The sequence below is a fragment of the Chrysemys picta genome, chromosome 18, assembly GCF_011386835.1.
Source record: "Chrysemys picta bellii isolate R12L10 chromosome 18, ASM1138683v2, whole genome shotgun sequence".
Taxonomy (NCBI): Eukaryota; Metazoa; Chordata; order Testudines; family Emydidae; genus Chrysemys; species Chrysemys picta.
Window position 1 is genome coordinate 5,540,390 of NC_088808.1, and position 245,725 is coordinate 5,786,114.

The 245,725-nt window shown below is 56.7% G+C and overlaps 5 protein-coding genes across 8 annotated transcripts; 4 read left to right on the top strand and 1 right to left on the bottom strand.

The window, feature by feature from the left end:
• The first annotated feature begins 15,189 nt into the window (after positions 1–15,189).
• On the top strand, positions 15,190–147,259 carry ABCA2 (ATP binding cassette subfamily A member 2). Of its 3 annotated transcripts, none has more exons than XM_008175098.4 (49): positions 15,190–15,625; positions 72,040–72,133; positions 77,803–77,914; positions 79,254–79,420; positions 81,090–81,217; positions 83,172–83,276; positions 85,863–86,048; positions 86,448–86,666; positions 88,912–89,234; positions 90,496–90,655; positions 92,094–92,222; positions 93,035–93,202; positions 93,794–93,890; positions 94,973–95,146; positions 95,262–95,364; positions 95,726–95,840; positions 105,230–105,420; positions 106,736–106,886; positions 107,779–107,983; positions 108,323–108,487; positions 109,664–109,844; positions 110,460–110,672; positions 111,605–111,801; positions 113,493–113,675; positions 115,393–115,577; positions 116,821–116,941; positions 117,877–118,167; positions 121,509–121,727; positions 122,078–122,180; positions 122,829–123,157; positions 123,967–124,180; positions 126,365–126,470; positions 127,009–127,120; positions 127,753–127,813; positions 128,361–128,535; positions 130,112–130,227; positions 131,406–131,553; positions 131,928–132,051; positions 134,358–134,490; positions 135,255–135,372; positions 135,915–136,093; positions 136,568–136,709; positions 137,888–138,022; positions 139,003–139,106; positions 139,546–139,638; positions 140,659–140,761; positions 140,857–140,994; positions 141,461–141,667; positions 142,935–147,259. In XM_008175098.4, exons 1-49 carry the CDS (start codon positions 15,560–15,562, stop codon positions 142,968–142,970), a joined length of 7,524 nt encoding a protein of 2,507 aa, XP_008173320.2. In that variant the 5' UTR covers positions 15,190–15,559; the 3' UTR covers positions 142,971–147,259. The 3 variants fall into 3 exon arrangements, with proteins under 3 accessions (XP_008173320.2, XP_065428600.1, XP_065428601.1); XM_065572528.1 differs by having other exon boundaries at positions 117,877–118,086; XM_065572529.1 differs by lacking the exon at positions 85,863–86,048 and having other exon boundaries at positions 15,191–15,625.
• A 30,179-nt stretch (positions 147,260–177,438) lies between these two features.
• Positions 177,439–198,265, top strand: CLIC3 (chloride intracellular channel 3). Its single transcript, XM_005291438.4, is given in 7 exon segments — positions 177,439–177,551; positions 188,899–189,008; positions 189,875–190,000; positions 190,387–190,493; positions 191,206–191,381; positions 197,969–198,061; positions 198,063–198,265. Coding segments are annotated over 7 exon segments (717 nt in total). The 5' UTR covers positions 177,439–177,515; the 3' UTR covers positions 198,132–198,265.
• A 1,364-nt stretch (positions 198,266–199,629) lies between these two features.
• On the bottom strand, positions 199,630–208,247 carry PAXX (PAXX non-homologous end joining factor). The gene is made up of 7 exons (XM_005291437.4): positions 208,069–208,247; positions 204,042–204,102; positions 202,765–202,814; positions 202,473–202,663; positions 201,490–201,570; positions 200,723–200,819; positions 199,630–200,126 (listed from the first exon to the last, which is right to left on the bottom strand). Exons 1-7 carry the CDS (start codon positions 208,164–208,166, stop codon positions 200,087–200,089), a joined length of 618 nt encoding a protein of 205 aa, XP_005291494.2. The 5' UTR covers positions 208,167–208,247; the 3' UTR covers positions 199,630–200,086.
• Positions 208,248–210,276: 2,029 nt separating this feature from the next.
• LOC112060571 (uncharacterized) lies at positions 210,277–236,254 on the top strand. The gene is made up of 15 exons (XM_065572292.1): positions 210,277–210,950; positions 215,022–215,199; positions 215,923–216,154; positions 218,722–218,816; positions 221,049–221,245; positions 223,528–223,606; positions 224,567–224,745; positions 227,778–228,485; positions 228,913–229,131; positions 229,474–229,540; positions 230,124–230,249; positions 232,134–232,378; positions 233,297–233,742; positions 234,483–234,585; positions 235,073–236,254. Exons 1-15 carry the CDS (start codon positions 210,769–210,771, stop codon positions 235,146–235,148), a joined length of 3,132 nt encoding a protein of 1,043 aa, XP_065428364.1. The 5' UTR covers positions 210,277–210,768; the 3' UTR covers positions 235,149–236,254.
• A 779-nt stretch (positions 236,255–237,033) lies between these two features.
• TMEM141 (transmembrane protein 141) lies at positions 237,034–241,490 on the top strand. 2 transcript variants are annotated; one of them, XM_005291436.4, is made up of 5 exons: positions 237,034–237,357; positions 237,936–238,002; positions 239,886–239,969; positions 240,500–240,607; positions 241,170–241,490. In XM_005291436.4, exons 1-5 carry the CDS (start codon positions 237,304–237,306, stop codon positions 241,247–241,249), a joined length of 393 nt encoding a protein of 130 aa, XP_005291493.1. In that variant the 5' UTR covers positions 237,034–237,303; the 3' UTR covers positions 241,250–241,490. The 2 variants fall into 2 exon arrangements, with proteins under 2 accessions (XP_005291493.1, XP_065428365.1); XM_065572293.1 differs by lacking the exon at positions 237,936–238,002 and having other exon boundaries at positions 237,136–237,357.
• Positions 241,491–245,725: the final 4,235 nt, after the last annotated feature.

Consider the following 245,725-nt stretch of genomic DNA (forward strand, 5'->3'; position numbering starts at 1 on the left):
TAACCATGGCGACCTGGGCGGTGGGAGGGGGTAACTGCTCAAGCAAGCCTCTAGGGGCCCGGCTGGGAGCGCGCTCGGCGTGACTAGCCCTTCCTAAAGCCATGGCTGCACGGGGTGTCCGCCCACGCTAGCTGGGAATGGCACCCCAGCTCCAGGGTACTCATACCCCACAGGCAGCAGAGACGGTGGTGGAGCTGACGTTGCAGAGGCAGCAGGACTGTGCCCAGAGGTGGGCCTGAGCGTATTGGGGGCCTCCCTGAAGGCAGGGGTGCAGCCGGCCCTTCCTGCCCCACTGATCCAGGGAGGCGTCTGTAATGGCAGAACAAGCTCCAGCGGCGTGGAAATGATGCTAGACAAGTTCCGAGAAGAAATTAGGGGCCCAGCGATGGCAATGAACCATGGGCGCAGCCTAGCCAGGGGCGTGAGGGACTCTCCATCACTGACGGCAGAGATCTGCACTAGCTCTACCAGCAGGTCTGGGCAGGATGCGGGGATTAGTGGGGGAGGTTCTCTGGGCCTGTTTTGCAGGAGGTCAAATTAGGTGACCACGGTCCCTTTTGGCCTTAAAAATCCATAAAGGGGCCCTGTCTGCAGAGAGGCTGACTGGAAAAGCACAGCGTGTCTCAAGCAAAAGGTGTCATGGTAAGTGATTTGCCCAAGGGCTCATAGCAAGTCAGTGGCAGAGTCACGTTTCTAACCCAAGACTCCTGATTCCCAATCTGTTGTCCTACCCACCAGATGGCACCACCTTGTCAGCATCGGGGCGGGGGTTGCATCCAGTAGGGGGTGAGCATCGGGGCGGGGGTTGCATCCAGTAGGGGGTGACAGGTATTGAGGGTCCTAGCTTTCAGTGTTGCTATACCAAACAGCTCTTCGGGGGGGGGGGGGGACTGTCTGCTGCTGCGTTCTCTCTCTCACATACTCCCCAGCCCATGCTCAATGGTGCTGCTCTCTGGGGTGGAACCACTTGGCTGCTCCAGCTCACAGCTTTGGGGAGGGGGCCTGCAATGACCTATAACTCTCTGTGGCCTGATCCAACACCCATCTGAGGCTCCAGGGGAGTTTTCCCGTTGCTCAGGCCCTGTTCTTTGGTTTGATTGCCGCCTTTGGGTGGGGCCTCTGTGCCCCACTGGCACAGATTCCACAGCATATGATGCAGCCCCTTCTGCAGACCCCGGGACAGTGCTCCCCAGGGGACAGAGGGCAAAGCTTTGGGGTAGAGTGGGAGCTGCTGGGAGAGACAGGGAGACTCCTGGCTGGAGGCCCAGAGCATGGAGCGGAGGGCAGCATCGACAGGGATGAGGGTCCTGTGGAGAAGGCAGAGCCAGGGCTGGCCAGCACGCTGCTGGAGCACAGAGCCTGCTGAAAGCCCGGAGAACCGGTGTGTGCGTTCCTGAGGGGGGAGGTGACCAAACGCTGATGGGGCAGAGGTAGGGTGACCAGATGTCCTGATTTTATTTTGGGGTCTTTTTCTTATATAAGCTCCTATTACCCCCCGCCGCTCCCACCACCCTCTGTCCTGATTTTTCACACTTGCTGTCTGGTCACCCTAGGCAGAGGAGACCTGCTGCAAGGCTGGGGGAACGGCTGCCAAGATCAGGGACAAGGCTTTCTCTAAGCTCTCAGGCCCCCACGATCTCCAGGTCTGAAGCCCTCTGGGACCCTCCAGTGAGCCTCTCTGGCCCAGAGCCCAGGAGCAGCAGCTGAGCTGTGTGCGTGGAGAGAGAGCCAGGCCCCCAGGGAGAGCCAGCTCTGGAGAAACACTGCACCCTGCACAGCGAGCAGGGGAGCTCTGCTCAGTTCTGCACCAGCTAGATCCGCTCCAGTCCAGACTGTAGGGGACTGTGCATTGGCCACCAGCGTCCTGCCAACTGCGGCTGGGCAAATGCATTTCTGGCCCTCTTGGCCCACCTGAGGGAGCAATCCAGACACTCAGATAACCCCTAAAGCCCCTGCCTCCTGGGGAAAGCTCCACCGACCACAATCTCTGCATGCTTCCCCAAGCACCACCATCACTTCTGTCTCGTGTGCATTGAACCTCAACCAGTTCACTCCCCTCCCAGGCCCAGGGAGAGCCCAACTGCTGAGCTGTCCCGGGCCTGAGAGGCACAGCTGTGTGTTATCTACCCCGAACGACTTCCCTGCTCCCCACATTGGCCTTACGGTGAGGAGCAGACCTGGACTGCGTTCCCCGGCTGCAGCACATCTGCAAACTCATCCCAAAGAGACAGACCCTGGACAGGATCTTTTCCCCCCCCCTCCCCCCCCATGCTCTAGGATTTCCTGGTTTGCTCTGGAGGCTATCACACTTAAAGCCGTCCCACAAACACTTCTCTCAAAGGCCTGTTTCCATCCCTCTGTTTTTTAAGGCTTTTGTGTCTGTAACCACATACCTTTCTTTTCTTTCCCTCCCATGCATTCGGAGGTTAGATCAGCATGGCTGCTGGGCGCACAATGTTTCTTCCAGAAGTTTTTGAATAATGGAACTTTGTTCCAAGACAACAGGCAGCTTTGTCGAGTGACAGGGCATCTGTTCCAGAGCAGCTATTGAAATTCAGTTGCCCTTAGCAACAAAGCTCATATCTCCTGCAGCCAAATAGTTCCTCATGTCTTGCTTCTGTAGGAACAGGGGAGAAGGCGAGATGGGTCAAGGCAGATGGAGACAGAGTGAGAGAGACAGAGGGATGGACTGAAACAGATGGACAGAAATAGTAATTAAACAGCCGTGGATAAATAACTATATGCCTGATCCAAGCATATTTAAGTTCAGAGCATGCACACAGAAGTTAGATAAAAACATCGGATGCTCTTGCTGGAAGGTTGCCATGTAACACAGCTCTATTTCTTAGAATTCAGACTGAAAACACCCAAGAGCCCCAAACCAGAGTGAGACAAAGCAGGCTGCTCCCTAAAACAGTGGCACAATGCACCCCACTTTACTCAAGACAGGCTTTCTGCAGATCTGACAATGCTATGCCCAGGTCACAGGCTTGCCTACAGAGCTTCCTGCCTGCAAGCAGGACCAGGAAAACGCCCTGGAAATGTAAAGTGGCAGCTTACAAGTTTAACACAGTTTTCAATAAACCACACTACTGGAGTCAAAAGGAATCTTTCCATTGGCTTCAGTGGGCTTTGGGTCAGGCCCAGTGTTAGCAAGAGTCAGATAGGAGTTGGAGCCAGAAGGAGAGATGTGGATGACTATGGCCATGTGTGCTGCTGTCTGGTTGGGTCAGGCAAGTGGACACATCTGTTCTGACCCAGCCCCGTTGGATTCAGAGGCACAATGTGATACTAGGCAGTGGGAACAGATGTTGTGAACTTGGGCTCTGGTATAGCTGGCCCTGAATAGAACCAGGAGCCCTGGGCGTGAGCCGCTGTGGAGAGATGATGGTGAATGAGGAGAGAGGAGGAACGGTGAGAAAGAGAGAAATGGGGAGAGAGGGTATATGAGACACCGATGGATAAACAGAGTTTGGGCGAAGGAGAGAGAGCAGCGGCAGAAGGTTCTGGACAAATTTAAAATACCCTGGGCTGTCTCTTGTCCCTCTGCCATGTGTTAGCATCTGTCAGGGCCTCGCAGGTGAGTTTGCCATCGGAGGAGAGATCAGTGATGTGGAATCTGGGTATTTTCTTCATGCAACTGATTCTCTGTTCATGTGTCCTGGAACAGAGGTGGGCACGTAGGCAACCCACTTTCTGAGCTCTCATCCATACACCTGTGCCCAGTTCCCAGGAGGTTTGGAGCACCTTTCCCTCCCTCTTTTCTTTCACAGTCAGAGAGCAGGCACTGCTCGCCCAATCTCTCTCATGTCTAAGGCACTGTGACCAACACAGCATATGAGCTCTGATCTCATGTGGCCCTAAGTCCCAGCCGTGCTGCTAACCACCTTTTGGCCTTGTCTGGAGTGGGAATGAGCCATTAATGTCGCTGGACTGGTGCAAGCCCCTGGCATAGGCAAGAAAAGCCACACGGCTCTTTCCAGTGGCATCTCCATGAATAGTGGTTTAAAGTGTGTCGCTGCCACAGACTTGATCCTTTAGCTCAGTCAATAGAGTCCACGCGTGTAGATCCCGGGCTCAGGCCTTGCAGACACCCAGCCAGGCGTGTTCGTTAACTACCTATTTTCAAGCAGAGGATCAACTCGGCCAATACCAACTGTGTTTTCACTTGTCCTGGGCCCTGGTAGCTGGTCCTTGATTGCTGGCTCAGGGCAGATTCTCTTGCTTTGGTTTCCATTCACCAGCATCCCGCCTGCTACTTTCCACCTGGAGCGGCGTTTGGCCAAGGAGTTCCAGGATGGAGGAGGATCTGTTGATGGACTAAAGCCCAGCTCTTCCCATTGGGAATTAGACCCTGGTTCGCCGAGACTTTTCTGTTCCTAAGGCCCTCCCAGAGGGGCAGAGCGATCAGCGCTAGCCGGGTTATGTGTTGTGTTTTCCTACCCATGAATTTAATGCCATGCAGAAATATGAACCCCTAACCACCACCCACCAGCGTCTGCCTCGTGCTGTGCCCAGCTGTGATGGGGCATCGCCCGGGCATGGCAGAGCACCTCCTGAGGGCAGGACGGAAATCGACCCTTTGTGCCACCCCATGTTTCTGGCCAGGTTCAGGCCAGTGTGCAGCGCAGAACTGCAGAGAGATTGGCTCAGCATGGCCCCGAGTGCACGGAGGATTTTGAACAGCTTATGTAACAGCAGCTACTGAAATTGCATAAATCACGACAAGGGGGGGGCAGGGGGGGGGATTGCAAACCCAGCGCAGAGCCGAGTGAAGGAATCCGAGGCGATCGTCATGTGCTGCTGGAGAAGCCCGTGGAGGCAAATGGCACTGGGCGAGCCCTGGGGGCAGTGCAGGGGGATACGCACGGGCAGGGGGCAATTGCTCCTTGGATGCAGTTTTGTGCCAGCTGGGGCTAGGCAAGGCCCAGGTGGCCAGGCTAGACGGCATTGTGCTGGTGCACAGGGCGCGTGGCTCTGATGCAGCAAGACACCTGCCTGGGAGAATGTAGCCGACCGTGCTGCTCACATGCTTCAATTCTTCGCTGTGTGGGGAGCTCCAGCAAGCTGGGGTGCAGGGGGGGCTCCCTGCTGTCCGGGACGGGCTGCTTTGTGTCAGTTGGAGGGGACCGTGAGGGAGGCGGGTGGCTGGAGCATTCTTACATGCCAGTTAACCTACACCCTGTGGGGCCGTCGAGGGGGCTTTGAGGCACAGGCACACAGTAGGTCAATGCACCAAGGACTGCGCTGACCCCCAGCAGCCTCTAAGAGAGGAGGTGGACGTGGCATCCTCAGTGCTGTGGTGGGGAAGCAGTGGCTAGCGGTCCTTGCGTTCACACTGGATACGCTCAGAGTTTTAACATCAGCATTAGCACAGAGCTCCTCTATACCAACACCATCAGCGTTGCTGGTATTTCTTGTTTATATCTAGGTCGTGCAGAGGGGCCCCCATCTGGATTGACGCCCCATTGTGCCAGGTGCTGTACACACAGACTAGAACGGTGGCTCTCAACCGTTTTAGGACCAGGATCCATTTGTAAACATTGGTGGCCAGTCCCGATCCAGGAAATAGCATAAGTAGAAAACACAAGTATTTTAGTCCCAAAACACTTATTACCCAATACATGTACTAATCATAGTAATAATAATTAATAACAAGTTAAAGCTGCCGCCAACAGCAGTGCAGAAGTAAGGGTGGCAATACCATACCAGGCCACCCTTATTTCTGCGCTGCTGTCGCCGGCGGGACTGCCTTCAGAGCTGGGCACCCAGCCAGCAGCCACCCATCTCTGGCCACTCTGCTCTGAAGGCAGACCCATCGCCAGCAGCAGCACAGAAGTAAGGGTGGCAATACCATTGGTATGCACAGTGTTAACATACAGTGAAACATATGCAAATTATGATCTATTTTTAAAGTTTGTTCGTGACCCTTTCGTACATTCTTGTGACCCACTTTTGGGTCACTACCCACGGGTTGAGAAATGCTGGACTAGAACAGAGGTGGTCACAAATGGCAGGCATCTTTCAGAGATCTCAGCCAAAATACCAATACCTGTTTCCCAGGGCGCAAGTCTGCTCTCTGCATTCATCTCTGTAACTAGAGTCAGTTCTTGGGGCAAACTCCCTTGCTGCTTGCAAGAGCGCCCCCCAAAAGTGACTGTGTCCCCAAACTAACCACAAGCAGTAATATTTCACAGATGTAACAGAGCTCCCAGGCTATGGGGATACCTATGCTTCGAGCTGGAGGTGTAATTCCCAGCTCAGGTAGACATGCTCATGCTAGCTCTGATCATGTAGCCATGGCAGCTTAGTGTCTCTGACTGGCATGTACCCCGGGGCAACTACCCCCCCCCCTTTTTGCATTGCCATGGCTACATTCTCTTTTTAGCATGCTAGCTCTTATTGAGTATGTCTCCTCCAGCTGGGAGTCACAGCCTGAGCTTGAAGGGTGGCCGTACCTTTAGAAAAAAATGGGTGAGACCCATGGGTAATAGCACCTGTGACATTGCACTCCATAGGAGTTATGGAAATATGCTTATCATAGAATATCAGGGTTAGAAGGGACCTCAGGAGGTCATCGAGTCCAACCCACTGCTCAAAGCAGGACCAATTCCTAGATGGCTTTTTACCCCAGTTCCCTAAATGGCCCCCTCGAGGATTGAACTTACAATTTTGGGTTTAGGAGGCCAATGCTCAAACCACTAAGCTATCCCTCCTCCCTGTAAATGTGAATATGATGTAACTGGAATATGCTTCATGCAAAAGGTCTCTTGTAAGGTATTACAAAGCTTATAATCTACTGAGTGTGTTCATCCTATTTGTATGAATGTCTCATTCTTGTATCTGAAACTAGGAATATGAAGTATAACTCTGAAGTCCTATTGTAATTATGCAAAGTGTGGGCCATTAATGGTGGTTTAGAATCTTGATGGCTCTCATTGACTAGGACAAATGGTTGTAAATGGTTTATTTCCCTGCAAGCCTTCCTGTATACATGTGGGCCAGCCCGTCCGTAATGAAGAATGTCTCACAGGACATGTGACCAAGTCACATGATATTGGAATCCATCTTAAATCTGGTACTTTTCCATTTAGAAGGAGGGGTGGGGACCCAGAGAGACAAAAGATTCCCGTCTTGTGCCAAAGCCGTAAAAGGGGGTGGAACAGAACAAAGGGGGTTGCCAGTCATGAGAATACCCCTGCTTTCTACCTAAGATGTTGGCTGGAACTAACAAGGACTGTACAGGGGAAAGGATTGGGCCCACACTAGGAAGGAGTCTGTGAAAGAAGCTTATTGGAACATCTGAGGGTGAGATTTTACCTGTAATCAGTTTCTTAATGTATTAGGCTAAGACTTGCGTGTGTTGGCTTTATTTTGTTTGGTGACTTACTTTGTTCTGTCTGTTATTGCTTGAAACCACTTAAATCCTACTTTTTATACTTAATAAAATCACTTTTGTTTATTGATAAACCCAGATCTTGTGATTAATACCTGGGGGAGCAAACAGCTGTGCATAGCTCTCTATCAGTGTTATAGAGGGCGAACAATTCATGAGTTTACCCTGCATAAGCTTTATACAGAGTAAAACAGATTTATTTGAGGTTTGGATCCCATTGGGAACTGAGTGTCTGGGTGCTGGAGATAGACCTGCTGAGCAGTTTTTGGCCAAAGTCTGCAGTTTGGGGGCGTGGGCCAGGCCTGGCTCTGTGTTGCAGCAGGCTAGTGTGTCTGGCTCAACAAGGCAGGGTTGTGGAGTCCCAAGTTGGCAGGGAAAATGGGCTCAGAGGTAAATTAAGCATGTCAGGTGACAGTCCCAAGCGGGTCTCTGTGACTGAACCTGTCACAGCACCCTCTGGTGGTGCCCACTACAGCACTATTTTTATCCGTGTTCCAGCACTCTAATGATTTTGAAAATCAGCTCCCCCTTCCCCCACCGTGGAACGAGGAAGCAGTACTGAAATGTCTTAGTGATAACCCCTCGGCACTGGCTTTCAAGATCCCCATGCAAATTAGAAGCATGGGAACCAGACGGAAAACTCTGCTGCTGTAATTACAGGTAATTTAAATTTTAGACCACCATCCAAAGAAGTGGTCATACCTAGTGAGGAGCTGATGTTGTAACCGACTGGTGAATGTATCACAGGTCCCCCCCTGTGCCCAAGCCACAGAGGATAGGCATCTGTTGCTGTGCCAGCTAGGGAACGTTGGCTCTTTAATTCAAGATGTGGCTTGTGGAAAATTCAGTGGAAGTTGGGCTCCTACCTTAGCCTCTTTGAAAATTCCAGCCTTATGTACCAATTAGCCTTCTAGAAACGTTTCCTGCGAGCTCCTTTGTATCTTTCTGTTCCTTTGTTTACACCGACCAAAGGACAAATACAATCTGTTCGCGAGCATAAAATTCTGTGCTCGGAAAACGGTAGGGCTGGAAAATCAACAAAGGGAAAGTATCTTCCTCCCTCTTGGTATGACTAGCTTAAAACCTGATACAACTTTATGGTTTTGGTACAGTGTGAACTGTTGAAATAAACGGGAGCTCCTGGACTGGATGCTTGTCAGATTTCAGTCACAGATGGTTTTTATAGTCTAAAAATAGAGAGTTTTAATGGAAACACCAACAAGGTATTCAAAGGGTTCTGGCAAGTTATTAGTATTAATTATCTGCACTCCAGTAACACCTAGAAGCAGCACCTGAGATCTGGGTCCCACTGCGCTAGGTGCTGTACATAGCAAGACAGCTCCTCCTCCAAAGTGCTGAAATAGACAAAATGCGGAAGGATAGACAAAGGGAAGTGACTCGGCCAAGACCACACAGCAGCTCCATGGGACCAGAACACAGGCCTCTTGACTCCTAGCCTAGGGCACTATCCACTAGGCTGTTCTGCCTCCCTAAGCAATGGTCCATACATCTAACAGTTGTTTTTTCATTCTGTTCACCCCTTGGCAGTCTGGAATTAAAATCTGTTTCCCCCTGGAATCTGTTTTTTCTCCACTATGCCCACAACATTGCTTTATTATTGTAGGGTTGCTCATGAAGCCTGGGCTGCTCTGTGGTGTTTTTACTGGAGGGTTGCCTGTGAGAGGTGAGCTGGGTGCACTGTGGTGAGAAAACTCCCCAGAGATTATTTCTGTTGGCTTCTTTCCTCCTCCAGCCCCCCACTCTCTGCCATGCTCTGCACTCTCCTTAACTCTCACGGGGCGGGAATGTTGTTTGTGCGTATGGCTGTGTTGGAATTGCAAGCTATCATTTTAAGAGGTGGGGGGTCCCTAGTCCTGCTTGCAGACTAGGGGGTTCTGTAGCAAAGCTTGGATCTAGGTGCAACCAGGCTGGAAAGTATTGCCTAGCGTAAGGTGGGGGCCTCTCTGCCATACAAGCAGTTTGCTTTGTCTCTCTGTTTCGGGATTATCATTCTGAATGCTAAGCCCTAATGCAGTGTGATGTTGCAACCTTCCACCAAGAGTTTATGTTTTTATCTGACATCTCTGTGAAACACAACACTGTCGAGTGCTCAGTGCAAGGGACAAGGCACCAGGGCTCACGGGTTTCAGTCCCAGCTCTGCAACTGATTCCCTGGGTGACCTTGGCCAAGTCAATCAACCTCTCTGTTCCTCAGTTTCCCTAGGTCTGACATGGGGATAAAAACAAGCAATGAACAGAGGCTCAATCCTGATGGCAAAGCCCTTTGAGATCCTGGCTGGAAGGTCGCTAACCATGCGCAAAGCAATGCTGTCTCGTTCTGCACTCCAGGCATGCTTGTGGGGAAGGAGGGGGACCTGGCATTTTCAGTGCTGGCTGCCTGGATTTTTGCATTCTTCCAGGTGTCACCTTCCCCTAACAAGGCAGGCCTGGCCCTTTGTTGTGGGGGATGAGTCTATTTATTCCAGCGAGGTGAAGCCTCCCGGGCCTCCAGTGAAACATCTTTTAGATAATCTGGAGAGAGTCGTTTGTCACCCTCACCACACAAATTAGTCAGAGATGGATGAGAGTCCCTGACCCAGGCTGGGAAAGCCACGCTGGGTGCCCACTTCTGCACACCAAGAGGCCGGGGCATGATGGGGTGTGATGCTGGAGGGTCTCTCGCTCTGGGGGGGGAGGAGTACTAGTGGGATTAGTCTCACACAAACATAGAAGTCCCCTGTTGGGGCATGTGGCCTATTCCCAGGCCAATGTGGGGCTATCCCTAATGCCCTGTGATCTGGTCTCAGCTGCACTGGAGGGGAGTGAATTCGTGCCTGGAGGAGAGCAGTGACAGGAGCCTGGGTGTTATTAGCTGTCAAGAGCTACACCCGAGGGAGGAAATAAACCTCCCAGGTAGCAAATGGGAAGTCAGTTCACTGTTAATAATAATACCAAGCTCCTATCAGCAGTAGAGCTCCAAGTTCCTTTACACAGGAGGTCAGGATCATTATCCCCATTTTACATTAGGGGAAACTGAGGCACAGAGAGGGGCTAGCTCAGTGGTTTGTGCATTGGCCTGCTAAACCCAGGGTTGTGAGTTCAATCCTTGAGGGGGCCATTTAGGGGTCTGGGAATTGGTCCTGCTTTGAGTAGGGGTTGGACTAGATGACCTCCTGAGGTTCCTTCCAGCTCTGATATTCTATGATTCAGGTCCTGTCAAGGCCTCTTCTGATTCCACTTGCTGTCCGATACTTGGCAGAGTCTCAGCCCCTCCCTCCCCCCCGCAATATGATGTGTGTCCTCAGACAGGGCCTGTTTGCATTGCTCACACTTCAGTTGTTAACCATTTCCTGATCCCCCCTGCAATTACAATTTATATTACAGGAGCACCCAGCTGCCCCCCTGAGCTCAGTGCTGGACATACACACAGTGAGACAGTCCCTGTCTCAGAGAGCTCCCAGTCTAAAAAGCCAGAACATGGGAGGGGGAACTGAGGCATAGACTTGGCAGAGGTGGGAATACCGCCCAGGGCTCCGGACGCCTTGGTCAGCATCTGAGTAGACTCCATAGCCTCTTACTTTACCCATTAACCTCTCTCAGTTTGTCTTTCAGGGGATTCTTTCCCACGGCTATTACTAGTGTCCTTTCCCCAGGCTGTCACTCCCCAGTGTAGTCCAGCCCTGTGCTGCCTTACCTCCCCTAGTGCTCACAAGAGATTCCCCCACTTCGGCCTTGGTCCAATCTGTCGTTTCATCAAAGCCACCGAGCTGCCACTCCTGGGCTCTGAGTCTGGCCTGTGTCAAGCAGGAGGTCAGACTAGATCATCACCAGGGGCCCTTCTGGCTTGGGAATCAGGGAATCGAGGAGTCGAGCTGGTCACCTGGAGGCAGGAGGGGTCGTGTGCCATGGCTGAGCCCCCAAGGCTTCCTCTGCTGCATCGCTGATGCCGCCTGGTTGACAAGCAGCGATTCTACCTCTCCCACAGGACTGCAGCTCCGCCCCCTGCCCAGGACAGGACAGCAGTGACTGCCAGGCGCAGACTGGGCCGAGACGAGAAGCAGCTCTCTGCGCTCGACCCCACGAGCCTCTGGCGCATGGATATTTTCATACTGCAGTTAAAGATCTAGGGGCTGAACGGTTTTGATACTCGGACACCGTCCCCCCAGACACCGACACACGCAATGGGTCTCCTGTACTCCATGGGTCGACCTTGCCTGGCCTGCTGCATTACCGGGGCTCCCAGGCTCCCCCATCTCCAATCTGCTCTGCAGAAGTCCAGGAGTCTCCTTGCCCTACTGCTCTTCCCTCTGCCCCATCTCAGCCCAGGCCTGGAGCTTGACTGGCGCTCCCAGCCCCCCACAGTGCTCTGCTCCTTGGCTCAATACAGGTTCTCTCTTAGCTCTCCAATCCCTCTGCGCCCTGCTCTCCAGCTGGGCCCTGCAGTGCAGCGTTGGAGCAATGCCCTCTCCCTCTCCCTCTCCCTTCATGAAGTCTTGCTTCAGAGTCCTAAGCTATAAATCTGTGTGCAGATCTTCAGCAGAGTCCTTCTGACCAGTCTCTCCTTCCTTCCACGGTGCTCTGTTACTTATAATAAAGCTTGCCACACTCAATAGACGTGAATGACACAGAGACATTAAAGCACAAAAGTCAGGCGTCAAAACTCCACATCTCTGGGCTTATTCTGCCGCAAGCGGGTTTCAGAAACTATGGCATGCAAATGAGCTCTTGTCCATGATTGGTGGCTGTTTCCCCTCATCTTAAGTCTCTCAGCTGCTCTACAGGAGCGTTTTGTTTGGACCATCTCCCTGGGCGTGCCTGGCATTTGAGCGAGAGCCTGGCAGAAGACCGTGTGACGATTTTCTCCTGCGCTATCTGAAGATCAACAGCTTAGATTGCAATGATATTTTTATACTAAAACAAAACTCTTTGGGGCTGACATGGTGAGATGAGACAGCTGGGATAACTGACCCTTAATTTCTTCCAGAATGCACATTTTCTATTCAGTGCCCATTTGCTTGATATACCACTTCCAGGGTCGTTACAAAAGTGTGTGCATCTTGGGTACAGCTGGACTGACTTTCTTCATGGAAGAGGTCAGCCCTTCCCCTGCGAATGGGCTTTCAGAGCAGAAACTTAATTCTCCCTAGTATTAACTATTTGTGGTATAATAGCAGCTCGAGGTCCCAGCCATGATCAGGGCCTCATTGTGCTAGGTGCTGGACAAACACTGAGCAACAGTCCCTCCCCTCCCTGAGTGGAGACTCCATGCTAGAGTGGTCACCAACAGGTACTCTCAGTGATCAGAAGCTAAAGGAGTAGCTTGAACAATCGTTGGTGAGCCAGTGGTTTGAGCCCACAGGGAGCCCGTGGAGAGGGAAAGAGGAGGAGGTTTGAACAAAGAACTCCAATTTGAGAAGTAGGATTTTCTATGTTCTAAACCTGGGTCTGACAATGACTCCCTCTATGGCTCTTGGTAAGGTAAGACTTTTCTGTGCCTCAGTTTTCCCAGCTGCAAAATGGGTGCAGAGGCCCAGGTCCCTGCTCTTGCACAAACTTCCTGTTGGACTCTGGGAAAGTCACTTAGCCTCTCTCTGCCAGTTTCCTATCTATAAACTAGGGATAATAGCACTTCTCTGCCTCATGGGGGTGTTGGGAGGTTAAAACCAAAAAGCATTGGGGATGCTTTGAGATCTACAGATGGATGGCTGTATAAGAGCTAGCTAGGGTGGTGCATTGTATACACATGCTAGAGGGAATAGCAACCTAGAAGTGTGCTGCTAGTGCTAACAATGTAACCTGCTTTATTTCTGAATTCTCCAAACACAGCGCAGCCGGTCCCCCAAAAGGATTCTGGGCAGGACAGTCTGTCATGTGGCAGCGGGAAGGATTCAAAGAGTTGCTTTTTCTGACGCTGAACAAGGAACTTGATTACAGTAAGGAACCCAGCATCACCCCGAAAGCGTCTCCTGCCTAGAACCTGCCCCAGAAATTCCTGCCACAAATGTAAAGAAACAGTGCACGTAGGCTCACAGAGTCCAATTGGGAATGTAGGGCCAGGTTTTCAGGTGCTTAGCACCTGCAGTCAGAGCCAGATTTTCAAAAGTGTGGGGCACCCAACACACCAGGCGTTTCTGAAAATCTCGGCCTAAATGGGAGCAGATTTCTTCTGAAAATCTGGGCCTAAATGGGAGCAGATCTCTTCTGAAAATCTAGGCCAAAGGGTCCAAAACTTACTGTCAGTGGAACTAGCACTGGACAGCATCCAAAACACCATGGGCACACTGCTGCCTGAGACCAGAATGTTATTTGCTTACCCACCTCCGAGGGGTGTACTGAGAGCTGATTAGTTAATTGTCAGGTGCTTTGAAATATACAAACTATTTGTCCTCGCTGAAGGCTCCCTGTGATGGAAACTAGCAAAAGGTTAATGCAAAGTGGAGAAAAATACATAGCAGAGGGGCAACTCTGGGACAGCGAAATGACTGCAGGTTCAAAGCAGGGAGGGAAATATTCCCCAGTGTTCAGGCACCAGAGGGAGGGGCACAGGTAAGGAAGCATGAAGGAGAGGGAGCAAAAATCTGAGAGAAAATGAGGATCCATTTGCAAACTGGGGAAAAAAGCCAAAGTCTGTAAAATCTCATCTCGCAGGGTTGTGTGGCACAGGCAAAGGCCATGAGCTTTAACAGCTATTCCCAGTTCAACTCCTGAGCTGCAGGGTGACCAGTGCGTCATTTGCAGCAAAAGAGGGGCCAGGGCTTACATTCATACCTGATGCAGCAAGTCCAGAGGTGCTGGGGCTATGAACTGCCAAGCCCAGAGGTGCCAGGGCTCAGCAGTGTGTGTGAGGGTGGGCCCAGGGCTGTAACCAGGGTGGGACAAGGGGGCAAAGCCACAGGGGTGGAAAAATGGGGCCACGGGTGATGTGTGGGGGGCATGTGTGCCCCGATGTTTTGGTTGCACCGCCCAACCCAGAGTGACTGGGACTGGGTGGCCTGCTGAGGTGGCGCTCCCATGTTGAGCCGCACCGTGCGGGGCTGGCGCCATTGCTCGACCCCCCCCCAACATCCCTCTGCACTAGGGTGACTAGATAGAAAGTGTGAAAAATCAGGACAGGGGATGGGGGGTAATAGATGCCTATATCACAAAAAGCCCCAAATATCGGGACTGTCCCTATAAAATCAGGACATCTGGTCACCCTAGCACCCATCTGTGGGGTGGTCACATGCCCCCCCCTTTAAATTGTGGGCCCCCCCGCTATCAACAATTACGGGTCACCTCTAATTGTGGGGCGGAAAATGACAAAAGCCAGTAGGGGGCGCAAATACGCCGGCTCGTCCCAGGCGCTAAAATGCCAAGTTCTGGCTCTGCCCGCAGCGACCGGGGGGCTGCGCCGGGGGGTGCCCGGCCCCAGAGCGAGACCCAGCCCTGCCCCACTCAGGCAAAGTGGGGAGGAGACAGCCGGGCCCAGAGGGGGGAAGGGCCAGGCCGGGCTGTGGGTCCTGGACCAATTACTGACCATTACCTAGCGGGGGCTGCAGCAACCATCCCCGTGGGCTCTGGCCCGCTCCGGCCGCGGGCTCTGGGGCGCCCCCCCCCACGGCAGCGCAGGGCACCGCTCGCAGCCCGGCTCCAGCGCAGAACCGTCGGGGTCGCAGGATCGAGCCCTGCTCCCGCGGAGGTTCCCGTCCCGGGGAGGGGGCTGCAGGACCCCCCGGGAGCGGCGGTGCCGGGGCAGCGGGGCTCGCCCGGGGAGGGGCGGGCAGGGCGGCCGGGGCTCTGCGGCTTTAAGAGGCAGTGCCCTGGCGCTGGCAGGGGGTGGGGCTCCCGGCAACGGAACTGAAGCCGCCGCAGACTAAGGGCTCGTCCCCGCCAGCGCACCTCCACCTGCGGGGCTGCCGAGCGACACCGGCCCGGCTCTGCGGGGCGAGCAGCCTGTCCCCGAGCGCCGGCCTCGCCCGGCCCCTCGCCCGGCCGCAAGCGGGCTCCAGCAAGTGACACCGGCCGGCCCCGATCTCCGCCCCCAGCGCACAAAGCCACGGGCCAGCGGCGTCTGCAGCGGAGGCTCCGCGGGGCTGGGGGCGAGCATGGCGGTGCAGGGGGGGTGAGCGCTCCCCTTCCCCCCCGGCGCAGGGGCCGCTGGCGCGGAGTCCCGGGCGAGCCAACATGGGGTTCCTGCACCAGCTGCATCTCCTGCTCTGGAAGAACGTGACTCTCAAGCGCAGGAGCCCGGTAAGTCTGCGCGCTATTTCCGTGGCGCTGAAAATCGCGGTGGGCTGGAGGATGCCGGCTGAGCTGGGCGGCCTGCGGGGCCCGGGGCTGCTCTTCGCGGGAGGGAGGTTAAAGGGCAGATCCTTGGAAATCTGCCGCTGTTTCGCCTCTCTTTGTGATGGGGCGGAAAGCGCTGGCCTGGGGAAGGAGAGAGCGGAGGGGGAGCTGCCTGGGCTCAGCGATGGCAGCTGTAGCTTGTCCCTGGCTACCAGCCGCGGTGCAACAGGACTCAGGCCTCTGCATTCCCTGCCGTGCCTGGAGAGCCTGGGCTGGGACATTCTCTCCCTCCCCCCAGATCAGCCGGGAGACCTCACTCCCTGCAAGCAGTGAGATGGCAGCTGAGATCTGCCATGTCTATTTAATGAGCGGGGGGGGGGGGGTCACTTCACAGCCCCCCTCCCTGGGTCTGCAGGCGGCTTGTGTTTTTATTTGTCTTTCGCCTTTGAGCGTGAGACTGCCCCCGAGGTGTGGGTCTAGGAAGATGCGATATCCCAGGCTCTGGGTCCCTGAGGTGAATAATGGATGGGCTTTGGATGCAGAAATCTGGTGCTGGCTCGGTGATGGGTGCACGCAGTGTGCTTATAAACCCAAGAGAGGCCGCTCGGAGTCCGTTGTGTGTGTTACTGTGTGCTGTGTACAGAGCCAGGCATCCTCTAACACTCCTGTGTGCAGCAGCAACAATTGGGCCCCTTACCTGTGCGGCCTCGCTGTGGGATAGGGTCACCTGGGTTACCCAGGCGCGGCTCCAGCAAGGGGCACCGTATGCTGGTGCCGGTTCAGAACATCTGGGATGGATTCATGTTGTCGCCAAGATCTACAGCTTTGTCATCCTCTCCCCCCGTCCCCTGCTCCCCGAAAGCGACTAAAATCCCAGGTTTGCCATGCTTCTGTCCAGCTCCATTTTGATGATCCCGGTGGATGTGGCTGTTGTGGGAGCACTATCACAAGCCATTTGTAGCGGTGTGCTATAAATAGGTTTCCAAATCCTATGTGGGTCAGCTGCATCTTTCCCCATTTGTTAATCTGGAGAGAGCTTTCCTGCTTTTGGGTGCTCAGGAAGCAATGATGCAGGCTGAGCGGGATTTAAAGTATATAGAGGATATGCCCCTTTCCCCCCCCCCCCCCCAGCCTGTCCCCCTCCCTGATCCCAAGGGCTGTATCAGATCTCCAAAAGGAGACTCAATTTGGTATCTAAGTATGAGGGGTCAGAGAAGAGGCACAAGAATGATTAGAGGATTAAGAAACCTACCTTATAGCAATAGGCTCAAGGAGCGCCATCTATTTAGCTTAACAAAGAGAGGGTTAAGGGGTGATTTTGATTACAGGCTGTACGTACCTACATGGGGAACAAATATTTAATACTGAGCTCTTCAATCTACCCGAGAAAGGTGTAACGCGTTCTAATGTCTGCAAGTTGAAACTAGACAAATTCAGACTGGAAATGAGATGTAAATTTTTAATGGTGAGAGTAATTACCCACTGGAACACTTTACCCCGGGGTCGTGGTGGAGTCTCCGTCACTGACCATTTTAAAATCAAGATTGGTTAGAAAAAACATCCAATGGGCTCTAGGAATTATTGTGTGGCCTGTGTGGTACAGGAGGTCAGACTAGATGATCACAATGGTCCCTTCTGGCCTTGGAATCGGTGAAGCTATAATGATTCTTACTTACATTTAACTCCTTCCCTTCCCCCACCCACTTCGCTCTGATTCATTGTTAAGAAATTACAAGGCTGACGAGTGCGTTTCATCGGCCGCACAGAGCTCTTGTCGTGCCATGGGCATTGATTAAAGAAGAATTATGCGCATAGTAATTAATGCAGAATGCGCTTGCGGGTTCCTAAGCAGAGGAAGTTTCTTCCTTGGTTGTTTGGCTACAATCCTGGGGCTTCGTTGGGTGACGGGCGAGTGAAGCAGGGTTGGGGGAAATAGCCCTTCCCAGGCGAATGGTGGAAGCCCTCTCCTTGGACGCATTTGAAAGCACGGTGGACAAAGCATCGGGAACAGGCAATGCCTCCCTGGCAGGATTGGGAGGGGGGCAGGTGACCTGGTCTAATTAGCCTCTGATTTGAGGGTTAGCAAGCAACAGTTTCAGAAATGTTGGGCTGGTATTCCCCCCCCCCCCCCTCCCCAATAATATAGATCCGGCAACTGTTGCTCACCTCAGCAGCCCTCAGCCCCATTGAGGTAATGTGGGAACTCGCAGGAGTGAGTGCTTGCAGCATTGGGCCTTATATCATCCTGGTATCTGGAGTGTCTATGGCTCGGATCGTCCAGCTGGGACTTGCTCGTGGAAGGGAAAGATCAGGCGAGGCTGGGCAGAATTCTCTCTTTATACTCCAAGCCCTGCTGTCTCCATGCCCACTAGCTTTAACTGAGGTACCAGTGCTGAGTCATCCTGTTGCATTACTAAGCAGCGCTGGCCAGTCATGCTAAGGAGCGAAGCCTTGTGCTGTGGGTTCCTGCCCCTAAGGAAAGAGGCATGGGAACCTCACGCTGAGGGGTCTGGAGGGCGAAGGGCGGAGCTGGTAAATGCTCAGGGCAGTTTGGCTTTTTCAGGTCTGACACGTGCCCTGGGCATTCTCCTCCCCAAGAGTGACACGCGACAAACCCAAATGGCTTGTGAACCGCACTAGCCACAGAAGCCCTGTGATTAGTTCCTCCACGGCTGGGCAGTCGCCGTGCTGCGTGGGCTGCATGCTCTGTGCACTAGGAAGGAAGCTCTTTGCTTCCTCTTCCCACCTGGCTCAGCTTCTCTGAAGAAGGAGGCAGAAGGGGGGAGGGAGAGCTCAGGGGTTTGAGCATTGGCCTGCTAAACCCAGGGTTGTGAGCTCAGTCCTTGAGGTGGCCACTTAGGGATCTGGGGCAAAATCAGTACTTGGTCCTGCTAGTGAAGGCAGGGGGCTGGACTCGATGACCTTTCAAGGTCCCTTCCAGTTCTAGGAGATGGGATATCTCCATTTTCAAAAAGGACAGTGCGGGGTGTCTTCTCCTGGCACTGGGGCTGCCCTGCTCTCTGGAGCAGGGAATGTGGTGGAGCCAGCTGCTATGAGAATGCAGAGCCCCCCAGTTCAGGGGTGTGGCAGCACCACCTGGCTCGAAGTGGTTTCCACCATATACAGGGTTTGCAGTTTTAATGGCTCCCAGCACCCACACCGTGCAAATTGTTCCAAGCCACTGCCCCCGATAGCACAGCACTGTGTGTGGGCTAAATACCTAGCTAGATGCGCCTTGGGGCAATGCGGGAGTGGGGGGGCTTCTTGGTTGCCAAAGGAGGGTCACTAAGCTGCCCAGGTGAGCTGTACTGGCATGATGCGCCTTGGGGCAGTGACATGCTGCCAGGCGGATGTGTGCCAAGCTAGAGTCTGCCCCCCTCCTGCTGGGCAGCGCCCTAATCCACTGACCCTGGCGAGGGTCCTGAGGAGCAGGGTGTTCAGCACAAGGCGGCAGGGTCTGACCAGGAAGAGGCACCTCCCTGCCCACCCAAAGAACATGTGTGTGAACCTAGCAAGCAGTGGCCCAGACGGCAGCATGGCATGCACTGCCCAGGAGCGCGCCCGCTCTCCGGGGGCTTGCAGAGCGTGCATCGGAGCAGCCACCCAAGCAGGTGCTGTGGGAGCCAGAGATCTACTGGGCAGCAGTATCCGTGTGCAGGGCGCCCCCTAGGCCCTGTCTCTGTGCAGCCTGTTTGGTTGGTGCGTGGCACCTCGTGAGCACCTCTCCTGCCACCCCTCACTCCTCCTGCGGGCTGGGCACCGCTCGCCCCGGTGCGCACCTGGCTGTGACCGGTGTGCTCTGTGCCCGAGGCATCGCTGCTCATGCTCCTTGCCTTGCGTAACTGGACACACTTCCTCTCTGCACCAGTGTAATCTCTGTATTAGCTGGTACCACACCCTAGGGCTGGGCTGGGTGGGTGGGTCAGGTGCCAAGGTAGAGCGGACCAGGCTGGTCACCGCAGCCCTTCTCTGCTCCTCCTGTTTGCTAAATAGAACAGCAAGTCTGCCTGACCAGGCAAAAACTGAAACTGTGCCCTGCCAGGTAAAAATGCACGTCTGAGTCGGGTTTCAGGCTCCTGGCTGTGCCCCTGATGTGGGCCAGGGGGCAGCTGGATAAGTGTAACTTCCTTCCTCCCCGCCGTAGGGCTGTCTCTCCTGTTTCCGGCTGTGGCAACCGCTGCTGTCCCGCATGCTCCTGGCTGTGTGGGGCTGGGTACAAGGCTCCCAGCAGCCCAATCTGATCAGCACCTGGACTGGTCGTAGTGCCTGGGGGTGCTGCTTTTACCCTGCAGCTGCCACTAAGCTCTGATCTCCATGCCAAGAGCGTCTTGCAGACACGCTCTCCTGTCCGGGGCTCGTGGCGCTTGGGTTGCTCTGCAGCCCTAAGGAGAGCTGGCTGCCCTGCAGCGTCCCCTACAAGCCGTAGTAATGCCCGTGTGTGTCTGTGTGCCACTAATGACTGGTGAAGAGAGGACACCGAGGAGGAGCTGGATGAGATGGGGCGGGGGGATTGGCTGCGGCCTTCGCAATGTGGTCAGTGAGAAAAAACAGGCGATATCTCTGCCTTCTTCCAACCTTCCCGGAATCGTGGCCTAGATGGTCTTTCCCTTGCAGAGGTGCAGGAATGTGGCGGGTGGGAAAACCTAGCGGATCAAACATTGGCCTGGAAGTCCGAAGAGCTGGGTTGTAGTCCTGTCTGCCACTGACTTTCTCGGTGGCCTTGGGCAAGTCGCTTCCCAGCTCTGTGTCTCTGTTTCCCCTCCCACTCTCTCGTGTATCTAGATTGTAAGCGTCTCTGACGGGGACTGCCTCGTGTGTCTGTACAGCACCTGGCACAATGGAGCCCTGAGCTCAGTTGGGGCCTGAATGTTGCTGTAATACAAACGATCAGCTGTGAACAGTGTCTTGTGTTGAAGTCTGAGGCTGTTTTTCCGAAGGGACTGAGCATCTGCGTTCCCAGCCACCTTGAGGGCGTTGGTGGGTGCTCAGCACGTCTGGAAATCAGGCTGCTTGTCATTTGGTTCCCTCTGGAGAGGTCAGCTGGGGCGGGTGGCCCTGGGGTACCGCACTGCACCACCAGGGAATGGGCTGCCTTGCCCAGCGGGTGAGGCTAGGTTTGGAGCCGAGCGAGCGGAGCAGCCGGAGAGTTGTACACGAGCGTGACGATGAGCCGATCCCAGTTCTGTGGTGACGCAGCAAGTAAGGGCAGGTCTCCGCTGTCACTGAGCAAACGTTAGATGGGCGCCGTGGGATGTCACGAACGCTTCACTAGTCGCTTTCTGCATCCCTCTTCCCTTCCTTGCTCTCTGTTACCAAGACGCTTGCTCCTCCTTCGCCAGCCCCGTCCTCCTGCCCGATTCGCTCGGCAAGGGCCTAAGCCGGCATTGCTGCCGTCAGCTGCGGCATTGGGCTGTGACGTCGCCCGCATAAGGATCAGGCAGCAGGAGGAAGGGGGCTGCCTGGGAAAAGAAGAGGTGGGATGCAGCAGTGACTTGGCAGGGAAGGCACGAGAGTCTTGTGGCAATTTGTTAAAGGGCAATTGTAGGACTTTCCCTTTTGTGCCCTGTAGGGCGCATGTCAAAGGGGTGGGGGCTGACATTAGAAATTCCGGTCTTGTCTATCCTGGAAGAGTCTGTAGCTGACTGGAGATCCAGCCGACGCATGCCCTGTCAACAGAACTACACCGAGATGCAGTTAAGATAGAGAGTACGTCTCAGGAAGTTCAAGGTCTATAATTACAACATCTAATGTTCAAAACCAAGCATTTAAACCCGGGGTATTCAGAGTTAAGGTTTCTCTTCACTCCAGACGTGTGAAGGTAAGAAATGAACAGTGAAGGCACCCAAACAATCATATCTCTACCCTGTAACTCTACACCACGCTATGGCTAAGGGATTCAAGTATGTGGAGTCCCAGATTAGATTGCATTGACTTTTTTCTTTAAACAAACATTTTTTTCATATTTTCTTCCTCCTCATTGCATCACTGCAGGGCAGAGTTAAGGTTGTTTGCAGGCCTTTGCCGTGCATTTCTTACCTTGAACATGTTTGGATTTACGTATAACCTGAACCCTGAATTTCCTGGGTTTTTGTAATGCCTGGTTTGGGGAGAATTACAAGCTTGCCAGAGTTCCTTCTAAAGCCCCAGGCAAGCCAGTCTGGCGGAGAGTAAATGCTGTGTGTTTGGGGAAGATGTGCTGGGTTTTTCATCCAGAACAGAGACATTGAATCATGGCTTTCAGTGCACTGCAGAACTCAAGCTAAACTCCAGTGTAATGCCATGAGAGCTGCCAAGGAAGTGCAACCCCAGTAGGGAGATGATTTTTGTTCAGACTACTTGAGATTCTTCTTTAACTCAACCCTTGTGTGCATGTGTGTGCGGGGGGGGGGGGGGTACTGGTTCTGTGAAGGATTATCCCCTCCTGCTCCTCAGCCCAGGGCAGAGCCCCCACGCCACGTCCAGAGTCCCGTTCCTCCTGACCCGCCGACTGGGAAGGCCAGACTGTATGTGCAGCATGTTTCTTAAAGTTTTAAAAAAAAGAGGGACAAGCTGGGGAAGGGGAGGTGGGAGAGGACTTCATTTGCTAAAACCACCCCCACAGATTGCCCGCACCTGCTCTATCCACCGTCAAGGAGCGGAAGTGGCCCCAGGTCCGTGCCAGATCCTCTCTCTGAGCTCTGTGCAGGATCGGGGCGCCAGCCGGGAGCCTCCAGTGAGAGACGGCCCTGTCTGCTGAATGGAGGTGCTGGAGCCGTGACCCATACTCCTAAGGGGGTCTCTGAAGATCAGGTTTACCTCTATGGACACTAGCTCTGGGCTTTGAGTCCCTGGTGTTCTTTGACCCTTTGCAGTATAATGTACTCATCCCTCGGAGGGGGTGCGGCGATTCAAATAGGGTGTCATCTAACGCACCTTCTAGCCAAATGAGGTTTACTTTTTTGCCGGGATGAGCCAATCCAGACTCCTGGGCTGCTCTCTACATAATGGGAGCAAGGCAGCCCACACCTGTTGTGGATTAGCCCCGCAATGCCCGTTACATAACACAGGGCTAAACGCCTTCATTTGGTGACGCCGCTCACCTGGAGTGAGGCCTCTGGGGGCGGCTGGTTTTATTCCCTGTCTCTGTTCCCCCTCCCTGTTCAGCCAGCAGCCTCACCTTCTGTGGCTCTGGCTACAGAGCAAGAGGCAGGGTGGGGAGACGGACCTGGGCTGGCTCCGCTGTAGCTAGTGGGGTGGTGGCTTGGGTTAGCTACCCAAGAGTGCATGTAGGGTGACCAGATGTCCCGATTTTTGGGTCTTTTTCTTATACAGGCTCCTATTACCCCCCCCACCCCGTGTCCCGATTTTTCACACTTGCTGTCTGGTCACCCTAAGTGGACCTGGGGGGTTGGGCGGGTGGATAGCCCGAGCGACTGCCCCTACCGCTGTGGCCTTGCTGGTATTCTGAGTGCACCAGTTCAAACAGCGCTAACGCTGGGGAGCAGCCCCCCAGCTGTCATGTACTCCTCATCTTAATGTCGCCCTTGAGGTCATGAAAAGCTGCTTCTCTGCAGCGCCTGCCGTCTGGAGTGGCCTTCCTGGTCGCCGTCAGGTGGGACTCTGGGCAAAGATGCTCAAACTTGGGTGCCTAAAGTTGAGCATACTTGGGTGCCTATGGTGCTGAGCACCCTTGGTTCCAATTGGCTTCCTTGGAGACATGGATGGTTGGCATCCTTGCAAATCAGGCCGTTTCTCTGGGTGCCCAGATAAAGGTGCCCAGGACTGATTATCGTGGCCTGTGCCTCTGGTTCCCCATCTGTAACATGGGGATGATGACCGGGACCTGCTTTCCTTCACTGGCGAGTCTTTCATTTGTTTGGTGGAAGGCACCCAGATGCTACGGTGACGGGCATCCTATGAAACCTCCAGATCAATAGCTAGAGGGGCAGCGGTTGCTGTCAGTGACCCGGGGAAGCCCTGCCTTTTTTGCAGTTTGTGGGGTAGATCAGGATAACCTGCGGCTCTGGCTCTCTGTAACTCTGCAGGGATGGTGCTGCCCAGTGATGCTAATCGGCTCTGGGGGTTTGGCAGGACCCCCTACTGCAGAGCTGAGGTTCCTGCAGGAGGAACGCTGTAGTCCGTGCGTCCCAAGAGAGCACCGGTCCGCGGTTGAGACAGCAGGGTTGGGTGTACTAACTGCTCTCCGGTTCACGTCTTGGCCGGAGACTCGTCCCCTCCCTCATCGTTCCTCTCCCTGAATGACTCGGATTCGTGAGGGTTTGCGGACGCGGTGTGCTGCTCCGGCGCGGGAGGCCCGCTCTTGCTGGTAAGGCTGTGCTGGTGTATGAGCCAGGTTGAGCTCTGTTATGTCACCTTGAGCAAACAAGGATCCTTCCCATTTCCTGCTAGTCTTGTGCCAACATCTACAGACCTGCCAGGTTGTCTCTGGGCACCTCTGACTCTTCTCCTCTCTCGCTTGCTATGTTCTCTGCCCTTTGGCTCGATCGCCCACTTCGCTACTACAGAGATGACCGAGCCGTGACTGGTGGGCGCCCTCACAGCAGCCCGATGTACTTGGTATTTCCTGGTGCTCTATAGACTGCCTGTTTGTAATGGCAGCTGGGAGCTGAGGATGCGGGGGAAGGGGAGGGCAAAGCCGGCTGGTGCAGCAATGAAAGGGTTAACAAAAACTTGGCTCCCTTTGGCACATACATTTTTGTGGCATACCCCTGTCCCGGACACCTGTCCTTTCTGTGGCGTGAGGGAGACCCTGGCTCACGTTTACTTAGAGTGTGCCAGGTTGCAGCCCCTACACCGGCTCCTCACCGACATTGTTACGTTTTTGGTTACACTTTTCCCCTCACCTTCTCATTTATGCACTCCCTATCCGTGGCCCCACAAAGTCACGGGACCTCCTGGTCAACTTCCTCTTGGCCCTGGCTAAACAGGCCATCTATAAAACCAGGGAGAGGAGGTTGGCCGATGGAGGTTCCTGTGACTGTGGGGCCTGTTTCCGATCCTCTGTCCGTTCACGTATCCGGGCAGAGTTCCTCTGGGCGGCGTACACTGGCTCCCTTGACGCCGTTGAGGAGCAGTGGGCGCTGTCCAGGGTTCTCTGCTCGGTATCCCCGAGGTTCCCTTCTTTTGACCCTGTGACCGCACTCCTGTCCCTGTTTTTACATTAGTTGTCCCCCGTAATTATTTGAGTTTCAGGCCCTGTGGATCCTCCCCTTAGGCTGGGGGGGGGGACCCTTTAGCAGTTCCTGAAGCCCAATAGGTACACTCCCCAATATGCCAACCTCTTCATGATTCACCCTGAGGAAGAATGAACCATGAAACCAATGATGTACCTCAGGTATACATCAATGATATTTTCATCCTCTGGACACACAACCTAAACTCTGTCACAGAATTCCACCACAAAATTATTGACTTTGCAATCTAAAACAAACCGGGGGAGGTGGGGGACTTGCAGGGGGGTGATGGCTGCCATGCAAGGCTCTCAAACACACTGTTCCTGGTGGCAAATGTATCCTGTTAAGAGGACATCTCGGAAATTGTATTTTCATTTTGTGCCTGCCGTAGTTTCTGTGATGTGTCCCTGGAAGCAGCAGGCAAACATTGACCTTTATTTCCCCCCGCCCTGTCTGTTGACTTTTTGCATCCGGCAGTACTCTGGCCAGTACTTTCCAAAGGGCTCAGTGCACAGAATCCCATTTTTCAAAGAACTGTGGGCATTGGGGCATCCCTCCTAGGCACCAAGAGAAGGGGCTAGGCTGGCTCTGAGTGTGCACTAAGCACCTGAAAATCTAGCCCTGAGCAATCTTGAAAATGCCCACGGCCCGAGGCATGTCGATTTGTCACGGTTTCTGTGAAGTAGTTGGTCTGTCAGTGTCTCCCTTGCTGAAAAGTCCCTTCTGAACATAAAGGGGAGCAGAAAACCCTTTATCTGGCTAGTTTGGGGACAGGAACGCAAGAGCGAAAGAATGGGGAGAAACTGTTTGAAGGCAGCTCTGCTGGAAACGGGAACTTCTAAAAATGTGTCAATTTAAAAAAAAAAATTGCGTCTGTGCCTTTTAAATACCTAATCACGTTGCAAGATCAAAATACTTTGCAGCCTCTGTGACGAAGTGGGACATAATTCTGTAATATGTTTGAGTCCTGTTTTGTGCCTCGGTTTCCCCGATGTGCTGCCTTGTTCCCCGGTGAGTGGAAAGGGACATTTTGCTCTCTGGGAAGGCTGAGACACGTAGGTGTGGGTGCGCCTAGCTGTCTGGGCCTTAGTCTCCATGTCCAGGGAGCAACTGAGAAGACAACGGCAAATCCAATTGCCAGGACATTGGCACCTCGCAACCCATGGCCAAGACGGATGTGGATTTCCCTGCCCCTGCCTAAGGAAGCTGAACAACAATCCCCAAACTTGAGATCAAAGCCCTGGGGGGTTATGAAGTGTGGGGTGGAAGAAGCCGGACTCTCACATGGAGTCTGACCACAGAGGTCAGATGGCGAGAGAGACAGAGCTTGAACCAAGGGGTTTGCTACAGCTTGGCTGTGCTCTGGACTGACCAGCATGGACAATGCTTTAACCTTCAATTCTCTGGACTCCCCTAAGGACTTCCCACGCTGCGTTACAGTTAACGAATAAACCCGGCTGTGCTGACAGTGCTGGGCGAGGTGCATCAATCCCCAAAGAGTGGACGAGTCTCCATCAGGTCCTGTCTCCGTTGGACTCGCTGAACGGGGCTCACGGTGGGAAGCGGGGGTGCCGCAGGCCCAGAGGTCCAGTCTAAGGAGGCGGTGAAGCTGAGTGGCATCACCTGAGGCACGTTGTGCCTATGCTAAGAAGACCCTCGAAGAAGAGTGAGGCCCCTAGGGGATCTGGCACAATGAAGGAGGTTCCTCCTGGAGACCCTTCCAAAACTGGGGCCATCGCACCAATCCTGGAGATTGGTGACAGCCTCCAACCAGTTCAAGTCAGAAAACTTATTCCTGAAGGTGGCTGGAAGTGGGACTCTTCCAGTTTGCAAGGTCCCTTCCCATCGGCAATAAGTCCCTTCCTGAGCAGTGCACGGGGGGTTTGGTATCTTGTCTCAGAGGATGGGGCTAGTAGAATTGATGTGCTTCAAGTTGGGTCAAACTAATCAACTTTGTGTGAGCCCGCCCACTGGCTGACAGGCGCACTGCTGGGTTACTCGGAAAATGCTTCTGGTAATGGAGCCAGGGCCGGCTCTAACTTTTTTTTGCCGCCCCAGGCAAAAAAAAAGAGCGCCGCCCCGCCGTAACACCACCCCACCCCCAGCGACGTGACGCCAAAACCCCCGAGTGCCGCGCCGTGCCGCCGAAACCCCCGCCCCCTCCCCGAGCGCCGCGCTGGGCCGCCCAAACCCCCGAGTGCTGCGCCAACCCTCGCCCCCCCACAGCACCGTGCCACTGAAGCCCTGGGCGTGTCACTGGACTTCCTGGTCTGCTCTGTGCAGCAAATCGGGTGTTTCATTCTGCTTCGCTACAGCCAGGGGACTCAGGACACCTGGGTTCTATTTCCGGCTCTGCCACTGACCTCCTGTGGGAAATTCACGCCCCCCTCTCTATGCCTTGGTGTCCCCTTCCAGCCTGTGTCTTGTCTAGGGGCAGACACCCCCTGTCGCTCTCTGTACAGCACCTAGCGCCGTGGGGCCTCTTGGTGTGAATCCTAACACTGGAGCCAGTGGGACTGGAGGCCTTGGCTTCAGAGTGGCAGGATTGGGCCCTAAAAGCAGTTCTGCTGCCGGTAGCTTTTTGGTCACGAAGGCAGGTGGCCGTAACTCCATTTCTTCCCCCCCACCCCTGAACAGTGAGACTTGGGGTCAGAGCATAAGCCGGTGCGGAGAAGCTCACCCGCCAGCTGAGGCGCCTCTCCTGTGTACGCAGCGGGTCCGTTTGATCTGTGAGTGGTCTGGTAATTCCTTTCCAACGAGGTCAGTGGGGCGGGTACAGCAGACGAGTGGCTCTCCAGCTCCGGCCTGACCTAGCATTCAGGGCAGTCCGGGACGTCACAGAGCGACTGGAGCCGAAAGTGAGTGGAACGAGGCTGGGAATCCAACATCCCATCTGATGTCAATTCCCTTTTCAAGGCAGCATTATTGCTGGGCCAGCCTGGAACGAGGGTGGGCTGATTATTATTCGTTAGTGCTGAAGTAGCCTTGAGGGGCTACAGTTGAGGATCAGGGCCCCACTGAGCTGGGTCTGAACAAGAAGGAAGACAAGACCCTAGCTTAGAAAATTCCCACTCTAGGTACAAAATAGTGTCAGCCCAGGCTCCGCAGCCATTTGTGACTGACCCATGGCAGGAGCAGCCCGAAGCCTTGGGGACCCTTGCGTGAGGTCACAGTAACAACACGTGACACACGTGTCTCCCTTTCGGAGGGCAGTGAGAACTCCTTCGACCTGGCACACGCCCTGGGAGGAAGGGATTGGGGGTAGGATGGGGGAAACTGAGGCACAGAGGGGCAGCAGCTTGCTTCAGGCCACAGTGCAGAGTTGTGGTGAGGGTCAGGAGTCCCGTGCTTGTTCTGCTCTAGGTCTGGCCCGTCTGAAGCGCTGAGGGTGACAGCTGCTTAGCCCTCCCGGGCGCTCTCTGTAATGCCCCATCTCTCTCGGGGGAGCTCGCAGGATGTGATTCCTTCCCCCGTCAAGTGGGGACTGGCTTTGAAGCGCCTCTGGCGGGTGCAACTCTTCCTGCGCCCTGAGATGCGCTCACTCTTGCTGTTGGCCACCTGACTGGGTGATGATGTCGCTCTATTGTTTGCCCCCCACCCCAGCAGTCGGGGGAAATGGACCGTAGGTGCTGGAACTAGGGGGGCTGGGGGGCTGCCGCACCCCCTGGCTGAAGTGTTTTCATCACATACAGGGTTTCCAGTTTGGTTCAATGGCTGTCAGCCCCCCCCCCCCCCCCCCCACTGTACAAAAGGTTCCAGCGCCCCTGGAATGGCCCTAGGGTTCAGGTGCCTGTCAGTCTGGCCTCTCCAAGCCTGCTCTGGTGCAGGGCTGCTCCGGGGCTGTGCTGAAGTGCCAGCGTGTTTAGATTTCCAGGGAAATGCTCCTTTCAAGATGGCGCAGGGGGCACTGGGGCCTCCAGACCCTTAGCAGGGACCTGGGAGTTTCCTCCTGCTTCCCTTCGATCCAGGCCCTGTGACACCTCCGTCAGCCTCCCAGCAAAGGCAGACTGGGTGAGACTCCCTCGGCCCTGGCCCCTTCCTGCCCAGAGCAGTGGGGAGCGGCGCGCTGGCTCCTGGCTGAGTGCCGGAGCTGGGCCTGGCCATGCTGGCTGGGCTACAGAGCAGTTCTTTGCTCCATCCCCAGAGCACTGCTGGGCTTGACTAGCTCATTGGCTAGGGAAGGGAGTTGGGGAGAGGGGATTATTAATGCATTGCATTACAGTAGCACTGAGGTGTCGTGGCCAAGGCCCGCACAGTGCTAGGCGCTGCACCGACATGGACCAGGGGTCGTTGATCTTGGTCAGTAAATATTGATTTTCACACAGTTGAAATCCTTAAGTTCTGAGATGGAATCCGAGGCCCAGAGGGGGCAAGTGACTTGCTCAAGGTCACCCAGCAAGTCAGTGGCAGAGGCTGGGAATGGAACCCAGGAGTCCTGCTCTAAGCACAAGGCTTCTGGCCTGTAAGGGAATGAGTCCCACTCCCACCACAGTGTCATGGAACTGGAAGGCCACCCCTCGTCTCCCCTTCTCTCCTCCTTCCAGGGTTTCTCTTCTCCCCCTGCCTCCATCAGGGAGCATATGTTTTTCCCGTTCCCCTGGCTTCCAGGATTGACACATGCCGTCTCCAAGTGCTCGCGGCCTGCATCCCTCTGCTCTTGCCAGGGGCAGCATTTCCAGTTTAGCGGGTGTGGTGGCCTGGCTTGCCGGGGTGGAGGGGTGGGCGGGCAGTCAGGCCCTGGGAGGAGGCAGCAGGGGACTGGGCACCCAGGCGGCATGAGTTGGAACTAGTTGGATGGGAGCAGCTGGGTGGGAGAGGAGCGGGCTGATTCCACGCTAACCCCCAGGGGCAGTCGCACATTTCAAGGGGGTGTAGGGACAGGCTGTGAGCGGGCGATAGAGCTGCCGTGGGATTTGGGTAATGGAATGTACCAGAGCCGGCTCTCCCCAGTCCCTGCTGGCGGCATGAACCTGGGGCTTTATTTCAGCAGGCCACAGCAAAGAGTATTTAATGGGGCCTCCCTTCCCATGCTGCCATCCCCGGACATCTCCCCTGCTGGGTTGCAGCTGCTTCGGCCCAGCGGGTGATTAAAGTCAAACACAAAGCCCCTAAGCTGGCTGAGGGCTCGGGGTTTAAAGGGGGAGCTGCTGAGTTCCCGAGCCTTGTCCTCTGGGGGCATCAGAACCGAGCATTGTGTCTCGCCTCCTCCCCCTCCAGCCTGTAGCAAATCAGTCAGGGCCAGGCTGCTGGGTAATGGAAGTGATGGAGGCAAACAGCTGCACCTGGGCAAGGCTGTGGGATTTGCTGGGATGTATGTTGCAGCGGTCGTGCGGCGTGTTTCTTTTTAGTGCTGTCGCTGCATGTTAAGCCAGGAGAGTCCACGCAGTACAATGGTCACGCGTGGCGCCCAGCCTGCAGGCACCTGCCTCTCGGTGCAGTCCCGCGTGTGCGTCCAGCTGGGAGGGGAGCGCAGCCTGCAGCCAGGGTGTCCAGAACGTGACCCTTTCAGCTCCCCGGCGTGGGGAGGAGTATAGTCTGGACAGTGGGGCCCCTTCCTCTTGCTGTCTGCCGCGGGGATGAGGCCCGCATTTTCTGCGGGCTGCCCAGGAACAGGCCAGTGGGGTGTGAAGACCGCTGCCCCTCGTGCCTGCAAGCTTGGCCTCCTCGTTTCCGTGTCCGACTGTTTCGTGGCTTATTAGATTGTTGGCACGTTGGGGGCAGGGATTCTCTGCTCTGGCTGTACAGCGCCTAGCACAATAGGGTCCTGGTCCAGGACAGAGGCTGCCAGGTGCTATTGCAATACAAACGACGGAGAATGCTAATCTGTCCCCAGCCCCCCATCTCTGGAAGGTGGTGGGTGTCTGGTAAGGCGGGAAGAGAAGAGGGGGGAGAGATGGGTTGATCTTTGTGCTGTTCAGCTTCTAAGTAACCTCCCCTTTAAAAAAAAAAAAAAAGGAAGGACCCTCTCCATCTTCCCCAAACCTTATTCTCATGTATTGTGGTAGGGCCCAGTTGTGTTAGGCTAGCAGAGAGACAGTTCCCACCCCAGAGAGCTGGCGATCTCAGTAGGGTGACAGTCAGCGGGTGGCCGGGGAGCATAAGGGACCAGTGAGGACTGGCTGGAGTGTAAGAAGCAGTGATCATAAACCTTCCCGCCAGGTCCCAGCTCCTCCCCTCTGTGCAGCAAGCACCACAGCTCACCCCCCAGGCCGGCGGGTGCTGCGAGGAACAGCGATGGGCAGCGGGAAGTGGAAGCCGCCAGCCCTTTCCCAAATGTGTTCGCCACGGTGAGTGTGCAGTGGTGCCGACCCCTGCGATGTTATGGCAAATCTCCAGCTATTTGGTGGGGTTTTTTTTGTCTTAAAACCCCAGCTGCTGGAGTCATGTGAATATGGACAAAAATTTTAAATTGATTTCTAGCCCTTATGGTTGTGAACAAAAGCTGGAAAATGGGGCTTCTAAGGGCTCAAAATCCAGAAGGTGAAGAAATAGAACCTGCCATGTGGGTTTTAAGCCATGCTTCTGATTTTGGGGAGCAGACGGTCGATTTCGTAATGTTTTGGGGCGACCATGCTCAGTATCCCTGGGGCATGTGGAGGATGGTGATGCAGGGGTCTCCAGACAGCTGGGGGTTACGGAGCGGCCAAGTACAGCAGTGGAAGCACAAAGGGCAGCACTGCTCTTCGTGCTCCGTAGGCATGGCAGGGCCTGCTTGCACCCAGCTCCCTGCTGGGTTCCTTGCAGAACTGCGGCAGCCAATGCAGCTGGGATGTAAAGGGGGAGTGGCGGTGGGAAGTGAGTGTAAGTGGCGGAGCATGTAACTTGTGGGTTTGCAAACTGAATAACTTATGCAGGGAGATGTAGCCGGAGAAGCAGCCCCATCCCCCACCCACACTACCCTGTGCCCAACTCCCCTAGGGCAATAGTCCTCCAGGTTAGGGGGCTGCATCTCCTACTGGCTTGGATGGGAGTTGTGCCTGTTTGATGCCCGGGTCCTCGCAGAACAGCAAATGGGTGTCAGGGCGCTCTGATTGAGCGGCAGCTCAGAGAACATCCAGTTCAGTGACACTTGGAATTACAAATAATGATTAGTAGAAGACTCATGGTTTGGTAGCACCTCGGAGCTCCAGTCCTGCCCAGGACCTGATTGTGTTAGGTGCTGTACAAACACAGAACAAGGAGATTGACCCTCCAGTCAAGGCTTCAGGGCACGATGGCAAAGCAGCTCCTAGGGGGATGGGAGAGTGTAAGCAAATCTAGCCGGGCTCTTAGCTGGCACCTAGGCAGGTGCGAAGGTGCCATAGAACCACTGGGTTATGTCAAGAGGAAGTGGGTGGGGTGGGTGGATAAACCTGCAGCCTCTGTATGTTGCTTTCCTGACAGCCTCCATGATCTAAACCCAAAGGGTTTGGGGCTGTAGAGCAAAGACTGGTGCTAACCTGGCTTCCTGGGGCTTGCCGCGCTCACCCCTCGTTGCCGAGGGATGACTTCATGGCGATGAGGTGTCCTGCAGTAACTTGAGAATCTAATCCACAGCCCTCCAGAGCTGGGTTGTGGGTCACTGCCCTGCAGGTGGGTGTGTGGGGTGCTAGCAGACACCTGGTCTGGCCACCAGCAGGGTGTAGACAGGAATCTAAAGATGGGAGCATTTGGTGCAAATTCTTGTGTTGGCTGGTTTCCATTGACTTACTCATGACTTTAACACCCTCCCCCATCATTTGGGTTCTCCAGGCGTAGCCTGCTCGTGGCACCTTTCCTGGGGGCAGAGGCGGTGGAAGGCGGGTCTCCTGGTCCGAAGTGCAGGTTGACAGGTCTTCTTGGACACAGGCTGTGGTCAGCTGGGGGCCTGGGCGAGCCTGGTGACTGGTCCCCTGCCTTGTCACTCCTCCCAAAGGTTACACCCACTGCACCCATTGGGAGACAGGTTACATCCACCAGCATCCCAGGCCTGGCGGTCGGGGGAGCAGCTGGGACAGGAGCCAGGAGCAGCTGTGGATTGAGTTGGTGGCTCCAGGGCACTCTAGGATTTCATGGAGGATGGAAGCTGCGAGCGAATGCCAGCGTCTCATTCCTCTTGTGTTGGCCTTGCTCTGCTGTGCCTGGCTCGGCGCTGCTGGTCCCCGGGGTCGCTCTGCACCGCATGTAACCTGGGGCTGTGTCGCTCCCTTAACTGCGAGTGTGCTCGACTGTTGGCAGTGCCCTGCTGTGCTGCGAAGGGTGCTCGGGTATCCTGTGCAAGCCCCGGGATCCTTCACCCGGAAGAGCGGCTCTGTTAAACTCTGCCGCTCGCAGCTGGGCAGAGGGGCAAATGAGTTCATCTCGTGTTGGTGCGTGGGCCAGGGCCCTCCGAGGGGGTGTCCTCACTGGCTCTTAGGTTAGGGCACGATCCAAAGCCCATAGCAATGAACAGAAATGCGCCCATTGACATCCGTGGGCACTGCCTCCGGCCCTAGTCCGCAGAGAGCCAGTGAGGTGCAGCGGCTAGAACATTGGACTGGGGCTCGGGAGGCCTGGCTTCTATTCCCAGCTCTGCCACTGAGTCCCTTCGCTGTGCTGTACCTCAGTTTCCCTGTCTGTACAGTGGGGAGAGTGAGACTGTGCCGCTTTGTAAAGTGCGTGGAGATCTAGGGATGAAAAGCTTGAACGGCAGCTAGGGGTGGGTGGTTGGTTGTGCTTGGGCGTGCATATCCTCCGTAAGTCCAACGCTGGCTCCCTTCGGGGCGGGAAGGTGCGTGCCTTGGGAGGGGGTGGTGAACCAGTTGCCTGTAGCCTGTACTGAAAGGAATAACGGTAGGGCTACCATATTTTCAGCCTCCAAAAGGAGGACAGTCCACAGCCCCCGCCCCCGCCCCCTGCCCCTTCCCCAAAGTCCCGCCCCAACTCCGCCCCCTCCCCTGCTTCCCGCGAACATTTGATTCGCGGGAAGCCTGAAGCAGGTAAGGGGTGTGTGGGGGGGAGGAGGTGCGGCCCAGTCTGGCCCCCCCCGGCCTCTCCAGCTTGGGTCGACTCGGGCCCTGGGGTTCTGGCCCCGGGCACCCCCGGCCAGCCCAGCACCCCCCGGGCCCCTGGCCGGGCACCCCCGGCCCGCCCAGCACCCCCCGGCCCGGCCCCCGGCCGAGCACCCCCGGCCTGCTCAGCACCCCCCGGCCGCCGGCGCTCGGCGCCCCCGGCCCCTGGCACCGCCGGCGCTCGGCCCCGCCGGCCCCCGGCCCCCGGCCCCCGGCGCTCGGCCCCCCCCGGCCCCCGGCGCTCGGCGCCCCAGGCCCCGCCGGCCCCAGACCTCACCGGCCCCCGGCGCTTGGCCCCGCTGACCCCCAGACCCCGCTGGCCCCCGGCCCAGCCTCCGGTCCCGATTTTCCCGGACATGTCCGGCTTTTTGGGATTTCCCCCCGGACGTGGATTTGAGCCCCAAAAGCCGGACATGTCCGGGAAAATCCGGACGTATGGTAACCCTAAATAACGGGATCCCCCCTAGTGTTACCGCATCTCACCCCAAGTGCCCCCTGCCCTGCCCTGGGTTTGGGTTCGCTGCTCGTCCCTGCTGTAACAGCGAGTCACTTCCTTGGGCTACTCTAAAGAGGTGGCTTTTCCAGCCCAGCATCTGGCCCCACCCCTGCTACAGGGCATCTGCCGCCTTTTATTCCCTTCCATAGAAGTGGGCATGTGGCCGTAGTGTGACGAGTGTGTCAGTTCTCAAATTGGAGGGCGCTGCTTCGTTTGCTTTTGATGGACTTGGGGGATCATGGCCCTGCCAATCCCCATGGTTAGCCCTGCTCTGTGTGTAACTCAGCCCAGCAGGGGGACACTGGGAGTTAATGCGCTGCCCTTTCGCCTCTTCAGCACTGTCTGGGGGTGTCGGGTGAAATCCTCGGGCGAGCCCCAGCCTCGTCCGGAGAGGTCTGAGAGCTGCAGTGTTTGGTTGACCTCTCCTCCAGCATGTGCCCCCGTGCACCAGGTGTCCCTCGAGGGCCCCTGTACCCGTGTGCCGTGCCAGCCCTCTAACTAGTGTGTGCTCCGGGGCAGAGCTGTTCCGTGGGAACCGGGCACTGGTGGTTGGCTGAATTTTCTGCCTAAGGATTTGCCTGCGTGCCGTTTTGTGCCCACTCCTGTCCCAGGACTGGTGAGCATATAATGGAAATTAGCCGGTTGCGCAAACAAAATACACAGACTCCATGTCACTGGTGGTGTCTCCTCCAACAGGAAACTGACCTGCAAGGCCCTGAAACCTGCCACTGCGCAGCAGAGGGGTGGCCGTGTTCGTGACAGAGTCCTTTTATCTGCCCCCGCCCCCTGTTCTCCCCAAGGGGGGGTCCGTATCCTTCTCATTTAACATGTTTGTGTCCTCTGCTTGGGGCCCCTACTGCTGGGCGTGGAGCTGACGGGGAATCAGCGACAGCCCCTGCTCCAAAGCGCTCTCGCAGAGCCAGCCGCCCCCAGCTGTATTCTCGCCTGTGTCGCTAGGTGGGTTTGTTGCTTGGAAACCATTGTGAAAGGGTAAGGCCAAGGCTGCTGCCTTGAGGGCAGGGGCCCCCACCTGGTGACAGGCGCCACTCCCCCTCCTAGCAGCCTGGCAGCTCCCGCATCACAGCCGGGCACCGGATTCCCAGTCGCCGCTTGCCTTGGCAACGCCGGGGCGGTTACCATGGCAATGCAGCAAGGTGAGGCCTCGCCTGTTTTTTGTGTGGTGGAAAGGGAAGGACGGGCTGAGGGAGGGGGAAGCACCCAGCTTAGATCACCGCCCCCAGCACGGGGGTTCAGGGCCCCACCGGCCAGTGACGCTGCTGGCGCCGGGGGGAACCGGGGGGGGGGGGGGGAGGGAGGGGAGAGTCCTGGACTCTGTTCTGAGCAGGGATTGTTCCGCACACCCAGCCCTGGCCCAGGGGTCCCCGGACTCTGATGCAGGGAGGCGGCTGGTCAGGGAAGCCGTGCTCCCTGCCTGGGGGGGCTCTGCCCGTCCCCCAGCGCGCTCTGAGTGACCCGAGAAGCTGCCAGCCCCGGGGGGGCGTTGGGCCAGAACCGTTGACTTTCCATAGAGGCTCCTTCCCTAGGACAACAGAAGGAAAAGCCCCAGGAAAGCATCTGGGCCACCTCCCTGGGGCCAGTGCCGGGGCGAGCCTGGCTTCAGCTCTCCCTGGGGCTCGGACCAGTCGGGATCTCCCCGATTTGTTGCACCCTCAGGTGCCCGGCTCAGGTTGAGTTGCTTTTCGGACCTCCCGCCGTGCGTCCGTGGCCCCCGTGCTGCAGGTTTGTGAGCAGGACGGAGGCCGCAGCCGTCCCCACTCCCCAGCAGGGGCTAGATAAGCCAGAGGGCTGTTCCTGCTATGACAGGCCCTGCGCGGAGGGGAGCAGCGGGAAGCCGATCTGTCAGCCGTGTGCAGCCTGAGGAAGCCCCCTGCACGAGGGTTGATCCCCAGGAGGCTGGTTCAGCTGGGTTGTGGCCCCTTTACACCACGAGAGGCCAGAAACGAGGGTTGGGCAGAAGGTTAAAATAATCCTGAGGCAGATCCCACAATTCATGAGCGTTTTAAAATATGTTGGGGTTTGTTTGTTTATTTTTGCTCTGTCTCTTGCTGGCCGATGCCTCCTGCCCATCCCCCGTGCGTGGGGGACAATCCGTGTTGCCAGGGCTCGCTTGGCTAGTGAATAAGGGGATTTTTGGTCCCTGCTATAGGGTCTCTCACCCCACAGCTGCCCATCCCCTGCCCAGCAATTAATCCTGCCCCCACCCCTAAATCAGTCCTGTCCCTGCAACAGTTCTGACCCGCCCCCGCCTCACCACTGCTCCCCCTGCAGCTCCTAGGACTCTTCCCCCGGCGCCGGTGGTGCAAAGGACAGAAGAGCCGTCTGGCTGCTCACAGTGATGAGGAGGGGGCTCTTGTGACAGTAGGGGGGCTGCGGGTCGGGAGTGAGGGGCACCGGCAGAGCTGGGAGGGAGCTCAGGGCAGGGCTAGCAGGGGTTGTGAGTCGGGAGTGAGTGGCACCGGCAGAGCTGGGAGGGAGCTCAGGGCAGGGCTAGCAGGGGTTGAGGGTCGGGAGTGAGGGGCACCGGCAGAGCTGGGGGGGAGCTCAGGGCTAGGCTAGCAGGGGCTGCGGGTGGGGATTGAGGGGCACTGGCAGAGCTGTGTGGGGAGCCCAGGGCAGGGCTAGCAGGGGCTGGGGGCAGGATTGAGGGGCATGGGCAGAGCTGGGGGGAGCTCAGTGCAGGGCTAGCAGGGGCTGGGGGTCAGGATTGAGGGGCACTAGGGGAAGCTTGCACAGCTGCTGCAAACACTAGACTTCGATCTAACCACCCCTCAGAGAGGCTTGTGCTTCTGTCTCCCCGCCTCCCCCGAAAACAGCAGCGGTCGGTGCCCTGTCTCCTGTGTATGTTCTCTGGAAGGTCTCCCCCACCTGTGGTCCATCAGTCAAGACCTCCAGGGAGGCTGTGGGCTCTGCACCGTGGGCACTTGTTTCACGCTAGTGCAGAGTGGGGGTGAAACCCAGCCAGCCCGCTTCAGAACGTACCACCACCCCGCAGTGGCAGGCGACGGAGGATTGGGGCCCCATCAGCTGACTGGGGATGGGAGGGAGGCTGAGCACATGGGGGTGTTGCTCTAATGCAGGTGCCAGAGTCCGAGCCCGGGTTGTGTCTTTGTTTTGCTCTTTGGAGAGCAACCGATCAGCATGTAAATGACATGTTCTAAAAATCCCACAACACCCCCAGCCCGCCTGGCCCGGCCCAGCCCAGCCAGCACACTGGCCCCACTGTGCGCTAGGCAGGGCTGGCAAAGGGGACAGACCCTGAATGTTTTGTAGCAACAGAGGAGCGATTATGAGAGCAAGTAAACAAGGGAGGAGGGAACAAAGGCATTGGCCATCCACAGAGAAACAATTGTGAGTTGGAGCGACCAGGGGGGAGAGCTGGGCCCTTGTGGAGGGGCGGATTGGGGCCAAGGGCAGCGCCAGCCACGCAGGCCCCAGAGAGAGCAACCAGGGAGCTGGAGGAATCCTCTGGCTGGGGATGCTGCAGACCCCTTGCCCTAGAGGTGCTGGTTTCCACGGACTCCTCGGGCAGCCGGGAGATCCCTCGCTTGGGGCCTGTGGCCTGCACCCTCCTCGCTGTTTGTTCATTCTTTGGCCCCTGTATTTAGTTCATCCCCATGTTTCTTTTGGCCCCTCTCTGAGCTGGAGGGCTGTGTTCTAGAGGCACTCTGCCCAGTGCGCTCGGACCCGCTGGGCACAAGGCGCTGGGTCTGACTTGGCACCCTGGCCGCAGCTATGAACTGCTCTGAGTTGGGACTCCAACCCCCGGGTTGGATGGCACGCCCGGTACATCCCTCCTCCCTGCCTGGGCTGAAAGCTCAGGGAAGGGTTAAGAGGGAGGGTTAAGTGGTTGTAAAGGACCCATTTGGGAAAGCCCAGGGATGCTCCCCATGCACTTGGGGCATGAACCGGGCAGGGAGGGGGTGCTCCCCATGTCCTGGAACAATGCAGGGTCTGGCCGGCCCCCACAGTAAGGTGGAGCAGCCCTGACGCTGTGGGTAACTCATGCTTTGCTTCCCATGGACCCTGCATGCTGGCTATGGCCCAGATCTGCCCCCTATGCTGGGGGCAGGGTCTGCGTAATCTTTCTGCCAGTTCTCCAGCAGCTGGGGAGGGCCTCTGCATGGGGGACGCTCTGGGGACCAGAGCGATGTAAAGAGGCCTCAGCATAACTGAGAATTGGGCCCGTTTTCTACACCATGCCCTTGAAGGCCCCAAACCTGTAACCCTTTGACGTGTGGGCATTGAAGTCTATTTGCACAGTAACCTTAACTCTGCCTGTGTTGCGCATCACCGTTTCTCCTGACACGGTAGCAGAGCGGGTGACTAAATCGCTGTGCCGGCTGGATGAAGTCAGTGTTTTGAGTGGGCTCAGCGGTAGGTGTATAGGAGGAAATGTAATGTCTGAAATAGAAAGTGATTTCTGAAGTTAATCACCCCGTGTGTCAGACACTCTGGATTTTAATTTCCCTCTCTACGTATCTGGAAGGTGCTGCAATTTGTCTTGCAGTTCCAATAAGTATTTTGTGGGGTGATTATCCATCTATTGTGACAGTGTTTTCTGTCCTATCTATTACAGTGGGCGTGCCTGTATGTTAGGGAAGGTGTGTGTGTATAGAAGTAGAGGACTTGTCTGTTTGAACACTTAGTTTGCAGCAAGCTAGGGTGTAAATCTATCCCACGCTAACCTGTCGCACGCTACCTGTCCCCATGACCGGGCACTAAGAGTTCCCACATGTGCTTTGATCTACTCCCATTTCGAAGTGGGGCAGATCAAAGCGCACTCGGGAACGTTTAATGTGCAGCAGTAGGGTTCACAGAGACACTGGGTGTGTGGCAGGCTAGAACGAGGTAGATTTACAGCCCAGCTTCCGTGAACCAAATGTCTGTATAGACCAGGGGTAGGCAACCTATGGCACGTGTGCCAAAGGCGGCACGTGAGCTGATTTTCAGTGGCACTCACGCTGCCCGGGTCCTGGCCATCGGTCCGGGGGGCTCTGCATTTAATTTAATTTTAAATGAAGCTTTTTAAACATTTTAAAAACCTTATTTACTTTACATACAACAATAGTTTAGTTATATATTATAGACTTTTGTAGAAAGAGACCTTCTAAAAACGTTAAAATGTATGACTGGCACGCGAAACCTTAAAGTAGAGTGAATAAATGAAGACTCGGCACAGCATTTCTGAAAGGTTGCCGACCCTGGTATAGACCAACCTGGAGATGTTTCAGGGAAACAGCCAGGGACGGAGAAACGGGTGAAGCCTACTGGGAAGCATAGATCTAGATCTGAAAGTTAACTTCATATCTGCTAGGGTCAGAGTTAAGGGGGCTCTGAGTTCTTAGTGCAGGGTTCTGAAGGGAGGGGGAAGGGGTTTCTGGAGCATGTGGAGGAATCCCAGCTCGGTGGTAGCACAGGTGGGATTTCCACCTAGGGTGCCCAAAGTAGGGGCTCTGCTCCGCTGCAGTAGAGGGGAGGAGCAGCAGCAGAGAGCCCCTGAGCTCTCACTGACTTGAAAGCAAGCTGGAGGGGCTGAGGGAGAAGGAGAAAAGGCCAGGTTGCCCAGGGAGAGGAGAGGTGTGACGGCTTCAGTCCCTGGGTGGGAGAGGAGAGTGAATTTCAAATGTCCCTAATAGGAGCTGGCTCTGAGCCAGAGCCTGGGATCCAATGCCCCCAGCTCTGGGGAAGTTTGGGTCTAGCTCGCTGCACGTTGCAGCCCACGCTCTGCTCCTTGGCCAAGGCCTGGCTTCCTTCCTTCTGAGCCACGCATGTCTCGTGCCCGCCTCTATCCCACTGTGCGATGCCCCTCATGGCACCCCAGGGCTCCGTGTCTCTCCAGGGCTCCACAGCACCCCTGCTGCCTTTCAGACCCGCACAGGCTGCGTGCCCCCAACAGCCAACCCTGAGCCCATGCCTGGTGCGGTCTCCCAGGGAAGCGGGGGCGTCTCTTCCTCCTGCTTTGTTACCAGGAATAATGGCGCTGCTGGGCAACTTGGCCCCCACGGTGACACCTGCCCGGCCCCCACGGTGACACCTGCCCGGCCCCCACTGTTTGCTCCGCTGGGATTCAATAGACAAGGCTGCTGCTGATGCACAAATGGGCACAGGACTACATTCCCACCCAGGTATCTTTGTCCCTCCAGCCAGCGAGTGCCCACGCAGGGAGCAACCCACTGCCACTTCCCCTGCAGAGCGGCACTTGTAGCATTTGCTCACGTTGAGCCGATGGCTGGCCCTGACCTTTCTCTCCCTCTTCCCGTGAAATCGGGGGTGACTCCACTGGCGTAATGCAGTTATGCTGGTGTCAGTGCGAGGCGAATCAGGCCTGTCCGCGGCTGGGAAATTGGCTGGTTCAGGGCACTGATAACGGGAGGGAGAGCTGTCTGCTCTGGGTCCCCGTCTCTAATGCAGGCTGTGTGGCTGCCCCATCCTAGCTACGGGTCATGCAGGCTAGAGCAGCCGTGGGAGGGCCGGACCCAAAAGGAAAAGCAACCAAGGGTTAGATGGCAAAGGGTGGGTGGGAGGGAAGATTTTCATCTGGCCCACCAGCGTAAATCCAGAGCAGCTCGCCTTGTGACATCAGAGCAGTCAGACCCTCGATCGCCGATTGCTGTTCATTCTGTTCCGGCCTCGCTCCCTTTGCGGGAAAAGTCCCTGAGTGTCCAACAGCAGTGGGTTAGCTTTCGCCCCACTGCAGAGTGGGACCGCTATCTAACATGCCCTGGCTGTCCCTGGCCTGGGACCATTAGACACCACAGGTAATTACACACAATCAGTTGTGTCGAAGAGCCATTCATTGGTGACCGATCCCTGTGTGTTGAGTGGCTCTGATCCAGGCTGTGCTGCTGTCTAGGGAAGCCAGGAGCCCAAAGCAGGCGTCCAATCACTGCTCTCCGCACAGAGAGGGGAGTGTGGTAGTAATGGCATCTGCGATGCTTAACCAGATCCCTATGCTGTGGTGCATTGAAACACATGGGGTAAGTGTGCCTGGAATGTAACTACAGAGTGGGCAGGTGAGTTGGATGAGCTTAGACTTGATGTAACCAATTTTCACCTGAGAGCTGAGTATCCTGCCAGACTTTGCATCTTAAAGGACAAGAATTGCACAAATCCACCCCGGGGAAAGGTAGAGGCTGACACCTGAGGGCGTGCACTCCGAGAGGGGACAGAGGTACAGCTAGTCCTGAACTGTGACAGGTGTTGAGGAAACAAAGGGAAATCCCATAAGCAACCCAGGAGCAATGACATCTGTTGCACGTTCCCATCTGTGTCTCACAGGGTGTGCGCCTCGGCGGCGTTATTGCTGAAATATAGAACAAAGTGCATCCTGTGTGGGTGTGATACAGATCCTGAAGGTAAAATGCAAAGAAAAATAACCGACCTATGCCTTCTATTTTTGTAACTTCTTGATGGTGCATGACGGAGGTTGGAAAAGGGATTTTCATCTGATTTTCATTCCTGATATTTCTATGAAATAGAAGAGTCTTGTCCTTCTTGGCACACCGGAGAGCAGGAAGTTTGAGCCTTGTAGAATCTTTGGCAAAGCAATCTGTTGTCCCAACTATTTTTCAGGCATTTGAGTTAAATGGGTGTGAACATAAGCAACAACCCCAGAGCTATTAAACACTGTGACTTTAAGCTGTTAAACACTTCCTGTCACAATCAACCATGTTTCACTTCCATGGTATCTGAGGTCTGAAACCTACTAGCTCTCCAGTTGTCCATAGAGTTTTCCGGGGAAAACAGGGTAGGAAAAAAACAGAATGTCCCATATTAAAAAGAAAAGGCACACTTTTGGGGGGGAGGGGAAGCAGGGAGGAAAATGTTTCCTGCTGCCTCCTTGCACCATAAAGAAGAATGCGGGGCAGGGGGAAGAACATGCTAAAAAATTCTTCCCCTTTGGCCAGTCACCCTTAAAATTAGAGCTGGGAGCTCAGTCTCGCTGTTCCCCACCTGGGCCCTATTAACCACTGAGCTGGTTAACACAATACACTTGTTGGCAGCGGGGGGCTACGACCCCTGAATGGATCTTTAATGGCTCCCAACAGAGCAGATTACAGTCGTACCAGTGAAAAAGGTCCACAGTAATTAACGTGCATACACTGCAGTTTATTTGAGAAGGAATCACACACCGGCCCTCTCAGAGGTCCAGAGACGCCCGGGCCACTTCCAGCTTTTGAGGCCCGTAGCCATAATAAAAACAAGGAATGAGGACACCTGAAAACAAAATAAGGCACCAAAAAAAAGAGTGAGACATCATTTGAATATATTTTTTTTAATTTAACAAATGGTTTTCTAGCTTTTTTCTATGCAAATGCACTAATTGTTGAGGAAAAATCTAGCTTTTGTGCAATGTCACAGTTGATATTAAGCATGGCGAGCCCATTCAAGCGCTCTTGTCCAACAGTTGAATGGTGATAGTTCTTTACCTGCTTCAACACATTGAAGGTGCGTTCACCTGAAGCCACTGATGCAGGCAAACTGACACAAATATGTGATGAAATTGTGATCTTAGGAAACACCCCAGAGAGTCCAAGTTTGAGTATTTCTTGAAGCAATTCCTTTGGCTGCAATCCAATGTAAAGTTTGTGGAGTGTACTCGTTTGAGGAAGATGACCTAGTCACCGAGTTCTTTTGAGATTTCTTGTACTGTTGCTGAAATCGTTCCGCTGTAGAAAGTAGATCTTCATTACTCAGTCTGTTGAACTGCCAAAGAAACCCAAAAAGCGTACAAATTAGTCACAGTGACTCAAATCGACGTGTAAGACCTGATTGAATAGAGTCGATGACAAGGAAGACATTGACCCTATAATGCTGCTCGGCATCGGATTCAGTAGGTAAGTTGCGATTGGTGGAGAACTCAGATGAAATGCCAATGTTCTGTGCTTCTGATTTGGACTCAGTTAGGAACGCATCCCATTGTTCATGAATCTGTTAAATGTCGTGGATAAGACTTTCAATGTTGTCCTTCTTAACATCAAGTGTAGCATTGCGTGCTTCAATTACCAGATTAGTTTGGTGGATCCTTGTAAGTAGCTTCATCCACACAGATGACATGAGAATACATTCAAATTTGGACATGTGCTTCTGAATAGACTGAAGTTCATTTCGAGCCTGTGCAGTGAGATTGAGAGATTCAAGCTCATTTAAAGCCTTTCTCACTGAATTCAAATGCTGCGCAACTGGTTGAACACCATTAGTCTGTGCAGACCATCTAGTTTTGGACATCCCATGCAGTGAAACAGAAAGATATTACTTCAGAATTTCCCACCTTTGTGGACTGCTACTGAAGAGATTGTACGTTTGCTGAACAGTTCCAAAATAAGTAATTGCCTCCTTGCATGATTCAGCACAGGCAACACATAGAAGGTTTAGTGTGTGGTTTCCACAGATGGAGAAAAGCAGAACTGCTTGTACACCTTTGTACTTCCCAGCCATATTAGATCCATTGTCATAGGCTTGACCAATCAGACTTGAAAATCTAACTTAAAAACTTCTGGAACAGCTAGTACTCGAGAAGCAATTTCTTTTCCAGTTTTTCTTGTGAAATTATCAAACAAAATAAACCTTCAACTGAAAATTTTGAGCTGTCTACAATCTTAACATATTGAATAACCATAGTAGTCTGTTCCTTGTGAGAACGTTCTGGAGTGGCATCAACAATGATTGAAAAATACTTGGCATTTCGAATCTTATCAAGAACTGTTGTTTGTATGAATGATCCGCAGAGCTCAAACTCGTTTTGTATGCGTGTGGAGAGATAATGGACTTGCATGCGCTTTTGACTCTCTTGCGATTCTCGTACACGTTTAACATGCTCTGATAAAAGTGGGTCATATTTGCTGAGCAGCAGAACTATACCTAGAAAGTTTCCATTTGCACGATCACCAATACGTTGACTGGAACCAAAGAAAGCCAGTCCCCACTCAGAAAGAAAAAGGATGACATTCAGGATGCGCTCAAGAATTTTTTTCCCAGTTATTAGTTCTGTAGAGGGTTCAGACAAGAGTAAATTCTCAATTGAACTTTCAGCGGATGCTGCCGTACAGGCTGATTTCCATGCAACATCGTTTTCTTTGTGTGATGTTCAACTCTCATGTGATGGTATTCGGTCTTTCAGCTTCCTCCAACCTCTGTTGATGCTCCATCCTATCCATACTTGAAATCTTCTACTGTAAACATGTACACAAATGCTGAATGGTACACAAATGCTGAAAAGACTTAAAACGAAGGAATACTAATTAAGAACACAAAATGAAACAGACAGGTTATTATCCTTATCACTGAATCAAAACTCAAGCACGTAAGGTACAATATAACAGGCTGAGCTGAAGACAAAAGGATGACCTACATATATAGTAAACACAGCCACGAATATAGACAGAGGGATAATGTCCAAACATTTCAAATGTGTGTCCTCACGAAACTCACTGTACAAGATTGTCCTCCAAAATGTTCACCTTGAATCTGGGCCTATAGACTATGAAAGCCTATGATGATGGCCAAGCTAGGGCTCGGCCAACCAACCAGTCACCTCTTTTAGCTACCATATGAAGATAATAATGAGGAATTGTCACACATAAATAATTCCTTAGTCAATTAGATGTAAAACTATAAAGACACTAAAATGTAACAATTCTCTACCTTTCAACACGCACTTGATCCAGCTCCAGCCACTAGTTGTGGTTTGTTTATATAATCAGCTGATCTGAGAGGACATGTTCATCAAGTTCTAATCTTGTGCCATCAGAACGATATATTTTTATTAATATTTATGAACATTTAAAACTTTTAAATATGACCATCTATATCAGTTAACAAAAATTGTCTTTTACCAAATCACATCTCTTATTTGCTTAAATTGGCAGCTCTAAGCTGAGTGTGTGTGTCACATTTTGGTCCGATAGGGGATGCGCATAAAAACAAGCTGCGAAACTTATCAAATACAAAAAATTAACAAGCCTCTAAATTTGAGGCCCCCTTTGAGCTTGAGGCCCAGGCCAAATGTCCCTCCCCCTCCCCCCCCGTTGGCCCTGATTACACAAGTGGTAAAGGGTTACGTTAAGCACATAACTCCTATGTTAGACATTAAAGAACTATTCGTTAAGAGCGATACATTCCTCTTAGTGAGCCTCTTTCACAAACAGGCCCTGCGCTAGCCTCACACAGCCTCTGCTTGGCAAACAGAGAAGGTGGTTACCAGTTCTACGGACGACTTCTTCTCTCCAGGTCTGGTCTCCTCAGCCCTCTGGTCTCTGATTCCCTGGAGGCCAGGCCGTGGCTGCCTGGAAACCCCTCTGGTCACAGGCCTACTCGAGCCCACGGAGCAGAGTTTTGGCTACTCTGTTTAGCAGCATTGCTTCTTTAAGTATTAATTAAGGAATTACCCCAACAGTAATTTAATTTGCTTGATTTGTATACTCCCTCAAACGAGTCACATGTCTTAAAAGCGTGCCCAGTGGGCATGTGGCTACTAATTTGTACCTAATTAATACTTCAGGAGGAGACTGCAGAGTGGTGCCAACTGAGCATTATCCCACATTCACTCCCGTATCAATCATTCACTTCAGCCCCCTGTGTGATGTCCTTCAACAGGGAAGAGATGCCCCGATCAGCCCATGCGCCACTCGGGATGTTCTACACATGTTGTTTGCTTTCAAGTGGACATATTTGCTGACTCAAAGATCAGTATTGATCATACATGGAACCAGTCAGTTTCACCTATGTCATCTGCCTGATGCTAAGAGGATTTTGCTCCCAGAATCCTCTTTTTTGCAGTTCAGTCCTGTCAAGCCATGTACTCACCATTCATTCAGTATGGGCACACCGCTTCGGCACTATCCCATCTCTTTGTAAACCAATCACAAGCCCAGGATCTCTTTCCTGCATGGAACAATTCTTAACTCACTGGGGTGTTGTGAGGTTTAATTAATATCTGCCAAGTACATTAAGACCCTTGGATAAAAGTCTCGGGAGGCGTCACCAATAAAGCTAATAGCTTCCCATCCTCCACAATGTCTCTCTGATTGTGAGATGAATAAACCACCCTCTTGGTTTTAAAATATTATCTTCATTTTTGTGCTCCATTACTGCTTTGGGACTTGCCGAGTTCATGGGGTTTTTTTAGCCTGGAAAGCTGATCAGAACCCGGTGAAGGATACCTGTTGCCAAGTGAGTTATTTTTTTAAAGTCCTTCCTGGGCCTATCACTCGAAAATGGCCAAAGAGAAGTAGATGAAAGTTTCCAGACGCGTTCCCTGCTGGGCTGAGAGGGACGGGCTGGAAAGGGAATGTCTCTGGCACTGGGAATTTGCTCAGAAGTACACGGGGGACAGGAGGGACCCCTTTCTTGGCCTTGCCTCCAGCTGTACAGGCACTTATTGCGCGTCTGGCCTGTGCTCCAAGGGCTCTGCTGGTATAACCGTACTAGCAAATATCTTCCACCCGCGGAAGAGTGCTTCTGCCAAGATGGCTGACACCAGTTCCTTGAACAAAAGAAGCAATTCCAGCAAATACCAGACTTTTTTGCCAGTGTAACTATGTCGACACTGGGGCTTTCGTTAGCCCAGCTATGTCAGTCGGGTGGACAGATGTGTTGTTCAGTTTTTGTTTTCTCCATGTGCCTAACCAACATAGCTATTCCAGCAAAACTTTTTGAAGTGCAGGCTAGGCCGACGTGTAACTGATGCTGGTTCAGGAACCTGCATCCGCTATATTGGTATAAGGGACAGTTAAGCCGTGTTGACACTACAAAACTAAGTCAACCTAACTTGCATCCGCCTCCAGCCCCCGCAGTAATTACATCACTTGTGCGCGTCTACGCTTTGCTCCTCGTGTCGGCGGGGTGCGTCCTCCCTGGGAGCGCTTGTATCGATTGGACTGCCAGAGTGGGGCATTGTGGGATGGCTCCTGGAGGCCAGTCACAGTCGACGTAAGCCACACGGTGTCCACGCGGACGCTGCGTCCACCAAACTACGTCAGCCTTGACGCCGCACTGCTCGCGGAGTAATTAAGTCACCGTGGCAGGGCATGTATGTCAGCGGGAGCGAAATGAAGTGCTGACACTTCCATGGTTAGGTCGATGTAAGCTGCCTTGCGCCGACTCTGTAGAGTAGACCAGACCTTACATCAGTAAAACTGCGTCCACACAAGGGCTTATACCAGTGTAACTGTATTGGCAAAAAATCCCATCCCTGACCAACACTGCTGTGCCTTTCTAGTGCAGACAGGCCTAATTCTTCACCCATCCCATGGCTGCTGGCACCTCTGTGAGCTGGAGGGGAAGCTGTGCATTCAGCAATGCAGGCAGCAAGGCGAGCTGAACCCCCAGGAGAGGAGTGCGGGCTGGCTTGTGTTCATAGAACAAGAGCTGGGAGACTCCGGAGAGCTGGATTCTGTGCCTGGCTCTGCCACGGATTCACGGAGTGACCATAGCAGAGTCCCTTTGCCTGTGTGTGCCTCAGTTTCCCCACCTGTAAAGTGCAGATGAGACTTAATTCTTGGGGGGGCGAAGGGGAGGTGCTGAACTCACTGAAGCTTGTAAAATGCTGGGAGAGCCCTGTGCAGAGAATAAAGGTGGATAAAAATAAATTAAAAAAAATAAATAAAAAAATCCTAATTTTTTAAATTTAAGTCGGATTGTTTTGATGAAATGCTTTTTGAGGATAGTTTTAATTAAGATACATTATAGCTCAAAGATTGCTCATCATGGAATAGGGATGATAAATTCTAATTCTACAGTATGAGACAATATATTCATGTAATGTTTAAGGAAAGTTTTGTAAATGGGTTCCAATAGTTCATGGATGAGGGACTCAATCTTATGGGGTTCCAGGGGCTTCTGTATAGATTATTTAGGTTAATCTTTCTATCTACCCAGTGAGACTCAGTGCTCAGTCTAGAAGATACCATCAAAGATGCTTAGTTTTGCAGTTCTCAAACTGTGGATTTGTGTCTCCAGAGATAATGTTTGTTAACAGCAAAAATGTTTGTTTATTTGAATAGAGGTGAGAAATAACAGACCTCAACCCTATTGTCCTTCTGCAAATTTGTGTATACAGAGTCAGTCCCTTACCTCTCTCTAAAAGTGCAACGTTTCAAAAAGTTCAATGAACAGAAGATTGTTGGGGCGGAATAGATCTGGACAAGGAGAAGTCTGGAGATAAATGTGAAAAGGGAGGGACAGGCAGTAGAAACAAAAGTGAAACTGTTTGAGCAGCACATTCCAGAAGTCTTGAGGTCTTTGAGTGTAGCCTTCATTGATTTGAGAGCTACCGTACCATTCCCTCACTGGAAGGGAAAACCTATAATGGTAGCAGGCCATAAGAGAGACCCGGTTTGGGAATATTTTAATGAAGTTCCTCTACCTGGGGTAAGACAGGCATGCGTGCAAAGTGCAAACAGTGCAACAAAGAATTGCAAGGCCTGATTGTCCGAATGAAACAACAACATGAGAAGTGTTCCTGCTCTGGAGGAAGCTGCGTTGAAGATGATGACAGAAACATGTCTGAACAGGCAGGTTGGTAAACTTTATTTCATACTTCTTTCTTAAGGGCTGCCTGTCTTCCCTCTGCACTGTTCCTGGATTCTCACGTTTGAGCAAAAAATAGAGTTGTTACTCTATGGTACTAGCATTTGAGATGCAGTTGTGGTAAAAAATGCATACACCTCTACCCTGATATAACGCTGTCCTTGGGAGCCAAAAAATCTTACCGCATTATCGGTGAAACCGCGTTATATCGAACTTGCTTTGATCCACCGGAGCACGCAGCCCCGCCCCCCCGGAGTGCTGCTTTACCGCGTTATATCCGAATTCGTGTTCTATCTGGGTAGAGGTGTAGCTGAAATAGGCAGATCTTCCCTTTACAATTTCCCCTTTTCAAGTAGTACTGAATGTCAGTGAATGCAATGAGTAATACTGAATGAGCATTGTGATAATAATAATTAAATAACTGCATTGACTTATTTTTGTTTAGGAGAATCCATCCTCAACATACAGGATTCTGAAGACTATCCACCTTCAAGATCACCATCACTTTCTATAGTTTCAGAGTTATGTGCCGATGATAGTGTTTAGGTCACATCATGTATGTCACATAGCCACAGTATATCACATGTAGCAAAAAGAAAATCTCCATCATCCAGAAACAACCATAGCTAAATTTGTGATCAGAACCAGCAGATTACAAAAAGAGGAAATTGATGAAAAAATTGCCCGGTTTGTTTATGCCACAAACTCTCCTTTCCGTATGACTGAGAATCCACACTTCATTAACATGGTTCAGTCATTAAGACCAGGATACAGTCCACCCAGCACAGCTGATGTCGCAGGCAAATTGCTGGATCAAGTGTATGAAAGAGAAATTGAGCAGTGTGCAAAAGGTCTAGAGGATGAAATTGTTAACCTGCGTCTTGATGGGCGGAGCAATGTCCACTATGATCCTGTTGTATGTGCTTGTGTGACAACAGAAGAAGGGAATGTCCTTCCTTACAGAAACAATTGATACATCAGGAAATTCTCACACAGCAGAATACTTACAAGAAGTAGCAGTAAAATAGGGTTACCATATTTTGAGTGTCCAAAAAGAGGATACTCCACGGGGCCCCGGCCCAGCCCCGCCCATGCCCCCGCCCCAACTCCACCCCTTCCCCAAAGTCCCCGCACCAACTCTGCCCACTCCGCTGCTTCCCGCGAACATTTGATTCGCGGGAAGCCTGAAGCAGGCAGCAGGTAAGCTGGAGGGGGTGGGGGGGAGGAGGCGCAGCCCAGTCTGGCCCCCGCAACCGAGCGGCTCCCTCCGGTGGCCGGCCCCAGCATCTCCAGCCTGGCTTGGCTCCTGAGGTGCCGGCCCCGGGCCAGCCCCCGGCCCCGCGCCGCCGGCCCCCGGCCCCGCACCGCCGGGCCTAGCACCCCCAGCCTAGCACCCCCGGGCCCGGCCCCGCACCAGCCCCTGGCCCAGCACCGCTGGCCCCGGCCCGGCCCAGCACATCCCTATTTTCCCGGACATGTCCGGCTTTTTGGGATTTCCCCCCGGACGGGGATTTGAGGCCCAAAAAGCCGGACATGTCCGGGAAAATCCGGACGTATGGTAACCCTAAGTAAAAGCTATAACAAACTGTGGGGGGGAAAAATTCAAATGTCTAGTAAGCAGCTTCATTACAGACAATGCTGTAAATGTATCCAAGATGAGAAGAAATTTAGAAGAGAGTGAAGAGAGTCCCAAGCTAATAACGTATAGTTGCAGTGCACATTTGATGTATCTCCTAGCCAAAGACTTCAGTGGTCCAGAAATAAAGGCTAATGTTGTTGAAATTGCAAAATACTTCTGTAACAACCACTTTGCAGCAGCTGCTCTGAAAGAAGTGGGAGGAACCAAGCTAACTCTCCCACAAGACATGCGATGAAACTCAGTAGAGCAGTGGTTCCCAAACTTGTTCCGCCGCTTGTGCAGGGAAAGCCGCAGGTCCGGCCGATCGTGGCTCCCAGTGGCCGCGGTTCGCTGCTCCGAGCCAATGGGAGCTGCTGGAAGTGGTGGCCAGTACGTCTCTCGGCCCGCGCCGCTTCCCGCAGCTCCCATTGGCCGGACCTGCGGATGCGGCAGGTACACAAACCGGCCCGGCCCGCCAGGGGCTTTCCCTGCACAAGCGGTGGAACAAGTTTGGGAAACACTGCAATAGTGGATTGTTTTGAGCACTATATCAAGAACTGGCCTAATCTAATGAGTTTGTCAACAAAATCATGAAAAAAATAGATGGCACTGTCACAGCCAAAGTTCTCAACACTGGGCTTAAGAGAAATGTTGAACACATGCCGAGTACCCTGAAGCCTGTTTCTGTAGCCTTGAACAAAATGCAGGGAAACAGCTGTTGAAATTTGGAGTGAGATCTTAAAGAGAAATCTGCAACGACAGAGTTAAATTACAAGCATTAAAAAAAGAATGGGACAAGCGCTATCTCCAGCTCATTTTCTTGCAAATATTCTCAATACTCGGTACCAGGGTCAAACAACTGCTGAAGAAGAAGAGTTGGCTCTGACATGGACATCCAGCAATCATCCCTCCTTAATGCCAACTATAATCAACTTCAGAGCTAAGGGTGAACCATTCAAGAAATATATGTTTGCTGATGATGTTTTAAAGAAAGTCACCCCAGTGAACTGGTGGAAGTCACGTAAGCACCTGGATTTAGAGACTGTTGAAGTGATAATCTCACTTTTAACAGCAGTAGCCTCTTCTGCCTGTATAGAAAGTCCAAAAGAAGAAAATATTCTAATTCATTCCAAATTGAGAAATCGTTTGGGACCTAGGAAAGCTTGTTTTTCTTTTCCAGACTATGAACAAACAGGAAAACGAAGGTGAAGACGACTGAGTTAGCTGCAGAAGCCAATATTTAAAGTTTCTCATGTTGACCTGAATGACAGTCGATGTACATTTTTTAAATAAATATTGAATGTAACAATTTTAGTTTAAAAACAATGTTAACAAAAAACAAACCTGACTTTAAAAACTTGAATGTTTAATTAAATTCAAAAATGCATATGCTTGTTTTGTTAAAATATTATGTTTTCGGTGGGGGGTGGGGAATCCAGAATACATAACGTTGTTGTTTTAGTTAAATAAAACAATGTAAATGTCTGTCTGGTGATGTTCTTCTAATACAGCCTGGCAAGAAAATCCTCCAAATATTAGTGATTAACCTGTTGAATTGGAGATAGTTCCCCTCCCAGTGACTTCATAAATATCTGCTTCAATTACCTTTGGTAAATGACGTAACGAAACAATCATTCACTTTCTGATACAGCTCTAAAACTAATCTGAAAAATTTTCAAAATAAATCACTTTTAAAAAATGCATAGTGTGTACCTTCTAAAAATGAAACCTACATCTATCCCGGAGTTGTGAAGAATATGTATTAAGGTTATAACAACCACCAAGAATGTGCTTTTATGTAGAAATCCATGACTAAATTGAGTCTTCCTGACTAGTGATTTAAATCATGATTTAAATCAAATCCACCCTGGAGAGAATGGAAAAGTAGCATTATTTTCTTAGTTGCCCAAGATGGAGCTTGACCAGGATGCCTCTACCCCGACCTTTAATCAGAGACCCAAGAATAGGCTGTGGGCGATTGTGCCGTCATTTGTGGGGCCTCCAGCCCTCCCCGGTGCTCGTTAGAACATGCCGTTTCAAAGTGCTCTCAGCCTGAGTGCATTAGGCGTTTGATGGTGATTTGTTTGGGTATTGATTACCGTGGTGGTTGGCGGTTTCCCCGTCGCTTGGTTGGGCGGGGGAGGGGAGCATTGCTAGCCTCATTCCAGCTGGTGCCAGGTGTTGTGCACGTTTGGACTTTGCACCGAAAGGCCTCAGGTCCCAGGAGTAGGTGAGGTTCTGGTTCAGTTTTGAACCCAGGTGTCCAGGGCCTTGCAACATGATGAACCTGCTCTGCTCTCTGAAGTGGAGGTGGAGTTGGGGTTGAACTAACCCGTGTAGGCCCCGGGCCTATAGTTGTGTGGCTGATGGTCCCATCCGCCTGTCAGCGTGCTGCGACGCGTGCCTGCAGTGTTGCCCTCGAGCGAGCGGCCTGCAGGGAGGATAAGAGTCTGTTACTACATGCACCTCAAGGAGATCTCCCTTAGCTCAAGTAGCAGAGGCCCATGTGGTAGGAGCTAGAGATCCCGGTCCCGGGTTCCATCGATGGCGCCTCATGCGAACAGTGCAGCTGACGACCCATGTGTCTGCCTGTGTGTGTGGCCCATGCACTGGGGACAGGGATGATCTGTTCCCTGCAACGCATATTCAGCCACGCGATGCCCCGGCGTGCTGTATGGAGTTCCAAACAGGGTGTAGTCTCTGGTCAACAACTCGGTTAAAGCTGGGACTTGAGCTGTGTGGATGCCGGTTTGTTTGCATGTGTAGTCATAGCTGTTTTCATTAATAAGCCTCTTCAGCTTAAACTGGCCTGGGATTCCATCTTCTGGGCAGCTCCTGCTGGAGAGAGGACTGGTAGGTAGCAGCAAGCAGCGCAAAGACCACCCAAGGCAGGGCATGGGGACAGACGCTGCTCAGTGGGCGTCAGATGCTCCAGTACTAGCGTGCTGATGAAAATGTGGGGTTGGCTGTTTAAAGCAGAGAGACAGTCAGAGCTGCACGACTGCTTCCCTCCGCCCCGCTGAGTCTAAACCCCATAATGAGTCATGGCCAGACACATACACAGGAACGCAGGGCCCGTCAGCTCCACAGAGACGAGCCTCTTCCAGCTGCGTGAAAGGGGAGCCCGGTTCGGGGTCAGTCAGGAGCGGGCTGGTACAGATGCTGTGGGTCAGTCGCTAGAGTGAGACCAACTCCTGGGTGCCCAGCCAGTGCCATGCAAGGCATGGTGTGCCGGGTGAAGGCTGCTCAGACAATGCCTTCTGCACTCCCCACTTGGAGCGAGGGGGAAACGTAGCGTGTGGGGTTGCAGCCTTGAGACTCTGGTCCCAGGCAGGGAGCACCCCATAGTGCTGTTGGGAAGGCTGCTTGTGACTGCGGGTCCCAGCTGCTGGGCTTGCAGACTCAGTAGGTGCCAAGCAGGTGGCCAGCAGTGAATGGGTCCGTGCCCCACTCTGCGCTAGCTGGGTGGGTAGTGCCACTGTCTGAGGCATTACTGGCTCCTGCCTTAGCATGCACACTTGGGTCACACTCACTTGTGCTGAGGGTGGCTCCTATGCCCTCTCCCATCGCTCTTTGGGCCCTGCTGGACTTGCCGGGCGCATCTTTCCCATGCCCTGAGCAGCGCAGCTCGGAAGGGCCAGTAGTTCCGTGCTCGGGCAGGAGGTGGCTTCGCAGATTGCTCTGCGTGTGGGAACGAGTGGGGCTGCCATGCGTGGCTCTGCCTGCAGGTGCCTCCAGGGCTGCACCACGCTGGCCTCGTTAATCCTGGGCTTGGCGGATCTTGGCTGAGTCAGCAATGCAGCCCCAGAGGGGGTGGATACTTCATGGCTCTGGCTACATGCGGTGATGCCTTTTCCCCACGCTCAGGGCATTGCTAATAAAGGCAAAGGTAGCCCCAGGGCAGTCTGGCTGTGCCGAGCGAGTGGGTCTCAGCTCAGTTCCTCACACAGGTGCCTGCCTCCTCTACCACTGGCTTTCAGCGACATGCCGAGGGCTGAATGGGCCGCAGAGAGTGAGGGTCCGATTCCGAGCCGCACCCCCAGGAGGCTCAGTCTAGGAGAGGGGGCACCTCTAAGCCCCTTTGTGCCCTCTCCGGATTCTGGGCTGCTCCGGGAGCTGAAGTGGTCCTGGGCTAAATCTAGTGCGGCCCATCACAGGCTGCAGTGCAGCTCGCCAGCCCCAGACCCCAAGCCCCAAGGGCTCGCCCCGACCTTGGCACCTGGGGGGGAGCAGCATAGGGCTGTTCGTGGCTGCCCTGGCGGGATTCTGTCCCCAAACTCCTCCCTCCTCCCTAAGGGCCCTTTCCAGGCTGGGTAGCAGAGGCAGGGGGACGCTTGTCCTGCTGCCACCTCCGCTGCTCCTCTCTGAGGCTTCGGTCTCCAGGGTTGCCAGGCCCCACCAGCTGTGCGTTCCCCTGCTGGGGAGTGAGGACCTGCCCACAGGGGTTTGTGCTGGCAGAAGGGTGGTGCCCGGGCCGGCTTTAGGCCAATTCGCCCAATTCCCAGGAATCGGGCCCTGCGCCTTAGGCGCCTTTTTAATTTTATTTATTTTTTTTTTACTCGCTGGCGGTGGTCCGCTCCGGGGTCTTCGGCGGCGTTTCAGCGGCAGGGGGTCCTTCGGTGCCACAGAAGACCCGGAGTGGACCCCCCGCCGCTGAAGTGCCGCCACAGCCCTGGATAGCCGCCGGGTATTCGAGTCGGGCCCCGCAGTTAATAAAGCCAGCCCTGGGTGGTGCCCCAAGGCCACGTGCCCGCTAGGGGGAACCGACTGAAGCAATAGAGCTGAAACAGGACCAAATGCTGCAGCGTGGGCCTGAGAGCAGAGCTCACGCCTTGTGGGGAGCAGTCTCTAGCACCCCCTCACCCTGCGTTTCAAGGGGGGGGTCTTGGCTTCATCCATGCTGCTGCCCCCCAAGCCCTGCCCCATTGCAGCCCACTGCCCCTTCTGTCCCAAAGCACTCTGCAGACATGACTGAAACCAGCCTGATCCCCACCCCATGCCAGGAGCTAGGTCAGCATCACTGTTTGGGAGGAAGGGAAGTTCAGGATGGCTGGATGCCAGGGCTCCTGGGTTCTATTAAGGGCTCTGCCATTGATGTGCTCAGTGACCTTGGCCAAGTACCTCCCCTGCTCTGTGCCTCAGTTTCCCCACCTGGAAAACCGGGGTGATCCCCTCTTCGGGGCCTGAGGATTATTTCATTCACAAGGCATGAGATGGGCAAAGTATTTATAAATTACCCTCCTTTTCGCAAATGGGGAAACTGAGGCCCACGGAGAGGCAAGGAGCAGTGGCACCGGATGCCCTCATGGTCCGTATTTGAGAAGGGACCCCGGGGAAGGGCTGCCCTGGTGTTGGGCGACTGCAGCTCGTTGGAGGGCACGGCGCGTAAAGCTAATTAAATATCTGCGGAGACAGTGGAGGGGAGCCCAGCCCACCGCCTGTCACAGCCGCTGTCTCCCACGCTCCTCTCCAGCGGGGTAGCACTGTGTGGGGTAGGAACGCTGCGGAACAGCATGGAAAGCAGCTGGTGTGACGGGCTGAGTGCAGAGCTCAGAGTCTTGCCAGGAGTCCTCCAGCACGCGAGCTGCCTGCTTCGATCTACTCCTTGCCAGGGGGTCCTCTGCCAGGACCCCCCTGGGGGCAGAGATGTGCCAGGCCCAGCTGCTGGAGACGCCGTACCGTTCCACAGCTTGGGGCTGGAGTCTCTGCCGTAAGAAGGGCTGGGGAGTGGTCGGCTCTTGGCAGGACTTGGGACCCCCCTGTCAGGTGGCTTGGGCTGCCCTGTGATCAGAGGCAGAAAGCACCGTGCTGCAGGTGGCTCTCGGGGCCATGGGCCTGAGGGGTCCCCACCTGGCCGTGATCTTCCCGGTGCAGAGGAAAGGCTGGTGGGTGTGAAGAAGGGTGGACAATGCACGCTGATCCCTGGAGCCGGGAAATCTTCCTAAAGCCCCGTCCCGTTGGCCCCGTCTCCTGGGAGAGAGACTGGCGCTGGTTTGGCTCTCTGGGCTAGCAGGGAACTAGGGAGAGGGCGGGCGGGCTGGCTAGCTGGTGGGGGAGAGTGTCTGTGAGATGTAAGGGAGAAGGGGTGTTGGGGGTAGCCCAGGGACCTGCTTTTACAGGTGGGCATTAGTATCTGGGCTTTGTCTCCCAGTGTGGGTGTGTGGCACAGGGGCTCTCCCCTGCATGGCAAGTGGGTGTGGATGGAGTTGGTATTTAATCAGGTTACTGCAGTGAACAACCAGCCCAGCCCTCTGCGTTGCTCTCCTCCACCCCACCCCGTTCACCCCCATCTGTGTCCTGGCTCCCCCCCCCCCCCATGGCGTCACAAGGCGCGTGAGGCCCTGGGCAGGGGGGCTGTGCCATGGAGCAGCCTGGGCCTGGAGCACTGGTGACTGAGGTTAAAATCTCAAGGGCAAAATCAAGATTAAATCCTTCCTTACGCCCCCACCTGCCATGCTGCCTGCAGCTCACCCCGCCCCGCCCTGCTGGGGCCTCTGCTTTATCCACCCAACCCCGTCCTGCCGTGCTCCTGGTTCGCCAGCTGGGTGGCGCACGGCACAATGGGGCCCTGCTCTAGACTAGAACTCGGCTCAGGCCTCACCTAACTAGATCACAGCCAATCTGAAGCCGACCCAAGCCCCTCGGGTTGTTTCCATGCCTGACGTGTGGAGTCTGGTCCCGTGGGGTCCAGGTTGGGCTGCCAGGCTCTAGCCACTGCCCGGACTCCATTGTCTTTATTTTGTGTTCTCCAGGCAGCCATTGAGCGAACTGTCCCCTGGACCCTCTCCCATGGCCCAATCCCTCGGTCACGCCCCATCCCGGCCCAGCCCCGTGCACCTGAAGGGCAGCTGGTTCTCCCCTCCCCGTAGGCTGCACCACCGCCTTGTCCTCAGGGCTCGGCCTGGCGGGGCTTACTTGCTTCCCACGCCGTGTGTCCGCAATCCCTCTCCAGCCGCCTCCTGCCTGTGGGGTCGGGGCAGTGGCTGCTGCATGCCTCGCTCCGGCCAGTGCCGCCAACGAGCTGCAGCACATTCACTCTAGGGCATGCGCAGCGAGGCGGTGACAGCTGGCAGGAGTGGGTCATGCAGCCCCTGCTGACTCCCCCAGCCCCTGGGCCGGAGGAGGTGACCAGAGACCACCGAGCCTGAGAGAGTCGGGGTGTTTTTATACCTGGCACTGCTAGTGGGGGCCCGTCAGGTTCAAGGCCTGCCTGGCTCCGTGGCTGGGTTCCTGGCCCCTGCTTAGCCCTGTGGGCTCTGGCTCGCTGGGTGGTTAAAGGTCCCAGGGAGCCGTGGGTGGGCTTGGGAGGGGGCTAAGTGGGCGTTCGCACCCATCCCCAGCCCTCTCTGCGGCATCTGCCCTGCACATGCTATTGGGGTCAGCGAGTCCTGTGGATTAGTGCGATTTACCGCGCTGCTGGGAACCCACCCCCGGGAGGGGCAGGGGCAGGGCCTGGTGGTATTCTTGGCCTCTGCTGCACTTCCGGGTATTAGCTGCGGCGCCAAACAGCTGGGGAATTACTGGCTTCGAAACTGCTCCCTGCCTCCACCCAGCCCCCTTCCTTGCAGTGTCAGTCGCTTCAGTGAGTCACTTCTCTGCTGGGAACAGCTCCAGGATCTCTCCTTCCCCCTCCCCCGAAGAGCTCAGCCTGGGGGGGGGCCTGGGCCTGGCCTCCTCCGGCGCTGGGTTCCCTTAGCACCCCTCCTCACCCCTGGGATTGCAGGAGCTCCAAGCGGCCCCAGCTGAGCTCCAGGCTCCCCATGAGAAGGCACCAACACAGCGCCAGCGTGCATCTGCTATGGGACCATCTCCTGTGCTGGCTCTTGGGATGTCTGGGGAGCAGTGAGTCTGTAGGTCACAGATGTGTAGGCACTGAGCTAGCGATGGCAGGGGGCCAGGGCGACTCATTCCTTGTTTCGCACCTATTGAGTGAGACGTTTGGGAGAAAAGCTCTGCTGGATAAAGACTCAGACCCTGCCCCCTCTTCAGTTCTGGGCTGAGAGTCAGTCTCCCAGCAGAAACGGGGTGACAGGCCCTTTAGTTACAGACAGTGGGGCAGACCAACTCCACTGCTCTTAGTGCGTCAGAGAAGGGCAGGCTTCCCTGGTTTCCCCTTTTCAGGTCATCTTGAAAAAGATGGGGACAGCCCTTGGGGTCCGAATAAATTGTTGATGCCGCCCTTGTGGTGGAGAGTTTGGGAGCGGCTGGTTTGGAGGGGGACGGTTTCAGTCGCTCTTGTTTAAAGAAATGTCCCATCCCCTTCCCGGCACCTCTGTGCTAATCTGTCCTTGGCCTTCTGGCCTGCCCTGGTAGTTCATACCATTGACCCCTGCACTGTTTCTCCTTTTAGAGGGTCTCTGGGGGGAATGTCAGAAATCAGACAGAGCTGAACTGACAGGGAGGGAAGCTGTGGGGGTGTTTGTGTCTTAGGCCTGGCCTACACCCAAGGTTTCACCAGCGTGCAGGAAGTCAAACCTGGTGCAATCAATCTCCTGTGTGGCTGCCCTTGCGTGTTAGTGGCGCTGTAGCTTGGTTGAGAGGCGCTTGCTGTTTAAAAGGCTGCGTTGCGGGACTGGGCGTGTGTGACACTGGCAGACCAGGTGCCAACTCAGGCCAAAGTCCCAGGCCTCCACTGAACACTGACAAACCCCCAGCTGGAGTCAGCCTGCCTCACCTGGGCAGTAGGATTGTTGAAACTTGTTTAATGTTTAGACTTTATGGAGTGCTTGTGAGTTGCTGCCGCATTAATCTCACTTCCAACATCTGTGTCCCATTACTCCGCACTGCAAGGTCACATGTGAGCAGGTGTCTGGTGAGCCTCTGTAAATCACGGGACAGGAGAGTGTGACGTGCTGATCTCCAACCCATGGTGTTCTGTCCTGCCTGACCAGGAAGACCCGTCCACAGGAGATGGACTAGAGTGGAACATCAAAGAGGACAAAAGATTCTGTTTGCCCCTCCCCGCAAGATGAGTCTTGCAAGTGAATTCCTCAGGGCTGAGTTTACAGCTCAAAGAGGGGGAGAGGGGAACTGTACCTTTGTGCTGCTTGGATTCTGGGGGGAAGGATTACTAGGCCCAGGCCAAAGATCCCCAATGCTTAGCCTGGGTTCGCCCTGAAGCACATGTAGAGCTTGCTGCTGATAGAAGCTGCTATTACCTTTTGAAACTCAAGATTGGAACTCGCGTGTGTGTTTCTGTTTACCAGCTTTGACCTTGTAAATTACTCTCGTTTCCTTGTCGTAGCTAATCAATCTTTAGCTATTTTATTATAGGATTGGCTACAAGTGTTTGTTTTTTCTTTGGTGTGAGATCTAAGGTGCAGTTGACCTGGGATAAGTGACTGGCCCTTGGGACTGGGAGCTACCTGAATATTGCTGTGAGCTTTGGTGTAAGGGACCACCCATCCCAAAGGCGGGCTCCCCTGGGTGGCAAGAGTGCCCAGGGGGACTGTCTGTGACTCCATGTTACGGCTGTTGTTATGCCGGAGGAGTTCACACTTGATACTGGCTTGGTGAAACTCGGACCGTTTGGGGTTTGTGCCCTGCTTCTTCGCCGGCTGCCCTGAGGTTGGTACTCACAGGCTGCCTCGACAGCTTTTGTGTGTAAACAAGCCAGGAGAGGGAAGAATCAGTAGGAAGAGAAAACAAAGAATGTGGGGAAACTTGCCAGGTGGTAGTGGGTGTGAAGGGGGGAGGCCGCAAGGGTGCTGGGCAGAGCAGGGATGAATCCGACTGGGAAGAACAGCAGAGTTAGAAGGCATGAGAAGGCCTTGTGCTGGCACCAAGGGGTTGAATAAAGGGTGTCAGGGCAGCAACGCTCGTGGGAAGCCATGTTAGTCCCCTCTCCTTGCCATGGTGTGACAGCTCCAGGAGCCCGCGTGAGGCTGAGTTCATGTGACCAGGGCCTGGGAGCGGAGCTTGTTCCAAGGGAGGATCTGAATTGTAAATTTGGACCCCCAAAAATCTGGGGCTTCAGGGAGGAGAGCTAGCTCGGCCCCTTCTGTGCGGCAGGCTGGAAGGAGCAGGCGGGATTCACTCCCAGTTGGCACTTCGGGGTGGGGAGGGCTTAGTGTGTGACCCCAATCCGCAGAGGACGGGACAGGCCCATGGGCAGGGGAGCTATGCCCCTGCCTGGATGAGAGGGAGCCTGGCTGGCAGTGACCCTTGAGGATTTGGGGTTTCCAGACAGCTGCCTGGGGGGATGCAGCGCTGCCGAGAGGAGCCCTGGGGAAAGCAGGCGCCATGGAGAGGGAGTGTGTGCGTGAGAGAGAAGGGGTGTGGGGGGGTCCCTTCACTTGGAGTGAGGAGCAGCAGAAGCCCCATCCTCTCCCCTCCTCGGGTCACTTTCCCAGGCCGGTGGAGGGGCAATGCCCACTCTGTAATAGGACCGGGCTGAGCGCACGGGGCCCCTGTTAGCGCTGCTCCGTGCTCCTGGGGACCCCAGCACAGCCCTGGGGAGCAGGTAACGCTGAGCTGCGATTGCTGCATCCCTGGGTGAGCTCGGAGATGTGCTCCCCTTGCCTCTCCCGTCCCCTAGGGCAGTGCTTCTCAAGCTATCTGATGTGGGGGACCAGCAATTTATTTTTCCCCCAATGTGCCAGGGACCGGTGCCATATTATTATCCTATTCGACGCTCTTATGAGGAAACTCGCCGCGGACCAGCAGCGGTCCGCGGACCACCACTTTGAGAAGCAGTGGCCTAGGGTGACCAGATAGCAAGCGTGAAAAATCAGGACACGGGGTGGGGGGTAATAGGAGCTCGTATAAAAAAAAGCCCCAAATAGTGGGACTGTCCCTATAAAATCGGGACATCTGGTCACCCTACTGTCCCCTCCAGTGCATGGGCTCTAGCAGGGGCTGTGGGTGTGGCACCCCGTCCCAGTGATCGCTAACCCCCGCTTCTTAAAGGCAGGGCAAATTCCCTTGTTGCTTATGAAAGTGGGGCTCAGTGAGAATCCTGCAGGGAGGGGCTGCTTCCCCCATGCATGCCCTGCTCTTGGATCGCCCCCCTCCCCCCCCCCAGCTCTGCTGCCCTTAAATCCAAACCTGCAGCCCCCTGCTCGTCCTGCCTGGGGCCTCTGTCACAGGCCTGGTGAGCTCCCCCACTGGCCACTTGCCAGGCAGGGCTGAGAGGATGCAAATGCTGACACCTCCTGTGCTTGTTGAGTGTGACCTGAGTCAGTCATTGCCCTGCGCACACGCTCCGGGAGCAGACCCTCTATCCAGCCGCCCCTCCTGCCAGCTGAGACTTCATGGCCCAACCGCCCAGCCCCTGGGACCAGTGCGGCCCCCCAGACTCTCCAGTAGCTTAACCCCCCTCTCCTTGCACTCCAGTAGGTGCGTGCTGTGGGCCTACAGGGGAACTCCTCAAGGGATAACACACAGGCAGATGTTGCCCAGGATTCTAACACCACTGCTCTGTATGGCACAAGAAACGCACAGATCAGTACGACAGGAAAGAACCCTGCCTCAGTTTCCTCACCACTCCGAAGCATTTTGGGCTGGAGTCTGAGATCTGGGATTGTCCTGCTGCAGCTCATGGCCTGACTGTTGAACCGTAAGATGCTGGCCCTAGAGCCGCTTGCTTTCTCTGACTTTCCAGCAGCTAAACCAGGGGTCTCAAACTCAAATGACCACAAGGGCCACATGAGAACTAGTACATTGGCCGAGGGCTGCATTACTGACACCTCCCCCCGCCACCCTTGGCCCCGCCCCCACTCCACCCCTTCCATGAGGCCCTGCCCCCATTCCAACCCCTTCCCTGAAATCCCCACCCCAACTCTGCCCCCTTGCTGCCCCCAGGGAGGGCAGGAGGGGTGTGGGGTGTGGTGGGGGCTCAGGGCAGGGAGTTGGGGTGTGGGGTGCAGGAGGGGGTGCGGGGTACATCAGGGGGTTGGGCTGCAGGAGGGGCTCGGGGGGCGGGCTCTGGCCTGACATGCACCGGGGGCAAGGCCGCCTGCCTGCCTGTCCCCGCACCACTCCGGGAAGTGGCCGGAACCTGGGGGAGGAGGGGCGCAGGGGTGTGTGTCTTGCTGTTGCTTCAGGCACCACCCCTAGCAGCTCCCATTGGCCGGGAACGGGGAACTGCGGCCAATGGGAGCTGCAGGGGGCGCTGCCTGAAGCAAGAGCAACACACAGAGCCCTGTGCCCCCCCCCCCCGCTCCCCACGTTCCAGCCACTTCCCGGAGCGGCAGGGGGCAGGGAGCCTGCCCTTCCCCCGGTGCGCGTCGGGCTGGAGCCGCTCTAGGTAAACACTGGGGAGGGGGGCGGGGGGGCCGCGAGGAGCTCGCAGGCCGCAGAAAACAACCCCGTGGGCCGCGTGTTTGAGACCCCTGAGCTAAACTGACCCTTCCACTCTGCTATGAAAGCTAGCCCATCTCTTCCCCTCTCCTGCCCTTCTCTCTGCAAAGCCTTCCCCAGGGAGTCCTTTGCCACCCGGCTTTGCCACCTCTGGTCTGGCCTACGTTTAACATGTAGGTCACCATAGCTAAGGAAAATCCACACCCCTGAGCGCCAGAGCTATATAGACCTCACCCCGGTGCAGACACAGCTAGGTCTTCCATCCTTTAGCCACTGCTGCTCGGGGAGTGGGGGTTCCTAAACCAATGGAAAACCCCTTCTGTTACTGTAGGCCATGTCCATGCGGCTATGCCGGCCTCGCTCTGTAGCGATGCCACTAGAACCCCCATAGTGTAGACAAGCCTCTGCCTCTTTGGCCTGCTTTGAGAATTGTCCTTTGTCCAAACACCAGCCCCGTGGGGAGAGTTGGAGAAAACCGGTTCTCCTGCCTTCATCCAACCCCCTTCACTTCCCCCTTGGGTGGCTGTAAGGTCATTCAGGTTAACTGCTCTCCATTGTCCCTGCCAGTCTGTGCTGGATTCCACACTTACAAGGAGGCATTTGACGAGACAGCAGTTTTCCTAGTCAGAAGTTTATAAGATCAACCCAGATCCATAATGAAAGGTTTCAGAGTAGCAGCCGTGTTAGTCTGTATCCGCAAAAAGAAGAACAGGAGGACTTGTGGCACCTTAGAGACTAACAAATTTATTAGAGCATAAGCTTTCGTGGACTACAGCCCACTTCTTCGGATGCATATAGAATGGAACATATATTGAGGAGATATATATACACACATACAGAGAGCATAAACAGGTGGGAGTTGTCTTACCACCTCTGAGAGGCCAATTAATTAAGAGAAAAAAAACTTTTGAAGTGATAATCAAGCTAGCCTAGTACAGACAGACAGTTAGATAACAAGTGTGAGAATACTAACAAGGGGAGACAGATTCAATGTCTGTAATGGCTCAGCCATTCCCAGTCCTAATGCTCTAATAAATTTGTTAGTCTCTAAGGTGCCACAAGTCCTCCTGTTCTTCTTTTTCCAGATCCATAAGTACAGTGAGATCCCCCGAATGGTCCCAGTCTCTGGGGCTGGATTTGCTGAAAATGTTACCAGATTGCAATCCTGGCCATCATGCACTGGTGTAAATGGGGAAGCCCCCCCACCCCAGGATGGCCAGTCAAGGCTTGTCTGAGACCTGAGCCCCAGCTGGTGCTGACCTCTGCCAGACTGTGGAAAAGCAGGGCAAAGCTCTTCGCTGTCGTCTTTACAACCATGTCCATGCGGCTGTGAAGGGTGTGAATGCGGCTTTAACACAGCCTGAGAATGGGAATGAGCCAGTCGCTGTGTGTGACTTTCTGTTATGGGAGAAAACAGGCCCGGGTGGGGGGGAGAGACACACGTACTCGGGTGTGCCTCAGCTGTCAGTATTGGAGCTAATGCAGATTTTTCCCTCTAGCCCAAGAGGTGGTTAAATCTCAATCCAATAAACCAGTCGCACCTTCAGTTGGACTGAGGTTGTCAGCTCTTTGGTCTGTCTATACAGTGCCTAGCACAGGGGGCCCTGCTCCATGGTTAGGGCTCCTAGGTTCTACCACAATACAGATAATAGGTGGCTAAAGTGACTTTCATGGGAGTAAGAAACAAGAAGGAACATAAGTGATGGTGTGGGGATCACTGTGGATCACTTTAACCTAGCGCCGGCATCCTGGGGTCGGTCTCCCAGCTCCACGCCACCTGAGGAGTGTCTCTCTCACCTGCCAGAACCGAAAGGTGAAGTGACCAGGTAGCGTCACCCTAGTTCTTAGAGCTGTGCCGCTGGGGCCTGTGTTTTGGAGTAGGGGGTGCGAGTTCCATCCCCGCTGTCTCTGGGACGTCCCATACGGCCGCGGGGAGCAGGGTACCGACAGCCTAACGTTGGTACCGGGCAAATTAGTTGAAACAATTGTAAAGAATAAAATTGTCAGACACATAGAAGAACATAAATTGTTGGGCAAAAGTCAACATGGTTTCTCTAAAGGGAAATCGTGTCTTACTAATCTAAGAGTTCTTTGAAGGGGTCAACAGACATGTGGACAAGGGAGATCCAGTGGACATAGTGTACTTAGATTTCCAGAAAGCCTTTGACAAGGTCCCTCACCAAAGGCTGTTAGGTAAATTAAGTTGTCATGGGATAAAAGGGAAGGTCCTGTCATGGATTGAGAACTGGTTAAAAGACAGGGAACAAAGGGTAGGAATTAATGGTAAATTCTCAGAATGGAGAGGGGTAACTAGTGGTGTTCCCCAAGGGTCAGTCCTAGGAGCAATCCTATTCAACCTATTCATAAATGATCTGAAGAAAGGGGTAAAAAGTGAGGTGGCAAAGTTTGCAGATGATACTAAACCGCTCAAGATAGTTAAGACCAAAGCAGACTGTGAAGAACTTCAAAAAGATCTCACAAAACTAAGTGATTGGGCAACAAAATGGCAAATGAAATTTAATGTGGATAAATGTAAAGTAATGCACACTGGAAAAAATAACCCCAACTATACATACAATATGATGGGGACTAATTTAGCTACAACAAATCAGGAAAAAGATCTTGGAGTCATCGTGGATAGTTCTCTGAAGATGTCCATGCAGTGTGCAGAGGCGGTCAAAAAAGCAAACAGGATGTTAGGAATCATTAAAAAGGGGAGAGAGAATAAGACGGAGAATATCTTATTGCCCTTATATAAATCCATGGCACGCCCACATCTTGAATACTGCGTACAGATGTGGTCTCCTCATCTCAAAAAAGATATACTGGCACAGGAAAAGGTTCAGAGAAGGGCAGAGAAATGATTAGGGGTTTGGAACGGGTGCCATATGAGGAGAGATTAAAGAGGCTAGGACTTTTCAGCTTGGAAAAGAGGAGACTAAGGGGGGATATGAAAGAGGTCTATAAAATCATGAGTGATGTGGAGAAAGTAGATAAGGAAAAGTTTTTTACTTATTCCCATAATACAAGAACCAGGGGTCACCAAATAAAATTAATAGGCAGCAGGTTTAAAACAAATAAAAGGAAGTTCTTCTTCACACAGCTCACAGTCAACTTGTGGAACTCCTTGCCTGAGGAGGTTGTGAAGGCTAGGACTATAACAGTGTTTAAAAGAGAACTGGATAAATTCATGGAGGTTAAGTCCATTAATGGCTATTAGCCAGGATGGGTAAGGAATGGTGTCCCTAGCCTCTGTTTGTCAGAGGGTGGAGATGGACGGCAGGAGAGAGATCACTTGATGATTACCTGTTAGGTTCACTCCCTCTGGGGCATCTGGCATTGGCCACTGTCGGTAGACAGGATACTGGGCTGGATGGACCTTTGGTCTGACCCGGTACGGCCGTTCTTATGTTCTTATGTAGCTGGGAGCTTATAGGGGGCGGTGGATTTGTTACGGTGTCTGTGATTGTTTGAGCATCAGGATTCATATATTCGAAGGCCAGAAGGGACCGTTGTGATAAGAGTCTGACTTGTGTAACGCAGGCCAGCGAACGGTCCCCAGATACTTTTTGGAGCAGATCCTTTAGACCAGTGGTTCTCAACCAGGGGTCTGGGACCCCCTAGGGGGCCGCAAGCAGTCTTCAGGGGGTCTGCCAAGCAGAGCCAGTGTTACTCACTGGGGCCCAGGGCAGAGAGCCAAAGCCTCACTGCATAAGGCTGGAGCCCAGAGCCCTGCCACCTGGGGCTGAAGCCTGAGCATCCTAGCTTTGTGGGAGCCCCTGTGGCATAGGGCCCCAGGCAATTGCCCTGGGTTTTCTATGCAGAAAACCGGTTGTGGCACAACTGGGCTGTGGAGTTTGTGTATCACGTTGGGGTCGGCCTCAGAAAGAAAGAGGCTGAGAACCCCTGCGGTAGAAAAACATCCAGTCTTTGACTTAAAAAGGAAGGCCGGGTACTTTGATGCAAAGTCTCGTGGTCTCATACTAGTGCCCGTCAGCCCCTCGATACCCTCTGTGGGAGGCCGCCCTAGGAGTACCCTACCTGCTCTGCCTATGGCAACAGGACACTGGGCCTGGGGAGGGGCTATATGTCCTCGGTGCCAGGTGGTGGAAGCAGACGAATGCCCTTTGAGAGGGCGCCAGCTCTGGGCATCACATGCAGCCTTCACCCACCCTGATCCCCAAGTCTGGCTGCGCTGTGCCGGCCTTTCCGCTGGGTTTCTGGGCCGTGCCACGAGGGAGAGCTACTGGGGGTGGGGTGGGGGGGACTCGGACTCTCACCTGCAGCATGGGACCTGTCAGAACATCTCCCGTGCTGGCGCGTATCAGCAGGTGAAACGAAAGGGCCAGGATTACGTCACCGCAGCTGCCCTTTGCAGTGAGCACAGCCAGCGTCTTTAACCCGATTAGCGGCAGCGCAGCTCAGGTCTGGCCCCGATTGGGCTCGCTGGGACGCTGGCTCGTCTTGCCTGCTGGGCCGGGCCAGTGCTATGATGGGAGACTTCCCTGGAAAAGCCAGTGGTGCTGGTGACCCAGTAGGGGGCGCTGCTGGGTGTGAGTTGAGGTGGGGGGTGCCAGGGCCTGGGTGAGGCGCCGCTTGCGTTGGTTAAAGGACCCCAGTATGTTTCGGGAGGCTGAGCCACTGGAGTTTCCAAGGCTGGAGGATGGAAAGTGGCTTGTGCTAGACACCCAGCGGGGGAGGGGGGGAGATACCCGCCATGCAGGTCTGACCCCTCTCTGTGTTTCATAGCCAGCGGGCCCCAGCGGGCATGGGGGCTGGTCCCCATTTTCCACCACCTCAAGCTCACTCGTCTTGTTCTCGGTTTTCCCCCTCTGCTCTCATTGCTCCTCCGCTCCTGTCTCTTCGTGCCAGCCTCCCCCTCCCCATGGTCCGCTCCCCCCACTGCCAACTTTGTGGCCACCCCTCATGTCTGAACCCCCCAAATGGCTTTGTAAGGCCTGGCCCCTGTGAGCCTTCAGACCCCCTTCCCAGAGCTCCCTTGTACCATAATGCTGGTTAGAAATTCACCAGTGACTAGTGAGGCAGATGGGGAGAGCAGATACTGGTTTATAGAACTCGATTTCCGCCCCCACCCCCAAGAGAACCCCAGGAAATGCACCCCCCCACCACCACTAACCTGAGCTTCTCTGTGCCCCTGAGAGCTGGCCATGTCTCAGTCCCTTTGGTCAGCGTTGGCCTGGCACAGCACAATGCTGCCATAATGCCCATGATGACCGCCAGGATCTCGGTGCAGCCAAGGTGGGGATGTAGACGTGGACGGATGGCCTGGTGGGACGAGGCTGAGACCCACCAGTTGAGGTTACAAGTGGTGAGAACAAGTTAGGTTTGAAGAGCCAGCTGAGATTTTGCCAGCTGACTATAGGGTTCCCCAATCCGAGCCTCCAGCTATGGGAAATCTCAGCCATTCACGATGATGGGAACCCACCCTACCGGGGAACCTGTGTATCTGAAGTGATTCTCTTGCCATTCTCTGATTCCAGCCTAGTGGTGAAACCAGGAAATGTGGGGTCGGGGCTCCCAGGTTTCATGCCCAGCTCTGATACTGGGTGTGTCTCTCCTGCAGCTGGGAAGGTGCTTCCTAGCACAGGGAGACGGACGCGTTCGAGCTAGTGTGCTAAGGACGCATTGTGGCTCAAGCTAGCTACCCAAGTACCATCACGCCTGACCCCCGGGCACGTGCTCAGACGGCTGGCCTGAGCCACCGTGGCCACAGTGCTGGTTTTAGCGCACTCGCTCGAGCAGTGCTAGCATGTCTGGCTACCTGCCCTCGGAAGCACGCTCCTAGCCACGCCCCCCCGCTCACCCTGTGACCTGCAGCCCCTCGCTCTGCCTTTCTGTACCTCGGATCCCTCTCTGGACTAGGCTCCTTTGGTTTTCTGTGCTACCTCCCATCCCTGGACTCCATAGCCCTCTGCGTTCCCTGCCTTCTCCCCAGTGCAGAGGGGGAAACTGAGGCACAGAGCCGAGAAGGCCAGGCTTTGTGTGAGCACCACAGATGGAACCAGGGCTCCTGCTGGCCAGGTCTGGGCTCTAACCACTTAGCCCGGGTTTCACGCTGCATGCACGTGGGCGCAAAGCACTGGGGGAAGGAAACGAGAGCTTCTGCCTGGCTGCATCCCATGTCAATGCTGTGAATGCTGCATCCTTCCCGCACTGCCTGGCAAAGCTGCTGGGACGAATCCGCGCAAAAGGCCCAGCCCTGCTTCACCTGCTGCAGCTCGCCGGGGGGGGGGAGCGTCCCCAGAAGCCGGCTGGGCGATGGACAGAGCTGGGTCACCTCCATGCAGCCCACGCGCCCACGGGGAGCTGATGGGAACGCTCCCCAAGCTGCAGGTGCTGTTCTCTCTCCCTCAGCAGCTCCTGTCTGAGGCTGACTCATCAGCAGAAAGCCAGTCACGAGCTGCCGGCTTCCTGGCCAATCAGAGAGACCCGGGCCCCGGGCTGGCGTTGCTTTTCCTTGTCCCCCTGCGGAGCCATGCATGTGGCTGGGTTTGCGTGCACGCCCAGCTTTGTTTCCACGGGTAGGCGCACGCTCACTTGGACGGGTGTGGTGAATCATACACCGAGGGTGCTTGCCTGAACCCCCCCACGCGTGTCCATCAGTGCTTGGATTCAAGTGCACCCATGTTTTCACACGTGTTCCCATGCACGCACCTGACCACTAGGATCTGCACTCAGAGCCTCCTGCCTCCTTTCATACAGGCCGCTGGCTCGCTATCAACTGGTAACGCTGGCCCCAAAAGGCTGCCCTGGGCTGGGGCTCCCTTCCCCTTCCCCATGCCCAGCCCAGCGCCTCTGGATTTGTCGCCGCATTGGATCTGGCTGCCGGGTTCGGAGGTGCTGCCGAGTCTCTGCTGCTGTTTAACTTCCACTCCTGTGCGCTGATGAGATTAGCCCCTGCCGCACACCTGGCAGGCCCCGGGAGAAATGCTGACACGCTGTAACTCCCTTCATCAGCCCTCCTGGGAGCGGGCAGGGCCACAGCTCCTTCCCTACCCCTCTGGGGGAAGCCCCGTGCCAGGACAGGCCCTGGTCTCTCAGGCCCTGGGATCAATATCCCAGCCCTTGACACATGAGCCTGTGCGGGGAGCTGATCGCACTAGGCTCTCAAGAGGGACGCTGGTCAACGGCAAACACCCCAGCGTCCCCCACTCCTCAGCTTTGTCTGTGCTGCTGGACCCCGCCGGCCCCCAGTCTCACCCTCCTACAGCCCCAAAGGCCCCATTCAACTTCCCAGGCAGCAGTCCCTGGCAGCCCCCTCCCCTGCCCTTCATCCCATGCACCAAACCCTCCGGCAGCCTCCCCCATCATCCCCCCGCAGTCACTCCACCGTGACCCAGCAGCCAGACCCTCCCTCAGTGTTACCCCCCCTGCCCCGTTCCCATACATAGCTCTGCCCCTCAATTCTCACCCACAGCCCTACTGCTGTCCCAGCCCTGGGCTCCCTGCCCCCCTCTCCCCACAGCTCGGCCGGTGCCCCTCAATCCTGACCCACAAGCCCCCCTGGTATCCCAGCCCTGGGCTCCCTGTCCCCCCCCATCTCTGCTGGTGCCCCTCAATCCTGACCCACAAGCCCCCCTGGTATCCCAGCCCTGGGCTCCCTGCCCCCCCCATCTCTGCTGGTGCCCCTCAATCCTGACCCACAAGCCCCCCTGGTATCCCAGCCCTGGGCTCCCTGCCCCCCCATCTCTGCTGGTGCCCCTCAATCCTGACCGCAAGCCCCCCTGGTATCCCAGCCCTGGGCTCCCTGCCCCGCATCTCTGCTGGTGCCCCTCAATCCTGACCCGCAGCCCCTCTGCTACTCCAGTTCTCGTGGTGGGCGGGGGGCAGGTGTTAGGATGCTGATGAATAGCCACAGGCACTAGGCTGAGGTCCCCCAATTTCATGTCACTTGTGATCCAAGGTGGATTTGATGTCTGGTCTCCATCCAGCAGGTGAAAGGCACCTAGGTCCAGAACCTCAAAGGTATTTTGGTACCTAACTCCCATTGGTTTCAATATCCTAAATCGGGGTGGGCAAAACTTTTGACCCGAAGGACACATTTGGGTATAGACCTTGTATAGCGGCCCATGAATGCTCAGGAAATTGGGGTTGGGGTGCGGGAGGGGGTGTGGGCTCCGGGGTGGGGCCAGAAATGAGGAGTTCAATGTGCGGGAGGGGGCTCCGGGCTGGGGTGGGAGAGTGGGCTGTAGGAGGGGGGTGAAGGCTCCGGCGGGGGTGTGGGGTGGGGCTGAGGATTTCTTTCTTTATGGAGATATCCTATCTCCTAGAGCTGGAAGGGACCTTGAAAGGTCATCGAGTCCAGCCCCCTGCCTTCACTAGCAGGACCAAGTACTGATTTTGCCCCAGACCCCTCAGTGGCCCCCTCAAGGATTGAATTTACAACCCTGGGTTTAGCAGGCCAATGCTCAAACCACTGAGCTATCCCTCCCCCCCCAATGAGGATGAGGGGTTTGGAGTGCAGGAGGGTGCTCTGGGTTGGGACCGAGGGGTTCGGAGGGCGGGAGGGGGATAAGGACTGGGGCAGAGGGTTGGGGCACAGGGGGGTGGCTCAGGGGTGTAGACTCCAGGCAGCACTTACCTCAAGCAGCTCCCGGAAGCAGCAGCATGTCCCCCCTCCGGCTCCTGCACGGCCAGGCGGCTCTGTGTGGTGCCCCATCCGCAGGCGCCGCCCCTGCAGCTCCCATTGGCCATGGTTCCCAGCAAATGGGAGCTGCGGAGGCGGCGCTTGGGGTGGGGGTGACGTGCAGAGCCCCCTGGCTGCCCCTACGCGTAGGAGCCAGAGGGGGACCATGCTGCTGCTTCCGGGAGCCGCTAGAAGTGGCCCCTGACCCTGCTCCCCGGCTGGAGCGCAGGAGCGGGGATGCGACCTGTGGGCCATAGTTTGCTCACCCCTGTCCTAAAAATTTCTGAGGGTCTGGGCCCTGCTTCCCTAAGCTGCCCGCCTGCTAGGCCAGGATGCCCTGGCGTTGAGACGCTTGGCTTGTGTCTCGTCTCCTGCTCCCTGGGTGCTGTTAGTCCAGGGAGGTCAGTGGGGTCCCAGTGGGAGTGTGTGCACTGGGGAGCGATCTCAGTAAATGGGTAAAACGGAGCAGTTTGACCCCCAAGAAACTGAGCAAAGTCTGTGCTGATTGGATGGATCCTACAGGAAGTGGGGGGCAGAAAACCACCCTGAACCTCACGGTCTCCTGTGTTTTTTGTCTTGTCCTCAGTGGGTGCTGGCCTTCGAGATCTTCATCCCCTTGGTCCTCTTCTTCATCCTCCTGGGGCTGCGGCAGAAGAAGCCCACCATCCCCGTGAAGGAAGGTGAGTGTGGGCCGTGGGGAAGGTGCCGGGACGCTCTGGAGGGCAATGCCCTGTCTTCTCGGGGCGGGAGAGACGTGGGGGTCTGGGGGGCGAGACAGGGAAATACCCCCCAGTGATAGCACAGACCCCCAGCCGTCACCTCCCTCTCAGCCAAGCAGATCCTTCCTTTAGAGAACACTCCTGGGGAGGGCTCGGGCACTGGGCAGGGAGGGGGCTCACTGGGAGGCCCGGTGGGGATGAGCGGGGGTCAGTGCGTGCCGGCCCAGTGGGAGGGTCTGGTGGTCGAGGCTCTGGGGCCAGAGACTGCAGGGATCTGGAAGGCGGGATGTTCCTCCAGTGGTCACCCTGTCAGTGCGGCTGCAGCAGGGGGTGGGGGCGCAGTGCAGAGACAAAGGAGCGGAGTGGGGGCCCGTGCAAGCGGGTCCCTCGGCAGCTCCCCCCACTGCTCATTGGGGCAGTTCACAGCCCAACCCTTCTGGTAACCCACTTCCCTGCAGTAGCCCGGCCAATTGGCTATCTCCCAGCCCCCTCCCTGCACCGCCTCGTGTCCCGCAGGGGCCAGCAGGCTGGAGGAGCCTCTGCCAGCCCATCCCAGCTGCTCCCTGGGCTGAGATGCATCGCTGTACGCTTGGGAAAGCAAGGCAAAGAGCCTGGCACGGGGAGGGTGGCTCCTGGGGGTGAGCCCCCTTCCCCAGGGCTGCTGGCTGGCTCCCCTCGCTCAGGGTGGGTGTTGGATTCCCCTCCAGCCCCATGTGTGAGCTCAGGGGGTGCCAGAGGGACTATGGGGGGCCTCATCAGAGTGGGAGGCCCAGAGGCGCTGCTTGCTCTTGGCCACAGCAGGGGCTTGTGGAGGGGCAGAGAGATGGGTGCTGGGAGGGGGTCAGCCCCCTCGCTGACTGAGGGGAGCAGAGTTCCCAGCTGGCCTGCCGGCAGGAGCCCCGCTCACTGGGACCCGTCTCCAGCGGCTGGGCATGGGCTGGCTCCTAATTGGATCTGGGTGGGTGGCTGGAAATGAGCAGCCTGGATTAGCTGCCGCTGGCTGGCTGTGCCCAGAGCTCCCCTCTGCCGCCCGGACCCCCTCACCCGTCGGGGAGGGGGGGCATAACGGACAGCCCCCTTTCCCCCCCCCCCTCAGCGCTGAGACCTCCCGTGGGCCTTCCCGCACACACCACCTCCCGCTGCCCGCCCAGGACAGTCCGAGACCGGCTCAGCTGCATGCAGCACAAAGGGGTCTGGATCCCCCAGATGTTCTAGCCACACACAGGGGAGTGCAGCAACTCGGGCAGGCCAGGGCAGTGTGGCTGCTCGCACCGGCCTAGGCTAACCCAGCCGCTCACCCCCCTGTGCCGCTCACCTGGGCTAACCTGGCAGTGCAGTCGGACCATGCAATTCCGGCCAGCTCTTCCCAGGGGCAGAGCTGGTGCCCGGGGGCTTCCCAGCCCCCGCCTGACTCCAGTGAGCCTTGTCCACAGCTCCAATCCCCCAGGGCTGGTGCATTGAAGGAGCAGTCCCTATGGATGAGAGCTTCCGGGGCCCCCTATGGAAAAACAGAGCTCCAGCAGATTCCCCCTTCCAATAAGAATCCAGGGCTCTCCCCTGGGCTGGCCGGGGATGCCGCGCTGCAAGGCACCGGGGCAGCTCCTCACAGGCTCTGCCATTCCAGCCGGATGAGGGTGGAGACTGGCATGCAGGGACAGGAATTGCCAGCCCAGGTTTTATCATTGTTACGTTAGCGTCTAGACTCCCCGAATGCCATTGGGACCCCATTGCGCCAGGCGCTGCACAGACCTAGCGCCCCATCTGAATAGACAGAGGGGAAACTGAGGTGAAAGGGTCAGGCCGCAGGTCAGTGGCAAAACCAAGAACTGAACCTGGTCCTGATTCCTAGTCCGGTGCCCTAGCCACTAGGCTGTGCTGCCTGCCTGGCTCACGGCAGGGCTCCCTCGGGGCCAGCATCTGTTGGCCAGCTCCCATAGGAAGGGGCAGGAGACCCCGCAGCCCCCAAGGGAAGTCCTTCCTTGCCCCATTGTCAGGCTGGTAGGTGCCGTGATGCAGGGGTTGGCACCCCTGCCAGGGGAGGAGGCTGGGGGAGAGGGAGGGAAGCTGGCGGAAACTGGCTGCAGAATGAGGTGCCAGCCAAGAACCCCAGGATGGACGGTGTGTTCCAGCGGGCTCTGCTCCTTGCTATTCCAGCTCCCCACCCCCTCCAGGCCCCCCACCCCACGTCCCTAGCAGAGAGCTCAGGCCCTGGCCTGGGGAAATGAAGCCGCTTCGCTAGGGCTTGATGGGGGTTGGGCGGGCAGGTGGGGGAGAGATGGGGGGGGCAGAGTGGAAGGGGCACTGGGACACATCAGTGCGGTGCCCTGGCTCTCTGGGAGTGGGGCAGGCCATGGCCGAGGGTAACGGTGTCCTGAGCCTGTTTCAGCCGTCCCTGCACGTGGAGAGCCGTTGGCGCTGGCGAGGAAGCGCGCCCGGCCAGGCTGTGACTGCCCGCGAGCCGGGGCCCCCATCTCTGACCTGTGCTCTTTGTTTTGTTTTTCTCTCACACACGTTCTCTTTTTCTTTCCCCATCATCACTCCCCTGTCTGCCTCTCCTCCACGCTGCCACTGCATGCTCCAGTCTGTAAGTTGTCGGTTGGGTTGGCGCTCCCACTCTCCCCTTTGGCAAAGCATTCTGGGAAACGGCAGCCATGGTGGCCCGGCTTTCTTGGCTGCTTTGACTAACACATTTACTTAACCCGAGCCTTCATCCCTCCTCCTCCTCCTCCTCCCACCCCCGTGGGGACGGGTGAAAAGGAACCTGCCCAGAGTACCACAGCCACAGGCTCCATTCTGGGTTGTGCCATAGACCCACCATCTTTCCTGGAGTCCCCCAGTGCCGCGGTCAGCCCAGGCTCCTGACTCGGCCACAATTCTCATTCCCTGCTCCTCCCCCTCCTCTCTGTCTCTGCTGGGCCCCGTTACGTGGCCGGGCCCCTTCCTGAGTTTAACAGTCTCTGCTGAGCTTGGCTGGGTCGAACAGGTTCTGCCCATTGGGGTTAAGCAGGGGCCCAGCTGTGGAGGAGGGGAGCGGTGAGGGAGAGACTGGTCCCCCTCCCCCCCCCCCTCCAGCCCCATTGTGTTCCCCCTTGGGGCAAACTGTGCTCTAACCCGGGTAAGAAGCAGTGTACTATTCCTATCTCTCGCATTTCCTTGTGTGTCTGCGGGGAGGAGCTGGAGACCCCTCGCTGGGTTCATCTACACCGTGGCAGTGGCTGCCGTGGGGGACCTGGTAACCGCACGGTTGTTCCCGGCGTGCGGATAGCACGGCCAGAGCTGACCTGTGCGAGACAGTGTCCTGGGGCGGTGTGCCAGCCTGCTCTATGCAAGGTGCCGGGATGGGGGGAGGCCACCAACGCTGGAAGATTGAACCCCAGTGGAATCACGCCTGAGGACAATTGTGTTGTAACTGGGACCTCGATAGCATTGCTTTTATAGTGGGGATGGGGCCTGTGTGCGTGTGGGTGTGTGCATGTGTGTGTACGTACATGGATGGGTGGGCAGGTGAGCGTGTGTGTGTGTGTGTGTGTGTCTGTCTGTCTCTCTCTCTCTCTCCAAGAGGTAAAATACTTGGTTTTTTTTTTAAAAAACTTGTTCCAAGGCACGTTGGGTCTGGCCTAGGCTGTTCTGACCCAGTGCAGGTGCAAGTGGGTTTAACCCCCAGGGTTGAGCTGGGCTGTTTCAGGGGGGAAGCCAGGGCCCTCTCCCCCATAGTTTGCCCATTATTTCCTCTGCAGTGCACAGCCCCTTTCCGATTCTCCCCTCGGGCTCCCTGGGCTGCTGTACGCTGGAGATGACTCTGTCCCTGATCCCCATCGCCCCAGCCTGCCGCAGGCTGGTGTCTGGTGTCCCACCTGGTTCGCTGCTTTGCCCCACAGCCTTATTGAATCCCAGTCTGTCCTGAGGCTCACGGATCTGCATCCATGTGTGTCTCTTCACCAGTCCCTGCCTCTCTGCAGTGCCGTTAGGAACACAGCCCTAGCTCCACCATGGGGGTGGGACGGGAGGGGGGCTTTAGAGCCACTCTTGACTCTAACCACATTAGTGAACAGAAGCCAGGAGTTAGGGTTTATTATTTAAATTGTCTGAACAGTTGGCGACGGAGCCCTGTCTCTGCTGCTCCAGGCCCGGGTTCAGGACTGGAGTAGCTGGGCCAGCCCCAGTTCCCACGGCCCTTCCAGTGGGAGTTTGCTGCTGAATAACTGAGCAGCAGGACAATGTGACGTCCCGATGAGTGACTGGGGATGGAGGGGACTCGCCGTCAGATCCCATCTCCCCACCCCGCCCACCACACAGGGTGCCTGGAGCTGGGAGGGGGCTCTCCCCCAGACCTCATCTCCTCCCACCACACACCTCAGCTCAGATGGGAGGCCCCCTCCCCCCCAACCTTGGCATACAGGGGAGGGGGCTCACTGCCAGGGCCCACCCTGCTCTTTGTGAGCACAGAGATGGGATTATTAGCAGCTCTTGGTCGCTAGAACAGTCCCCTCTGGATCCCAGCCCGGTTTCCTCGCCCCTCCGGTGCCTCTGCCAGTCGCCCCAGCACCCTTGGAGGTGGGTGCTTCCATTCTACCTGTGGCCGGCCCAGAAGCAGTGGGGCCATGCTGTGGGCATGACAGCCAAGCCCAGCTGCGTCCCTGGTGGCATCCGTGGGCTCACCGCCCTCCCCTACCTGAGGCACGTTAGCTGACGCCAACCGCATGCTGGTTCTGCTATTTTAATTTGGAATATTTGGCTCGTTATGGGAACAGCGATCGCACGAGACAGGAACCTGGGGAGATGCACCATCGGGGCTGGGGGATGGCCCAAAGTGGGGAAGGGCTGTGTCTTTGCTAGTCGCGGCTGACGGTGGAGCTATAGGGAAAGGTCGCTTGTTAACATCCTCACCCCCCTTCACATGTTCTCATCCCAGCGGCCGCCTCCTCCCTGCCTCACCAATTCTGCTTCCTAATAAAACTCCCGTGCTTCGCCTCGGCCAGCCGTAGATTGAGGGAGCTGGGCAGGGGCGCGGCCCATTCAAAAGTGCCCCAGGGGCTTCTAGCACCGGCTGCTCTCACCCTGGGCCCCGTTCGCCCCCCTCCTTTCTGAAAATCAACCCTACATCTGAGATTCACTACCGGGCCGATCAGAGCAGCCGCTGGGTTTGCAGCTTCCCCGGGGGCCCCCCTGTTTCCTGGGAGCTGGAGGCATGGGGAGTGCTCAGGGCAGCGAGGGGTGGCAGGCCCCTGCAGCCTGGACCCAGGGGGCTTTAAAAGTGCCCCAGGGAACTGGAGATGAGCGTAGCGCCCCACACAGCTGTGGGGACTGGCCCCACGACAGAACGGCCCTGTGGTGGGACCAGCTGCCCCATGCAGGGTCCTGGTGAGAAAGCAGGACTGGCTCCTGGATGCCGGCCGGGGAGACCCACTGGGCACCTCACAGAGGCTAACATGACAGAGCGGGGCTCCGTGACCTCTGACCTTTACCCTCTGACCTTCCACTTGGAGATAACATACTAGCCAATAATCGTACTGATCCAACACTCATGCTTCTCTTTGAACTGGGTGTCTGTCTCCCCTGCACCTGTCCCCCTCTTCCCTGTCCCCCTATATCTTTCCTCTCTCTCTTGTACTGTCTCTCTCCCTCTCCAGCTTTCTACACAGCAGCCCCGCTCACCTCGGCTGGGATCCTGCCGGTGATGCAGTCCTTATGCCCCGATGGCCAGAGAGATGAGTTTGGATTCCTGCAGTATTCTAATTCCACGTGAGTCCGTCCCTTTCCTTGACGGCTTGTCTGTTTGCCTTGGGTCCGCTTTGTGCGCAGGTGCGCGTCCAGACACATGCCCTCTCCCTTGCTCATGCTGGCTGCGTAGGGGTTTACAAGGACACGGAAATGGCTGCAGGTGGGAGAGGAAAAGGTTAAAGCATGGCATGGGCAAGTCACTTCCCCTCATCTGCCTGTTTCCCCGTCTATAAAGCAACGCCGATAATACCCGCCGGCAGGATTATTTAGTTCCTCTTTCTAAGTCCCCAGATTCCTAGCCTGACAACCCTGCAGAAATGCGGAGTTGTTCATCGGGACTGAAGCCCCGATTTATTTTTCACCCTCTGGTGCTGTTTGTGCCCTGGGTGCCCACCTCTCCTCGGAGAAGATGAAAATAGACCCACCCCTTTCAGTTCCTGGCCTGCGTGCGCTGGCACAGCCCTGGGGCTAGTGCTTGAGTCCAGGCGTGTTCCTGGCCCATGACGGCCTTCGCTTTTTGGGTTGGATCGGTTTTGAGTTGTGAACTGCCCACCATTCGCCGTCCTCGGGGTTTGGGTTTGTCCAGGAGCCTGGGAATACAGTGGGGAGGGGACCCGCTCGCCACGTCCCTGATTCATGCCGGGTGTCTGACAAGGGGAAGAGCCAGTTCTCTGTAGACTTGTCCTTTCTGAGCTGCTCCCAGCAGGATGAAATCCCTCCCTCCCTCTGGGATCCATGCAGCTGAGCCATCGCTCCCTGGACGCGGCTACGGCTCTCGCCTGCCTCCATTCATTTCCTTGGCCAGAATTCCCCAGTGCCCACCTTGCCCAGATCAGACAGGGCCATGCCCCCTGCTCGAACCTCTCGTCAGTGCTGCTTGGCTGGCTTGGCCTTGTGCTGGGAGCAGAGAGCAGTGTTGTTGCTCTGCGAGGGCTGGCGGGCGGTCTGGGGGAGCAGGCGGGCCTCCAGCGATGGTGCTGGAGTGCTGAGCTCCACGTGGGCCCATGGCAGCTGGCTGGCTTCACTTGCTAACTCAGAGGCTTGGCTGAATTCGAGATGAGCTCTGCCGCCCAGCAAGTGCCAGCCCCACAGTGTCCGGCAGGGACAGGGTTAAGGGGCAGGCGGGGAGGAGGTAGCTGTCCTGGGGGTGTGCAGGGAGGCTGACCCCTTGATGGGAGGCGGGATCTCCCTTGAAGACACACCTGCTCCACCAATGACCCTCACCCTGGCAGCCCGTTTGCTTTCCTCCCTGCTAGTCATCAGCCTGGCCAGTGCCTGGCAGGGGCACTGCCCCCCAGGTGCCCCCTCTCACAGACCATCCTTGGTTGTGCTAAGGCCCCTCCTCTCTGCTCTCCCCCAGCGTGACCCAGCTCCTGGAGCGGCTCAATGAGGTGGTGGAAGAGAGCAACCTGTTTGACCCGAATCACCCTGGGCTGGAGGAGGAGCTGGAGTCCCTGCGGCGGCAGCTGGAGTCGCTCAGCAACAGCGAGCCCAGCTCCATGGAGACCCACTTCGACAGCCGGGCAGGTAGGGACGAGGCCACGGGCCTAGCCCGCCCCCACTGATGAGTCACCACCGTCCCCGGGGCAGCTGGCTGGGCTGTGGCAGGCCTGGGGCTCAGGTCCAGGCGGGGATCTGGCAGCGGGAGCTCGGTGAACCCTGGGAAATAGCAGCATTGCCGTTCGCAGAGCCGTCACGGGGATGGCCCCGCGGCACAGAGTCCAGGTCCCTGTCTGGGTGGCTCGGAGCCTCCCCACAGCTCAGGGCCCATTTCGGCAGCGCTGTCATTGCATCCCGCTGCGGGGAGCCGCCTACAGTTTGGGGCAGGGACGCAGCCGTCTCTGGATCGTTTTGTGTCTCCCGCTCTTGGGTGTGAGCAAGGAGGGCTGGGCGGGGGTGGAGCCCCACTCTGCCAGCCGCACTGCTGGGCTTCCTTGGCTGCTGCCGACCTGAGCTGTGGCCCAACACTTGGGCTTCTCCCATTGTGCTCTCTGGGGCCTGGAGCCTGAGCAAGAGCTTGAGGGGCTGTAGTGGTGGCAGCAAAGCCGTGGGACAGGATCTGCCGAGCGGATTGTCACGTGCCCACAGCAGGTCTGGAAGGGTGACCTTTAAACCTACGGGGCAAATTGGGGCCTTGCTGGTGTTTTGCCAGGCCTTGAGCGCCGGCAGTTAACGTGCTGGCGTCCACTCCTTCCCCCCTCCGCCTCCCCCCTCCGGACCTGGGGCACTTCTCCCTGAGACCTATTTGACTGACCCAGCGCCGCTCCCCTCCGGAGCCTTCCCCAGGTCAGTCTGGCCCGTTGGGCTGGACAAACCACGGGCAGCTAAACCTCCTCTCGCAGATCAGCCTCTGTCCCCACGGTGGCGTCCTGGTCGCTGGCTTCTCACGGGGGCTGTCACAGCTGCTGTCGAGGAGACATGGCTCGTTCTTCGTGCCCGGGGGCTGGTCACATAAGCCACGTGGGGTTGTGTCTGTGTCCCCTGCTCAAGCAGAGTTAGATGGGCTGAGGGCTCACCCCAGTGCCCGAGGCTCGTACCCGCCCTGCGGCCGTTCCAGGGAACGTTTCACTTGCACAGAGCAAAGGAAAGGGGAACTGAGGATCCTTGTCTTGACAAAGCATCTCGGAGGCGCCTCCCTGTGTGAGTGGCATGGTGCTACCGCGCTGTACCCGCCTCAGGCCCTGGTTCCCAGGTCCCTGGGGCATTGCTGCCTGCCCAGGCCAGGAGAAGGAGGTGAGCTTAGCCCATACATTGACTAACAAGGTGTAAAACCGCACCAACTGCAGGCAAGGATGACGGCGTTTATATTGGGATTGTTATTTATTAGGTGTATTACGGTAGCGCCGAGGCGTCCCAGCCACGGACCAGGACCCCATTGTGCTGGGGGGGCTGCGGACACAGAGCAGCTGGCATGCTCAATCCTAAAGGGGCGCCTAGAACTGGCCACGATCAGCGATTACCTTTTGGAAGGGGTTAAAGCCTAGGTGTGGGTTCAACACCTGCTAGCTAGCATGTCTTAGAGCCCCACCAGCTCTCTTGGCGTGCCCAGCACGACCAGCTCTCAGGATTCAGCTCAGATGGGCCCAAGCGAGAAATCTCGCCCGCACAGTTGAGCAGCGCCCAGCCCTGGCCCACGTGTTCGGTGGAGGGCGGCACAAGCCTCTAACGTCGCGGTGTTTCTCTTGCTCCCCACCAGCGTCCGGCTTCACGTTGGGCTCCGCGGTGAAGAACCAGAGTGAACTTCATCGCTTCCTCACTCGGAACCTCTCCCTGCCCAATGAGACGGCCCAGCTGCTGCTAGGCTCCAACATCAACCTCAAGGAGGTAGGTGCCTGCGCGGAGAACCCCACTCTGAGGAGTGCAGCCACATGGCCATGGGGCAGGAGGGCATGAAAGGACAGAAGGTTCGATCCTGCCAGGTGCTGAGTACCCACACCTGCCTGCCAACGGGAGTTGCCCTGGGTGAGTCAGGCTCAGGCCTCCTCTCTGTCAGATGCTATCCAATGTCTGTGGTGGGCACACAGCACCCATCTAGCCAGCCGATGGCCATGGGCACCAGGGACGGGCAGGGGTTATGCATTGTGATCCCAGGGCCATGGCAGTGATACATGGCGCTTTCTCTCGCTTTCGGACCCCCGGCAAGGCTGAGAGCTTGTCGCAGATCACGGTGGTCACGTAATTTGTGAATTTGAATTGAGTCCGTGAGAGCTTGGAAATGGCTGGAAAGCCACATTTGAGTAGCCCCCAAACCAGGTGGCACTGCAAGTTGGCGCACGGGGTCCCAACGCCACTCCGGTTTGGGAGTGGCTGAATTGGTCTCGCCGTGGTGCAGTGGCTTGTTCACAGGCAGCCGGAGAGTCACAGACACTCCTTGGCCTCTTCCGGAGCCTTGCTCCCCGGCTTCCACCTCTGCTGCCTTGAGACTCATCTCTCCTTCATAGCTGCAGGCTGAGACCTTCTGCCCCATGGCTCTGTCCATGCCAACCAGATGAGCCGGACAGGAGACGGGCACGCCCCAGGAAGGAGCCCAGGGCTGGGAATCCAAGAGGTGTAGGAGAAGGGCTGGTTCTGCAGCAGCAGTGGAGAGGGCTCCCAGCAGCCAGCCTCCCTGCCCGGCACCGGCGGAGCTTCACTCAGCGATTTCTGCGTCCAACCCAGGAACGTCAGGCTGAGCTAGGGCAGGAGACACCTCGGCTTGTGTCAGGGTTTCCTCCCCACTCTGAACTCTAGGGTACAGATGTGGGGACCCGCATGAAAGCCCCTTAAGCTTATTTCTACCAGCTTAGGTTAAAACCTGGTACGCTGCCACCACCAAGTGATTTAACAAGAAACAGGGAAAGGGCCACTTGGAGTTCCTCTTCCCCCAAAATATCCCCTCAAGCTCCTACACCCCCTTTCCCGGGGAGGCTTGAGAATAATATCTTAACCAATTGGTTACAAAGTGATCAAAGACCCAAACCCCTGGGTCTTTGGACAATGGAAAAATCAGTCAGGTTCTTAAAAGAAGGATTTTATAAAAAAAGAAAATGTAAAAATCATCTCTGTAAAATCAGGATGGAAAATAACTTTACAGAGTAATCTGATTCAAAGAGCCCAGAGGAACCCCCTCTAGCCTTAGTTTCAAAGTTGCAACAAAACGGGGATAAACCTCCCTCTAGCAAAGGGAACATTCACAAGTTGAGAAAACAAAGATAAACTAACACGCCTTGCCTGGCTGTTACTTACAAGTTTGAAATATGAGAAACTTGTTCAGAAAGATTTGGAGAGCCTGGATTGATGTCTGGTCCCTCTTAGACCCAAGAGCGAACGCCACCAAAACAAAGAGCACAAACAAAAGCCTCCCCCCTCCCCCCAAGATTTGAAAGTATTTTGTCCCCTTATTGGTCCTTTGGGTCAGGTGTCAGCCAGGTTACCTGAGCTTCTTAACCCTTTACAGGTAAAAGGATTTTGGTGCCTCTGACCAGGAGGGATTTTATAGTATTGTACACAGGAGGGCTGTTACCCTTCCCTTTCTAGTTAGGACAGCCTGGTTTACAGATGGCCGACAATGGGCTCCTCCTCGTGCTCAGCCAGTCATTCTGACTGGTTACCTCCCCTCCCCTCCTCTCTCCTCCTAACGTCCAGTCTGAGTTTGCATCGCTTCAGGTTCCAGCCTTGGCCTTGGCCTTGGCCTTGGCCTGGTGGGTTAGACCCCCCCACCCCCCCAGGTCTCAGCAATCTCCTCCCATGGCCGTCCCTGCAGACGGTGATAATCTCTCCGCGCGCTCTCCCCTTGCAGGTCTATCGCCTGTTTTTCGGCTCCTCGCCCGCCTCGGCGGATGACGCCCACGAGAGACAGCCCTGGGACCGATTCAGCGCTGGGGAAAAGATTCTCCAGCTGGAGGTGAGGAGAGAGGTGTGGGTCGGGAGGTGGTGGGGGGAATGCAGGAGACGGCTTGAGCTGGGGCACGCTATCTGAGGGAGATCCTGACACTGGAGCCAGGGGGGTGGCGGGAGCAGGGGAAGGTTCATGGGGGCAGCGGAACGTCTGGGACGTCACAGGCCCAGGAGTGCTGGAGCGGCCATTTATCGCCCCGTGCTCGCCGAATGGGCAGCTCTCCAGCCCAGGACACCTCTTGCTGCGTGGCTCTGCTGCCTGCCTGGGTCTTCAGCCAGTCCCCTGCTTCTGTCCTTACGCGGGGAGCCAGGACACCCCAGGGAGGCGGGGCCAGCCCTTATTTCAGCTCTGTAAGGGACTCCCAGAGGCACTAAAACCTGGGGAAAACAAAACCAACAAAACAAACGCTGGCCCCCTGCATGCCCTGCTTGGCTGTGGGTCTCGGAAAGGAAACAGCTGAGACTGTCTGGCTTGTGTCACTCATGAGCGTTGAGAGTCCCCTGCCCTGCTCTTGTCTGAGGGGCCAGGGAGAAGGCTGCGGGGAGGCGGAGGTGCGGGGGGACAGGAAGAGGGTCGGGCGCGTGGTGGGGCTGGGGAGGGACAGGAAGAGTGCTGGCTGTGTGACAGTGTGGCTGGGTGTGGCGGGAAGGCTGTGTGGTGGTGTGATGGGGGGGACTGGCTGCCTTGGGGTTGGGAGGGAAGAGGGCTGGCTGCGTGGTCCTGGAGTTGGGGGGCGGGGAGGAGGAAGAGGGCTGGCTGCGGTGTGGGGGGGAAAGAGGGCTGGGGGGAAGGCTGCGTGGCGGCTAGGGCTTGCTGGGCAGCACCGTCTCCCTGCCTGCCCCACACCAGCACGGTTCCTTTCCAGATTATCACAGTCCTCAGGTAGCAGCAGCCCAGAGCAGGTCCCTGCAGCACCCACCCCTCCGCTTCCTGCCGGCGTGTGGGTCACGTCAGCACCACGAACAGTACCAAAGCCAGTCCTGTTTGCTGGGCCTCTGGCCCTGCTGGGGGGGATTGGTTCCCCCTCTCGGCGATGGAGTGCGGAGTGGGCGTCCTGCGTTCCAGCCAGTGACAGCTGCCGAGACCCCTCTGCCCTCCCGGAACGAGCCGTGGTCAAGTGGCCTGAGCACGAGACTGGGAGCCCGGGGTTGGTTCCTGGCTCTGCTCCTGGCTCTGCCGTTGGCTCAGTGGGTCACTTCCCTGCCGTGCGCCTCTCGCCGGTAATGGCACAGCCGGGCTGGGGCTGGCTCGTTCCCCGCGGGCTAGAGGCTGTGCCGGGGAGGGCTGCTTTCCCCAGGGAGTCCGAGCCCTGTGTTCCCACTGCGGCAGCATGTCTGTGCGGGTAGCACGTCCTCCCATATCTAGCTGGCCCTACGCCCTGCCTGAGCCCTCCCACGGCAGCGTCCGTCACAGGACCATGGCAAGGCGGGATTGGAAGGGACCTGGAGAGGTCACCTCATCCCGCCGGCCATGCTGAGGCGGGATTCTTGTACTCGTGTTGTATGGGGGGGATTTTCCCTGCCCCTCACTCTGGAGGTGTGGGAGGCAGGGAGCTCTCCCCGAACTCGAGAGGCCCTTTGCAAAGGGCACTGGGCACCCTTCAGTACAGGGGCCGGAATTGGGGTACCCCATTGCACTGCCCTCAGGCTCTGGTCTCCTCAGTGCAGTCGTGGGATGGGGGCTGGCTACGGAGCCTTTCCCCCTGGCCCCAGTCTGGGCCGGTCCAGGGTCTCTTTCAGTCACTGCTACCTGCAGGCAGCCTGTGTGAAATGAGCTGGAAGGCTCGCTCGTTCCAGTTAGGCCTGAGCCCGCGCTGCTGGGACCAGGACTCTTCCCCCCCCCCCCCGCCCCCCCACCCGAGAAGGCTGCCCCAGAGGCTCACACAGGCGGGGTCTCTTCTTTGGATACAGTTGGGGAAGATGGAGGTGCCTGGACCCACTGGACAGATCCCCCCCACCCCCCGCCAGGCACTCCTGACTGCTCCCTCCCTGCTTCAGCCGACGCTCCCAGTCCACAAGGATGTCTCCTTCCCCCTCAGCCCCTGCGGACATTTCCATGCCTGCCATGTCGCATCACCCTCTCCCTAAATCCCCATCCTGTCTCCCCTCCTTGAGCCCTCAGCTCTCCCTGAGCCCCATCGCTCTTTTACATCTTTCCCCTCAGCCCCAGGCCCTCTCCTTCCATCGGCTGACACCATGTGCCCCATCCTATCCCTGTCCCCAGACTTCTCCAGCATCCCCTGCCCCTGAAGGTCTCCAGGGCCCATTCCCTGCCATCTCCCCTTCTCTGTGTCCCCAAAGTCCCCATGGGTCATGTCCCCCTTTCCACCTTTCTCCAAGCTCTCCTTGTACCTGCCCCAGTGGTCCCCCTTCCCCTGTCTCTCCTGAGGTCCCCTTGCCCCACGCCTGCTGCTGGCCAGGCCTCGAGGCTGAGGGAGCGAAGATGCTGCTGTTCTTCTCTGGCCAGCTAGAAGTTTGGGGGACATGTGGGCCTCTTGTCAGTGCCCCACGGGGCCTTCTTCATTCCACACCCTGCCAGGGATCTCGCCTCCTGCCACAGTCCCCTCACCTCCTCTCCCCCTGTTGGTTCCAGGAGAGCCTCCTGGGCGGGTGGAGGAACCTGGAAGATGGGCTGATCCACAGGGCTCTGCGCGACCCCAAGAGATCCACCCACAGGCAGGCCCTCCTGCACCTCCTGTCCCAGGCCCTGGGCCTGGCCGGCGCACCCTCCGAGGCCTCTGCTTCCTACAGCCCCCAGGCCTTTGTGAAGGAGATGGAGGTGAGGGGCTGCGAGCAATTGTGGGGGGCAGGCTCCGGTGTGACGGCTGTGTGTATTCCCTAGCCCCACGCTGGAGGGGACTCATCCCCACCGGTTACGGGCCTCTGGCTGGGACTCCTGTGCCCAGAGTGTCTCTGGCCGGGATTCCCCACCGCTCCAAATTGGACCATGGGGCTCTCTGGCTGGAGTCTCCGTCCTTCCCACGTGAAGGACATGCCCAGAGTCCGGGCAGAGCTGGGAACAGATCCCTGCCTGGCACCGTGCCCTGCTGCCTGGGCAGAAGGGGAAAGCGAGGGGCAGCTCAGAATACAAGGAACCCCCCTGCTTTTCGGAAGAGTTTGGCTGTCCCAGTCCGAGCCATCCCAGGCAGGGAGTGACAGCATGTCCTCTCTCCCGCAGAGCATCCTCTTCACGCCATCGGTGCTGGAGCACCTGACCTGTGACCATGATCAGGAGGAACTGAAGCAGATCCTGACTGTCCCTGGGAGCCGGCAGCCCTGGCTGTGGGCCTACCGGGCCACCGTCTGCAACGGGAGCGCCAGCGTCCGCCGGGAGCACTTCACCCAGCTGGCGATGGAGCTCAAGGAGCAGCTGGACGTGCACAAAGTCGTCAGCAGGGTAAGTGGCACCTCTGCCTGGCGGAGGGAGGGAGAACGTCTCCGGCTGCCCTGCTCTGACACCTGGGCCTGCCCGTGCTGGAGGGGGAAGCTGGGTACGTGCCTTGCCCTCTCTGCCAGTCTGCTCCCACCTTGCCAGCAGACGGCGTAAGGATGCCGAGCCCTGTGTGCAGGGACGAGATGTACTGGGCTCAAGCCATCAGTTCGTTGAACTTGCAGCCCCCAGGCAGCAGCTGTCCTGGCCAGGTCACAGGTAGTGCTTGTTCCAGCGGATCTCCCTCCTGCCACCTGGTCCTCGCTCCGCCCGCTCCGCCCGGTGGGCTTTGCAGTGTGCCTGCTTAGCCAGCAGATGTGGGTGGGGGCAGAGCATTCTGCAGGCCAGGGGCCCCTGTGGATGGCGCTCCGCCACCAGCCCCGGCCCCCTGGATAAGGAGGGATCATTGAACCGTCAGCAAACACTGCTGAGACTCCTACTGGAAGGTCAGAGGCTTAGGGGCCCTGTGCTCTCCACCCCAGCCCTCCCTGTCCCTTCCCTGCTCCCCTCCTCTGCCCCCCCAAGCCAAGGTAGCTCTTCCTGGCCCACCTCCCTCCTGCCTGGCTTTGCCCTCCCTAGTCTGATATTTCAAACCCGCTTCACTTGCACCACCTGGCTTCCTCAGCTGATTGGTCATTTCAGAAAGCCCCGCCTCTAGGGCGGAGTTTGCAAAGGGCCCATTCATCCTTTGCCTCAGGTGCGTGGCCTCTGCCTGCCCCCGTGCTCACCATGTGCAGCCGCAGAGCTGTTCTGTTGTTCGGGGTTGGTTTGCTGGGGTGTCTCTGAGATCTCTCCTGAACGCAGTGCAGCTACTGCCCTCCTGGCCACTGGGTCTCAGCCAGTTCAGGGAATGGGGCCAGGCCTAGGGGCTGTTGTCCCTGTCCCATAGACCAGCCCCCTTTATTTGGAAGGGAATCCACTCTCCTTCTCTTTCAGCTGTCCCAGGGCCCCGGTCTATCTCTCCAAGCCGTTCCCTCGCTTCCTGGGACTGCAGGGTCCTGGGAGGAGATAGTGACTGGAGAGCATTGTCACTTCCACTCTTGGGCTTTGCAGAGCTCCGTCCCACAAGCACCATCACGCGATATCCCTGGGAACAGCCCCACTTGTGTGCGTGCGCTCCATGAGCTGTCCCAGGCCCTGGCCACCAGGGCAGCTCTCCCCACGTGGAGTGCTCAGTGCTGTCTTGCTCTCTGGCATCAGCAAGGGCAGGAATCGCACCCAGGGGTCTCCACTCCCAGGTACCATGGGGTCCCTAGGGAGGGGATGCCTGGGGCACTTAACATTATTCAGTTTAGTCACCTCTGTTATGTGGCTTCTTCCAATTCCGGCTCCCTTGGGAGAGCTGCTGGAGCAAGGGAACCAGTCGGTGTTGACGTGCCCTTGCAGCAGGGCTTGGGCACGGTGAATGTGCCAGAGAGGCCAACAGAATCCCACTGGGTGCTTACCGAACGGCAGAGTCCTACGCAGGGTGCCTGGGTGCAGGGAGCCCGGCAGCTCCATGGACCCACATCCTCTCGCTGAGCAGGTTCATTGCACAGTGCCTGCTGTGTTAATTACACTGGCTGCTGTCTCTGCCTGTCAGCAGCGGGCCCCCGCCTGCTTTAGGGGACGCAGCAAATGGCCTGGCCCATACATGCGAGCCTGCCACTGGCACCTTGCCAGGTGAAGTCGGGCCCTGGAGGCTTGGCAGGTGTCAGTCCCGAGCCTGAGGCTTCCCGGTATTTTCCTACAGCTGCTTACGCCCGTTGCGAATGCACAAGGCCGCTGTGGTGTGTTTCCATAGAGCGCCTGACGCACAGCGCAAGGGGGACGGGGCGTCTCAAGGCACAGGGAATGGGCGACTGGCTTGCAGACGGGTGCAGATAAACGGGACCCCTCCGTGTGACAAGTAGCCCACTCTGGGGGTGCTGGAGGGAGCGGGCGAGGGGCAGCCGGTGGAGGCTGTGGGAGGAGGAGGTACAAGGCTAGGCCGAGTGCTGATGGAGTTGAATGTTGGGAGGCTGGACGGGTGGGGGTCCAGGGCTGTGGGGGCAGCAGCCTGGGCCCTGGGCAGCACAGCCTGTACCTATGATGGACCCCGTGTATTTCACGCCAGGGGGTATTTCCTTGGCACTCTCCTGGCTGGACTCCTTGGCCCTGGTAACTGCTGGGAGAGCAGGACCCGTGGGCACCCTGTGCTGCTGCTGAATCTCTCCCGCCCTTGGCTTTGCAGCTCAAGCTGGATGAGGTGAACAGCACGGCGGCCCAGCACCGGCTCCACGCCCTCCTGGAGGACCTCGTGGAGATGGAGAAGGTTCTGAAGGACGTGGACATCCTCTCGGCTCTGGCCAAGCTGCTGCCCCAGGGCGCCTGTGCCAGCAAAGCACCCCCGCCCGCCACCAACAGCACCAGCTGGGGTGGCAACTTCACCGCCGGCGCCAACTCCACCACGGAGGAGGGCGACAGGGAGCCCGTGGGAGAGAACCCCCAGGGCCAGCGCTCGGCCTTCGTGCAGCTCTGGGCAGGACTGCAGCCCATCCTCTGCGGGAACAACCGGTAGGCGCTGCCAGGCGGGTGCCCCTGTCCCTGGGATGAGTAACTGAGGGCACAGGGTAGGAGCGAGGTCCCTTGGCAGAGCCAGCCCAGGGTTGGGGGTGGCATGAGGGGGGTCATGGGGAAGCTGCAGGTTAAGACCAAGCTCCATTAGCAGGGCGGGGAGGGGTGGGCAGCTCCTCCTTTGGGAAGAGGAAGCAGGGGTCAGTGCACCAGGCCCAGATGGTCCATTTTCACCCCCCGTGCCTAGGCCTTGGTAGCAGGGCTGCTTTGGGAGCTGGCCAGCCGGAGAGGCCAGGTCAGCCCGTGCCTCGGAGCTTGCAGCCCCTCTCCCTGGCAGTGCGCCCTCCCACCCCGGAGCGTAGTCCATGAGCAAGGCTGTGTGGGGAAAGCCAGGCTGGCTGCTGCCGAGTGGGTCTGCACATCCTGCCCACATGTCCTTGGCTGTGGGCGGGTTTCCACGCCGCCACGGCACAGCTCTCGCTGCACCAACCCCACGGCGTCTCGCTGACTCACCAGCGTGTGAGTCGGTGTGAAACCGTGCTCGGGCCTCTCGTGCACTGGCCCCTGCACAGCATGGGACGTGCAGGGTGTCAGCAAAGGGAGTGCCCCCGAGAGCCTGGCGGGGAGGGGCGGGACCAGTTTGCCCAGGGGCGGAGCAGGTTGGTGCCGCTGCCCTGAAGGGAGCAGGAGAGGACCGTGGAGTATCACTGGGGGGAGGGGAGCACTCCAGACAGGGCTCCGTGCGGCGCAGCTGGCTCCGTACCAGGCCTTGCCTTAGTGCTACTGTGGGACCCCCGGGCATGTGCCAGGACTGGAATCCTCGGCAGGGTCCTTGCCGCCCCCACCCCACCCTCCTCCGACGTACACATGAGGCAGTGGGTTTAGTGAGCGCCCTGTACAGCACTGGCACCTACTCTCCAGAGGGACCTCGAGCTGCAGGTCCAGTTGCCACACAGGGGGGGGGGGGGGCCCTGCCTTGGCGGGTGGGGACACTGGGGTGACTGAAACTCCTCGTCCTGCAGCCTGGGTGGCTATCAGAGCCCCCCATGTCACTGGGGGCGGAGGAAGGCTCCTTGTGCCAGGTATTCGCTGAGGGTGCAGGCTCCCTGCCATGACCCTGCTGCTGGAACGTTACCCTTTGCTGTGGGGTTGAAGTTCTGGTGCCCACGGTGCATTGGCCGTGCCTTGCGCGGCTCCCCCGTTGGGCCCCAGGGACGGCCCCTCCGGCCCCAGGACTGACCCTGTGTGGTTCCCTTTCCAGCACCATCGAGCCCGAGGCCCTGAAGCAGGGCAACATGAGCTCCTTGGGCTTCACCAGCAAGGAGCAGCGTAACCTGGGACTGCTGGTGCACCTCATGACCAGCAATCCCAAGATCCTTTACTCGCCTGTCGGGACGGAGGTGGACAAGGTCATCCTGAAGGTGAGGGCGCTGGCCGGCCCAGATGGGCCTGCACAAGGCGGCCTGGCCTGCTGGCCATCAGACTCGAAGGCTGCTTCTATTGAGGGGCCCCCTGGAAGCCCCTAAGGTCTCAAAGTCCATGGCTAGCCAGGGTGGTGCCGAGCAGCTTGTGGCAGGCAGCAGCGCTTAAGGAGCCGGGTTTCATGGATTGCTCCAGCCCTTGAGCTGTGCCAGGAGCCCTGGGGGCCCATTGAGCTCTGCCTTGGAATCGGTAATTAAGGCTCAGTGACTGAACGCAGCATGCGGAAGGGGAGGGGGAAGGTATTTTCCCTTCCTCCAGCTGAGTTGCTGCTGGAGGCCGAGCGCAGCGTGGCTGTGGGCTCACTGTCACATCTGCAGCGGGTCCGGGCTGCGTGGCAGCCAGCCAGGGTGGTTTCCAGCCCAGCACCGCAGATTGCTGGCCCAGTTTGGCCTGTTTGTTACACGTCGGAAGCCGGGTGTTCGTTTCCTTTGTGGTTTCCCCTGACATCGCCGGTCCCAGTGCCGGGCACGCGACAGGAAGGTGCATGATGCCAGCCCAGGGTCAGTTCCCTGAGGCCTAGCGCTGCGTGAGGCTCGTTCCACCCAGACAGTGAATGGCAGAGGCCAGCGAGAAGGATGCTGGTTTAGTAGCATTGCGTTCCTGCTTTGCATACAGGTAAATCCCCAGGCAGAGAGGAATTAGGTCCCAGGGTCCCATCTGGAGGCCAGCTGCATCACTGCCATTCCCTAGCGACGACCGGGCAGGACAAGGCCGTGTCTGGGTTACAAGAATTGCACTGATTTAATTACATGGGTTTTAAAGTGACCTAGTTAAACTGGTGAGGGCCCCTACCATAGATGCACCAAAGTGGGTTTAACCCTTGCTTAGATTGGCTTAGTGTTGTCTGTATTCTGACAAAGCCTACAGGCCAGGGCCGCATTGTACAAACCCAGAACAAGCCAGTCCCTGCCCTCAGGAGCTGGCAGCGTAAGAACAGACTTGACAACTCGCTGACAGCGAAGCGGAGGAGCACAAGGGAACGGGGAGATGCTGCCCAGCGGGACAAGCCGGGCGCACAGCCAACTGGCTGCCTCCCATTGTCCACAAACAACTGACTGAAGCTAAACTGATCTGGCTGAGGGACAGGCCACTTTAAAGGCGTGTCTCCACTCGAAAGTGAATTTGGGTTAAGAGGGGGTGGATTTCAAGTGCAGTAGCTACTTGGGAGTAATGCTGTGTGTGTCTGCACTGGTTTGGCTTGTCTAGCCTACACAAGGCCCAACTCTCCCTGCTGTGTAGGGGTCCTTAACCCTGCTCTTGTGGGAGCCGTAATGACCGGGGCAGCATAGTGGTCCCAGTCCCAGGCAAGCAGTGGGGCCAATGCTCTCCCATTGCCTCCACGTCCCCTGCCATCTCCGCTCCCCTCTCTCCCCACAGGCCAATGAGACCTTTGCCTTCGTCGGGAACGTGACTCGCTACGCCCAGGTCTGGCTGAATGTCTCCTCTGAGATCCGGGGCTTCCTGGAGGAGGGCAAACTGCAGCGGCGGATCCGCTGGCTTCAGGAGGTGCTTGCGGGCGGGGGAAGGAGAGGAATGGGTTTGAAGCGAAGCCAAGAGACGGATCTCATCACCACAGCAAAGTACATTTGACCTGCTCCTGGTGTTATGGCAGCAGGTCCTGCGGGATCCCCATCCCGTTGCAGGGCGTGACTTCAGGGTGCCCTGGGCCCATGTCCGCTAGCTTCCCAGGCGGGTCGCTGGCATTACCAGCTGTGCTGCAGCAATCCGGGTGTGGGGCTGTTATTGGGGGAGGGGGGAGCTGTCGCCCCCTCAGCCTGTCAGCCCCCAGACTTTGTGTCCAGTCTGGGGGGTGGGAGCCAACAGTCTCAGACCGGAACATCACTGCTGAGTGACGCACAGTTTGACCACTAGTTAGATTAACATGACAGGCCAGGGAAGGGGAGAGACGTCTTCTGGGCCCCTTCCCTGCTCCTGGCTTTGCTGAGGCTGCTGGCTGCCTCCAGCTGCCCCGTGACCGGTGCCCCAGACGCCATGGCACATGCCCTTTGCTGGGCCCTCTCTCTGTGTATTGCATCAGCCCAGCAATTCAGGGCCAGATTCCCCACAGCCCTGCTTCGTTCCTGATGGCCGTGCAGGGTGGCGTAAAGCGCCCCTGCTGGTGAGAGCAAGGGGGGGCGGATAGGGGGGCGTTTGCACGGCTGCAAACGATGGTGCAAGGCAGGGGGAGTGGAGCCAGCCATGTGTGTTGCACAAGTAGCACCAAGAGGAGACGGGGTGAGGTATGGAAGCTCCTCTGCACCATTTCATCCTTTCTTCCCTTGGTCTGTCTCTCTCCCCGGGCCTGTCCTTCTCCCCAGTTCACCACCGACCTCCACAAACACCCCGAGATCCTGAACGCTTCGGACAACAACCTCCTCCGCAGCTTCATCGACGGCAACTTCTCGCTGCCCAACGCCAGCGCCCTGCTGCAGCAGCTGGACACCATCGACAACGCCGCCTGCGGCTGGATCCAGTTCATGTCCAAGGTGCGGGCGACGCAGCCTCATGGAGCCCAGCCCGGGTCCTGCCAGGCTGCCCGGGAATGCTGGGAGGCCCTGCTGCCTCTGTCCCAGGGCTCTCCTAGGGGGCCTTGTAGTAGCTGGGTGGTCTGTATCCCCTAGGATCCCCTGGAACCACAGGTTCAAATCCCAGCAGGTCTGAGTCGCTCGTCCTCGCTCTAGTTTGCTGTGCCAGGATCTTTCACCTCAGGCCGCAGTGCGTGGGCCTCCCAGAGCACTCTGCTGAAGAGTGGGGCGTAGCTGGAAATGGGGGGGGAAGGCGGGGTAGATCCAAGCACTTTTGGCAGGGCTGCTCACCGGACTCCGCTTGGTGGCCAGCCACAGCCACAGGGAGCCCTGTCCTGATGGAGTAGCCCCTGGGTGTGCAGAGAGGTGGCTCCGGCTGGGCACTGGCAATGCACTCTGCTCGGGCTCCCTGTTTACACCCCCGTCCCGGGGCAGGGTTTGGATGCAGCTGACTGTGAGGGAGTTGGGGAGAGCGGCCACGGGAGTGTGCCCAGGCGTGCGGGGAGCTGTTCCTGGGCAGCGGGGTCTCACGGGGCCTTTCCCTCCCGCCAGGTCAGCGTGGACATCTTCAAGGGCTTCCCCGACGAGGAGAGCATTGTGAACTACACGCTGAACCAGGCGTACCAGGACAACGTCACGGTGTTTGCCAGTACGTCCCAGCCCCGGCCTCGCGCTTGCCTTCCCTCTCCTCTCTCCAGTCACTGGGCCACACTTGGTTCCTCTCCCTTGTCCATTCGCCAGCTTGGAAACCAGCCCCCGGCTTTGTCTGTCTGCCCTGAGCCCAGCCGGCTGCCCTGGGGTTTGAGCCCAGCACTTCCGGATAAGTGGGTTTGGATTTGGGGGGGGTTACCAGGGTGCCTGAATTCAGAGAGGCCCATTCGCTCAGCCACCCCATGGCCTCGGCTAATACTAGGCCCTGGCGTCTGGGAACCTGCTTCACTGCAGCTCCCCCTTTCGTTAGAGCTCCTCATGGGAGTGCGGTTTGGCGCGTATGTTGCTCAGTGTCTTGGCCAGACCCAGCACTGCTGGGAGCGCCCATCCCCCATGGAGCCCAGGCAGTAAGTACGGGAAGTTAGCAGTCCCTGGGGAGGCTGGCACGGTCTGTCCGCTGGTCCCTACTCTGTTAGTGCTCGCAGCATGTGCAGGAGGCGGGCGACCTAGGGGGATCACGCGTGTGCCGTGAGCAGGGAGCGCGCACTGGCAGGTGGCCTGTACAAATGCTAGCCTCCGGACTGCGCGTTGGGCAGGTCGCTCATTTCAGATACAAGGATCCCCTCCAATAATCCCCATGTGTATTGTCCGTAGCAGGAGCAGAAGTCAGGGAGTCGCTGGTATGGGAGAGAGCAGGAGGCTGGTCTTGGCTCTGCCACTGCCTTGCTAGGTGACTTTGAGCAAGTCACTGAACTGCTCTATGCCTCAGTTTCCCCAACTATAACATGAGGGAGCTCTCTTAAGGTGGCTGCAGGTCTTAATTCAAAGCCCTGTGAGATGCTCCAGTGGAAGGCGACCATTGCTGGTTCCCTCCTCTCCTGTTCTGGGTTCTCGCTGCCCCCTCGTGTGGGGTCTGGTCTGAAGCTCACTGAGGTCAATAGGACCCCATTGATCTCTTTGGGTAAGGCCCTGGGCATGTGGCGTGAGAGTACCCTCCCTGCCCCAGCGTACGCTGGCCCCAGAGCCGGCAGGGAGAGGAAGGCCGCCCCATCTTCAGCGCTCTGAGCGTGCTCTCCCCAGGTGTGATCTTCCAGACCAACAAGGATGGCTCCCTGCCCCCCCACGTGATGTACAAGATCCGGCAGAACTCCAGTTTCACCGAGAAGACCAACGAGATCCGGCGGGCGTACTGGCGGCCGGGCCCCAACACGGGCGGGCGCTTCTACTTCCTCTACGGTTTCGTGTGGATCCAGGGTGAGTGGCCTGGGGCCCACCTGCCAGCAGCCTCACGGCAACGCCCGCAGCACCCTCTCGACGAGTGGCACAGTCCCTGCCCCTCGCTGAACTAGGCTCTTCTGTCTCCCCTCAGACATGATGGAGCGAGCCATAATCAACACCTTCGTGGGCCACGACGTGGTGGAGCCTGGCAACTACGTGCAGATGTTCCCGTACCCGTGTTACACCAGGGACGAGTGAGTAACGCCGGGGGTGGGTGACGGGGGAGAATGGCAGCAGGAGTCTCATGTCATGTCACAGGGGCTGCAGGGACCTGACAGGCCAATCCCAGCCTCTGCCTCTCCCCTGGGCAAATACCTTGCTAGGCCCAAGCGGCCGAACCGAAATGGAGACAAGGCCCCAGCGCAGACAGTGAGGCGAGAACTGGGCACGGTGCTTGGGGCTGAGGGAGGCTGGAGCAGAATTGATGGGCCCCTCTTCCACTTCCTTCCATACCCACCAGCGAGGGATGGCGCAGGGCTCCCCGTCGTCCCAGCCCCACCAGGGGAACCTGGCCAGCATGGCGCTCTCATGGTGCTTTCCTGCTCTCTTCCCCAGCTTCCTGTTCGTCATCGAGCACATGATGCCCTTGTGCATGGTGATCTCCTGGGTCTATTCGGTGGCAATGATGATCCAGCACATTGTGGCGGAGAAGGAGCATCGGCTGAAAGAGGTGGGGACCCCCAAGCACCTGCGGGCAGAGCCATGGGGCGCTGGGATTTCGCGTCCCTCTCGGGGCCTGCCGGGGCGGCAGGGAGCGGGGGTAGGAAGGGAGATGGTTGACAGCACAATCCAGTTGCGTGGAGGAAAGGGGGAGAGTAGCACTGCCCATGCCTGTCCTGGCATAGGTGGGGCCACCCGCTGGGCCCTGGTTGTCTAGCTGGGCTCTGTGGAGGGGTGATGCTGGTCCACCTCTTTGCTTCCAGCTGCTGTGTTGCAATTGCAATGCAAGAAGCTAAGGGACCAGGAAGTGCCTTTGAGGTGTAACCTTCTTTCCCACGTCAGCAAGTGCTGGCCCGGCCCAGAGATGTTACGGGACCCTGATCGCGTGATGTCTGTGCCATTGTGAGCATGGGGTAGGTGCCTGGTAGGACATTTTCCACCCATGGGGATGTTTGTGGACCCCTGAGTGAAACGTTACAGGGAAAGCCCCGGGGCCTGATTCTCTCCCCTCGTGTAAATTGAGGTAACTCCATTGAAATTGGTGTAAAATGAGAGCAAGCGAGAGGAGAGACAGACCCATGGTTGCTTCCGTTCTCCAAACCAGAGCACAGGAGATACGGCTCCAAGTTCACCCCCAGCTTAACCCCGCTGGAGTTGGTGAGACTCCCGGGGGTGGGTTTGTCCCCTACTAATCACTCTGAGGCCAAGGCGTGCTCTGTAATTCCCTGGCTCGCTGCAGGCCCGTGTCATTAGCTGCCGAGGGCCCTCTGCAGCAGTAACACAGCACGGGCCCTAGGACCAAGGTGTCACTCTCTGGGTGTCCAGGGCTGGATGGTGCCACAGGGATATTACCACCTGTAGGTGCCTGCGCAAACACAGCCTAAGGCAGCAACGATCCAGCCTGGCTCTCGGAGCAGTGGGATCGCACCGCTGGCTCTGTTCCGTGGGGAACATCCCTGCTTGGTGACGGGGACAGAGGAGCCGGCGGGGTCTCTTCTACCTCGGACACCGAGGAGCCCCTTTCCATGCCCCCTTCCAGTTCTCCCCATTACCTGGTTACTGCTCCAGGCAAACAGCAGCGCTTTGTTCTTGGCTGGCACTGGCTTCCCCCCCAGAGCCTGGCTGCAGGAGCAGGGAGGGTCCGGCGGCTAACGAGAACATGCTGAAGGCACTGGGGCGCAGTGCCAGGCACAGCTGGCTATCAATCCTGGGCAATGTGAGACCAGCCTGCCTTTGCCAAGTTCAGGCATGGCAGGCTTCTCTAGGGGGCTTTTCCCGGCCCTGTTGGATGCTCTGCGGAGCAATGCAGATGCAGCAGAGCGGACCATGAAGACTCCCAGCCCGAGTCTCCTGCAGCCCTGCTCACTGATCTGCTTGTGCACATTCCCAAGGTCTCCTGATTGGGATTCCCACAAGGAAATCAGCGGTGCCCTTGCTGGCCGGACACACTGCTTCCCTGGCATTGCGATGTTGGCATCCCACAGGGCTCTGCCGGGACTGTGCATTGTCCTTCCCTGAGACCCTGCACAGAGGCAGCACAGGCTGTGTAGTTTGGGAGCCAGAGAGAACCACAGGGTCTGTCAGTGTCCTGCAACCCCAGCCCTTTCGAGCCGTTACCCACAAGCCCTGGCTGAGTTAACATGGGACAGGACCCAGCCTTGGCTGCTGAAGGAGCAGAGAGCTCTGCACATTCTCTGAGCCAACAGTGCTTCCCTTGCCGATGGCGTCATCCTCTATCCCCTTTGGGGGGTGTCAGATCCACAGGATCAGTGCGATGGCCCCAGCTTTGGAAAGGTCTCTAGGAGGAACCCCCTCAGTGTGCCAGTCCCCCTAGGGGTCTCGCTCTTCCTCCAGGGTGAGCCGCGTTGCTTCACCGCCTCCTTAGACTGAACCTCTGGGCCTGCAGCACCCCCACTTCTCACCGTGAGCCCCGTTCAGCGAGTCCAACTGAGACAGGCCCCGAAGGAGGCTGGTGCACCCTGGGGATTGATGCACCTCGCCCAGCATTGTTAGAACAGCCGGGTTTATTCCTTAACTGGAACACAGCGTGGGAAGTCCTGAGGGTAGCACAGAGATGAAGGTTAAGAATAGTCCATTCTGGTTAGTTCAGAGCCCAGCCAAGCTGTAGTGAGCTCCATTGCTCAAGCTCTGTCTCTCCATCTGATTTCCTTTGTCAAACTCCAGGTGAGAGCCCCGACTGCCTCCAGCAGCCAACACTTAACCCCTCCCACCTACTCAGTCCCTTGTTCCCGAGCTGGGGAGATGCTGCTCAGCCCCTGCGGAGAGGCGGGGAAGCCTATATCTCTCTGAGACCTTGGTTGCTAGGTATCAGTGTCCAGGCAATTGGATTTGCCATTGTCTTTTCAGAGGCTCCATTGATAAGGGAACCCAGATCCAGACAGCCAGGTGACACCCATATCTATGTCTCTTTGCCCTCAATGAGAGCAAACAGCCCTTTCCTACCCCCTAGGTAACAGTGCAGCACATTGGGGAAACTGAGGCACAAACACGCTTCATAAAAGTACTACCAACAATTCCCACTTCATCACAGGGGCCATAGCATCATAGAATCGTAGGACTGTAAGGGACCTTGAGAGGTCATTTAGTCCAGTCCCCTGCACTCAAGGCAGGACGAAGTATTATCTAGACCATCCCTGACAGGTGTTTGAAGATTTTTAAGAGCAGGTTAGACAATGATGGAGATTCCACAACCTCCCTAGGCAATTTATTCCAGTGCTTAACCACCCTGACAGTTAGGAAGTTTTTCCTAATGTCCAACCTAAACTGCCCTTGCTGCAATTTAAGCCCATTGCTTCTTGGCCTATCCTCACAGGTTAAGGAGAACAATTTTTCTCCCTCCTCCTTAGAATCCTAGAATATCAGGGTTGGAAGGGACCTCAAGAGGTCATCTAGTCCAACCCCCTGCTCAAAGCAGGACCAATTCCCAACTAAATCATCCCAGCCAGGGCTTTGTCAAGCCGGGCCTTAAAAATCTCTAAGGAAGGAGACTCCACCACCTCCCTAGGTAACGCATTCCAGTGTTTCACCACCCTCCTAGTGAAATAGTTTTTCCTAATATCCAACCTGGACCTCCCCAACTGCAATTTGAGACCATTGCTCCTTGTTCTGTCATCTGCCACCACTGAGAACAGCCGAGCTCCATCCTCTTTGGAGCAGCCTTCAACTACCTGAAGGGGGGTTATCAAATCCCCCCTCATTCTTCTCTTCTGGAGACTAAACAATCCCAGTTCCCTCAGCCTCTCCTCATAAGTCATGTGCTCCAGACCCCTAATCATTTTTGTTGCCCTCTGCTGGACTCTTTCCAATTTTTCCACATCCTTCTTGTAGTGTGGGGCCCAAAACTGGACACAGTATTCCAGATGAGGCCTCACCAATGTCGAATAAAGGGGAACGATCACGTTCCTCGATCTGCTGGCAATGCCCCTACTTATACAGCCCAAAATGCCGTTAGCCTTCTTGGCAACAAGAGCACACTGTTGACTCATATCCAGCTTCTCGTCCACTGTGACTCCTAGGTCCTTTTCTGCAGAACTGCTACCCAGCCATTCGGTCCCTAGTCTGTAGCAGTGCATGGGATTCTTCCGTTCTAAGTGCAGGACTCTGCACTTGTCCTTGTTGAACCTCATCAGGTTTTTTTTGGCCCAATCCTCTAATTTGTCTAGGTCCCTCTGTATCCAGTCCCTACCCTCTAGTGTATCTACCACGCCTCCTAGTTTAGTGTCATCTGCAAACTTGCTGAGAGTGCAGTCCACACCATCCTCCAGATCATTAATAAAGATATTAAACAAAACCGGCCCCAGGACCGACCCTTGGGGCACTCCGCTCGAAACCGGCTGCCAACTAGACATGGAGCCATTGATCACTACCCGTTGAGCCCGACGATCTAGCCAAGTTTCTATCCACCTTACAGTCCATTCATCCAGCCCGTACTTCTTTAAGTATTGGTGGCAAGAATACTGTGGGAGACTGTATCAAAAGCTTTGCTAAAGTCAAGGAATAACACATCCACTGCTTTCCCCTCATCCACAGAGCCAGTTATCTCATCATAGAAGGCAATTAGGTTAGTCAGGCATGACTTCCCCTTCGTGAATCCATGCTGACTGTTCCTGATCACTTTCCTCTCCTCTAAATGTTTCATAATTGATTCCTTGAGGACCTGCTCCATGATTTTTCCAGGGACTGAGGTGAGGCTGACTGGCCTGTAGTTCCCTGGATCCTCCTCCTTCCCTTTTTTAAAGATGGGCACTACATTAGCCTTTTTCTAGTCATCCGGGACCTCCCCCGATCGCCATGAGTTTTCAAAAATAATGGCTAATGGCTCTGCAATCTCACCCGCCAACTCCTTTAGCACCCTCGGATGCAGCGCATCCGGCCCCATGGACTTGTGCACGTCCAGTTTTTCTAAATAGTCCCGAACCTCTTCTTTCTCCACAGAGGGTTGGTCACCTTCTCCCCATGCTGTACTACCCAGTGCAGCAATCTGGGAGCTGACCTTGTTCGTGAAGACAGAGGCAAAAAAATCATTGAGTACATTAGCTTTTTCCACATCCTCGGTCACTAGGTTGCCTCCCTCATTCAGTAAGGGGCCCACACTTTCCTTGATTTTCTTCTTGTTGCTAACATACCTGAAGAAACCCTTCTTGTTACTCTTAACATCTCTTGCTAACTGCAACTCCAAGTGTGATTTGGCCTTCCTGATTTCACTCCTGCATGCCTGAGCAATATTTTTATACTCCTCCCTGGTCATTTGTCCAATCTTCCACTTCTTGTAAGCTTCTTTTTTGTGTTTAAGATCAGCAAGGATTTCACTGTTTAGCCAAGCTGGTCGCCTGCCATATTTACTATTCTTTCTACACATCGGGATGGTTTGTTCCTGCAACCGCAATAAGGTTTCTTTAAAATACAGCCAGCTCTCCTGGACCCCTTTGCCCTTCATGTTATTCTCCCAGGGGATCCTGCCCATCTGTTCCCTGAGGGAGTCAAAGTCCTTGTAACATCCTTTTATGTACTTGAAAACTGTTATCATGTCGCCTCTCGGTCTTCTCTTTTCCAGACTAAACAAACCCAATTTTTTCAATCTTCCCTCATAGGTCATGTTTTCTAGACCTTTAATCATTTTTGTTGCCCTTCCCTGGACTTTTTCCAATTTGTTCACATCTTTTCTGAAATGCAGCGCCTGGAACTGGACACAATACTCCAGTTGAGGCCTAATCAGCGCAGAGCAGAGCGGAAGAATTACTTCTCATGTTTCGCTTACAACACTCCTGCTAATACATCCCAGAATGATGTTCGCTTTTTTGCAACAGCGTTACATTGTTGACTCATAATTAGCTTGTGGTCACTATGAACCCAAGATCCCTTTCCGCAGTACTCCTTCCTAGGCAGTCATTTCCCACTTTGTACATGATTGTTCCGTCCTAAGTAAAGTACTTTGCGCTTGTTCTTATGAAATTTCATCCTATTGACTTCAGACCATTTCTCCAGTTTGTCCAGATCATTTTGAATTTTAATCCGATCCTCCAAAGCACTTGCAACCCCTCCTAGCTTGGTATTGTCCACAGACTTTTTAAATGTACTTTCTATGCCATTATCTAAATCATTGATGAAGACATTGAACAGAACCGGACCCAGAGCTGATCCCTGCGGGACCCCACTCGATATACTCTTCCAGCTTGACTGTGAACCTCTGAGAACAATTTTCCAACCAGTTATGCACCCACCTTATAGTAGCTCCATCTAGGCTGTTTCCCTAGTTTGTTTATGAGAAGGTATCAAAAAGCTAAAGTCAAGGTATCTACCACTTCCCCCATATCCATGAGACAGTGTCAAAAGCTAAAGTCAAGATATACCACATCTACCACTTCCCCCATATCCACGAGACAGTGTCGAAAGCTAAAGTCAAGATATACCACATCTACCACTTCCTCCATATCCACAAGACTTGTTACCCTGAAAGCTATCAGGTTGGTTTCACATGATTTGTTCTTGACAAATCCATGCTGACTGTTACTTATCAAAATTATTATCTTCTAGGTGTTTGCAAATTGATTGCTTAATTATTTGCTCCATTATGTTTCCGGGTACTGAAGTTAAGCTGACTGGTCTGTAATTCCCTGGGTTGTCCTTATTTCCCTTTTTATAGATGGGCACTAGATTTGCCCTTTCCCAGTCCTCTGGAATTTCTCCCATCTTCCATGACTTTTTGAAGATAATCACTAATGGCTCAGATATCTCCTCAGTCAGCTCCTTGAGTATTCTAATCTAGGATGTATTTCATCAGGGCCTGATGACTTGAAGACATCTAACTTGTCCTAGTAATATTTAACGTGTTCTTTATCTATTTTAGACTCTGATTCAACCTCATTTCCACTGGCATTCAGTATGTTAGACGTCCAATTGCTATTAACCTTTTTGATGAAAACTGAAACAAAAAAGTCATTTAATGCCCTCTCTTGTTGAGTAGCAGGCCTACCCTGTCCTTGGTCTTCCTCTTGTTTCTAATGTTCTTGTAGAATGTTTTCTTGTTAAGCTAGCTAGAGACATAAAGGGTAATCTCTCTTTGTGCCTTGGCCTTTCTAATTTTGTCCCTACATACTTATGTTATTTGTTTATAGTCATCCTTTCTAATTTGACCTACTTTCCGCTTTTTGTAGGACTCTTTTTTTGAGTTCCAGATCATTGACGAGCTCCTGGTTAAGCCAGGGCTGTCTCTTGCCAGACTTTCCATCTTTCCTACGCATGTTTTGGACAGCGAGAACAAACCGCACTGGAGAGTGCTCCAGCTGCGCCCTCTGTCTGAGGGGCCTGCTTTGTCCCTCCAGGGTTTTCCCATGAGCTGTGTCTCACATCCCGCTAGCCAGGAGGGCCTGGGTGGAAACATTGGGCTTCCCCCACACAATGTCTAGACCTTGTCTTGCACAGCCGTGCCGCACCTCAATTTCACGAGAAGCAGTGTTGTGACCAGCAGGTTGCCGAGAGCTGGAGGGTGGGATCAGAGGGAACTTCTGCCAGAGAAACCAACAAGCCGGCAAAGCGTGAGCCCTACGGATCCTGCTCCCTCCCTGGCAGAAACTGATGCCTGGATTGCAGTTCCTGAAAGGCTGCTGCCTACCCTGGAGAATCCACCTTTCAGTCACCTCATGGGCTCCATGACGACCGCCTGCCCTCTCCCTGCATGCTGTTGTGTTCACCCCCTCCGCCCCACACTCGTGTTCCCGGGGGGGCTCGGGGCACTTAGCTCACCCCAGCTTTACCCTCCCCGGGGGGGCTCGGGGCACTTAGCTCACCCCCGCTTTCCCCTCCCCGGGGGGGCTCGGGGCACTTAGCTCACCCCCGCTTTCCCCTCCCCGGGGGGGGTTCGGGGCACTTAGCTCACCCCAGCTTTCCCCTCCCCGGGGGGGGTTCGGGGCACTTAGCTCACCCCAGCTTTCCCCTCCCCGGGGGGGGTTCGGGGCACTTAGCTCACCCCCGCTTTCCCCTCCCCGGGGGGGGTTCGGGGCACTTAGCTCACCCCCGCTTTCCCCTCCCCGGGGGGGCTCGGGGCACTTAGCTCACCCCAGCTTTCCCCTCCCCAGGGGAGCTCGGTTTGAGTTCAGGTCACCAAACAAGCATTAGGCGGCTCTGTCTGCCTCCCTGGGCCCTTTGCTCTGCCTCTCTCTGGCAGGAGACACCAGGGAACCTTTACTGCCGCTCCTGCTCCCTTGGGACCTCCCAGCTGCACTTCGGGAGGCCCTGCTGCGGCCAAGTGCCTGAGCAGCCCCAGTGATGGGGACTGAAGAGTCCCGCTGCCTCCCAGCCCCCACCGTGGATCAGTTCCTCCCCCACCCACCTTGTCGTGGGGCCAAGAGCTAGAAAAGGTCTGGACCTTGGTATGGAGCTGGAGAGACTCCAGCCGCAAACCGTGGGGCTGCGGCGCAGTGGAGCTCTTCGCTGCCCCTGCAGGGTCTCTTGCGCCTCCCTCTGAAGCAGGTGGCCACAGTTGGAGACGGCTAGTGGACCCCAGGTCTGAACCACCCTGGCAGTTCCTCGGTTTCCTGTTTCTTCTCCTGCTTCCCTATTGCTCCATTTGCCTTCCCTCGCTCAGAGGAATCCAGCTTAGCCAGCCAGGCCACGTCCAACCTGGAATGCTTTGACAGCTAAAAGTCCAACCACAGTAATAAACCAGCAAACCCTCTGACCTCCAGAGACCGGCCAGTGGAAAATAAGAGCCACCCCAGCCAAACCACTAATGCCACAGTCCCAGAATGGCCCACCGGGCCCCTTGCTGTGCCTCTGAGCTTTGGGGGTCACAGACGGGAGCTGCATGTTCCTCTCGCGCGCGCTGCTTCTCTCCCCTTCTGCCTGCCTGTGTTTTAAGAAGAAGCGGGATCAGACTCTAATGCTGGAAGCTGAGAGCGACCAGCTGCACAGACCAGCCAGGGCCGCGGGACGTACTCTTGAGCTAGGCTCTTTCCCTTTAAGGATTCCCAGATGCATAGGGAGAGGGAGGAATAGGATGCTTGTGAATCAGAGATTAAGGCCAGAAGGAACCACCAGATGGTCTAGTCTGACCTCCTGTGTAACACGGACCACCGACCCCACCCACCCTCCGCACATCAAACCCAACCGTGGAATGAGACCCCGGGTGGGCTAAGCTGTTGTGTGCCAACTCCAGGCAGAGAATCAGAGGGACCCAGGCGCACTAATGCCTGAGGTCCCTGCAGTGACAGACAACTGGCTAAGTGAGAAATACCCAGATGCTCCTAGCCAGCAAACTGCCCCCCACGCTGCACCCCCATCTCAAGGCCACTGCTCCGCCACTCTGACGTGGGGGAGAACTTCCCGACCCCGCATCCGGTGATCACAAAGAGAGCCTGGGTTATTCAAGCTCTGCACATCTGGCCTGGCTGTCTCCTGCCTTCTTTACTTGCTGTGTTTAATGGCAGTTAATCAAAAGGGACTCGTGTTTCTGGAGCCCTTGTTTCCAGAGTGCCGCGAACTCTGGGAACCAGGCCCCTTTCAGGTGCCTCCAGTTGCAACCCGGGTGTCACTGGCCACTGGTGGAAAGCTTGGCCTGAGGGAATTTGCTTGTTGGGTAGATGCAACGCCCGTAAGAGACACCTTAGCAGCACAATCCTGGCCTCAGATTACTATGAGGCAAGTAACAAATAGGGAAATGAAGGAATGATCCCCCAGCTCCCGCCTTCCCACAGGTTCCCCTTGCCCACACACCCACCAGGGTGCAGAGCTGCTCCTTTTGAACCCGGCCTGTGTTGTGATGCCTTGTTCTTGCTCCGCTGTGTCCCATGAGGACGCCTTGCTGGTGGGACGGGGACTGTCCATGGAACCAGCCCCAGTGGGGCCATGTGCTCTGATGGCGCGTGGTACCGTCTCTTGCAGGTGATGAAGATGATGGGCCTGAACAACGCAGTGCACTGGGTGGCCTGGTTCATCACCGGCTTTGTCCAGCTCTCCATCTCCGTCACCGCGCTCACCGCCATCCTGAAATACGGCAAGGTCCTGATGCACAGCGACGTCTTCATCATCTGGCTCTTCCTCGCCATCTACGCCGTGGCCACCATCATGTTCTGGTGAGCACTGGGGTGGGGCAGGGGGTGTAACACAGCAGTGATGGCAGGGGGCCCAGAAGCTAGGGACGAGTCAAGCAGCCAGAGGGGCAAGGGACCAGAGCAACGAGGCCTCTAGACATGCACTACCTGGGGCATGGCCGCTGTCTCTGAGCCTGGGAGGACTCCGGGGGGGCTGGGATAGCGTGGTTAATTTGTTACTCTGGGGTCTGGATTCCATTTTGGTCCAATATGTGATTTCACGGTTTATAGCAAAGCCACAATGCTGGGGCCACTAGCAAGGGACCATGAACTCCCAGAGAAGGGGAGCCATGGATGTACCCAGGGTCACCCCAGTGCTGCTCGCACTGGGCCCCTCAGTCCGGGAAGCCACAACCCCAGCCTAAGGCCTGGGCACTGCCTGTTTCTGTGCCACCAGCAGCAGGATTAAAGGTGGTTACCAGCAACGGGTAGCAGATGCTTTCCCCACCCACCCCGGTACGGGCTGGGATCATCTCGCAGCTAAAGGCCAGATAGTCCCCTGGTGCTGGTGTAATTCCCTGGGCTTCCATGGAGCTCCTCCTGATTTACACCTGCATAATCAGAGGAGAATCCAGCTTGGGGCCAATGCCACCAGCTCAAACCTCTGAGTCGCCGGCTGATTCGAGCATTGCCGAGTGGTTGGGGTCAAGGGGGAGGCAGGCTGACTGGCGGTGAGGAGCCTGCGCTGTCGCGGGACGCGGGTCTCTGCAGGGATCGTCTGGCTCGTGGGCGGGTGGGAGTTATTTACGGTGCTGAGGCTCGCAGGGAAGCAGGTTCTCCCATCAACGTTCAGTTGGGAGGAACCACAAAGTCGTCGTGGTGCAGCCACCGTGGCTGTAAAGGGCAGTGGGGAATCTATGCACCCGTGTGGTGATCACAGCGACACACCCCTGCCCTGGCCATCCTTGCCGGGCGGGTGGTTGGTCCGGTCAGAGCTGGTCCTGCCGCACTCCCTCTACTCTATTCTGGGGGGTCTTTGCCTCCTGGAAGGGGAGCCAGTAATGGGGCCCGAGGAAGCAGGGTCGGTACTGAGTTCTCAGCACCGAGCCAATGGCCCAGTCCCTCTGATGGGGTTTGACGGGGTGTGGGAGGCGGTCATGCCTCTTTTTCTCCGAGGTGGGTGATGAAGTGGGGGGGCTGTGTAAGCCTTTTTCTTGGGGGGAGAGGTGGGGCTGGGGGGGGAGCTAACACCCTCTCTCTCTGGGGTTCGGGGGCATACCCCCCCCCGGGGCAGGGACTGGGGGGCATGACCCCCTTTCTCTCTGCGGCGGAGGATGTCACACTGTCTGCCCCACAGTTTCCTGGTGTCCGTGCTCTATTCCAAGGCCAAGCTGGCCTCAGCCTGCGGGGGCATCATCTACTTCCTGAGCTACGTCCCCTACATGTACGTCGCCATCCGGGAGGAAGTGGCCCATGACAAGATCACGGCCTTCGAGAAGTGCATCGCCGTGAGTACTCGGGCACGGTCCGGTGCGGCTCCCTGCAGGCCCTGAGCCTGGCCTCCCTGGGCACGGCCGGGAACGGGGCTCCCCAGCTCTGCTCCCTCCATCACCGGCCTGCTCCCCACGTCCCATCGCCCTCCCCGCTGCTCCCTGCTCCTTGCCCAGCACGCAGACAGGAGGGAGACCCCCCCGTCCCCCGGGCCATGCCTCCAGCCCCAGTCCCTGGAGGAGTCAGGCCACCTCTGGCCAGAGAACTGCCTGCTGCAGCCCCAGGGACCAAGTGGCCTTCAGCAGGACAGAGCTGGAGAAACCAACGTTTCCAGCCTCACATCCCTCTGCTTAGTCAGAGCCCGGCTGGGCCAGGGGCTCAAAGGGGGAGGGGTCTTGAGGACTCCCAAAGCTTGGGCTGAAGGCTCCGCTGCCCTGGGGGGTGGGCATAAGCCTTTCCCCCTCCAGGAGGGTGGGATCCCTGCAGAGGAGTGTGCCAACTAACACGGGCCGCACACTGCATCCTCTCCAGAGCCGTGCAGGGTGTAGGGAGCGTGGCACTGCCCAGCTGCACCCTGTGATGGAGCTGGGCTGCGTGTCTGCTCCCCGCCACTGAGCTGCTCCCCTTTGAGACGAGCTCATGACTCAGTGTGAATTCTGATCTTAGAGCCACTGCACCAGGGCGCCTGCAGGAGGCAGCGGTGCCCCCTTCCAGCCACACCCCCAATGGCCTTTCTCCCTTTGCTGCATCCAGACCCTCCGTGGATTCCCACCCTCACCTCCAATGGCTTTCGTCCCCCTCTGCCCGTCCGTACCCCTGATGGCCTCCCCTGGAGCACCTGGCTAGGGGATTGCTGCCCAGGGCTTTAGGGGAGCAGCTCTCGGCCTAACCTCCCTCTCCCCCGCTCAGTCTCTCATGTCGACCACGGCTTTCGGGCTGGGCTCCAAGTACTTTGCGCTGTACGAGGTGGCCGGCGTGGGCATCCAGTGGCACACCTTCAGCCAGTCGCCCGTGGAAGGCGACGACTTCAACCTGCTGCTCTCCATGATGATGCTGATCGTGGATGCCGTGGTCTATGGTGTGCTGACGTGGTACATCGAGGCCGTGCACCCAGGTACGGGCCGGGGCCGCCTCCTGCAGCCCAAGGGGGGCAGGTGCAGGGTGGCACCGACCTGACTGGGATGGAAGGAGGGCCTGTCAACAGCCTCCCCATGCATGTGAACGCAGGGGGTGAGGGCAAGTCAGCATCTGGCCATGTTCATGAACCCAGAGGGGGGTGTAACCAGTGATCTGCCCCGGGGCTCTGTGTGTCGTCCCTTCCAGGGGACTGCACGTACCACCCCCGCTGGCCCCCACTTCCTGGGGGGAAGCCCACACCTTTCGCCAAACCAGTGCACGCTGTGGGCCTCCTGCACGAACCCCAGAACTGCCGCTGATCTCCTTTCCTTTGCAGGCATGTATGGGCTCCCCCGGCCCTGGTACTTCCCCTTCCAGAAATCCTACTGGCTCGGGAATGGGCGGGTCGAAACCTGGGAGTGGAGCTGGCCCTGGTCTAGAACCACCCGCCTCAGCATCATGGAGGAGGATCAGGCCTGCGCCATGGAGAACAGGCGGCTGGGTACGAGCGCCCGCAGGCTGGGCAGTGCAGAGACGGGGAAAAGGCTGGGATCCAGGGGACCTGGCTTCTGTTCCTGGCTCAGTCCCTCCTCTCTTGGGCGTTGGTGGGGGTCGTGCCTGCCAAAACCGGTGTGTTCTGAACTCGGGTTAGCCCAGCAGTGACTGCCCAGCCCCCGCTTCCGCTCGGCTCAGCAGTGAGTTACAGCCTGGCGCTGAGCTCACGCTGCTAACCCGCTTAGAAACACCCCTCGATTCGCAGCAGAGATGGACCCTGTGCTGCCATTTCCCCGAAGCAAGGGCCATAATACGGGCCGGCCTCGCGGAGGTGGTATGGGGCCAAATTCATCCCTGTCCCCCAGCTCCTTGAGAGCCTCTGGTAGAAGGTGCCAGAGGAGGAAGTGGAATTACGGCAGAGCGGGCGTGGAAGGGGGAGAGAGGAGGTGGGGCGGCTTCTCGGCAAGATACAAAGCGAGGGCCAGATCCTCCGCTGGTGGCAATCAGCATGGTGCAGTGGGTTCACCCGAGCCATGCTGATGTGTGCCAGCTGGGGCTTATTCTGTTAGGGCAGGGCCTAGGGGGCCCCATCGTGCTGGGCGCTGCACGAACCCGGAACGGGGGCAGCCCCTGCCCCAAATTGCTCCCGGGCTAGCTGGGCAAGGGGCGGGGCAGGGCAGGGCTAGCTGGGCAAGGGGCGGGGCAGGCTGGCCCACGGCAGGACCCTGCCCCCAGGGCTCTTTGTCCATTTGTTTATCGTTTTGGGAGGGGATTCGCGAGCGGGGGAGGGAGGGGGTGGGATGAAGGACAAGAGAGAGGAGGAGGTTGGAGCCCACAGCCAGTCAGCACCGGGGAAGGGGTGTGGAGCGCTGTCGGACGCTGTCGCAGGGGTTCTGGCTGGAGCCTGCGGGTCTCTGCTGCGGCTGCTCGGTCCAGCTGAGTCTCCAGACGCTTTGTCCCTGAGTTGACGTGGCTGGGGGTCAGGTGGGGCAGCATGGGCCTTGGTGTATGGCTTGGCATTATCAACGCCGTCCCATGTAATATCCCGCGTGGCCCCGCTGCCCATCTCCCCAGGGTGCACGCCCCGGGTCAGTGCTGGGTGGCGTCCGGTTCCCTGGCTCCCCGCACACGCTGACGGAGACACCCCAGGCCCCTGCCCACCACCTCCCTGCTCTCGTTGCAGAGGAGACGCGTGGCATAGAGGAGGAGCCGAACCACCTGCCGCTTGTCGTGTGCGTGGACAAGCTCACCAAGGTCTACAAGACGGACAAGAAGCTGGCGCTGAACAAGCTGAGCCTGAACCTCTACGAGAACCAAGTGGTGTCCTTCCTGGGGCACAACGGGGCGGGCAAGACCACCACCATGTGAGCCAGGGGCTGGGGAGCCCTGCCGCGGGCAGTGACATGGAGAAATCGGGGCAGAGGCAGCCATGGGATGAGGGTGGGCGGGTCTCTCACGCCCGGGCAGCTCGTCACCACCTCTGACGCTGACAGGGTTGCACGATGGCTGTCACCGCGGGGTTAGCCTGGGCTCCCAGGCTCTGTCCTCACCAGTATCCTGGTGCCACACGCTGCCCCCCAGCTCTGCAATGCTGCCAGTTCTCGGCGGTGCTGGGGTTCGTTCAGCAGGCAGTGCCCAGGGTCCGTGCCTTGACCCGGGTGGGAGGAGGTGCTGAGGCCTTACCAGGGCGGGTTTGAAGGAGGAGGGCATGGGCTTAGTGCGGGGTGGGGGGAGGCGCCAGTCTGGGGGGCGGGGAGGGGATGGGGTTGTGAAGGCCCCACAAGGTGCACACGGCTGGCGCTGGATGGGCAGGGCCCTCCTCTGGCATCCGTTGGCCTCAGGCAGCATGGGCAGTGCTGTTCTGCAGGGCAGAGGTGCCCAAGGGCCCTTCCCGGAGCGGCACGCCGTGAAGCTGCGCTAGGCAATCACCGCATTTCCAGGCAGGGGGAAGAGCTGATCCTGCCCTGTTTCTTTCCCAGGTCCATCCTGACTGGCCTCTTCCCTCCAACTTCGGGCTCTGCTACCATCTACGGCCACGACATCCGGACGGAGATGGACGAGATCCGGAAGAACCTGGGCATGTGTCCCCAACACAACGTGCTCTTCGATAAACTGACGGTGGAGGAGCACCTCTGGTTCTACTCGCAGCTTAAGAGCATGGCGGAGGAGGAGATCCGCAAGGAGATGGACAAGTAGGGACCAGCCCCGGCCAATGACTCCTCCCAAGGCGATGAACAGCCATCACTGTCTTGGCATGAACCATTTTGTGCGAGATGGTCGAGTGGACTTTGACCAGAACCCCAGTGCTCTGTGGCACTGGCCCCAGAGTCCATCCTTTAGTGCAGAATTGGGCAGAGATTTTTCAGAAGTAGCTAGTGATTGTGGGGGCCCCACTTGAGACGCCTTAAAGGGCTTGATTTTTCAGATGGTGGGTGCTTAGCACTTTTGGAAAGCCAGGCCTCTTTAAGGAGTCTCAGGTTGGGCACCCAAAATCCCCAGCCACTACCGAAACTCTTGGCCGTGGGCGACAGAAGCTAAGCTTTTGTTTGAAAAGATTGTATTTTTTAACCCTTGTGGTTGCAGCAGAAACCTTCCAGCTGAGTGTACCCAGTGTATCTGAGTCTGCAAAGAGCCTGAAACAGTAGCTCGGGGAGTTGTGAACTGCCCCATTCATCTTAATGGGTGTAGATGGTGCGTGACTCACTGCTGCAGCACCTCCTGCTGGTCGTTGAGAATTAGCTCTTTTCCAGCCTCTGAAGTGCCCTCTGCAGGCCGGTATCCCGCTGCCGCTGGTCCCCGTGTCCCTCCCTTGTCTCTGGAGTGCTGCCCATCTGGCAATACCCCCTCAGTCTCAGGGTCTCCCCACCCAGGGGAACTCCCAACCCTCTATCCCCACCTTGCCTCAGCCTCTGAGCTACTGCCAGTCACCATCTAGCCCCCTTTCACTGGGGCCAACTGCAGGCTACTTTAAACCCATCCCGGGCTGGAGCAGGTGATCACCCTGCTACAGTGGGCTGTTAACTCCGAGATCTGCTCCTTCAGCAGTGTGCATGCATTTGCCCAGCCTTGCTCACGCAGCCTGCGTGTGACTGGGCTGTAACGTCTATGTTGGATCTGTCCCCAGGATGATCGAAGACCTGGAGCTGTCCAACAAGCGGCACTCCCTGGTGCAGACTCTGTCAGGAGGGATGAAGAGGAAGCTGTCGGTGGCCATCGCCTTTGTGGGTGGATCGCGGGCTGTTATCTTGGATGAGCCCACTGCTGGTGTTGACCCGTACGCACGTAGGGCCATTTGGGATCTGATCCTCAAATACAAACCTGGTGAGCAACCCAAAGCATGGCAGGGGCTCTGATCCCTGTCAGAGACTCCACACCAGGATTCCCCTGCCACTGCCCTGGGGGATGAATCTTGGTTAACAAGGCTGCACTCTAAGAGTTACTCCTGGGGGAATTCTGTGCCCCAAAATAAAAAATTCTGCAACAAAAAATTAAAAGTTCTTCGCACAATATTTTAAAATTCTGCCTATTTTATTTGTCAAAATAACACAATATAATCACACCAGTGTCAATTATTTTTGGCCATTTATTTCAAAATACCTGTCAGCAAGCATGTCTGTAACAACACAGACAACAAAAAAGATTCAAGAAATGTTTTTTGACAAATAGATTCCTTACTAGGCAAATTTACGGAACACTTGAGTAATAATTCATTTAAACTACCATACAGGACCATATTTCCTGCACCCCTCAGAAGCAGTGCAAAGGCTTGGGGAAGTCAGGGGTAACGGAGGAGCTGAGGGAGAGAGAAGTAAATTGCTGGGAAGGAGCCTGGGTGTGAACTTGGAGGGTTGTTGGGTATGGGTGGAGAAAAGTATGGAAAAGTTTTGCGGGAGGGGCAGGCGAGGAGGGATTGTTAGGGAGCTTCCCCCGTGCAGACCCTGGCTGACCCCTAGCCTTTCCCATTCAGTCAGGCACATCTGCCCCACCCCTATGTGTTCTTGCACCCCCTGTGCGTGTGTCCCTCCATCCCCACTCAGACACCCCCTCCCCCTGCCCCATGTGTCTCTGTGCCCCCACCCAGCCATTCCTCTGTCCCTATGTAGCCTTGCATCCCTGCCCCCATCACCATGTGGCCCTGCACCTCCCTCCCCCCATGGCCCTGTGCCTCCACTCCCGTTCAGCCCCTGCCCCAGTCTGTCCTCACCCACTAGCACTTATGAGCCCCTGTCTGACCCTCCCAGCACCCCATGGTGTCTGTCTCCCCATAGCCCCTCTCTCCTGACCTGGCCCGCTGCGAAGAAGGCAGGCTCTTTCTCTTGCCTCGCTGGCAGGGAGCTGCTGCTTTGTTCTATCACTACAGCGCTCTCTGGTGGGCAAAAGGCAGAACTGCAACAATATTTTGGCAGAAGCTTTTTTTCTGCGCCAAAAATTAAAAATATGCGGGGCTCATTAATTATGCATGCACACACTAGTGCAGAAATCCCCCAGGAGTAACTCTAGTGAGTAACAGGAGCATTGCCCCAACCTGACCATGTGCCTGGAGGGAGAAGGAAAGTAGGGCTGGATTTTAGGGAATGGACTCTGGCTATGACTGACCACCAAATAAAAATCCTTGTTTGTACCAGCTGAGATAGGCCCAGCAATGAGTGGTCGTAGCTCAGGACTCCTGGGTTCTATTCCAGACTCTGCATGCTCTCACTGGGTGACCTGAGGCAAATCCCTCCCTTCTCGCTCTGTGCCTCAGTTTCCCCAGCTGTACCACAGGGATAGTAAGACTTCCCCACCCCCCTTGGCAAAGCACTCTGAGTCCCGTGGATGCAATGGCTCTGTGAGGCAGGTACACTATGGTCTATGTGGCAAGTTCTCTGAAGCCCCGACTGCTTGGTAGACGTTGTCTCCTGGCAGCAGGTGCTGCAAGTGCTGCTAGGGTGTCCCTGGGGGCTGACCCGCAGCGCGTTCCCCACTCACCCCTCCCTGACGCTCTTCCCCTGCGCTTGTCCCTGACCTGGCAGGAAGGACCATCCTGCTCTCCACACATCACATGGACGAGGCCGACCTGCTCGGGGACCGCATCGCCATCATCTCCCATGGCAAGCTCAAGTGCTGCGGCTCCCCACTCTTCCTCAAGAGCACCTACGGGGACGGCTACAAGCTGACGGTGGTGAAGAAGCAGTCAGACTCCAGGAACGGTACAGGTCAGTCACCGGGCACGCTGCACCTGCGCTAGGGAGTCTGCTCCCCTACGCCCCCCCCCCTCCCCCCCCCCCCCCCCCCCCGCCCAGTCCACATTGGGAAACAGCTTCGCTGCTAATGTAGACAGGATCAGCCCCGTTACAGCAAGCGGGCTTGAGCTGTTTTTGTCCCGGCTGTGCTAGTCGCTCTCAGGAGGGCTGGCCGGAAAACCACATTCCCATTTCGTGAAACATGGCCGGGCTTTGCAGTTTGTGTTTGCTCCGGTTTGGGATGATATCAAGAACTTTCAACTTCTTTTTGAAAACACCCAAAAGTGAGATACCCCAGTACAGCCAGTTGGGATGTGCCTAGGACACTTGCCTGGGATGTGCCTGATTCAGAGCAAGCGCTGGGACCTGGGGCTCCCACGTCCCGTGGGAGTGCTCAGAACATAAGCACGGCCATATTGGGTCAGACCAAAGGTCCATCTACCCCAGGATCCTGTCTTCCGACAGTGCCCAATGCCAGGTGCTTGTGTAAGCAGAGGGCTCTTACCTCCAGCGTCCCATGATCTTCTGCTTCCACCGCTGGGGAAAGGAAAAGTAGTCCCCGTCATCCCCATGCACAGGAAGCATGGGGCTCTGCGAGGCGAATCTCCGAGGGCTATTGCTTTTCTGATGCTATTACAATCCCATTGGAGTGGGAGATTGCGAGGTGCTTGGAGATGCTATGGTGACACTGATTGATGGTCCTAGGCCATTTCTCGAAGCAGCCAGGGTTTCCATCTCAGGGCAGGAGAAACTGACAACTACCGAGCAAAGCAATTTAATGTGTGCATGGTGCGTTGAGATCAGTGGAGAGCTCCCGCTTTCTCTGCTCCCAGAATGCCTCCCGACCTGGCCAGTCTTTGCTTTGCAGCCAGGAGGAGGAAGGCCCTGGTTCTTCCTCCCTGTCAGCGTCTTGGGCTTTCCGTTTTCCTGTGATAATGGAGGGGGCTGCTTCTCCTGGGTGGCTTCGATTTTGAGCTGCAAACCTAATATTCCATGCGGGAGGAGAGAAAAGTTTCAGTGGCGAATTTCCCCCCAGCCCTGCCCAAAACGAAAAGCCCATGAAATGACCAACCAGCCCAGAGAGGAAGGTCAAACGCTGCCAAACTCAGGCACCTGAAGACAGTTGTAGCTCCCACGAAAGCCAGTGCGACTTGGGGCTAATTCCCCTCTCTTCAGGCCCGTAGACCCCTGTGCTCTTGTTCGACACAGTTCGCACCCGCTCCCTGGGCACTGCTCGGGCTCAGGGTAACGTGCTGCATGGAGCCCTTCACCTCCAGGGGGTGGTTTCAATCCAGCCCAGGCTGTTAGCAATGGAAGGTTGTTACTGTTGGGTATCCTGTGAGAAATACGTTCTGGGATCTCACTTCTCCCCGGGGTCTGGGTACAATTGCACCCCTAGGAGCTGGTCCCATTGCTGGGAGTGTCGGCAGAGAGGCCAATGGGCTGTGGAGGCTAAATTCCCTTCTCAGGCCGGGGCAGTTCCTCCAGGGCTGGGCAGTGTGGGGGCAGTTTGCTCAGTGCAGGGCTGGGCTCCCAGCTGTGAAGCCAGCGGGAGAGTCACTGAAAAAAGCAGAGTTTAAAATAAAACCAAAAAGCAGCAGCAGCTTTTGGGTCCTGGAAAGGAAAATGCAAGGACTCCAGGCCCAGGCAGAGCTGGGTGTGTGAAGTGACCCATCCTTCTCCGCTCTAGACTCGGGGCAGACGCACAGCCCTCCCTCCCACTCCTCCGCCAGCCCCTGCTCCGAGCCCCGCGTCACCCAGTTCATCAAGAAGTACGTGGCCTCCTGCCTGCTGATCTCCAACACCAACACGGAGCTCTCCTACATCCTGCCCAGCGAGGCCGTCAAGAAGGGCTGCTTCGAGAGGCTCTTCCAGGTACTGGCCCATCGAGACGCCAGCTCCCGAGTGGGGAGGGGAAGCTGCTCAGTGGGTGCTGACGCAGAGCAGGGGAGCACCGCAGGAGCAGAGACGGGGGACCGCTAAGTGCTCGCTGGTTGGTCAGCGAGGGGGTGCAGGAGCTGGGCTGGGCACTTGCTGGTTGGTGAGGGGGCGCGGGAACTGGGCTGGGCGTTCGCTGGTTGGTGGGTGGGGTAGGGCAGAGCACAGGCGGTGGGCACTGTCTGGTTGGTCGGCGAGGGGGTGCGGGAGCTGGGCTGGGTGCTCATGGGTTGGTGGGGGGGGGCCCTGGGAGCTGAGCTGGGCGCTCGCTCGTTGGTGGGTAGGGTGGGGCACAGGAGCTGAGCGCTTGCTGGTTGGTGGGAGGGTGGAGGAGCTGGGCTGGGCGCTCGCGGGTTGATGGGCGGGGGGGCACCCGTGGGGGTAGCACTGAATTATTTGTTATGCTGGGATTTACCAAGGAGTCCAAGGGATTTGGGTGTCTCATTCCCTTAGGCTCATTTGCAGATCCAGCCCAGAGTGTGTCCCTTGCCCTTGCACAGGGGCATCGCCCTGTGTGTGCTGTTGCCTTGCCCAGCGTCGTCGTCTCTTGGGATAGTCTGTCCCGCATGCTGTAATTCTCCTAGCTCCCCGGTGCCCTTGCTTACTGCGGGGCTCCCTAGCTTGCCCTGAGCCTGTACTGCTGCCCCAGGCGTCCCCCAGCACAGTGGGGCCTGGGTCGCTGGGACAAGCCCCTCTCCTTTTCCCACCAGCAGGGAGTGCTGCTCTGCTCAGGATAGGGTTTCGCAGCGCTAGCCACCCCGTGGGCACTGCGTTGGCTCCAGCGCTGCGTTCCGGCGGAGGTGGGTGGTGAGAGGGAGGACGCGGGGGATGGGTTCTCAGATCACCCCGGAGCCTGGTTTCCGCAGGCGTGAGCTCGGGCGGAATGTGTTACCAGTGCCTCTCTGGGCCCGATCCACACAAGCCAGGATCTGGGCCAGCCGAGGCTCAAGTTGTAGCAGCTCCTGGTTTTTGCTCTGGAGGTCCCTGGTTCGTGTGTCACACAGGCAGTCATCAGGCCTTTTGTCGTTCGCCCGGCCTGGCCATCTGGGGATGGGGGGTTCCGAAGGTCCCCGTGCTGCAGGGGGTGCTGGGCGGGCTGATGACCGCTTAGCCGGGAGCTTCTGGGATGGCTCTTCGCTACGGTCTCCCGCCGCTCCTCACCCTTGTTCCTTGTTCGCAGCACCTGGAGCAGAGCCTGGGGGAGCTGGAGCTGACCAGCTTCGGGCTGATGGACACTACCCTGGAGGAGGTCTTCCTCAAGGTGTCGGAGGAGGACCTGTCGCTGGAGAACAGCGATGTCGGTAAGGGGGGTGCGTGTCAGTGCCTCGGTATGCTGGCTCGTGGAGAGTCGGGGGTGCCCTGGCTCAGCGGCCTTACATTAACAAACCGAGTTCGCCACCTCGCCCCGTTGAGGCGATCCATTGCTGGCAGTCTCTGCTCAGGGGAAGCCCACAGAGGTGAATGCCTAGAGCCGGGCAGGGCAGGGCTGGACTAAGGAGTGGATGTTTTAGGGCAGAACAGAGGTGCGATGGCAGAGCTGGGGGGTGAGGGTGGGGTAGAGGAGGTGCATTTGTTACACTGCTAGCACCAAGCCAGCCACAGCAAAGGCCCCAGCGTCATGTCAATGCAGCTGTGACAGGCAGTTTGACTGTTGCTTTTTAATACCTGTATCTTGGCTGCAACCCTTGTTCCTGCTCCGCATGGGTCTGAGAGCAGGGGAGTGCCCTTGGCCTGAAGGCAGGGGCACCGTCCCCAAAGGTAGCATGGAATGATACATCCTGATTGCTTGCCACGCTCCACCCCAGCAGTGGCCGCATTTTGTCTTGTGGTTTGCAGTTTCAGCCTGAGGTTTGTAAAGCACTTTGGGATCCTGGGGGATGAAAGGCCCGATGTCAGTGTGAAATATCGTGGGGGTGTATTCCTATTAGACAGGGCCAGTGCCTGCCCTGGCCAGCACTGAGAGGGGAGCTGGGGTGCTCACTGTACCAGGGCACTCCCTGACGTGCTAAGATGGATTCTGCTATGCTGGGGTTGCAGGGTATTAAGGAAGTGCCCCGTTCCCCCCCGGCACGCCCAGGCCCTTGGTATCTGGGTGGCTAGCTAAAGCGTTCCAGCCAGTCCCAGCTGGTGGGTTCTTGCTGGAGAGTGAGTGGAATGCCCTAGGAGGGCTGCTCCCCGGGAACGTTCCCCTTGTACCTGTGCTGCACAAACCCCACCGGCTCCCTTCTCCTTCCAGACATGAAGGAGTCCAAGAAAGACGCTCTGCAGCCACCGGCTCCCCAGATGGGCCTGAAGCCCGAGGCCAACGGGGAGCCCCTTCCTGACGCGGAGGCACCCGAGAAGCCGGAGGTGGAGCTCGGCAACCTGGTGGCCTGCTCCAACCTGGCCCAGTCGCAGGCGTCCCTGCGCTCGGCGTCCTCTGTGGGCTCCGTGCGGGGCGATGAAGGTGGGGCTTATTCGGAGTTCTATGGGGATTATTCTCCGTTGTTTGATAATCTGCAGGACCCCGATAACGTCAGTCTGCAAGGTTTGTAACGTGCCGCACGGCAGGCCTTGAATTTGGTAGCGGGGGTGGGGGGCTGCTGTGTCCCGGTTCCGCTCTCAGCAATCCCGGGGGTGGGGGATGGGTGGGGCCTGGCACCGGCTCTGAGCAGACCTTTCCATCCTGCCGGGGCTGGGCTGAGTGCCTTTCTCCCCCCCCAAGAGGGGTGGCTGGCAGGGACCTGTTTGAACGCTCACACCCCATGCACTGTGGGGTCCTGCCTTGAGCCTGTTCACCCTGGGACCCCCTGTTACAATGGGAAAATAGGCCTAAAGAAAGGGAAGGGGCGAGGGCAGCCCCCTGAAACTTGGTTGGGAGCCCCTGGGTGGAGAAGCCATGAATTCAGGGAGTTCTGGCAGGTTTCGGCTGAGAGCTCCTGGGGTTCTTTCGGGTGGGGAGTGGGGACTGCGAAGAGGTCTGTTTGATTGCGTACATAGACGACAGCTCTAGAATCTAGCAGTGTCCTTTGCTGCACGTGGATGCATCCCTTTGACTAAGCGCCTTTGGGTCAGTGGGTAGCGCTGGCCAAATTCTTCACTGCAAACTCGGCCCCTTTTCATTCACAAAGCGACCGAGCCCTCCAAACGCATTCGCTTTTCGAGACCAGCCGCCAAATTCCCCGTGCAAATGCTTTGAGTCTCTCTCCTTCCTGTTGGCTATTGGTGGCATGGGGTTGGTCACCTGAATCTCAGGCTAGTTTGTTCTGCTCCCTGACTGGATGACTGAGACTTTAACTAGGAGAATGGCGAATCTGAAATAGCAAGCGATGCACTTCCCAGCCCAAAGGTTTGTGTTCAAATGAGTGACACGTTCCCAGGAACCCCCAGGAGTCCTCCCACAGTATTTGACTAATAAAACGTACAATCCACAAACAATAGCGATCCAGTGGCCACTTTTTTATTCGCAGTCCCTTTTTGGGGTTATTCCACTGCTCTTATCATGGAGCATTTGGGGACATCGTGGTTTTTCTCTCCTCTCCGGATACATCAGGTATCCCGTTACTAAATGTCAGGGCTCATAATGCCCTGGGGAGCATTGGCATGTGGGTCAAGTATGAAGACCGAGCAGGGAACGTAGTACAGAATCTCCTCTGATATCCCAGATTCCCAACACCAAGACCCCAACGGGATCGTAAACCCCATTCAAAATCACAGACGCAGCCAATTCCCCACTTTGGTCGCTATCCCAACAGTCAAACTCCTGACAAGAGCTGATTGGGAGGGAGGGCTATGTAAATTTCAATAAAAGTGAAGGGGAAATTGCTCTTGTCAAAATTTTTCACATAAAAATTTTGAATTTTCAGCAACAAATCGAGAACCAAAATATTTTGATTCTAGAATGGTGCTGCGGTGCCTCCTGGGACTTGTAGTTCAGGTTCCTCATGGTCCTGTAAGCCAGACTCCCTGTCTGGACTACATCTCCCATGATGCACCATGGTCTCCTTGAATGGCAGTGCATCATGGGAGATGAGGTCTGGCTGAGGAACCTGGTCTGTAGAAAAAAAACATGGAGTATGAGGCGTAAGAACATAAAAGCTGCCGCACTGGGTCAGACCATGGGCCATCTTGCCCAGTATCCTGTCTCCAACATACCAAAGCTTCAGGGGGAGGGTACAGAACATGGCAATTTTGGAGGAATCCACTTGTCTTCCCTTCCTGGCTTCTGGCAATCAGAGGTTCAGGGTCGCCCTGAGCATGAGGGTGCATCCTGAAACATCTTGGCTAATAGCCACTGATGGACCTATCCTCTGGGAATTTACCCAGTTCTTTTGTGAACCACTTATATTTTGGGGCTTCACAATATCCCATGCCAATGAGTTCCACAGGTTAATTGTGCATTGTGTGATAAAGTCCTTCCTCTTGTTTGTATTAAACCTGCTGCCTGTTAATTTCATCTGGTGACCCCCAATTTTTGTGTTGTGGCACCTGAACTACCCATCAGGCATTTCACAATTGACACGTTTCAGTTTTCGGGTGGAAAGCGGCACTTTCACCCCCAAAAGTTGTTCTATCAAAAACCCAATTTTCCATCAAAAAACAGTTGTGGCCCTACATCTTTCCCAGTCCCTCTTGCTTCCCCTGCTGGCTTCTGTCCAGCGTCTCTCCCTGAGGGAGGCCTTCATGGGAGGAGCCTGACTTCTCCTCACCTCACAGATGGAGCAGGAGACTGGGGGCTCCCGTGGCCTGCTGGGGGAAGCACTGAGGCAGGTGGGCACGGACGTGTTTCCACGGGAGCTGTGACATGGTGTTAGCAGGATTTTGACCCTGATGGGTCAGGACTCCCTTCAAAGGATCTGTCTCAGGTTTCTCGATCTCTGTATAGCAAAATGAACCTTCCTTGGTTACAAAAACAACGCTATGGAACCAAGAGAAAAGAATCTCCGTTGTGTTACCCCTTCGCCCCCTAACAAAAATAGAGCAGCCAACATGGCTTAAAACCAAAGCTCCCTTCCCCTGGCCTGAGCCCTCCTACCTCTGGACTCGGAGGTGAGCTTGTGAGGGGTCTCTGAGCTGACGTCCCCAGGGCTGCGGTGCTGGTACAAAGGTGCCACCTCCCCCTGCTCTACGGCTTTGTTATGGGGGACCTAGTGAGAGGCGGTTGTTTAATGGTTTGAGCAGGTGACCTGGGGGTTGTGGCCCTGAGCTCTGTCCCTGGCTCCCTCCCTGCTGGCCTGCGTGACCTGGGGCAAGCCCTGTAAACGGGCTGGCGCTATGTAGGTTGGGTTGCTGCACAGGAAGGTCACTTGCAGTGTCCGCAGGGTTGTGAAATACCCTCTCCTGTCCCTTGCGTGTATAAGAAATAACGCGCCTGCCCGGGCTCCTCTCTGTTCACGGGGGTGCTGCTTTCCCCCCTACCCTGCGTGTCCCTGTTGGGTTGGGGGATACAGTCAGGTACGTACAAGTGTCAGTTGTATTAACCCACGGAAACTGCCAGGGCGGCAGCCAGTGTAAGGGTTACGTGAGTTTAGAAAACAGGGTCCGACACCAACTCCCCATCGCTGGCCTGCCGAGACCTGCATCGAGCGTTCTGCATTTCCCGACTTAACTCTGTAGCTGCAGCTCTTCAGAGATCAGCCCGGCCCTGGGGAGGGGAGTCTGGCAGGTCCTGGGGCTGGCGTCCCGCCTCCTCTCCCCGGGGGAGCCCCGTGCTGCGGGATGGGGTCCGGCGGAGGACCACGTCCTGCGTGACTAGCTGCACGAGCTGATTCCTGGCTGAGTCCTGAGGAGGAGGAGGTGGGGGCTGGGGGAGGAGTTTGATGGCCTCTGAGAGAGCCTGACCCGCTCCGTGTGTCTCTTCCCACTCCCCATCGCTCTCCCTTGCTCCAGACCAAGAGGCTGACGCCGAGGCTGCGGACCAGCCCCTGGGGGGACAGGGGAGCTTTAAGCTGGAGGGCTCCTGGCTCAAGCTGCGCCAGTTCCATGGGCTGATCGTCAAACGCTTCCACTGCGCCAAGCGCAACACCAAGGCCCTCTTCTCGCAGATCCTGCTGCCCGCCTTCTTCGTCTGCGTGGCCATGACGGTGGCGCTCTCTGTGCCTGAAATAGGTGCGTGCGGGAGCTGGCCCAGACTGGGGTAGGGGTGATAGCTCCTTTCCCCCACCATACCCAGTGTCTCCCCTTGGGACACTGGCCTCCCTGCCTGCCTCCTGGCACTGCATGTGTGCCCACATCTCTGGCTCCAGGCTGCCCGACAGCTACCTGGGTGTGGGTGGGGAGTGGGATGAGGGACTGACTAGCTAGAAGTCACCCGGTGAATCTGGAATGTGGGGGAGTGCTGCTGGGCCTGCCCTGGGCCTGTCACTGGGGTCCGGGGCTGACCTTCCAGCCCAGAGTACGGCGGGGATGGGACCCACCACCCCGAGGGAGGTTGCTCAACATGCCCCTTTTCTCCCCAGGTGACCTTCCTCCTCTGATCCTCTCGCCGTCCCAGTATCACAACTACACCCAGCCCAAGGGCAACTTCATCCCCTATGCCAATGAGGAGCGGCGCGAATACCGGTGAGAGGCCTGGCACTGCCTGGCGAGCAGCGTCCTAGGCCCCCATCCTGTTCCCCACGCCCGCAGGAAGTGGGGGGGAGTCAACCACGCTGCCACCGGGTGCCCCGCAGTGACTGTGCTTGGCGGGGGAGGCCGGGCGTTTCTTGCAGTGCAGGGTCATTGCTCTAAATCTGGCACTGCCCTGCTAGCAGTGAGGGGTACAGCCCTCCGCAGGGCCCTCGCACAGGCTGCCGGCCGTGTGGCACTTACAGAGAGCAGTTCTGTGGTGTGCCCAGCTGTTGGCCGTTGAGGCCTGTCCGTGGCTACCAGCCTGGGCTGGATTTGAGTCAGTGACCTGCCAGTGAAAGGCCCTCTAGTCCCTCCCCTGTGCCGTCCAGTCCCCTTCAGCGCCCAAGCCAGAGTGCAGGCTCCACGGCCCCAGCTCGACAGACACTGCAGTGGTAGGACTCGGCACTGGCCACGCCCTGTGAGGAGCAGAGCCCCTGAAGCCTGTGGGGGCCTGGCCACTCCTGGAATATCACGTTAGGAGGCTGGCCTGCAAGCAAGAGGGTTTCTCAGGTCCGTCCTAGGGAGCATGACTGACCCAGAGGAGCCACGGGAGCGTCCCCGGCTCGCTGAGCCCTTCTCACCCGCGGTCCCTCTCCGCAGCATAAAGCTGTCACCCGACGCCAGCCCCCAGCAGCTCGTCAACACCTTCCACTTGCCCTCCGGGGTGGGGGCCACCTGTGTGCTGAAGACGGCCTTCAATAGCACCCTGGACCAGCTGGTGCAGACCCTGAACCTCAACAGCAACGAGTCCAAGATGCTGGCGGCCAAGTACTTCGACGCTATGTGCGTCGATTCCTTCACCCAGGGCCTGCCGCTCTCCAACTTCGTGCCACCGCCCCCCTCCCCGGCCCCCTCCGACTACCCCGTCTCCCTGGATGACGACATGGTGCACGCCTGGAACTCCACCACGTATCCCTCCACTGTCAAAGGTAACGTCTGGCCTGGCAGAAATCGGGGAGAATAGGGACCTCCTGCCAAGCAATGCATTCCCTACCCAGCCAAGCTTAGTACTGGGTCGCGACCCGCAGTTTGAAAGCCACTGCTCTAGACCATTCATTATTTGATCTGCTTGTATCATGTTTCCTCTTCTTCTTCTCCTTTCTAAGGTAACAGTCCCTGTTGTTTCAATCTCTCATATACTCCTGTTGGTTCTCCTCACCCGCCCTGAACACCCCTCTGGTTCATTTGCAACTGGAAGTCATTTGAAGAGGCTGAACGATGGGGGCACCTTAAAGGACAGAGATTCAGGCCCAGTGAGCACTTGGGAGCTCATTGTCTGAATTCCAACGCTGGGGGGTCGCAGGAAAACGCTTGCTTTCCCCCTATGAGTCAGGGTACGGATCGCCGCTCCCGTAGCCAGACCTGAGCTAGCTTTAATCTGGCCAGCTCGGTCCTGGAGCAGTGAAACTGCAGAGCCTGGGCCTCGGCACAGGCCGGACAAGCCCGCCCAGATCCCTGGCTGATTCCTCAGGCCTCTGGCCTCTGCTGTCTGACCGAGCCAGACTAAAGCAAACTCCGGTGTGTCTACTTGAGCTGTAGTCGCATCCTGTGATTGCCACACAGCTAAAACCCTCATTCGCTCCTTCCCCTCCTCCTGCCCCCGCTGCTTTCCCCTCTCCCCACGCCTGTCAGAGCAGGACAGTGCTGCAGGTGCCCTGCCCCTCACCCGGATGCCCAGAGTGGGTGTTCTGCAGAACGAGCGCTCCTGAGGGTCGCCTTTCTCCTCTCGTCTCCTCAGAGACCGTCACTTTGGCCCCGTCCCTGCCCAGCATCATCCACGAGCCCGTCAGATGCACCTGCTCCATGCAGGGGACGGGCTTCTCCTGTCCCAGCGGCGTGGGAGGCCACCCGCCCCAGATGAAGGTGGTGACCGGGGACATCCTGGCGGACATCACCGGGCGCAACGTCTCGGAGTACATGCTGTACACGTCGGACCGCTTCCGGCTGCACAGGTGAGGGGGAGCGTGTCCCGCCGGGTCCGAGGGGGCTGGAACGGGACCGGGGGCACCAAGGCGAGGCAGGTTGCCACCAGCAGGCCAGAGGGGAAGCTGTGATCACCGCTCCAGTAGCCATACCTGAGCTAGCTGTAATCTAGTCAGCTTGGGTCCTGGGGCGGTGAAGGGAGGGACTGGTGGGAGAGCTAAACTGTACACGTAGGGTTGCCAATCCTCCAGGATTGTCCTGGAGTCTCCAGGAATTAAAGATGAATCTTTAATTAAAGTTTGTCATGTGATGAAACCTCCAGGATATTCCAACCAAAACTGGCAACCCTACATACACGGCGGAGAGGGGACGAGTCAGGGGCTGAGCTGACCCCATTGGGGTCCAATCAGACAATCACTGGTTGATTTTTTTTTTTTTTAATTCTGCATCACAGCCAGGAATTTCAAAGCTGGCCGGTGACCCTGGGTGCTCCTCTTTGTGGGGCCCAGCTTGGGACATGTGGTGGGGGCCTGATCTTCAGGGGGGGGGGGCAGCACTCTCTGAAAGTCCATCTCCAGAGGCTCTGCCTTTTCTGTTTGGTAGGGTGTCCCTGGGATGTGCTGCAGCTGTCACTCACTGTGTCTGGCTGGCTGGCTAACTAGGGGCATAGAGAGAGCCCACGGCTGGGAAAGCGCTGGCCCTCGGGGGGCAGGGCAGTAGGATGTGACCATCCTCCCCCTTCCCTCAGGGCTGTCCGAGTCCTCTGAGATTTCCCTCGGGGGGCTGTGGAAAGGAGGAGCCCTTCAGTGGCCACAGCTGTGCTGGGCAGGGACCTACTATGGGGAAGCTGTTGGCCCTCAGACTCTTGGGTGGAGTTGGCTCCTACTCCGAAGCCTGAGCAGACCCGCTCGGTAACGCTAGTCCCAGTGCCCTGCCGCTGACACCACCAGGTCTCGGTTTCCAGCCCCCCTGCTTAGGCTGCGGGGTGCTCTCGGCTCGCCCCTGGAATGGAGGACAGAGAAGGGCCCCTGGGTGCTCAGTGGCGACCTCTGGCCAAGCAGGGAGCAGCGTGGCCTGGCTCTGAAGGGAGCAGGGGCGCATCGGCTGTGACACCAGGCCTTGTGGGTGAAGCAGCGGGCTCTCAGGGATTGGGTTGCAGCGGGTGACTGGGAGCAGCTCACAGGTCGGAAGTGGTGGCTGGGAGTTCCGGCCGCGGTTCGTTGTCCTGCCCTCATAGACTCATAGACTCATAGACTTTAAGGTCAGAAGGGACCATTATGATCATCTGGTCTGACCCCCTGCACGCTGCAGGCCATAAAACCATCCCCGCCCCTTCCCTGGACTCTGCTGCTGAAGTCCCCAATCCTGTTATTAGTGACCTCAATCGGCAGAGACCCTCCTGCTAGAGATCCCTGCCCCATGCTGCGGAGGAAGGCGAAAAACCTCCAGAGGCTCAGCCAATCTGCCCTGGAGGAAAATTCCTTCCCGACCCCAAATATGGCGATCAGTAAGACCCCGAGCATATAGGCAAGAGTCTCCATCCTGACCCCTTTTAGCCATTATGCTATTTACCTACCATTGCTTGGTTTTCCTTGACAACTATGTTTTACCATTAAACCATTCCCTCCATAAACTTATCTAACTTAATCTTAAAGCCAGACAAGTCCCTCGCCCCCACCGTTTCCCTCGGAAGGCCGTTCCAATATTTCACCCCTCTAACGGTCAGAAACCTTCGTCTAATTTCAAGCCTGAACTTCCCCACGGCCAGTTTATATCCATTCGTTCTCGTATCCACGTTAGTACTAAGCTGGAATAATTCATCTCCCTCCCTTGTATTAATCCCTCTAATATATTTAAAGACAGCAATCATATCCCCCCTCAGCCTTCGCTTGGTCAGACTAAACAACCCAAGCTCCTCTAGTCTCCTTTCATACGACAGGTTTTCCATTCCTCTGATCATCCTAGTGGCCCTTCTCTGCACCCGTTCCAGTTTGAGTTCATCTTTTTTAAACATGGGAGACCAGAACTGCACACAGTACTCCAAATGAGGTCTCACCAGCGCCTTGTACAACCTCGCTCAGGTTCCTCCCGTGGAGCCCAACATTTCAGGGGTGGGTCAGGTCCCATTCTTCCAGCTGCTCGTCTTTCCTCTGTGTCGCCTGGGCTGAAAGACGGTGGCCCCAGCCTTTCGTTTGCTTCCCCTTCTGCCCTAGGTATGGAGCGATCACCGTTGGCAACGTCCAGAAATCCATCCCAGCGTCCTTTGGCGCCCAGGCCCCTCCCATGGTGCGGAAGATCGCGGTCAGGAGAACAGCCCAGGTAGGGGATGCTCGGAGAGCGGGGAAAGGTTCTGTCCCTGTATCAGCCCCATCCCACTGAGTCCCCCGCACAGACCCACCATCCTTCCAGAGTCCCGCCGAAGGGGTCCCAGAGCAAGAGGGATGTACAGGCTTCCCAGCATGCTCTTGGGAAGGGGAAAAAGGTCAGATCTTGTTCCAGGGCCCCTCGCAAGTGAGCTTGTTTGCTGGAGGACAGGTGTGTCCTCCAGCAAACAAGAGGCCAGAGGTGTCTCCAGTGCCCCTCAGCAGCACTCGGTAGCTTGCTGTTCTTTAGAGATGGACTCCAATGCCAGCCCCATGGGCCATGGACTAGAGAGAGCGGCTTTTGGGAGGAAGGGGCTGACCCCAGCGGGCCTCCCCTGTGCCAGGCGTTGCAGGATGGATCTGGTGCCAGCTCTCACGCTCTGCCAACCGCCCAAGCCCCTCCGCTTCCCCCAGCCTCCCTCAGCCCCTCCTTGAGCAGGGCACCCTGCTGGAGCTCCCAGAGCTGAGTGTGCGTCTCTGCTCTGCCCTTCCAGGTCTTCTACAACAACAAGGGCTACCACAGTATGCCCACCTACCTGAACGTGCTGAACAACGCCATCCTGCGGGCCAACCTGCCCAAGAGCAGAGGGAACCCCGCCGCCTACGGTGAGCTGGCCAAGCCAGGCTGGGGACTCAGACCTGACGAGCAATAATGAGAATCGATGAGCTGAAAACCCCCCTGAGACAGACCCCTCCGGCTCTGGTGTAGAATCCAACCACGGGCTAACAGAGGGGGAGGAGGGCAGGCTAGTGACTAGACAGACTCTGGTCTGGCTGCTCTTGCCACACTGGGAGTTGGGTTTGAAAACCCATGTCTGTCTTGAGAGGCTTTGTGGTCTAGTGGTTAGAGCAGGGGATTGGAGTCAGGTCTCGCGGGGGCAGGATTAGACCCTAAATGACCTTGGGCACGTCCCTTAAGCTTTCCGTGCTGCAGAGTGTGCACGTGTGACACGTGGATGGTGCTGGCTTTGCCAGGCTGACATGGGTCCTGTCAGTTAACGTTTGCAAAGTGCTCTGAGCTCCTTGGATAACGCTACTCCATGAGCTCTGCAGCGGGGAAGGGAATTCCCTTCAGTCCCCCAGCTGTTGTAGAGCCCGGCCCATGGCAGGGCTGAGCCGAGGGGCTGGGGGCTGAGATAGTGAGGGGTTGTTCCAGGGCTGATCCACGGGGGTGAGGGTGCAAGGGGCTGTTCTTACACACCGGCTCTCACTATGTTTCCTGTCACGTTTTGCTGCAGGCATCACAGTAACCAACCATCCGATGAACAAGACGAGCGCCAGCCTCTCCCTGGATTACCTGTGTGTACCAATGGGCTCGCGGATGGTGTGCACATGCCTGGCTGGGGAGTGGGGGCGGTGTTTGTGATGGATGAAAATGGAGGGAGGCCCCCACTAGGTTTTCTATGGCAAAGGTTGCCGGCCCAGGAGGGGAGGAGCTGTGCCAGCCCAGTGCCACCCCCTGCGAGAGGCGGAGAAGAGAGAGATCCTGGCCAGCCTGAAAAACTAAGTCACACAGGCCCCCACTCCACGAAGGGATGCAGGCTCCTAATTCCCAATGAAATCCATGGAAATTTGGAGTCTAAATACTTCTGAGGATCTGGGCCAAAGTCTCTGTTTCCATGACTAACAACTAGCCTTATTCATGCCCCCCCCTCCCCCCTCGCATGTGCACACACGGAGAGGCCTTTGGGCTGGTTTCCTTGCAGGGATACCCAGCTGTGAAGTGAGCAGTGGCTTGTGGCATGTGGAGTAATTTGGGGCACAGTTCTCCCACCTGGGCTAACCCCCGTCCCACTCTGCTTCCCTCCTTCTCGCTGCCATTTCTGTCGCTCTTCTCCTGCCGCAGCCTGCAAGGCACGGATGTGGTCATCGCCATCTTCATCATTGTGGCCATGTCCTTCGTGCCAGCCAGCTTCGTGGTGTTCCTGGTGGCTGAGAAGGCCACCAAAGCCAAGCACCTGCAGTTCGTGAGCGGCTGCGACCCGGTGATCTACTGGCTGGCCAACTACGTGTGGGACATGGTAAGAGCCGAGAAGGGCGGTTGGGCCTCCTCACCCAGACCGGGATGGCGAAGGAGCCTGGGGGCAAGGCGACTGCCCGGGGGCTGTCTGAGCAGGGGCTGATTACACAGGATGTCCACGAGGGAGGTCTCTGTCCAGCCCTGCGTGCATGGTCCCTGGAGAGTGATCCATCCACAGGAAGGTCCCTTTCACGCAGGCTCTCCCAGTGCAGGAGCGTCTCCTTCCTTCCCCCAGTTAGCAGACAGCCCTGGGAGAAGGGCCTACAGAGCATTTCCCACCCATCAGCTGAGGGTCACTGCCTCGTTTATGCCCAGCCAGGACCTTGTCCTATCCATGGGGATCGCTTGTCATGTGGCATCTTGCTTCCTTCGCCTCTGCTGTGGTCTCCTTGCTGACGGTTCGTCTGCATCCTGCCCCTTGCTCCATCTAGGGCATCGGCTCTGGGGAGTGCACAGTCAGGCCGGCGGAAGTGAGGTGGCTGTGGGTGGGGAAGGGGTTTGGTTGTGGGGTGCACTGGGGCAATGGGCGCCATGCGTGAGGCACTCGTGTTCTCTCACATCCTGTGGGCAGGAAGATCCGTTCTGAACCATGTCCTTTAACACAGCGAGTTCCTCCTTCGGCCTTTCCACCCAGGCCTAGAGTGAGGGGTGGGGGCAGCTCAGACAAGCTGTGCGGGGGCGCTCAGGATGTGCTCGGCACTTCCTTGGGCCCATTTTCACGTCTCTGAAGGGGAGCTTTGAGACGTGCGATGGAAGTGGAGATCGGCTGGAACGAGCTGTGAAACGCGCCCAGAAATAGGCCCATTTTGGCCCCTTCAGAAGAACAGGACCACTGGGTGTCTGCAATTAAATGTGCTATGGGACCAGTTCCCCTGCAGCCGTTTCACGCTGTGCCCTGAGGGCGGGGCGGGGCAGTCTCCGCGTGATCTCTGTGCGAGCTGGTCTGGCCCCGGTTCTGCAGTGCCTAGCGCCTCCAGGTCTTTGGGAAAGAAGTCACCGTAACAATCTCTTCATCGCTCTCTTTCAGCCTGCCCAGCCTGTGGGAGAAATAGCTTCCTTGGCGGGTAGGTTATTGGGGTGGGGGTGGGAGGGGTGACTTACCAAGAGCCTGAGAGGTTGGTTTTGTATTTGGCTCTGAGCAGGGTGAGACCAGTTTGGGAGCAAAGCCCATAGGCTGGGGCTTTGTCTGCACTACAGATGCTTTGCCAATATGGCTGCACCAGCGGAGCCCCCTAGTGTGGACGCAGGGTATGCTGAGAGAAGATGTTTTTATCACCATAGTAACACCACGTCCCCCAGCGCTAAGCGGCCAGAAGCCCTGTCTATCAGCATCGCCGCGTGCACACTGGGGGTTTAGCCGGCGTCGCTGTCTCGGCTTGGGGGGGCTGTGGTTTTTTACCCCCTGACCAAAATAGCTATGCCATCAAAACTTCGTAGTGTAGACCTGGCCTGGGTCTCCCACACCGGTCCTGCATCCCTGGGCTCTGAATTCACGACCTCCTGAACGGAGGACGGGGATCCCCTCTTAGCTCCACCCCAGCGGGTTCACTCTCGTCTTTGGTGCATTTGTTTTCCAGCTGAATTACCTGGTGCCGGCCACATGCTGCATCATCATCCTCTTCGTGTTCGACCTCCCGGCGTATACGTCCCGCACCAACTTCCCAGCCGTCCTCTCGCTCTTCCTGCTCTATGGGTACGTCCGCCTGGCTGGCCGTCGCTCGGGGGACACGCGTGCTCTGGGAGGGGAATGAAAGGAGAGCAGTGATGAGGGGCGTCAGCAGGGCCCGACGGGGGAAGGTTGGACTGCTGCTGCCCAGGCTGTCCCCGTGCTGTGGATAAATGGCCAGGGGCTGCTAGCCCAGCACTAGCGTCACACGCACGGCTAGATGGGGAGTTTCTAACAGCCAGCAATGGAGCGGGGAGCACTGTGTCAGCGGCAGGCTTCTAGCACAATGCCGAATGATGCAGAAGCTGTGTGGTCCTGCCCTCTGGGCTTCTGTTCTGACAGATGTTTTAGTCGCTGTAGAATTATAAATCCTGAAGCCCGACTCATCTGTCAGCCTCTGGGCTGCCACCCCATGAGGCCAGTCCCTGACCCATCCTACCACAGACTGGACTTTCTCCTGTTCCCCATCAACTCAAACTGGAGAACCCCCTGGTTCCTTGAAAGGATGAAGGATGGTCGTGTGGTTAGAGCATGGGGCTGGTTGTCAGGAGATCTGGCTGTGCCAAGAACTTTGTGTGGGATCCTGAGCGAATTGCTTGGGCCAAAATGTTCCCTGTGGCCTCTTGTTCAGGGTGCCCAGCCAGAGACGCTGAGGCCTTGTGTAGGCTGGAGTTTCAGCCACTGGTGCAAGGTGTAGACATGCTGCACTGGTGTAGATTGGGGCTTGCCCTGGTGCAGGTCACCCCAGTATCCATCTGCCTCAGTGGCAAGGATCTCAGCGCAGACCAGGCCTCCGGACATGAGCACCTGCAGCTCTGAGTTCTGGGTGCTCAGCACCAGCCCAAACCCCTCGAGCTGGAAGCCCACAAATGGAAGGTGGGCCATGATCTGGGTAAGGGTGTCCCGTCTGCGACCCGTCGTGCAAGGCAGGTTCCATCGGTGTCTGGGAAGTGCTTCGGGCAAGGCGGAGAGGTTGCTTGTGTGTTTTATTTGGAGAAAGTCTTGGGGCAGCCATCGCTGGCTCTGATTTGCTCTGGGAGGAGCTGGCTGAGGATTGGCTAAAGCGCCTCTGTGTTTCTAGCCAATGAACCAAGGATCCCAGAGTTTGGGGCTGTCACTCACTAGGCCTAGTATGAATGGGGTGGGCAGGGCCAGGGCTCGGTCCTGTGTAGGATGCACTCACCTTGGTGTTCTGTTTACACCAGCTGGTCCATCACCCCCATCATGTACCCAGCCTCCTTCTGGTTCGAGGTGCCCAGCTCAGCATACGTCTTCCTGATCGTTATCAACCTCTTCATTGGCATCACGGCCACTGTCGCCACCTTTCTGCTGCAGCTCTTCGAACACGACAAGGTACGTGCTCCTGTGGGCCCCCAAAAAGGGGCAGGGCCGGCCTTCCCTGTCCTGCCTAGCCCAGCCATCCTCAGCCCTGCTAGAACTGCTGTCGGCCAGCCCTGTGATCTTACCGGTCAGCATGGCCACCAAACCAATGGCCAGGATCGCAGGGAGCCTGTGACAGGTGCGGGAGGGAAGGAGCATGCTGCCACGCGCACTGCGTGGGCCGTAGTACAGACTGCGTGCCAGCGGTGTGACTCCGAGTCAGAGAGGCCATGCAGGAGATCCTCGCTCTGCATGCTGAAGCCTTTGGTCTCTGGGGCACTTCTAGGGGGGTGGGCACAAGGCAGTCTGGGGGTGTGTGTCATCACCTCCTCCTCCCCCCTCGGCAGGACCTGAAGGTCGTCAACAGCTACCTGAAGAGCTGCTTCCTCATCTTCCCCAACTACAACCTGGGCCACGGGCTGATGGAAATGGCCTACAATGAATACATCAACGAATACTACGCCAAGATCGGTAAGGCCCGCGCTCCGGCACGGCACGGCAAGGGGCAGCAGGTCACTGACCTTACCCACTGGCTGTCCTTGGGACCCAGCGTGGCTGCCGGGCAGGTTTGCGTGGTAGAGAGAGGAAGTGAGAGCTGATGCAGTCTATGGAGGGGAAACGGGGCAGGTACCATCTGTGCTAAAGTCAGGCCAGACGGCTGCAAGAGAGCAATGGAAGGCAGATATGTTAGCCCTAGACTGTTAAAAGCCCTTTTTCTTACAAACTGAGAAGGGGTCACCTCAGGTTAATTAGACACACCTGAATCCAATTAAGAGCTGCCTGAGACCTTTTCAAACCTCCTTCTCCAGTGAGAGAAAGGGAGGAGAGAGGGAGGCACCAGCTGTTACCAGGCCAGTAGCAGCCGGGAAGAAGCTTCTCCAGGAGGAGAGGCCGTGTTCCTTCCCACCGGGGAAGCAGACAAGCCCGAGTGCCGGCTAGGAGAAGGGCTGACACCCCAGGACAGACACCCTGTCCCCACGAGGAGGCAGGGAAAGGTGTGGACAGGGTCTGTGGGACTATTTCCCTTTTTGAGTGGGGAAGGAGCACCCCTTAGGCTTACCTTCAGGCTTATCGTGGAGACTCAATCAAGGGAAGCACCAAGGCGGGAAGCAAACCCTGCCTGAGTGGGACTGATTACCTCAGGCCACCATCGCCAGAGAAAAGAGGTGCCTTGCCACACATCTTATTGTTCCGTGTTTGTGCAGCGCCTAGCACAATCCCTGGGGCATGGCCAGGGCTCCTGGCCACTACCCCAGTGTAATCACAAGGGCTGTATCTGTACAGACCGTCTTGCTCACTGTTAGCATCGCGTAGCCCAGAGGAAACTAGCCTAAATGTCCCAACTTAAGCTTTGTCCGGGTTCCACTGAGTGTGTCAGAGAGGCGGTTTCTATTATTAGTGATCACTGGACTTTCTGCAAGTCACTTTGGGGAAGCGCTACCCATTCATACAGACTTTTTTTTCCTCCTGTCATTTATTATTTGTATTATCGTGGTACCTAGGCGCCATGTGCAAGATCCAGGACCTCATTGTGCTAGGCGCTGTACAGCCATAGAACAGAAAACAGTCCCTGCCCCAAGGAGCTCACAGTCTGACTGGGGTCTCTTGAACTTGGCCCTGGAAACCTTTTTCCAAATCGCTTTCATATTTACTTCCAGAGCTGCTGGTATCTTAGAGTCTGCTCCAGAAGGTGCTGAGAAATCCTTTAAAAAACCAAGGACTTACAATTTGCATTTTCTACGTAGTTGATATTGTAAAGTTGCAAGATGACTTTACTGGCAAAGGATGTCCGGATGGAAGGGCATTGTTCTGTCTAGATCTAGCGCTGGTGACAACAAATCACCCAGAATGCTGTGTGGCCTCGATCCCAGAAGTGAAGCAAAATTGAAAGCGAAACCACATCTTTCCATTTCACAGTCCCACTCCAGTAATGTAATGTGGTTAGTTAACCAAAGGGAGAAGAAGGGTTTATCTTCCACCTAGTGGAAAAATGTCTGCTCCTAACAGAGAGTCTGCAGCCCTGTGTTTATCTCCGGCAGCATTTTGAAAATGTTGGCTTTCATTGCTCCTTGGTTTTCTTTGAACTTAGTTCTAGACAGTGTACTGAGATGTGGGCTTCTCGCTGTAGCATTTAATTATAATGTATCAGAGGCCCGTTTTGCTCAGCATCTTCCATACACAGACCAAGAGCTTAAGTTCTAAAGCCCCGACCCTCCAAGCATTTACCCATATGCGTAACTTTACTCCCTGCGAGTTGGTCCATTAATGGCACTGGTGTGCACAGGTAAGCATGTGTATATGTCTTGGCAGGATCGGGGCCTCAGCGCCGACAAGCTAGGTGTTGTTTGAGATCATTACAGGCATTTGTAATGGCCTTCTACAGGGAAATTTCAGCAGTATAGTCACTGGTGATTTTGTCTGTGAATATTTCCTTCCTCGTGCATTATTAGGAGGGCTCCTCTGTTTGCCAGGGTTACTTTGTTTAAGACGACTTGTCTCTTTGTTAATCTCTTGTATTGGTATCTTGGGAAAAAAATACTGGTGCTCTCAATCCTCATGCTTCAGGGCACATGTTGATCAGGAAGGAATCCCCCATCCCTCCAGTACAGTGCATTTGCTGGGGGTTTGTGCCTTCCTCTGAAGCGCTAGTACTGGTCACTGTCAGGGACAGGATGCCATACTAGATAGGTGCTTGGCCCAGGCGTAGTGCGGTAAGTCCTATGCTCTTATCTTGGTCTGATCTTATCCCTTGTAAATTCTTCGTTTGCTCCCCCCAGGGCAGTTTGATAAAATGAAATCACCCTTTGAGTGGGACATTGTGACCCGGGGCCTGGTCGCCATGACGATTGAAGGCTTCGTAGGTTTCTTCATCACCATCATGTGCCAATATAACTTCCTCCGGAAACCACAGTGAGTGATAGGGTCAGGGGGGCAATGGGAGGCTCTGCGCACTGTGTCCTTCACGTTCTCCCTGAGTGTCAGACATGACGGCCATGATGCTAGGCGGATCGGGGACATGGTCACAGAACAAGATGGTGCCCCCTGGAGAGCCAGGGGCTATGAATTCACCCCAGTCGGTGGCAAGGGACAGGTTTTGGGGCCTGCCTGGGGTTCAGATCAGACAGACACACACACACGCACACACACACACTTCAAAAGCAGAACATACGATCCCAGTTGCTGGGTCTGCAAAGCAGGGCTGAGAGGAGTCTGTCATGCTCTCTCTGCCCCTAGAGAGCACAGATGGGAGGCACGTATCCCACCATTGCTTAGTAATCCCCTGCCCAGCCAGGCAGAGGCTAGGAGCAGTTTATGGGTCAGCCTGGGTCCAGAGGGACAGATTTGTTCCAAACTGGGTCACTCCTCTGCAGATCAAACTGCCAGAGGGGCCATTGTGAGGTGGGGGGTACCAGCCCCATTTTACAGTGGGGAAACCGAGGCACAGTGGCGGGTGGTGACCGGATACAGTTATCTAGCAAGCTGGAACAGAGGCAAGGTTAGAACTCAGGGGTTCCTGGACCCTGGTCTTGTGCTCCATTCACTGGACCACACTGCCTTGTGGAGGTCCCAAGTCCCCTCTGCTGGGAGGAGGAAGGGAGCACAGACCTTGTGGTCTATCTGGCCACACAGCGCAGCTCCCCTGACCCACCCCACACCATCTCCCCCTCCCCCAGGCGGCTGCCCGTCTCCAACAAGCCCATTGAGGACGACGTCGACGTGGCCAACGAACGGCACCGGGTCCTGCGCGGCGATGCCGACAACGACATGCTCAAGATTGAGAATCTCACCAAGGTAGGGGCAGCTCCGTCCTTGCCGATGGCCCCCTTCAGCCTGGCACAGGACAGGGCCTCTGGCTGGGACGTAGACCTGGTACCATGCCCCTTTGTGGGTCACTGAGCCCAGGCCCTCTGGAGCTGAAGCCAGGAGCTTGTGCCACTTCAGCTAAGAGGTTTGGCTGTGTTAGCTCAGAGACATCAACCTCTGTGTGTGACCCTACCCTATGAGCGTGGGGCAGGCAGGCGGGAGATTCCCCCAGCCAGCACAGGTGGGAGAGGGGCGCTATGCCCCAGGACCAGAGGAGAATGGCACCCACATGCATGTGACCATTGTGGGGGTCGGGTTTGGAGCCTGGGGCAGGTCTCCAGCTCCTCCAGAGTGCAGCTGTTGGCTGGGGGGACCGGCGCGTTTACCCTCTGCCCACCTTTGGCATGGGCAGCGCCGGTGTGTCGCGAGCCCAGCGCCTTGCCTTGCAGGGTTCAGAGCCCTCCATGGCCAGGGATCCTAGCCTGCCGCAGGCATGGCAGTGAGCTGCCCCTTTGTTCCTGTCGGGTCAGGTGTACAAATCCCGCAAGATCGGGCGCATCCTGGCCGTGGACCGTCTGTGTGTGGGCGTGCGGCCCGGGGAGTGCTTCGGGCTGCTGGGCGTCAATGGGGCGGGGAAGACCACCACCTTCAAGATGCTGACTGGGGACGAGAGCACCACCGGAGGGGAGGCCTTCATCAACGGGCACAGGTACCCGCAGACAGGGCGTGGTCAGGTGAGGTTTACGCTGTGTGATGGGCGGTGGAAGGGACTGGAGCTCGGCCTGTGGGTGGGCCTTACGGGGGAGTGTCCAGCCAGCCCTGGGAGGGGCCCTTGGAGCCAGTCGCACTGCAGCAAATCAATCCCCCCGGGAACTTTCAGTGACCTTGGCCCGTGGTGTTGCTGTGGGGGAACGCAGGCTGCCCGTGGATTTGGGTTTTCCAAAGCAGGTGGCAGTCCAGTAGCAAAGCTCTAGAAAACAATCACAGACGTAGCCTGCTTTGCTCACGTGTCAACCACCCCAACCAGCTGCGTTTTACTGATGTGGAAACTGAGGCACGGCGCAGGGAAGGAACTTGCCCAAAGTCACCCAGGAAGCCTGTGGTGGAGCAGGGACTTGAACCCAGATCTCCCAAGTGCTGAGCTAGTGCCCTCACCACTGCACCATCCTTCCTCTCCCCGTAGCATCCTGAAGGAGCTCCTCCAGGTGCAGCAGAGCCTGGGTTACTGCCCGCAGTTTGACGCGCTGTTCGACGAGCTCACGGCGCAGGAGCACCTGGAGCTCTACACCCGGCTGCGTGGCATCCCCTGGAAGGACGAGGAGAGGGTAAGGCCTTGGGGAGCCCTGGGGCTTTGCAGAATGGAACCATTTGGGCTGGGCTTCTGCCCTCAGGCGGGGGAGTCAGAGGTCATCACACAGGGCCAACTTCCCAGTCCTCCCAGAGCAGGAAATCCTGGGCACTAGCAGGTCAGAGCTTTCCTCCTCCCTTTGATCTGTGATCATGCCCTGGGCTGCAGTGACCCCCGCCCCCCCATGCATAGCCAGGGCTGCTGCTCGACCAGCAGGATCTCTCCCTGCCATGGGCCAGGTCCTGTTGCCCCCTGCTCCCAGCCCGAGAAGAGCAATGCTGGGGTGGGTACAGGGGGCCCAGCTGCGACAGCCCCTAGACACAGGTCTGAGAGGCTCTGTCTTGATGTTGCTGAGGGTTCTGGTGCCACTGGCTCTGGAAATGCCATTTCATGTCACACTGGGGGAGCCACACCCCCTGGCACTGCACGGCTGGTACTTCCTAAGGGCTCTCAATGCCAGTGCCGGCTGTCTGCCAGTGGCATGGGGCATGGCTACCAAGTACCAGGGCTTAATTCAACAGGTGGTTGACAGGCCAGAGGCCAATTTATCCCCCTCTTGCCATTGAGCTGCTATGGGGAGACCAGAGCCTCCATCAGCTCCTGCCCACCACCCTGGGATAAAAACCGCTCCAGAGTGAGCAGCATGGCTTCTGACAGCCTACCTGGCAACACGCCCACCCCCCGGGCAGACGCACAGACCCAGGTGCACACGGAACACACATGCACACCCCAGATGTGTGGTTCTATGGGAGCCCAGCCTGGGCCATGCCCACTCGGCTGGTCGGTGCTGGAGGGCCAGCCCGGGGAGTGCCAGCACCAGCGCTTTGTACCCCTCGAGGGGTTGGGGACTGCCTGGAGCGATGGCTCTGACTTTCTCTGCAGGGTGGCTTTTGGGCTAGGAAGGAGGGGCCAGTGGGAATACGGAGGCTGGTCCACATCAGCTGATTCTAATAGTGTTGAGATTTGGGGCCCATAATAGGCCTGGACTGCACGAGGCAGGGAGCTCGGTGCCCACGCGTCCCCTCGCCCTGTAGCCGGGAGCACCTTGGTCCCTGTTGGCACTGTGGCCAGGGCCCGTTGCCATGGTAGCTAGGCCCTCGCAGGAGGCAGCAGGGCCCGGTAACCACAGCCCCCTCACGCTGTGTCTCCCTCCAGGTGGTGAAGTGGGCGATGAAGAAGCTGGAGCTCACCAAATACGCCGACAAGCCGGCCAGCACCTACAGCGGGGGCAACAAGAGGAAGCTGTCTACGGCCATCGCCCTGATTGGCTTCCCTGCCTTCATCTTCCTGGTGAGCAGTGTGGCGCCAGGCCCGGGCCGGGGGAAGGGACGCGGCTCAGCTCTGTGCCCGGGGCGTCTGGGTGAGCCCAGGAGTGGGCTCTGCTCTCCCATTCATGTCCGCCTGGCTCCTGCTCAAGGGGCAGACGTGCTGTTGGGATGGGAGGTGCCTGGGGCTGAGCTAATGCCGGAGGGCAGCTAGCTGCCTTTGGTAAAACAGACCAAGCCATGGGGTCCAGCCATCCCTGCCAACCCCCTGGCTGAGAGAGGGGCTCTCCGGCGCCTTTGCTCCCCCTGCAGCCCCGCTGCCCCTGGGTCTAGGCCAGTGCTGGGGTGTGAGCTGGGATGGGGGTGCCCTGACTGCGAAGTGGGTCTACACCACACGCCCCAATCCCAGCATGAGGCTGGAATGGGGAGCCGACAGGAGCCGTGTGCAGCAGGGCTGAGGGGCAGCCATCGAGATGGGAGCAGGAAGGGGAGACAGTGGCTAGGACAGTGTGATCCTGCTCCATGACTGGGGCTCCTGGGTGCTACCGTAATACACCTGATACTTCAGTGGTTCTCAGCCAGGTTTCGGGGGGGAGGTCACCGAGCAGGGCCAGCTGGGGCCCGGAGAGAAAGCTGAAGCCCTGCCACATGGGGTTGAAGCCCGGGCCTGAGCCCCGCCACCGTGGGCCGAAGCCAAAGCCTGAGCAATGTAGCTTGGTGGGGAGCCCTGAGGCCCCAGGCAATTGCCCTGTTTGCTACCCCCTAACACTGGCCCTGGCTTTCATATGCAGAGAACCAGTTATGGTGGCACAGGGGGACCATAGAATTTTTATAGCATGTGGGGAGGGGGCTCAGAAAGAGACAGGTTGAGAGCCCCTGTGATACATCATCCTAATGAATAAAGGGTGAGGGAAGGTGCCAGTGCGAGGGGGGAGGCAGGGGGAAAGACTGGGCCCAGTGCAGGAGGCCAGGGTGGGTGACCTCAGCCTCTCTCCCATCTGGAAGGACGAGCCGACGACGGGCATGGACCCCAAGGCCCGGCGCTTCCTGTGGAACCTCATCCTGGACATCATCAAAACGGGCCGCTCTGTGGTGCTGACGTCCCACAGGTTAGTGAGGCCTCAGGCCGCCGGCCTGAGATGTGACAGCCCCCTCCTGTCCACCCCACCCCACCACGTGGGACCCAGCACGGGAGAGCTCTCCATGGAGCGGAGCAGCCCAGCCTAGCTGGATGCATGCGGTGGGGGAAGCGAAGGGGCACCAGTGCCCAGTGAGAAGCCACGGTTCCCTACCCCACATCCCTGCAGCACCGCCACCATGGCAGGGAAGCCATCAGGGCCCCAAAAGAGCCCAGGCCCCATTCACATCTGAGGTGTCCCCTTCTGGAGCGATAGCACCCCAGGGCCCTGCCACGCGGCACCCCCTGACTCGTGTGCAGGCCGTACAAGTGGCTTGGCCCCTGGGACGCGTGAACCCAAAGAGCAGGGACCTGCGCCCAGCACAACCAGGCCGGGCCGCCCCTGCTCATCTCTGCCTCCTCTCCCGCAGCATGGAGGAGTGCGAGGCGCTCTGCACCAGGCTGGCCATCATGGTGAACGGGCGGCTCAAGTGTCTCGGCAGCATCCAGCACCTGAAAAACAGGTAAGAGATTCCTGCCCCGGCGAGGGAGGGGCCTGTGGGGAGAGCTCCCGACCGGCACCCATGCCCCTGGGGACAGCCCCATCCATCTGCAGAGAGGCCTGCGGGGAGAGTACCTGCCTGGCCCCCATGCCCTGGGGCAGAGCCTCTTCCCCCCAGGGAGGAGGCTGGGAAGTGCTGCCGCGGTATCAGGGTGGGGGAGTCATGGCGCAGCGTCCGTCGCCGGTGTCACTGTACGTTTATAAATCCTAGAATGGTAGGGCTGGAAGGGACCTCGAGAGGTCGTCTAGTCCAGTCCCCTGCACTCCTGGCAGGACTATGCAATAACCAGACCATCCCTGACAGGTGTTTATCCAACCTGCTCTTAAACACCTCCCATGACGGAGATTTTACAACCTCCCTTGGCCATTTATTCCAGTGCTCAACCACCCTGACAGTTAGGACGTTTTTCCTAATGTCCAACCTAAACTGCCCTTGCCGCAATTTAAGCCCATTGCTTCTTGGCCTCGCCTCAGAGGTTAAGGAGAACGATGTTTCTGTAGCCTCGGGATTTCTGGCCTCGTCTGTACCAGCAGCTCCCCGGCTGGCATGCTCTGTGCCAGTCCCTGGCATGAGGAAGGCTCCCCCTCTCCTTACGGGTGTCAGGCACGTGAGTGCAGCTGGGTGGGCAAAGACGCGGGGATGTGGGCTGGCAGTGCAGCCAGAGGCTAGAATTCTGCTTCCCTGGTCCCACGCGGCCCAGGGGTGATAATCTGCCAACTTGCTGCCACACCCAGCGCCCTGGTTCTTGCTCCCGAGCCAGTGTCGATGCAGGGGCAGCATGGTTGGCTCCCAGGGAGGAAGGCCAGGCTGGTTGACACCCTGGATAGAGCTTGCCAGTCAAGGAGTTGCAGGGACAACGTCCTTGGGGCAAACGCTCCTCCCTGGCACTGATTTGTGCCCTGCTGGGCGGGGCGGGGGCTTGGGCTGCAGCTGGGCCTCTCGGGGGATGTGGATTCACGTGGCGTCTTCGGCCCTGCCCAGGTTTGGAGATGGCTACATGATCACGGTGCGGACCAAGTCCAGCCTCAGCGTCAAGGAGGTGGTGCGGTTCTTCAACAGGAACTTCCCCGAGGCCATCCTCAAGGTGAGCACCGCCCACCGCTGCGCTCCCTCCAGGGGCAGGCGGGGAAGCTGGTCAGTGCCTCGGGGGTGAGTCTGACGCCTGTCCCACTCCCACAGGAGCGACACCACACCAAGGTGCAGTACCAGCTCAAGTCTGAGCAGATCTCGCTGGCCCAGGTCTTCAGCAAGATGGAGCAGGTGGTGGACGTGCTGGGCATCGAGGATTATTCCGTCAGCCAGACCACGCTGGATAACGTGAGTCCCGGGGGCAAGGGGCAACCCGGGCGGGGTCGGCACATGCCCCGTCTGGGCGGGGGTTCTAGGGAAGGCCTGCTCTGGGGCCACCCATTGTAAGTGCAGGAACTCACTAGCTACAGCCGGATTTAGTGGGGGTCAGAGCCGTGCCTGTTCGTTGTCCAGCACCAGCCTCCATTGGGCATTTCACCCTGGTGGGCCCTTCCGTGGCCCCGGGCCCCGGCTGCGCTGCGGTCTATGAGCATGTCAGATGCATGTGGCGGGCCTTAGCTAGTCCCAGTGGTGGGGCTGATCTCCTCTGGAGCTGGGGGTCACAGTGCAGAGCCCCGAGGCGATTGACTCCAGCCCCACAGGGTGTGCAGACAGGCTGGAGGGTGGGACGGAGAACCACTCCCCTTTGCTGGGTGGGGCGTGGGATCTCCTGAGCCCTGTCTGGAGAACGGTGCTTTCACCTTCGCTCTTCCAGGTGTTTGTGAATTTTGCCAAGAAGCAAAGCGACAACCTGGAGCAGCAGGAGACCAGCCCCAACTGCTCGATCCAGTCCCCGCTGGAGCACATCCTGAGTCTGCTGCGGCCCCGCGCCGCCCCTACCGAGCTGCGGGCCCTGGTGGTGGAGGAGCCCGAGGACCTAGAGACAGATGACGAGGGCTTGATCAGCTTCGAGGAGGAGAGGGTGAGGGGGGCCCTGTCCCCAGACATCCAGCAGAGTTTTCCCAGGGCAGAGCACGCCCTCTCCTACGTGTGCCTGTGTAGGGCAGGGCGACCGCTGAGCTCTCAGGCATGACGGGGAGTCCCTGGGCATCGCCCTCCTCTGGGGAATAGGGAAGAAGCAAAGACCCCCAAAGTGGATTTTGCCAGCCAATCCCAGAACAAAGTTTGGGCCAGACTCTGCTGCCCGTTGCACCAGACAGAACCTGCCGAGACTCCTCTGCAGCCGAGGGGCTGCCCCGGCGGTATTAGGGTCAGACCCAGCCCTCGGGGTGCAGGAATCTGCTCAGGCAGCCTCTGCTGTCTAAGTCCCACTCCCTGGCAAGGGGTGATGCCCCTTGTGCCCTGCCTGGAGCTCTCAGGGAGATGCCTGGCGGGGACTCAGAACCCAGACGGCACGGTTCGTTGTCTGACCGCAGAGAGAGACAGGCAACACCAGCAAGGTCCAGTGCCAAGCTCTTTATTGAGGAGTGCACACAACAAGAGAGAGCGGCCCGTCTCCAGAGAGAACCAGCCATGATTACAATAACTAGTGAGGTTATATAGACAGTTCCGTCGCGTCATAGTTAGAACAACCCAACCCCCTTTATGAGTTAGAAAGCTTCTAATATTCATGCATAGCTATTTTCTTTGGCACTACAAACAATTCGTGATGCCTCAGAACGTCTTATCAGCTTTGTTGTCATGCACCAGAAACTAGGAGAAAGGAGGGAGTTAAGAACAGATGAAGAACAGAAACAGGGAGTGGAGACTGCAAGTCTCCATATGTCCAAACAAACTGTTCCTAGCACTTCTGGTACAAGAGTGCAGCCCCCCCTCTTATCTCGTTCTCTGCAGCTCAAGCAAGCATGTCCTCAGGTTTCTCAGAGACAGGAATGGCCCAGCAACTACTGTTAGCCTCACTCTGGCTAAGCTGGCCAAACACCCTGTTCTATACTCCATTTTCTTGGGCCTAACATGCCCATTCCCCAGCCCCTGAGCTCTCCTGTCTGGCTTCTCCTCTGGGCCTGCGCAGCCCATTGGGCCAAGGGGGGAAGGTCTCTGAAGCTCTCCAGGAGGCCCAGCTGGGTCTCAGTGCCAGAGCAATACTCCCAGAGCCCCATTCCCTGCTGGGTAGGTGGGGGCATCTCGCTTTCACCAGCAGGGCTTGAGGGGGTTGCAGACCCTGCACGGATCAGAACCACTGAGACTCCCTGCTGTCATGTGACCCCCCGCCGCTCTTCTCTCTGCAGGCTCAGCTCTCCTTCAACACGGACACTCTCTGCTGAGGAGCCGGGGGGAGCGAACTCTCCAGCCTAGGAGCCGCTGACTCCCCCTTGCCCCAGAGCCCCCGCCCCTCCCCGCCCTCCACTGAGTGGCAGTCATCCAACGTTAGCTGTCAGCAAGGCTGTGAGCCGCCTGGATCCTCCAGCCCCAACCAGAAGCTGCCACGGAGCTGCCACAGCAAGGCCCAGAGACCTGAGGGCAGAGCACTGGCCTGGATGGACACTGGAGGCGTCTCCCCACCGGCCGAGCCCACCGCTAAGCGACCCTCGCCCTTTCCCTGCGGCAGCTGGGGGGCTGCTTGCATTGGCAGAGGGGAGAAGGGCTGGTTGCCTGGGGGTTGCAGGAAGGTGGCGAAGAAGCAAGGAGTAAATGTACAGAGCAGACTGCGTGCGGCCACCGCTTCCTTTGATCCTTTCCGGAGGGACGCGAGAGGAGCCGCACCCTGCGGTCGGGGCTGGCGGTTTGCTTCCCCTACCCCGCAAAGGCTGCGCCTTGGGGCGGATTCCACATGGTTACCTAGCGCTGCCCCCGGAGGCAGGAGTGGGTGGCGCGGCCTCAGAGAAGGAAGATTTATTTTTTTAATGATGCGACAGATGGCTCGGCGCAGCAACGCCCGGGCGGGAGGGGAGCTGGGCTTTGCTTCCCTCAGGTGTCTGGCTTGTGTGGGTTTTTTAAACATGGGCCAGCCGTGAAATGCGGGCTTGGAGCAGGGCTGAGGGGGAGGGCTTTCCTTGCTGCCCAAAGCAGCGCCGTCAGAGACGGGCTGTCTCCCGCCAGGCTGCCGGGACACCGCAAGCGACTCCCAGCCACAGCCGAGCCATCCCAGTGCTTTGAAGGCTGCTCACACTTGGCAATGCGTCTGTGTACGGCTCCTCGTGAGCCCGCACTCGGCTCCCAGGCCCTGGCTGCCTGAGGGTGAGGCTGCGTCCCAGCGGCAGGGCCGGGGCTGCAGGGGCCGGCAGGGGCCACGCATCAAGCTGCTTTCACCACCAGCCCGTCCTCAGGAGCTCCGGCCTGCGGGAGAGTCCCGCCGGGGAGATCCAGGCTTGGAGGTTCAGGCCCGTCTCAAAAGCAAACCGTACAGAGGCAGCAGCACCCCTTTCATTGGCCCCCCCAACCTACCCTGTAAATCTGCTACCCCTACAGGACCCCAGACCTGCTTTCTGCATCAGCGGGGAGCCATTGTGCGACAAGGCCAGCTTGAGTTTTTCTCCAGCCCCCCCCTTTGCTATAGAAGGCAACCACCATGCCAGCCTCTCCGATGGCCAGCTCCCCCCCAGGCTAACCCAGCCCCACAGAGAGCCCCTGGGGGGGCGGCCAGGACAGAGTAGACTCACAGGGCATTGCATACTCTGGCCTGATTCTCTCTCCCCCACCCCCCTATTTTAAACTAGGGAGTAAAAAATCCTGGAATAATTTGTGGTTGAGGAGATGGAGGCTGGGGGCTGCTGGAGCCGGAGGGGGCCTGTCCCCTCTAGGGAGCCAGTTGAGGTTGCAGGGGTAACCCTGGAAACACGTTCATGTGGCAGCGTTAGGGTTTCTATTCCAGTGGGGTATGGCCACTGGGGGGGCGATATTGTCCAGCGCCCCCCGCCCACTGGAGCAGCCCGCCCTCCCATGCACGGGGTCCAGTGGAGCGCATGCAGGCGGCTGACCTGCCTTCCTCATCAACTGGGGCATCCCCGTTCCCAGCCAGAACACTCGGCTGCCCCAGCCACACAGGGGGGTGGAGGGGAGCCTGGGCCAGGAGACTGTTCAGCCCCCCAGGGCGTCTTGCCATGAGAGGCACCAGGGCAGCATGGTCGGGCCCGGAGGTGTAGCTGGGCTTGGGAGTGGCTGGAGGCCTCCTGAATCCCTGGGCCGAAGGTCCATCCTCCACAGAGCTGTGGCCCCGCCTGGCGCATAGAAGGGAGCAGAGGCTGAAGGGAGACTGGAGGTGATCTTGCCAAGGGGAGATGGCCCCCGAGGGATGCCAGGCGGGCCAAGGGCTGTGGAGGACCCCCTCGAGCATTGGAGCGCAAGCAAAGCCCGCCCACGCCTTTTCCCTCAGCGGCCATCCCCGCCATCCAGCCTGGAGTGATTCTGTTTGAGGCCAGGTACCTGCCAGTTGGTTTCCTGGCCATGGCGTGGCCCCTGCCCCGTCCGGGCTCTGGATCCCAGCAACCCTCACTCTGCCGCCATTAACCTGTCACACCCTGCTGGGCCTGCCTGCGGTTTTTCCTTGCTTGCGTTGCCGTGGCCAGCTGGCCTCGCCCTGGGAGCCCACACAGCCGCTGATTCCTGGGTGAAGAGCTGTCAGGTGTCAGAGACGTCTCGTGCCGAACGGGGTCACTGGGCACAGGCTGGGTGGCATCCTGGCATTGCATTAACAGGGCTGCCGTCAGGATGCACCTTTGCTCGTATTTCCTAACTTGGTGTTGTTTATAATAATTTATAATACCCACGTCCCGAGCCACCCCAGCAGACGCACCGGTGTGTTATTGGAGGGTTGCTCAGAAGGGCTGCAGCCAGGTTTTGGGGTTTGAAGCTGTGAATCATATTGGTTTTCCTTTAGTGGCGGGGCATCAGGAAGGTTGTGGGTGTGAGACAGCCAAGGCCCCTGCCTGCGGGCAATGGACCGTTAATTTAACTTTAAAATCTGCAATAAAATCCGGGGTTGCTCACTTGGGCTGGGAGCCTGACTGGGCAGGCGGGGGAGCAATGTATGTAACATGGGGGGGGGGGGGAGTTGAGGGGAAGGCATGGGCTGGGAGAAGGGACGTCATGCCTGTTTTCCCAGCCCCTTGCGGATACCTTCCAGGGAGGAAGCCGAGGTCTCCATGCTGGGCACATCCTTGCGCCGGTCTGCTCCCTTTGACACTGGCTTCTCCCCTTCAGCGTCGGGCAGAGGGCTTGCGTGACGTGGCAGGAGTGCCAGGGGCCCAGCACCTTGTAACAGACGCAGCCGATGTCCCTCCTTTCTGCGGAGGAGCCCGCGGACTGGTTTGCCTTGAACTGAGTCCCCCGAGCAGGGCTGATCTCAGCATGGCTCAGCCCTGGCATCACCGTCTGGGGATTTCCTTTGCTCCTCTCCAAACTCTAGTGCTCAGCCAGTTTGTGCCAATGCACTACGCCCTGCCTGGCCTGTGGAGGACAGGAGATGCAGCAGCTGGTACTGTATGGACCACTTGGCTATTCCGGAGCCACCAATCTCCACCAGCCACTGAGTGCCCATCGCCAAGGGGACCTATGGGGCGTCTGCCCACTTCATCACCTTTGCTCATCTTGTAGATGCTTTGTGTCTTGGCAGCTGTTTGCTGGCACCCGTGGGCTCTGTTCTCACAGGGCCTCTGGGAGGACAGTGCTCCAGGAGGGCAGAGGCTCTGTCAGGGGTGCTTTCGCCCAGGGTGGCGCGTTGCTTCTCGGATGAGACGCAGCGTCGCCCCGTCACTGTAATGGTTTGTTTTTTCCATGGAGGGTGGCTGCTGTTTGCGAAGCCCCTTCGGCGCGGTGACATCGTCCCAGCGTGTGGGTCCCACCAGGGCTGTCTGCAAAGTCAAGAAGGAACCCAGCGGCGAGGGTCGGCCTTGGGCTCAGCGTCCCACCTCTGTCCCCAGCACCAAAGACTCATCTGTATTCAGGGGCTCTGGCCCCACTGAACAGGGGAGGTAGACGTTTGTCAGCCAGGTGTGTGCCTGTGGAGCTCTGCAAAGTGTGTGTGTGTGGAGAGCGAGTGCCAGTAGGAGCTCCCCAGGCGGCTGGTGGCACCGCTGGGTTAAAGCCCCGTATGAATGCACAGGTATATGCCCACCCTCTTCTGGCCTATGAGCTAGTGGCTCAGGGCAGGGCTGTTGTGCCTAAGCGAGACCCCCCTGTGCTTTGCTTTCAGAGTCCACCCGCACAACTCTGAGCTGTCAGGGCTGTAGGTAGTGCCCCCCGCCCCGCCCCACTTGCTGTAGCCCTGCCACCTCCCCACCAGCCGTCTGCTACCCAGGGGTCTTGGCGATCCCGTGGGGGTGGGGGAAGGAGCCCTGCTGTTGAGTTGGAGATGGGGAGCCTCTCCCAAGCCATTCAGGGGCTGAGTGGGGAGAGCAGCATTGGGGGTCAGTGGGGAGACAGGCAGCAGAGCTCACTCTCCAAGGCAGGGGCGTGCCGTGTGCCCTGAAACGGACGTGCCTGCATCTGTGGTAGCACCAAGCTGGCCAGACTTCAGCCGTGCAGGCTCTAGATTGTGATACGATAGACGTGTATTTCCCCCTATTGAAAGTACCATTTTCAGACCATGTATTTTTAAAGCATTTTGAAAATTGGTCTGTTTGTGTCACTGTTAAAGTCGGGGGCGATGTGTTTGATGGGGCAGCCCGCAGGCTTCACCTCTGTCCGTGGGGCTACCCCCAGCAAAACCCTGCGTGGCTCCAGCCCCGTCCAAAAGACAGACAGGCCTCAGGAGAGGATGAGTGATGTCATCCCCAAAGCCCCGCCTCCAGAAATGACATCACAACATTAGCCACTCATCAAAGCCATGATGTCATTCTCCCGCATCCTGCCTCCTGAGGCAGGGCCTTCCCCCATGGGGATGAAACCAGAGATTCCCGCCAGACGCCCGTATAACTAGAACCACCCCACTGGCGACTGCCGTACCTCCAGCTTCGCCCCAGTGCAGCAAAGACCAGAATTCTGCCTGTGCGTCTTGCAGGGCTGGACACTTCGGGCTGTGTGACGGCTCACACCATAGACACCTCCTCCCCCTCCACTCTTCTCACCGCTCCCTTCACTTCCAGGCCCCCTTCACGCCTGCAACCAGCCGTACTCCCTGCCCGGCCGCCTTCAGCTTCCTCCTTAAAAGCCACTGCGGGAAATCCCTCCTCATTCCCAATCCCCTGCTCCCTCTCTCAGCCAGCATCTTGTCTTTGCTTTCTCCGGCTCCAGACCTGATCCTGCTCTCACTCCAGTGACATTTAAACCAGTGCGAGCAGGCCCATAACTCTTCCTTGGGGGTGCTTTTTAAATCATTGTAATACCAAATGCCACCTGTAGGCAGTGCACCAGCCCTGAGGATAGTCCAACTTTCAGCTTGCTCGTTAGCACTTGGTTTAATTGGAATTTCTGCTGGGTTAAAAAGGAACATGGAAATTGAGACTAAATCCAGGCTACGCAGCAGGGAGTCTGCTTCTGTCCCAGAGACTCTAGATTTCTTTCCCTCTTTTAATAATCTGCTGTAAGAGCCCAAGGCAGGTGAGTCACATGCTCATTGCAGGGCGAAGGGACGGGACAGAAGCTTTGGGCCGGTCCAGATAGAAGTAACACCCACTGACCTAAAGCGACCAGAGCAGACTCCCTGTGCGGATGGGGGTGGGGGTGGCAGCTCCCGGTCTGTCAGTGCGTTAAGTGTTCACACAAGGAGGTTGTGCCAATTTAGAAACTGCTTGGGTTAGACAGGTGCAATTTCTTATCGGGCTCAGCCTGGCAACCAGTGTCCCCCCTAGCTGCCCAGTTGGACTGGGTGGAGCACCCCGTGCAGTGTCTGTGCAAGGCCGGGTGCTGCGTAACCCTTCAGGCCAGGGCTTTATCAGTGCCTGTGGGACCCACACTCCTCCTGGGTGTGGTGTTCGGTCCCATCCAGGGCACCGAGACCACTTAGAGAGAGAGCGATTCATGAGTCTGGTCTGCAGCCTTAGCTAAGAGCCAGTTGGCTCCCCAGGTTCGATCCCGCCCGCCAACAACCCGGGTCTGTTGGCGTTACACCTGGGCTTCAGGCCGACACCTTTTTCTGAGTGCACCTCCCTCCCGCTGCCACCTTCTGACCCGAGCTCCTCTTCTCCTGGCGTTCCCACAGCAGCCAGAGGCCGTGCGCTTCTGGAGGAACAAAGCGCCTGGTGCTGAGCCTCACTGATGCCAAGGGGGGGTGAGCGGCAGAGGCAGAGCTGTCGGTGACGCGGAGCAGCTCACATGGCCCCTTCCCTCAGCCAGGGGTTCATCTCAAAGGGCAGCAAACCGGGCAGGGCTGGTGTAGATACCACACCCGCGGGTGGTGGCACTGGAGACACGGAAGGCGAGGTGAGAATCCATTTTAAGCCCTGCTAACCCAATCTGGCTCTTTGTCCCCCTCTCGGAGCTAGGTCATGTATTGCGGTTGCTGCCTGTGACCTACGAGGGCTGGCCCCTTAGCTCAAGCAGAAGAGGCCTCTGTTTTTTAGCTCCGGAGGTCTTGGGTTCTGTTGGCCCCAAGCACGGTTCCAAGGGACAGTGCATAGCCATTGCTGTCCCTTGGAACAGTGCCCTAAAGCTGCAGTTCTCAAACTGGGGGGCAGGCCTCCCACAGGAGGCACGGGCATGTGTCCAGGGAGGCGAGAGCTGTCAGCTCCGGGTGGCTGGGACTCGTGCAGAAGTGCCGTGCACACCTGGGAGGCGAGGATAAAGGGGACAGTCAGAACCCCACCACCCCCATCCCTCACTTGGGGGCAGCAGAGCTCCAGCTGTCAGCCCTGGGGTGGCAGCAGTGGCGCAGGAGTAAGGGTGGCAATGGGGCACTGCCTGCTGTGAAAAGTGATATTGACGAATATCACTTGTCACATTGCCGCCCTTCCTGCCTTCAGTGCTGCTGCTGGCCTGGCGCTGCCTTGAGAGCTGGGTGTGGGGCTGGCAGCCGCCACTCTCCACTCTGCCTTCAGAGCTGGGGGCCCAGCCAGCAGCCGCTGCTCTCCACTCCGCCTTCAGAGCTGGGCGCCAGGCCAGCAGCCGCTGCTCTCCACTCCGCCTTCAGAGCTGGGTGTGGGGCCGGCAGCCGCCACTCTCCACTCCGCCTTCGGAGCTGGGGGCCCGGCCAGCAGCCGCTGCTCTCCGCTCTGCCTTCGGAGCTGGGGGCCCGGCCAGCAGCCGCTGCTCTCTGCTCTGCCTTCGGAGCTGGGGGCCCGGCTGGCAGCTGCCGCTCTCCGCTCTGCCTTCAGAGCTGGGCGCCAGGCCAGCAGCCGCTGCTCTCCGCTCCGCCTTCAGAACTGGGCACCAGGCCGGCAGCCGCTGCTCTCTGCTCTGCCTTCAGAGCTGGGTGGAGGTAAAAGTACTTGGGGGGATGGGATTAAATGACTACAGACACAAAGACAGGGCCCTAATGAAATAAGCTTGAGAACCACTGCCCTAAAGCTTCCACGGGGATGGGTCCCTCGGAGACTCAGCAGTGCTGCTCCCACAGAGGCCTGGCCCATGCAGGGCTTTCTGAGCTGTAACCTCCCTTTGGTTATTTGAGCCCCACTGTCTGGCGCGCTGCCTTAACTCCATTTGCTTGTTTGGTTCGGGTCCCCCACCTCTCGCCTCGGCCGCCGGCTTTCTCTGTTATGCCAGGGGGAGGGGGGTGCTGTTTGATTGTATGGCACGGATGGCGTGGGAGGCGCAGACAAGTGGGGATGGCCTGGAAGAGCCTGTATATTGCTAGCAAAAAATTCAACAACAAGATGTGAAAATGATTGTTTTAAATAAAAAACTATCTATATAACAATCCCAGCTTGGGCCTCGAGTTAATGACCAGCGGGGTTGCTCTTCGTATGGCATCGCCTTGGCCACCTCCCGGCCCTCTGGGGACTGTGGTGCAATGGCTATTATATGTATTACGGTAGTGCCTAGGAGCCCCCAGTCATGTCCCAGGGCACCGTTGTACCAAACGCTGGATGGTATCAGGTGTATTACAGTCGCGCCCAGAAGCCTGGTTATGATCAATGCACACAGCCCCATTGTGCTAGGTGCTGCACACACCGAGCCTTGCCCCATGGCACCTGTCTTCAGGGCCGGCTCCAGGCACCAGCTTCTCAAGCAGGTGCTTGGGGCGGCCGTTCCGGACCGGGGCGGCAGTTCCAGGTATTCGGCGGCAATTCGGCGGAGGGTCTGTCGCTCCGAATTGCCGCCGCAGATCGCGATCGCGGCTTTTTTTAGATCGCGATTGCGGCTTTTTTTTTTTTTTTTTTTTGGTTTTGGCTGCTTGGGGCGGCCAAAACCCTGGAGCCGGCCCTGCCTGTCTTGTGTGTGCAGTAAGAGACTCATTTACGTTGTCCAGAGATGCAAGACGCTCTCGTTCAGGTCAAGGGGACATGCACCTGGGTGATGTTAGCATGTGCTTAAGCCCCTGGCCTAAATGACACTATGCAGTAGCCTACCAGCGAAAAAGCAGAAGCTTGTGGATTTGAATCATTCTACATACATTTGCATAACAATGTGCGTTTACACAGAGAGTGGGTGGGGAAAGGGGGCTGGGAGCCCCCAGCATTTCACGGTTCCTCCCCTCATCTTTCAGCAAGGGCAGGATCTTCACCCCTCCCAGGCCTGGGGAAGGGGCAGAAGGAAGCGAGCACTTGGTGCTCCACCAGCGCTGGCTGACTGCCCTGAGCCCGGGGGACCACAAATCCAAAGCGGCTGGGGAATAAACAGGCAGAGCTGGGAATTTTAGTACATGAGCGAAGTTATCACTTAACTGGGATCCCCAAGACTTGGTGGGCTAAAGCTCATGCCTGGAGTATTGGTATAGGGGAGCGTAACTCATTCCGGAAGGAGAGGCAGGGGAACAAATGGGAGGAGGGGATGCATGGTACACCCAGATGGTCTATGTTTGTTCTGAGGGAGGTGAGCGGCAGACCAGCTGAAAGTTTTGGGGGGGAAACTAGGGGTGATGTCATGCTGGGGGCCTAGTACAGCCCCCCCCAGATAAGGAAGAGGCGGTGACTGAGGCATTTCTAGAGCAAATAACAGAAATAGCCAAAAGACAAGCCCTGGTAGTCATGGGGGCCTGTATGACGGAGTGGGGACGGGCCCAATTCGAGTGAGTGGCATTGCTATGCGATGCGACACCCAGCGCAGGGCGCCTGGCCCAGCCCCGCAGTGTGACCTACAGGGCGCTGCAGGGTGTTGTATTTATCCATCAAGACAGTCTTCTTGATAGCTGCTGCTTGAGCAAGGCACTCAAGTGAATTGCAGGGGCTAATGGCAGCCCTATCATCTACTGTCTTTCACAAAGATAAGGTGGTTCTCCCTACAGACCCACGGTAGTGTCGGGTTTTCATATAAATCAAGCTAGAATTGTGACGGGTTGGATCACAGAACCCTCTTCCCCCCCCCCCCACCCGGGAGCTGCCACCCGATGTGCCAAGACTACCTCTGCTCCTGTTTTCCCTGCCAGCTCAGGGCTCCAGCACCCTGTGTTGCTGAGCCAGACACTCCCGTCTGCTCCAACACAGACCCAGGGTCTGAATTACTTGCCCCAAAGCTGCAGGTTTACCTGAAAGCAGCTCACAGAAGTGTGCTTGTCTTTAGCACTCAGATGCCCAACTCCCAATGGGGTCTAAACCCAAATAAATCCGTTTTACCCTGTATAAAGCATATGCAGGGTAAACTCATCAATTGTTCGCCCTCTATAACACTGATAGAGAGATATGCACAGCTGTTCTCCCCCCCCCCCCGCCCCCAGGTATTAACATACTCTGAGTTAATAAGTAAAAAGTGATTTTATTAAATACAGACAGTAGGATTTAAGTGGTTCCAAGTAGTAACAGACAGAACAAAGTAAGTCACCAAGCAAAATAAAATAAAATGCACAAATCTATGTCTAATCAAACTGAATACAGATAATCTCACCCTCAGAGATGCTTCAGTAAGTTTTTTTCCTCAGACTGGACACCTTCCAGGCCTGGGCACAATTCTTTCCCCTGGTACAGCTCTTGTTCCAGCTTAGGTGGTAGCTAGGGGATTCTTCATGATGGCTCCTTTTTACAGACTAATCTCCTTTTAGCCTGGGTCCAGCAATCACTCACACCCCTTTGTTCCAGTTTCTTCCAAGTATCCTGGGGGGTGGAGAGGCTCCCTCTTTAGCCAGCTGAAGACAAAATGGAGGGGTCTCCCACGGGTTTAAATAGACTTTCTCTTGTGGGTGGAGACCCCCCTCCTCACTCCTATGCAAAGTCCAGCTCCAAGATGGAGTTCTGGAGTCACCTGGGCAAGTCACATGTCCATGCATGACTCACAGTCTTTACAGGCAGAAGCCATTGTCCACATGGTATCTTGTATGTCTCCAGGAAGACTTCTTATGTGGATTGGAGCATTCCAAGATGCATTGTTCCCCAAGTGCTTCCTGATCGGGTCCTTAACCTTGCGAATTCCTTCCTAAAGAAGCTGACCAAATGCCTCCCAAAGCTTACTTAGAAACCAAGCAAGTATACAGCCCATATTCTTAACCTCAAGTACAAACTGATATATGTGTACAAATAGGATGAATAGACATAGTAGACCATAACCTTTATAGAGATATGTTACATGGCACAGGCAGCACAAAACATATTCCAGTTATGTCATATTCCCATAAAACCTTATGGGAGGTACCGTCACAAGAATGTTACTGGTATTTTCCCCCAAACCTCAGCCCCAGAAAGGGGAGGCCAGATTACATCTGCTCATTGTCAGAAGGGCTTCCACTTTCGTAGAGCGTCTAAAATGCTTAGTTCTAGCTCCCAATTTGTTTCTCTCTTAAGAAAAGAGGAATCAAGGGCGAGCAGTCACCGTACATGCGCTCTCAAGCTGGGTTAGACAATGTATTAAAGAAACAGAGACTGAAGGGGCTCCCTCTGCCTGAAGGAACGAAGGTACATTTCACTTCCCTGGCACACTCCAGTCTCGCCATCGTCCTGTCTCTGAAATATGCAGTGCCAGCCTCACTCGGCTTTACTCAGTAGACTCAGAATCTAGATCAGTATCAGATTTGTCCGGGCAGTTCTGCAGTCCTTACTTAATTCTAGGGTTACCATACGTCTGGATTTTCCCGGACATGTCCGGCTTTTTGGGCTCCAAATCCCCGTCCGGGGGGAAATCCCAAAAAGCCGGACATGTCCAGGAAAATCGGGACATGCGGCGCCAGCAGTGCGGTGCCGAGCCGGGGGCCGGGCCGGCGGTGTGGTGCCGGGGCCGGGGCCTGGGGGTGCTGAGCCGGGGGCCGGGGACCGGCAGTGCTGGGCGGGCTGGGGGTGCTCGGCCGGGGGCCCGGGGCCGGCACCCCAGGGCCCGAGCCGACCCAGGCTGGAGACGCCAGGGGGGCCAGACTGGGCCGCGCCTCCTCCCCCCACACCCCCCTTACCTGCTTCAGGCTTCCCGCGAATCAAATGTTCGCGGGAAGCAGAGGAGGGGGCAGAGTTGGGGCGGGGACTTTGGGGAAGGGGTGGAGTTGGGGCGGGGGCGGGGCCGGGGCTCCGTGGAGTGTCCTCCTTTTGGAGGCTCAAAATATGGTTACCCTATTAATTCGGGCTCCATGTTCTGCCCATCCCAGGTCACAGTTACTGTTTGTTAATATGTCCCAGGAGGGGGAATACGCAGCAGACACTCAAAGAAGAAATGACGGTGACTTTTCTGAAACCTGGGTTCTTGGTGATGCAGGCGGCGTATTCCCACTCCCCGCCCACCGTTCCCCTCTGCCTTAGCGCCGTATTGCCCAACGGGCCTGGGGGTGTTGTGGGGAGGAACCGCGGCAGCTGGAGCGGTGGACGTGAACTGATGGGAGGGGTGAGGAAGACACACGGGCGCACCACCGAACCCGGCTAGCTCGAGCACTGCTGCTCAGACTGCACCGGTCGCGGTGCCCCAGGCGGGGAAATGTGCAGAGGACGCTCAAAGAACTCCAGGTAAGACACGTCCATTGCTAGGACTGGCTCTGAAATTGCCCCTTTACACGGCAAGTGACGTCATCTCCCTGGGCCTCAGCCACAAAATGAGAATGCTGCTGCCATGCCCGGGCCAGCGAGTACCATGGCCACCTACTGGCTGCAGTCTGAAATGCGTGATGGTGTGGCATAGGCCCTATACAGCTACTGGAGATTCTCCTTTAGCTTCCACGGCTCGGCCAGTGCTTTGGGAGCAGGAGGCCCTGAGCACCCTCTCTGCTGTTGTGAATTTTGTGCAGCTGGGCCCAGGTCTCTGCATCTCCAAGCCAGATGGGGGAGTCACACAGGCGTCAACTCCAGGCAGCATCATGATAACAAAGCGCCCCCCACCCCACTGACAGCCCCAGACAGGTTGATTTGCCTCCTGCCCGGGCTCATTGGCCGACCACCTCCCCAGGCGGCTATTTCTCACAGCCTAGTGCCAGGGGTGTGATCAGCCCAGCTCGGGCCACACCCTCGGGCAGGGAGCAGCCAGTATTCGGTTCATCCCAACCCAGGGCTGGGAGTCGATCTCAATGCTCCAGGTTGCACCGTTCTGGACATTGCTGGCCCCTGCGTGAGCAGCTCTGTTCCTCCTGCCCCCGGCTGGGCACCTGGTGCCACCGCACGCAGCCTGGGCAAGCTCTGAGCCGCAGCCTCACCCATCTGCCCCATTCACTCGGCAGCCACAACCCTACACTGGGACATCCCCCATGCTGGGCCTGGACACACCCTTCCTGCCAAGGGGGAAGCCAGGGCTGGGTCCTTCAGGATTACAGAGAAGCCAGCGCTGGGCTGGGCAGCAGGAACAAGGGTGGTGGGTACCAGAGAGCCTGGGGATGGGCAGGGATGCGGGGATTAGCACTGGGGCCAGCAGAGACCCCAAGTAAGGTCGCCAGGTGTCCAGTTTTCGACCAGACGCCCAGTTGAAAAGGGACCCTGGAGCTCCGGTCAGCACTGCTGACCGGGCCACTAAAAGCAGGGCTAAGGCAGGCTAGTCCCTACCTGTCCTGGCTCTCCACTGCGCGTGCCCTGGAAGTGGCCAGCAGGTCCATCTCCTAGGGGGAGGAGGGAGCAAGAGGTTCCTTGCGCCACTCATGTGCTGGCACCGCCTCCTCCAGCTCCCATTGGCCGTTCTGGCCAATAGGCGCTGCGGGGGCTGTGCTGTGCATGAGAGCAGTGTGCAGAGCCTCTTGGCCCCCCCGCCTAGGAGCCGGACCTGCTGGCACTTCCGGGGCACGTGCAGGGCGGAGCCAGGACAGGTAGGGACCAGCCAGCCTTAGCCCTGCTGCACCGCCAACCGGGAGCCGCCCAAGGTAAGCCCACGCCCCAACCCCGAGCTCTCTGCCCCAGCCCTGAGCCCCCCCAACTCAGATAACCCTCCTGCACCCTAAACCCCTCATCCCCGGCCCCACCCCAGAGCCCACACCCCCCTGCACCCCAACCCTCTACCCCAGCCCAGAGCCCTTTCCCATGACCTGAACCCCTCATCCCTGGCCCCACCTCAGAGTCCTCACCCCCTCCTGCACCCCAACCCCCTGCCTCAACCCACAGCTCCCTCCCGCACTCCGAATCCCTCGGCCCCACCCCCCAGCCTGGAGCCCCGTCCTGCACTCCAAATGCCTCATCCCCGGCCCCACCCCAGAGCCCACACCCCCAGCCAAAGCCCTCACCCCCTCCCACACCCCAACTCCCTGCCCCACCCAGAGCCCCCTCCCATACCCTGAACCCCTCAGTTTTGGCCCCAGAGTCTGCACCCCCAGTTAGAGCCCTCACCCCCTTCTGCACCCCAACCCCCGCCCCAGCCCAATAAAGAGAGTGAGGGTGGGGGAGAGCAAGCCACCGAGGGAGGGGGAATGTAGTGAATGGGGGCGGGGCCTCGGGGAAGTGGGGGCGTAGGGTGTTCAGTTTTGTGCGACTAGAAAGTTGGCAACCCTAGCAGCTTCCATTGGCCCGGAACCGCGGCCAATGGGAGCTGTGGGGCAGCGCCTGCGGGCATGGGCAGTGCACACTGTGCAAAGCCGCCTGGCTGCACCTCCGCCTAGGGGCTGGACATGCCGGCTGCTTCTGGGAGCAGCGCGGAGTCAGGACAGGCAAGGAGCCTGCCTTAGCCCCGCTGCACCACTGACTGGGAGCCACCTGAGGTACGCATCGCCTGGCCGGAGCCCGCACCCCGAGCCACCTGCCCCAGGTCGTAACCCCTCCCACACCCTAACTCCCTCCCAGACCCTGAAATCCCTGCCCCAGGTCGGAACCCCCTCCCACACCCTAACTCCCTCCCAGACCCTGCCCCCACACCCTGAAATCCCTGCCCCAGGTCGGAACCCCATCCTGCACCCCAACCCTCAGCCCCAGATCGGAACCCCCTCCCACACCCTAACTCCCTCCCAGACCCTGCCCCCACACCCTGAAATCCCTGCCCCAGCTCGGAACCCCATCCTGCACCCCAACCTTCAGCCCCAGATCGGAACCCCCTCCCACACCCTAACTCCCTCCCAGACCCTGAAATCCCTGCCCCAGATCGGAACCCCCTCCTGCACCCAAGCTCCCTCCCAGAGCCCACTCCCCCACCCCCACTCTGATCCCCCTGCCCTGAGCCCCTCCCACACCCCAAGCCCCTCATCTCCAGATCCACACTAAAGCTTGCACCCCCAGCCGGAGCCCTTACCCTCTCCTACACCCCAATCCCTTGCCCCAGCCCAATGCCCCCTCCTGCACCCTGATCTCCTCATTTCTGGCCCCGCCCTGGAGCCGTCACCCCCTCCCTCACTCCAACTCCCTTCTCCAGCCCAGTGAAAGTGAGTAAGGATGGGGGAGAGCGAGCAACGGATGGAGGGGGGCTGGAGTGGGGGCGGGGCAGTGGCGGGGCAAGGATGTTCGGTTTTGTGCAATTAGAAAGTTGGCAACCCTAAATCCAGGGATTGTGGGTAATAGCGCTGGGGGGTGGGCAGAGACCCCAAGCATTGTGGGTAATAGCGCTGGGATGGTGTAATTTTCATGGTGCCATTTCCTCAGCTGTCCTGTCCTGTCCCCAACATCGCACCCAACGCCGATATGACTCCGCAGGGATTTTTAGTCCCAGTGGCCAGGGAAGGGACTCCAGTGTCACTGGCGCAGGCCAGCAGTGTCAGTGTGTGTCTGGCAGGAGGCTGGAGCAGAATCCGTCCCCAAGGCTCTGAGTTTTCTCATTCCAGGGACCTGCCGGGGTGAGCTGTGGGGCAGGGACACTGTCCTCTGTGCTGAGGGGGCACAAACGCTAATCAGGGAGGACGGGGCAGGCTCCTGAACTGTTGCAGGAAACTCAGAGCTTTCAGGCGCCAGTTTGTGGGTACATGGTCATAGCCAGAGAGCAGCCAGACTAAAGAGGTGCTGGGGAGCGAGTGTGTAGCCACCTGTTATCCTCCCTCCCCAGGCTGGAATGCAGCGCAGGATGTAGACAGGCAGGAGCAAAGGGCCTCGGTCCTGCCCAGCCCTTGTCCCCTGCAATCCCAGAGCGCTGGTGACGGGGTAGGGGCACCAATCCCCACCCACTGCTTTAGAGGATGATGAAACAATTGTCTTGGAGGGAACCCCTCTGTGATGGGTTCCCCAGGGTACAACCTGGGACTGGGGGACCGCTGTGCCCCCTTTGACTCTCCAGCCTGGGCTGTCTCTCACAATGGTTTGGTCATGACAAGCAGCAAACCCCTCCAGGCACTGGTATCCCTCAGCACAACCGCATGTGAAGCCCCACACCCAGCTAGGTTCCAGGAATGCTCCCAGAGCCACTCACAAATCACACAGAGAAAGGCACCAGCCAATTCCCCCCTGCTCCCCAGCCTTGCACCCCGGAGCTGTACATCCTGCCCTGTTCAGAAGCCTGGTCAGAAGTTTATTACCCACTTGTAGCCCATAGGATTACTTTGCTAACTATTATATTTTACTAATCCAGCCAGCCGTATCAACGAGTATGTTTCTCTTTCTGAATCAATCCATTTTATTCTTCTATTTTATCAGTATTAATTCCTATGAATTTAGGATGTGTTGAGGCATCTGATATGTGTTTCCTAATAATTATACCCAGAATAAGTTTTGCTGAAATGTAAGAAGCCGACCGGCCTGTATCCGGTAAGATCTGCTAAATAGCTAAAAGTCTAATCAGTTAAGAGTAAATCAGTGTAAAAGCTGGCAAGCTTTGGCACAGATAGCAATGGTCCCTGAACATTGGGGAACCAAAGGGAGGAACTATACACAACACTGAACGGGTTTATCCGGTGTCCTCGACCGTTTGGTAACCGCAGGGTACACCACACACCTGGAAGTCATCAAGAGAGCCTACGTTGGCAGTTTTTGGAGTGAGATAATATATAGAGAGTAAGTGTCATAATCCACTAACCTATAGGATAAGGGTCCCCATAAATTGCTTAGGGTACGGAAACAAGATTTGAGTATAGTAGATTGGGCCTGAATTGCATCAGGATCCTATAAAATACCTTGTAAGGATATCATAGGAAGTCTTTAGCTCTTTCTTTAATTTGTTCTCCTATATTCTATAGACTATCTTTTTATCTATGTCATTCTATCTTCCATCACACTATCAGCTCCGCTTGTGTAGTATAGTAGAACTACTCAGCATTCCTAACTAGTGGGGAAGCCCGCACCATCGTGTTATCGGGCATGCCAGGAGTAAGGCTGGTCCTTCACCTCCTATTACCGGGTCCTCGAGGAAGGGTGTGAGTATGTTAGGTTAGGTACTTGTAATAGTATAGATTATAACTTATAACCAGGGCCAGCTCTAGGCACCAGCAAAACACGCTGGTGCTTGGGGCGGCACATTTTTAGGGGCAGCATGGTCGGCGCCAGAATCCCGCCCCTAAAAATGTGCCCCGGCCGCCCTAGCTCACCTCCGCTGCTGCCGCCGCTCGCACACCGCTGCTCGCCCTCCCTCCCAGGCTCTCAAACCTGGGAGGGAGGGGGAGATCCCGAGCAGCCGCGGCGCGCGAAACAGCTGATTTGCGCGCCGCTGCTCCCCCTCCCTCCTAGGCTTGAGAGCCTGCGGGGAGGAGGCAGGGCTGGGGATTTGGGGAAGGGGCGGAGTTGAGGCGGGGCCTGGGGGTGGGGTAAGAAAAAAATGGGGGGGGGCAAAATTGATTTTGCTTGGGGCGGCAAAAATCCTAGAGCCGGCCCTGCTTATAACACCAGGAGTTTGGGAATTTTTTTACTGTTTTGCAGTGATAAGTTTCATAGCATTTGTTATTCTTTTGTTAATCTCAATAAAGTTTTTATCAATTTGGTATTGTCCTCTGTGTACGTGTCTTTGCCAAGCACCCTGAGAGTCCTCTCCCGACATAGAACTCTCTGACTGCTCGGACCCTATAGTCGGAATTGGACAAGAATCTATCAATCTTCTGGTCGGATACGATCAGTGGCGAGCCATAACAACTAACCCATCAAATTCAGGTCAACAGGTTGGTGAGCCAGCAGGAGTTTCAAGGTGTTCGTGGCAAACACTTATTTAAGGGGTTAAAAAGCAAACCTCTGTGTGACCTTGTCACTGAGCACAATCTGGTAGCAATTTCCTTTGTAACAGACGAATTCTGGGCACCGATCCCAGAGAACGCATAATACTTCCTTTTTTTCCCCCTTGCAGTTTGTGGGTCAAATGGTTTAACTGTTTCATGTCTGTTTGTCTGTTTTATATGCCCAAATATTGGGAGTAATGGTATTGTACGCGCGATAAGGGTGGGGCTGAGTACTGATTAGGCAATTGCATCGGGCCCAATGACCCACACTCGTGGCGGTGGAGTTGATTAATATTTTAAGGACTGTGGTAGCTCAGAACTTGTACTGTTCCAGTTACCACCTTTGTAGTCCCCTCAGCTCCCCCGGGTTGCCCCCTTGAGCCGTTTCTGAGCAGTATTTGTCCCTCTGTTCAGTAGGTCCCACCAGGGGTTTTACCTCTCAATCTGCTAATATATGTTGGCCATCGAGGGAAGAGAGGGATCCTGCCCCCATCCTTTCTTTTTGGGACTTGTTTGAAGCATATGGAGGGTCCAGGGGGTAGCTCAGTGGTTTGAGCATTGGCCTACTGTGACGTTATTGACATAAACTGGGACCATATAGATCATTGTTGCAACCAAGGTCCTGTAGTGGCACCCAAATCTTGTATAAAGGGGGTCAAATGGGGTGTCTAGGACAAGGTTATGGTTTACTGGTTATGATTATGCTGTCTATATGGGTGTATCAGTTTTGTAGTCGAAGTTAGGAATATTGGCTCTATACTGTCTGTATGGCAAACTTATGCTATGCTTCTGGGTGACATCCCAGACAAGCTGAGATTAGCTCTGCCTAGCCTGCTTGATGGCCCATTAAGGACCATCAGCTATACAATGGACCCATTGAGAGAAGGCAGATACGCCTTGTACCTCAGCAAAGTATGCAGGGACTGGCCCATGTGACTCCAGACTCCATGTTGCTGTAATTTTCCACAGTAAGAACAAAGAGGTGTTCTTACACCTGGAAAAGACTATATAAGGCTGATGCCTGATCTCCATCGGGTCTTCAATCCTGCTTCTTACCTCTGGAGGAACTTTGCTACAAGCTGAAGCTTTGAACAAAGGACTGAGGACCCATCCCAGCGGGGGATGTATTCCAGAGACTTGATTTGAACCTGCAGTTTATTCCATCGCTGCTGCAAGCCTGAACCAAGAACTTTGCCATTACTGTATGTAATTGATTCCATTTAACCAATTCTAACTCTCATCTCTATCTTTTTCCTTTTATGAATAAACCTTTAGATTTTAGATTCTAAAGGATTGGCAACAGTGTGATTTGTGGGTAAGATCTGATTTGTATATTGACCTGGGTCTGGGGCTTGGTCCTTTGGGATCAGGAGAACCTTTTTCTTTTACTGGGGTATTGGTTTTCATAACCATTTGTCCCCATAACGAGTGGTACTGGTGGTAATACTGGGAAACTGGAGTATCTAAGGAGATTGCTTGTGAGACTTGCAGTTAGCCAGTGGAGTGAGACTGAAGTCCTCTTAGTCTGGCTGGTTTGGTTTGCCTTAGAGGTGGAAAAAACCCCAGCCTTGGGCTGTAACTGCCCTATTTGAGCAATTTGTCCTGAGTTGGCACTCTCAGTTGGGTTCCGCCAGAACCGCATTGTCACAGTGGCGTAGTCGTGCTTGGATCCACAGAACCAGGTCAATTAAGCTTTGGGTCAGAACCCCACGCTATCCAAATTTGAATTTTGGGATTGAGAGTTTTGTTGGTTAAAGAGCTGCTGCAATGGCTGAGCAAAGAGCATATGAGGGACTTGGGAAAAAAGCCCTGGAAAATTTGTGTTCAGAAAAGAGGATAAGCTTTAGAAAGAAAGCTACAAAGGAAGAATTGAGAAATCTGCTAATAGCCAGTGATCAGGGGGCAAGAGCACAGCCCTTACCTGAGGCTGCAGAAGATGCAGAAAAAATTAGGATGCAAAGGGTGACAAGTAAACTGCAATTTGAGCATGAACAGAAGCTAGCAGATCTTCGATTGCTGGAGAAGCACAAAATAGCAGAGTTAGAAGAGAGAGCTCGTAAGGGGCGTCTAGAGCTGCTCGCTGCGGAACAGGAGACTCACAAGATGGAACAGGAGACGGCCAGACTTCAGCTCCAAGTAATGGAAGAGCGGAGAAAGTCATCCCCACCTGGTACTCCACTTCCCCCCCGCCATGAGAAAAACTGGGAAAGGATGTGTCCCATTTACAATGATACTGAGGATATAGAGGAGTTTTTGTCTACCTTTGAACGCCTCTGCAATCTGTACCAGATCCCTGAGGGTCAGCGAATGCCTGTCCTGCTGACCAGACTGACTGGAAAAGCCAGGGAGGTGTTTAATGACTTGGGGGAACAAGAAGCATTAAATTATGAGCGGTTTAAGGATTCTGTGTTAAGGCGATTCAAGGTTACTCCTGAATCTTACAGAGTTAAGTTTAGAGAGTTTAAAATGCCTAAGGATTGTACTTTTGTAGAATGTGCTCATAAGCTGATGGGTTTTGTTAAAAAGTGGGTTATGGGAGCCAAGGTTCATGGGAGTTTTGAAAAACTGCTGGATTTAATAACTTTGGAACAGTTCTTAGACATTGTGCCTGACAATGTGAGAGCAGCTGTGTGTGACAGGGACCCTGAGTCAGTCCTACGGGCGGCAGAGATTGCGGATGCCCATACCCAAAACAGGGCTCGAGAAGGGTGTAAAACCCCGGGGAAAACTGATCACCATTCTCCCCAGTTCAAGAGGAGGGAAGGATTTAAAAATAAACCTGACTCTTCTAAAGGAGTTCAAGGGGGCCCGGAGGGTAGGAACTCACATCCCCAGCAGGTTACATGCTATCGCTGTGGTATGCTGGGCCACATGAGACCAGACTGCCCGACACTGAAGGGCAGCCCAAAACCAGCAACCCCAAATGCCACGGCCAATGCTAACCCTGTTGTTGTAAACTCACAGGCAAGCCACACAGAGCCCAGCATTGGTGCCCTGTGTGCAAATGCTGTTTCTGTTGTCTCTGAAGGATTTGACCTTAAAACTCACATTAAAGCTAAATATGGGGGAAATAATGCAGAGTTTATTAGCAGTGCAGAAGTGAATGGAGTGAGGTGTATGGCATGGAGGGACACCGCAGCAGATATTACTCTGGTTAAAGCAAGTCTTGTCAGGAAGGAAGATTATTTGCCAGGTGAAGATGTAACTGTTGTAGCCTTATCTAAGTATTTTGTCAGGGTGCCTTTGGCTAAAATCCACCTGAAATGGAAGGGATTGGAGGGCACCATGGTTGTGGGAGTAAAAGACATAATCCCTAAGGATATTATGATTGGAAATGATATTAAAGCTATGGTCAGTCAAGTTAATACAAACCAGGCACAAGAGAGGATTGATCCTAAGGTTGTGCCTATGGAGGGTTTCTCCAAAAGTTTGTCCTTGGGAAGTAGCTGTTTGGCTGTGAATGAAGTTTCTGAATGTCTATCTAATGTCTCAGAAGTAAATCTGGAATTAGATCAAGCGAAGGGAGAGGAGAACAAGGAGATTTTGGATGAGCCTAGGCAGTCTTGTGAGCTGATGGCTTTATCTAGTCAGCAGTTTGGGAGGGCAAGGAGAGTGGAAGATGAGTGTCCCTATACCTTATCTGTTTCCTGTGCGAAGAATAGTGACAGTGAAGGAAATGTGCCTGTGTCTGTCAGGGGTATTGACTTGCCTATGGAGGAAGCTACCCCATTCTCCAAGCAGTTGTCTGTGAACGGCCCGGTGTGCTGGGACAAGGGAAATGAAATCCCAAACAGTATGTCTAGTAAAGGAAAATGCGTCTCCAACTCTTTTTTGTCTGTGGAGCAGACAGAAGGTGCCTTTCGGCCTGTGATGGTTGAGAGTAATTTAGTTGTCTCAGAGTTGGTTCTGGATTCAACTAAAACCCAGGAAGGGAATGGTCCTAAGTTTGCATCTGCTGGGGAGGATGGCCCCGTAACTAGGTTGCATCCAGTTAGTGGCTTAGCAAAATCCCAGAGACCAAACAATTCTGGTGCTTGTATTTTGCCTGTTGCTCATGTGTGGTTGGAGAAGGGTGTAACAACTCTGTCTGATCAGGGTGATACCCTAGCCAGGGCACAAGGAGAGCCGAAAGGTAATTTGGTTGTGTTACCTACGGACAGGTTAACAACTTGTAGCAAAAAGGAAAAAATTCCTAAGCTTGTGTGTGGCAAAGAGAAGGGAAGTATTTCTAACCTTTTATCTAGGAAGTCTATGGGTTCGCCTGAAAGGGGATTGTGTAGAGATCTGCTGATGGGCCAAAGGTGATCCTGAATGTAAGTAAGACCCAGACAGAGTCTGTTGTTGCTCAGGAAAGTGTGCCTTTAGAGCAAGCCCTAGGTGAAGAGGGTAAGGGCAGAATTTCTGTGAGGGGTGAATTGCTGCTTAGAAAAGCTCCTGGAGAAAGGAATCCTCATGGTACTCGGTGCAAGCAGTTCCCTGCAATTGAAGGGTGTGAGAGTGATTTAATCAAGGAAGTTTCAGTTCCTAGCAGCCAAAAATTGTCTGTTGTGAAGGGATCCACTAACTTTCCTTGTAAAAGATCCAGTGTGGGTAGCTTTGAGAAGGTCTCAGAGGAAGTAAAAGTTGTTAAGGAATTGAGGCATCCCTATAACCAAGTGGCTGTGTGGGGCCAACTTGTTGGGGAGACAATGGTGTTGGAACAGGAATGTCTCCTTTCTGATTCTTTAAATGAGCAGTTTGTGCTTCAGGGTTTGAGGACAGATTTGGTTACTGATGTGTCAGAGCAGAGCAGTTTTATGGCTGAATGCTTGAGGATGCGGGGGAGAGCAAGCAAACTCTCACCCGCAGACTCTTTGGATTTGTGTGGTATCTCTTTAAGACAGAGTCCAGCCTTGGAGATGATAGCAGTTGCGAATATGAAAACTGGTGGACTGGCTCTGGTCTGGGGTAGTGCAAATTACTTGACTGGCTGGGAAAGGAAGGACTTGCTAATAGCTGTTAGCGAAGAGGGCCCACCCCATCAGCCAGTGAATTCTGTTAAGCAAGAGAAATCAGGGTTTGATCCTGCAGGACAAGGAGGAAAGAGAAAACTGAATTTTGCAAAGGGAAGCCACAGGTTAACCCTAAAATGCCCAAACTCCAATGGTATTGAGCCAAAGGGGTGGCATGACAAACATGACTGTAGATGGACACTTGCAATGAACTTGTTGTTATTGCTAAATTTTGTAATGAATGTGTTGCTATTGCCACAAACTGTAAAAATGAACAATGTGCCTAATCTTTTGGAGAATCCCTTGGACATGTTAAAAGGAATACATGAAAACACACGTTATGTTAAAAGGCCTTGTTACACTGGGGTTTCACAGGCAATGCATATAAACAATATGGGAACTTTTCACAGGGGAAAGGACATTCCAGACCTAATGTGCTGTATGAAAAGGAAGACTGAGGCACACTACCATATTGCTTTCATGGCTAAATGCCAAGATTCCTGGACTATGAAGAACATTAATATCTGCATTTATTCGATGTTAATTGGGTTCCAAACATTGGCCCGAGCTTGTATGGATAAAGTAGCAGTTTTCTTTAGCTCTTGGCAAGATCACATGGCACATACAGGAACCATGCTGCCAGAGCAGATCCAATCCACTATTGTTCTAACTAAGTGTTACCTTGAGTTTGTAAAGAGGTTCAATCATGTGGTTGAACGTGATTTTGATAAACCGTTTCTGTTATACACTGGTATGGCTTCTAACCCAATACTAGCTGTAGTGAGACAGAACCCAGGATGGGGAGCTCTTGGGATGCAGTCAGTGATGTTTGTGTCATCCCTTCCTGCATCAATTTTGCGTTGGGGGTGTGACGTTATTGACATAAACTGGGACCATATAGATCATTGTTGCAACCAAGGTCCTGTAGTGGCACCCAAATCTTGTATAAAGGGGGTCAAATGGGGTGTCTAGGACAAGGTTATGGTTTACTGGTTATGATTATGCTGTCTATATGGGTGTATCAGTTTTGTAGTCGAAGTTAGGAATATTGGCTCTATACTGTCTGTATGGCAAACTTATGCTATGCTTCTGGGTGACATCCCAGACAAGCTGAGATTAGCTCTGCCTAGCCTGCTTGATGGCCCATTAAGGACCATCAGCTATACAATGGACCCATTGAGAGAAGGCAGATACGCCTTGTACCTCAGCAAAGTATGCAGGGACTGGCCCATGTGACTCCAGACTCCATGTTGCTGTAATTTTCCACAGTAAGAACAAAGAGGTGTTCTTACACCTGGAAAAGACTATATAAGGCTGATGCCTGATCTCCATCGGGTCTTCAATCCTGCTTCTTACCTCTGGAGGAACTTTGCTACAAGCTGAAGCTTTGAACAAAGGACTGAGGACCCATCCCAGCGGGGGATGTATTCCAGAGACTTGATTTGAACCTGCAGTTTATTCCATCGCTGCTGCAAGCCTGAACCAAGAACTTTGCCATTACTGTATGTAATTGATTCCATTTAACCAATTCTAACTCTCATCTCTATCTTTTTCCTTTTATGAATAAACCTTTAGATTTTAGATTCTAAAGGATTGGCAACAGTGTGATTTGTGGGTAAGATCTGATTTGTATATTGACCTGGGTCTGGGGCTTGGTCCTTTGGGATCAGGAGAACCTTTTTCTTTTACTGGGGTATTGGTTTTCATAACCATTTGTCCCCATAACGAGTGGTACTGGTGGTAATACTGGGAAACTGGAGTATCTAAGGAGATTGCTTGTGAGACTTGCAGTTAGCCAGTGGAGTGAGACCGAAGTCCTCTTAGTCTGGCTGGTTTGGTTTGCCTTAGAGGTGGAAAAAACCCCAGCCTTGGGCTGTAACTGCCCTATTTGAGCAATTTGTCCTGAGTTGGCACTCTCAATTGGGTTCCGCCAGAACCGCATTGTCACACCTACTAAACCCAGGGTCGTGAGTTTAATCCTTGAGGGGGCCTCTTAGGGATCTGGGGCAAAAATCTCTCCAGGGATTGGTCCTGCTTTGAGCAGGCAGTTGGACTAGATGACCTCATGAGGTCCCTTCCAACCTTGATATTCTATTGTTGGACCAGTCTGGGGTATATTTTTATTATTACTATTATTAGTTTTGTAAGGCACCTTTAGATCTCTTAATTTAGATTTAAGATTTAGAGTTAAGTGATAATGCTAAGTTTTTCTCCTTGTTATTTTAAAGGTTAAGTAAATCTATTCAGTATAAAAAGCAAAAATGAGTGAGAGAACGGCAGCAGAGCCTGCAGAGGCTGCCTGCGAGATAGCCTTAGGGTACGTCTATACTTACCTCTGGGTCCGGCGGTAAGCACGAGAGGAGTACGCGGCATCGACGGGGGAGCCTGCCTGCCGCTTATGGACCCGCGGTAAGTTCGAACTAAGATACTTCGACTTCAGCTACGTTATTCACGTAGCTGAAGTTGCGTATCTTAGTTCGAAGCGGGGGGTTAGTGTGGACCAGGCCGTAGAGATTTTTGTTAAAAGATACATTAGGGAACATGGAGGAGATTGGAGCAATTGAAAGACAGGGAAGTTCTCTCCGAGCAGAGGAACTTGTGCTGTCTTGTGAGTCGGGTGTTTGAAATTGAAACTGCGAGAAGAAAAGAAAAGAGAGTGAAATGAAAGGGATTGCAATGGAGTGTTTGTTGACAGCGTGTGGTCTTCTAGAACGGACGTTAAATGCGAGAGTGGAGCTGCTCAGGAAGGCACAGAAAGCTGTAGAGAAGAAGGATAAGGAAATCAGGAGTTAAAGGAGCAGTTAGGCACTGCCTCTGAAGAGCAGGTCTCTCTTCTGTAAAGGAAACGAGTTGGAAAGCAAGTTAGAACGAAGTCAGCATCGTGCCCATGAGGTGCGTGAGGAAGCGTATGGGTGGCAGAAACAAGCAGCTGCCAGTTTAAAAAACAACAAGGAGTCTGGTGGCACCTTAAAGACTAACAGATTTATTTGGGCATAAGCTTTCGTGGGTAAAAACCTCACTTCTTCGGAAGAAGTGAGGTTTTTACCCACGAAAGTTTATGCCCAAATAAATCTGTTAGTCTTTAAGGTGCCACCAGACTCCTTGTTGTTTTTGTAGATACAGACTAACATGGCTACCCCCTGATACCTGCCAGTTTAAAAGCACTGGAAGGTTATAAACTAGACCGTGGTCGGTTGTTGGATCAGATCAGAAAGTTAGAAGGCAGTTGTGATTCACTCGGAAAGGACGAGGCAAGGTAAGGTGTATGGCGTCAAGCTGTATGGGAGAGACCACAGGAGCACCTGGGTCCAGACAGAGATTGTAGATAAGGAGGAGCCCCCATGGATTATGGCCAAGGAGCTAGGAGAGACAGGAGATGAGTCAGCCGTGGTTCTTATCCCTGTCGGGTTAGTGGAACCAACAGAAATTGATCGGCCTGTGGAGCCCGTGACAAGAAGGGGAGTGAGAGAGCTAGCTAGCGGGAGATGGCTTCTGGAGCCACTAACGCAGAGGAACAGCCTGGTGAGTTAGAAGAGGAAGTTGACAGTGAAGTAACGGGAGCCAGTGTGCCAGCAGGAAAGGGGAGACCGCCGGGCACGGTGCTAGAGGAGGAGTGAACCAGACACTGTCATCCAAGAAAGCAAGAGGATGTTGCAGAGGGAGAGAGAGAAGGAGATTTGAGGAAAAGCCTGTCTCAGCTCTTAGCAGAGCAGGTGAAGCTCCTTTGGCAGTTCAAATGGCCCGGGAAATGGAGCGTGCTGTCTCTGAAGTGGTTCAGGTATCTAATGCGTGTGATACAATCGTCACCAGGATTCAGGAGAGAGAGAGAGAGAGAGCGCAGCCTAGAGATGTCATTCCCCCACCTAATGTGGTGGCACCATCCAGTTCAGGAGGCTTTTCAGGATTCCTTGAGGGGGGTGGTCCTTTGTCAAGGCAAGCAGGCCAGTCACCTGGAATACCTGGGAACTCCGACACCAATAGCCCCGTGGTATGTGTTAATGTCACCACGTGTGCCAGTGGAAGTGTCAGTACGGTATGAGAGTACCCACCATAGGAGTTAGCCAGAACGCTACACTAACTAGATATTTCCCAGGTTCCACTCAAGGGAAATATCTGATAGTTCTGATGAAGGAGGTACTGACTCGGGTAGGAGAAGGCCCCCAGGTTTGGGGGGAGACACTGATACTGATTCCAGGGGGAGCTGCCCAAACTCTCCAGTAACTCCTGACTGTCCCGTAGCAGTGGTTACAGATCTTAGAATCTGGATTTGGCAGCTAAACAAGTAGGAATGATGGAGGATTCTTCTGGTGCAGTACAGGCACAGCGTGTTCAGGAAACAGCACAAATATTTGGTTTGCCAAGTGATGATTGTGTTAAATCTTACAGCTTACAGTAAATCGAGCCTTAGGGAGCACCTTGCCCCGGAGTATAGGAAGGGTGAAAAGTCTTTTTCAGAGACAGTGGCCGTGCATGAGCGTAATCAGCATCCTAGACAAGCTGGAGTGGCTATCCTGTCTAACTTGAAGCAAAAGCCAAATGAGTCTCCCCACCAATTTCATTTATGGTTAAGTGCAGACTGGCACAGTCACACGAAAGAGGACACAGAGGAACCACAGTATGTTAGCTTGTTGGTTAATAATTCTCTTCCTTACCTACAGGAAAGGGTTAACATGCATATCCATGATGGAACCTCCCTGGAAGAGGCCCTGGCTCTTCTAGCCAAGGCCCTACCCAGGGAAACCCTAAAGCAGGTCGGCGTGGAGCCCCAGTTGCAACCCTATGAGAGCCACAGGCTACTCCCATAATGAGGATTGAGGGTCCTACTAAGACACCTCAAGGGCAGAACCAGACTAATCCTAGGTCCACGCGATCTCAGCGCTGGGCCAATAACTTCAATTCACGGAACAATCAACAAGGGTATGCATCTGGGCCTGGAGATTGTGTTCCTTTCCTTGCAGGTGCTGCGCAGAACTCTTTTCATCCTCCGGGTTCTAGATCCCCCCGTCCACTGCCTCATCAGGAGGAGGACCTCTCCCTGGTGTCGATGTTCAAGACGGTGCAGCAAACCCTGGAGACCCAACGCCAGGATATCCGAGAACTCCGGACACGCCTAAACGAGTTGGTGTTGGGAGATCAACGTCCAAATCCTTTAAACCAACCAGTGGCCTCTGTGGACTCCACCCCTCCTCCCAATTGGGTGGCTTATCCTCAAGCAGGGTCGTCTATTCCTGAGGAGTTGGAGGTGGAAGAGCCTGAAGGTTACCCGCCTATCTATCTTAGAGATTACTCTGCATGATGCCAGCCGGCCCCGGGGAGCATCACAACTCCTTTGGGAAGAGACGCAAGTGGAAGATCCACGGTATCTATAGTGGTAGGGGGCTGCCCCCTAAATTTTATTGTAGATACCAGAGCAGCAATCAGTATCATCCATGTGAAGGATCCTAGATCCTCTCTTTTGGCATCTGGAAAAACAAAGATGCTATCAATGTTTGTAAACTACCAAGTTATGGCCATGCTATCTGTCACGGTTCCTTCCCCACTCTGAACTTTAGGGTACAGATGTAGGGACCTGCATGAAAACCTCTAAGCTTCTCTACCAGCTTAGATCTGGTTTTGCTGCCACCATCCCAATGTGTTAACTCCCTTCCCTGGGTAGCCTTGAGAGACTCTTCCACCAATTCCCTGGTGAACACTAATCCAAAACCCCTTGGATCTTAAAACAAGGAGGAATTAATTATTCCCCCCCCCTTCCCTTTCCCCCCCACCAATTCCAGGTGAGTCCAGATCAATCCCCTTGGATCTTAAAACAAGGAGGAATTAATTATTCTCCCTCCTTCCCTTTCCCCTCCCCACCAATTCCGGGTGAGTCCAGATCAATCCCCTTGGATCTTAAAACAAGGAAAAATCAATCCGGTTCTTAAAAAGAAGGCTTTTAATTAAAGAAAGAAAGGTAAAAATCATCTCTGTAAAATCAGGATGGAAAATAACTTTACAGGGTAATCAGATTCAAAGAGCCCAGAGGAACCCCCTCTAGCCTTAGGTTCAAAGTTACAGCAAACAGAGGTAAACACTCTAGCAAAAGGTACATTTACAAGTTGAGAAAACAAAGATAAACTAACACGCCTTGCCTGGCTGTTACTTACAAGTTTGAAATATGAGAGACTTGTTCAGAACGATTTGGAGAGCATGGATTGATGTCTGGTCCCTCTTAGTCCCAAGAGCGAACAACCCCCAAAACAAAGAGCACAAGCAAAAGCCTTCCCCCCCCCAAGATTTGAAAGTATCTTGTCCCCTTATTGGTCCTTTGGGTCAGGTGTCAGCCAGGTTACCTGAGCTTCTTAACCCTTTACAGGTAAAAGGATTTTGGTGTCTATGGCCAGGAGGAATTATAGTATTGTACACAGGAGGGCTGTTACCCTTCCCTTTGTAGTTATGACACTATCTAAACCTATCGAAGTACAAACTGGTCACCTGCGCACGACCCATGTCTTTGCGTTGCTCACATTGTCAGACCCAAAAGGTAATCTGTTGGGGTCTGATTTCCTAGGTAGGCAGGAATGTGTTACTGAATTGGCTAATCGGTCATTGTGTCTTACTGCAGGACAAGAGTTGGGTTGCCTGCTAGTGGTCATGCCGGAGTGTGGTATGGTCACCCCAGTGGAGGAGCCGGAACCAGATGAATACCACCTGGACACATTAATAGGCAAACACGCCCTCTATCCAGAGTTACAGGCCATACTTTGCGAACATGCTGATGCCTTTGCTAAACACAAACATGACTGCGGGTGCATGGCCGTCACTATTGTTGTGGAAGGGGGAGACGTGCCCGCCCCAAAACAATATTCCTATCCAGACCAGGCCACAGCTTATGTAGCCAAGGCGATCGAGTCGTTGCTGGCACAGGGAGTCCTGCGTAGATGCACCTCTACAGCCAACTCCCCGATTTGGCCAGTTAAGAAACCAGATGGTTCTCGGCACCTCACCGATTACAGACGGTTAAATCAGGTCACCCCTGCTTGTGCCCCTACTTGTGGCAAAGGTGCCAGACCTCATAAAGTCCCTTGAGCCGGAGGCTAAGTGGCTGTCTGTGCTGGACATCAGTAACAGCTTTTGGACTTTGCCAGTGGCCCGGGAGTCACAATACAGGTTTGCATTTAGCTGTTGGGGATCCAATATGCCTGGGCCCGATTACCACAAGGATATAACAATAGCCCGGCATTGTTCCATGCTCAAATGCAGCGAGTCCTGACACGATTCTTAAGGAAGCGGGATTAAAGTGCAACCCTGCCAAGGCGCGACGAATGAAAACCATCGTCTCTTTCTTAGGTCTTACTCTGACAAAATAGGGTCGAACTCCCTCACAGCAAAAGGTGGAGGCAGTCCAACAATTGCCGATACCAGAGGACCTAACAGCGCTAAGATCCTTTTGGGGCTTAACTGGGTTCCACAGGGATTTCATTCCTAATTTTGCTTCCATTGCAGGTCCCTTGTACCAACTGCTAAAGAGGGATGTTCAATGGGAATGGACTGAACAACACACGGAAGCAGTGTCCCGGCTGAAACAGGCCCTTGTCAAGGCTCTGGTGTTGATCACTCTAAATCCTGGGCTACCCTATCACCGGGAGGTGGCGATGAGTGTTAATGCATTAGCTGCTGTTGCTTCCCAAGAGAGGCATGGAAAATTCAGACCCGTGGAGAGGACATGCATCAGCCTTTGTAAACTGAGCTGAGATTTCCCAAGCATTTCAAGCAAAACCCACTGTTTTAGGGAAAGTATCAAACGGATTTATTAACTACAGAAAGATCGATTGTAAGTGGTTATAAGTGGAAGGCATAAAAGTTCTGAGAAAGTTACCAAAGAAAAGAAAAGATAAACACACAATCTAAATCTTGCACTAGGCAGAATTTAGATCAAGTGGTTTTCTCACTCCACTGGAGGTTAGAGGTCTTAATACACAGGCTTCTCCCTTAAGCCAGAACCAGTTTCCGCAGTTGAAGTCTTCGTCTTCTCAGCATTCTTGTTGCTTCCAGTATTGGTGGGGGAGGAGCAAGGCGAAGGCAGGGTGCCACTGTCCCTTATTTCAGACCCCCAGTCCATGTGCCTGGAAAATACTAGCCTAGACATGTCCTGGTGGGTTTTGCTGAGTCGCAGGGTTGAGCAATCCCCCCCGGTGTGGTCTTGTGCCACTGTCATTGAATTATAAATCCCTTGATTACAACTCCCCCTCCCCTGATTAATGGTCCTTGAACACCCTCCTGGGCGGGGATCATCTCCTTTGTATGTCGCTAGCAAACTTACAGCATATTTCAGTAACAACCAGACAGCACAATCTCATCACTTGATCCACACTAAGGATATATGTATTTTGACAGAAAAATGGGTTTCAGCAGATCATGACCTTTCATAAGATATCTCACATGACATGCTTTGTATGAAATATATCATAATTATGTGACGGGGGGAATATGGAGGTTCCGGGATGCTGCTTGTGCTCTTTGTTTTGGGGGTTGTTCGCTCTTGGGACTAAGAGGGACCAGACATCAATCCATGCTCTCCAAATCTCCTTGGCCTCAGAACCAGTGACCAGCTCAGCCCAATCCTGCAAGCAAGAGGCGCAGACAGCGAAGATCTGATCCCATCTAGACTCTGCTTCGGAACCTGTGAAAATTCAAGGGGATGAACCTCCAAGATCATCCTCAGGGCCGTGATTGATGGAATCACTCTCCACCCAAACCAGGAGGCACAGGCCTTTGGGATCAGCTAGCCCAATGTTTCTCAATGACCAGGACTGGCGCTAGCCATCTCCCTGACAGAGTTTAGGAAGGCAGCAAGCCAGTCCCTGGTATCACAAAGGTTGAGAAACACTGATTAGTCTGACCTCCCATATTACACAAAACACAGAATCCCATCCAGTGAGTCCTGCATCAAACCCAGAGCCTGTGGCCGAACTCGGCATGTTCTCTTGAGTTAAAGCTCGATTCCACCCAGCTCGAGTCCCAGCTTGGTCTCCCTTGTTTACAGAGGCCACGCCCAGTCTGGCACTAACCGACTGTAAGGAGCCATGTCGCTGCACGCTATCTGCACCTCACGGGGCTGGAAGCCTACAGCATCCTCAGACTCCCTTGGGAGATTTCCTGCATGTTGGGGGTTTGGCTAGGGTGGAAAAGCCCAGTAAGCAGCCCCTCCCCCTATTTGTTTTGACCAAACCAGGATGTGCAGGGGCCAAAACCCCCTCAGCTGCCCACCCTCCCTCAAAAAAAAAAAAGTTCAGGCACCTTCCTGGCCCCAGGAGTCTGCTCAGGCTCTGGGCTCTGGGAGAAGAGGGTCACAGAGCGTGTCTGGGAAGGCGCCTACAGGAGCCACATGGTGGGGAGCGGTAAGGGACTGGGAGGAGCTGGTTCCAACTGCTTCCCACAGCAGTCCTTGGCCTGGAGCCCAGAGGCGTGGGCAGGCCTGGGTTCCCCTCCCTGCCCTAACAGAGGGGTGGTTCGACCCCCGAGAGCAAAGGGGCCTGAATCCCAAGAGGCAGCTGGCCCTCCTCTAGGGTTACTGGCCTCCTGACCTGCTAGACTCTTCACCGCCCTGAGAAGGGAGAGACTGTGAACTTGGCTGGAATCACGGCAAGGAACCAGCAGACTGGGGACCAAATGGTGATTGGCTGAGCAAGGGGAAACTGAGGCAGACTCTCCATAGCACCTGTTCAATCACCGGGGGGCACCAGAATCTGCAAGCAGCTCCAGGCACGTCCCGTGTGCGATTGGTCCCTGGGAGTTACAATCCGGCGCGAGGAAAAGCAGCGGTTGGAAGGGCAGTGCAGCAGAACTGCCCCAGTCTCTGTGAGCCCCAGGCTGGGCACCCCGAGGCCATGGCCAGCTTCTTCACCCCTTCCTGGAGGGTGCTCCCTGGGTCACGGATCCACAGAGTCAGTGCTCCCACGCCAGCTTTGGAACACGCCAGCCCCCCTCCACAGGATCTCACTCGACCTCCCGTGTAGCCCACGTGGCCTCCACCCCTCCGTAGACCAAACCTCTGGGGCTCCAGCAGCCCGGGAACTCTGTTCAGTGAATCCAGCTGAGACAGACCCTGGGCAGAGCCTTGAACGCCCGCTAAGATCAGCACACCTCCCCAGGCATTTGCAGGGACACCCACACAGTGCTGTCAAAACAGGCGGGTTTCTAGTTAACTGGAACACAGCAGAGGAAGTCGTCAGGTGAGCATAGAGCCAGAAAAGTTAAAGCATTGTCCATCCTGGTGAGCCCAGAGCCCAGCCAGGCCGGAGCGAACCCACTGTTCAAGCTCTGTCTGAGTTCCAGCTCTTATCCCCACTTCCCCAACCCAGCCATAGACCCCCCGGCTGTTGTAACCGGCTCAGACACTGCACCCAAGAGCTCATGATGCCACCCTCAGCCCCATCAGCCTCCCCTTACCCTGCGCCAGGCCCCCTCAAGTCTCAGCTCCCCCTGACTCCTGCTGCTGCAGGACACTGCCCCTCAGCTCAGCTCCCAACATCGCCCGCCCCCACCGTCCTCCAGCTAACCCACCACCCAGCCTCATCGTGTCAGCTCCACAGGGCCCTCTTGCTTCTCCCCGGGCCTTGCTGCAGCCAGCCCCCCAGATCTGGCCTGTCTCTACCCCGCCCTGCTCCCTCCGCCCGGGGGCTCCCACCCCTCTGCCCAGTCTCTCTGATAGAGGGACATGGGATCCGTGAGGATCCGCCCACAGAACACTATTACACATCACAAATTAGGGGAACATGTCAATGCCCGTTCTCGAAGAAAGGCAGTTTCTTGCCCTCGTGGCTGCAGAGAGAAGCACAAACACACCCAGCGCTGATTCTTTTCTAAAATCTCGTGATTTTTTAAAATCCAATCTCATGATTTCGGGGAGCCTGACTTGTGCGATTAGAACACTCGGCTCTGTCCAAACAGTTCCCTTCTCCCATGCCCAGGCCAATTCGTTCCCCTCCCCGGGAGCTCTTGTGTCCCCTCGGTGGCTGGGAAGCACTCGGGGTTGGAGTGTCTGAAATACACGACCCACGGTTGGTTGCATAAGTTGGTAGTGAATAGGGCAGCTGCGCTGTTCGATGCCTGCTGCGTGATGCGGGCATGGTGTTGCCTTGTGGCCATCGGACACTCCGAAGAGGGGCCCAGGAATTCTCTCCGTTGAGCTCTCTGGAAATACAGTAACTCCTCACTTTACGTCGTCCCGGTTAACGTTGTTTCATTGTTTGTGGCTGATCAATTAGGGAACATGCTCGTTTAAAGTTGTGCAATGTCCCTTATAATGTTGTTTGGCAGCCGCCTGCTTTGTCCACTGCTTGCAGGAAGAGCAGCCCGTTGGAGCTAGCTGGTGGGGGCTTGGAACCAGGGTGGACCGGCAGCCCCCCCATCAGCTCTCCCCTCCCTAAGTTCCTTGTGCGGCAGCCGCCCAGCAGGCTAGCAATTGCTGGGCAGTTCAGCTGTCCCTCCTCCCACTGCCATGTGCTGCTCCTGCCCTCTGCCTTGGAGCTGCTCCCTGGAGCCTCCTGCTTGCTTGCAAGAGAGGGGAAGTGGGGGGGCTAATGTCAGGGTGTCCCCCTCCCCCCTGCTCCTGCCCCCCCCGCTTACCCCATCGGGCCATCTCCACAGAGTGGGGGGGACACGACAGGGCTCAGGACGGAGGGAGCTTGCTGGTAGAAGCTGCTGTCTCAACTTGCCGATCTACTTAAAAAGGCAATGTACTTAGAGTGCGGTCAGCATACTTAAAGGGGCAATGTGTGTCTCTCTCTCACACACTGTGTGTGTCTCTGTCTCTCTCTGCCATGCTGTCTCCACTCCCTCCATTCGTGCTGCTTTGTAGAGTGTGAGGCTACATTAACAACAACGTGTTAACCCTTGAGGGCTCAGCCAAGTGCTAGTTCATCATTTAGCAGTAAGGCATTCCCTGGGAAATATCCCACCCTCTGACTCCACCACCTCAACCAAGCTTCACACTCATCATCTCTGTGTACAGTATTAAATTGTTTATTTAAAACTTATACTGTGTATATGTGTGTATATATATATAGAGAGAGATAATATAGTCTTGTCTGGCAAAAAAAATTTCCCTGGAACCTAACCCCCCCATTCACATTAATTCTTATGCGGAAATTAGATTCACTTAACATCATTTTGCTTAAAGTCGCATTTTTCAGGAACAGAACGACAACGTTAAGCGAGAAGTTACTGTGACAATCAGGTGCGGCAGGTTAGTTTCTGGGAGACTGGGAGGAAAACAACCCCCAGCCCAGGGTGCTGCACTCTCCCCAGAGAGGAATGCACTTGGAGGAGCTCAGGAAAAGGCGGGGCAGTGCGTGACGGCGCTGTATAAAGACGGCCTGCCTGAGCGTGTGTACTCAGAGCAACTCCTGCCTGTCCAGAGCAGTCAGCAAAGGATGGCCGAGAGCTCCAAACTCCAGCTCTTCGTCAAGGTGAGGGGTGCAGCTGCCGGCTCCCATTGGAACTAGGAGCAGGGGCTGGCTAGGGGGATGCTGTAGTAAATGCTGGCTGGATTTGTGCACATCACTGACCTAGAGAGAGTCACTTGTTACTATTGATTCATCCCCCTGGCATGCAATGAAGGGGGCTGGGAATGATCTTGGAGCCGAGAAAGGTGCAGGCTGGCAGCAGAATCCAGCTGTTACTGCATGAAAATCCCCTCGGGCTCTCTGCCATAGCATGGGCCTTCTCCTTCCAGAGGGCACAACTTCTGCCACAGGCTTGGCCAGCGCGCCAGAGAGCAGTGTGTCTGGAAAGACTCTGGGGAATATTTTCAGACGGGATTTGGTCACATGGAGCTGTAATCGCAGGGCCTTGGGCACGTACAGCCACTCTGAAAGTGGTCCAGAGATGCTATTGAACCGGTTCCCAGCTCTCTGTCCCGAGCCGGGGTGGCATCCACACCGGGCAGTTGGCAACGTAAAGAAAAAGTTCACTTGGGGCTAAAATGAAAAGTAAAGTTTTGGTGAATCAAAAAAAAAAAAAAAAAAAAAGGTGGTTTCCGGTCAGACCCAAATGGTTGGTTTCAATTTTGAGCATTTTAATGGTTTTAAATTTTTTGAAAATAAAATTACAGGAAATTTCAAAACAAAAAGTTATTTTGAATCAAAAAATTGCATTTTTTTTATATTGGGGGCGTTGTGGGTTTGGAGTTTGTTTGGATTTTTAAACAAAACAATTTGATGGAATTGACATGAAATATTCTGGTGTCACCAAATCTTCATTTGTTGCTTAAAAAAAGTTTTCACTGAAAAATTTTGCCCAACTCTTGCAATGGGGGTGGGGTGGGGGGGTGCATCGTGGCTGGCCGTATGCCCCAGTGCAGTGTGTGTGGGGGGGTGCATCGTCGCTGGCCGTATGCCCCAGTGCAGTGGGGGTGCAGGTGGATATGAGCAGTCCGGTACCGCTGCTCCCCCATTCTCTGCATCCCCCCCACACACCATGCCCCTGTAGCATCAGCTTGCAGACATTGCTGGGGATCATTTGGATTGGGGGCGGGTCGTGCGGGAGTCTGGGGGAGCAGGGGCTGGGGTGTGGGGCAGGGCTGTGTGGAGGCGCACCAGGCCAAGCTGTGGAGAAGTCTGGCATGGGGGAGGGAGAAATGCGATTGAGCAAAGGGGGCTGGGGGTGGGAAGGGAGACGCACTCGGACAAACTCATCGGCCAGTCCCTCCTGTGCAGCCTCAGAGCACAGAACCCGTCTGCTCTGCTTCTCCCCCCAACCCCCCGCCTTCCCGCATGCTGCCCCCCTCCCAAGCTCTGCGCCCCCTGCCTAGCTCAGCCGGCACTGGGGGTCTGCACAGCTGAGGGTCCATCCGCCCAGTGCATCTAATCACCGCAGCTGCCTGCCTTGTGCGCTACATTTTCACAGCAGCTGCCAGGGCCTGTTGGTGCCTGTATGGATCCCACATGCCCTGGGACGCCTCCTTTGCAGAGGAGGGAACTGGGGCTGAGATTTCCCCTGGAGGGTGAGCCCACCCAGCCCTGACTTCATACACCCCTCGGCTCAAGACAGCCAGGCTGTAGCCACAGGCACCTGGCCCAGGATATCAGCCTGGCACCCCCTGGTTACTCCTGGCTCCCCTGGCCTCCCCCCAGTCCCCGCACCATCCCCAAGCCCCCTCTATCCGGTGGTGCCAAGAGAGCTGGGTTGGTGGCCTGCCCCATGGCACACAGAGGGCATGGGCTCCCCTTGCTTGGCCTCTCTGAGACCAGGCCCCTCCTGTATCAGCTCAGCAGGGCTCCGCTGTAGCCTCTTGTGGGTCCATGGGGGGGCACTTTCACCATGGGGAGGGCTTTTCTGGGCCAGGCCCTTCAGCCCCGTGCCTGGCATATGGGTCACGGTGCAGAGATGCTTGTGCCCACACGTGCTCCTGGCACAGCCTCGGCTCCCATCTGACCCTGTGGGGACAGGAGGGTGCAGAGCTCCTGGCACGCCCCCCCGGCTACAAGGCCGTAAGTGAAGGGCTCCATGTGGCGCCAGTCTGGGAAGGAGCCGGAGCCGGTTCAGACCCCAATCCCTGCAGCGATGGAGTTGTACAGAGCCCTGCCCAAGGCTGGCTCCGGGCTCCCTGCCCTGGAACCGTTGCTGGCTGCCCATGGGTCAGGTTGATGGCCTTAGTCAGCGTGGGCAGTGGGTGTTCCCGTGATCAACCTCATTGCCCCAGCCAGAGTCCCGCTGAGGGGCCGCCCATGCCCGATGGCTGCTGCCAAGGAGCTGTTGGCCCTGGGAGACCCTCATTCCAGTAGCCCTATGCCAAGAGAGCACATCTGCCCATCCCTATACCCAGGCCTGCAGAGGGGGGCTGAGACCACAGGCTGTGCTGCTCCCGGGCCAGCCAGGGTGGGAGCAGGGCCAGGCAGCCCACACAGTGCGGTGGGGACTGAGCAGGTTGTGGTGCTGACGCTCCGTCCCTCTCGTGTCCTGCTAGTGCTTGGAGTGGCCACAGCACCCCTGGGGATGGGAACAGGGATCCTGAAGAACCTCCACTCCCTATTTCCCTCCCCCGCTGTCCCCACCCATGTCTCTAGCAAACCCTGGAAATCCTGCAGCCCCTGCCCTACCGCCAGCTGATGGGAAGGTGCTGACGAAAGGCTGAGGAGCAGATCACTGGCGCCTTGCAGCCCTGATCAGTCAATGAGAGGCCCGCCCCAGTCTGTGTGTGCGCATTGCTGTGGTCTGCCTGGGGTAGAACGCCCTGCACCACTGCCCAAGCCTCAGGGGCATTTGCATGAGCAAAGCAACCTACTGATTTCCTGCTGCCAAGCTGGCTGCAGCAAAAGACAAACCCCTGGTTTCTGGCTGACACCCTGCCAAGATAATGAGCACAACATCCCCAACCGGTTACAGAGCAGAGCAGAGCACGCCCTGCCCAACCCCCTACCTCTGGCAAACCCCCAAGCAAGCAGATGTCCTCTAGTGCCTTTCATCTAGGAGCTCCTGATGTGCTTCACAGATTTCATCTAGCCTGGGATCCCCTCACCTACAACGCACTGAAATGCAGCCACCTCTGGGGTGGAACAGTTTGTGCAATGCTGTGCCACAGTTTAGGGCAGGCCATGAAGAAGAATTCTGTACCCAATGGAAACTGCGGCGGGGATTTGTGGCTGGCAGACTGCACTTAGCTCTGCTGGAATTTGGGCACCACCCTATCCGTGTGTATTTGGCCTTATTTGTGTCTTTGAGAGTGAAGAACTGTTGTGTGCCCGTGTGGACTGCCATGGAGAGGGGCTGGTTATTGGATAGTTTGGATGGGGCAGTAGAATCATCCAGTGAGCCTCAAACAAGACGGGGAGTCAGGATCTGGGTCTACTGTTTCTGCTACTGATTGCTGTGTCATCTTGGGCAAGACACATCAGCTGCGTGCCTCAGTTTCCCCACCCATAAAAAAGGGACTAGTAATAAACACCTACCTCCCACAGGACAGTCATGAGGTTTGATTTAGTAAGGGGCTGTCCATAAATTAGGTAACTTTTTTTTGGTGATTTTTCAAGCCCCACCACTTCTGGTAACATTTTGTAACATACACCCCCACCCCTTAACGTATTACGTGATTTGTGGCCAGCCCCACTTTGAGAGCCTCCCATGGCAGGCGCTCTAGACGGGTGAGATAGGATGTGAATGTGCACGTGTTTATGTCCATTATGTATAGCTCTAATTTGGGCATTCTTGACTGATGGTTGCACTTGGACGTCTCCTAAATCGGTAGGAGTTGAAGGCTGGGCCATGTGCCAGTCTTAGGATGGCAATTAGGTTTCAGATTTGCCTTGAGGTAGTAATGCGCTCCAGACAAATCTTTGTTTGATTTGCAGACTTGCTGGAGAGGTGTCACTACAGAAGGATAAAATCAATGTACAGAATTCATTCATTTCTACATTTTATCCTCACGCAGGCCCCTCTGCTGGGGAGCAGCCGGCTCCAAAAGGCCCTTGCTCGCTCAGATATTTCTACGGTCCAGTTACAGAAATGTACAGCATTGATGCCTCAGATGGGCCATAACTCCCCGGCAATATACAGTGCAAACATCTCGTGAAATATAGTGTAGAATCCTTTGCCTAAACTCAGTTTTGTCTCTCAAAAAGATGCATAAAGAGGGGAATCTTGAGCAGGAGCAGAGAGGTTATTTTACCTCCGTTCAGCACTGCTGCGCCCACTGCTGTAATCCCGGGTCCAGTTCTGGTGTCCACAAGTCAAGAAGGATCTTGATGAATTGAAGAGGGGTCAGAGATGAGCCACAAGAATAATTAAAGCATCAGAAAACCAGCCTTATCGTGAAGATTGGAAGGAGCTCAGTCTATTTAGCTTACCAAAGAGAAGGTGAAGGGGTGACTTGATCACAGTCTATAAGTACCTACGTAGGGAACAAATATTTAATACTGGGCTTTTCAATCTAACAGAGAAAGGTCTAACCCAAGCCAATGGCTGGACGTTGAAGCCAGCAAAATTTGGACTGGAAATAGGGTGGCCAGACAGCAAGTGTGAAAAATCGGGGTGGGGGTAGGGGTAATAGGAGCCGATATAAGAAAAAGACCCCAAAATTGGGACTGTCCCTATAAAATCAGGACATCTGGTCACCCTAACTGGAAATAAGGCATCAAATGTTAATAGTGAGAGTAACTAACCATTGGGACAAATTCCCACGAGTCCTGGTGGATTCGCCATCACTGGCAAGTTACAAATCAAGCCTGGGGTTTTTCTAACCCAGCTGCTCCAGGGATTGTTTTGGGGCAGGTCTCTGGCCTGTGTCACACCCAGGAAGTCAGATTAAACCATCACAATGATCCCTTCTGGCCTTGGAATCTATGACCCTCAATTCAAGAGCTGACACATTCTCGAGTAGATCACAGGCCTGAGTTAAACCCCATTGAACAGTGGAAACCACTGACTCTAACAGCCACTGGATCACATAGCTGTGTCTAGCCTTTGTACTCAGAGACCCACTCAGCTTTGCCCTCTCTAGAGGCTGTGCCTGTAAGAACATGTATTCTGTGCGATGGAGCTTGTATTTCACTGCTGCTAACTTGGCTGTAACTGTACGGCCCTGTCAAGGTTCCTTCCCCACTCTGAACTTTAGGGTACAGATGTGGGGACCTGCATGAAAACTTCTAAGCTTAACTGCCAGCTTAGATCTGGTTTTGCTGCCACCACTCCCAAGTGGTAACTCCCTTCCCTGGGTAGCCTTGAGAAACTCCTCCACCAATTCCTGGTGAGTCCAGATCCAATCCTCTTGGATCTTAAAACAAGGAAAAATCAATCAGGTTCTTAAAAAGAAGGCTTTTAATTAAAGAAAGAAAGGTAAAAATCATCTCTGTAAAATCAGGATGGAAAATAACTTTACAGGGTAATCAGATTCAAAGAGCCCAGAGGAACCCCCTCTAGCCTTAGGTTCAAAGTTACAGCAAACAGAGGTAAACACTCTAGCAAAAGGAACATTTACCAGTTGAGAAAACAAAGATAAACCTAACACGCTTTGCCTGGCTGTTACTTACAAGTCTGAAATATGAGAGACTTGTTCAGAAGATTTGGAGAGCATGGATTGATGTCTGGTCCCTCTTAGTCCCAAGAGCGAACAACCCCCAAAACAAAGAGCACAAACAAAACCCTTCCCCCCACCAAGATTTGAAAGTATCTTGTCCCCTTATTGGTCTTTTGGGTCAGGTGTCAGCCAGGTTACATGAGCTTCTTAACCCTTTACAGGTAAAAGGGTTTTGGTGTCTCTGGCAAGGAGGGATTATAGTATTGTACACAGGAGGGCTGTTACCCTTCTCTTTATAGTTATGACAGGCCCAGTGTCTGACACACCGGATGGACCAGACTAGATGTAACCAGCCCACAGCATCCACCCTGTGACTAGAGAGATGGGCATGTCCGCTTAGAATAAACTTTTCATGAAACTCCCTGAGCCTTGGGGATTATTGACCTGCATGCCAGAGGCTGCAGGCACCTACTGGCCTGGGGCCTTTCCTGGCCATGGCAGCTGGCTTATCTTGCTGGCTGCGAGGATCCACAGGGTCCCTGCTCCAGAGCAGGATTATTGGACGCTCCAGCGCACCAGACTGGGGTGTTAGGGGCTCAACCCCCACAACTCTGCAAGCCACTCGTGGTGGGGAGCAGGCGGGAGTCACCGCAGTGCCTTTCCCCGAGATCCTGCCCCACGCACTCACAGAACCAGCCCTGCATCCGCAGGCAAGGACAGAGCACGAGGCCCTTGGTCACCAGAGCACGGGCCCTGGGACCGGGAGAGGGACCAGGCTGGCAGAGGCTAGACTCTTATTAGCAGTGCTCTGGGGAAATACGGGCCCGACTTCCGAGTCCCTAGACCTCGTCTGCTCTGCCATGGGAGCGGCAGGCCGCCTGCTTTCGCTGCTGCGTCCGTAAGTGGCTGACACGGGAAGGCCAAGCTGCCCCAAGGAACAGCACTGCGCAGAGTCGTGGGGCCGGCAGCTTCGAGCAGCGCTGCTCCATGAGCCACCGCAGGTCTCCTGGGAGCGCGGCTGCAGGCTCAGGGGCAGCTCGGGGAGAGAAGCCAGTTCAACCAGGGTCTGATTCATTCCTCTTTGGCTCAAGTCTATGCACCGCCACCGCTGGGAATTGAACAGAGGTGGGGAAGGATCCGTGCAGGGCCCCAGCCTGCAGAGGGCACCTGGGCACAATCGGTGCGCCAGAGTGAAGTGAGCACTTGGGCCTCACACAGTACAGGACTTTGCCCCGTAGTCTGACAGCCCCCGGCTGGGCGAACGTGGGCAGCTCTCACAAGGGGGCTCGCAGGAAAGGCTGACATGGGACGGGGGGCTGCAGTGTCACAGAGCTGGGCCTCAGCCAAGCCCCGGTCCTTTCTGCTGGCTAGATGCCCTGTGAAGGGGAGGCGGGAGGGGCCAGGCTAGTGAGAGCGGGCAGTGCCATGGGGGTGGGTGTAAGATGGGGCTCGTAATCAGGGACCTTGGCTGCAAAGACCCACATTCCACCAGTCTTTCTTCTTGTGTCCTTAGCAAGACACACAAGGCTGGATTCCACTGGGGCAAGGCTCAGCTCAGCCCTTTGTTGAGGGAAGCAGCTTCTAAGAAATCCCCTTAGCTGCAGACAGCTCAGCTGTGCCCTTCATTCTGGTGACCCTCAGTGCCCTGCCCGCCCCTGGCAATGGAAGAGGGCAAGGAGCCTGGATGTCTGATAGAGAGAGAGGCCTTGTGCTTTACAGCAAGGGGACAGGTTCAGATCTGTCACACCGAGGTACGTCCCCTGGGCCCCATTCCCCATGTGTCAGCACTTACACTAGCGCAGGGGAGTATAACACACCCACAGTGGGAGCATTTCACACACCCCAGGCACCCCTGGAAACGTCGGCACAAAAGTGACGGAGATTTGAGCAGCGCTGCGTGGGGATGGGGTTTGTCATTTCACAGGACAAGTCAGGATTTCGACCTTTTTTTGTCCCCGTCGGAAATGGAACGAAGCCAGAACGTTTCGCTGTGACTTGAAATTCCCCGCAATGTTCATCCTGGGGCCCATTGAAACGTTTCATTTTGCTAAAATCAAAACATTTCCTTCCGATTTTGACTTGGCGTTTCTGTTCTGAAGCGGCTTTGCATGGCCATTTCTGAAACACTGAAAATGATACAAACAGTTCCATTCCAAAAAGGGGCAAAAGACTTTTTAAAAACATCTTCTTGCTAAACAAACCTTGCCTCGAAATGGGCCGGTCGCCATGAAACGTTTCACTTGCAATAAATCGGTATTTTCCAGCGGAAAAACATCTTGTCAGAGTGTCTGTAAGAACTACTCTAGATTTACTGTAACTGAGGTCAAAGTCTAGCCCAGATCGTTAATAATCCGGCAGCCCCACCCTGTGCATGGTTTCAGTGCTATAAATCGGAGGCTGCATACCAACGCCCACAAACCAGGTAAAAATCGAGTCCCGCCCGCCCCACTGAAAGGGGAGCTGTGCCAAGACCCTGGGGGGAGCCCGGAGCGTTGTGAAGTGATATTCATCAGCATTGCTCAGGCTTTTCCTTTATGTCACTGGGGGCAACCACACTTTGCTTAGCCCGGTACCTTGTTTTCCTTTCTCTGCCTCACCAGCCAAAACGCAGCCTTGTTGCCCCCAGAAGCAGCACGTGCCTGTGGTCTGTCCTTCTGAGAGCCATGGGACCGTGTGGAGAGGCATTAGCCTTGCTGCTGCCAATGCTAGTCCAGTTCCAGCTGGTGCAACTGGCCCCTCAAGGTCAGGGGCACAAAACCCACCCACTAATCTAAAGGGATAGCATTGGTTAAACAAAGCCTCCCTTGTCCCCTGAGGGATTAACAATACACTGGTCATCTTCTTCCTATGGCTGATGAACGCAACAACTAGCGTTTTACACTCAGAGGATTAAGCCAGATAATTGTGTCAGGAGTAGCGGAGTGTATCACCCTGATGCCTCCTTCATATGCGTGAATCGGGCACTGAGTCGTTATATGTTCCAGGGTCTCTTCTGGGTGACACACGCAGTCACACGCTGGAGAGTTTTGAATTTTCCCTTTGTGCAGCAAGTAGCCATGTAGCCGCCTACTGTTCAGCATTGTCCATAGCAGGCCATGGTTTGAGACAAGGGACAACCCTTGCAAGCTTCGGCATCAGGCCTTTAAGCCAGACCCTGTCGTAGGCCAATGACAGGTCTACAAAGGCTGTACCGTTCTTAGTTTTCTTCTGGAATTTGGCCTTGATGTGCATTCCAAGGGCCAAAACTTGGGCGCAGCAACTGCGTTTAGGCCACAATCCCTCTTGTTCTTCGGGGGTCACTGACTCGACGAGAGGACTGATTCTCTGGAGGATGATACGTTCCAGGAGTTTGTAGGTCATGCACAGGAGTGATATCGGCCTATAGCTTCCCGGGTCGTCGGTTGGCTTGCCCGGCTTGAGTATGGCCATTACTATCACCTCCCGCCAGGCTTTTGGGATGCATCCAGATTTCACGGTTTTAGTGTCATTTCGCCAGCCACTGGAGTCCCTTAGGGCCTAGTTGATGAAGGAATTCGAGTGGGATACCATCTCCACTGGCCTCCTTCTCTTGCTTGATTGCAGCTAAACTCTCCTTTATTTCATCTGTGCTGCTGGCAGTGGGGGTCTCGTGGAGGGATTGAGGTCATTGCTGGGTGTAGCTAACGATGGATCTCTCCCTTCGTGTTTTTGTCGAGCAGTCCTTTTGTCCTCTCCGCCAGTTTGGAGACTGTGGAGTCAGGCCAGACTTCCAAGGTCCAATATCCCATCGGATTAGTGGCTCCGAGATGCCGTAGTGGGCCCAGGCACAGTGATTGAAGTGTGTGAAGTCCAGACCCTCAACACACTCAATCCACCGCTGGCGTCTGGCTGAGTCTAGACTCTAGCAGGGCCTTCACAACCTGTGGGCTGCCCGACTGGTTGTTCTGCCAGAGCAGGTTCTGGGCCCCGGGGATGCGCTTCTTGGCAGTGATGGCAAGGAGGCCAACAAACCGGCGATAACATTCCAGTGTTGCCGGGATTCGGATCGCTGCTTTTTGCATGGCTTCCCTATACTAGTCCCAGCCGGCTTTGGCCAGGTTCTGCCGTGGAATTCATTTAGACCAGGGGTCGGCAACCTTTCAGAAGTGGTGTGCCGAATCTTCATTTATTCATTCTAATTTAAGGTTTCGAGGGCCAGTCATACATTTTAACGTTTTTAGAAGGTCTCTTTCTACAAAAGTCTATAATATATAACTAAACTATTGTTGTATGTAAAGTAAATAAGGTTTTTAAAATGTGTAAGACGCTTCACTTAAAATTAAATTAAAATGCAGACCCCCCCGGACCGGTGGCCAGGACCTGGCAGTGTGAGTGCCACTGAAAATCAGCTCGTGTGCCGCCTTTGGCACGCGTGCCATAGGTTGCCTACCCCTGATTTAGACAGAATCACTGGGATTTCGGTGTGCCGTGGGTGATAATGGGCCTGTGCTGGCTGTTGGGGAAGTCGGGAAGTATTTTGATCTTTGGCATGATGGTTGTAGTCGCATTGCCAGCGAGCGGAGTGGAAAGTTGCTCGCGGTTTGGGATCGTTGTTAGAACAACGGACTTCAAGAATCAAGGGCCAGATCCTTCCCTGGTGCAAACGGGCAGATGGAAATGACTAGATTGGCGCGAAGGTGATTTACACCAGCTCCCTGCAGCCTCACCATGTTACACCAGCCGAAGATCTGGGCCCAAAAGTATTTTCAAGCCTTTCTGTGGTTTGTTCCTGTCTCCCATTTCCCTCCATTCAGCCAATGCTGGGAGCCTTCCCCCTTGCTGCCGGCCTGTGGCCTTGCTGACTCTCCTGCGTTAATAGAGAGCATGCCGGCTCTGCCCCTCGTGTACTCACTTGTGTCATATGCTAGTGTTTCACACTCCCCCACGCAGCACAGGGTGCAAGGCCAGAGAACCGAACCCAGTGGCATTTGGCCTCCTCGGCTGCAAAGGATCAGTTCAGTGCCAGGAACTGCCCCTTAGCATTGATATTTTAAGCTATGGGCCGTGAAGACATGGCTGCTCATAGTAAAATCCCATTTTTAATACACAAATTTAACCAACTGTTGGGTCTAAAAGTACCCGAAGGGACTCTTCACAGCCACGCCCAGCTCGCCTCCCTCCAGGGCATGGGGAGGTTATTTTAGAAATAGGAGCATTTTCTACGTGTTGGGAAAAGGATGAAAATTGGTAGTTAACTATTTTTGCTTTGGGGAGGGTGGGGTGGATACCTGGAGGGTTCTGTTATGGGACTGGTCGCTGAGTCATTGTCTCTTCTAGGGGGAGTCACTGCTGCATCGTGACTCATTTTCCCCATCTGTATAATGGGGAGGCTGATACCAGCCCAACGGCCAAAGGCTACTCCAGAGGCATTTACATCCCCCAGCACTTTACAAGCTGTGACTGGTTGAGGCACATCTCGGTTCTCCCCAAACCCCCAGCCCCACCCCCTGGAGATGGATCAAGGAGTGTCACAAAGAGGTGGAGCCAAAGAAAAAATCCCAGATCCAGACAGCCTGGTTTTTGGGGCACAGGCCCATCTCTAATCATAACCCCATTATACATACAGATGGGAGAAACTAAGGCACAGAGAGGCTCAACATGAAATCCAAGTTGTGCAGCACTGTACCATCAGGGAAAATCCTTCCTGACCCCAGCCAGCCATGGGGGTCGGCCCTGCGGCATGAGCGTGGCGCCTCCTGGTGAGCAATGGTGATGCTGTTCAGGGACACTGGAAGGGCAGCGCTGCCTGGTTTTCAGCTCACTAAGTGTCGTTCTTGTCTCCCCAGGCGAGCGACGATGGGGAGAGCATCGGGCACTGCCCCTTCTGCCAGCGCCTCTTCATGATTCTGCTGCTCAAGGGGATCCCCTTTACTCTGACCACAGTGGATATGAAGAGGTGAGGACGCAATGGGAACCATGGAATATGGTCAGCACAGCCCCAGGGCGCTACCCACCCACCTGCATGGTTTTACCATTGAGCGCCCTGCCAGTCCCCCAACTCCCCCTTTCCTCTGGCAGTGCGTCTGCCTGGCTGACTCACACCCAGCACCGCGGCTGCCAGCTCCCTGACTGTGCCAAACAGCCCCGGGATCAGGGTGGTGGCGCTGCACAGATCACGAGACTGGAGAGCACAAATTCCCCGCTCCCCACCCCCGACGGCCCAGTCCCCTGCCCCCCATTCACCCAGCCCTTGATAAAGAATTGCCGAGGGGGCGTGGGCAGCTGCGGGTGGGCAGGAGGGTTGGAGGCTCCTGCTGCAATCATCCCCAGCGCGCTCATGGAGCACGTCTGGAAAGCCTGGGGGCAGCACTGCGGGGCTGGGAACCTGGCCCTGGCTGCTGTCTGGTGGGACAATGCTGCATCCCCCACCCTGCCGCCAGTGCCAAGGGGGGAGCATCCGTCTGTCAGAGCCCTGAGGGCAGCCCCTTCCCATGGCCTGGGCTTCTGGGCACCCGCTTCCCACGGCAGGAGCCCCACGCACTCGGCCGGTTGGAGCCGGCACTACGCAGGGGGTAGCAGTCGCGGGCACTCGGCCAGCGCTGCCACACGGGAGACAGCCCCAGCTGCCTGTCCCGGCCTCCCAAGGGCTAATAGCCGGCATTGGGGCAGCCTGAAGCCTTTGTATCACTGCTCTCTGCAGCCGGGCCGGCAGCAGCTGGTCTGCACCCAGCAGGAGGGTGATCAGCATCTGCTGCCCTCTGCCCCAGCAAGCCCCCCGGCAATGCCCTGGGGTGACCGAGAGCCTCTGCCCTCCCTCTGCAGGGCCCTGGATGTGCTGAAGGATTTTGCCCCAGGAGCCCAGCTGCCCGTGCTGCTGTATAACGGGGAGCCCAAAACCGACACCAACAAGATCGAGGAGTTCCTGGAGGAGACCCTGGGCCCCCCAAAGTGAGTGGGGTCAGCCCCTTCCCCATGCGGGCACAGCAAGAGATCAGCCCCACAGGGGAGTCCGGGCCGGGGCATCAATCCGGGGGGGGGGAGAGGGGAGAGGAGTCCCTGCGGGGATGGGAGGCAAGGTGGGCTGGGGAATCGGGGCCAGGCAGGGTGTGAGGGTCAAGGGGGCACAGGTGGGACCAGCGGGGGAGGATGAGGGGAAACCATGGATGGGGGAGGGGAATGGGGCGAGAGAGGAGACCGAGCAGGCCAGAGAGGAGGGGAGGAGGGACGGTTCTCAGGGCATCGCTGTGAGCTCTGGTGCCCAGGGCAGAGGGGCAGAGGCTGAGCCCCCAGCCCCAGCCCAGCCCCCTCTCCCTCCCTCCCTTTGCCTCCTGCAGCTTCCCCAGTCTGGTTCCCCGGTACAAGGAGTCGAGCACGGCCGGGAACGACATCTTCCACAAGTTCTCTGTGTTCATCAAGAACTCGCTGCCGGCCCAGGACGAGGGTGAGGGAGTTGGCTTAACAAGGGACGGGTGGGGTGTGTGTGTCCACATGCAGCCACGTGGGGGTAACACTGCTGCCACCACCAGCGCCCGGACCCCCCCAGTGCTCCCCCACGGCAGTGCATGTACTGGCTGCTGTGTTCCTGCCCAGTGGGATCCCGTGAGCACGTGGGACAGGACAGGGCGAGGGGTCATATTCACCCAGCAGCCTCCCCGACCCCCTTGCAGCTGAGCGAGGCCACAGCCTGGCTCTCCCGTCCGGCCCCTCCTCTGCTGCTGGCCCTTGTCATAGCACGGACTAGGGGCTTAAAGGGCTGGCTCCAGAGGGGCTCCCCCTTCCCCCACCAACACGGGTCGAGTCTGCCCTGGAGGGGCTCCCCCAAGAGGCCGGAGGGGGTTCACGCCCTGGCGCATGCAGCCATCTGCAGCTCTGCCCAGTCCCTGATAGAAACCCAGGTGTGGGGATAGCTGGGGGCCCTCACTGCCCTGGTGTGTGTGTGGGGGGGGTGACTAGTGAGACTGGCAGACTGGCTCCACCCCACAGGAAATGCCACCTCTCCCAGCGTGCAAATGCCCCAAGAGCCCCCCCGGCCCCTCTCTGCACAGGGGGGAGGGATGCCAGCAGTGCCATGTCACTTGAGGACCCCCACGCTCCCCCCACCCCTCCCCAGGCAGGTGCCAGCTGTGCAGTGACTCTCTGCCCTCCACCCCCAGTGCTACAGAAGAACCTGCTGAAGGCCCTCCTGAAGCTGGACCGGTACCTGAGCACCCCCCTGGAGTACGAGCTTGTCCGGGACCCCAGCCTCACCATCTCCCACAGGAGGTTCCTGGACGGCGACCAGCTGACACTGGCCGACTGCAGCCTGCTGCCCAAACTGAACATTGTCCATGTGAGTACGGGTGCTCCGGGGGTGGGACCCCCACAGCCACCACCAGCCTCCTGCAACCATCTCCAATCCATATGGCACCCCCAGCCACCACCCTCTACCCATGTGGGACCCCCACAGCCACCACCAGCCCCCTGACCAGCCCCAATCCATACGGCCACCCCACCATCTCCCACCCATATGCCCCCCCAGCCACTGACAGCCCCCCATCAACCCTTACCCAGCAACTGACAGCCCCCCCCATGATTCCCCACCCATACAGCCTCCTCCCAGCTCCACCATCCCCCACCCGTATGTCCCCGCCCACCTACCACCAGCCCCCCCATCATCTTCCACCTTTATAGCCTCCCAGTCACTGCCTACCTACCCCTCGCCCACTCTCCCCCGCCACCATCTAGAACATCCCCTGCCCCTGCCCCCCATCTGTGGCGGCCCACCGCCCTCCGTTCTGCCCCCTGCCCTGTGCACCAGGCCCCATATGCCTGAATGGGTTATCCAATGGGGCACAGGGATGGGGGCCGGGCCGGATAGCTGTGGGAGCAGGCAGGATAGGTTATCCAATGGGGCACAGGGATGGGGGCCGGGCCGGATAGCTGTGGGGGCAGGCAGGGTGGGTTAGCCAATGGGGCACGGGGGTGGGGGCTGTCCCGGGCCGGGCCGGTTAGCTGTGGGGGCAGGCAGGGTGGATTATCCAATGGGGCACAGGGATGGGGGCTGTCCCGGGCCTGGCAGGTTAGCTGTGGGGGCAGGCAGGGTGGGTTAGCCAATGGGGCACGGGGGTGGGGGCTGTCCCGGGCCGGGCCGGTTAGCTGTGGGGGCAGGCAAGGTGGGTTAGCCAATGGGGCACGAGGGTGGGGGCTGTCCCGGGCCTGGCAGGTTAGCTGTGGGGGCAGGCAGGGTGGGTTATCCAATGGGGCACGGGGGTGGGGGCTGTCCTGGGCCGAGCCGGTTAGCTGAGGGGGCAGGCAGGGTGGATTATCCAATGGGGCACAGGGATGGGGGCTGTCCCGGGCCTGGCAGGTTAGCTGTGGGGGCAGGCAGGGTGGATTATCCAATGGGGCACAGGGGGTGGGGGCTGTCCTGGGCTGGGCAGGTTAGCTGTGGGGGCAGGCAGGGTGGATTATCCAATGGGGCACAGGGATGGGGGCTGTCCCGGGCCGAGCTGGTTAGCTGTGGGGGCAGGCAGGGTGGATTATCCAATGGGGCACAGGGATGGGGGCTGTCCCGGGCCTGGCAGGTTAGCTGTGGGGGCAGGCAGGGTGGATTATCCAATGGGGCACAGGGATGGGGGCTGTCCCGGGCCTGGCAGGTTAGCTGTGGGGGCAGGCAAGGTGGGTTAGCCAATGGGGCACGGGGGTGGGGGCTGTCCCGGGCCGAGCCGGTTAGCTGTGGGGGCAGGCAGGGTGGGTTATCCAATGGGGCACAGGGATGGGGGCTGTCCCGGGCCTGGCAGGTTAGCTGTGGGGGCAGGCAAGGTGGGTTAGCCAATGGGGCACGGGGGTGGGGGCTGTCCCGGGCCTGGCAGGTTAGCTGTGGGGGCAGGCAGGGTGGATTATCCAATGGGGCACGGGGGTGGGGGCTGTCCCGGGCCTGGCAGGTTAGCTGTGGGGGCAGGCAGGGTGGGTTATCCAATGGGGCACAGGGATGGGGGCTGTCCCGGGCCTGGCAGGTTAGCTGTGGGGGCAGGCAGGGTGGGTTATCCAATGGGGCACAGGGATGGGGGCTGTCCCGGGCCGAGCTGGTTAGCTGTGGGGGCAGGCAGGGTGGATTATCCAATGGGGCACAGGGATGGGGGCTGTCCCGGGCCTGGCAGGTTAGCTGTGGGGGCAGGCAGGGTGGATTATCCAATGGGGCACAGGGTTGGGGGCTGTCCCGGGCCTGGCAGGTTAGCTGTGGGGGCAGGCAAGGTGGGTTAGCCAATGGGGCACGGGGGTGGGGGCTGTCCCGGGCCGAGCGGTTAGCTGTGGGGGCAGGCAGGGTGGGTTATCCAATGGGGCACAGGGATGGGGGCTGTCCCGGGCCTGGCAGGTTAGCTGTGGGGGCAGGCAAGGTGGGTTAGCCAATGGGGCACGGGGGTGGGGGCTGTCCCGGGCCGAGCCGGTTAGCTGTGGGGGCAGGCAGGGTGGGTTATCCAATGGGGCACAGGGATGGGGGCTGTCCCCGGGCCTGGCAGGTTAGCTGTGGGGCAGCAGGGTGGTTATCCAATGGGGCACAGGGATGGGGGCTGTCCCGGCCGAGCTGGTTAGCTGTGGGGGCAGGCAGGGTGGATTATCCAATGGGGCACAGGGATGGGGCCTGTCCCGGGCCTGGCAGGTTAGCTGTGGGGGCAGGCAGGGTGGATTATCCAATGGGGCACAGGGTTGGGGGCTGTCCCGGGCCTGGCAGGTTAGCTGTGGGGGCAGGCAAGGTGGGTTAGCCAATGGGGCACGGGGGTGGGGGCTGGTCCCGGGCCGAGCCGGTTAGCTGTGGGGGCAGGCAGGGTGGGTTATCCAATGGGGCACAGGGATGGGGGCTGTCCAGGCCTGGCAGGTTAGCTGTGGGGGCAGGCAAGGTGGGTTAGCCAATGGGGCACGGGGGTGGGGGCTGTCCCGGGCCGAGCCGGTTAGCTGTGGGGGCAGGCAGGGTGGGTTATCCCAATGGGGCACAGGGATGGGGCTGTCCCGGGCCTGGCAGGTTAGCTGTGGGGGCAGGCAGGGTGGGTTATCCAATGGGGCACAGGGATGGGGGCTGTCCCGGGCCGAGCTGGTTAGCTGTGGGGCAGGCAGGGTGGATTATCCAGTGGGGCACAGGGATGGGGGCTGTCCCGGGCCGAGCCGGTTTAGCTGTGGGGGCAGGCAGGGTGGATTATCCAATGGGGCACAGGGATGGGGGCTGTCCCGGGCCTGGCAGGTTAGCTGTGGGGGGCAGGCAGGGTGGATTATCCAATGGGGCACAGGGGGTGGGGGCTGTCCCGGGCCTGGCAGGTTAGCTGTGGGGGGCAGGCAGGGTGGGTTATCCAATGGGGCACAGGGATGGGGGCTGTCCCGGGCCGAGCCGGTTAGCTGGTGGGGGGCAGGCAGGGTGATTATCCACTGGGGCACAGGGGGTGGGGGCTGTCCTGGGCTGGGCAGGTTAGCTGTGGGGGCAGGCAGGGTGGATTATCCATGGGGCACAGGGGGTGGGGGCTGTCCTGGGCTGGGCAGGTTAGCTGTGGGGGCAGGCAGGGTGGGTTATCCAATGGGCACAGGGATGGGGGCTGTCCAGGGCTGAGCCGGTTAGCTGTGGGGGCAGGCAGGGTGGATTATCCAATGGGGCACAGGGATGGGGGCTGTCCAGGGCCGGGCCGGTTAGCTGTGGGAGCAGGCAGGATAGGTTATCCAATGGGGCACAGGGATGGGGGCTGTCCAGGGCTGAGCCCGGTTAGCTGTGGGGGCAGGCAGGGTGGGTTATCCAATGGGGCACAGGGATGGGGGCTGTCCAGGGCTGAGCCGGTTAGCTGTGGGGGCAGGCAGGGTGGGTTATCCAATGGGGCACAGGGATGGGGGCTGTCCTGGGCCGAGCCGGTTAGCTGTGGGGGCAGGCAGGGTGGATTATCCAATGGGGCACAGGGATGGGGGCTGTCCCGGGCCTGGCAGGTAGCTGTGGGGGCAGGCAGGGTGGATTATCCAATGGGGCACAGGGGGGTGGGGGCTGTCCTGGGCTGGGCAGGTTAGCTGTGGGGGCAGGCAGGGTGGATTATCCAATGGGGCACAGGATGGGGGCTGTCCCGGGCCGAGCTGGTTAGCTGTGGGGGCAGGCAGGGTGGGTTATCCAATGGGGCACAGGGATGGGGGCTGTCCCGGGCCTGGCAGGTTAGCTGTGGGGGCAGGCAGGGTGGATTATCCAATGGGCACAGGGATGGGGGCTGTCCCGGGCCTGGCAGGTTAGCTGTGGGGGCAGGCAAGGTGGGTTAGCCAATGGGGCACGGGGGTGGGGGCTGTCCCGGGCCGAGCCGGTTAGCTGTGGGGGCAGGCAAGGTGGGTTAGCCAATGGGGCACAGGGATGGGGGCTGTCCCGGGCCTGGCAGGTTAGCTGTGGGGCAGGCAAGGTGGGTTAGCCAATGGGGCACGGGGTGGGGCTGTCCCGGGCCTGGCAGGTTAGCTGTGGGGGCAGGCAAGGTGGGTTAGCCAATGGGGCACGGGGGTGGGGGCTGTCCCGGGCCGAGCTGGTTAGCTGTGGGGGCAGGCAGGGTGGATTATCCAATGGGGCACAGGGATGGGGTCTGTCCCGGGCCTGGCAGGTTAGCTGTGGGGGCAGGCAGGGTGGGTTATCCAATGGGGCACAGGGATGGGGGCTGTCCGGGCCGAGCTGGTTAGCTGTGGGGCAGGCAGGGTGGATTATCCAATGGGGCACAGGGATGGGGGCTGTCCCGGGCCTGGCAGGTTAGCTGTGGGGGCAGGCAGGGTGGATTATCCAATGGGGCACAGGGGGTGGGGGCTGTCCCGGGCCTGGCAGGTTAGCTGTTGGGGGCAGGCAGGGTGGGTTATCCAATGGGGCACAGGGATGGGGGCTGTCCAGGGCTGAGCCGGTTAGCTGTGGGGGCAGGGCAGGGTGGATTATCCAATGGGGCACATGGATGGGGGCTGTCCGGGCCGAGCTGGTTAGCTGTGGGGGCAGGCAGGGTGGATTATCCAATGGGGCACAGGGATGGGGGCTGTCCCGGGCCTGGCAGGTTAGCTGGTGGGGCAGGCAGGGTGGATTATCCAATGGGGCACAGGGATGGGGGCTGTCCCGGGCCTGGCAGGTTAGCTGTGGGGGCAGGCATGGTGGGTTAGCAATGGGGCACGGGGGTGGGGGCTGTCCCGGCCTGGCAGGTTAGCTGTGGGGGCAGGCAGGGTGGATTATCCAATGGGGCACAGGGATGGGGCTGTCCCGGGCCTGGCAGGTTAGCTGTGGGGGCAGGCAAGGTGGGTTAGCCAATGGGGCACGGGGGTGGGGGCTGTCCCGGGCCGAGCCGGTGAGCTGTGGGGGCAGGCAGGGTGGGTTATCCAATGGGGCACAGGGATGGGGGCTGTCCCGGGCCTGGCAGGTTAGCTGTGGGGGCAGCAAGGTGGGTTAGCCAATGGGGCACGGGGGTGGGGGCTGTCCCGGGCCGAGCCGGTTAGCTGTGGGGGCAGGCAGGGTGGGTTATCCAATGGGGCACAGGGATGGGGGCTGTCCCGGGCCTGGCAGGTTAGCTGTGGGGGCAGGCAGGGTGGGTTATCCAATGGGGCACAGGGATGGGGGCTGTCCCGGGCCGAGCTGGTTAGCTGTGGGGGCAGGCAGGGTGGATTATCCAGTGGGGCACAGGGATGGGGGCTGTCCCGGGCCGAGCCGGTTAGCTGTGGGGGCAGGCAGGGTGGATTATCCAATGGGGCACAGGGATGGGGGCTGTCCCGGGCCTGGCAGGTTAGCTGTGGGGGCAGGCAGGGTGGATTATCCAATGGGGCACAGGGGGGTGGGGGCTGTCCCGGGCCTGGCAGGTTAGCTGTGGGGGCAGGCAGGGTGGGTTATCCAATGGGCACAGGGATGGGGGCTGTCCCGGGCCGAGCCGGTTAGCTGTGGGGGCAGGCAGGGTGGATTATCCAATGGGGCACAGGGGGTGGGGGCTGTCCTGGGCTGGGCAGGTTAGCTGTGGGGGCAGGCAGGGTGGATTATCCAATGGGGCACAGGGGGGTGGGGGCTGTCCTGGCTGGGCAGGTTAGCTGTGGGGGGCAGGCAGGGTGGGTTATCCAATGGGGCACAGGGATCGGGGGCTGTCCAGGGCTGAGCCGGTTAGCTGTGGGGGCAGGCAGGGTGGATTATCCAATGGGGCACAGGGGGTGGGGGCTGTCCTTGGGCTGGGCAGGTTAGCTGTGGGGGCAGGCAGGGTGGATTATCCAATGGGGCACAGGGGTGGGGGCTGTCCTGGGCTGGGCAGGTTAGCTGTGGGGGCAGGCAGGGTGGGTTATCAATGGGGCACAGGGGATGGGGGCTGTCCAGGGCCGAGCCGGTTAGCTGTGGGGGCAGGCAGGGTGGATTATCCAATGGGGCACAGGGGGTGGGGGCTGTCCGGGCCGAGCCGGTTAGCTGTGGGGGCAGGCAGGGTGGATTATCCAATGGGGCACAGGGATGGGGGCTGTCCCGGGCCTGGCAGGTTAGCTGTGGGGGCAGGCAAGGTGGGTTAGCCAATGGGGCACGGGGGTGGGGGCTGTCCCGGGCCGAGCGGTTAGCTGTGGGGGCAGGCAGGGTGGATTATCCAATGGGGCACAGGGGGTGGGGGCTGTCCTGGCTGAGCCGGTTAGCTGTGGGGGCAGGCAGGGTGGATTATCAATGGGGCACAGGGATGGGGGCCGGGCCGGTTAGCTGTGGGGGCAGGCAGGGTGGATTATCCAATGGGGCACAGGGATGGGGGCTGTCCCGGCCTGGCAGGTTAGCTGTGGGGGCAGGCAGGCTGTTTTAGCCCAGCGGCAGCACAGAGCCAACCCAGAGCTGGGCAGGTTAGCTGAGGGAGGTGCAGGGCCTTTGGGGGCAGGTGAGGGGCCAGCCTGGGAGCGGGATGAGGATACGTCCATTGGGACACTCTCTCTATTCACCCCACCTCTGTCCCCCAGATCGTGTGCAAACATTACCGGCAGCTGGGGATCCCCCAGGAGCTGCGCGGGGTCTGGCGCTATCTGGACAGCGCCAGGGAGGCCAAGGAGTTCAAAATACAGCTGCCCCAACAGCGAGGAGATCGTGCAGGCCTATCGCACCGTGGTCAGGCCGCTCAAGTAGGCAGAGCCCGACGCTGCCTCTGCTCAGCCTGGCGCTGCCCTGCACCCACTGCTCACGGTGCCAGTGCTGGAGAGGGGCCTGGGGCTGCCCTGCCCGGCCCTGGTCCTTCTTCATCTCTCTGCCCATGAGCATCAGACAAGGGTTGAGGGAATTGGAGCCACTGCCCCTCTCGCCTCCCCTGGGCGCAGCAGCCTCAGGGCTAGGCCAGCCTGGACTCCTGGGGGGCAAAGGAAGCCATGTCCCCTTTGCCAGTCAGGACACAGGACAGGATGGGACCTCCTGGCTCCTCAAACCCAGTCGCTATCCCCTTCCTGTACTTATTGGGGGGAAGCTCGTTCAGCACCTCTTCCTCCCTCCCCCCACGAGACCCTCATCTCTCTCCTGCCGCCAGAGCCTTCTCCTGGCAACCCAGCTACCGCTCTCCTTTCAGCTCCTGCTCCACCGGCTGCAGAAAGGGCAGCCTCAGGCTCTGCCCCTGGCAGGGGGTAAGGGCAGAGGGGCTCCGAGTACCAGCAGCGGGCCCTGGCACAGCTAGGGTGCGGCCCTGTCTATACCAGAGCACAGCCCCGGTGGGGAGGGACAGGAATTGTAAAGCAGGAGTGGGGCAGACAGCGTAGATTGGGAAGGAGCCTTCCAACGTCCTGGAGCTCAGCTGGGGGCAGGGCAGCTAGCCCCAGCCTGTGGAGGGGGCCGGGCAGGGCAGAGGAGCCCAGGAGAGGTGAGGGGCAGAGAAGAGCAGTGGGGGCCCAGAAATTTGCATGACCCTCCCCTGCTGGGCTCAGCATGCTCTCTCTACGGGGGCTGCTGGCTGGGCCCTGTCGCACGAGCAGTTAGTGTCCAGCACTGGCTCAGGTCTGCCCCGCTTAGAGACAGGCCAGGCCACCAGGGGGAGATGGAGGCCGGAGCACCCACTGCAGCCCTGGCAGCGGACACCTGCCCCAGGAGACGATTGTGTGGGACGTGGGGCTGGGCTGGTGCAGCCATTGCAGAGAGCCCGTGTGGCCTCACCAAAGCCTTTGACGATCAGTGCAGGGCCCGGGAAGCCCTGCATGGCTCGGCCGGGCTGCCAGTGCAGGACTCCGGGCTCCCAGCAGGCAGTGGCCTTTGGCCGTTACTCAGCCCCATAGCCAGAAGGAGTTCAACCGGGAATGAGTCTGTCCCCTCCCCATTTGATGGGGGAAGGGGGGGACCTGTATTATGTCAGAGCATTTAAAATCAATAAATAGGAAAGCAAAGAGGTGGTGATGTCATGAATGAGCAGCCTGATACGGAGATGGGGCAGGGCTCGAGGGCAGATTCTCGCCCCCACCCACCCCAGCTCCGCTCAGCCACAAGGAGAGGGGATGCCCGCACGGCGCTAGATACATCTCCGCCTCCACAACAGCCCTGCAGAGACTTCAGACCCCGCCCCACTCCCTACAGCCCAGCCCGTCACTGGGCGGCAAACGCCCCCTGCACGTGGAGTGGGATCTTCACAGGAGAGACGATCCGAGCAGGCTGGAGTCATGGGTTTATTTAGAATAAGTTACAGACACACAGCATGGAGTTAAAACATGGTAGAAAAGTCATTAAAACGTAATTCATGACAAGCCCCTTGCATGGAGCGACGGCGACGGGATGGCCTGCCAGCAGCGGGGGACTGAAGGGAGCAGCTGGGAAGCGTGAGGCTCGACCCCCTGGTGTGTGCATCGACTCTGCCAGAGCTCAGGCCGTGGCCTCCATTGGAGGCTCTGCTCCCCGCCCCGGCTGCACGGCTTGTGGTCACATAGTGGAGGGCTCCTGGCCACGTCCACTCCCCACGATGTGGTTGAGCACAGGGCCGGGGCAAGGCTCTCGGCATTCACACACGGTGTGTGGCAGGAGGCTGGACGTTCATAGGTAGGCGGTAAACTAGTCTGAACAACTCATTAAAAAGCTTCATTAAGGGGACGCACAACAGAGGGGTCCAGGCTGGGTCAGGAGTCTTCAAAATCCACCCCGGTCGGTGCCTTCTTACTGGAAGAGAACGAGGGTTGCCAACTTTCTAATTTCTGAAAACCAGAGCCTCCCTCTCATCCTGTCTCTTCCCCGAGGCCCCACTCCTTGCCCCGCCTCTTCCCGAGGCCCTGCCCCCCCCATTAACTCCCCCCCCCCCCCCTTAGCTCAATCTTCTCCACCTTCCTCCTCCACCAGCTGCTCTGGGGCCGGGATGGGAGCTGGAGCCTGCTGTCTCCCTGCCCATGAGGCAGGTAAGAAAGAGGCCATGGCTGAGTGGGACCTGGTGCAGGTTGATGTCCCAGCACCTCCCCCCCCCCCCCCCCCCCCGTGGTAACCAGACTTTTGGTGGCCAGTCAATACATCTGGCCACACTGAAGAGAACAGAGAACGGGGTTGAGTCACTGGCTGCGGCACTTGGACAAGCAAACTCAGAGGGCCATATTGGCAGCTCTGTAGCCGCTAACCATCGTACAACCCCCTCCTGGTCAAGGCTACCAGGCAATGGCCCAGCACGTCTGTCCAGGCTGGCTCCAAGTGGCCATTGCAGGTCACTGGGCTGCAGGCAGCGACCCGGGGCTGGGGCTGGGAGAGGAGCAGACCCTGGGGGAAATTACCTTTTGAATCCTGGGTTAATGAGAGACTCTCCTGGGACTCGTTTCTTGGCTGTCACGGCTGAGCCGCCTCCCCTGTTCTTCCTGGGACTACTCAGGTCTGCTCAGAAAGGAGGAGAGCCGCTGGTCAAAATGCTGCTGCGGCCAGGCCAGGGTGAAACCTCGTGTGGCGACATTAGGCTGCATTTACTCAGCCTGGGAGCCACAGAGAACCACAGGGTCTGTCTGTGGCCAGTGGCCTCTATAAAGCCACTACCGGCAAGCCACCAGGGACATGCCGAACCTGTGCTTTTGGGCAAGAGGGTCCCCGTTCCATCCTCACTGCTGGTGCTGTGTGCCAGGTGCCCCGCTGAGCGGCCGAGGCGCTCCTGGTTGTCACCAGGTTTATGGTGGTGTTTAGAGAGGGACATGCTCCTAGTAAGCTTTGCTGGAGTGACACTGGCTAGAGAGCAGAGTCCTTTCAGTGCCTGGCAACGTTCCCACCATGAATCCAGGTGGAGGGGCATTAGGGCAATGCTGGCCAGCGTGCGGTATTGGCGATGGATCTCAGACACAGCACATACCCCATGGCTGAGTTATTGTTGCCGCGGACGCCTCGGTTCCCTGACTTTCAGTGACCATCGGTGAACCCCAACGTTGCATTAACATGGCGGGGGGCGTTTAATGGGGAGTGGTGGTGTCGAATTCATGGTGCACCGGGGAGTTCTGGAGAGTGAATGTATCCAACAGCAAGAAGGGCAGCAAAATCCTGACAACCATCCCACCCCTACCTGGGATCAACAGCCTTCGGCTCTGTAGCAGGTTCTTCTCTGGACTGCATGAAGCAGCAGCAGCGGCAGCATCCTCTGCAGCTAGGAGAAGGAGACAGACGATATCTGGTCAAGGTTTGCCCCAGGTGCAGCGTACACGGCCCCGTGCTCCCAGATCAGCTGCTTCGTGCAGTGGTCAGCACCACCCGGGAGGAGGTGCTGAGCAAATGGGGGAAGGGCGAAGTGCACGTGGGCTTAGAGTGATGCTTGCACAGCTGGACTTGAAAATACCCCCGAGCTGCATTCTCCACCTAGTGCCTCCCCCACAACCCTGCCCTGCACCCCGCAATGGGTCACCATCAAACTCCCAGGGCACGGTGCCCAAAAGGTCCCTGTTTGCACTCCATCAGCTCCAGCTGGGTTGTTCTATTTACACTCTCCTCGCAGCCACCTGCCCGCACAGCCAGCAAACAACCACAGGCCTTTACTCTTCTGTGGCCAACTGAGGTCCTGGCAGGCTCCAGCTATAAACCAATCCAACTATGGCTTCTCACCAGCCCTTCACACTCCCAACTTCTGCACCCCTCTCAGAGCAACAGCCCTGAGGGCTGGACCCCCTTCCATGACTGTGTGTGGGAGAAGTGAGGCGGGATGCAAGTTACCCCAAACTCAGAGGAGGGCAACACAACCCCATCAGCACCCCCAGCACACACACACCCTCCGAGGCTGGCTCTGCACCCCGGCGTGCTGTCCACACACAGGCTGGCCCAGTCGCAGCTTGGTTTTCCAAGTGCAGGTAAAACATTTCCCTCCATTATAGGTGGCCATGGTGCAGCCACCTCCAAGCACCAGCTTCCCACACACCCCGAGGGCCATAATGAGGAACCTGCCCGTGCCCAGCCCTGAATTAAAGCAGTGGACAGCCGATAGTAAGATAATGGCAGCTGAAAGCAATGGCCCCCTTCCCCGATTCCAACACACACACACACACACACACACGGTACCTTCAAGACGTTTCTCCAGGCTGCTGACACACCCCACTAAGCCAAACATCAGCGCCTGCAACTGTTTCCTAGCTTCAGAGCACGGTAGCTTGAATAGGTCAAAAGTCAAGCTCCAGGTACCTTCCTTCAGCTGCAGGGTGGCTTTGCTGTCCTGCACTGTCAAGGCAGCTGCTCTGTGCTCAAAAGCTTCTCTGTGCAAGGAAGAGATTGGAGTGAGACAAGGGTTTCCAGACCCACCGGAATGAGCCCTGATTATTCATTCCCAGGTGGAAGATCTCACCTGAGAGCTCACCTGAACTTTGTGCTGTAATCTTCAGAAGGACACATCCCACTCTGGGACTTCTGAAAGAGAGAGACCCCCAGAAGAAGGCTTAGCCGCCAGTGACAGACACAAGGGGCCTGATCCCGCTCTGCCGCATGCAGCCCCTTGCACCAGCGAGCGCGGGTGCAAAGCACCCTCTGATTTTACAACCACTCTGTACCGGTGGAAGCAGCCATACAAGGCCCTAGAGTTATGGATTGGCACTGAGCTATTTCACAGCGACTCCATCACACCGGCCTCTTCATTGCAGAGGAGGATTCCTTCCTCCCACCGAAAGAGAACATTGGTGACCAAATGACTGCTGGATGACCTCGCAGAGAGCAAGTACGCCCTGGGGTACATGGAGCGCGTCTTACAGCTACCCGCACTGCTACAAATGCGGGCCTTGTTTCTAAGCTGAATTTGTCTGGTTTTAACTTCCAGACGCTGGTTCTTGTAGGGCCTTCTCCACTAGGCTGAAGGACACTTCAGTACCTGTTTTTTTCTCCCCCATTAAGGTACTTATACATAGGTTTGGAAAGATTTAATGTTTATGGATATCAGTAAACACTGATTTCTGCGCATACACACAAACGGATGAAAAATATTTCCATTGATAATCATCAAAACTTAGAGATAGGCAAAGTGAGAAAAATACCACCTGAGAACTTCTTAGAGGTTGATTGAAGGATATTTACTTTCGATATTTTGACATGTGATACTGACAATGTGTGTTTTAAAGCTTTATAACAATTAAGCTTTTTAATCTCAACATCAACTGTCATTTAATTATTGTCTGACCCCCCACTAATTTCCCACAACTGTGAAAATTTAAATACATGAAAATATTAAAAAATTCTTTAAAATAAACATTGATATTATCCATCAAAATTATAAAAAATAAAAATTGAATTCTGCCAAGCCTACTTTTACAGCCACAATAAATATATATTATTGTTCCTAAAAGCTTGGATAATAACCCTTTAAAGTTATAATTAGACACTTTGGTTTTCTTAGGATTATTTTTTCCTGATTTTCTCTGCTTATTTTCAGGCCAAGTGTGATGTTTTTAAAGGAGCCAAACTGCTGTTTTTTAATCCATGTTTTTAAAACATTGCTCTCCTTAAATTATAACGTATGTATAAAGTTTAACATCCCCCTGGTCCCCGCCACATTTGAAGGTCCCCTTTAAGTTGACTTGTGTGTGGTACCCATTGTGACTAGCATCTCAGCCACCCAAGGTTGGAATCTGCACAATTGTTACCTACGTGTCCCTCCAGCTTCTCCAGGGTGAAATCAGTACTCCACACCTCGGATGCATTGGTTACACTGGGGAAACAAGACGTGATGAAGTTAAAGGGACATTATCAACGTGACATCTAGCCCATTAAAAAAAATGGTTGAAGTAGTTTGGGGCCCCGTGCCAGCTGCGGTTTTTACAATCACACTGTCCTGTGTTTAAGAATTGTTTTAGTCTCTCCTTTTACTCTGGGGAAGACCAGCCCAAACAGGGGAAAGTAACTTAACTGCTGGGAACCGATTATACCAGGGAACCAGTGACCTGTAGGACACACATAAAGAAGTTATTTCTCGAATCTTTCAGATACAGCCGTGGGTGTGAGTTGTAAGAAGAGAATGTCAGTCATTCAGACAGAAATGCAATTTTAGTTGGCATCCCTTTAATACAAAAAGCAGAACAGTTCAAATCAAGAGAGTTGTATTCTCCTTCCTCAGTTGTCCCTTTACAACCCCCCGGCAGTGCAAAGGGGCCCTCAATGAAGCCCAAATGCCATTTAGGTCCCCTTTAATGACTCCCTTTGTGCTGCTAAGTGGAGGGGAAACTGAGATCCAGGCCCTCGCATTTGTTTTTAAAAAGGGGCGCACAAATTTAGATACGAGTCCACACAGATCTGGCGTTTCCGAGATTCCCACCTCGGGTTAGTCTCTTAGTGGGAATCATGTTGGGGTTGGATTTAAACTCTTCTCTTGCGCGGGTTGCCACGGGTGCAATGAGCTAACGTAGGAGAGACTGACCCGGGTGGGCGGACTCACGTCTCCAGTGTCCCAAGGGAGCCCCCCAAGGAGAGAACAGGCAGGAAACAGCAGAGAACTGGACTGGTGCGATGACACATATAGAAACCCTCCCATTTTGCAACTGGGTGCGGTTTCCACCAGCAACATGATTATCTGGGCTACTTGCTACCACCTGGTCCATGGGGTTGTGAAACAGGAGGGATGGGGTTTGTGGTCAAAAATACTCACGACCTGCATCCTCCTGGCTAATGTGACAAATTGCTCTATTGGACGATTGCTATATCCTGAATAGTGGTGACTGGGAATGGGGGGGGGGGGCGGGGAGTGTAGCAGATGCCAATTTGAGGTGAATATTCTCTTGGCCAGATTCTACTGGGTTTATGGCGCTTTGTGCTATGGACTGGAGCAAAGTGGCTCGTGAATAACCAAGAATCTGGTTAATAATTATTCTCTAAATTCAGCTTTTTTCTCTCTCTCTCTCTGCATTATCACTAATTCAAAATAGTAGCGTGCAAGTTGACTGGATAATGGTAATAGCATAATCTCTTGTTAGAACATTGTAAACCCTACTACCTGATTTTTATATTAAACACTTACTATACATAATACAATAAATCCCTGATGTTAGAACCTGGCTATGCTGCTGCTGTAGAGGGCTCATCACCCAGCAGCTGGGGGCCACCATGTGGGCTCGGCAGGGCTGCTGGCCACGGGGCCAACGGCTGTGGGTGGGATCTTGGGAGTCACGTCCCAGGGATCTGCCCCACTCTCCAGCACTGCTCCAGCTCTGAGCTGTCTCCACTGCCTGGGACCTGTGGGGCCCCACCTGCCTCCCCAGGGAAAGAGCCACCTGGGATTGGTGCAGAGGCTGGGCCAGTCTCAGCCAGTCACAGGGGACGGCTGGGGCGGGGGGGCGGAGGGGGCGGCTCAGCTGGGTCCTGCCAGGCATGTGGGTACTGAGGGAGCCTGGCCCGGGTAGGCTCTGCTCCTGCTCCAGCCTTGCTGATTGCACCCCCAAGGGGCCGGAGTTATCCTGCCCCAGGACCAGCTCTGGCTGTGCTGCCGGCTCAGCCTGGCAGACAGTCACCTCCCATCAGGGCCGGCTGTTGTGGTTGGGGGTTAGGGTGTGGGAGAGAGTAGGTCTCTAGTGGGTCTGGGGGAAGGTGCTATGCAGTGGGGGTTGGGGAGATGTGTGTGTTGGGGGGGGCTGTGCAGTGGGGAGATCTGTGTGTGTCGGGATGCTGGGAAGTGTGGGGGGTCTGGGTGGGGCACTGTGCAGTTGTGGGCACTGGGCAGTGAGGGAATCTGTGGGGGGGCTCTGGGCGGGGAGGTGCAGGGCACTGCAGTTGTGGGAGGACTGTGGGGGGTCTCCAGCTAGGGGGCACTGGGCAGTGAGAGGATCTGTGTGTGGAGGGGTTCTGAGTGGGTGGGGGAGTGATCTGTGGGAGGGCACTGGGCATGGGGGTTTGTGGGGGTCTCTGGGTGGTGTGGCACTGGGCATAGTGAGTCAGAGGGGTGCTGGGCAGGGGGGTAGCATGGTGCAGCATGGGACTGCCCTGAAGGGGAAGAAGCACGATGGGAGTGCAGGGCCGGGCTGGCCAGTGTGCGTCTGGCAGCTCCCGGTTTGTAAACAGTGCCCTTATACTGCGCAGGGTGAAACGGGGCAGTCCCTGCCGTGCCATGACCCATCTCATCTCCCATTGCCCCTGGCCAGCCCGTCGCTCTGAGGACTCTGCCCCCCTGCCCCATGTCCCCATTTCCACCATGGGGGCACACAAATATGTTTAGCACCAGGCCCACAAAAGGTTAATCCAGCCCTTTTTGGGGTGCAGGCTCTGGGATGCAGGAGGGTTGCAGGCTATGGGGAGTTTGAGTGAGGGGTGGAGGCTCTGAGCTGGGGCAGGGGATTGGGGTACGGGGGGGTGCGGATATGTGGGCTCTGGGAGGGAGTTAGCAACTCAGCACGTTATATAAGAGAAATGAGCTGCAGTGAGTGATTTCATATAGACATAGAAACTGATAGAAGACACTTTTACATATTCAAAATGTGAGAGGCAGAGTTTGAGGGAGGGAGGGTCTGTACAATATTTCACCGCATTCAGTCTCCTGGCTGGAGCAGTAACGTAGCCCTGCACAGGGCTGCCCAGAGGATTCAGCGTCCAGGAGTGGCGTTGGAGCCACGGCGCTGCAGCATGCCAGGGCTGCTCCCAGACATGGCGTGCTGAGACACAGGGGCTTGGAGGAAGACAGAGGTGCGGGCAGCCTCCGACATACTCGTGGGGACCCCTGTGGAAAATTGCCCCACTTGCCGCCCCCTCCCCCCCCGGCAGCCCTAGCCCTGCAACACTTGTATAGGATACAGAGGAGCCGCGGTGATTAAGTTTTGACAGGCTAGGAATTGGAGCCCTGTGCCTTTAAGACCCCAGTCCCAGCAACCTGCCCTCTGCTCCGGGGCTGACATGCAGCGTCCTGTGAGCAGAAGGAAAACCGCCTCTGCACCCCGACACCCCTAGATTAGCGAGCACAGTGGGTGGCTCATCCCACAGGGTCACTGTCCCCCCCCCTTCGCCTCCCCCAACGCGGGTATTGTCCCTGCACGGGGTCTGGCAGCGTCTCCCCCCGGGGTTAACCCCGGTTCCCACCCCCCACCCCCAAGTTTTCCCCTTCAGCCCCTCTCCTGCCGCTAGCTACAGTAGCTGGAGCCCCCCTGGCCAGTAAATTTCTGCCCCCTGCTCAGACCCTGACAGCCCCCCCCCCGGCGATTTGCCCCCTGAATCCTTTGAAACCCCCCCAAAGAGGCGGTAGCAAATCGTAAGCAGAAGTAAGGGCAGAGAGAGGGCACTGGCTACAGCGAAGGTTACTGGGCATGCTCAGTGCGGGTGCGCATGCTCAGTGCACCTAAAGTAGGGAAACGGGAGCAGGGTCTATGGAAATCGACCCCCGCCCCCAGGCGGCTCCAGCCACGCGCGGGGGCTCGGGAGCGCTGCGCCCGAGGGGCAGTAGCCAGCTCCCGGCCGGGAGAGGGGCCCGCGCTGCAGCATCTCTCCAGCGCCCCCGCCCCGGGAAGCGGGACCCCGCCGCTCTGGCCCAGGCCCCCCCGGGAGGCGGATGAGCAGCCGCTCCTGAGGCCGGGGCGTGCGGACCGCACGGGGGGCAGGGGGAGGGATTTCCCCGGCGCTGGGGGCTCACAGCTGGAAGGGGGGGTCCCTGCAGCCTCGCGCCCCCCGGGGTACGGGGGGGGGGTCAGTGCCCCGCACTTACTAGACATCGAAGCCGCCGCTCTCCGGCGCGGCGCAGTAGCACAGATACTGGTGCCCCCCGTGCCACAGGGCGTGGAAGGGGCCCGCAGGCTCCGCCATCCCGGGGGCGAGGACCCGGCAGCGGGGCTGGGGGCTGCTCCCCTGGCAGGAAGGGGCGGGGCGAGCGCGGCTCTTTAAACCTCCCAGCCGGGCTTCAAGGGGGCGGGGCGGGCCGGGGGGGGCGCAGGCAGGTTTCCGCTTTTCCTGCCGAATGGAAACAGGTGTCGCTCTGGATTGAGCCCCGCCAGGCGCAGCAGGCCCAGGACGTGAAACTGACCCCACCGGCCAAGCAGACAGACACCCCCGCCCCCCTTTGCAGGTCCCGTGGCGATCTGGGTAATTTAGGGCCCCGAGTTTGCCAAGTACTAGGGTGCCCAGATGGCAACTGTGAGAAAAAGGGGCCCGTGTGGCGGGTAATAGGCGCCTATATAAGAAAAAGTCCCCCAAAACGGGACTGTCCCTTTAAAAACGGGACAGCTGGTCACCCTCCCAAGTACCCACCAGTAACTCCACTGACTTCCGACCAGATGCAGCGTTAAGCACCCGCGGGACTGTTTGCAGAACCAGGGCGCAGAGAGCGGCAGACAGAGCCAGGCAGAGGGAGGGGAACAGATGTAGGTGGTGTACCTTCTCCCCTGTCTGATCCCTCTCCGGAGTGACTGGCCGGGGCCAGGGCCTGCAGAGCAAACCAGGGGAGGCTTCACAGCTTGAACCAAAGAGCCGGGTGCTGGAGCTGGCCGCCCCCATGCTGGGGGGATTGGGCCTGGAGGGGACATACCACACACCCTGACCAGTGGGTTACATTATTAGTAACACAAGGAAAGACACTCGTTGTTCAGTTACAGAGGGCTATTGTCCTGATTCTCTCCCACCTGCGTTGTGCAAAGAGAAACACAACACCAGTCACCCGTTACATGCTCCGTGCACGTGCCAGCCCAAGGTGCAGGGCGTCCATTTCATCTTTGCCTAAATGAACAAACGTGGAGATTTCATCTCTTCCCTGCTGGTGCGGAGAATGCTCACACAATCCCACTCTCTCTCTCTCTCTCTCTCTCTCTCTCTCTCACACACACACACACACACACACACACACACACACACACACACACACACACACACACACACACACACACACACACACACACACACACACACACACACACACACCCACCCCCAGGCTGCAGAAACAAAATAAACTAGGCTCACTAGTTCTGAATGAGAGATTCTCATTCAAAAGATAAGCGGCCTGCTGTTCTCTGCCTTCTCCCTTCCCACCAGCAAGCACTAAATCACCTGCACAGGGCAACAGATGCATCTGACAACAGGCACATGGGAGAAAATCATTGATGCCCTGACCCTGAATGGGATGTGTGGCTCCGACTGCAGGATTGGGGCCTTTGTTCACTGTCTCTTTGTCAGTGATTGAAAATTCTTTCCTGTTTTCATTGAGAATGTTGACGTTTATAGCAGGAGATAGTGGGTTCCCCTCTATACAATATTTCCTTAATGTATATTTCCATATATATATGCAGGCAAGAATAAGGAGGGGAGGGATAGTTCAGTGATTTGAGCATTGGCCTGCTAAACCCAGGATTGTGAGTTCAGTTCTTGAGGGGGCCACTTAGGGATCTAGAGCAAAAATCAGTACTTGGTCCTGCTAGTGAAGGCAGGGGGCTGGACTTAATGACCTTTCAGGGTCCCTTCCAGTTCTATGAGATAGGTATATCTCCATGTATTATATTATTAATTGGTTTAAAGTGTGTTTGTGCCTATTGTTACAGGGGTGTTCCCCTTTAAATATGGTATGACAACAAAGCAACTGACAACCACTGTAACTAACTGGAGTAGCTAAGGGCCTTCCCTCCCCAGACAGGGCTTCCCTTTGATTGGTGGCATAGGACATCAATCTTCTGTGATCTGAAATGTCCCTCTGCCCCGGAATGCTGCTGGCAGTCCATGAGATGTGTACACACACTGGCCCTGGGGCACTGGCTGCAGGGAGCCAGGCTGAAAGGAGAAAGGAACAGGCAAGGCACTAGGAAAAACTTAACTGGATGCAAACTCCTGGGTTTGCACTTTCTCTCTGTGACTTTGTGACTGCTGCTTCCTGATCCACCTAGTGCTACAGAGAGAAACAGCTGGGAGAAGGGGCAGGGGAAAGAACAGCCCTGGGGGCAAGCGGCTCTGGGGTTGCTGAACCCTCGCTTGATGTTTCCTACCGAACTGGAGGTGCCAGGGCAAGTTTATCCTTTCCTTTGAAGACCGCAGTGAGTTCCTGAGTGTGGGTTTTGCTCCCTTCATGGTATGTATGTCTACATGCCCTAATGCAATCACCTAGCTACATTGGTAATCTGAGACCCGGGCAGCACTTTTGTGGGCCCCCGGCTGCAGCCAGGATGGGATAATGAATAAGCTGGAGAGAGATCTGGAAGAAATGCAGAAGAAAGGAGCGGGAAGTGACCACTGTCTAGGTCGTGTTTGCTCCCATGTCTTTTCCAAGGAGGAAGATCACTGGAGCTCCTGGTAGCAGTTCTGTCCTTTCAGCCACCTGCCTGGATGAAGCTTTACAGCTGCCTGACTTGACATCTCTGGTGGCTCCCTTAGACCCTGGCTTCTTGGGACGTTTGCTCCTGGTCTTGTTCCCGCTGAGGACGCTGCTGAAATGTGCAGTTCCTTCCCCGTGCTGCTTTCCCCAGACCCCCAGCAGGTGCTGCAGGCCGTGCAGGGCCTAGTGGCTGGTCTGCACAAGGACAAAGGAGGCATGCTGGAGGTTTTCTTGGGAGACGCTGAGTGCGAAGAGTATCTGGGGGCTCTTTGTAGTCTCCTGGCTGCTCCCAAAGTGAGGTGAGTGAGGGAGTGTGGGACTAGTCCCCATGTACAGCGCAGTGGGGATACCCGTGTGACACGGTGTGCTTTTCTGAGACTCCCCTGCTCTCACACACCGTCCACTTCTATGACGGCTGCTTCTAACGAGAGATGGACCCATACTGCACCCTCCTAGCCTAGCACAGCCAGATCCACCCTGCCTCATTCCATGTGGTCCATGAACAGATGCATTGACGGAGGCAGGGCAGTTCAGATGCCCTGACCGAGGGACCATCCGAGGCAGGACATAGTGGTCTTCGGATCTGTGGGGTTTAGATTAGATGACCCTTGCGGTCCCTTCTAACCCTATGGTTCTATGATTCTCTCCGGCACGTGATGGGAATTCATTCTTTTATCATTTTCCTTTAAAAAAATAAAACAGGAACATTCCACCCACAAAAAAGTCCGTAAAGGGATGTTAAAGTGGCAGAGCGAAGTGCTAAAACATCAGGAAATGCCAAAGATCAGTTTGTCCTGGTGACCTTAACTCTGCCCCTACGGTGTCTACATTCCAGTTCAGTCTTTAACCAGATGGACCGATACCATTTTCGACAGGCCCTTTGCCTCATTCAGCTCATGAGATCACTTTAAATCCAGGGGACTTTAAAGCTGATACAGTTGGACTCTGTTTATTGGCCTGGTGGGGTTTGCTACATTTTCCAGCTCCTCTCTGCAACCACTAAGAGACTTTTTTCCCCCCACATGACAGTTGCCAGGCTCACCTACTCACATGACTCCAGGAGCTGGGGCTGTAAGAAGAAAACACTAACCATCATTACCGGCAGCATGGGGTCCATAGTGAATATGGCAGGGGACTGGCTCTCCATAGACGTATATGTAGTTACTGGAGTGTAAGTCTAGAGTAAACCCACATACCTGCCAGTGTGTGGAGAGCATGTTGGTACTTGCACTGGGCGGGACAGAGGATGTGGCGTGGAAGACACGGGGTGGGTGGTTAAACAGGACATTGAGCAGCTGCCGTGTTCTCTGAGCAGTCATGTCTACGCCTGGAGCCCCACAGCCAAAGCCCGTAGGAATCAAGGGAAAGTTTCCCCCCATCTCACTGAGCCTTGGCTCAGCCCCTAAATGAAGCCTAGGATCTGGGCCCCACGCTCCTGCGCTCTAATCCCCAGACCCTGTGGCCTACAGAGACTGGACAATGGGCGCCTCCTGCTCTGGTGTTTGCTCTTGCAGGGTTGTGACCAACCCCCTTAACAGGCCCTGGGAAGATAAATGGCTCCCATTCGGAGGGCTGCGTACAGACACGTTTAGGCTGTTACACCCGGTGCACAGCTACAAAGGAAGGCAAACAGGCTCGGAGCTTGGCAGGCTCTGCTCCAGGGTGTGACGCTGCCATTCAAACCGAGGAGATCAGAGCCCAGCCAGTCGGTGGGGGCTGGGCCTCTTGGAGCCACGGCCTGTTTCAGTCTCCATGCAGTTGTGATGGCAAAGCCCCAAACAGCTGTCGAACCCTCGTCTCCCTTGAGCCCTGCTGCTCAGTTGTTTGGCACAGCTGCTGCCCGTGCCGGCTGGCACCCTCAGCGCCTGGCACCCTCAGCGCCTGGCACCCTCAGCGCCTGGCTCTGCACTAGCTGGAGTCTCCCTGGGCTTTGGGGCTGCTTTGTTCTTCCCAGCCGGGCTGGAAACGCTCACGGCTCCCTCTCCCCACGGCTGATCACTGACAGTCAGGTAGCGGCCTTCAACCTAGCGGCCTTAACCTTACTGGAGGCTGCTGCTGGCCATTTCAGCGGAGGCCAGGCCAGCCGCAGGACAGGAAGAATGACTCCAGGCTGGAGGCATGGGAACGCTGGGCACCACGCTGGCACCGAGGCTAATGACCTGACCTCAGTGTCTGACCCTGCGGCAGCCTGTGTGGGAGCTGGAGCGCAGTGGGGCCGTATCCCATTGGGCGCTCGCAGTGCACCCAGATACCGCGTGGGGCAGCACCCCAGCTGGGGGCGTGCCCCATGTACCAGGTGGCTTAGGCAGCGACGAAACAGCTACTTTCTAACCCATCGCCGGCTCCAGTGCAGCCCTGGCATAAGCAGAGGCAGCTCCCCCTGAAGACAGTGTGGGTTACACCCGCTTGCAACAGGGCTCAACTTGGCCCCATGTGGGTTTTATTCATGCAAAAATCAAACTGTTTTGAGGCTAAAATCCCCGTTCGATTCTGGGCATTATTCATCCCTGAGCAGCGTCCTTCCCATCCCTGTTCTGAGCGCACTGCTGGGGCGTAATGAACAAGGAGTCCGGCTCCTGTGTCTCTTTCCAATGGAAGGGGGCTGTTCCCCCAAACGGGCCATTCCATCACGCCGCACAACACCGGCCTGTCACTCACTCCTTGACCTCCAGCATCAACGCAGCTAGGTCGACGGAAGCCCCCGTAGTGTAGACAAGCCCACGGACCCTGCCCGGGTGGGTGCCCAGAGACGGCTGTGCCTGCAGAGCGGGGCACTCACCACACCGGGGCACTGCCGTACTGCAGGAGTGCATGGTAGGCACCTGGTAAGAATTTACACCAAACCTCCACAGATCCTGCCCCCCAAGAAGGTGCCCCACTCTCCCAGGCATGAGTCTTTCTCATGGTCTCCAGTGCTTAGTATTATTTATGTACAGTATTGGTATTGCGGTAGCACTAGGACCCCCTCTCGTGGATCAGGACCCCACGGTGCTAGGCGCTGTACACACATAGAACACAGACAGGCTCTGCCCCACCGAGTGGCCAATCTAAGTAAGCTGTCCCTGCCTCCCAAGGAGGGTCCAGAAATGGTACCAGGTACTGAAACTTCACAGGTAGAAGAATCATTCATTGCTCTTCCTCCTTCCCTGCCCTGGGTCACTGCCTGTCTCCTTCCTCCAGCCTGTTTGGACGGGCTGTCCTATAGCTTATACGATCTGCAGACTCCTGGACAGCTGAGATGGGATGGGTATATGGTTCTAATGGGCTTCCTGTCCCCCTCCTGCCTTCCCTGCTAGGAGTCACTGCGTGAGGGTAACAAGCTTCCCAGGTCTCGGTCAGGTGTAGGGCCTGGCACCTCTTTTCATGGTGGCACGCCGCCCTGGCACCACTGCTGGCAGTGGCATTTCGTAAGGAAAGCAATTCTACGCGTGCATGCAAGGCGTGAGCTCGTCTGTACGGTGCATGCGAGGGCAGTGGGAGGATGCCGCTTCGGGCTAGGAACGGTATCGTTCTTGCTGGAGCCCTGCCACCTCTTTCCTGTAGTTTCGGGAACCCATCAGCCTGCTGCAGAAGGTGCAAAGTTCAGGAGCACGCCATGGTAACGGCTGTAACTCAGCGTGGAGGAGCCAGGCACTCAGCACTGAGCCACCCTCCAAGTTGGGTTTCCCTGCCCTACACCACAGCAACCAGCATCAACCGCTCGCTCAGCGCTGCCTGCCAGTGTCCCGCTGCAGCCGAAGGAAATGGGAATTGCAGGTGGTCAGCACTGCCCTGGGGACCCTGCAGAATCGGGACTTAACTGCCCTTCTCTCTCCTCCGCCCTGATTTCGAGCTGCATTGCTCAGTTTCACTCCAGTTCTCCCCCCCCCACACACACACACTCCCTAGGAACCTGGTGCTGTGGCGTCGCTAGGGCTTCAGCCTCACCACAAGGCCCAGCTGAGAAATGCACCCCAAATACCCCGGATTTACCACCGCGGGGATGCTGGGAACTGTAGCTCGAGGGGGCTGCTGGGGCCTCACTCCCCAGTGCCGGCTGGCAGCGCAGGGCTGAGTTCGGTTGAACGCGGTATAACACACACACACATACACACACACGTTCCTAAAATATTAGGCCAATTTGCTTAAAAGCCTGCAACCAGCTCAACTAAAACCCAAACCTGCAAACGTGAATCACTGCGCTTGGGGCAGGCTGCATCTTGCAATGACAGGCCAGGTTGCCCCCAGCCCTTGCACGGTTGCACAAGGAGCCGTTGGTGCAAGGGTCTCATTGCCAGCACTCTGCTCCCAGCTAGCAGCGCCCCGGCTCTCTGCCAGGCGGGTGGGACATGAAACAGCCCCAAGACCTGACTGGCTCTCTCCTGTACCAGGCTGTGCAGCAACGTCGCCTACATCCTGGGCACCATCGCCGAGAAGGAGAGCGGGGCGGCACGCCTGGTGGCACTGGCAGGCTCGGGCTCCAAGGGGCTCCTGGATAGCCTGAGCGCCATGCTGACCTGGGACGACCCAGAGGCTGTGATGAATGCGGCAGGTACCCTGGGCTCCCTGGTAAGGAACGCTCTTTCCCTAGGCAGTAGGCTGGATCCCAGAGCGCTCCAAGGTTTGTGTAGGTGGAATCCCTCCTTGGAGTGTCCTATTGCATGAGGCTCCCGTCCATTAGCAAGCCCATGCCAAGCCCATTCAGGGATTCAGCTGGCTGGCAGCCCCTCCTTCCAGACCTATGCCAGCCTCCGGGACATGGGCTGCACCAGCCTGCAGGGCACAGGGCTGGCTTTTGCAACCCCACCACTGGCTCGTAGAGCAGCCTGAGCACCAGGGTGCATTGAGCTTGTGGCCTCAGACAACGCAGGGGCAGCACCTCAGCACAGGAGAGCCCTGGGGCAGTCCTACCGCCTGGTGCACAGGATTCCCCTCCCTCCTGCTTTCACAATACCCAGCTCTTACCTTGCACTTCTCATCTGTAGAGCTCAAAGTGCTTTACGCAGGACGTCAGGATCATTCTCCCCCATTGTACATGAGGGGAAACTGAGGCACGGATCAAGAAAGTGACTTGCCCAAGGTCACAGTTTGCGTCAGAGTTGGGACTAGAACCCAGGTCACCCAAATCCTAGCCTAGTGCTGTATCCAGTAGGCTATGACAGCTGCAGCAGGGAAGGGGAGGCTGTGCCCCAGATAACCTCTCCCCCTCCTGAGTGCACACACCCTGACCTTCCATTTGTGGCTATCAGGTATTTCCCCGATTCCCATCTTTTCACCCATTTTTCCCCCAAGGCGGAAACAGGTCCCAGCCGGCAATGGCTGCTCCAAGCCCCGAAAGCTGATGAGATTATTGAGAAGCTCACGGCGCTGCTGGGCTCGGCTGACGAAGGCACGGCAAGCAACGCTGCCCTAGTGCTGGCCCGAATCACTGGCTCCCAGGAGGGCTGCGTGAAACTGCTGGGCCACCCCCGCTCCCAGCACCTCCTGAGACAGCTGATCACTTCCCTGACGGCAGAGGAAGCAGGTGGGTTGGGATGAGCCAGGGGTCTGTGCCTGGGGTGGAGATAGCGAGGGCTCACGGGGGACCGGAAAGGAGGTGGAGAAAGGCTCAATGAGAACATAAGATTGTATGGATGGGCCAAAGCAGGGGAGAAGAATGAGGGGGGATTTGATAGCAGCCTTCAACTACCTGAAGGGGGGTTCCAAAGAGGATGGAGCTCGGCTGTTCTCAGTGGTGGCAGAGGACAAAACAAGGAGTAATGGTCTCAAGTTGCAGTGGGGGAGGTCCAGGTTGGATATTAGGAAACACTATTTCACTAGGAGGGTGGTGAAGCACTGGAATGTGTTACCTAGGGAGGTGGTGGAGTCTCCTTCCTTGGAGATTTTTAAGGCCTGGCTTGACAAAGCCCTGGCTGGGATGATTTAGTTGGGAATTGGTCCTGCTTTGAGCAGGGGGTTGGACTAGATGACCTCCTGAGGTCCCTTCCAACCCTGAGATTCTATGATTCTATGAGTGTCATGGAGGAAATGGGACAATCTACAGACAAGGAGAAGATCTCTCATTCTCTCTGTCACCATCTGTCCATAGAACTATCTGAAGGTCTGTCTGTCTTGGGGTCTCGGGGATCTGCCTGACTGAGATACAGTTTTTCAGAATAGGTTTTAAAGGCTCCAATTCCTCAAAACCCCCAAGACAGCCGCAAACCAGAAGTCTGAGCTGCTCATTCCAGGCTCAGGCGCACCCCTCTCTGCCAGGATTGGTCCCTGCCCATGCAAAAGCAGAAAGCAGTTGCCCCATGGCAACATTTTCCCATCTCGGGTCCAGGGATTTGTAAGGGGAGGAGTGAGAAGTGGCTGGGGCTGGAGGAGCAGCGGGTCCACCCTGCACCTGACTGAGACCTGGGCAGGAAGTTAATTCCAGAGCCTAGGAAGTGTCTTCGGGAGCAGACCTAGTTGGTCGCCCTGCCCCTGACAGCAGTGTTTGGTCCACGCTGAAGGGGGAAGTGGTAAAATCCCCCTAATACAGCAACCCCCTGTAATGTGGGGGCCTTTGTCTGTTAGCACCCCCTTGTGGTGAGAGAGGGCACTACACCAGTCTAGCTTTGTCCCTGTCACCACCCCTAATTTGGTGTTTGGCAAGTCCTTGTTATGACTTGGTCAGGTCCTCAGTAGTCTCTGTCCCCTTCAAGATGACAGGGAGTCAGAAGTTCCTTGGCTCTAGCAGGGCTAATCAGCCCAAGGTCTCCTAGGTTTAAGACCTTCTCCTCCAAAAGCCCCTGGCTGGAGTAGGTAGGGGAACCCAGGTCCAGCCACTCCACTGGGTTCCTGCTCAGGGCCTGTGTTTGGAATAGCCAGACCCATCCTGCTCACCCCCTTGCTGCTCCCGGAGCTAGCTCCCACCTCTCCTCCTCTGTGGGCTTCCCCAGCCTCTTGTCTGACCTCTTTGGAGCTTGGGTTTGTCTGGCAGCTTCTCACCTGCTGGAGCACTCCTCTCTCTGCATTCTCCCTGCAGCCCTTTTATCCTCATAGCGGCCATGGGGCAGCCAATCCACTCTGTCAGGCAGTTACTCCAATTCCCTTTGGCCACTGAACCAGCATGGGGTGTATAGACCTCAGGACACGCCCCCAACTTCCTAAGATGTACTGCAGGAAATCCCTTCCTGACCCTGCCTGACAATCAGCTGGTGTCCTGAAGCATGAGGATTGAGAGTCCTGGTTGATTTTGTCCTAGCTAGTGTTGCTGAAGATTCCATCCTTAGTCCTATAAGTGTCTGACCCTCATGGGACTCTCTGGTGCAGTAATATCCTGCAGCAGCCAGTTCCACTGGGCCATTTTACGCTGCGTTGTTGAAAAACATTTTCTCATCTGCATGTTGAATATGTTGCCTTTTGTCATTCTCCATCCTGGGCTTTGGCTGGAGGGCTGGTGATTGTGAAATGGGTCCTGAGGCTGGGAGGTCTAACATGGTAGAAAATGGAGACATATGCCCCTCCAGAGAGACAAAGCTGCGGTCAGCTGGCTCAGTGGGAGAGTGCAGTTTTGATCAGGGTATGAATTTTAATCACACAAAGGAGCTTTTAGGATTATTCTCCTAGTGAACGGGCAGGGTCCCCAAGCCCTTTTCCTAAACACGACACACACGCAATAGGGGATTGTCCTAAACTTCAGCCCCCTCCCTGGAGTTTGCCTCTATTCTTAAGTATATCAAGCCTCTAGGAAGGGCTGTACTAACAAACAGAGAACCTCAGACCAAGCTTCTTCCTGGTGTTTGTAGAGTTAATGAGACTGACCTGCTCTGGCTGCCAGGGTGAGTCAGCAGCACAGCTCTGCACCTTCATGCAGGCTTCTACAGCCTGAAAAATGGCCGCACCCCCGTCACCAGTGGCATAAGCAGTCAGTTCTCCACCAGGCAACCTGTAGGGGACCCCCAACCATGCAGAGCAGAACTGTCCAGCCCCCATCCTTCACATCCCCTCTGTCTTTCCTTCCTGTGTCTCCGTCCCTCCCCACTGTGATCCTGGGTGCCGCATGAGAGCCCAGCACTTCTGACCATCTGGCCCCTAATGAGTTTCTTCCTATTGGGATTCCAGGCTGCAGCATGAACGCTGCCTTCACGCTGGGGCGCCTGTGTGACACGGACCTCGGCCTGCGGCAGCTCTTTGCCCTCCCTGAAGTCTCCAGCATGGTAAGAGGAGAGGCAGGTGAGGGGGCAAGCCCGGGGGGCTAGAACTGCTCCCCCAGCATCGGAGGGGGGGGATTGTCCAGAATGCAGTGGGGCCAGGAGCAGGCCACAAGCCCTATCACAAGTCCTGTCCATGGTAGAAACAACGCAGCGATGCCACCACAGACCAAGTGGCATGATTGACACCTGTTCGTCACATCTATAGCAGCCACCTCTGCTGTTCGCAGCACTGGCCCAGGATCTCGCAGGGAAGAGCAGCAGCTAGGGTTGCCAGGCGTCCAGTTTTCAACTGGAACATCCGGTCGAAAAGGGACCCTGGCGGCGCCGTTCGGCTGTTAAAAGTCTGGTTGGCAGCACAGCGGGGGCCCAGGGCCAAGGCAGGCTCCCTGCCTGCCCTAGGCCTGAGCAGCTCCCAGAACTGGCCGCCAGGTCCTTGCAGCCCCTAGGCGCATGGGCGGCCAGGAAGACTCCATGTGCTGCCCCTGCCCCTAGTGCCAGCTCCAAGCTCTCACTGGCCAGGAACTGCGACCAATGGGAGCTGTGGGGGCGGCACCTGCGGGCATGAGGGCAGCGCACGGAGCCTCCCTGGTCGCCCATGGGGCTGCAAGGACCTGGCTGCCACATCCTGGGAGCCGCGGTAAGCGCCACCGGGACCCCACTCCCCAAACCCTGTCCCAGCCCAGAGTCCCCTCAACCGCCTGCCAGAGCCCACACCCTGCAGCCCACCACACCCCAACCTCCTGCCCCAGCACGGAGCCCCCTCCTGCACCCCAACCCCCTCATCCCTGGCCACACCCCAGAGCCTACACCCCCAGCCGGAGCCCTCATCCCCACCTCCCGCACCCCAACCCCCTGCCCCAGCCCAGTGAAAGTGAGTGAGGATGAGGGAGAGCGAGCGATGGAGGGAAGAGGGAGGGAGTGAGCAGGGGGGCGGCCCCAGAGAAGGGGTGGGTGAAGGGGCAGGGCCTCGGGGAAGGGGCGGTGCCAGGGTGTTTAGTTTTATGCGATTAGAAAGTTGGCAACCCTAGCAGCAGCAGGGGGTGGACTTGGAGTCCAGGGATCCTCCCCTCTGCAGCCCTTCAGTGCGGCTCCTTACGTCAACCAGAGGGAGAGTAACAGGGCATTCTGTGTCCCTCCCAAATCCACAGCCCCAGCTCTGCCCCAGACTTGGCTCCCGCAGCCGCACCAGGCTGGTCTGCAGCCAATATAGCAATAGCCCCTGCTCATCCCTAGGGCCCTTCCCTGGAGGAGTTCGGCGCACTTCACAGGCGTTCATTAGCCCCACAGCTCCTGGTGAGGTGGGGCAGTAGCATTAGCCCCGTTTTACAGCTGGGGAAACTGAGGCACAGAGCAGGGGAGTGCTGCACCCAAGGTCACCCAGAGAGTCAGAGGCCGAGCTCAGGACGCCCAGCCCCTGTTCTAACCACTGGACAACTCGGCCTGTACAACACGTGCTCTGAAAGGAGGATAGTTTCCAAGAAGAAGATTTGGGAGTTTCCCCAGCGGCTCTGCGTGGGGCGTTTCCAGCTCACACACATTCAGCGGGGACGGCGCGGGTGCCACTTATCCTGACACTACGGGCACAGGCCCAGTGTCTGTGCTGTGGCCCTTGTCCTGTGAGAGCGGCACGCAGAGCGGTTACAGGTTCCTGCCTCCAGGGCACAGCACAGAGGACTGGGAATGGGAGCCTCTCCCCTCTAAACTGCTGGGAAGCACCCAGGTCAGTAGTGGTTCCCATCATGCCGTTGTCCCTTTGCCATGCGTTGGGTGGGGGGAAGTGGAGAGGTGTCTCCACCCCCAAAACTGCTGAGGAAACCGGCTACACTGGCTGGCAGTCTCTGGCTGGACTGCGTGGGGCTAGCTAGTGCCCCCCTTTCGGCCCCGGTCAGGTTGGGCACAGCAGCAGAGAGCCGGGGGGTAGGTTGCCCTGCAGCTGCCCATGCTGTGCCTGCCCTGGGCACAAACAGACAGCACCTTTCCCCAACGCTCATTTTCAGTGGCAGCCTGGGTTTGCTCTGGGCACTGCTCCACCCTGGCCCGGCCCAGCCCCCCGGGCACATTAGGAGACGAGAAGGCAGCCAGCAATGGCGTGGCACAGCATCAAGCTGTGCTCACGCTGTCCAGCTGGACAACCACTGGGAACCCAACAAAGGCGCAGCCATGGGAGGAGGCTGGCGCTGCCCCCAGCGGCTGCTGCCCGAGGACCAGGCACTAGGTGAGGTGTTTCCTTTTCAGATCCATGCCCTGGTGTCCATGATGGCCAGCGCGGAGGCAGGAGGGAGCCGGAACGCCTGCTTTGCTCTCAGCTGCCTGGCTGCCAACAAGGAGGGGCATGACCACGTGCTGCAGAGCCCTGCCTTCCCCCGGGCTCTGGATACGCTGTGCCGCCTGCTTCGCGCCAAGGAGCAGGAGTCCTCCTGGTTTGCTGCCATGTGGGTGACGCTTCCCCCACACTGTAAGGGGTGCCTGGGAGAGCAGGGTGGAGGGACGTCTGACTCTTCACGTAGAAACGGCAGGGGCAGTACAGAGCTGTGGCACAGAGCTCACAACAGGGCACGGGGAGTGCCTGGAACAGAACTCACCACAGGCACTGGGAGTGCCTGGCACAGAGCTCACAACAGGGCACGGGGAGTGCCTGGCACAGAGCTCACCACAGGCACTGGGAGTGCCTGGCACAGAGCTCACAACAGGGCACGGGGAGTGCCAGGCACAGAGCTCACAACAGGGCACGGGGAGTGCCTGGCACAGAGCTCACAACAGGGCACGGGGAGTGCCAGGCACAGACCTCACAACAGGGCACGGGGAGTGCCTGGCACAGAGCTCACAACAGGGCACGGGGAGTGCCAGGCACAGAGCTCACAACAGGGCACGGGGAGTGCCTGACACAGAGCTCACAACAGGGCACGGGGAGTGCCTGGCACAGCGCTCACAACAGGCACTGGGGGAGCCAGGCACAGAGCTCACAACAGGTACCGGGAGTGCCAGGCACAGCGCTCACAACAGGCACCGGGAGTGCCTGACACAGAGCTCACAACAGGGCACCGGGAGTGCCTGGCACAGAGCTCACAACAGGGCACGGGGAGTGCCTGGCACAGAGCTCACAACAGGCACCGGGAGATCCAGGCACAGAGCTCACAACAGGGCACCGGGTGTGCCAGGCACAGAGCTCACAACAGGCACCGGGAGATCCAGGCACAGAGCTCACAACAGGGCACCGGGAGTGCCAGGCACAGTGCTCACAACAGGCACCGGGAGTGCCTGGCACAGAGCTCACAACAGGCACTGGGAGTGCCTGGCACAGAGCTCACAACAGGGCACGGGGAGTGCCTGGCACAGAGCTCACAACAGGCACCGGGAGTGCCAGGCACAGAGCTCACAACAGGCACCGGGAGTGCCTGGCCCAGAGCTCACAACAGGGCACCGGGAGTGCCAGGCACAGAGATCACAACAGGGCACCGGGAGTGCCTGGCTCGGAGCTCACAACAGGGCACCGGGAGTGCCTGGCACAGAGCTCACAACAGGGCACGGGGAGTGCCAGGCACAGAGCTCACAACAGGGCACCGGGAGTGCCTGGCTCGGAGCTCACAACAGGGCACGGGGAGTGTCAGGCCCAGAGCTCACAACAGGGCACCGGGAGTGCCTGGCTCGGAGCTCACAACAGGGCACCAGGAGTGCCTGGCACAGAGCTCACAACAGGGCACGGGGAGTGCCAGGCACAGAGCTCACAACAGGGCACCGGGAGTGCCTGGCTCGGAGCTCACAACAGGGCACGGGGAGTGTCAGGCCCAGAGCTCACAACAGGGCATCGGGAGTGCCAGGCACAGAGCTCACAACAGGGCACGGGGAGTGCCAGGCACAGAGCTCACAACAGGGCACGGGGAGTGCCTGGCACAGAGCTCACAACAGGGCACGGGGAGTGCCAGGCACAGAGCTCACAACAGGGCACGGGGAGTGCCTGGCACAGAGCTCACAACAGGGCACGGGGAGTGCCTGGCACAGCGCTCACAACAGGCACCGGGAGTGCCTGACACAGAGCTCACAACAGGCACCGGGAGTGCCAGGCACAGCGCTCACAACAGGCACCGGGAGTGCCTGACACAGAGCTCACAACAGGGCACCGGGAGTGCCTGGCACAGAGCTCACAACAGGCACTGGGAGTGCCAGGCACAGAGCTCACAACAGGGCACGGGGAGTGCCAGGCACAGCGCTCACAACAGGGCACCGGGAGTGCCAGGCACAGAGCTCACAACAGGGCATGGGGAGTGTCAGGCCCAGAGCTCACAACAGGGCATCGGGAGTGCCAGGTACAGAGCTCACAACAGGGCACCAGGAGTGCCTGGCACAGAGCTCACACACAACAGCCAGTGGGAGCCCATGACACAGGACTCACACAGCAAGCTCATGGGAGCTGATTTCAGTGCACCCCGGTCCAGGCATTTGAGAGGCTGGAATCCGGCTGGTGGATGAGAGCATCACTCAGCCCTCACTTACCCCTCTTCTGTGAGCCCCCACTGGAGCCTGCAGCGCCTCCCTGAGTGACCCGTGGGCGCAGGGCGAACGGTCCTTCTCCACTGCACAGTTGCGTTCTGGTTTATCCTTTGGCTCGGCCCATAGCTGAGCCTTCTCTCTTCGCTTACCCCCCGATCTATGGGGCTGCCCCTCTCCCACCCCCCGCTGGACACGACCCATAACAGCTGCCATTCATGTTTTCTAGGACCCTGCGTGTGCTCGCCAGCCAGCCCAAGGGGGTGATGACACTAAGAGAACACCCAGAGCTGGAACCCCTCCTGCAGGTACACTGTCACCATGCGACGGGGGCAGCGGCTCAGGCCGGGCCACATTCTGATCGCAGCGATACTGGGGTAAAATCAAGAGCACCAGTTTCAGATCTCACCGCTGTCACAAGATTGATTTGGCTGGAGTTACTCCAGATTTACACCGGGGAAACAGAGATAAGAATCCAGCCCCTGGAGTCACTTCAGATTTACACCAAGATCAGAATCTGTCACACTGTATCATCAAACAATATGAATCCCTTGTTTTCCAGAGGATCCCGAATGTGCTAGGTGCTGTCCAAACACAAACAATCCTGCCCCTCCCCCATGCTAGCCGACAGCCCCCTTGAACTCCCCTCCGAGCTCTATTCCTTCAGTCAAGTCAGGAAGTTTGGGGGTTGAGGGGGAGGGAGGGGACTGGTCAAACATTTTCCATCAAAACTCTTTTTTGACAGAAAATGGGGTTTTCGACTAAAATTGTCTCGTAAGAAGTGGCTCCTTTTCCTGCAGAATTCTTGCTTGATTTTTTTATCAAGAAACCTAAAATATTTTTATTTGGAAACACTGTCACAAGGCCTCGTGGGAACTGTAGTTCAGTTACCTCACATTTCTATTCTCCTCAATGGGCTGGGCTCCCTGCCTGCACTGCATCTCCCATGATGCACCTCAGCAAGGGACTCCCGTAATGTATCACCCCCGTTCCAAGTAAGGGCCCTTGTTGCATCATGGGAGATGTAGTCCGATCCATGAGCTCAGCCTGTAGAGGAGAATGGAAGCATGAGGCGCCTGAAGTACAACTCCCATGAGGCAATGCTGCATCATTTCCAAATCAAAATATTTTGATATTGAAATTTCTGCTTGAAAAAAAAAAAATTCTATGGAAACCCCCATGTTGTGTCCAGCTCTACTTGTGCGTTACTGTCCACACTGGTGCAAGGTACTGCCCGCATCAGTGAAGACAGCGTTTTCTCCCCACAGGAAGTGGCTGCCTCAGAGACAGTAGGAGAAGAGCTGCTAGAGGAAGTGACCGGCACCCTGGCCAAGCTCCGGCGCCTCCCGAAACCCCCGCCCCCTGAAGCCAAAGTTCTGGATTCTGGTTCCATCCAGGTGGCCTGGGAAAGTTTCAGGCCTCAGAGCAGCCTTGAGGTCAATTACAGGTGCTAGCATGAGAGTCCAGCATCCTCTAGGAATGCACTGAGCAGAGCGGGATGACTTTGACCTTGGGTGCAGGGATCTAAAGTGTAATGGGAAGGAGGGGAACCGCCTGGCTCACCATGACCCTAGGGCTATCCTCTACACAACCCCCTAGAGACGAGTTCTGTTGTCGGGTGTGGCTCTGTAGATCTAGGGTAACAATTCTCCTGGATCTATGGGCCTGATTTGGAGCTTCCATGGGGTTTACACTAGTAAGACTTCAATGGAGTGATGCTTGGTGTGATTTGTTCCCCCCATTTAAGATGCCACCTGATGTGCTGAGATACCACTGAGCCCTCCTGTTCTGCCAGCCTGGGCCGCCTTTAACCTGTCTTGCTGAGCCAGGCACTTAAGCCCAGGGTTACCATTCGTCCGGATTCTGCCGGACATGTCTGGCTTTTTTAAGTTAAAAGTAGCGTCCCGGGGGAATTTGTAAATTCCGGATTCCCCCCCCCCATGCAGAGCGCGCGCGGCTAACAGGGCAGACGGCCGGATCGTGCCACTCGCATGGGGCTCTGGCAGGCAGAGCCCCTCCTCCGCTTCCCCCTCCTCTCCCCTGCAGCTTGAGATCACTCCCCTCCTCTCTCTCCCTCCCCCCCCCGCCCTGCATTCGCAGATCGCCGGCCGGCCGTTCGCATCGGGCCTCCGGCAGTCTGGAGCTCCTCCCCCTGCTCCTGCTCCCCCTCCCCTGCTGCCCGCTCCGCAGCACTCTGTTCTGAGCGGCACGATAAGGGGGACCAGGGGGTCGGAGAAGGGGCAGGGAGGTTCTGGAGGGGGCAGACAGGGAGCAGGGTTGGATGGGTCGGGAGTTTTGGGGGGGCCGTCTGGGGGTTGGGGATGTAAGGTTTTGGGCACTCAGGGTACAGGTAGGGGGTAGGGTCCTAGGGGGGCAGTTAGGGTGGGGGGGGTCTCAGGAGGAGGCAGTTAGGGGAAAAGGAACAGGGAGGCTTAAGTAGGGGTGGGGTTCTGGAGGGCACTTAGGAGCAGGGGTCCCAGGAGGGGGCAGTCAGGGGACAGGGAGCAGAGGGGTTTAGATGGGTTGGGAGTTCTGGGGGGCTGTCAGGGGGTGGGGAGTCGTTGGATGGGGCGTGGGAGTCCCTGGTGTCTGTCTGGGGGTGGGGGTGTGGATAAGGGTTGGGGCAGTTAGGGGACAGGTAGGGGGTAGGGTCCTAGGGGCCAGTTAGGATGGGGGGAGGGTCTCAGGAGGGGGCAGTCAGGGGACAAGGAGCAGAGAGGCTTAGGTAGGGGGTGGAGTCCTGGGGGGCAGTTAGGGTCAGGGGTCCCAGGAGGGGGCAGTCAGGGGACAAGGAGTGGGGGGGAGGGTTGGGGGTTCTGAGGGGGCTGGAAGTGGGAGGGAGTGGAAGGGGCGGGGCTAGGGCAGGACGGGGGCGGGGCTAGGGCGGGGCTCCTCCCGTCCTCTTTTTTGATTGTTGAAATATGGTAACCCTACTTAAGCCTCCTCTAGCGCACACAGGCAGGGCCACCCCCAACTGCTGAATGACGCAGACACTGAGATCAGCTCTGGGAAGAATCAGCTTAAGGGACTTGCCCCAGCACTCAGGTGCCCACCTCCCTTGGAGTGCAAACCCAAAGGTATATTATGAAATCCGCCTCCTCCCTCAATGTGGAGGAAGGTATGCACGGCCTCTTACCCGCCCCCCAATTATGAATTGAACAAACTAGGTTTCAGAATAAACAAAAAACAAGTTTTTTAACTAAAAAGAGTAGATTTTAAGTGAGTATAAGAGATAAACAGAACAAAGCAGATTATTAAACAAATAGATTAAAACACACAAACTAAGCTTGATTCACTAAAAAACCAGGTTACAGAATGTAATTTCTCCCCCTAAATGTTGAATTAGGCAGTATGCAGAGTTTCTGTAACTCAGAGTTCCAGTTATTTCTTCTTATAGACTGGACCCTGTCTCAGTCTGGACTCTCCCCTGCCTTTCCCTTCCGGTTAGTTCCTTTGTTCCTCCAGATACTTTCCGCAGTCCTCCTTCTTGGGTAGGCGATGGAATAGAGTCTCCTTTGCCTTCCCTTCCACCCTTAAATAAGATTTACATAAGGCGGGAATCCTTTGTTCCCCAAACTTGACCCCCCCCACCCTTCCCTTTTAGTGGAAAGTTACAAGAAATCCAGGATAATGTTTAGTATCAGGTAACAAGACCACCTGACCTAGTAGTGTCACAGTTACGTCCCAGGACGCCTCCCAACAGGGAGAGAGATTAGTATCTTTAGTTTTGTTGTTTCTTCCTGATGGCTCATCAAATCTGATGGCCAGTCGTCTGGTGTGTGTCTTCCTAATACACACCCACTTGTAATTGTTACATAGTCCATATTCCTAACTTTAGATACAGAAATGAGACATGCATACAAATTGGATAAGTACATTCAGTAAATCATAACCTTTCCAATGTTCCCTTACATGAGCCATCTCACCTGAAGTATATCTCAGTTATGTCATATCCATATCATAAGCATATTTTCACAAAGAATACGGAGTGTAATGCACACTTGGGTTATGCAACTGCAAGCGGAATCTGACTCCGTGGTCTCCAGTGGGATGCCGGGTGGGTGGAAGTTGTACCACTTTGCCTCCTGCACTAGCTTTACAACCCATTTACACTGAACGCCTGGTTCTCCTCTCAGTGACCTCAGCAGAGTTACTCCTGATTTACACCCATGCCAGTCAGACCAGAACCATGCCCCTGCCGTGTCACTGTCCACTCCCGTTCCCATCCTTGGTTGTGATGCGGCCCGCCGCCATATAGGATTGACCCTTTGCGCCAGATCTGGCTCTCGGTCACACTGGGGTAAATCCAGAGTAACTCTCTGAAGGCCATGGAACTACCCCTGACCAGTGGGGCTGAGAGCAGAATCTGGCCCTCTGTCCGCAGGCCTAGCATGTCTTTGGGTCTAGTCTTGGCTGACCTGAGAAGACACCACGTTCTCTTCTGCTGAGTGGTTCTGTTATCTCCCGCTGTGTCTGCAGGCTCTACGAGGGGGGCGCCCTGCTGTACCGAGGGCCAGCGCTCAGCTATGCCTTCGCGGGCAGCGGGCCATGCCAGGAATACCGCTTTCAGCTCTGCCTTGAGGCCAGGGGCGACCGGGGGCCGTGCAGCGATGTTACGGTGCTGCCCAGAGAAGAGCCGGTGCCCAGTTGCCCCTTGGACTTCCGTGTGACAGCTCGCACGGCCACCCAGTTAAAAGTGAGCTGGGCCCCTCCAGCCGAGCCCAGCGGCCCCATCAAACACTACACAGTGTATAGGGAGGAGACCCTGGTGGGCTCCACCCCAGAACTCAGCTATGTTGTGGGCGGCTTGGCCCCTTCCGCGAGCTACCGGCTCAGCGTCTGCGCATGCACCAGCAAAGCCCAGGGAGAGAAGGCCACCCTGCTCACCAAGACCATGTCCCTGAGGGGCCATGCCCCGGAGAGGTTAACCCTCGTAGTGCTGGGGCGCAGCGAGATCTTTGTGACGTGGGATGTGCCCAAAGCGCCCCTGGGACGCTTCTTTAACTATGAGCTGTGCCTGAACGGGGAAGTGATGTACCTGGGCACGGCGCGCTCCTACATGGCCCGCCGGCTCAGGGCCAACACGGCCTACACCTGCACCATCAGCGCCCTCACCAGTGCGGGGCGCTGTGTCAGCCGGCCAGTCACCAAACGCACGCCCAGGGATGAGTACAGCGATCTCAGCAGGTGAGATCTCGCTCTCACAGCCACATGGTGCCCCTGGGGCAGGTCCCCGTTGTCCCCAACACCACTACCTCGAAAACATCCCTCCCTTGGCCAGACCCACCACCACCCTGGTGCCCTTTTACCACCACCTCCACACCCCTCTACCCTACTCAGCACTACCACTATGACACTGCCCTTGCCTGTGTCCAGACCTGGCCCTACCCCGGCCATGTTCACTGCAGCCTCCACAGTGACACCCCCATCACACTGTGCCACCCCCTTTGTGCCACTCCCGCTGCCCTCTTTCTTATACCCAAATGTGGCTTGCCCGCCAGCCAAGCTGAGCCCACACCTTTCCAGAGCTTGGTCTAGACTGGAGCTAGGTTCTCCAGCACCGTTCCCTGAGCCTGGATTTAAAGCAGTTCTTGTGTGTTGCCTGCTCCTCTAGGTGCCATTACCCCTCCCCAGGGAGCGGGCAGCCTGCCACAGCCTCAGCGCCCAGCGAGACTCCAGAAATCCCTCAGGCGCCAGGAAGGGGCAGAGGCAACGCAGGGGAGTCGCTCAAACCTTCCCCTGCCAGGATGCCGAGAGCCCCTCTCCTGCTGAGCAGAAGGGCCAGTAAATGCTGGGAGATCAAGAGCAGCGCGAACCCCGCTGCCACGCCCAGGTACGGCTCGGTGGTGAGCAGCTGCTGCAGGTGCTCTGGCTGGGATCTCTTCCATGGGGACCTGCAGGTGGGAACCGGGGGAGGAGATGGGGCAGACGAGAGACATGAGGGGATCCCGTCACCCCTGCGCACCGCCGAGGGCACAGACCACGGGACCCTGCTGCCAGTTCCAGGCATGGCTGGAGGATCACCCCCCATGCCATGGCTGGAGGGCAGAGCGTCAGCACCTGTGCCCCCTTCGCTCTGCCCCGACATGCCCCTGGGGTTCGATCGCTGTCCCCGTCCCACCTGAGGTGGTTCTACAGCCTGGCGCTAAGAGAGCTGCTGTTCTTCCTCCCCCAGGAGAGAGCCTGCTCTGTTCTGCTCCAGACAGCCAAGCCAGGCAACGCGAGCTGCCAGCCCTGCCAAGGTGGGTATGGGCAGCACCCTCCCCTCACCCACACACACAGTGGGAACAGGTCAGGCCAGGAACCTGAGACCCCACAGGCCTGATGCAACATTGGAAGCAGCAGGGATGGGGGCTTGGCTCAGGTGCCCGGTGGGGAAGGGGAGCAGCTGGTGTCTGATACTTCTCCATTAACCATCCCCGGGGTTCTGCTCCGCCCTCCAAAGCCCTGGTCCCTGCGACCCAGGGCCCGTTCAGGGACATGCCCAGCCAGGAAGGCCAGCTCGGCACAGAGACGAGAGTCCTGGGGCAGCTCGGCTTCTTGTCATGGGGGGACGTTCTGGCCAGTGGCCAGAGGCCTTGCTAAGAGACATGAACACACGGGTCATGCAGGATTTGGGTCCCAGGGAAACCAGGGCATGCTCAGCCCCTGAGGCGAGACGCCGCTCTCCCCCGATGCCTCCGGTGACTGCTGTGGGGTCACTGCCGAATCCCCCAGTGCCAGGGAGCAGAGTGAGACCTTTCCTAGTGCCGGTGTGTAAACAGGGTGAACAGAAACCCCCCACTCGATGCACCAACCCCTCCCTTGTGCCTCCCTTCTCACCAGGCTGCCCCACTTCCCAGGCAGCGGGCGCCTGATGCAAATGGCCTCCCCAGGCAAACTGCACTTCGGCCCAGCAGGAAGAACAGCTCAGGCAAACCTGGGACACCGAGCAAAACGCTCTTCCCAGAGGTACCAGCAATATCTGTGCAGGTGTGTGTGTGTGTGCATGCAACCCTCTGTGTGTATCCCTGTGCACCAGTGGGCGTCTGCATGCATCGCTGTGCGTGTGTGTGTGTTTGTGTGTGTGCTCTTCTCTGTGCATGCATGCAGGGGTGGACAGCCTTGCCCCTTTTCCAACCCAAGCAGCTAGTCAGTGTGTGGGGGCTGGGGCTGTTCCCGGGGAGCTGAAATTGGTGCCAGTGCCCCCTCACTCAGCCAGACTCTTGGGCAGGGGCACATCCTGTTCTCTTAGGTGGGGGGGCTTCTGGTCAGCTCAGTTATGTTATGTTATGTTATGTTATGTTATGTTTGTTAAGTGACGGGTGCATCACCCCCAGTCTCCGAGAGGTTTGTGCTCGATGTAGTCACCAGGACCTCTCAGTGTAACACTGCGTACATGTGCCTGCGTGTGCATCCTTGTGCGTGTGTGTGTACAATGTGTGTATACAGGTGAGTGGTGTGCATGTGGGTGTATCCCTGTGCGTGTGTGGGTGCGTGTGTGTACAATGTGTATATACAGGCGAGTGGTCTGCATACATGTGGGTGTATCCCTGTGTGTGTATGTGTGTGTGTGTATATATAGGAGAGTGGTGTGCATCCCTGTGTGTGTGTGTGTGTGTGTGTGTGTGTGTGTGTATAGGAGAGTGGTGTGCATCCCTGTGTGTGTGTGTGTGTGTACAATGTGTGTGTAAAGGTGAGTGGTCTGCATGTGGGTGTATCCCTGTGCGTGTGTGTACAATGTGTGTATACAGGCGAGTGGTGTGCATGCATGTGGGTGTATCCCTGTGCGTGTGTGGGTGCGTGTGTGTACAATGTGTGTATACAGGTGAGTGGTCTGCATGCATGTGGGTGTATCCCTGTGCGTGTGTGTACAATGTGTGTATACAGGCGAGTGGTGTGCATGCATGTGGGTGTATCCCTGTGCGTGTGTGGGTGCGTGTGTGTACAATGTGTGTATACAGGCGAGTGGTGTGCATGCATGTGGGTGTATCCCTGTGCGTGTGTGTACAATGTGTGTATACAGGCGAATGGTGTGCATGCATGTGAATGTATCCCTGTGTGTGTGTGGGTGCGTGTGTGTACAATGTGTGTATACAGGCGAGTGATGTGCATGCATGTGGGTGTATCCCTGTGCGTGTGTGTATAATGTGTGTATACAGGCGAGTGGTCTGCATACATGTGGGTGTATCCCTGTGCGTGTGTGTACAATGTGTGTATACAGGCGAGTGGTGTGCATGCACGTGGGTGTATCCCTGTGCGTGTGTGTACAATGTGTGTATACAGGTGAGTGGTGTGCATGCACCTGGGTGTATCCCTGTGCGTGTGTGTACAATGTGTGTATACAGGCGAGTGTTGTGCGCATCCCTGTGCATATCTGAATGTGAGTGTCTGCAGGTGGCCTAGGGAAAAGCCACAAGAACACTAGTGACATTAGCTGACAGCTAGTGGCACAGAACTAACCCCTCCCCCGAGCCCCATTGCCAAGCAGGGAGGGGCTGGAGTTCAGTGCCTCCCTCCCCTGGGAAATGGGCTCCGGCGTCCCAGGCTGCTGTAGTTGTTGACGCTGGGTCCTGAGCGAGCCCAGCCCGGAGGGAGGGAGGGGGAGCCGTGCACGTTACAAATGAAGGGCAGCCCGCTGTGAGAGGTCGGTCAGACACACCTGTGCCATGCGGGGGAGGGCTCATATGGAATCACAGGCGGCAAAAAATTCTCTGCAGCCCGCAGGGGGCCAACAGGCCCTGCCCCAGCTACTCCCAGCACCCCCCGGGCACCACACCGGGGCAGGAGGTAAAACCCCTTTCAAAGACCCCCCCACAGGGCCTTCCTGGTGTCTCCTTCTTGTCTCTCAAACAGCTGGCAACAGTCCTCCCACTCGGGCACCCGGCTTGGCAGGGCTCACCCGGTCCGAGTGCTGTGCCCGTGTCCCTTCAGCTCAGCCGCGCTCTAGAGCGGAGGAAACCCAGGCAGGCAGCCTCAGGCCAGCAGGGGTCAGGCTACGGGCACCCCCCTGTCCTGGAGAGCTTGGGGCAGGAGCAGCTCAGGGCTCCATTGGGGAGCCAACTGCTCCGGGGGCTGCAGAGGCCAAAGCCACAAACAAGGTGAGTTACCTCCACGGCGAGCGGCTTCCCCCTGCCCCTGCACTCCTTCGGCGGGCAGCTCCCTGGCCTGCAGGGGAGCCAGCGTCACACAGCACGGGGGGAACGGGGTGGGGGGCAGGGAGGCCGCTAGGAACCGAGGGCGAGGTTGTGCTCAGCCTTAGGCATGCAATAAAGTTTTGCACTCCTGCCCCGGAGCCAGTCCCAGTCCCACTGGGAGTGTGACACGGCTCCATGCTAGTGTCCCCTGCTTGGGCAGGGAGATCACAGCCACGGCCTGCCCCACCGGGCCCCCTGCACACCCTGCCCCACCTGGCCCCCTGCACGCCCTGCCCCACTGGGCCCCCTGCACACCCTGCCCCACCGGGCCCCCTGCACACCCTGCCCCACTGGGCCCCCTGCACACCCTGCCCCACCGGGCCCCCTGCACGCCCTGCCCCACCGGGCCCCCTGCACGCCCTGCCCCACTGGGCCCCCTGCACACCCTGCAGCGGAGCTGACGCAGCGCTCGGCATGTGACTGCAGCATGCCGTTCCCAGCCCCTGGCTCAGTCAACAGGAGCTCCCCCCACGGCAGCACAGGCCTCTCGGCTGCCCCCAGCGTGGGCCCAGCTGTGGAGCTGGCTCCAATGCCAAGGGCTCGCTCTTTGGAGTGGTGGGTGGGGCTGGGTGCTGGGCAAACCAAGCCAGCCGAGGCCTCCGGAGAAGCTCATGCACTCGCTGGCCTGTTAACGCCCGGGCACTGCCTGCAAATCAAACAACACAAAGGCCTTGAACTGGTGCCCTGAGGTGCAAGGCTCTGCCCGCTGTCCCCCACCCTGAGCTAATGGCACTGTGACACTTCACACTAGCTGTGGCTGTGCCCCAAAGCGGCTAGCAGAATGACCATGGCTTTGCTGTGTCTGCTCTCGTCCCTAATCAGGACTGGCCGGGGTTGTAGCCGGCTCCTGCCAGCCAAGACAGCTGTGCCCCTGGGTGTATCTCACAAGGGAAACGCCAGCCTCCACCCTGCCGTGGTACCCACGAGAACTCTCTGCCCACAGCGGCGGGATGGCCGCGGGAATGGAGCCGGGTTTAACGCTGAACAGACCAGGGAAGACGTAGCCTCGGGGAGAGGCCACCCCCGCCTGCCGCTGCTCTGCCTTTCAGATTGGCTGGCAGGGCTCAGCCGGCGGGCCCCACAGCGTGGCAGCTGCCGGGGGCTGAGCGTGGTGGAGCGGGAGAGGACCTGGAGGGCTCTGATGTCCAGATTCCCTGCAGGCCCCCGAAGCTTCCCGACTAACCCCCTCCCTGCGATGGGCAGGAGGCCCTCTGGCCAGACACCCCAGGGGATGCTCCTCGGAGACCATCTGCTCACCCAAGCCCGCGGTAAGTGATGTCTCTCGGGAGGTGCTCCCCTGTGCAGCTAGACCCCGGGAACACTCTGTTGTACGGCACACCTGGCACTGCCCAGCAGTCTCCGAGCCCGGGGCTCTGTCAGGCCCCAGTCTGTGCCAAGAGGGATCTCTCCTGTCTCCTCTCCTTGCCGGGGGCTTGTGCATTTCCAAAGTGATCCCAGCTGGCTTTACCACCTCCCTTTGGTATTGTTACTACCAGAGCTGCTGGAGGTCCCAGCTGAGCTCAGGGCACGGCCCCAAAGAGCTTAAGGCCCCAAAGAGCTTATAGCCTCAAGAGACCAAGAGTGGCAAAAGGAACTAAGGCACAGAAAGGGGAAGCGACTTGCCCAAGGTTACCCAGCAGGTCAGTGGCAGAGCTGGCAATAGACCCTGGGTCCCCTGAGCCTGTCCACCCCACTAGCCACCAGGCCGCACTGTCTTCCCTTTTCTGCTCCTTTGACCTTCCCATCCTCCCTCACTGCAGACCCCCCGAGCTCCCAGTTCTCAGGGCTGTGGCCCAACTCGGGGGGAGGTTCTGTTCTGAAGGAAATGTCCAGTGCCTCCCAGTAGCTACCTGCAGTCACAGGGCAGAGGCCCTGAGCTGGGTCCTCCCCGGCCGGCGCTGCCAGGTCTCTGCACTCTGTGAGCAGGCTGGCTTGGCCGAAGGCGAGTTCCAGGTCTCAGGGCCAATCCCCGTGGCGGTAAAAGCATTGAGCGTCTGTGTCTCTCCAGCCGCCCCAGAAGGAAGATGCGGGCGGGGCCAGCTGCACCCCCTGGCACCACGGCCTCAGCGGGGAGACAAGAGTTTGCAATGGAAAGCAGCCATGAAAAGCAGGTAAATGGGGAGGGGGGGAAGAGGTGGGACAGCAAACAGGTGACACCCCCCAATGGGAGAGGGGAAGGGGAGCCATTACTCAGCCCTGTGCAGTGGGAGGTGTCAGGAGGCTGGACTGTCTGTGGGCTGTTCCTGCTCCTATGTCCTGGAATTGCGGCTGTTGCTGGATTCCAGCCCAGCTGGCATGTCCATACTCCCCTGGCTTCCCGGCCACAGCACTGCCCTGACCCTGCTCTGGGTGCCAGTGCAATTCCATGGCCCACCTCCAGGGGGTGCTGCAGAGCTCCCCCCTCTACGGCCAGGAGCGGGAGTTTTGGGGACTAGCGACCTGCTCACTGCCACTCCCACCAGGCCAAGCCCTCCTTGCACTGAATGAGCCCCTCTGTGCTGGCCTTGGCCAGCTTCTCCCCCCCACCCTGGGACATGGCCCTGTTCCAAGCGCTGAGGCTGGTGGAGATGGGTGGATTCAGTCATTTTTGCCTTCCAGGAACCATGGCCCTTTGGATGAGAAACTGAGGCTGGAGCTGCTTGTACTGGTGGGTGCCGCTGTGGCCATGCCCTGACAACCTGTGGTCCTGGGTAATGGCCCTGTGCCATCTCCATGGCCTGACTCAGCGCTGACGGAGGCCTAGGGAGCAGGAAATCATCCCTCGAGTCTGGATTTCTCATACAGAACTGACCTGACCTCATGCCTCCGCCTACCCGAGCGGTCCCCAGGGGCTTTACACACCCTGGCTTTGATGCCTGCAGTGAAAATGCCTGGGAACTCGACTGTCTCCCCAGACACCCACTGGCAGAGCGGAGCAACATCTCATCTAGAGCTGGCACCTGCTCCAGCTGCCTGCCCTGGTGCCGCTCTGCAGGGACCCCAAGCCCTGGTACAGGACTGGAACCCACAACCGTTAGATTAGAGGGAAAGTGGAGACAGTGAATGTTCGGCACACCCCGGGCAGTGAGGGGCTCTGGGTACAGCCAGGGTGGGCGGTTTGCTGGAGATTAACACACACACACCCAGTGTGTTACTCTCTGACCCCCATTGGCCAATGACAGGAGGGCAGGAAGATTACAGACAGGGCCTGGAGGTGGGGACGGAAAGTGATGAGAAATGGGGGGCCCTAGAGGCCCCCTCGTCTCTGCTGTCCAGCCTGCGGCGCTGACACAGGGCCACCAGCCACAGCTCTCATCTTGTCACACACCCGAGGTTTGCCAGGCCCAGAACTCGCATCCAGGCCCCAGACACGACTCTCCTGGGATTGTCGCTAGAGCTAAATAGCTTTGGAATAAACCGTCTCTGTTCCCTGGGCACAAACAACCTGAGAGAGGGTGCCTGGCAAACTTATTCCCCAACAGAGGGCGCAGCACCTTCTCCAGCACACACGTGCACACGCACAAGAGGGTGTCACACAAGGATTCACCAAACATGCCCGCTCACCAATCGAGGGTCCCCCTCCACGTCATCCACCACAGGCACCCGTCACAGAAGCAGAGGCTCAGACCATGCCCCCCCCCCACACCTGACAAAGCCCCCAAGTGGGACCCCAGGTGAGGGACACCAACGATACCTTTTCTGCAGGAGACGGAAAACGCTGTGGGATTTGCGCCTTGGCGTGTGCCTGGCTCTTCCGGTTCTAGCTGCAGTAAATCATTTTCAGCAATAAAAGGGAAACCAGGGAGGCGCCGGGCGTGTGTGTGGAATGTGGGTAACATTGGGACTAAAACCAGCAGCATCTCTGGGAACGAGGTGCACTTTAAGATGCCACCTATGGAGCCGCAGAGGCGGCCACAGACAGATTCAGCTGCAGAGAACACCACAAACAACAGATGGCCAGCAGGGGCGCCCCCACCCATTCAGCAGCACAGGGCGCCTCGCATCAGATGGCGCGTTCACACCCATTCTGGACTACGGGGTCCACATGCATGTTCCTCCGGTGACCACTGCACGAAGTACTCTGGGCTTCGCCTCCCGCACACGTGCACTCGCTCACCGGCAGTGGACACCCGACACAGTCCCAGGAGAGGGCGCCACGCAAAGATGTTCAACGCTAGAGGGTATCACACGCAAAAACACGCTTACACAAAACCACACCCACACACCTCACACCCACAGAGCGTGCCAAATGTATACAGTACAGTACTGCCAAGGGACAGTCTCACACACACACACACACACGGCGATGTCTCCCACAAAGGCCTTGTCTAACATAAGTCGTTGCAAGGCCTTACGGACACACCTCACAATGAGCAGGCCACTAGCGCCTTTGACGCCAGTGGGTCCCCTCCCGTATGCACAGTTCTGTGTATCCCCGTCTGTAGTATCAGGGATCTCAGGAGCACATGTGCCCACATGCACACCCTTCCCCCCATGCAGACACACGTGCAGACACACACGTGCATGCAGACACCCGTGCAAATACACAGGTGCACACGCACGCGTGCACACGCTGAGACACACACATATGGCGACAGAAACGCACGCCTGTAACACCTCCCCCGACACACGCCTGCACCCCCACACGCGTAGACATGCACACACGACTGCGCTGCGGTTCAGCGAGGGGCGCCCCGGGGGGTCACACCGGCCCCTTGGCAGAGCCGTGGCCAGGGCAGCCGGCCTGTAGATGGTGCTGCTCGCCGGGCCGGGCCGGTCCCTCGCTGCCGGAGGAAGCAGGAAGCGCCGGGCCGGGAGCCGGGAGCGCGGTCTAGGGGCTCTCCCCGGCCATGGTGAACCTGGGGCTGTCCCGGGTGGACGACACCGTGGCTGCGAAACACCCGGTCGGTGGCAGGGGCTGGGCGGCGCTGGGCAGCGGGGCGGGGGGGCTCGGATGGGGGCCCCGGCGGGGCAGGGTCCGGGGCAGGGCGCTCGGTCCCCGCTCGCTGCTCGGCCGCCGCCCGGCGCACGGGCTGCCCCCGGCGGAGGGGGCTGGTGGCCGGGGGCTGCGGGGAGCAGATCGGGGCTGTGCGCTGCCCCCAGCCCGGGCCAGGACCTTCCCTCGCCAGCAGCCCCGGGCTCGAGCGGGCCCTGCCCAGAGCCCGGGGCCAGGGCAGCGGTGGGGTGAGGGGCCGGGGCCGCCAGGGGTAGGACCGGCTCGGAGAGGTGGAGCGGGGCGTAGCGGGCATTGCCCTGGCTGTCCTGTTTTCATAGCGGGGCGCGGCAGGGTTTGCCCCTGGCGGGCACTGGGGCCGGGGGGGACAGGAGGCGCTGGGGTCCCCGAGCCGCCCGCCGGGGGTGATGCACGTCGGGAGGGACAGGTGAGATCCCCGGGCAGGTGGCGGGGGTGGACTCGAGCCCAGGGTTTCCTCGTTTGTGGTTTTCACCCCATCTCGTCTGCTGCCCCCAACTCCCTTTCCAGGGGCTGCAGGAATACGCTGCGTGCCAGTCCCACGCGTTCATGAAGGGCATCGGGACCTTTATCACAGGTAGGGTGCAGCGGGCAGCCCCCCTGCTCCTCTGCAGGCAGACACCATCGGGGCCACTGGGCATCAGGGGGCCTGGGGGTGGGGAGGCCAGGTTTAGGGCACTAACAGCCCCCCCGCTCTTTGGCTCTCACAACCCATTTACATTCGCACCCCCCCGGCCTGCTCATCCAGCTCCCAGCAATGGACCGGAGCCAAAGCTCTGGGCATCTTCCTGTCTCTGAAGGGCTGCCCCCCCCCCCGACTTTGCGGAGTTTTGCTGGGTTTAGCTGGGGCTGCAAGAGGCACCAGTTCAAAGCCCAGATGCTCAGTGTGACAGTGCATGACTCCCCCCGGGGGCTGAGCCTGCAGGCGTTGGTCTCCAGGCCATGCTGTCCTTAGAGCTAGGGGCCAAACTGGGTTGGGGCTGTTGGTACATGGGTGAGAGTCCGTGGGAAAGGCAGGGCACTGCAGGAGTGATTCAGCTGGTGGCACTCCTCCCCCAGTGCCCCAGCCTGGCACTACGGGCTGCCATCTTTTGGAGGAGAAATCAAAGCAAGGTCTCATCCATGGAACTATCTCCCGTCCGGTGCGACTTTTGCAGGAGTCAGGGAATTAACCTGGCCACTTTCAGCTGGGTTATTGCATCCTGCCCCCCTGAATTTTCCTGCAGCTGCAATTGGCTCTGGTATTAGCAGGAGCGTTGTATTAGCAGGAGTGTTGCAAGCAAGACACAAGAAGTAATTCTTCCGCTCTACTCCGCACTGATTAGGCCTCAGCTGGAGTATTGTGTCCGGTTCTGGGCGCCACATTTCAGGAAAGATGTGGACAAATTGGAGAAAGTCCAGGGAAGAGCAACAAAAATGATTAAGGTCTAGAAAACATGACCTATGAGGGAAGATTGAAAAAAACTGGGTTTGTTTAGTCTGGAAAAGAGAAGTCTGAGAGGGGACATGATAACAGTTTTCAAGTACATAAAAGGTTGTTACAAGGAGGAGGGAGAAAAATTGTTCTTCTTAACCTCTGAGGATAGGACAAGAAGCAATGCGCTTAAATATTGCAGCCAGGGCAGTTTAGGTTGGACATTAGGGAAAACTTCCTAACTGTCAGGGTGGTTAAGCACTGGAATAAATGGCCTGGGGGGGTTGTGGAATCTCCAACATTGGAGATTTTTAAGAGCAGTTAGACAGATATCTGTCAGGGATGGTCTAGATCGGGGTCCTCAACCTTTTTCTTTCTGAGGCCCCACCCACAACATGCTATAAAAATCTCCACGGGCCCCCCTGTGCCACACAACAACTCATTTTCTGCATATCCAGTCGATGAAAAGCCAGGGCTGGCATTACGGGGTAGCCAGCAGGACAATTGTCTGGGGCCTCAAGCCACAGGGGCCCCCGCAAAGCTAAGCTGCTCAGGCTTCGGGTTCAGCCCTGGGCCCCAGTGAGTCTAACGCTGGCCTTGCTCTCTGCTTATTTTGGCGGCCCCCCTGAAACCTGCTCGTGGCCCCCCAGTGGGCCCCGGACCCCTGGTTGAGAACCACTGGTGTAGATAATACTTAGTCCTGCCATGAGTGCAGGGGACTGGACTCAATGACCTCGCAAGGTCCCTTCCAGTCCTATGATTCTTCACTTCCTGTCCTAAATTGTTACCCTGGAGGGGCTGCATTCAGTGTTGGCTGAAGGGATCCCCATATTGTATAGTCAGCAGTGCTTGTTCTGTGCTTTGGGGTCTCTGGATGGAAGGGACTACCATTGCCGTGTGTTAGATTGCGCTGATGCCCAGCGTGTGCCGGGCACCTTCCAAACCCAGAGGGAGATGCAGCCCCTGCCCCGAGGAGCGTGCAGGCTGTGACAGAGAGGTCAGCTGCAGGAACTGCATCCACACTCACGCGGGTCTCCTATTAACAGGCATCAGCGCGGCTTTCGTTCTTCAGAAGCTGATAAACAAGAAGCTGCCCTACCCCCTGCAGTGGAACGTGCTGCTGTCTGTAGGTCAGTACTCAATGCACGCTGGGCCTCTCGGTCAGTCCCCGGCCCCCAGAGGTTCCATCAACGGGGCAGGCATGCAGCGTCTGCCCTTCATGGTTACACTCGTAGCAGTCCAAGGTCCTGGGGTTTGCCTGTAGTTCACGAGAGCCGGGAACAGGACTCACAGCGCTGTCTTACCAGAGGAGGATCCTCCCTCGCTCCCACCTGTCTAATTCTGTGTGATTTATTGAAACCCCTGCTTCCCTTCAAAGTGCTCAGACTGGCTCAGGCCACCTGCGCTCACCCCCCCCCCCCCGCTCCTCCCACCAGTGAGTGTGTTTGCAGTGGCACCTGTGGACTTCCAGGGGCTCGCTCCCGATTCACGCTGGTGAAAGTGAGATCAGAATCCGAGTGACGAGCAAAAGGCGGCTCAGAAACTGCCAGCCCTTTTCATGCAGCCCCAGCTGTTCTTCACAGAGAGCAGGACCCCACCTGCTGGGAAGCCGCTGCTTCCAGAGGGACTTGGAAACACCCCTGCCTCTTGGTGCTTTTAGTTGCAGGTTCAGTCGCCAGCTACACAGTGACCAGGGTAGAGACCCGGAAGTGTTCCAACCTCTGGATCTACCTGGAGACAGGACAGTCCCCGCAGGGAGTAGCCAAAGGTGAGAGGCATTCAGTGCCCAGGCAGCAGTCACCCGCTGTACTTGGGGCTCCGTGTGGCTGGTTTCACTTGGGCTGCATCTCCATTTCTGAAGGGTCCAATAGCGTCCTGCACTTTGTCATTTAACCAGACCGGGGTGGCAACAATCCCTATATAAATCCCACACACCTACAAAGCCCAGGCTGGAATTCCAGGCCTTCCGCTGTTGTGCTCAAGGAGAATCCCGTTAATTCCTAGTGTCGCTCCCCAAGTTCCACAGGAGCTGTGCAAAGGGTTCTTAGTCCCCAGAGAAGAATGGGGGATGGGATGGAACGGGCTGAGAGCCCCCCTACAATAGCGTCCTGGGGTCATGCTGGTCTCTGATCACCTTGTAAGGTGATACTTTGCCAGCAGGGAGCACAGGGAAACAAACCCAAAAGCAGGTGAGTGCGGGTGTCTCTGCTGGGATCCCGGGAGCCTGGTGTGCCGTCTCAGTGAGTTACACCAGGTGGGGGTGGGTGTGTGTTTTTATCAGTGTTCCTGGCCGGTCTGAGTTCTGAATAGTTTTCTCTCATCTGTTGCAGAAAATCTCCACAGTCCAGATCCCACAGAGAATGCAGAAACGAGAGTGAGAGGAAACAAATATGGAGACAACATGGAATAGCTGCGGGAGCCTGGAGCTCTGTCCCGACTCCTTTACCAATGTACCACGTGACCGGGGCTAGAGCCGCATTGCGACACCTGGGGAGCGAGGAACGTCCCCTCCACTGCCCATTCATGAGGCTTGGGGAACTGCAGGGAAGGATTTAGGGTGGGGTGGACGTAGGGTGTGCAAAGCCCCCAGACGGACTTTGTGTGAGCAGCAAAGGTTGGAAAAGTAATAAAAATATATAGCTAAAAATGGACATTTTGGACAAAGTGAAGTTTAGGGGTGGTCGGGGTCACTTACAGAGAAGGGGGAGGTATGGGGGCAGAATGTGAAATCATTGGGGGGGCTACTGCGGGGGAAAGGCCCAGGGAGGGGGTGTTCCCCAGCGTGGTCTGGAGGATCCCAGTCACGCTGCTGGGCCCGTCCCTGCCCTGGGGGTCTGTTCTGCCCTCAGTGCTCACATGGAACGTCCAGGAGAATCGATAGCCCGTATGCTCACTAGCGGGAGAGAGGACACCCCCATGTTGACTGCTGCTCTAGCGGGAGTTCTGTGTCGGGGCCATCTGACCCCCGCCCTGAGCCCTGCATCGCTATTACACAAGAACTACGTGAAGAGAACATTCAGGTTGCAAAGTCAAGTGCTCAGAAGTTCAGAAAAGCCCGAACTAAGGTTGTCTGTGTAAATGAATTAATAATTCCATCTTCAGAGCAGGGTCTGAATAGCGTGCAGGGAATAGGCCTAGGGCCACTGGACAATGAGAACACCAGCTGTTCGTGACGTGAGCCCCAGCACTGACTGAGGCAGGGGTCCTGCGGAAAACGTAGCATGAGAGCAGGTAATTAAAGACTGTATCGTAACGCCTGTGCTGGGGTGTGGGGGGAATTAGGGTTGACCAGGCAACTCTAATTCTGTCCTGTCCTAACTTTGGCGTGTTTTGCAACCTTCGTAACGTTCTGTTAACTCCTGGCTTCTGTTCTTGGGTCCTCACCAATGTTCTCATTATCCCAGGCTAGGTGCTTTACCATGGAGCTAGCCCATCCGATTATCGTTGACTTCCATTCCCCTGCCTCAGGGAAAGGACAGCCAATCCGAGACACCACCTGCGACCGGGCCAGCTCTCCTTCACCCCATAGATTTCACACAGGGGAGGGCGTCTGGACGACAGGAAGCAGAAAGACCCTGCAGCTCTGGGCTCACACTGCTCCTTCCTCCCCCTGCCCTGAGGTGAACGTGTGGGTCTGCTCTCCCTCCCCTGCCTTCTAGACCCACCCGCTTTACCCAAGGGGTGAATGGCAAGGAACCTGGGCTGCTGGGCTCGCTTGGCTGCTCCTGCCCCTCGCTGGCTGTTGGCCCAACTTACTGGCTCCCTTTCTTGCCAACCCAGCCCAGGGAGGGGGAAAGAAGAAGGCCCGTGAGAGCACCGGGCCATTGGAAATACGGCACGGTAGCATTCATCTGCCGTGCGTACCAGAACCCCATCAGTGCATCTTAAACCTGCCATCCCCGTCCTGCGGCTGCCTCCCCGTGCCAAGCTCTGTCAGCCCCCTGCAGCCTCCACGTACCGTTTCGATGCCTGCATGAGATGTGCAGGTGGCCTCCAGGAACAAGGGCGGGTAGAGGGATATAGCAGCACCATGCCACACCAAGAGCCCGGTGTTAGAACAGGGGGCTCCAGAATTGAGCCCCTGGATTAGACAAGTAAAGGGACACTTAACCATGAGCTGCGTTCCCCAGTGCAGGCAGAGCGACACTTTACAAACCCCAGCCCGCACCCCTTGGGAGGAGTCTCATGCCTGGAGGGAACGTGGAGCGTAGCCAGACCTTACCGAAGGGCTTCTTTGCAGGGAACACTGCACCGTGGAACTCGAAATGGCTCTCAAAACAATCTAGATAAAGTAGTGTCTACACAGTGGTTGGCGCAATCTCCGTTTTACAGCCCAAAAGCAACGGTAAGAGGCACATGCCCACCCCCAACGTCCCCTTCCGTCCAGGCGTGGTGCTGTGGCCGTGCCCTGCCTTCATTTCCCGCTTTGGGCCGCCAGTAGGCTCAGCAGGCGTTTTATGCATTGAGCAGCGCCCCCTTCTGGGGGCCTGATTTATTAACGGAAATCCAAGAGCCCAGAGTTCATAGCAGGGCAGCAGTGTCTATCAGTTCCTCATCCAGGCCCTTTACCTGCCAGGCAGTCCTGACCTGGATTCCTTCCCTGGAGCCAGGGCCTGCCAGCTAACAGCAGCTCGCCTCCCAGCAGCACCCTGGCTGGGTCTCCTGCAGCTGGCAGCAAGATCTCTTCGCCTCGTTCTTTTCCCTGGGAGCTCCTCTCTAACTGACCTTTGCTGGTAGTTTGTCAGGTCCAGGGGCTCATTAGCCAGTAAGCCACCTGGGCAGTTACTTACTTACTTACCGGTGGGCTGAGCAGGGCCCTGACTTCCCTTAAAGGGGCCAGCCACCCTGTGACAACCGTGCTGAAAGAACATGAAGGTTGCAGTCAAGCACTCAAAAAATTTGCAGAATACCAGAATTAAGGTTTCCCATGCAACCGTACATCTCTCCCTTGTGTTCACACATTGTGCTAAAGGTGTTAATCACATGATCACATGCGGTTTTATCCCCACAGAACCCCAGCCTCATTCAGTGCACAGAATGGCTGATCTGCTGGAAAATAATCAGGATTGTGTAGAGGAGGAGGCTGGTGTCTGTGAGATCCCCGCTGCATTTGTTGCAGAGGCTGGAAGGTGTGTAGTGAATACAGCCAGGATCTGCAGGAAGACACAGGATGGGCTCTGCCCTGGAGCACTGGCTTCTAGCCAACCCTGTGCCACAGAGCTCCTGTGTGATGCTGGGCAAATCACTTAAACCAAAATGTTCTGAGATGGCTACTGTGTGGTACCCAATGGGAGACCGAGGGTGGGGGAGATTTTATTTGCAGAAGGGCTGAGCCCTTCCAGCTGCAACTGAAGTCAGGGGCAGCGATGCTTTGCCCATGTAAAGTGCTTTAATCTCGGTGTTAGTTCCCCAGGTGTAAAAGGAGGCTAACGCTTCCCTCCCCCCAAAGAGGGGTTGTCAAGCGAAATTAACCACGCTGTGTGAAGAGCTCTAGTACCACAAGGAGAGCAGCGTAGACAGCCCTGAGGAAATGAACAATCCTGCGTACGGTGCAGGGTTTGACTGGCGTGCAGTAAATAACGCACGGGGCTACACACTGACCACGGCGGATAAACAGCAATACTGACTAGCAACCCGTTCAGCCAGCGCCACCTGCCTGGGCCCTGAATGCGGCACAGCCCTGTGGACACAGACTAGGTGATCAGTTGATGAACGCGTAGGGCCGAAGGGCTAAAGAAAGGCTGCGCCGGCACCGTTGGTGCAGCAGTTCTTGACTTCGCAAGCATAACAAATGTTTAACTGACTGGTTTGGATTGTAAGTCTCAGCGTTCAGCTTGCGGCTGTGTCTGAAGATCACAACCAGGTTGGCCCCGGCCTGCGAGGCCCTGTATTCCAGTGACTGGCGTTCCTTCCTCGGGATTCACAGCCTGTTCATTTCACCCCCTTTAGCGGCCTGATGGGCACTTGGTTCCTGCTTTATAACAACCTCTCTGGAGCCCACACAGACCCTTTGCCCCCATGTTCCTGGCTCCCTCAGGAAGAGGCCTCCAGCACTTTCCCTCAAAGGACTGGGGAGAGATGCAGAGCTCATGATTCCTCCCCCACTGGGCGTGGTCATAGTTTCCCCACTTCACCGCAGCCAGGGTCTGTCCTTCCCTCAGGGCACTGAGGGGGCCAGTTCACAGCAGGGCTGTATTAGTGACTGGCCCACCAGACCTTCCCACTGCATTTTGTGTCTGTTATTTTTCACAAGGCTGCTCTCAGCTCCTGTCCGCTCCCTGGCACCATACTGCTGTGCCGATGCCTCCTGCTCCAGCCAGGCTCTGCTCTCCTCCTACAGTCTCTGTTGATCACCTCTCTTACTTCCCCCAGTCAGCAACACTCCAGCCCTAAGGTCTAGTGCACCTCAGTGGCAGGCCTCCTGGGTTCTGGTCCCAGCCCTGACACTACTGTGTCTCTCGAGCTGGGATAAATCACTCACCCTGTCTGGGCCCTACTTTGTAACCCACTAGAGAGAAAAGACAGGTCACTGCTGAATCGCTCCAAATTGATTTTATTGACGCAAATGAGAGTCAAATATCGTCTCCCCTTTCCAATCCTCTGGAGACTATGAACTGTTGTGTGCCCCAGGTGGAGAGGACCGAGGCCCCTGCAATAGCAGGAAACTGATTCAGGTGATTATGCCCACAGATTCCTTGCTGCACACTGCAGAGGAAGGCAAAACACTACCCAGGTTCCTGCCAATCTGACCTGGTGGAAAATTCCTGCCTGACCCCAAATCTGGCCATTAATGTGACCCTGCACACGTGAGCAAGAAGCAGCCAGCCAAGTAGAGGAGTCACTGTACCACCACAGAGGAGTGGTTATCTCAGCTATTCGTTGCCAA

Coding starts and splice junctions, on each gene's coding strand:
- TMEM141 (XM_065572293.1), top strand. CDS start 237,204: ATGGTGCTGCTCGCCGGGCCGGGCCGGTCCCTCGCTGCCGGAGGAAGC. Junction 237,358..239,885: donor CCGTGGCTGCGAAACACCCG/GTCGGTGGCAGG, acceptor TCCTATTAACAG/GCATCAGCGCGGCTTTCGTT. Junction 240,608..241,169: donor CCCGCAGGGAGTAGCCAAAG/GTGAGAGGCATT, acceptor CATCTGTTGCAG/AAAATCTCCACAGTCCAGAT.
- PAXX (XM_005291437.4), bottom strand. CDS start 208,166: ATGGCGGAGCCTGCGGGCCCCTTCCACGCCCTGTGGCACGGGGGGCAC. Junction 201,571..202,472: donor CCTGGAGAAACGTCTTGAAG/GTACCGTGTGTG, acceptor TCCTTCTCCTAG/CTGCAGAGGATGCTGCCGCT. Junction 200,127..200,722: donor ATTAACCCAGGATTCAAAAG/GTAATTTCCCCC, acceptor GTTCTCTTCCAG/TAAGAAGGCACCGACCGGGG.
- LOC112060571 (XM_065572292.1), top strand. CDS start 210,769: ATGTGCAGTTCCTTCCCCGTGCTGCTTTCCCCAGACCCCCAGCAGGTG. Junction 230,250..232,133: donor GCAAAACGCTCTTCCCAGAG/GTACCAGCAATA, acceptor TCTCTCAAACAG/CTGGCAACAGTCCTCCCACT. Junction 233,743..234,482: donor TCTGCTCACCCAAGCCCGCG/GTAAGTGATGTC, acceptor GTGTCTCTCCAG/CCGCCCCAGAAGGAAGATGC.
- ABCA2 (XM_008175098.4), top strand. CDS start 15,560: ATGGGGTTCCTGCACCAGCTGCATCTCCTGCTCTGGAAGAACGTGACT. Junction 139,107..139,545: donor GTGGTGCTGACGTCCCACAG/GTTAGTGAGGCC, acceptor CCTCTCCCGCAG/CATGGAGGAGTGCGAGGCGC. Junction 141,668..142,934: donor TCAGCTTCGAGGAGGAGAGG/GTGAGGGGGGCC, acceptor TTCTCTCTGCAG/GCTCAGCTCTCCTTCAACAC.